General features: G+C 57.6%; 23 protein-coding genes, 3 long non-coding RNA genes, 1 other non-coding gene and 1 pseudogene across 89 annotated transcripts; 16 read left to right on the plus strand and 12 right to left on the minus strand.

Annotated features, from left to right (window-relative positions):
• The first annotated feature begins 466 nt into the window (after nucleotides 1–466).
• Nucleotides 467–2,479, plus strand: LOC117309555 (L-xylulose reductase). 9 transcript variants are annotated; one of them, XM_033847673.2, is made up of 8 exons: nucleotides 467–621; nucleotides 705–802; nucleotides 1,322–1,476; nucleotides 1,574–1,616; nucleotides 1,693–1,792; nucleotides 1,886–1,950; nucleotides 2,043–2,160; nucleotides 2,280–2,479. In XM_033847673.2, exons 1-8 carry the CDS (start codon nucleotides 570–572, stop codon nucleotides 2,381–2,383), a joined length of 735 nt encoding a protein of 244 aa, XP_033703564.1. In that variant the 5' UTR covers nucleotides 467–569; the 3' UTR covers nucleotides 2,384–2,479. The 9 variants fall into 9 exon arrangements, 8 of the variants coding, with proteins under 8 accessions (XP_033703564.1, XP_033703565.1, XP_033703562.1 ...); XM_033847674.2 differs by having other exon boundaries at nucleotides 1,886–1,920; XR_012328426.1 differs by having other exon boundaries at nucleotides 1,693–1,950; nucleotides 2,038–2,160; nucleotides 2,280–2,310.
• Nucleotides 2,480–3,861: 1,382 nt separating this feature from the next.
• Nucleotides 3,862–6,879, minus strand: RAC3 (Rac family small GTPase 3). 4 transcript variants are annotated; one of them, XM_033847680.2, is made up of 6 exons: nucleotides 6,336–6,879; nucleotides 5,651–5,760; nucleotides 5,371–5,488; nucleotides 5,125–5,187; nucleotides 4,532–4,691; nucleotides 3,862–4,380 (listed from the first exon to the last, which is right to left on the minus strand). In XM_033847680.2, the coding sequence occupies exons 1-6, from the start codon at nucleotides 6,525–6,527 to the stop codon at nucleotides 4,250–4,252; spliced, it is 774 nt and encodes a 257-aa protein (XP_033703571.1). In that variant the 5' UTR covers nucleotides 6,528–6,879; the 3' UTR covers nucleotides 3,862–4,249. The 4 variants fall into 4 exon arrangements, with proteins under 4 accessions (XP_033703571.1, XP_033703572.1, XP_033703573.1 ...); XM_033847681.2 differs by having other exon boundaries at nucleotides 5,689–5,760; nucleotides 6,336–6,504; XM_033847682.2 differs by having other exon boundaries at nucleotides 4,528–4,691; nucleotides 5,689–5,760; nucleotides 6,336–6,504.
• Nucleotides 6,880–7,032: 153 nt separating this feature from the next.
• On the minus strand, nucleotides 7,033–14,939 carry LRRC45 (leucine rich repeat containing 45). Of its 6 annotated transcripts, none has more exons than XM_033847660.2 (17): nucleotides 14,215–14,939; nucleotides 13,673–13,734; nucleotides 13,214–13,284; nucleotides 12,757–12,935; nucleotides 12,354–12,482; nucleotides 11,399–11,511; nucleotides 10,970–11,028; nucleotides 10,601–10,678; nucleotides 10,165–10,300; nucleotides 9,985–10,062; nucleotides 9,776–9,887; nucleotides 9,620–9,690; nucleotides 9,104–9,196; nucleotides 8,902–8,994; nucleotides 8,183–8,356; nucleotides 7,952–8,099; nucleotides 7,033–7,681 (listed from the first exon to the last, which is right to left on the minus strand). In XM_033847660.2, exons 1-17 carry the CDS (start codon nucleotides 14,432–14,434, stop codon nucleotides 7,485–7,487), a joined length of 2,013 nt encoding a protein of 670 aa, XP_033703551.1. In that variant the 5' UTR covers nucleotides 14,435–14,939; the 3' UTR covers nucleotides 7,033–7,484. The 6 variants fall into 6 exon arrangements, with proteins under 6 accessions (XP_033703551.1, XP_033703550.1, XP_033703549.1 ...); XM_033847659.2 differs by having other exon boundaries at nucleotides 8,183–8,353; nucleotides 12,354–12,494; XM_033847658.2 differs by having other exon boundaries at nucleotides 12,354–12,494.
• A 126-nt stretch (nucleotides 14,940–15,065) lies between these two features.
• CENPX (centromere protein X) lies at nucleotides 15,066–19,087 on the plus strand. Of its 4 annotated transcripts, none has more exons than XM_033847684.2 (5): nucleotides 15,066–15,159; nucleotides 17,769–17,820; nucleotides 18,035–18,179; nucleotides 18,388–18,476; nucleotides 18,571–19,087. In XM_033847684.2, exons 1-5 carry the CDS (start codon nucleotides 15,130–15,132, stop codon nucleotides 18,747–18,749), a joined length of 495 nt encoding a protein of 164 aa, XP_033703575.1. In that variant the 5' UTR covers nucleotides 15,066–15,129; the 3' UTR covers nucleotides 18,750–19,087. The 4 variants fall into 4 exon arrangements, with proteins under 4 accessions (XP_033703575.1, XP_033703577.1, XP_033703574.1 ...); XM_033847686.2 differs by having other exon boundaries at nucleotides 15,068–15,159; nucleotides 18,035–18,088; nucleotides 18,571–18,706; XM_033847683.1 differs by lacking the exon at nucleotides 15,066–15,159 and adding an exon at nucleotides 15,328–15,469.
• A 1,165-nt stretch (nucleotides 19,088–20,252) lies between these two features.
• ASPSCR1 (ASPSCR1 tether for SLC2A4, UBX domain containing) lies at nucleotides 20,253–50,286 on the minus strand. 9 transcript variants are annotated; one of them, XM_033847665.2, is made up of 17 exons: nucleotides 50,130–50,286; nucleotides 49,162–49,217; nucleotides 46,091–46,205; nucleotides 44,706–44,806; nucleotides 36,728–36,785; nucleotides 35,709–35,782; nucleotides 34,923–35,355; nucleotides 26,287–26,426; nucleotides 25,969–26,050; nucleotides 25,537–25,603; nucleotides 25,027–25,089; nucleotides 24,414–24,466; nucleotides 23,229–23,332; nucleotides 20,991–21,042; nucleotides 20,685–20,754; nucleotides 20,434–20,609; nucleotides 20,253–20,349 (listed from the first exon to the last, which is right to left on the minus strand). In XM_033847665.2, the coding sequence occupies exons 1-16, from the start codon at nucleotides 50,229–50,231 to the stop codon at nucleotides 20,476–20,478; spliced, it is 1,704 nt and encodes a 567-aa protein (XP_033703556.1). In that variant the 5' UTR covers nucleotides 50,232–50,286; the 3' UTR covers nucleotides 20,253–20,349; nucleotides 20,434–20,475. The 9 variants fall into 9 exon arrangements, 8 of the variants coding, with proteins under 8 accessions (XP_033703556.1, XP_033703555.1, XP_033703554.1 ...); XM_033847664.2 differs by having other exon boundaries at nucleotides 23,229–23,353; XM_033847663.2 differs by having other exon boundaries at nucleotides 23,229–23,356.
• A 12,856-nt stretch (nucleotides 50,287–63,142) lies between these two features.
• Nucleotides 63,143–70,556, plus strand: NOTUM (notum, palmitoleoyl-protein carboxylesterase). 2 transcript variants are annotated; one of them, XM_033848034.2, is made up of 11 exons: nucleotides 63,146–64,022; nucleotides 65,148–65,200; nucleotides 65,283–65,378; nucleotides 65,902–65,962; nucleotides 66,211–66,269; nucleotides 66,667–66,769; nucleotides 67,430–67,621; nucleotides 67,736–67,836; nucleotides 68,376–68,523; nucleotides 69,540–69,587; nucleotides 69,818–70,556. In XM_033848034.2, the coding sequence occupies exons 1-11, from the start codon at nucleotides 63,691–63,693 to the stop codon at nucleotides 70,122–70,124; spliced, it is 1,500 nt and encodes a 499-aa protein (XP_033703925.1). In that variant the 5' UTR covers nucleotides 63,146–63,690; the 3' UTR covers nucleotides 70,125–70,556. The 2 variants fall into 2 exon arrangements, with proteins under 2 accessions (XP_073653242.1, XP_033703925.1); XM_073797141.1 differs by lacking the exons at nucleotides 67,736–67,836; nucleotides 68,376–68,523 and having other exon boundaries at nucleotides 63,143–64,022.
• Nucleotides 70,557–78,550: 7,994 nt separating this feature from the next.
• Nucleotides 78,551–79,474, plus strand: MYADML2 (myeloid associated differentiation marker like 2). Its single transcript, XM_033847457.2, has one exon. The coding sequence runs from the start codon at nucleotides 78,551–78,553 to the stop codon at nucleotides 79,472–79,474; it is 924 nt and encodes a 307-aa protein (XP_033703348.1).
• A 2,352-nt stretch (nucleotides 79,475–81,826) lies between these two features.
• Nucleotides 81,827–84,393, minus strand: LOC117309496 (uncharacterized). The gene is made up of 2 exons (XR_012328347.1): nucleotides 83,524–84,393; nucleotides 81,827–83,240 (listed from the first exon to the last, which is right to left on the minus strand). It is a non-coding gene; the product is annotated as an uncharacterized lncRNA (long non-coding RNA).
• Nucleotides 82,726–87,255, plus strand: PYCR1 (pyrroline-5-carboxylate reductase 1). Of its 6 annotated transcripts, none has more exons than XM_073797013.1 (8): nucleotides 82,726–82,831; nucleotides 83,235–83,359; nucleotides 83,611–83,681; nucleotides 84,391–84,570; nucleotides 84,808–85,029; nucleotides 85,209–85,301; nucleotides 85,456–85,619; nucleotides 86,442–87,255. In XM_073797013.1, exons 2-8 carry the CDS (start codon nucleotides 83,293–83,295, stop codon nucleotides 86,605–86,607), a joined length of 963 nt encoding a protein of 320 aa, XP_073653114.1. In that variant the 5' UTR covers nucleotides 82,726–82,831; nucleotides 83,235–83,292; the 3' UTR covers nucleotides 86,608–87,255. The 6 variants fall into 6 exon arrangements, with proteins under 6 accessions (XP_073653114.1, XP_073653109.1, XP_073653110.1 ...); XM_073797008.1 differs by lacking the exon at nucleotides 82,726–82,831 and adding an exon at nucleotides 82,856–82,934; XM_073797009.1 differs by lacking the exon at nucleotides 82,726–82,831 and having other exon boundaries at nucleotides 83,141–83,359; nucleotides 84,811–85,029.
• Nucleotides 87,256–90,668: 3,413 nt separating this feature from the next.
• Nucleotides 90,669–99,882, plus strand: MAFG (MAF bZIP transcription factor G). 3 transcript variants are annotated; one of them, XM_033847458.2, is made up of 3 exons: nucleotides 90,669–90,823; nucleotides 94,887–94,949; nucleotides 95,046–99,882. In XM_033847458.2, the coding sequence occupies exons 2-3, from the start codon at nucleotides 94,914–94,916 to the stop codon at nucleotides 95,496–95,498; spliced, it is 489 nt and encodes a 162-aa protein (XP_033703349.1). In that variant the 5' UTR covers nucleotides 90,669–90,823; nucleotides 94,887–94,913; the 3' UTR covers nucleotides 95,499–99,882. The 3 variants fall into 3 exon arrangements, with proteins under 3 accessions (XP_033703349.1, XP_033703350.1, XP_019796266.1); XM_033847459.2 differs by having other exon boundaries at nucleotides 90,675–90,819; XM_019940707.3 differs by lacking the exon at nucleotides 90,669–90,823 and adding an exon at nucleotides 93,801–94,737.
• A 61-nt stretch (nucleotides 99,883–99,943) lies between these two features.
• Nucleotides 99,944–106,490, plus strand: SIRT7 (sirtuin 7). Of its 2 annotated transcripts, none has more exons than XR_002177450.2 (10): nucleotides 99,944–100,099; nucleotides 100,170–100,307; nucleotides 100,389–100,493; nucleotides 102,172–102,242; nucleotides 102,332–102,404; nucleotides 103,773–103,871; nucleotides 103,946–104,182; nucleotides 104,265–104,400; nucleotides 104,578–104,684; nucleotides 105,803–105,941. XR_002177450.2 is itself a non-coding variant. In XM_019940706.3 (10 exons), the coding sequence occupies exons 1-10, from the start codon at nucleotides 99,947–99,949 to the stop codon at nucleotides 105,999–106,001; spliced, it is 1,263 nt and encodes a 420-aa protein (XP_019796265.2). In that variant the 5' UTR covers nucleotides 99,945–99,946; the 3' UTR covers nucleotides 106,002–106,490. The 2 variants fall into 2 exon arrangements, 1 of the variants encoding a protein (XP_019796265.2); XM_019940706.3 differs by having other exon boundaries at nucleotides 99,945–100,099; nucleotides 104,320–104,400; nucleotides 105,803–106,490.
• A 274-nt stretch (nucleotides 106,491–106,764) lies between these two features.
• Nucleotides 106,765–114,130, plus strand: PCYT2 (phosphate cytidylyltransferase 2, ethanolamine). Of its 5 annotated transcripts, none has more exons than XM_019940699.3 (14): nucleotides 106,765–106,923; nucleotides 108,788–108,876; nucleotides 109,457–109,618; nucleotides 109,875–109,941; nucleotides 110,606–110,690; nucleotides 110,858–110,902; nucleotides 111,139–111,192; nucleotides 111,631–111,769; nucleotides 112,024–112,106; nucleotides 112,355–112,432; nucleotides 112,610–112,675; nucleotides 112,841–112,906; nucleotides 113,182–113,270; nucleotides 113,356–114,130. In XM_019940699.3, the coding sequence occupies exons 1-14, from the start codon at nucleotides 106,769–106,771 to the stop codon at nucleotides 113,465–113,467; spliced, it is 1,290 nt and encodes a 429-aa protein (XP_019796258.3). In that variant the 5' UTR covers nucleotides 106,765–106,768; the 3' UTR covers nucleotides 113,468–114,130. The 5 variants fall into 5 exon arrangements, with proteins under 5 accessions (XP_019796258.3, XP_019796262.3, XP_019796259.3 ...); XM_019940703.3 differs by having other exon boundaries at nucleotides 112,024–112,052; XM_019940700.3 differs by lacking the exon at nucleotides 111,139–111,192.
• Nucleotides 114,131–114,761: 631 nt separating this feature from the next.
• Nucleotides 114,762–116,896, minus strand: NPB (neuropeptide B). Its single transcript, XM_019940710.2, is given in 3 exon segments — nucleotides 114,762–116,555; nucleotides 116,630–116,676; nucleotides 116,679–116,896. Coding segments are annotated over 3 exon segments (372 nt in total). The 5' UTR covers nucleotides 116,875–116,896; the 3' UTR covers nucleotides 114,762–116,426.
• Nucleotides 116,897–119,126: 2,230 nt separating this feature from the next.
• On the minus strand, nucleotides 119,127–123,985 carry ANAPC11 (anaphase promoting complex subunit 11). Of its 2 annotated transcripts, none has more exons than XM_019940711.3 (3): nucleotides 123,851–123,985; nucleotides 123,218–123,338; nucleotides 119,127–119,474 (listed from the first exon to the last, which is right to left on the minus strand). In XM_019940711.3, exons 2-3 carry the CDS (start codon nucleotides 123,324–123,326, stop codon nucleotides 119,329–119,331), a joined length of 255 nt encoding a protein of 84 aa, XP_019796270.1. In that variant the 5' UTR covers nucleotides 123,327–123,338; nucleotides 123,851–123,985; the 3' UTR covers nucleotides 119,127–119,328. The 2 variants fall into 2 exon arrangements, with proteins under 2 accessions (XP_019796270.1, XP_004310340.1); XM_004310292.4 differs by having other exon boundaries at nucleotides 123,831–123,970.
• Nucleotides 123,986–124,074: 89 nt separating this feature from the next.
• ALYREF (Aly/REF export factor) lies at nucleotides 124,075–127,874 on the plus strand. Its single transcript, XM_019940708.3, has 6 exons — nucleotides 124,075–124,348; nucleotides 124,808–124,939; nucleotides 126,412–126,559; nucleotides 127,132–127,195; nucleotides 127,291–127,468; nucleotides 127,562–127,874. Exons 1-6 carry the CDS (start codon nucleotides 124,112–124,114, stop codon nucleotides 127,574–127,576), a joined length of 774 nt encoding a protein of 257 aa, XP_019796267.1. The 5' UTR covers nucleotides 124,075–124,111; the 3' UTR covers nucleotides 127,577–127,874.
• A 7,270-nt stretch (nucleotides 127,875–135,144) lies between these two features.
• LOC141277269 (uncharacterized) lies at nucleotides 135,145–144,055 on the minus strand. Its single transcript, XR_012328348.1, has 2 exons — nucleotides 142,009–144,055; nucleotides 135,145–139,681 (listed from the first exon to the last, which is right to left on the minus strand). It is a non-coding gene; the product is annotated as an uncharacterized lncRNA (long non-coding RNA).
• Nucleotides 143,816–151,886, plus strand: ARHGDIA (Rho GDP dissociation inhibitor alpha). 3 transcript variants are annotated; one of them, XM_033847834.2, is made up of 7 exons: nucleotides 143,816–143,941; nucleotides 145,464–145,680; nucleotides 145,783–145,866; nucleotides 146,130–146,206; nucleotides 146,287–146,350; nucleotides 146,478–146,691; nucleotides 151,805–151,886. In XM_033847834.2, the coding sequence occupies exons 2-6, from the start codon at nucleotides 145,491–145,493 to the stop codon at nucleotides 146,675–146,677; spliced, it is 615 nt and encodes a 204-aa protein (XP_033703725.1). In that variant the 5' UTR covers nucleotides 143,816–143,941; nucleotides 145,464–145,490; the 3' UTR covers nucleotides 146,678–146,691; nucleotides 151,805–151,886. The 3 variants fall into 3 exon arrangements, with proteins under 3 accessions (XP_033703725.1, XP_019796273.1, XP_019796272.1); XM_019940714.3 differs by lacking the exon at nucleotides 151,805–151,886 and having other exon boundaries at nucleotides 146,478–147,840; XM_019940713.3 differs by lacking the exons at nucleotides 143,816–143,941; nucleotides 151,805–151,886 and adding an exon at nucleotides 144,470–144,616 and having other exon boundaries at nucleotides 146,478–147,840.
• A 1,393-nt stretch (nucleotides 151,887–153,279) lies between these two features.
• P4HB (prolyl 4-hydroxylase subunit beta) lies at nucleotides 153,280–164,049 on the plus strand. Of its 2 annotated transcripts, none has more exons than XM_073797004.1 (11): nucleotides 153,280–153,479; nucleotides 154,554–154,760; nucleotides 156,879–157,012; nucleotides 157,147–157,284; nucleotides 160,870–160,974; nucleotides 161,172–161,297; nucleotides 161,478–161,678; nucleotides 161,823–161,943; nucleotides 162,028–162,209; nucleotides 162,308–162,523; nucleotides 163,151–164,049. In XM_073797004.1, the coding sequence occupies exons 1-10, from the start codon at nucleotides 153,329–153,331 to the stop codon at nucleotides 162,482–162,484; spliced, it is 1,542 nt and encodes a 513-aa protein (XP_073653105.1). In that variant the 5' UTR covers nucleotides 153,280–153,328; the 3' UTR covers nucleotides 162,485–162,523; nucleotides 163,151–164,049. The 2 variants fall into 2 exon arrangements, with proteins under 2 accessions (XP_073653105.1, XP_004310344.3); XM_004310296.4 differs by having other exon boundaries at nucleotides 153,282–153,479; nucleotides 162,308–162,394.
• A 134-nt stretch (nucleotides 164,050–164,183) lies between these two features.
• Nucleotides 164,184–169,831, plus strand: PPP1R27 (protein phosphatase 1 regulatory subunit 27). Its single transcript, XM_033847833.2, has 3 exons — nucleotides 164,184–168,970; nucleotides 169,050–169,200; nucleotides 169,485–169,831. Exons 1-3 carry the CDS (start codon nucleotides 168,526–168,528, stop codon nucleotides 169,606–169,608), a joined length of 720 nt encoding a protein of 239 aa, XP_033703724.1. The 5' UTR covers nucleotides 164,184–168,525; the 3' UTR covers nucleotides 169,609–169,831.
• Nucleotides 169,832–170,204: 373 nt separating this feature from the next.
• Nucleotides 170,205–178,275, plus strand: MCRIP1 (MAPK regulated corepressor interacting protein 1). Of its 3 annotated transcripts, none has more exons than XM_073797016.1 (5): nucleotides 170,205–170,279; nucleotides 176,227–176,282; nucleotides 176,362–176,480; nucleotides 177,113–177,214; nucleotides 177,409–178,275. In XM_073797016.1, exons 2-5 carry the CDS (start codon nucleotides 176,275–176,277, stop codon nucleotides 177,471–177,473), a joined length of 294 nt encoding a protein of 97 aa, XP_073653117.1. In that variant the 5' UTR covers nucleotides 170,205–170,279; nucleotides 176,227–176,274; the 3' UTR covers nucleotides 177,474–178,275. The 3 variants fall into 3 exon arrangements, with proteins under 3 accessions (XP_073653117.1, XP_033703726.1, XP_033703727.1); XM_033847835.2 differs by lacking the exon at nucleotides 170,205–170,279 and adding an exon at nucleotides 170,426–170,670; XM_033847836.2 differs by lacking the exon at nucleotides 170,205–170,279 and adding an exon at nucleotides 170,775–170,802.
• On the minus strand, nucleotides 171,700–192,217 carry GCGR (glucagon receptor). Of its 10 annotated transcripts, XM_033847826.2 has the most exons (13): nucleotides 187,607–192,197; nucleotides 187,409–187,511; nucleotides 186,551–186,658; nucleotides 186,348–186,469; nucleotides 186,157–186,263; nucleotides 185,927–186,083; nucleotides 185,680–185,839; nucleotides 185,548–185,608; nucleotides 185,200–185,269; nucleotides 184,785–184,873; nucleotides 184,510–184,648; nucleotides 184,390–184,431; nucleotides 171,700–184,028 (listed from the first exon to the last, which is right to left on the minus strand). In XM_033847826.2, the coding sequence occupies exons 1-13, from the start codon at nucleotides 187,664–187,666 to the stop codon at nucleotides 183,807–183,809; spliced, it is 1,440 nt and encodes a 479-aa protein (XP_033703717.1). In that variant the 5' UTR covers nucleotides 187,667–192,197; the 3' UTR covers nucleotides 171,700–183,806. The 10 variants fall into 10 exon arrangements, with proteins under 10 accessions (XP_033703717.1, XP_033703716.1, XP_033703715.1 ...); XM_033847825.2 differs by having other exon boundaries at nucleotides 185,680–186,083; nucleotides 186,157–186,469; nucleotides 187,607–192,205; XM_033847824.2 differs by having other exon boundaries at nucleotides 186,157–186,469; nucleotides 187,409–192,202.
• A 17,348-nt stretch (nucleotides 192,218–209,565) lies between these two features.
• On the plus strand, nucleotides 209,566–225,520 carry LOC141277268 (uncharacterized). Of its 3 annotated transcripts, XR_012328345.1 has the most exons (5): nucleotides 209,569–209,583; nucleotides 209,873–209,952; nucleotides 222,155–222,333; nucleotides 222,635–224,876; nucleotides 225,224–225,520. It is a non-coding gene; the product is annotated as an uncharacterized lncRNA (long non-coding RNA). The 3 variants fall into 3 exon arrangements; XR_012328346.1 differs by lacking the exon at nucleotides 209,873–209,952 and having other exon boundaries at nucleotides 209,566–209,583; XR_012328344.1 differs by lacking the exon at nucleotides 209,569–209,583 and having other exon boundaries at nucleotides 209,937–209,954.
• LOC109550783 (cytochrome c oxidase subunit NDUFA4 pseudogene) lies at nucleotides 211,568–222,294 on the plus strand (annotated as a pseudogene).
• LOC117309835 (U6 spliceosomal RNA) lies at nucleotides 219,281–219,382 on the minus strand. The gene has a single exon (XR_004524126.1). It is a non-coding gene; the product is annotated as a U6 spliceosomal RNA (small nuclear RNA).
• SLC25A10 (solute carrier family 25 member 10) lies at nucleotides 222,566–231,355 on the minus strand. 4 transcript variants are annotated; one of them, XM_073797007.1, is made up of 12 exons: nucleotides 230,844–231,329; nucleotides 228,698–228,817; nucleotides 228,015–228,129; nucleotides 227,878–227,926; nucleotides 227,581–227,622; nucleotides 226,675–226,718; nucleotides 226,455–226,525; nucleotides 226,080–226,172; nucleotides 225,664–225,741; nucleotides 224,696–224,752; nucleotides 224,509–224,606; nucleotides 224,227–224,265 (listed from the first exon to the last, which is right to left on the minus strand). In XM_073797007.1, the coding sequence occupies exons 1-12, from the start codon at nucleotides 230,934–230,936 to the stop codon at nucleotides 224,262–224,264; spliced, it is 864 nt and encodes a 287-aa protein (XP_073653108.1). In that variant the 5' UTR covers nucleotides 230,937–231,329; the 3' UTR covers nucleotides 224,227–224,261. The 4 variants fall into 4 exon arrangements, with proteins under 4 accessions (XP_073653107.1, XP_033703722.1, XP_073653108.1 ...); XM_073797006.1 differs by having other exon boundaries at nucleotides 222,566–224,265; nucleotides 224,509–224,752; nucleotides 230,844–231,355; XM_033847832.2 differs by lacking the exon at nucleotides 224,227–224,265 and having other exon boundaries at nucleotides 224,469–224,606; nucleotides 230,844–231,319.
• Nucleotides 231,356–234,414: 3,059 nt separating this feature from the next.
• Nucleotides 234,415–238,249, minus strand: MRPL12 (mitochondrial ribosomal protein L12). The gene is made up of 5 exons (XM_004310754.4): nucleotides 237,834–238,249; nucleotides 237,052–237,238; nucleotides 236,795–236,878; nucleotides 234,903–235,037; nucleotides 234,415–234,805 (listed from the first exon to the last, which is right to left on the minus strand). Exons 1-5 carry the CDS (start codon nucleotides 237,905–237,907, stop codon nucleotides 234,689–234,691), a joined length of 597 nt encoding a protein of 198 aa, XP_004310802.1. The 5' UTR covers nucleotides 237,908–238,249; the 3' UTR covers nucleotides 234,415–234,688.
• A 1,309-nt stretch (nucleotides 238,250–239,558) lies between these two features.
• Nucleotides 239,559–252,875, minus strand: HGS (hepatocyte growth factor-regulated tyrosine kinase substrate). Of its 2 annotated transcripts, none has more exons than XM_033847821.2 (22): nucleotides 252,730–252,875; nucleotides 251,159–251,243; nucleotides 250,760–250,835; nucleotides 250,295–250,387; nucleotides 248,672–248,795; nucleotides 247,510–247,562; nucleotides 247,019–247,087; nucleotides 246,220–246,344; nucleotides 245,106–245,184; nucleotides 244,941–245,039; nucleotides 244,757–244,852; nucleotides 244,056–244,094; nucleotides 243,838–243,978; nucleotides 243,678–243,737; nucleotides 242,967–243,177; nucleotides 242,454–242,626; nucleotides 242,239–242,379; nucleotides 241,979–242,156; nucleotides 241,126–241,259; nucleotides 240,921–241,040; nucleotides 240,674–240,763; nucleotides 239,559–240,256 (listed from the first exon to the last, which is right to left on the minus strand). In XM_033847821.2, the coding sequence occupies exons 1-22, from the start codon at nucleotides 252,764–252,766 to the stop codon at nucleotides 240,146–240,148; spliced, it is 2,334 nt and encodes a 777-aa protein (XP_033703712.1). In that variant the 5' UTR covers nucleotides 252,767–252,875; the 3' UTR covers nucleotides 239,559–240,145. The 2 variants fall into 2 exon arrangements, with proteins under 2 accessions (XP_033703712.1, XP_073653103.1); XM_073797002.1 differs by lacking the exon at nucleotides 252,730–252,875 and adding an exon at nucleotides 252,494–252,615.
• A 59-nt stretch (nucleotides 252,876–252,934) lies between these two features.
• ARL16 (ARF like GTPase 16) lies at nucleotides 252,935–255,929 on the plus strand. 2 transcript variants are annotated; one of them, XM_033847838.2, is made up of 5 exons: nucleotides 253,033–253,110; nucleotides 253,313–253,371; nucleotides 254,005–254,118; nucleotides 254,730–254,845; nucleotides 254,984–255,929. In XM_033847838.2, exons 1-5 carry the CDS (start codon nucleotides 253,050–253,052, stop codon nucleotides 255,153–255,155), a joined length of 522 nt encoding a protein of 173 aa, XP_033703729.2. In that variant the 5' UTR covers nucleotides 253,033–253,049; the 3' UTR covers nucleotides 255,156–255,929. The 2 variants fall into 2 exon arrangements, with proteins under 2 accessions (XP_073653115.1, XP_033703729.2); XM_073797014.1 differs by lacking the exons at nucleotides 253,033–253,110; nucleotides 253,313–253,371 and adding an exon at nucleotides 252,935–252,958.
• Nucleotides 255,930–261,699: the final 5,770 nt, after the last annotated feature.

The following is a 261,699-nucleotide window of genomic DNA, read 5'->3' on the forward strand; positions in this document are numbered from 1 at the left end:
TTCGTGCCCCGGTCCAGGAGGATCCCACATGCCGCGGAGTGGCTGGGCCCATGAGCCATGGCCGCTGAGCCTGCACGTCCAGAGCCTGTGCTCCGCAACGGGAGAGGCCACAACAGTGAGAGGCCCGCGTACCGCAAAAAAAAAAAAAAAAAAAAAAAGCCCTGACTGAGATCTCTTTCACGTACAGCTACGTATAATTACGTATTAATTTCACGTATTAATTACCACATCTGTTTTTTTGTAATAATCATCTTGGCAGGGGAAATGCTAGCGGGGCCCGCTAAACCTATTTCACTCTGGTTCGAAGGGTCACAACAGGGCAGTTTGAAAAACCCCGCCCAAGAGTCCAGCGGGGACCCAGCCTGCCCCGCCCCGGCCTCGCCCACTCCTTTCGGCCAATCGCCCCCGCGGGGAAGCCTCTATTTGAATATTCCCTCCCTCCCCAGGACACCGCCCTGCAATTGGCCCGCCGCGTCCCGCCCCGCCCCGCGCCCTCCCGGACAGTCGCGCGCAGCTGGACCCAGGCACGCAGTTGGGCCTCAGCAGTGCACAGGGTCGGTCCGAGCCTCATGGAGCTGAGCCTAGCGGGGCGCCGGGCGCTCGTCACTGGGGCGGGCAAAGGTGGGCCCGGGGCGGCGGCCAAAGGTGGGTCTGGGAGGGGGTGGCCGGGGAGGGGCGCCCGCACTGAGCCGCGCTCCTCGCAGGCATCGGGCGCAGCACTGTCCAGGCGCTGCACGCGGCGGGTGCACAAGTGGTGGCTGTGAGCCGGACCCAGGCCGACCTGGACAGCCTGGTCCGCGAGGTAGGCGTCGCCTTGTCCCAGCCCAGCGGGCGGCGGGCGAGGCTGAGGGCGGGCCGGGACACGCGGCCGCCGGGCGCTAGGGATCGCCAAGGACTCTTGCACACCCTCCCCCACGCCGGGCGCACGGCCTCTGTTGGGGGCCGACGGGTTGGGAGAACGACGACTCCCCCTGGGTTTAGGAGCAGGCAGAAATGGCTGCCTTGCAGGCCCGGGGCCAGACGCGTTCGGGCGCTGGGAGGAAATAGACTGGCCGGAGGCGGGGCCAGGCTCCCGTTCCCGAAGCCCCGAGTTGCCCAGTGGCCCAGAGGCCGAGTTAACTACCCTCCACCTGCAGCAGCCTGGGATTCTGAGCCCCAAGAAGGTGACTGGCTCCTCTGGAACCCCTAACCCCTCCCCCTGTCTAACTGAAAGGCCATGCAAACCCAGCCCTTCTCCCTCGCATGCCAGAGGCCCAGATGTACCCTTCCTTGGGCATGGATCCTCTGGTAGATGTGCCCCCTTACCACCTAATACACACAGTGCCCAGGGGTAGAGCCTGTGTGTGTGGACCTGGGTGACTGGGAGGCCACGGAGCGAGCGCTGGGCGGCGTGGGCCCTGTGGACCTGCTGGTGAACAATGCTGCCGTGGCGCTGCTGCAGCCCTTCCTGGAGGTCACCAAGGAGGCGTGTGACACGTGAGCCAGGGTGGGGTGGAGGAACTCCCGGGGGGAAGGGCTGTCTCCTGCTGCAGCAGTCCCAGTCCCTGACCACGGTCTATCCATCTACTTCCAGGTCTTTTGACGTGAACCTTCGGGCTGTCATCCAGGTGTCCCAGGTGAGCTGCCTTCAGAGCCGGAGTGGGAACTGGGGGGTGACACCAGTTCTGCCTCATGCTTCCTCTGCAATTCCAGATCGTGGCCCGAGGCTTAATAGCTCGGGGAGCCCCGGGGTCCATCGTGAATGTCTCTAGCCAGGCCTCCCAGCGCGCACTGACTAACCACAGCGTCTACTGTGAGCAAGCCCCAGCTGTGCCCTGCCCCTCACCTCCCACCCCCCAGCCTGAGCAGCCAGCTCAGGCTCTACACAGGCTGTCTCTCCTCACAGGCTCCACCAAGGGTGCCTTGGACATGCTGACCAAGGTAATGGCTCTGGAGCTTGGGCCACACCAGGTGAGCCCCACTAGGATGCCTTCCCATCACCCAGCCCACGTGCCCAGAGAGCCTCAGCCCACCCAGCTGACCCCCTTCTTGTTCCAGTACAGATCCGTGTGAATGCACTCAACCCCACAGTGGTGATGACACCCATGGGCCAGGCCAACTGGAGCGACCCCCAGAAGGCCAAGACCATGCTGGATCGCATCCCACTTGGCAAGTTTGCCGGTGAGTCAGGCGGGAGCCCAGCTGGGAGTTGCATCAGTGGCTTGCTCAGGTGAGGGGTGGGAGGGAAGGATGAAGGGCAGCTCATTTCAACCACATCCTGAACCCCACCCCGCCCACAGAGGTGGAGAACGTGGTAGACACCATCCTCTTCCTGCTGAGTGACCGCAGCAGCATGACCACGGGCTCCACTGTGCCGGTGGATGGAGGCTTCCTGGCTACCTGAGCCCCTCCACCCACACACACACATGTTCCATGCTGAGCCCACTTTTACCCCCACCCCCCTTCCCCATCCCTCCAATAAACATGATTCTTCTGCCCAGCCTGCACACTCATTCCTAGGCTGCAGTCAAGTGGCTGGAAGATGTAGCGCTCAGGGCTGGGTGTGGGGATGAGTCCCAGGTAGAGGCAACCATTCAACTCACATCATGGGCCAGTGGCAGCCTGTCCCTCCTGTGAGAGATTTTCAGGCCTGGCTAAGTCCCTGGCAGGACTGGGAGGTAGAATCTTCCAGAAGGCCAGCTCCTAATGAGAGTGGTGAATTTGACCGAGGTTGGCCTTTGGCCCTGTCCAGAGGTCTCTGGTATGGAAGCAGTGGTGTTTTTAACATGAGTGTTGGTTGGCATTCCTGAAGTCCATGCATAAGACAAACGTGAACTGAGGATGCTGTGTGTTGGGACTTCATTACTTTGTTGATGACTTGAGCGACTTCTTTGCTGAATCAGATGACGGTTTTCAATTTTCATTCCCTCAGCTTTGTGAGTTATTCACCACGTACTGAGCACAAGCTCCAGCTGTAGGATTTGCCAACTTCTATGGTAAAATACTCCCGCCTGTTTACTGTCCTTGAGGTGGAGCTGGGGAGAGATGCGTGTCCCCCACCACACAGATACAAAAGCCTTACACCCGATAGCACAGATAATAGTAATATGTACAAAAATATTTAGGAAGTGATGTGTTTTGAGTATTTGTTAATTTCATTTTTTTTAAAACAAATGTAAGTTTATATAATTATTAACAATAGCTGTTTAAAAACTGGCTAGCAAAATTCCTGAAATTCAGCAGTCCACCCTCTACACACCATTGCGGGGGTGCAGTGTGGCTTCTCATCACACCAGAGTAGTGCCTTACGGCCTCAGGGGTGAAGTCCTAGCTCCAGGCCAGGCCCGCCCCTCACCTCCCGCCTTTGTCTGCCCAGCGATGCCAGGCTGTTGGCTCACCTGCAACCCCTCCTGTCCTCTCCACACCACGTTTGTTCTACCTCCACGGCTGCAGGGTCACTCTGCCTGGACGTCCTTCCTCTTGACGGTCTGTCTTCCTGAACACTCAGCTAGTGTCCCCTGGCCTTGCCTGGGCTCCACAGGGCCCCATGGGGCCTGACTTGCAGACCATCCTGCCCCTTGCTCTCCTGGCTGTGCCCTCCCAGGGGCCTGAAGTCAGCGTGAGAAGGGCTTTCTTCATCCAGAAGGGACCAAATGCACTTGCCCCCACTTTGATCTGGGTCCCTCCTTTGGAGACCGAGAGGGCTCAGCAAGCTTTTCCTCCTCTCCTCTGGTGCGCGCGCGCGTGTGTGTGTGTGTGTGTGTGTGTGTGAAGCTCACCCGCTCTGTACCCGTGGATGGTGGGGGTTGGGGGCTTGGCACCCTCAGGGTGCAGGAGCAGGCAGGGGGAGACAGGAACAGGGCAGGTAGCAAGACAGCAGGAGATGATGAAGAAGGTTTATTGTATAAAATAAAAAGGGGCTGCCCCATCCTGGGGCACAAGGACAGAACCCACCCCACAAACTCCCCCATCAGGGAAGCCCATCCTGGGGCTGCCCTGGACCTGCCCCTGCAGCCTGAGGGAGACCCTGCTCCCTTCCGGACTCCCTGGGGGCCAGGGAAGGCTGGAGCTGTACCCCCAGGTAGAGGAGGCAGAGTGGACAGGACCCCATGGCCCCAGCACCACCCCGGGAGCAGCAGCCTCGTCCCCGTGATTCTTCCCCCTCCCCACCCACAAAACTTCCCCACAGCAGACTCGGGGACACCAGACATCTCAACACAACAGATACAGGCGCGGGTGGCTGGAGGCTGCTCCTCCAGAAGTGAGGGCTCTAGAAGACCGTGCACTTCTTCCCCGGCTTCTTCACAGGAGGCGGGCAGAGCACAGCCCGGATGGCCTCATCAAACACAGTCTTCAGGCCCCGCTGGGTCAGGGCTGAGCACTCCAGGTACTTGACAGAGCCTGGGGGCAGCAAAGAAAGAGAAGAGTGAGGGTGGCAGGCAGCACAGGCAGGCAGCGGGGGGCAGCACAGGCAGGCAGCGGGGGGCAGCACTGTGCCCCCCAGAGCGAACCTCTCCTCCCTGCACCGGCAGGCCTGTCCATGCCCACTCACCGATCTCCCGGGCCATGGCCAGGCCCTGGGGGTAAGTGATGGGCGCTAGCTTCTTATCCCGTAGCCGCTCGATGGTGTCCTTATCGTCACGAAGGTCCAGCTTGGTGCCCACCAGGAGGATGGGCGTGTGGGGGCAGTGGTGCCGAACCTCTGGGTACCACTGTGGGGATGAGAGGCTCTGATCCCTACCCCTCGAGAGCTTTGCCCTCAGCCTGGCCCAGAGCAGGCCATGGCTCCCAAAGGCCCCTTCCTTGTGCCTAGACCCACACTTAGCCCTTCTTGTTTCACGGGGCGACCACTGGGTCTGGTAGGGGAACGACCAAGAACAAAAATACCTAGCCAAGACGCTTCCAGGCCCGTCAGGTCCTCTCAGTCAGGGCCCTTCCTTCTCTGAGAGCCTCACTCACCACCCCTACCCCACCCCTGGCCCCTCATCACCCTCTGGGCCATGAGACCTCACACCCGGCAATCTCCAAAGGACAATATGTCTCTGTAAGGCCCTCAAGCAAGAGACCCCTGCCCTCTAAGGGCAAGTCCTCTGGGCAGCTTCCTCCCCTCCCAGAAACACAACTCTGCTTCTGGCCCTTTCCTACCTTGGCTCGAACATTCTCAAAGGAGGCTGGGCTCACCAGGGAGAAGCAGATCAGAAAGACGTCCTTGGGAGAAAGGGAGAGAAGAAGGGAAGAAGAGAGGGTACCATGTAGGAATGGTCAAAGAGGCTCCGAATGGCCTCTGCTCACCCCCCCAACACACACACACACACGCATGCACACACACCAGGCCCTCTGGGCCTCCACCCGAGCCACCCGGCCCCTGCAGGCAGCCCTGTGGTCCCCTACAGTTTGGGGGTAGGAGAGTGGCCGAAGCCGGTCGTAGTCCTCCTGCCCAGCGGTGTCCCACAGCCCCAGGTTGACAGGCTTCCCGTCCACCATCACATTCGCAGAATAGTTGTCAAAACTGCAGGAAACAAAGTGAGAGAGATTCCCCCCCGTGTCTGGGTTCTCAGGCCTGCACAGACCTGGAGCTCTGTCAGCACCTCGCCTCACCCCGGAACCCAGACCAGGGCTACTTGGGCCCGACCTCGAAGCCCAGGGGAGCCCCGCACACAGGCGTCCATACCCTCCCCTTGCCAGCTCTGGACCCGCCCGCCTGCTCACACGGTGGGGATGTACTCTCCAGGGAAGGCGTTGGTCGTGTAACTGATCAGCAGGCAGGTCTTCCCCACGGCGCTGCGGAGAGAGGGCAAGTCCACGCTGCTCCCAGACCCACCTCAGCCCTCTGCCCAGCGAGGGCAGCCCCTCCCACGGTGCCCAGGGTGGGAACAGGGTTGCCTGCCCAGCAGATCCGCAGCGATAGAGGACCAGGGCAGGAGGGCCTCCGGGGTGGCAGAGTGGTGGGTGAGGGCTGGAGCGAGCTGCCTCAGAGCCCCAGGCAGGTGCCGGGAAGGTGGCATCGGCTGAGGGTTAAGCCCAGGTGAGAGGCCTGGCCCCACCCACCGGGAGGCCAGGAGGGGCCGCTGGCTGCCGGCAGCATCAGGTGGGCCTGGGCTGGAGGCCTGCGCCCCGCGACCAGCCGGGACCCCGCCCCACCGCGTCCTCCCGCCGCTGCCCGGTCCCCCAACGCCCACGGGCCGGTCGGGGCCGCCCCGCCTGGACCCCAAGCCGGGATCCCCGGACCGCACGCCGCACCCTCCGTCCCGGCCGCGCCCCGGAGCCCCGCGCCCTGCCCAGGAGGGTCCCCGGGGCCAACCCCTCCCGGCGCGCCTGGCGCGCCAGGCCGAGCGGCCTCCGCCTCGCGCACTCACCCGTCGCCGACCACCACGCACTTGATGGCCTGCATGGGCGCGGGCCGGGCGGGCGCGGCCGCGAGCCGAGCTGCGGAGAAATGCCCGGCGCCGCAGCGGCCGCGGACCCGAGCCGAGCGCCGAGCCGAGCGGCCGGAGACAGCCGAGCGCCGCCGAGCGCCGGGCGCGGAGACAGCCGAACGCGGCCGGCATGGAGGGCGGGGGGCGCGGACCCGCCCCGAACCCGGGCTGACGCGCCTTCCAGAGAAATCTGGTGGGGGGCGGGGTCACAGGGCACCCCGCAATCCGTGTCGAGCTTGGGCAGGCCCTCCCCAGAGCCCCTGTGACCCACGCCAAGGGGCGAGGGCAGCGCAGACAGGCTGCTCCCACCCACCTGAACAGGTTGTGGTCGGTGCACACAAGGTTTCTTCTAGGGAGAGGATTCCCCGGGCCCACCGAGGGAGGGGCTGAGGCCCACCCACCCTCTAACCACGAGACAGCTGGTGAAAACTCAGGTGTTTGCAGTCACTAGAGATCCACGAGGCAGGCAGCCCCCTGCCGAGCTGCCCCCATCCCCACCTGTCTGCTGCAGTAGCTGGACCAATCCCTACCTGGTAGCAGTTAGAAGGGTGACCCAGCCACACCTGGAGGGCCTTTCCTGAAGGGCCCAAGCTTGGAGAAAAGACTGATACTGGATAAAGGCACTGGGGCCAAAATGTATCACAAACTGCAAAAGTCTGTATTTCAGAACACCCTGGAGTGAGCGCTGGGGCCTGCGGAGCTCATGGTTGTGAAAGGTGACTGAACTGTGGTGGGTGGGGCCAGGAGAGCTCGGGCCTGCTCCCCCAGATCTCCTTCCAACATGGGTCTGTGTTCTCAGGCGCATCATTCCTGAGTGGGGATGGGGCTGGGGCCCTCTCCAGCCCCCTTGGCCAGCGAGGTTCTGGACCCCCCGCAGGTGGGCACTCTGGTGGTAAGCTGCAGCCGTCCTGCTCTCACATCCATCTCACATCCAGCACTGATTTTCCAAGTCACCGGCTGTAGACCCTGCCTAAAGAGCCCGGACCTACCCATGGCCTGTCCCTTGTAAAGAAGGGAGAGGCAGGCATGAGACAAAGATGTCCAACAGATGCCACCTTCCTGCCACTTTCAGACTTTCCCTGCCTCCCCTCACTTTTGGGGGCTCAAGGTCCTCAGGGGGGACCCCTGCACATAAGCCAGAACAGCATTTTGCAGGAAGCTGGCCCTTTGGGCCTCCTCATCCCGGATCCGGGCAATCTCGGCCTGCTTCAGGCGAAGCTTTTCACGGAGAGAGGCATTCTCGCTCTCCCTGTCCAGCAGTGCCTCCCGGTGGTCACTTGCGATCACTGCAAGGGAGGAAGCTCAGTGAGGAAGGGGCTCTGGGGACTGCCTGGGCTCCTGCCAACCCAGAGGTCCGCAGGGGGCCGGCAGGGTGGGGTTCGCTCGGGGTCCCCTGGGCACACACATACCCAGCCTCCCCTACCAGAACCTCCTGGAGCTGAGACCTAGGCCAAGCTCAGCTCTCCAGGCCAGCCTCCTCCTCCTCCTGTGGGATGACCCAGTAAGGAAGGCCCTGCAGAGAAGCCACAGGGGGGCGGGGGTGGCGCTCAGCTCGCCTTTCAGCTGGCGTTCCAGGGCCGCTGCCTTCTCCTTCAGCGCTTCCTGGGCTGTCAGCTCGGCTTGCAGGCGGCCGTTCTGCTCCTGCAGCTCCAGCCGCACCCTTGTCACCTCAGCCGCCTTTTCTTGGTCCTTGTTGCTCAGCTCCTGCCAGGCAAGGAGGTGGGGGGGGTGAGGTGGCAGCTGGGGGCACCAGGGGCACCCCTGGGAGCCCTCGATGTCCCGGCTACCTGCTGCAGCTCCTCCAGGCGCCGCGTCAGGCCCTCCACCTGCCGGCCAAGCTGGCTGGCCCGCGCCTGGGCATCGGCTACCACCTGCTTCTGCTGCAGGCAGGCGCTTTGAGCCTCGTCCCGAGCCTGCGCCAGCAGCCGCAGCTTCTCCTCCAGGTGAGCCAGGCGCTGCTGCTGCAGGCCCAGGAGAGGGGCTGGTGAGCTGCTTTCTGGCCTGTGGCCCTGAGCTCACGAGAGGAGTGAACCCCCCAGCCCCACCTTCAGACAAAGAGGAGCGTATGTTTGCAATGTGGAAACTGCCTTGTCACTAAAGTTATAGCATATGTTGCTCTGAATGGGCTCAACTTGAATGAGGAGCCTCCCCCATGTCCCAGGCTGACACCATCCTGCCCTCTGGCCTCTGGTCCCCTACTTCCACCATGTGGTCACAGGCTGCACATTTGGGCCAAACCCCTTCCCCACCTTGGGGCTGGACCATTGGCTCTTTGCGTGGGCGTGGGGGGGGCTGGATATGGTGCTGATGGGATGAGTGTCCTCGTCTAAGTTTTCTGCACCCCTGGACCTCCTGTTCCCTTGTCCCTCCCTACAGAGTCAGAAGACAGCCTTGGTCTGGCCCACTTAAGCCCAAAGGGCTGTGCAACCCAGGCAGCTCATGCCAACCCCTCAGACCTCTCTCCCCAGTGGGCGCTGCAAGCAGCGGACCGTGGCCCTGGGCTCACCTCCTCCAGGCGGACTTGGTTCTTGGCCTTGATGAGCTCCTCCTCAGCTTGGCTGCGCTCACTGAGTGCCGCGGCCTTTGCCCGGCTCAGCTCCTACACCGCAGACAGTGACCACTGGGCCTGCCCTCTGCCCCTGCCCAGGGACCCCTTCTGGCCACACCCAGCCTCCCTAGGGGAGAGCAGAGCCTGGCGCCCAGCTCACCTCCTCCAGGGACAGCCGCACAGCCTCCAGCCTCTGTACCCTCTCCTGCATGGCCCTCTCGCTCTCCTCCAGGTGGCGAGTCATGTGCTCCACCTGCCCAGGTGTGGGGTGGGGACAGGGCTGGCACGCTGGCTCCCCAGCCTTCCCCTCTGGGACCCCCCACCCTGGGGGCAGGTGAATCTTGGGGACTCTGTTACTTCCGAGTGAGTGCTGCCCCAAGTGACCTCACAGGAAGTGAGGATGGACGGCACGTCCCAGTGCTGCACCCCAGGTGGCACAGAGCACATGGCAGCCTGCGCTGTGGCCCCAGCAGTCAGGGTCCCTTCTAGAAACTGGTGGGGAGGTTCTGGGTCTGACATCTACCAGGGCTGTTGGAGAAATGCCACCAGCACCCCAAGGTTGTCGAGGGAAGCCTGGCCAGGAGTGCGCCTTGGGGACACCATGCCACACCGAGGTGTCTGCAGGCCCCGATGAAGCGGAGAGAGCAAAGGCCAGACGACACAACTAATGAGGCACCTCCTTGAAGCGCAGGTGTTCCGCGTCCTCCAAGCTCTGCCGGGACCTCTTCTTCTCCAGTTCCAGGCGTTCTGGAAGCACAGGGGAAGAGCGTGGGTAGGACTCCTCTGGGGGCCTTGGTTCTCAGGACCCAGTGGCAGGCCTGTGTGTGCCCACCTTCAGCCTGGACAGCCCGCATCTTCAGCTCAGCTGCCGTGTTGGTCAGCTCCTGCCTGGTCAGGAATAGCTGATCCTGCTGAGATTTCACTTTCCGCTCCAACTCGTCCACCTGGAAAACCGGCACTGAGGGAGGGAAGCTTTGGCCCCTTCCCTGAAGCCCTGCCCCAGGCCTTCCAGGGACCTGCCCCCACACCCTGCCCCCATACCTGGTTTTGCAAAAGCAAGTTCTTTTCATTGGCAGCAGACAAGTCTCTGCGGAGCTTAGACTCCCGCTCTGCAGCTTCCTGGGGGTCAGATGGGGAAAGGGCACCACTGGACACCTGCCACCACGCACCGCCTGCCTACCCCACACCCAACCACCTGCCCATCCAGCCCTCCCTGCCCACCTGCTGCTCCAGCCTGTGCTCCTTTGCCTGCCTCTGTGCCAGGCTCCGCTGTTCCTGCTCTGTGGTGGCCAGGAGCTCCCCCAAGTCCTGGGCCTTCTGCTCTGACAGAGCCAGGGCAGCCTCAGCCATCTGCAGCCTGCAAGGAGGGAAGGGCTAGCCCCACCCCATCCCTCCTCTAGACTCTGCTAAGTCCTTGCTGTTCTCACTCTTGCCAGACTATTACCCCAGCTAGCGCCCACCTCCTCCAAGAAGCGTTCCCAGGTTACCATCCCAGCGGTCCCTCCACCTCCTTTGTACGCTGGGGACTCGAGTCCTTGTCTGGACAGTCCTCCTCTGCCCTGTGGGCAGGTCTCTAAAGTGTTTTGAAGCCTCCGCACAACCCCGTCCTACCCTCTGCTCCTCCTTACTTGGCGTCCTACCCTCTGCTCCTCCTTACTTGGCCTTGAGAGCGTTGATGATGGAATGCCTCTCGTTCAGGGCTTCCTGAAGCTGCCCCACGCGTGCTGCCGACGCCCTGTGGGCACAGAGGAGGGTTCAAGAGACCCAAACCCTGGCGCCCTCTGGGCCCCTCCCTGCGGCAGCTGCTGCTCCTCACACTCACGCCACCTCCAGGTGTGGGCTGAGGAAGTCACGGTGCAGCCTCTAACCCTCCAGCCAACTCCCTCAGTAAACACACCCCACAACCTTGTTCACGGGCAGGCGACGAGGCTCACGTCAGGTCACTCCAAGGCCAGAGTGAGGACCCGAAGCCCGGGTACCCCCAGCGCACCACCTCCCTGCCCCCTGGCCCTGGGGCCACACTCACTTGCTGCTCCTGACCATCTCTTCTCTCTGTCTGTCGATCGTCTCCATCAAGTCCAGAAACTGGGGACAGAGCCAGCCAGAGCCCGGTCAAGGCCCAGAGCCCGCCCACTCCCCACCGTCAGCGGACAGGAGAGCAGACATCCACTGAGGCGGCAGGACACGAAAGGGCTCAGCCTCATCCAAAGGGAGAGTGGCTCCCACGCAGGGAGGCCCAGAGGGGAAGCCCACCTACCCGCCCACCCAGCCAGAGGGCATCAGAACAAGAGGCTGCCTCTCAGGCCTGGCTACTGGCTGCTTGGAGAGGCTCCAGGGCCCAGAAGGAAGGAACAAGGCCATGGCACGGGGGCTGAGGGGGGCCCTTTGTCCATACAGCCAGGGCGGGGCTGGGGTTGGGGCGAGGCCCTGCAGTCAGAGGCAGCACTGTCCTCACCTGTTTGGACTTCTCTTCCCGGAGGTGCCGCACCTCCTTGCTGAGCACGTGGGCGCGGGCCTGGCTTTCCCGGAAGGCGGTCTGCCGGTCCTGGTTGTGATCCATGGCTTGCTCTGTTGGAAAGAGCCAAGTTGTCTACCGGGAGGCCGAGCCCCAGGAGTGGCCAACGGCCAGCCCAGCCCCATGCCCAGAAGACACTGCGCGAGGTGGTATCTCACCCCACAAATCAGACCCCTCAGTGCACTAGCAAGTGAGGGGCTCAGAGGGGGCAGGGGTAGGGACAACAGTGAAGCCAGGAGCCTGGGAGGGGGAACAGGCACACGGGGAGAGGTGGAGAGGCTGCTCAACTGCCAGAAAAGGTGGGCATTTGGGCTCCGCCCCAAAGGCCAAAGGCCAGCGTGTGACGTTTAAGAGGTGAATGGTGTGCTCAGCTCCCATGCTCTGGAAAGGTCCAGGCAGCATTTGGAGAGAGGCCAGCCCGAAGTGGCCACAGTGCCAACTGGGGTGACTCAGAGGCAGGCCCAAGAACCAAGAAGTGGGAGAGGACATGCGTTGGGCAGACCCAGCAGGTGGTGATGCCACACTAGATTGCAACCCAGGCTCGGGCCCTTGGGTGGCTGGCGCTGCCGGTGGGACAACGAGCCATGGGGAGTGGCAGAGTGCTCAGTGGGCTTGGGGCTGAGGAGTCAGGGTCATGACAGGCGGAGACCGTGGTGCGAGGAGGGTGAGGCGCAGCACCAGGCAGTCGGCACTCTGCAGGCTCCTGCCGCTGCCTTTTCTTCCCTGGAGCCTGCTCTCACTTCCTCTGTTTTTAACATGCTACCATCGTGATGCCGTGTTTACTTGTTCTGGCCCAAGCCACCCCTCCCTCAGTGGCTGAGTCTCTGACACAGGGAATCAGCTCTATGTCCTGCTCCAAACAGTGCAAGCCACCAGCGGCTCCATGTGCCCGTACCCACGGCTCTGAGGATGTCACCGGGGATGCTGTTCCCAGCCAGCTCCAGCTTCCACAGGGTTCTGTTGCTGGGGAGACAGTTTACCAGGGCGCGGCCCCCCAGGAGGCCGATGTGATTCCAGCGCAGGTCTGGAGGGAAATCTGGTGTTGCCAGATGGAAAGCACGGGGCGGGGGTGGGAGGGCTGGCCCAGCCTGGAATACTGGTACTCCCTGCGATCGGCCACAGATCAGGAGCCCAGCTCAGCGTGCCCCTCCTCTCCCACCCCCACCCTTCTGGGAGAGGACAAAGGAAGCAGTGGGAGGGCTGAGGAAGCGATGAGATGCAACCCCTCCCCCTTCCCCCCCAGACCAAGACCTCCTGGCCCGGTCTGAGGACGAAGAGGCCAGTGCTGGCGGCCTCACCAAGCTGCTGGAGGCTGGTGTTGCTCTTCAGGGCCAGAGCCAGCTCCTCGGCACCCTTGTGGCTGATCTGGTTGTTGCGGAGGTCCAGCTGCCGCAGGGCGCCATTGGCTGCCAGGGCCCCGCAGAAGGCCGCGAAGGCTTCTTCCCACGTGCCCAGGCTGTTCCACTCCAGGGTTAGGCTGCAGGAAGGGTGGACGTGAGGTGCGTGGCCCCGAAGGCTCCCATCCTGCTCCCATGGGGTCCAGCGGGCTTGAGGAGGGGCACAGGCTTGGGTGTCTCTGGCAGAAAGGCTGGAGGCGCGTGAGTAACTCATACCCGCCTACTCCCCACCACGGAAGACCGGCATGAAGGCGTGAACTCTCATGTTGCAGAACCGTGTCCGCTGGAGCCAACCCAGAACCACGCAGAGAGAGAGCGGGGGCTCGGGGGAGAGCAGGGGCTGGGACCGCCACCCTACCTCTGAATGGACTTGTTCTGTCGGAGGAGTTTTGCCAGTGCCTCGGCCCCTGAGGCGCGAAGGTTATTGCCCTAGGACAGGAAGAGGCCAGCCAGTCACTCCCCGGCATCCTGAGCTGGGCTCTGAATACCCTCGCCAGGCGTCAGGCGTCAGGCGGTGGGGGAGGCCATGGCGAACGGAAGGTGTGGCTCCTTTCAAATTCTGCTTTCCCTGCCCGCAGTGGCCTCCTAATGCAGGCTATTTCAGTTTGCTTGTGAGAACATTCTGGAACTCACGTTCCTGCCCTCAGAACACCGACACGCGTGCGTGAGACCATGAGCAAATGGTGCGGAGCCTGTGTGCTAAGAGTGCTTACAGACACAGTCTCCGGCCACCATGCAGACCCCTGGTCGCCAGGACACCTGTATCTTCTCTACTCCTGCTCTCAGGTGGCACGCCCCTGAGTGCAGATCCACCCACCTTGAGATCCAGAAACCGCACGATGGTGTTGACACACAGCCCCTGCAGCAGCAGCACGGCCCCTGTAAGAGAGCAGGGCAGTCACCCTCCACCCCTGGTGTCTCCATCTTGGGTCAGCTCCCCACACATAGGGGAGAGACGGCTGTCCCAGTGGCCCCCACCAGCCAAGGTTCATGCCAAAAAGGAGTCACCCCACTCCTGTGTCAGGTTTGAAACATCCGCCAGGTGTGGAGTCGGGTGGCTCACCAGCACAGCGGGACTCTCCTAAGTCAGGGGACACTAAGGCTTTCCCATTACAAAGAGAAACTGCCTTCTGCTCCCGGGTTTCCAGAGAGGACGCTGCTGCTGCTTTATGACAGTAAAAGGGAGTAACCTCACAAAGAAGAGATCGGGTGAGACTGAGTTCTCTGCTAGAGATGCTAAGCACCAAGGACTGTGGCACGTGCAGCTAATAAGCAGCAGAGCAAAAAGAAGCCAGGGGAGCCCGGCCCCAACACTGAAGTTGGAAGGGCTGCCCTGGGCCGCCGGCCCTTGGTGCCCACCTTCCTCACTCAGCATGCAGTCACTCAGGACGAGCTCCGTCAGCAGTGCCTCCTTCTGTAGCAGCTTGCCCAGAGCCCTGCAGGTGTCCACTGTCAGGCTCTGTGTGGCCAGGTCCAGCCGGCCCTGCGGCAGCTGGTGCATTTGCTGCAGAACAGTCTCCTGGGGCTCGGCCCCACTCTCCTTGCACAGCCGGCTGTAGGTGCGCCGGAACTCCTCCATGTCCCTGGGGTGCAGGAAGGGCTTCCCGGAAAGCGCCTAGGCAGGCCTCACCAGGAGCCAGCTGGGATCGGGAAGCCGGGGAAGGGCAGTACGGCAGGGCCTCTCCCCTGGGGGCCTTCAGAGAGCCCCCGGCAGCTCAGTGGGGGCACAAAGACTCTAAGTCTTCGGCAGCCAGGAAAAGAGGCGCAAACTGAGTTGGTCCAACAGGCGCGAGGCCCCAGGAGGGCAGGGGCGGGTGATTCTCAGCGGACCGCTGAAGCCTGGGACCGAGGAGGTGGGGCGTCCTCGGGGGCGGGGCCTCCAGCGGCGGGGCCGGTCCGTCCGGACGTCGCCCGTACCCCTGGGCTCCGGGCCCGATGCCCCAGCCCTCGCGCCGCTGGCCCCCCGCTCGCTCGTCACGGCCGCCGCGCGCCTCAGTATCCAGGAAGAGCAGGGAGCGTCGGGAAGACCTGGAGGAAACTACAACTCCCAGGAGGCTTTGCGGAGGAGGGGCGCTCACCGCGGGCTAGTGAAGGCGAAGGAGCGGGCGCGCGCGGAGGGTCCATTGGCTGGAGGCGGGGGGCGGGGCTCCAGAAGGCGCGCTCTTTGTCGATTGGTTGGAGTCGCGAGGGAGGGTCTCCGGAGGGCGCGCTCAAGGTTCATTGGCTGGGGACGCGGGGGCGGGGCTCCGGAGGGCGCGCACCTTGGTGGCGGTCATGGAGGAAATCGGCGCCGGCTTCCGGAAAGTGAGAGAGGGCCTGCTGGCGGGGCGGGCTGGGGGCGCGGGGCGAGGCCGCCGGGGCGGGGGGCACGCGCGGGTCCGGCGGGGACGCTGCGGCCCGGTCCCCTGAGTGACCCACGTGCGGATCCTGAGCCAGCCCCCGCGCTGCCGTCGGGTGCCTTATAGGGTGAGCCCATTCCCAGAATCTGGCAATGACCCTCGTCCTGCACACCTTTCGTCCTCCGTGGATGGGATCCCGCGGCCGGGTAGCGGAAGGTTGGGTAGGCAGCCTGGTCTGCGGCAAGAGGGAGAGGGTCTGCAGAAATCGGGCAGGGGTAAGTGCCAGCACAAATGAAGGGAGGCTCAGAGAGGAGCCTGGGCTCCCGCCCCGCGGCTCCGGGATCCGCAGGACTCACCCTAAAGAATTTAGCGTAGAGCACAGTGCGGCCCAGCTCGCGGGTAGTCTCGGCGCCTGCGTATTCTAAAGCTTCCTTTTGGCCTGTTTCCTATCACACCAGCCCTGTGCTTTGCGTCTCACTTGAGCCAGGCTGGCTTCGTTGCCTGGTGTGTACGTGGCTCTACAAGTGCTTTTCTTAGCAGCACACCCAGCACAGTCAGGCACTGTTACATGCACTTGAAATGGATTAGCCCGTGTAATGCTCAACACCATAGGAGATGGGTACTGGTACTACCCCCACCTGCCAGTGGGAAAGAGGCAGAACTAGAGTCAAACCCAGGCCATCCGCCTCCAGAGTCAGCCCCTTTGCTCTGCACCTGGCAAATGGGGCTCTGGGTGGGTGGGTGGTGAGGTCAGCTGCCTCCCACACCCCGCAGGCTGTAAGTGGTCTGAGTCTCACATTGTTGCTCTGTCTTAAGGTTAGGTGACATTGAGCCCTTGATATCAGGCCTTTGTGGGCAGGAGGGAGAGTCTCAGCCCCTCATGAGTACTTGTCCAGCCAGTCCCCAGTGGGTGTTCTCTTTCTATCACCCAGAATCGTCACTCTGCCCTGGCCTACAAGGGGTATATAGTGTCAAAGGGAAAACCACCGAGGCAGGGGGTTGTAGGAATCCTCCACTGTAATAGCTGCAGAGGGGAGCACTGGGCTGGGCCTCCTTCATGCAGTCCTGCACAGCTCTGGAGCCCTCACCCTCAGAGGGCTCTGGCCAGAGCTGGGGTTACGGTCATTACCCGTGAGCAGGGCTGTCCCCGGGGAGGGGGAGGGGTCGTGGTGCCCCCACACAGTGGGGCAAAGGCTGACCACATCCCAGGTCCCATCCTACCCTCTGCAAGTTTAGGGAACCTCTGCTCCCAGCTGGTGCTGACTGCTTTAGTTATCACGGCAACCCCATGCAGCTGCCCCCCAGCAGCAGCCTAGTTGATTTAGCTCTTCCCCAGGGTCTGGGAGCTGGCGGAGCAGTAGAGCCTTCTATGCCTTTGCTGGTACCTTTCAGGTACACAGCAAGGAGGGCCAGCAGGTGGCGCCAAGCTCACGTGGTCACTGCTGGGAGGATGAGGCTGCTTCTTTGGTGCTGCCCCAAGTGACTGGTGACGAGCTCTTACCCTCCTGAGCCAGGGCTTCGTCAGGGTCCGCTCCCTCCACTCTGCTCTCCAGCTTTGCTGAGCTGCACTGGGTGAGGCAGTGCCATCTCCGTGGCTAAGGCTAGAGGCCTGGTGGGTCCCCAGCTCACCTTCCCTGCACGACACCCAGTTTCTCCTGGGCACCCACTGCTGCTGTCCTCCCGCCTCCCCTGGCGCTCTGCTGGCTCCTCATTCGCAGCCTCTTCTGGCTGGTCCCTGCCCTCAGCAACCTCCCTTGGTCCACCCACGTGCTGCCACCTCCCAGATCCTCATCGCCAGCTTCAACCATCTCTGAGTTCCAGCCACCCAATGGCTGCTCTGCTTGGACACCTCACGTGTGTCCCTCATGCAACATGTTCCAAGCTGAGCTCCTGAGATGCTGATCCCCAGAATCTATATCCGCTTAGTGGTGCCATACTTTGGGGCTCAAGCCTCTCCCTTGAGGAGTCTTGGCCTGGGCCCGCCCTTGTCCCATCCTCATTGGTCAGGAAGTCCTGCAGATAGTCTGGGCCCTGCCCCCTACCTTGACTGCCCATTGACCGAGGAGCCTGGCCCCTCCCCAGCTCTGCGGTTCCCACAGTGCCCTTCCCCATTACAGGAAGATCCCTTTCCACGTGTCGTGTCGTGTCGTAGGCTCCAGGGAGGGACCTGGGATGGAGCTGACCCAGTGCCCAGAGCAGGGTCTGGCAAAGCCGGGCAGCATTGGTGGTGTGGACAGGCCTGTAAAGGGGCCCAGTGTGGGGAGAGCACCTCGTCCCTGGGGGCAGGAGCACAGGACTGCTCTGGATACCATGAGAACTGGAGCCCCAGAGAGCGGCAGGCAGGCACCTGGGCTGCTCCCACCGGTCTGCCACTTGCATCTAATTTCTGGTCCTCCTGGAGGCACTCAGAGAGGTTTCTCCCCACTGCCTAATCTCCCCACCCTGGGAGAGCCCCACAGACAGCATTTCCAGCCAGAAATTACAACCCCATCCCATCCAGAACTAAATGCCTAAGGGGTGTGCAGCAGAGGGGCGGGGGCGGTGGCTCACTGACGCCCCCCCCCCGTCCCTCAGGAGCTGGTGAGCAAGCTGCTGCACTTGCATTTTAAAGACGACAAGACCAAAGGTGTGTGAAGGGGAGGGTGGGGGGGCGGTGGCTGGGGACTGCTGGGCACCTGGGACCCTGCACTGCACCTCTGCAGGGGCCAGAGCCTCAGAGAGGACTGGGCCAGACGGAGGGCTGAGGTCACCGGCAAGAGCGTGAGGTCAGCAGCAGTGAGGGCAGAGTGGGGCAGCAGGGAGAGGGTGTGTGTCTGTAACCTTCTCCCTTCACCTTGCAGTCAGCGGGGACGCGCTGCAGCTCATGGCCGAGCTGCTCAAGATCTTCGTTGTGGGTGAGCAGAGGGACCCAGCAGTGTTCTCTAGTATCCCACCCAGGCCCGTCCGGATCATTCACGACCGCTTTGCATTTTATTTTTCAGTGGGGTAACCAAGACACATTTTTCCAGTTTTTCCCCAAGCACCTAAGCTCCCTGTCCCTGAAAAGCTCCGTGTTTCAGAGGCCCCAACCTCAGCCTTCTGAGCTGTCGGCTGGCACGGGGGTGGGCCAGCAGCCAGGACTGAGGCCCACGGGGTTTAGGGTTCAAGGCCCCCCAAGCCTTCTCTGCCTCACTTCCCTCCTGCATCACGGCAGAAGCGGCCATCCGCAGCGTCCGGCAGGCCCAGGCAGAGGACCTGGCCCAAGTGGGTGTGGAACAGCTGGAGAAGGTGCTGCCTCAGCTGGTAGGTGCACCTCCAGGAACAGGGCCTGGCCCAGGAGACGGGGGTGGGGGGGTGGCTACATCCACGAGGCTCTGAGCGCTCCTCTCCCCCACAGCTTCTGGACTTCTAGGGGTTTCCACCCTCACTGTGGCCACCGCTCCACGTCACGGCCTCTGGCTTCAGACAGGACAGGAGCTGCTGATGCCCCAAGGTTCTCCTCCAGCTCCCAGGATTGGCCGGGTGCCAGCAAAGCACCACTCTCTTCCCCCTGTCATCCCCTCTGCCTGCTGCTGATGGCCGGGATGCAGCAGATAGAGGGGTCACTGACAGGATGAGGGTCCTGCACCTGGGTTGGTGCCCTCCCCTCACGCCCCCCGTCCTCAGGACAGCCGAGCACCCACCGGTGTGGGAGAAGCACTTGGTCACCGGGAAGCAGGTGCGGGAGACCCGCCTGCCTGAGCAGGTAGCCTGTGTGTCCTCCACAAACAAGCAGAACGGTGTGGTTCTGCCACCGACATCAAAGCCTGTGTGTCACCTTCTAGCCATCTGATATTCCCCTCAAAAGATGCTTGCCTGAGCTGTATATTTGTTCCCACAAAGCAACGTCAGTAAATCAGAGCCACCTCCCCAGGCACAGCCTCCTGTTGCCATTAATCACCCAAAGTCAAGTTGCTTCAAAGCTGGGAGAGGACAGAATAACAAACAGCATGTGTGAGTGCCCTGCTGTGGGCCAGGCTCAAGAGGCTGTGAAATCGGAGCCCTCGCACGTGTGGCTGCTCGCCTGGGACGGTGCCTCTGCCACAGGGCTGCCGTGAGTGTGGTGTGCCACCGGCCCGGCAGGGGTGCTGGTGGGGCAGGGGGAGCCACACCAGCGGGGAGGACCACCGGTCCCAGGGCCACAGGGCCAGGCAGCTCAGAGCTGCTTGGGAGCCGCTAGAAGCCCAGTCGGGAGGCCTGGCTGCCCTCCCCCCCCAACACAGTACCCACCTCCCACCAGTTCTGAAAGCTGCTGGGACTCATCAGCCCAGGACAGAAACACCCAGAGGGCCCTGGGCCCAGTGACCATGGGGTCAGGACTCTCACAGAGCTGGAGGACCTATTCCACTGGGGAGGGACGTCTGCCCCTGCTGCCACGGGCACCCAGGAGCCCCACCCCCATGCCCAAGGATGGCATGGGTGGGGGGCCAGCCCTCCCTCCCTAGTTTAGCCCCGCTGGCCCCTTCTCGCACCCGTTCCCCGCCTCTGCCCCCCACTCCCCTCTCCCCCCTCCTGCAGGGAGTCTCAGGGCTTCAAAGCTCTGGGCGCATGTGGAAGTCATTAGACCTGAGGGGAGAGGCTGGCGACAAGTGCCAGAGCCCGTGCCCCACAGCCACTTTGAAGTGCGCTCAGATGGTGGGGCGGGCGGGGCACCGGGAAACCCCAGGCCAGCCCTGCCCGGTCCCACCGCAGGGTGGGGGCTGCATCCGCCCCTCTCCTGCCAAGGGCTGGGGGCCCAGCCTGAGATGCAGCCAGGCAGGCGATGCCTGGAGGTCCTTCTCCCTGAACTCGTGTCCTGCCTACAGGAGTCGTCATGAACAACGTCAGTGAAGTAAAAACCAAGGGGCAGGCGGTTCAGGGCAGACACCTGTGCCCTCGTTAAGGAGAACAAGCCCCAGCAAGCAGCCTCCCAGGCCCACGTCACCGTCCAGCCAGGCTGGAGGCCCGCGGCTGGGGACGCGGCGCAGGGGCAGCAGCAGGAGGAGGGCCGTGGGTCAGAGGACCGAGGGCCTCTGCCCTGGAAAGGACGACAGGAGGGTCTCAAGAGAGGCTTGCATGTTTATTCCCGCTCAGGGTGGGCAGGGGTCCTGTGGCTGGCAGTGGCACCTCTGGGCTGGCGGCTCTCACCTCTTGCTGGCTGCAGCGCAAACACATGGGATGACCTCTGGGCCCTGGGCTCCCGCCCAGCAGCCCCTCCCTGCCCGGCCACCCCCCATAGTACCTGGCAGCTTCAGCCACTTGGGCACCTTGCCCAGACCCCTCCTCACTGGCTGGGCCGTCCCAGGGCTGGGCTCAGGGGGGCCCACTGCCCCTTCTTCAGCAGTTGGCTCCAACTCAACGGGCGCAGGGTCAGGGGCTGGTGGCGGGGGTGGGGTTCCAGCAGCCCTGGACATGGACCTGAGAACAAAGGCCGAGGTGCCAGATGGTGGGCACTGTGGCAGCGGGCTCTCCCCACCCTCTGTGGACACTCACCTGGCCACCAGCACGTCAGCTGCAGACGGGGAAATGGTGTGTTCCAGCAGCGTGGGCTCCAGGTAGATGCCTGCAGGAGGCCCAGCCTACCCTCAGGCCACAGAGAATGGGGTGCCCCTGCCTACTGCTGCTCTGCTCTGGGAGGGGGCGTGACCCAGCCTGAAGCCCCCAGGAGAAGGGTATGGGGTATCGGGGCCACAGGTCTCCCTCCCAGACCCGAAGTCCCCTGCTCTGGGGCGTCTGATGAGCTGGGATGTGCGGCCCGGGGCTGGTCAGCAGCGGTGGGCAGAGGGGGGCCCCACCCACCTGTTGGCTCCTCAGGTCCAAAGTGCACAAGGGCAGCAGGGAAGAGGTTTGCCTGCAGGGAGGACAGAGGAGAGCTCAGGGACCAAGTGGGCACCGTGGAGGACGGCAGAGAGGGCCGCACTGCACTTCCATGCTGGCCTCATGGGTGCTGCACCCATAAGGCCCAGGGCTCCGCTGAGGGCTACGGCCCTACCAGGCCCCTCCCACCGTGCAGTCCACTGCCCAGCTTCACCTATTCCTCCTCTGGCACCAACCCCAGTGCAAGCCAGGCCAAGGCATCAGACCATCGAATCCTAGGGCCAGCCCCAAACACCAGCTGAACAGGAAGTTCTCGTGGTGTGTGTGCTCTGGCATTTTTACCTACCTCCCCTTCCTGCCCAGTTCCCGGGGTAAACAGTTGACAGTCTGAAGGTGGGAACTAAGCTTGGAAGGCCCCGCCCTCAGCAGAGACTGCAGGAGGTCAAGAGGTCAGAGGAGATGCAGACTCACACAGAACTGCATGGGTGGGGGCATGGGGCACAGCCCGCCATGCCCCCCACTCCCCTCCCTCACCTGTGCTGCCCAAAGAACAGAGTGCAGGAGTCGGGGGCACTCCATAGGGACTGACATATGAGCCCAGGTGCACTGGAAGCAGCTAGACTGGAGACAGGAGCACCAGGGGAGGGACCCTCAGTGGCCCCGGCACAAGGGGAAGGCGGGGGGGGGGGGGGCTCTGGGAGCCAAGCTGCTTTGGGAGTCCCAGGCTGATCGGTGCCTCCAGGCCTACTGCCTTGACCCAAAAGCCCATAGGTGGGTTCCCTGACTCGGCACTGGTCTCGCTTGATAAGGAAAAGCCAGTGCCAGCCAGCATCAAGCCTGTCCTGCAGGGTGGGTGTTGCACTGGGGTCCCCACACCCCTCCCGGAGGCCTGTCCATGGGGGTGGTGGTGCAAGATTTCTGCTCAGGACTGGCTCCACCTGCGCAGGTGTGGGACAAGGACACATCACGTGGCCCCCGAAACGCCCCCGGAGGCCTCCCAGGTAGGGGGCTGGACTGTGGTGCAGAGTCAGGGCTGTTGCAGAGGATCCCGAAGCCCTCCAGTGTCGTAACCTGCCTCTATTCCCGCCTCTGCACCCGACGAGGACCATGGCTGTAAGCCCCAAAGCTGGCCTGAGCCAGCAGGAAGGCCACCGCCCAAGGCTCTGTGTCCTTAGCCCTGGAGGAAGGGCCACTGCTGCCAGCTGAGCGCATCCTCTCTGCCCAGCTCTGAGCTCCTGGCGTCTGGACGGGGAGTATTAATAAGAGGAAGCTTCAAAGGCCAGGCCTAGGAACGCTGAGATTGCAGTTGAAGCTGAGGGACAGAGAAGGGCCGTGAACACTCTGAAACCCCACTGTGATGCCTGGAATGATAGCCTGGTGCGGGGAGATGGGCTGCAGGGTGGAGGGCAGCCCCAGGGCCCTGGAGGCACTGGAAGCTGGGGGCGTGGGGAGAGAAACACAGGTAGGACAGTGCCTCAACCTTTCTAGGGTAGCGCAGTGAAGCCAGACCCTGACCCGGCCAACCCGCCAGGCACTGGGGCCACCCACCCGGCTGGGCCGTCTGGGAGCTGCAGAGCTTGAAGTCTTGAAGGACCCATTTGGGCCCCTCGAGGCAGCTCCTCTTGAACCTGGCCTCCCTGCCTTTCCTCAGCACCTGCTGGAAGCCCCCTACCTGCCAGCCTGTGTCTCAGGGAATCCCATTGGAAAAGGGGTGAGTGGACGGCACAGAAGACCACCATGACCGCCAGGAGGGAGGGTGTACCCCTCTGCTCAGGCTGACGAGGTCTACATGGATCATGGTGGTCTTCAAGGCCCACTAAGGGTGATGGAGGGGCTCTGGGCGAGGCAGTGGTGGGGGTGGCTGAGACAGGAGCCGAGTGAGCTCCCTGAGGCTTGGGGCAGAACCAGCACTAAGGGGGCTCAGTCCCAGGAAGCAGGTACGACGTGGGGGGTTGGGGACCTTTGTGTCCACGGACTGGGTCCTCTGCATCCTCCCATCCTTGGCCTCACCCTTTTTTGGCCTCTCCCAACGAATAGTCACTCTGACCTGATCCAGTGGCCAAAAAGGGCACTGGGCTGCCATCCCCCACACCCACCCTGAGCTGTCACTTTCTGGGGCGCAGGACCAGCCCCCGGGCAGCCTCCAGGGCAGCCGGCAGCCAGAACGCGGCCCTGCCAGGGACATGAAAGCCAGCAGCTTCCGCGCCCGCGCCTGCTCACCCGCAGGAGGGAGGAAGCCTTCCTTCCCTGAGCCCTGCCAGCTCTCTGATCGCGGGCGGGCAGGGACGCCACTCCGAGCAGAGGCCCCACGGCTCCAGGGCGAGCTGACGGATGAAAGGAGACGGCTGCTGGTAGCGGGGGCAGAGTGTCACCAGGAATCAGGCCACGTGGGCGGGACAGGCAGCACCCCAGGGTTCCTAATTGGAGGGGGGTGCCTGGACGCTGGCCCCTCTCCATCCCAAAGCATCTTCCAAATTCAATGTTTATCAACAGGCTGGCCAGCGAGGGAGAGTGGGGAGGGAGGGAGGGCGGGTGGGGATAGAGGAAGGAGGCCCAGTGCCTCTGGGGCTCCCGGGGGGCTGCAGAAGGGGGCTGAGAAGGGGGAGTGGGGGCAGGGGAAGCACCCTGCTCCCCCCAACCTTGACTCCTTTCCTTGGTGGGCTTCCAGCCTCTCTGCTGCTCTGGCCCCATCCCCCCATGACGGTGGCAGTCCTGAGCAGCAAGCAGACCCCCTTGCCCCAACTAGACCTCTGCAGGGCCTGCTGGCCACTCAACAAAGGCCAGCCTCTGTTACTAATTAAAATATCTGAAGACACTTTAAGAGGAAACCATTAGGCTAGAGGGCTGGGGAGGCCTCAGGCTGCTCTCCTGGGGTGAAGGGACAGGACATTCCTTCTTGCTCTGGACTGCCGCCCAGCAGGGCACCGGATCAACGCTCCTCACCCTGGGAGCTCTAGGGGCCTCCAGCTAGCAGGGAGGGCCCACCACGGCATTCCCAGAGGAGGCCACAGGGCCCAGGGGAAAGGCAGGGGCAGGGCAGCAGGCCTGGCAGCAGCCCCTCCCGTCTGGGCAGCTGGCCACCTGCAGCCGAGGCCTCTGACCCTTGGCCCTTAAGGGGTTCCCCTAAGCAGCCCCACCTGCCAGCCCCTTCTCATCCAGACCCAGGGGCAGTCCTGGCTCAGGACGGTGGCAGCCAGCCAGGCAGGCCCATCCCCACCGGGGCAGGAGGCAGAGGAGGCTGGAAAGCCCCCAAACTGACTTCAGCAGCACCCTGCTCCCTCCTAGTCCACCCTCTAAAAGGCCTTATCATACTCCCGACTGCGGCCTCACGCTCCCTCCTGGGCAGGTGCCCCTCCCGGGCCAGCCTAGCAGCACCCACCAGCCAGCCAGGCAGGCAGGCAGTACCTGAAAGAGGGTCAGCGTGTGGTCGTCCAGGATGGTTTTTGGAGGAGCAATGACTGCGGAAAGATGGTTGTCTGCGCCAGGAAACGCCTCACGCCCCCCATCACCCCCCCCATCCCTTGCCCATGCACCCCCTGCCCCAGGACAGGCCTGAGAGTGAGCATGAGGCCTGGGCCATAGGCCTCAGCTGAGGAATTTCTGAAGTACTCCTCAGCTCACATCCCCCTGTCCATCACTCTACCGCTGCAAAAACCCAGCAAGAAGCTGGGAAGAGGGCCTCGGGCAGACTCACCTGCAAGGGGACACCTGCCCTTCACAGTTCCCTGTGCAGCCCTGCGGCCTGACCCTTCACTACCCAGACGCCCTCCAAAGGAAGCCAGCAGCTCGCCCCTGTGCCCCCAGCCCCTACAGCTCCTGGCCAGGTGGGAAGCAAAGGGCACAGGGGCGCTGAGCAGGGTCAACCTCCCTCCCCAACTTCCCCAGTCCCGGACTCATGCTCAGACACCGGCACAGGACCTGCCTGCCCCATGATGCTGTTTCTGTGGGAAAAGCTGCTTCAAGCCCCAACTGGGAGGTGCCAGGGCTGCTGAGCAGGAGGTCCCAGAAAAGCACTTACACAGGTAGAACGGCAGCTTGGGGTTGCCCAGGTGGCTCCTCACGAAGTCCCGCAAATCCCCCACTGCAGGAGGAAGGGTGGGGTGAGCAGGGATCCCACACTCAGACCCACTCCAGGGCCGGGCCCCCTCTGCAATGGGACGGGAGCCAGGTCCAACCTGTGTGCAGACCCGCTCCCCAAGGTCACCAAGAACCCCACTCAGAACTGGTGGCACTGCTGCCTTCCTTCCAGGTGAGCTGCAGCCCCAGGCCAAAGACCCCGCTACTGGGTGTGGGGGAGACCTGGGTCCACCCTTCTCTGGGTGCCCCTCTGTCCCACCCATGCTCAGAACAGATGGGTGCACGGGGCCACCCAGTCCCACGGGTACTGCCTAGCTGGTCTGCCGAGCCTCCAACGTGAGCCGGTCCCCAGCCCTGCACCCGCTGCCTGCCCCATGGCCCCGAGGGAAGGAGCCTGGAAGAGCTCACAGGGCGCCCCCACCCTCCCGGACGCCCAGACGGGGTTGTTCACCGGTCTCGCTGGGGCGGAAGAAGCCCTGCAGGATGTAGCGGTCAGGAAACAGGACCCTCAAGACCACCTAGGCCAGGACAAGCCAGCTTGTCAACAGGACAGCTGGAGTCCAATCCAGGCGTCCACACCCCTGGGCCCACGATGGCTAGGTCCCCCGGCCACGTCGGGCCAGCACCCCCTCACCTTGGCTGCCCTCTAACGCTCCCGGCCCCATGGGCTGGACACAAGGACCAGTCAAGTACCCACGTGCACTTGTGAAAACACACTGATGTTTTTCATCTTAGAATGGGGCTGCCTGGCTCATTAACGAACCACGGCCGTGTAGGCTTGGGCTGAAGTACAGGAGACCATGGCCAGTGGCTTGTGGGCTGCAGAAGCCGCAGGAGGCCCCAGTGCAGAGCCATGTGCAGACCACCTCCCGCCCAAAGGTACCTTAGGGTAGCGCTGCAGCTTCTCCTTCATCTGAGCCTCTCTGAAGGCCTTGGTCACCAAGGGGGCTTCTTCCAGGCGCTTCCTGGGGTGGGGGGGTGGGGTCGGGGGTGGCAGTGGTGAAGGTCCCAGGTCTCCCCAACCAGAGCAGAGGCCCCACACCAGCTGGACTCTGGGTTTCTCCCTCGTCCCCCTGGACTTCGTGAGCTGCTCCGCAACACAGGGCCAGACGGGACTAGGAGCCCCCTGCCTGGGACCCCTCACCCTCTGAGGTGTTGCCAAGGGAACGGGTGTCTCTGAAGGGGCCGGGTGCACACCCACCGTTCACTCTTGAGCTGGGCCAAACGTCTTCTGACATCATCCACGGTCACTTCGAAGAACTCATCAGGCAGCTCTGCAGGCCAGGCCTGGAGCAGCACCTCCAGGTCAGGGTGGCACACCACGGGGTCTCGGTCCACTGGCTAGGCAGGCAGAGGGCTCAGCTGATGCAGGTCCCGGGAAGGGCCCGGGAAGAGGTCACTTCTCTGCCTTCTGCTCCCGCCTGCCCCCTCCTCCCCGCCCCAGCCTGGCACCGAAATCCCACCTCCTGCCTTCAACACTCAGAGCCGGGCTCAGCAGGCTTCTCCGATCATCCCTTCCTGCGCTCCGGCCCGACCACAGCCCCACCCACTCTAGAGGTCAGACTCACCAACCTGGGGCTGGTCGAGGGCTGAGGCTGCCCAGTGCACCTGCCAGGTGTCCCAGGGCTGCTCCCCCAGCCACACCCGAGGCCTTGACTGCCCAGGCCAGCAGGTCTCTGCCATTCCTGAGTGCACAGCTGTGTCACTCCTCGTAATGAAGGGAGGTGGGTTCTCGCCAGGAAGCCCCACTGATCTCAAGGCACTGTGGCAGGGTGGCCAGGAAGGGCTGGCTGAGGCCCGGGCAGTGGGGTCTGTAGGTGGCTGATCGAGGCCCCTGGGGGCTGCCCCCTCAAAGCCACAACCCTCCTGCCGCCCACAGGCAGTCCACACCAGAGCTTTTTATAACAAGATGCCAGGCTGCCCCCCATAGCCACGGCGCCTGCATTCCAGAAGGGCCGAGCACTCGCCTGGGCTCCCGGGGGAGGGCGAGGGCAGATGTGGATGTGCCTGAGCTGGGCACCGCCGTGTCCACGAGTGCCAGGCCCCCGGCGCTCGAGCACAAAGCCCACAAGCCAACGAGCAAGCTCTGGGACCTCCCTGTCCCAGTCCCGCCCTCCGAGGACCCAGTTCTGGACACATGAGTCACCCCGAGAATCCAGCAATTGGGTGACTTGTGATCCACGGCCTGGAGCTGAGCCTGACCATCAGACAGGCCCCCTGATCCCCGGGGGGGGCACGGCTGGGGAAGCCCGACCCTGAGTGCACGGGGCCACTCTGGCCTCCTTATCCTCCTGGGTACTTCCAGTGCACAGCCCAGGGGTAACCTGGAGGACTGCAGACTGCTAGCACTTCCCACAACCCTCCCACAACTTCCAGAACAGGGACGCAGGTGACACCAGCTGCTGGCTTCATGCTGCTCAGGGGCCACTGACTTTCAGTCAGAAAGTGAGCAGACAAAAATCTCTCTCCCCGCTGGATCTACCTTCAATTCACACCCCTCCTCCCATGCCTCAGCTCTGCTCCAGAAGCCCGTTTGTCTGTCCAAGAGCAGTCAGGAGCCGGGGTCCCACACGGGAACCAGAGCACTGGGAGAGAGCCACCTCGAGATCCCACTCTCTCGTTCTCCTGTACCGCCCTGCGTCTTGGGGACCTCCCTGCTCCTGGGCAGAGGAGCCAGGGTTCTGAGCAGCCTCTGCTGCCCATCAGAGCCCAGGGGCCAGATCACCCAAGTCCCAGAGCTGCCGCCACGACCGGACCCCAGGCGGTCCCTGTCCCATGAGAACAGTGGATATCCATGGCTGGGCTGGTAGGACGGACCACCCTGTCCTACCAAATGACCGAGGGAGAAGCCAGGGGGCTTCAAACACCTCCATGAGGCCTGCCCAGAAGATATTTCCACCGCAAAGAGGAGAGAGACCAGGAAAGGAGGAGTGGGTCTGACCGCTCCACGTGGGAGGAAGCAGGGCAGACACGGCGCCAGCGGAGGCCAAGCCCTGGCCCTGCTCACTTCCAATGCTCTGCCGGCAATCTAGCCCTCATTTGCTGTTCCTTTACCCGCCGCTCCTTAGTCATGGGCAGTTATCATGCACAGCTCCCATCCTAGGTGGATTTATGGAGATGTTTTTGGATGGAGAATAGAGATCTAGGATGAGACACCATTAAGAAAAAAAAAAAAAAAAAAAACGCATACAGTGGCCACTGTCAGAGGGCCTCAGCGCCCTCACCATGGGGACTGGGTTCCTGTGTGCTGGCCGAGGGAGGGACACAGCCCCAGGGTCCAGGATGGGCCTCCAAGATGAACCTCCCAGTTGGTGCCCGAGGATGCTGGTGGGGTGGCAGGCCTAGAACCTTCCCAGCGCACCTGACAGCTGGCCCACCTGACAGCCCGAATCTCCAGGTCTGCTCCTCCAGATCCTACCAGGGAGCCACTCAGAGGACGCGCCTCCACTAAGAACCCAATGTCACCAGGCTTGGGTCATCCTGCCAAAGTCACAGGTTTTCCATCATCAGCTCAAGGTCCAGCTCCTGAACGCTGTCAGTGTCCAGAGCACAGCCCCGGCCCCGTCTCCCGCCGCCCCCACCCCCTAACCCCAGGAAAGCCAGAGGAGCCGGTTCCTCCCCCGGTGGCCCCGACGCTGCGGGCATCTCACTGTCGGCTAGAAGATGGGCAGAATGAGGAGGAGGCAGCCAGAGCCTGGGGTCTGAGCCCATGGGGTGGGGGGGCCTACATGACAGCGCATGACAGATGAGAAAACAGGCACGGGCATGATCCTGAGGGGAGGATCGGCAGGTGTCTGCAGCCTCCAAGGGCGGGGCCACAGGAGACCCGATTCTTCTGGTGGAACGCCCGGCAGGGGTCTCTCATTTCCTGCAAGCAAGCACAAGACCCTAGCAAAGACTCCCCTGTCCCAGCCTCCACCGAGGGTATTAAGACAAGAGAACACCCAGAAGACCAGAAAGGAGGGAGGTGGACGGAGAGAGCAGACGAGTCAGGCTGTCTGCAAACTGGAGGATACTGGCGAGGGGCACAGAGGGCATTTGGGAGGGAAAGGACCCTCCGGAGGTGGGGGAACAGGAGCACCCTCTGCGGGTGATGTTCAGAGGAGGCCCTGGGTGACGGCCTGAGGCTGCAGACACTGGACTGACACCTGGGCCACTCAGCCATGGGGACTTGGGGACCCGCCACCAGCTGTGGACGGCCACCAGTGCCTTCAGGAAGAGCCTCTGTCACACCAGGATGGACCCTTCAAGGGAGACCCGAGGGGAGGAAGGTGTGAGGGCACTGCCTACCCTCAGCCCCATGCCACAGGCAGTGAGATGCCAGGCCTGGAGGGGACCAGGGGACGGGGCTCTGGGCTGAGACGTGGGCCCACGGCTTCCCCCAACAGCCAGTGGACATGCTCCAGTGGCCACCACACGAGTGGCTGAGAACCCACTTGGGCACACAGGGGTCTCCTCATGTCAAAAGCGGCCTCACTGCCTGCTGAGGTTTCATTTTCTTGACAGTAATTTTCCAGGACATGATGACACAGGGAGAAAAAATGTAAAAACTATTTGGAGGTGACCTCAACCCCAGATTTTCCAGCTGCCCTGTGAGGGCTCTTGTTTTCCTCCCGCCCTCCCACCTCCCTCTTACCCAGACTGTCCTCTGACAATGGTTTTTGGTAACAGGGAATGTGAAGCGTTTCCCCTTGAGGCTTGGAGCTGAAATGAAACACTACGCGGGAGGAAGGCGGGCCAAGCCTCCGTCACTCTCAGAGCCGGCCGCCCTCTGGAGGGAGCAACGCGCCAGCACGAGGCCAGGCCTGACCGGCAAGGCTGCACTGAACTCCAGCCCCTCATCCGCTGGGCCTGCCAGCGGCACAGGCGGAGGCCGCGCCTGCCCCAGCCCTGGGCCAACGTCCACACCTGGGCCTGCACGCCTTCCAAGCAGGAAAAATGAGAGCATCTTTAAGAAGAGGAGAAACGCTGGGCTGCGACAGTGACGCAGGCACACTTTGAAACCCGGTGGCTCCACGCCCTGGCGTGGCCCCACCTGTCTGTGCACGCAGTGCATGAACCCCCAAAGGACTGAAATAAGCAAATGTAAGGCATGGGGTGGCTCTCCTCATGCACAGGGGAAGACGCCTGCTCCAGGCCAGCAAACCCAGGGGTGGACGCACACAGCAGACCAAAGGGCCAGGAGAAACCCCGCAGAGGGAGCCCCTTGAGCCCGATCAGGATGGGGGCCTGCAAACGAGGCTGCCTGGCCCTGCGGGCAGCTCTGGGGTTCCAGGGGGTACTCTGGCAGCCGGGGCGCCCTGCCCACCGGTTCTCCATGGCTTCGCAGGTTGGGCATCTGTCTCTCCCCCGAGTCCAGTCATGGTTGAGACACAGCATGACAAGGACAGCTGGAGGGCACCTGCCTGTCACCAGGCTTTAAAAACCGCCTCAAGACTCAGTTGGGGCCTTCAAAGTTGCTGACCCATCTGCCAGCAAACCTCAAAGGGCATCCCAAGTTAAGGCCAAGGCCAGAGCCCCGGGACTGTCCACAAACAGCGGCAGGGCAGGGACAGGCTCACAGCACGCCCTGGGCCCACACACGGGGGGACAGCGGGCTGTGCTCTTGGGGGCATGTCATGGACAGGCACCCCGGGCCAAGAGGAGGAGGGTGGCAGGGCAGCAAGGGGCACTGCTCTCGGTCCACCCCAGGCCCCAGGTCCTGGCCAGGCTCCCCCCAGCCCTGCGTGTTCTAAACCTTCCCGTAAACCGGGGACAGCCAGAGGCGAAGCTGACGCCTGCCCTGAGACATGGGTGCAAGGTGCGGAGTAAGCCCCCGGGGCCACGTCTTCAGGAGATGAGACCATCCCCTGGAGGGTGAGGGGCAGGCAGGGGAGACTGCCGTCAGCCCGCCCTTCCCAGGGGGTTGGGGCCTTTGATCACGAACCCCTGTGCCAGCTGCGTGGGGGGACGCCGGCTGGGAGCACAGCCCAGCAGCACAAAGAGCTGCGGGGCAGCCTCCTGGGCCAGCGGAAGGACTTCAAAGGACAGGCCAGGGGCCGCCGGGCAGCCCCAGCCTCTCTCCGCACTTGGTTCTGACGGCCAGTAAAACTACCTTCTAATAATTAATGTTCTGACATCAAAGGCAGGAGCCGCCCGGGTCTGTAAACCATCCCGGGCCTCAGCCGAGGACCTGCCTGTATTTCATCCTGTCTCTTCTGACTCTTCATTCAAATCCAAAACCACACACAGGCAAAGCATTAATGGGAAACTTGGAAACTCTTTTTGATTACTAAAGTGTACCTTTGAAGTTCCCCCAAAAGTTCTGATTTGTTCCCTTCTCCCCTCCCCCAGGACTCGAGGGGACACAAAGCAGACAGCATGTGGCCAGCCGGGCCTCCGGGTGCACGGCTGTCAGTGTGACAGGAGGCGCAAGGCAGGCGGGCGGGGGACGCTCCACAATCAACCAGCTGCTGGGGCTCCCAGATCAAAGACACGCACTGCTGGCGGCCAGGCGGACCCTCCCCAGGACTCCTCCTTCCTGGGGCCCCTGGGGTCAGCGCTCGGGGATGCACTGGGATCCTGCGCCTGACAGCAACCACCTATCAGGCTGGCACCAGACCAGGCCACTCCCCACACAGCCCTGGGGAGTCAGCAGGCTCCCAAGAGATGCAGAGAGCCACAGTCTTTAGGGTGGGAAAAGGAGACAGCCAGCCCCGGTACTAGTTTTCTGGCCCCCAAACCTAGGGGTCCCCAGAAAGAGCAGGCCCGAAGGGAGTTGGGCCCCCAGCCCTGGCTCACCCCAACCACAAGGCTCTGCTTTCGAAAGCTGATTCTGGGCCCAGGTGACGAGCCTGTGAGACTGGGGGCTTCGTACTAGTGTCTAATGCAGCCCAGACATCAGCGTAGAAGCCAGTGGGGTCCCTGAAGAGCCAGGGCACCACCACCACCTCCCCAGGACGGACATTCACGGGGCTTGAGACTGGCTCAGTTCCCCTCCCTTCCCCCATCCATTCAGCAAGGACACACAAAGCATGGTTCAGGAAGCAGGAGGAAGCCCCCACCACCTGCCCCTCTGCAGGAACTTGGGCTCTGTCCCACCGCTGAGCCTCCACATGGCCCACCCCGCACAGGCACAGGTGCCCCTGTCCCTCTACCCTCCCCTTCAGGTATGTGACCTGAAAGCAAGAGTGAAGAGGGTGCTCTAGAAGAGACAGGATGCAGGCTCCAGCACTAAAATATTAGTTAACAGCAACTCAGAGTGCAGCTAAACACATCACGGAAACTGGACTGACCCCTGGAATGCAAGGATAGCTTCGTGGGGGAAATCCATCCCAAACCTCAGCATGCAAACGAACTAAATGAGAGCGAAGGCGTGGAATCACCTCAATGCGGGAAACGCAGCTCATAAAGCACCACTCTTGGGCTTCCCTGGTGGCGCAGTGGTTGAGAGTCCGCCTGCCGATGCAGGGGACACGGGTTCGTGCCCCGGTCCGGGAAGATCCCACATGCCGCGGGGCGGCTGCGCCCGTGAGCCATGGCCGCTGAGCCTGCGCTGCACAACGGGAGAGGCCACAACAGTCAGAGGCCAGCGTACGGCAAAAAAAAAAAAAAAGCACCACTCTTACTTTTGATAAAGAAAAATTCTCAGAGAATTAGGAATAGAAACTCTTGATTTGATAAAGATTTTTCACAGCCCACAGCATCTTTCACAGATAAACTAAGATTACTCCGTGTGAGATCAAGGTCAAGACAAGGATGCCCACTAAATTTGCTGCTATTCAACAGAGACTCAATCGCTGCAATACGACAAGAAAAAAAAAATGAGAGAAGTAAGGACATCAAGGAAAAAGATAAGCTGACATTATCTGCAGACTCCAATTGAAAATGAGAAACTGCTGGAACCAGTAAAGCAAGTGAGCAAGGCTGCTGGGTATAAAAGCCAGCAGCATCCATGCCCGGGTGGAGCCTCTCCATTCTCACTCCACAAGCTCCTGCTCCAGGCAGGGAATCCTGCAATGGCTCTCCATCGTCTGGAAAGGTGATTTGTACAAAGGAATTCGTTTCAGCAGTGGCATCCTTCTCGTCACTTAAAACCTCAAGTGGACCCTAAGCGTTGGCACATGGAGCCACTCTGGCTGGAATGAAGGGCAGAAGAGAGCAGAGAGCCTGGAGCCCTCACTCAGAAGGTGCAGCTGCGTCTCGAATAACGCCCACATGCACCTGTGCAGCCTCATGGGCTCCACAGGTGACAACGTGCAGCCCAGGCTGGAAACCCAGGCTGGCCCCACCATAAGGTCTCTTTATTTGGAAAGACCCTCTCCAGCCACAAGCCAGAGGCCTAAGCTGGACTCTGGATGAATGCCTGAGCCTCTCCGGGGGCCAACCCCAAGAGGCAGGGGGCCCAGCACAGCGCAGGAGCCCAAAACGTTGGGAAATCTACAACACGCCTTTCCTGAAAACAGTCTGTGAGCGCTGCTGAGGGAGCAGTCACACAGAGGGACACAAAGAAGCCTATGGGGGCTTCCCTGGTGGCGCAGTGGTTGAGAGTCGGCCTGCGGATGCAGGGGACACGGGTTCGTGCCCTGGTCCGGGAAGGTCCCACATGCCGTGGAGCGGCTGGGCCCGTGAGCCACGGCCACTAAGCCTGCACGTCCGGAGCCTGTGCTCCGCAAAGGGAGAGGCCACAACAGTAAGAGGCCTGCGTACCGCAAAAAAAAAAAAAAAAAAAAAAAAAAAAAAAAAAAGAAGCCTATGGAAGCTCTGCCGTACGACTCATGAAAGCCCTACTGGAGAAAGTCCCAGAGGCGCTCCAGGGAGAATGTCCTGCCCTGGTGCCAAGCTTGAGCACCAACCCGACAGGGGCCACGCCTGTCCTCCCTCTTAGGAGCTCCAACACAGCTGCAACTGCCCAGGGACAGGTTGGCCTGACCCACAGACGACCAGAGATGGCCTCCATCAGACAGCGGGGAGGCAGACACTGGCCACACGCCTGACTTCTGCAGAGGTGCCGCCCACCTGGGGGTCCTCCTGCTCAGCGTGATCCAAGATGCAAGGCCCCTTCCACCCCTCATGTCTGTGTGTGGTCAGAGCAGGGGACGGGGGCGGGAATCACTGTGGGGGAGGATGTGAGACTAGGGCACAGCTCAAAGGTGCCCAAAGACAGATTCAACATCGAGAAGACAAAAAGCCTAACACTGCCCTGATGGTAGGTGTCTATTAAGTCGTACCTCAATAGAGCTGATCAGACTAGAAGACAGCGTCACAGAGGCAACCCAGGGCCTGGGCCGTTTCATCACAGCTCCGTGAAGGCTGCATGCCCTCCTCCCAGCTGTGGCTCAGACGGCCGCCAGGAACTTCCAAGAAGTCCCCACCAGAGACATCCGAGGCCCCACCCACAAGCTTGTGAAGAGTGAGCAAACTCACCCTCTTCTGCCTGTTTGGCGCGTGCCCCACACGCCCACTGGCCAGTGGTGGGACGTAGCATGTGAGCTGCAGCACGCCTGGCTCAGGAGTCAATGTGGCGTGGGACGATCAAGGCCAAACCATCTTCCTGTCAAAAGCCAGTCAAACCCACCAGCCCAGGAGAAGGTGGAGGCGCCGCGTCCAAGGCTCTAGGAAGGATGGCTCTCTTGGCTGTGACATGGCCAGCCAGGACACACAGGTTTGTCAAAACCCATCAACTGTACATCTAAAATGGTGCCTCAAGAAAGCTGATTTCAGGCAAAGCAAAACCAAAAAATCGCTTCCCTGGGAAGATGAAACCGCACCCAGTGACCCTGCTGCACCCTGGGCTGAGCAGCCACGAGGTCAGGTGCAGTTAAGAGAAAGGACCCCAGCGCCCAGCTCGCCCCTTACCAGCTCCGGCTCCGGCTGGGGCTCCTGGCCAGGCCTCGACTTCTTTGGCTGGGAGGGGCCTGCAGGGCTGGAGGACTTTGGCAGTTTGGCTGAAGATGACATCAGAGGCCTCACGGACCCGGAGGGGCCCCCCAGTAGCTGTCCCCCACCCGAGAAAGGAACAAAGGGGGCTGGCGTGGGCTCCTTCGAGATCTGCTTTGCCTGAGCGTCCACCGGCTTCGGGCCCAGGCCATCCACGCGGCCAGCCCCCGGGCTCGCTGCCTCATCCTGATGGCTCACATCGCCCTGGCTGAGCTCCGCTGAATTCAGTGGAAACGGAGGGCTGCTGGCTGCCTGGTCGGCCGACAAGGAAGGGGTCGGGCTTCCTGGGCTTCTGCTCCAGGAGACCCCAGGCTCCTGCCTGCCAGTGGAATCATGTCTCTTCATGGAAAACCTGAGTGGGTAGGCCCGGAAAGCAAATGAAACTCCATGCACGGAGCCCCGCGTCTCACAGTGCCAGCATCGTATCTTCTGGTGACTACCAAGCCAAATCCAACCCCTGAAAGCACCCCACAGCCCTTCCCGACCCGCCTCAGCTCACGGGGGAAGAAGCGTGCGTGGGGCCGCTATGCCAGCCCGGCTGAGGGCAGATCCCCCCCACCTGATGCTGCACCCCATGGTGCCCAGCCCCCACAGACTGCAGGCGGGAGAAGCGACTGGCAAGGGTCTGGGCTTCCCCACGTTTCCTGTTTCCTTTCCCTTGAGACCGCAGTTTTCTTCACTAAACCAGACTCAGAGACCCCCCACCTGATGATGGCGCTGCCCCCGGTGAGGCCCAGTGACTGCAGCGTCGTGCTCTGCAAGGCGGCTCTACCGGTCACCTGTGAGGAAGGAACAGGACATCCTGCTGACCCCTCGCTGCCTCCCCCAGCCTGGGCACTGTGTCACCAGCACCATGGGGTCCCGCAGCCAGCCACAGCTCCCAAAAGGCCTGGGTCCAGCCCCCTGCACCCCAATCTACATCCGAGCATTTGTTCGCTGGTCCATGTCTGTCTCCCCAACCCCACCCCATCCGAGGTCTGGGTGGGCAGGGCTCAGGCCGGGGTTAGGCACATCTGGCCAGCTAACCAGCCCTCTGAGGGCTGGAGCTGATCCAGGCCCAGGTGCCTGAGGCCCAGTGGTCTGTCTCCTCCAGGGGAGGACCCATCCCCCAAGGTCCCTCCCGCTCACAGCCCTGGAACCCCTGCCCCACTGAGCCCTGGGTCAGGAACCTCAAACTGGGATAAATAGGTGGGTGTGCCCTGTCTACACCAGGGGCCCCTCGGGGACAGTGGGCACCCCAGGCCAGGAAAGGGCGCTTGGCCAGGGTTGAAACAAAAAGCCCCTGTGAGCCAGGGGACAAGCGCCAAGAGGGTCCCCCGTCACGGGCGGGCGGGCGGGGACAGGCAGGGCCTCAGTGCCAGGCCAAGCCTGCACCACGCCACACTCGGTTTTGAAAAAGATCAAAACTTTGAGCAAAGCAAATATTTATTAAAATGAAACCACTTTTGTGACTCTTGGGCTTTGAGAGAAGCTGAGAAAACAAACAGGGCTCTGAGGGAGGTTTGGGAGCAGCCCGGGCGGCCCGCAGTTGGTTCCAGCGGAGCCGGCGTCCTGCCTTTTTTCCATGAAACACATCATGCTTTCAGGGCCCCAGTCTGCCCATCGCTGCTTTGAAAGGTCTAAAGGAGTGAATTTTCCAGATTGGAAAGTGGGGTGGGCCCATGTGGCGGCTGGGAGGGGGCGACAGGGCGCGGGCCCGGCGGGTGGGCCCACAGCTCACCTACCTCATCTCTCATGTACACGCAAACGGGGCTGGCCTCACACGGCCGGTCCAGACACTCCCTGAGAGGGGAGAGAAGAAAGCATCACAGGCAGCCACTGCCTGGGGACACTGCTGCCCTGGGGACAGCACCCTGGCCAGCCACTGTGGGGGACCCGCCCACCCTGGCCACCCCACGGCTGGCCATCAGCCCATGGCCTGGGGGTGTCTCCCACCTGCCCACGGCCTCCCGGCTCAGAGCAAAGGGAGGACACAGAACACGGGGACAGGCGGCACCAGCCACCTCCTGGACGTGCCTTGGGTTGCTGTCAACTGTGCCCAGGGTCGGCGATGAGAAAGTCCTGGGAGGGCATGATCTGGGCTTTTATCTGAAGCTGTCCCCTGAGAAGGCTGCTGCCCCAGAAGCACCAGGAGCACTTGGCACGGATCTATCACACAAACTCCGAGGAGAGAGTGGGGCAATGCCAGGACAAACAGGGAGGTGGGCAGCGGGCCCAGCCACCAACGCCCCTCCCCTATACACCAGACCCTGAGATGGGAGGGAAGGGCCCCCAGGAAGCACAGCTGGGCAGGCTGGAGGATGGCAGGCACGCAGGCGCACCATCGCGCACACACCCTCAGGATGGCCAACACCACTCACACAGGCCTGTACCTCGACAGCTGTACCACACAGGCCTGCGACGACCAAGGGAAGTTTATTTCTGCATTTCCTGACACATACCCGTAGAACTAGCCCCCAAATAAACGCATGTCCCAGACCTAGCAGCAGTGCCCCAGGCCTGACCCTCTCCTCCGGGAAGGGTGACACAAGGCGTTGCGCCTGCCAGAGTAGGAGACCTGGAGCACCCTCAGGCCGTGCAGTGCTCCCGGCCAAGCCCAGGGCTCAGACAGGGAGGTGGCTGGGATGGGAGACACAGAGGCTCAGCTGGTGACTGTACACAGACACTCAGACACTCGACTGCCTGGGCCCGTCCCCGAGACCCGTGACACTGTCCTCTGCTCAGGTTCAGCATGTTTTCTCCCGTCTCTCTTGTTTGCTTTCAGTTTATGCTTTGCATATTCCTCAGGGCTGAGACACTCAAGCTAACCCAGAGGTTGCCGTGGGGGCCCCTGGAAGAGGTCCCCGGCCACCTCCCACAGGCTGCCGGTCCCCATGGAGCACCCCGGGCTCTCCCCAAGGCTGTGCTCACAAAGAAGCTGCTCCCCAGGGAAGGCTTCCAGCCCTCGACCAGAGCCTCATGGGGGCCGGCCATGGCGGGTGTGACCCCGCACACACAGCGTGGCCAGGCCTCAGGAAAACACAAGACCCCAAAGTGCCAGAGATACAACCCTGACCAGGCCTACACACTCTTCATCCTGAAGCCAAAACAGAGAAAGAGTGAAGGAAGATACTCCAGCAAACAAGATCCCAGGGCTAGAGAGGAAGAAGGCGGTGGGGAGACACAGGGGTCCTGCTCCTTTCAACGGCAACAGAGACAGCAGCTTTCAGGGCTGGGCTCAGAAAGCAAGCTGACTGCCCACCACGAGACAGGCAGAGTCCCCTCTGCTCTCAGGGGTTCTGGCCAGGCGTCCTCCCTCGAAATCCTTGTCCAGGGCACCCAATGCCAGCGTGGGGACCACAAATCACAAACAGGGACGAGAACACAGCAGCACCCGGGAAGGCCTGCCTGCCTGCTGCCCTCAGAGGCCCCTGGACATCAAACAGCAGCTCAGCTTTGATGTCGGCTCCTCCAGAGGGATCGGATTCCCGCGTGTGGGATCTGAGGAGAGGCCTGTAAACACGCCGAGGGGAGGGGCAGCCGAGATCACTTCCAGACTTTCCTGGCCAATTAACAGCGCTCTCCCATCCGGCCGAGGACAGTGGACCAGGAGGTTCCAGCTCAACGGAGAGCCGAAGCCACCACTCCCTGCAACAGACATTGCTAAAGTTCCACGTGTCTCAGAGGGAGCCTAGAGGGGACCTCCCGGGGACCCTTGTGCCCCTGGACCTGCTCCCACCCCCCAGCCCAGGCAGAGCCACTGGACGCCACTTGGCCCAAGGGATGATGCTGGGGAGGAGTGGCAGGATCTCACTCTATCTAAGGCCGGCACACCTGCTCTCGGGGCCAGGCCTGGGGCCAGCAGGGTCAGCCAGGCAGGGCAAAGGTGCTGCTGCTGCTGTGCTCTTCAACCACCATGGAGGGTGTCACCCCATAGACATGGGCCATCCGCCCACCCAGATGGCTCCTGGCAGGGCTCGCGGGGAGGTGATGCTGTGAACTGGGGGCAAGGCAGGCATCTGGAGCCCCTTCTGTTTTTGTCACCTGTTTGGGCCTGACCAAGTTGGGCTGGTACAAACTCAGGTGCCACCGACACAAGCCCGACACCACAGCACTCCCACACAAGAACAACCAAGGGCTTCCCTGGTGGCGCAGTGGTTGAGAGTCCACCTGCCGATGCAGGGGACATGGGTTCGTGCCCTGGTCCAGGAAGATCCCACATGCCGCGGAGCGGCTGGGCCCGTGAGCCATGGCCGCTGAGCCTGCGCGTCTGGAGCCTGTGCTCTGCAACGGGAGAGGCCACAGCAGTGAGAGGCCTGCGTACCGCAAAAAAAAAAAAAAAGAACAACCAAAACTGACAAAAACCAACTGAAACTAACAGAGCTGTGACTTCAGGCTCAGAGGGGTCCCTGCTGCCACAAGGAAGCCCAGGGTGGGTGAGGCCACATCCCAAGGGGTCAGGTGACTCACATCCACCACCACCCAGCAGCCCAACCCACAAAGAGATGAGGTTGTGGCCCAAGGGAGCAAGGAGGCCGAGGCTCGGCCGAATCACAGAGACTCCTCCTCCAGAGCAGACGGAGTGGGGAGTTGCAGGGGGAAGGCAGCCTCTGGCCTTCCCAAACAAGACGGGGGGTGGGGAGGTGCTGCGCGAGAGCCCTGAATCTAGGCCTCTAGCTGCCCGCCCACAAGGCTCTGGGTCTGGGCACAGCGTGACCACAGGCCGGCCCCCAACCTCAGGGGCAGCCCCTCCCTGCAGCCCGCTGTGCCCTGGGGGCCCTACGACCCTGAGAGAACAGGCAGACACCTACCTTTCCCAGGGACACTCGACTCCCTGCTTTTACTATGCATGGGATGAACACGGCTGAGATGGACCAGTGGGCTTGGCTGTGAAATGAGGCCAGGTGTAGAGGGGCAACGGGCTTCCGGGAAGAATCCAGCCTGGCATGGCATGCCTGGAGCCCTCCCTGAAGCAGATGCCCGAGAAGCAGAGAGGAGGACGGGCCAGCCCACATGGAGCCAGTGCCATCCGTGGCGGCTACCCGTCCACACGGGTGCCGAGCACGCGCAGGGCAGCTGGCCCAGAAGGAGGCCAGCTCCAAGTGTGAGACACACCGGATTTCAAAGACCTCCTACCAACAAAGAATGTAAAATATCTCCTTTTTCCTGTTGATTACACGTTCAGAGAATATTTTGGATATATTGAGTCAAGTTAATTATATTCCTAAAATTAATTACACCTGTTTTTACTTTCCTTTGATGTGGCTACAAGAAAATTCTGAATTACCTCCATGTCCCGCACATGTGGCCCACATGGCATGTCCAGTGGACAGTTCATTGCTCCAGATGCTAGGGTCAGGGCCGGGCCACCATCCACCCTGATCCCCATGCATAGGACCTGCCTCCTGACCAACAGTGGATCCAGGGTGCTGTGCTCATCTCCCACAGCTCCTGGCCATGCACGGCACCAGCTGCTCTGGGACTCTTACTGCTCCCAAAAGCATCAAGTGAGAAAAACCAGCTTCCTACTTGTCCCACTCTGTGGGGACTTGGACACTTGGAATTCCCAGAGCTTCCTGCCCCCGGCCAGCAAGGGAGCTGCTGTGAGCCAGCCAGAGCTCCCTTGCCTCACCGGACCTGTCAGGCAGCTGCCCCCCATGTTGGCAGGCCCTTGCAGTGGTGGGCAGCTGATGCAGCCCCTGCACAGCCCCAGCATGGTTTCGCCAGCTCACTGGGCATCTGGCCATGACGTTGGGGCTGAAGACGCTGCCCTCCCTCCCTCATCTGAACCTTGCTTCACGGTTAGGGAGTGCCAGCTTCCAAGGAAAGGCCCGGACCTGCACTTCCGGAGATGAAGCCAAGACAAGTTCCCATTTGCTGGGCCAGCAATTCTGCCTCCAGAGTAGATTCTCAGGGCGGAGTGGGGCACAGACCTCCAGCTGCCCACAGGATGGGCTGGGCGCGCGCACGCACACACACACAGGACAGGACTGCACAGCCATGGAAACGATGCTGAGGGCATTTCCAAAAAAACGCAGAACAGTCACAGCAAGAAAGAGAGGGTGCAAGCCGTGCCGTGCTCAATGCTGCATGAGTCAAGAATCCGTCCCTGCGTGACGACCCCTCCCAGGGCCCACATCCTCCTGATGTCACCTCGCTTCTTATGCCGCTGTCCCCACTGCCCCCACATTCTGTTTCTTGTATCTTAAACCCAGGTTACTGAGTCAGTCAGTCCTGAGAGGCTCGTGTGAACCAGTGTTCCCAGCACCTCGGCCCCTCCACAGAGGCAGCCCCCAGACCGCCCAGCCAACAACTCGAGGGCCAGATGGGAGCATCAGGCTTCATCATGACAGGGCGACCCTGGCTCCCCAGGCCAACAGCTGAGGAACCACCCAGTCTTCCCGGGGGGATGGACCCCGTACCATGGAGCCCCGTCTCCTCCCTCTGGGTTACTCCTCCTTTTGGTGGTCACAGCCTAAGCAGGGGGTCTGGCAACATGGGCTCCCACCACGCCTGTGTCTGGGGCCCAGGCGTCAGCCCCCCACGCCCCTCGTCTGCCTGCTTCTGGGTGGACCTGCCCGCCTGCCCTTTGGTGGAGCAGTTAGCAGCTTGCTCAGAGGGTGTGTGCGGTAAATGGGTGACCTTTGTGTCTAAAAATGGCTTTGTTTCATCCTCACCCTTCAACAATCTAGCAAAATAGAGAATTCTAGAACAAATGAATTTCCTACAGTATTCTGAAGGCACTGCTTGGCCACCTTCCTGGTGGTGCCACAGGGAGCCTGAGGCCTTTGTGCAGGACTGCTGTCCCTCTCTGAGCGTGGGGAACCATCCCATCATCTCCAGCTCCTGATGAGTTACAGTGATGCCACCAGATGAGGCCCCACTGGTACAGGCATAGCCAGCCTGTCACTCTGGAAACTCATGCCCTTCGGTTCCAGGACGGTTTCCCACCATCTTCACCAGCTTCCTCCTGTGCTTCTGTTTTATTTCTAGAGATGCAGTATCAGGAGCCAGCGGCCTGTCCTGTCCCGAGTCCCCTTCCTCTGGCCTCCATCCTGTGCTTGGCCGCCTGGCTCTGTGGCTCCTCCCAGGAGGAGGGATGGCAGGGACCCTGCACCCCAGGTCCAAGCATCGGCTCCCAAGCCTCGAGTGGCGGACCCCACGTGCCCTCAGGCATTTGCCACCTCGGAAAGAATGCGCTCAGTCAGGCTGCAGACCAGCCAGTCACACCGGCTAACCCTCAGGCGCGTGAGTAGAACGGCATATCCTCGGACCACCGGCCACTCCCAGACACGCGGCACCCTGTCATGTGTGACAGGGATTGTGCCGTTTGATCCATAGCTGTGGCTGACCCCTGCACCTTCTACTGCAGCTTTCCGATCCACTTCCAAGGGCTCTTCCTTTTTTTTTTTTTTTTTTTTTTTTGCAGCACGCGGGGCTCTCACTGTTGTGGCCTCTCCCGTTGCGGAGCACAGGCTCCGGATGCGCAGGCTCAGAGGCCATGGCTCACGGGCCCAGCCGCTCCACGGCATGTGGGATCCTCCGAGACCGGGGCACGAACCCGTGTCCCCTGCATTGGCAGGCGGACCCTCAACCACTGCGCCACCAGGGAAGCCCTTCCTTATCTTTGAATGTTTCTTTTTAATAGCATCCAGCTCCAGTTCCAACAGCCCCTCCATCCTCGGAGAACAGGAACAAATGCTGTCACCCGTCCTGACAGCTGCCATCTCTTCCTGTCTGTCTGCATTGGCCTCTCACGTCAGCCTTGCTCAAATGTCTGGGCACCTTTGGCTGTGGGCTCCTGTTTACGCCCAGGGCTCTGGCCGCAGTGCAGCTATCAGTATCCAGGTGGTGATCTGGGGAGCCACCCATGCCCCCAACATTGGGAGCTTCCACCATTTTGGAAGCCACATGGGGGGGCTCACGCTCACCTACCCCGGTTCTCGGGACAGCAAGGGCATCCCCAGTCCAGAGAGCCCCACCCTACCCAGGGAACCAGCTCTGGCACCAGCAGCATGGAGTGCGAGGGGATCTAGGACCCCACGTCATCCAGCGCCTGCCCTGGCCACCCCCCTGCCACCCCTGGCCCCTTGTCACCCTCCCCACCCACGTCCAGGTGCTGTCACTGCCTCAGCTCCTGCTCTCTCCATCCTCCAGGCTGTATCTCTGTAAAGTCCTTTAATGACGTTTTAGTTGCCTTTTGGGAGGGAGAAGAATCACAAGCTGTGTTCCATGTGTTTCTCCTCTCCTTATTTCTGCCCCAGGGCCTTTGCACTTGCTGCTCCTTTGGCCCAGATGTCTCCTTCTCAGATCCTAGTGCAGCTGGCTCCTCCATGACCTTCCCCACCACCTCCCAAGGCATCTTCCCTTCTTCTTTGTGATAGCTTCTGATAGTTTCTTCTGGTAGTTCTGTATACCTGCCTATTAGCTATGGGAGACCAGGACTAACTTCCTACTAGAGCCCCAGCCAAGCCTGTGCTGAATAAATGAAAGAAGGAAGTAGAAACAGAGGCAGAGGCCCCATCTTTTCAGCAGCTGAGAAGGCAGGTGCTGGCAACCCAGGCCCTGGGCTTTGAGGAGCCCCCTCCTCCCCTGGGTCTCTGTTTCTTCTTCTGAAAACAAGGGTAACAGCAGCCTGACCCCCCCAGCTGACAGAGGAACCAGTCAGACAACAGGTGCCAAGAGCAGTAGAGTGAGGTGGCAGCCTATGTACTCATTTTAGAAGCCCTAATACTGTCAGAAGCCACCTGAGTGGGGGCAGAGTTCTCTCAGGAGAGCATCTGGGTAGGAAGCAGAAGCTGGCTGCAGGGGCGGCATCCCCGGCTACCCAGGACCAGGCTCATAGGAGGGGCAGGGGCCAGCTGGTCTTTGCACAGCAGCCCACCGTGGCCTCGTCATAGAAAGAACTGGCAACAGGGGGACACCAGCACATCAGATATGGGGAGAGGAGTTCCATGGGAGCGGCTGAGGTGGGGGAGCAGGAATCTGGATGCTGGGACAGCAGGGGCAGTGGGTGCCACATCAGATCAGAGCAGGCTTTCCTAGAGGCCCTGTCACCGTGATGGCCCTACCCAGAGCCCCTTCTTCTGCACAGACAAACCGTGGGCAAGGTCCTGTTCTCGGCACTTGAGACACATTAACTCATCTCATCCTCACATCACCCCTGCGAGGCCCACAGAGGGCAAACAACTTGCCCACGGCCGCACAGCAACCACTACACCCTCTCACGGTCCCTTCCATTCTGTTGGTTGAGACCTTTAAAAGTGGACAAAGTCTTCCATCCCACAATGAAAAACCAAAACTTAGAAGACTACCATTTTGACACACTCAGAAATAAAGTTTAAACCATTAATCACCAGATAGAAACTGACACATGTTAACTGTCATCAAGATGTTTTCTTTAAATACGGCCCATTCTCACGACAAGGAAGTTTTACACCTGCAACATTTGTCAGCTGAGAAGCCCAGCACCCCACTTCTCCCCTGACTGCTCACCACACAGGTGGGGACCTCTTGGGTTCCCCACAAGCTCTTCCAGAAGGGCACGGCCTGGCTATCATACCAGGACACCAAGTAAAAAAGATGAGCTACTGGTGACCAGCACCTGCTGGTATGAAGTCAAAGCAAAGCTCAGGCTTGTGGCCCTGGACTAGCCCCAGTGACCGTGGCAGCATCCCCAGGGCAGAGGGAGGCAGAGCCCCAAACCTGCTCACTGACACTTACCTGATCTGGGCAAAACGGCAGAGAAGCTCCCAGAGTGTCTGGCCTGAGCAGAAAGTGTCTTGCAACCTGGAGCCATCATCCAACTGCAGAGCAATGCGCACCTGAGGGGCGAGATACAGGAACCAAGTCAGGAAGAGGAGCAGCTATCCCAGCTGGACCCCAGACCAAGTCTGATCCTTAGGGCACAGGCGGAGGGCATTGTGTTTGCTGAATTTTAGTAAGGGAGCACACTGCCTTACAGGATAATTTTAACAATTATCTCCCTAAATAGTGACACAAGTCTATAACCCACAGGGGGGTAAATTCTCCTCTGGTCCCTCTGTTGAACAACAGACACACTAAAGCACGAGTGCAGAGACCCAAGGTAAGGACCTTGCACAGCCCCACCTGTCACAGCCCAGCGCATGACTCTCTAGGTCATTGCTACTCCTGCCCTTCTAGCCAAGGGACTCCTCAAGGGCACGTTTATTTACATTAAATCCCAATAACAAACAAAGGAGGAACTGTTCTGTGGGAAGAAACTGCGAGGGGGTCTCCAGCACACCCAAGGAACCCACAAGGGAAGTCAGGGTGCTTCCATGTGAAAGGCTGAGAACCACAACTGTAATGGAAAAAGAGATGCATTAATAAGCTCAGCCCCAGGCGCCTGACTCCCGGTGGGCTCTGGACAGAGAACTAACACCCCAGGGCCTGAGCCTCCTTGCCTCTCGACATGGATGAAAACCACTTCCCTGCAGTGTTGGGAGAATTTGCAGTTTTGTATGTAAAGGACCCACTTGTGCACAAGAGAGCAGCTATCACCATGATTCTTGTCTCTATCCACAGTAACCCTAGTGTCATTCACTAAATCCCTAGGACATAAAAGTTACTGATTTGGTAGAAAGCAGTGGACTGCAGTCAGAAGACTCGGGCTGTGGTCTAGCCAAGACTGGTCAGAGGAAGCCTGCGCCCCTGAGCTGGGTGTCCTCGTCCCAGAAGTGAGGCTCCACTGGACACCGCACAGAGTCCTGTGGGCTCTAAGACTCTTGGTGATTTTCTGACCAGAAACATCAGGTCGTATGGTGGATGCTACCAGCACGCTGATACGGACACAGCACAATTAACTGCCTCTCCACCCCCCACCCCCAAAAAACATTCAGCACAAAGAATGAAAAGTCTCATTTCCAATCATCAGCTTTTGGAGTAGAAAAGTGGCTCTGGCCTAACCTAGAGAAGGCAGCCTCACCCAAGGACGAGGACAAGTGCCTCGCCTGCACAGCCCTCTGAAACAGCCCACGCTCCACACCCCGTCTGCTCGGCCTGCTGATACATCCTGCGGCCCAAATGGTCTGAATGGAAGAGCCGGGAGGAGCAGTGAAGCCAGTCCCTCCTTGAGAGCCACCTACCATGTTCTCGGGCCCCTCGCGGCTCCGGGAGATGGGCACCATCTCCAGCTTGGCGTTATTGGGCAGATTGGCAAATCTCCACTGGAGAGAGAGGTCAAGCACATTCCTCTGAAACCTGCAAAACAGACCAAAGCCACAGGCTGCCCGCCGACCCGAACACAGCCCAGCCCTGCCGGGACCACGGCACAAGCAGAGTGACGCCCACGTCTGGCTAGCAATTCCACAGCCCATGGCGCCAAGGCTGCAGGAACAGAGTGACGGCCGGCAAGCCTGCAGAGACAGGGTGGGTCCCTGACTCCAGCAGTGGGTCTTCCAAAGGAAAGAGAGAGTGAGCATTGATACAGTTCAGGCAAGAACAGAGAGAACACAGACAGGTCACCCCTGGGGCAAACCGAGGGCCTGCTCTTTCAGACTGTGAAGCAGCAACCAGCCCAAGTACAAACTCAGAAGATAAAAGCGCACGTGGGCATGACTAAGGGGTGTGCACCATGCTCTGCGCAGAAAAGTTCTAACAGAACGATGCCTTGTCGCCACTGCTCGGAGCTGCAGCAGTCTGGCCACTGTGGCCACTCTCCCTGTGCTGCTGGCCATCAGCCAAAATGACCCGCTCCTGTCACTCCTGCTTCCTGCTACCCTTGGAAGCAGGGCCACAACCCCAAAGACCAGTGACAAAGGCAAAGGTTCTAGAGAACCACAAATGGAATGACCGGGCCTGAAGTCTCCATGGAGAGCCAGGCCCTCACGGTGGCTGAGATTCACAGATGAAGGGCTGAGACCGCCATTCCTAGCTCACAAAGCCAGGTCCTCCAACCCTGGAGCAGCCCTTCAGTCTCTCTGCCTGTGTCCTGCATGTTTTAGCTGCTGCACAGGGACCTGGCAGCTTAGAGCTTCCAACAGATGAGGAAGAGGCCCACATGGGCTTGCAGCCTCCTCTGACCCTCATGCATAGAGCTCCTGGATCCAAGGAGGGATGGTTCTTGGAAGGAACTGAGGGGAGCAAAGTGAACTGGTGAGTCAGGGTGGAAATATCCACAGCCAGGAGAGAAGGGCAGGTGGAGAATCCAGGGACCTCCGAGACGCCTGCTGCTCTCTATTGACAGCCTGCCCTCCCGAGACGCACAGTCAGAGTCGTGGTCACCCTACTTCACAAACAGGAAACTCAGATGAGAAGTGCCAGTAGGTAGCCCAGGCCACCCAAAGGCAGTGCTGGGACCACAATCTGCAGCTCCTGATATCCATCTCAGATCATACCTCTTTGGTGGACTGACGGAGGCAGATACCCACTCCTGAGAAGAGGAGAGAGAGGAAGGGGCGTGGGCTTTGAAGGCCTGGACACTGCCTCACCCGTGGGCAGGGAGGGTGGCGGTCAGGTGGCCCTGGAGCCTGAGTGACCCTGGGCCCTCTCCTCCTGACCCCCTTAGCTCCCAGGAACCCTACAGGAAGGAGAACCACCACTGTTAACCCTATAGATCACTTGGGTCTCAGAAAAGCTCCTGCCCACAGTAGAAAATAGTTCTGCCGTGTGGCCTTGACTTTACAAGAGACAGACAGCAGCCAGAATAAGTTACCAGGAGAGTGAATAAGAGAACTTATTTATGTCTCTCAGAAATCAGACTGTGAGCTCTATTTTCAATGAACGTTTAGGGGAAAAACTACAGCACTAGTGAGAGAATGTGAGCTTTGAATACACACAAAGTGGTCACCCGATGGCATGAATGCCAAGATGCCTTTGGAAACAATGGTTTTCTGAACATGAATAGGGCGTTTAGAAGACTTGGGAAAGAAACACCTTTGATACCCATCTTCAACACTGGCTGGAAATTGCCTTATAACAACCTCAACGTCAAGTGCAAGACAGGACAGATGACCTAAGGAAAACCCGAGAAGCGGGGCTCAGAGCTCTGGGGATGAGAGGAAGGGGTCTCACACACGTGCACACACATGCGTGTGCAAAACGCTGCCTTCGGTGGCAGTGGCAGCAGTTTTTAAACAAATTACACAGTCGGTGGATACAAAGGAGACAAGAGAAAAATCAATACCTGTTGTAACAGTCCAACCAGGCACCACGTGGAGATCTCAGGCAGGTTCAGGGAGAGCAAAGAAAGGGCACACAGCTCTGTGACAGGATGCCAGGGGACAGCCCAGCCCTGGCCCTAGGATTCTCGGTGGCAAGAGGCAGAGATCTGGGACGATGTGAGGGCATCTCCACTCACACCTCCTCTGCAGAGCCCTACGTGAGAGGAAGCACGGGCCAGGTCTAGCAGAGCAGGCTCCCACCCCTTGGGCTCCTCTCTACCCCTGAATGTGAGGACAGCCAAACAGTGAAGGACACGCCGCTGCTAAGATTGGAAGCTCCCCATACGGGACAGAAATCCATACCAACCAGTGAGGCGTTTTGAGCCTTTCATTGCCTTAGACCCCACAAGAATCTGGTAAAAGCCCTCTCTTTGGAAAAATGCCTGCACACAAAGACCCATGCACACAACTCCAGAGTCTGTGAGCCCACCAGAACCCACCTACAGTTTGCAGGTTTCTTCCCATTTCTCCATGACCACCTCCTCTTGCCCTCAGAGCTCCACCAGGAACTTACACAACCAAATGCACAAAAGCCCTCTGCAGTGAGTAGAATGGTGGCCCCTAAAAAGACATATCCACATCCTAACACCCAGAACTCATGAATGTGCCTTATTTGGAAACAAGGCCTTTGCAGATGTAATTAAGGATCTTGAGATGAGGTCATCCTGGATTACATGGTAGCCCCTAAATTCAAAGACAAGTAGCCTTATAAGAGACAAAAGAGGAGAGACACAAACACACAGGAAGCAGGCAGGCAGAGACTGGAGGGAGGCGGCCACAAGCCCAGGGACGCCTGGAGCCCCCAAAAGCTGAAAGAGGCAAGACAGGTGCCTCCCCTAGACCTCTGGAGGGAGTGCAGCCCCACCAACACCATCATTAGGGGCTTCTAGCCTCCAGAGGGTGAGAGAATAAACCTTGTGGGTTTAAGCCTCAGCAGGGCCCTGCGGGAAGGGTGGATGGATTTGGAGCCCGAGGCCCGGCCAAAGCAAACTCACTTCAGGTCGTACTCGTTGGGGTTGAAGTCCTGCCGATGGCACGTGTCCTCCAGGACCTAGGGGTGAGATGAGGGCATGAGCCACTGTATCTGGCCTGGTGGGCCCCGGCGGGGGTAGGCAAGTGACACTGAGGCAGCCAAGGGCACAGAGTCCACCTCTTGGAGAGCCGGTCGGCTCTGTAGGACTAAGCCTAATACAAGCCAGGTGATGGACCGTCCACTCAACAGCTCCACACATCTCACCTGCAAATCCTGCTCACTCTCCTCCTCCTCACTGGGCCTGCTTTGTCAACCCAGCTCTGTGGGACCCAACAAACCGGGTCCCCAACAAACCTGGCACCACAGACATCTTCCTACACTCGGGGACACCCCACACACAGAGAATAAAGTTCAAACTCCACAGAGACCCAGCTCGAGTGGGTCCTAGGTGCCTCCCTGGGCGGGAGCCCCAGTCCCTACCCTGCACACACTGAGTTACCATTCATCGTCTCAGCCCCCTGCACCACCGTGTATGTGCACCGTCCCCTACACTTAAGGGTCCAACAAGCATTTCCAACGTAATGCAATCGACGTCCGCCAGGTGCCCGGTGAAGTGCTGCGAGTGACTCAGCACACCCGGCCACAGCACACCGAGACGAAGGGCGACCCCGGGGTGGGGACAAGGTTCGGGGGCCCTCGGAGGCGGGCTCGGAGGACCGCGAGCTCGGGTGGGGGTGGCAGAGGCCGCGACCCCTGACAGCCCCTGAGTGCGGCGCCCCCGCCCCCACGGACCCGGAGCCCGGCGCGGAAGTGGGCGGGCCCACCGCGCCAGGAGGCCGCTCATTGGACGTCGCAGACCCCGCCCCGAGGGTCCCGCCCGGCCCCGCCCGGCCCCGCCCCGCGGCCCTCGCAGGAACCACAGGAGCGGCCGGCGCCGAGTCGCGGCCGTCGCGTCCCTACTTGCTGCCCGCCGCCCGCCCGCGGCCGCACCTGCAGTAGCACTGTGCTCGGCGTCACCTTCACCGTGTGGCGCCGCCCGTTCGGGGCCAGCACCGACACCGCAGAACCCCCGCTGCCCGCCGGGGCCGCCATCTTCTCCTCACGTGACCTGCCGCCGCCCGCCCAGCGTCAAACTTTATCCGCAACAGCCGGACGCACAGCCTCGCGGCCTCGGGGGCGGGCCCTGGGGCGGGGCGGGGCCAGCGCGCCTCCGGGCCCGCCCCTGCCTGGCCACGCCCCCGGTGCTTTCGCGGGGCCCGCGAGCGCGCGCCCGACGTTAGATAGGCGCGGTCACTCCAGCGCGGCCACGTGGCCCGGTTCTGGGCCGGCGGTGCGGGCAGCGAGTGCGTCTAGGCCTCGGCTCCCTGTCCTCGCCGGCCCGTCCTGGGTCCCACTGCCCCCCTTCCTGCCCCCTCTGGTCCCGAGGGGTAGGGTCAGGCCCGGTACCCCTGCGGAGTGAATGCCTGCCGGCCGTGGGGTGGTGTCAAGGTCAGGGAGCAGCTGCCAGGAAAGGCCGGCCAGAAACTCCAAACCAGAGAGCAGATTCAATGAAAGTCTGTGACGAGCATTGTGCCTGTCCGTGCTCTCACTCTGCCAGCAGCTAAACTCTTGACAGAACTTGTCCCCCAATTCCACCTGCCCAAGGCAGTGGAAGGGCCGGGAGGAGGGGCATGTGGGATCCTGCCACTCCTCTGGTGTGGGTGCTGTCATGCCTTGGTGTAGCTGACACATCTGTCTCACAAGCAGTTTCATACTGACAAACAGACGACTGCATGCTTATGCGAGAAAACGGGAAAGCCTCAGGGTAGCCACAGCTCCACGGCCACCCCCGAGGGACTGTCTAGCACTCTATGCAACCTCAGTGCCTCACCGAGCCACACACACTTCCTGGTCCCCATCGGCCAGTCCCCTCTCCTGAGGCCGGGGAACACCACAGGACACAGGACAGAGAAATTTTCTGGCTCAGAGACAGCGTCTGCTGACCTGCCCCACCCCCTCCTATCTGCTCACATGGGTCTCATCATCTATGTGTAGCCGAGTACACGAGGCCTTGGAGCAGACACCTGTGGGGCATTTGTGACCACTGCCTGCAAGCTCTCAAACCCACCCTTCAGCCCAGCAGGGCCCCACATGCAGTTCTGCGGCAGCCAGGCCCCAAGTTGCCCCCAACCTGGCCTCTTCAGCACTGTGGGGTTTCCTCAGAGCCTCATCTGCACTGGGACAGGCCTTTCGTGCCTGCTCACTTGTTTACTGGCTGTCCCAAGGCAGCCCCGTCTGTCTGGCCCTCCGCCAGCAGGCACGCAGAGCAGAGCCTGGCACGGGGTGGGTGCTCTGCAAACATCTGTGAGAGGAATGACTATCGATGGGACAAACGAATGCACAGTCCCCCCACATGTGCCTTCTCCTCCTTCTGCTGCCACTCACCTGGCAGGGGCAGGGTGCCCCAGGCTCAATGGGGTCTGTGTCCTGGCATTGGCACTAGGAGGTGGGAAAGGCAGAGCAGACCCGCCTCCCTTAGTGGCCTGGCTGGGCCAGACCTGGTGAAGACCAAGCAGGACAGACCAGACCCCACGAAGCTCCCATGAAGCAAGCCCCAGAGCCGACCCCTGGATGCTGGACCTCAGCTTGAGAAGCCTCCAGAGGCTGGAAATGCCCAGCAGAGGCTCCCCTGGTACAGGGGATTATTTCAGGCTGGAGGCAAAAATTCCAGGTTAACACACCAGCTCCACACCACAGCAGGAAGGACCCTCACCTGCCCCATGGCAAGTTTGCCATAGATTTGGACCCACACGCCTGGCCCTCCATTTGCTCTGTGGGGAGGCTGCCTCCTCGTGCTTACCTTCCACAGTTCCTCACTGCAACTTGGCACCTTCCCTCAAGGCCCCATCACCTCCTGCGGGTGGTCCAGGCACAGCCTTAAGGGCGTGATCACAGCAGAGGTCACAGAGATAACTGTAGGGTCAAAGATCATCTTTGGGGGACTCCCCTGGTGGCCCAGTGGTAAAGAATCAGCCTTACAGTGCAGGGGATACGGGTTCGATCCCTGGTCAGGGAACTAAGATCCCACATGCAGCGGGGCAACTAAGTCTGCGTGCCACAACGACTGAGCTCGCGAGCCTCAACTAGAGCCCACGCGCCCTGGAGCCCTCACACCACAACTAGAGAAGAGAAAACCTGAACACCACAACTAGAGAGAAGCCCGCATGCTGCAGTGAAAGATCCCACGTGCTGCAAATAAGACCCGATGCAGCCAAAAAATAAATAAATAAATAAATAATCTTTAGGAAAAAAAAATCATCTCTGAGAGGCATTCAAGACCCCAAAGGGGAGCCTCTTCTTTGTGCTCATAGTTCAGCCTTTCTCTGCAGCTCACATTTTTCTTTCCAATTTTGCCGTTTTAAAAAATGACAGATCTGTACATTAACTTTCACAGCAGCTTTATCTAATAGTCAAAAGCTGGAATGAACCTGGATGACCGTCAACAGGTTGAGCAGTTAAACAATGTGGCACATCCACACATGGAACACTGCTCAGCAATCACGGGAATGAACTACTGACACCGCAGCCTGGGTGAGTCTCCAGGGAAACATGCTGAGTGAAAAGAGCTGGTACCCAAAGATTGCATACTGTGCCATTCCATTTATATAGCATTATGGAAATGACAGCATTTTCCATTTCTCTTTGCATTAATATATGCATATATACTTATATTTGAAAGTAAGTTGATGACATCCAGGCACTCTCCCCCCAAATAATGCGGCAGCTCCTCCTAAGAACCAGGACCTTCTCCTTTTTAATCATAACCCATCACCACACCCAACAACCATGGATATAATGATATTATCTAATACACAGCCCACTTTAGACTTTCCCTTGTTGTCCCCAAATGGTCCTTTATAGCTGGTTGTCACATTGCATTTTGTTGTTGGGTCTGTTTACACTCCTTTAATCTACCACAGTCCTGGGAATTCCCTGGCGGTCCAGTAGTTAGGACTCTGCACTTTCGCTGCTGAGGGCATGGGTTCGATTCCTGGTTGGGGAACTAAGATCCTGCAAGCTGTGTGGTGAAGCCAGAAAAAAAAAAAAAAAAAACACCCTACCACAGTCCCTCTATTTTTTGTTTTGTTTTAATTTTTCATGACATTTGCATTTTTTAGAGCCCAAGGCTGGATCTGTCTGATCTTTTCCTGGAGTTAAACATTCAGTGCAGTGAGGCAGCATAGATGACAGCCCCCCAGGAGGTCCAGGATATCAGTTTGTCCCATTAGTGGGGACATGCAGACTGAACCTCCATGTTCCAGGTCCCGTGTAGACTGAATAAGCTATGTGTGGGGTAATTCTTTGAGAGCACAAATATGATGTTTTTCCAAGAACCATTTACCCAGTGGTTTTAGCATCAGTTGATGGTCCTTGCCTGAATCCATCATTACATTTATGGTGCAAAATCACAACCTTTCAACTTTATCATTCCTCTACATTTAATAGGTATTTTTTGGTCAAGAATTTTTTTTAATTCCTAAATATTAATATGAACTCATGGATTCTTTTTCTTCATTCAGTTATTCTTTCTGATGCTCAAATTTGATCCAAATTTGGCCAGTGAGACACACACCCCCTTTAAGCTGGCTCCTATGCTCCCTTGGGTGGGGGGGCAGTGACTTCTTATTTTCATATTATTTCAAATGTAGAAGTTGCAAGAACAGTAAAAGGAACTCCTGCATACCTCTTAGACAGACTCTCCAGTTGTTTACATGTTGCCCATTTGCTTCATCATCATTATCTCTCTCTCTCTCCGTATATGTGTATATATGTTCTGAACCACCTGAGAGTAAGTGGAGACATTGTTCACCTCTGCCACTAAATACTTCAGTGTGTATTTCTCAAGAGCAAGGCCGCTCTCTTACTTCACCACCGAACTGTGATACAACATTGGGAGATCTGTCATTGATACCACACTCCGAGCTACTCTACAGTCACCTGTAGCACTCACATCTTTCCTGCATCTTTTCGATGTTTGTGTTGTTCTCTGAGCACTTCATCACTTCAGCCACAAGAAAGTATTTTAGGCCCCCCCAGGATGTCCCTGCCCCAGCCCTGAATGCCATTTCTCAAGGAAGCCCTAGTCCCTTTTTGAGGGGAATGAGATTTAGAAACCGAGGTCTGGAGCTGAGCACGTTCGTTGCTACCGGTGTGCCTCTGGTTTGTAGGCCTTCTCAGGGGACAGAACTAGCATCCTGAATTCACCACCCCTCAGTCTTCTTCTTCCCTCCTTCCGTATTTATATTTGGTTGAATTGTATGAAATTGCCAATATTCAACCATTTTCAATCTACGAAAAAAGGCACAACCAAATATCCCCTTATCCACAGTGAGAACCCTTGTTTTCAGCAGCATTATATTTATAAATTTGCTCTGTTCCAAAATACCCTTCAGGGACTTCCCTGGTGGTCCAGTGGTTAAGACTCCGCACTCCCAATAGAGGGGGCCCGGGTTTGATCCCTGGTCAGGGAACTAGCTCCCGCATGCATGCTGCAACTAAAAGATCCCACATGCTGCAACGAAGATTCCCACATGCTGCAACTAAGACCCGGCGCAGCCAAATAAATAAATAAATATTAAAAAAACAACAACCCTCCAAATAGCTTTGGAATTACTACAACAATACTGCTAGTAACCAGACCTACTTAGGAAATCTCAAGATTTCTTTGTAGTTATTTTTGTCCTCAGAATATATCGCACAAAAGAAATACAGAGTATTGTGTTCAAAATTATTTGCATTAATTCTTTTTTGTGTGTGTGGTTATGTTAATTGGATACACATGTTCATTTATTACTGAATTTTAGGGTCTTTTTCACTCTTTTTTGATTTAATGTTATATTTTGATTATGAAAAATATTTATTTATTATTTGATTTGAATATTATTTGATTCAAAAGTTATAAGTATAAAATGACACATAGCCAGAAGAGGGTCCTCCTTCTTCATCCACTCCCACTCGCCCCCATAAGAACTAATCTTCTTCTGGTTCTGGGGTAGCTTTCCTGCCTTTTTGCAAAGATGAGCACATGCATGTAGCAGAGGCTAAGTGGACACAGATGCGGATTCTTCCTCTCCTTCCTTCTTACACAGCAGGTGACACAGAACATACCCTCATTTGTTCTTTTCTCTGCAGCCTACATGACCCACTCTGGGACCCCGTCTAACTCCGCTCCCCTCCACAGTGCGGTACATCCAGAGCACAAAGTCCTGGATGTCGTATAGGCTGTCACAGCATCCCGGCAGCCCAGGGAGTGGTCAGGGCATGGGGTCCCGGCTCCCCTACCTGCGCCAAGCAGAGCTTTGACACCTCCTGGCTGCCCGGGCCTCCGTGCTTCATCTGTAAAACTCGACCCAGGGAGGTGGAGGTCAGCGCAGGTGAGGCAGACAGAACATCACAGGCAGCAGTTCCCCCCAGTAGCTGTGGGAAGCCCTGAGCCCAGTCAGAAGGTGAGGCTGGGGTCCTCACCCCAGGCTGCACAGAATCCTTTCAAGGTTGGCCTGGGTCCCACCTGAATGCTGGGGTGGGGTGTCCCTGGTGGGACCAAGGCTGTATTTTCCAAAGAAACAATGTCCCAAACTGTGGTTCTATTAGGACTTCAGGTCATAGGTTAAAGTTAAAAAGCCCATGGCTGGGCTGGGCTGACCTGGGAACCGAAGCGCCTCGAACCTGTCTCTTTGGGAAAGTTATGGCTCATTCTCAGAGCAAGTGGCTTCTGAGGCTCTTCTGAGCTGGGCCCACGGAGGCACAGCCCTGCCCCATGCTGTGCTTACGGTCCAGCCGAATGCATTTAAAAATATGTATGTAAAGATATATATAATTGTGGTAAAATTGCAGTTTAAATTTAATCAGCTTAAAATATATTTTTTAAATAAATTTATTTTATTTATTTATTTTTGGCTGTGTTGGGTCTTCGTTGCTGTGCGCGGGCTTTCTCTAGTTGCGGCGAGCGGGGGCTACTCTTCGTTGTGGTGCGCAGGCTTCTCACTGCGGTGGCTTCTCTTGCTGAAGAGCACGGGCTCTAGGTGCGCCGGCTTCAGTAGTTGTGACACACAGGCTTAGTTGCTCCGTGGCATGTGGGATCTTCCCGGACCAGGGCTCGAACCTGTGTCCCCTGCATTGGCAGGTGGATTCTTAACCACTGTGCCACCAGGGAAGTCCCTTAAAAATCTACTTTCCAGCATAGATCCTTTGGGAGTTTATCTGTATTATCAATAAGGCAGTGGCTTTCCACCGCCAAAGAAAAAAATGTAACTTCCTGGTGGCTGCGTGCTGCTCACTCTCACCGCTCTCCTCCGCACAGCCTCCTTCAGCCTGTCCCCCAAGCCTTTCCTCAGCTCCCTCACGTCATGAGGGCTATGCCCACATGTCACCTGCTGGGGGACTTCCGTGACCGCATCCCACCTGCCACCCTCTGCCTGGTTTTCTCGTTTTCTCTCCCCTCCTGACATCACATTGTGGAGCCCCTTGGGCAGCTGTTTTCCATCATCTGCCCCCTCAACCCCAGCAGACAAGCCTGGGCCAGGGCTCTGGTGAGTGAGTGTGAGATCGTCAGGGACCCTTCCCCCGTGCATGGAGCTGCCCTACATCTGGTCTCAGTCGGTGGCCTCCAGGCAGGACAGACACCTGGACAGGTAAGAACCTTGGCTCATTCTCACACATGCAAGAGAGATCACACTATCGATTTCACGAAATGAGCTGCGTTTCTACGTTGCCACCCTAGCCGCTGGCAGAATAATCAATGCCCTTGACTCAGGAGCTTTCTGGGCCCTCAGCGTTCTCCTCTGAGAAATGGATCCTGACTCCTAGGTGGAGGGTGGTGGTGCTTCTGCAAGACGGTATAAGGAAAGTGTGCAGCATAGTTCCCACAGCCCTCTCACAAGTAAGCAAACACACTGGGGTCTGGAGAGGACAGGGAAGGCCACCTTCCTGCTCCTCCTCACCTCATCTTCCTCCCTCCCAGGCAGTGGCTAGACAGCTGTTCCCAGGCTCTGCTTTGAATTAAAAAGTGGTGTGGCCCTTTAAGAGAAGCATCCGCCACCCCCGCTGCCCTGCTGCCCCCTTTGAAGTCCCTGGCGCTGAAAGGTTCCCAGTGGCAGATCTGAGGGTTTGTTTCTGCCTCCCCAGAGGCCACGTGCGGATCACAGGGTGGGAGGGAGGGAGGGCCGAAGGTCACAGGGCCGGCCAGGCCTCCCTGGCCTGCAGCCGCTATTGCAGCAGGCACTGAGGACCAGCAGGCTGCATGGATGGGGACCAGGCGGCTGGAGCTCATTAGGGCTCAGCAGAGCCAGCAGCTGGGAGAGCTAAGGAGGCGCTGTCTCCCGCCCTCCCCGTGGGCCTGGGGCAGCCTGACTTCCCCAACGCCCTCTCGCCTATACAGTGAGGAGCATGCGCTGGCACTTCGGAGCCGCTCTGGCCACACCCCAAGAAGCCCCATCTGCACAGATGTGTAGGAAGCCCCTCCCATCGCCATGACCTTCCTCCCCCCAGCTTTGGAATATGGCTGGTTCCAGGTGGACCCAGGTGGACCCTGACACGCCACAGTTAGCTGAGGTCAGCTGTGGGTTGGCATCCAGGAGGGTTCTTCAGCCAGGACTGCCCACAAGCCAGGTGTGGCTGTGTGAGGGGGGTGGGCTGGGGCAGGGGCTCTCAGAAGCTGGCTCCCAGGGGTCGAGCCTGGGACCAGAAAATGCTACTTGTCCTCTGTTCACCAGGCACCGGAGGGTGGGGTTTGCAGCAGAGTGGCAGGAGCATCTGGGACTCAGCTTCCTCCCGCTCTCACCCATAAGTAAAGGGGACTCTGACTCCCACATGTTCCCAGTCCTAGGGTGAGGTGTGTGTGGGTCTCTTCTGCAGGTGACCCCAAGGCTGCTCAGGCCAGGCCTGCAAATGGCCACCAATTCCCAGGAGAGGACTTCTTCTGGCATCATGCCTAGGAGCTGTCTATTAAAGCCTGTAACTGACCAGGGGGTCCCAGCTCCACCTTCCCCTGCCCCTGCACCAGATGGCTCCAATGGACTTTTCTCATCAAGGCCCCAGGATGTGAGGCAAGGGGGGTTCCTGCTGATGGATGGGGGGGGGCTCGGGGAAACCAAAAGGGTTCAAGCTCTGTAATTACATGGCCTGAGCTTAAGGCCCCTCCCCCAGCTCAGAGCCCACAGTGGGCTCTTGCCTGGCTATGGAGTGGGGTCTCCATTCAGGGCAAGCCACTGGGGGGAGTGCAGTGGTCTGCCCCACTTCCCTGCCCTCTTGGGCCTCAGAGGCCAGCAGCTGGGATGCAGAGCCGCCCAGGTGGTTGTGTGAGGCGGGGCGGCTGAGGCCCGCAGGCAACAGCTGGGCCCCAGACGGCAGGCAGCAGCTGCAGCACAGAACAGCCTTGTGCTCTTGGAGCCCTGGGCTCAGGGCCCTCGGGGATCCCCAGGAAGGAGCTGGCTGTGTGATACGGGGCCGTCCCAAGTCCAGGCAAGGGCACTGGGTCTGGAGCTCCTGGACATCCTGAGGACCTGAAGGCCCAGTCCCAGGTGGGATCCCCTGCACCACTGACTGTCCCCACCATACCTTCCTCCCCAGGGCCTGCCTGCCAGTCTGGGCCCCAAGCCTGCCTCAACTCGGGCCCTAGCTCTTGCTTCCTGAAATGTGCCATCTCTGATGCCCCCTTCCCAGGAATTGGGCACATGTCCATGTGTGGACCACAAGTCTCATTGCCCCCCTCTGTGATCCCTTCCTTATATCTTCCTCCCCAAGGGACCAGCCCCTGAACCCCCATCCTATACCTGGGGATGCTGCTCCAAAATAGGCAGAGGCCCCCCTCTGGGCTCTCATTTTCCCAGGCCTCCTTGCACCTGGGCATGCATGAGATCTAAGCTTGACCAGAAGCACCTGCAGCCCACCTGAATGGGAGCCAGGAAGCCAAGAGGCAGGAATGATACAGAACCCACCCGGGACATGGCAATGGGGGGGCTGGTAAGCAGAAGGGTGGGTCCCATGTCCAGCATACGTGGTGTCCATGGCCCATGGGACCACTGCAACAAGGCAATTTGGGACATTGTTCCTGCTTCTCCTCCTCAAGCTTGAGTGTTGGCCCTCCAGACATTCCATGAGCCCCCTGTGCCCAGGACCTCAGTCTACCTTGGTGTCTGAAGGATGGCCAGCATCCACCAGGGAGCAATAACTATCAAACAAGTCCTGCCTCATTTCATGCTCTCATGACCCTGGAAAGCAGGTACTATTCTCGTCTCCACCTTACACATAACAAGCCTGAGGTTCAGAGAGCCAGCTGCAGGCCCAGGAGCAGCAGAGCCAGGCCCTGAATGCAGAGATAGGCTCTCAGTCCCGCAGCTACATCTCTTAGTGTGTGGGCCCCACAGACATCTGTCTAATGAGTGAATGGGGGCATGTACATGCCATGTCCCAGCAGGATCTCCAGGGTAGGACCAGCCCACCACGTTCATTCACCTGCCCCGCATCCCTGCCAGTCACCTGGTGCCTCAGGCCCAGCCTGCTGACCATCATTGGTTAGACCCATTGGTGTTTGGGGTTTTTTAGGTAAAATTTATAATATAAAACCACTTCAAGGTGTACAATTCCATGGCATTTAGTACATTCACCATGTTATGCAACCATCAACATGATCAATTTTAGAACATTTTCGTCACCCCAAAAAGAAACACTGTACCCACTAGCAGTCACTCCCTGTTCCTCCCTGTCCCCTGGCAACCAAAAGTCTGCTTTTCTATCTCTATAGATTTGCCTATTCTGCATATTTCATGTAAATGGAATCATAAGATATGTGGCCTTTTGTTTCTGGCTTATTTCACTTACCTTAATGTTTTTAAGGTTCGTCTGTGTCATAGCATGTGTCAGTACTTTGTTCCTTTTTATGGCTGAATAATAGTCCATTGTATGAATGGACCACATTTTATTTATCCATTTTATTCATTATGGACGTTTGGGTTGTTTCCCCCTTTTGGCTATAGTGAGTACTGCTGCTGTGAACATTGATGGTCAAGTTTTTGTTTGAACACCTGCTTTCATCTCTTTTGGGATTATACCTAGGAGTGGAATTGCTGAGTCATGTGATAATTATACATGTAATTTATTGAGCAGCCACCAAACTGTTTCCATAGTGGCTGTACCATTTCATGCTCCCGCCAGCAATGCACGGGCTCCAGTTTCTCCACATCCTCACCAATGCATGCTGTTTTCCATTTGTTTTTGTTTTTGGCCACACCACATGGCTTGCAGGATCTTAGTTCCCTGACCAGGGATTGAACCCAGGCCCTCGGCAGTGAAAGCACCGAGTCCTAACCACTGGACCACCAGGGAATTCCCTGTTTTCCATGGTTTTGATCACAGCCATCCTAGTGGATGTGAGGTGTTATCTGAACTGCTGCTGTTCCACCAGGTTCCCCTTCCTCCCATGTGTCAAGGCCACAGTGGCCTCTGGGCTGAGTGCAGGCAGCCTGGAAGCAGAGGCCCGGAGCTGAGCTGAGTGGCTCCCAGAACCTGCTGTCCTAGAAACCCCCTCCCATATTTTGGGAGCTGAAAACTCTGAGTTGGGGGAGTCTGAGGTGCAGAAGGTAAAGCTGGCCCTTGAGGGGAGGGAGCCCAAGTACAGAGCTAGTCTGTCTGAGTCGAGAGAAGGATGAAGTATGAACAGCCAAGGAAGGCTCTCTCAGGGGCTGTCACCACCAAGAGTCTGAGTTGGGGGTCTAAAGCTTAAAGGAGAGGGTGTGGGGAAGGCAGAGACACAGAAGGACAGGGAAGTTCTGGGGAAGACTCTTCACTTCTGCTAGTAGTGTTGAATAAATCAAACGGATTCATTTCGGTCAAAGTGCAGGCTAAATCTCATTACAGCAATACTAGCGAGTCCAACATGCATGCTCCCGCCTCGCACCGGCATTTCATTGGCAATTGTAACTGCCATTCCCACAGCACCGAGCACTTTCATGCATGGGCTCCCGTAATCCCACAACAGCCCTCTGATGGAGGTACGGTCATTGCCCCGCTTTAAAGAAGAGGAAACAGAGGCACACAGAGAGGTCACGGGCCTTGCCCAGGAGCTCCTGCCAGGAAATGGCTCAGAGCCAGGTCCGTGTGAAGTACAACCCTACGCAGTCTTGCCATCCGGCTGGAAGCAGCATTTCCCTGCCTGGGACTTGGAGTAACAGGCTCCTAGACGTAGAGTGTTCCTGGGGCATGTTCTCCCCCATGCCTAGGAACACCTTCGCGTGGGGGACCTGTGTTTGAAATGCCTGCCTCTGGCCAGTCCCACGCAGGGCCTATATATTGACCTGAAGACAGGAGGGTGGCAAGTGTGGATTTCCAGATGCACAGCTCACTCTCAGCTCTTCTGCTGGCATGTCTGAGTCTCAGTTCCCCTCATCAGGAAAATGGATGCCCAGCTGCACCACAGAAGCTTGTGGGGAGGACCTCTTTTTGTCACAGCTGCTCTCTCCTTCACTGAGTGACCCCAGCCAAGGCCGACCTCTGGGGCACCTCAGCCTGATGTTAGGCTTTGAGGTTTAATTTACCGCTTAAACCTCACACAGCAGCTCTCAAGGACCCTGTCTGGTCTCCCACTTTGTCTTCTGAGAGCCTGGCCAGAGCAGCCTGCTGTGTCTGTGCACGGGGTGGGTGTTGTAACTTTTTAACCCTCAGCCCATTACTCAGCCCAGGGACTGGTGAGGACAGCTCAGGAGGCAAAGGCAGGGGCAGGATCCCCGGTGCTGCCAGAGCCTCTGGCAACCTCTATTCTCCTGCCCCAGAGGGGCTGCAGGTGCCTGCCAGTGGACACAGCTTCCCCACTGCCCCGAATTAGGAGGGAGCTCAGGAAGCTCTACCCCAGCTCTAGACCCAAAAGGCAAGGTCTGTTTCCTGTCTTTACAATGGTGTAATGACATCCACGGAGCTGTGGCTGGGAGGGGAATGAGAGGTCTACCAAAGCTGTCTATGGCACTTTGTGGGTGTGTGTGGAGGGCAAATAAATGCCCTTTTTTTCCTTTTGTCTGCCCACCTAGCCGGGAGGAAGCCTCCTAAGTAAACAGCTGCCCCCTCATCCCATTTTGATTTCTGAGGAGGAATCTCCTTCTGTCCCCAGTGAGGTGCACTGGGAAGGTGAGGTGATGGGGCAGATGCACTACGGTGCTTGGAGGTCACTGAACAGAAACCAAGGCGGCAGCTCTTCCATCCGCGACCACCCCAGGGGCGGCTGGGACTGCGGGAGAGGTTCTTGGGGGTCCTTGGCATGGGGTGCAAAGCGAGGGCGCACGCGGGGAGGATCCAGGACTCCGCCCCGAGGCCCACCGACCTCGATAAGTGGCAGCGCCCCCTCTGCCCCCACTGCCCTCCGAGGGCCGCCCAGAATCTGTCCATCCAGGCGCGGGACAGGGTGACTCCCCCGTGGCGCCGTGCCGCGGCGCCCAGTCCCTCCCGCAGGTCGCCGAGGGCGCCGGGGCCTCGCACCACACCTGTCCGCTCCTCCGGGAGGCCCCGGCGCCTCTGCTGCCGGCCCCTCGGCGCGGAGCCCTGTGTCCGCCGTCGCTTTGATCCCGGGGGCCCCGCTGGATAAAAGTCCCGGGAGGCTCCGCGCCAGCGCCAGAGGGGAGGCAGCCGAGCCGGGCGTACCAGCAGGCTGGCGCTGGGCGAGCGACGCCGAGGAGCCGGGGCCGCGGGGCCGCCCTCGCCGCCCGCGGTGAGCGCAGGGCTCCGGGCCGGTTCGGGGTGGGGGTTGCGGAGCGGGGTTCTGGTCGCCCGTGGGTTGCTGTGGGCCTGGGCGGCGGGGGCGAGGGGACCCCGGCGGCTCAGGTGAGCGCTCCCCCTGTGCCCCCAGCCCGTCGGGCCGACCCGCCCCGTGGCGTACGGAGCTCCCCCCGCGCGGAAAAGCCCCGCTCCTTCCCCCCCGCCCCCCCCCCCGCCGCCCCTTCCAGTCGCCCGGAGGCGGGGGCGGCGGCGCCGGGCTGGCCGCGATGAATGAGCCGCCGGGGCCGCCGGGCCGCGCTGCCCCCCACGGAGCCGGGCCGGGAGCGCCTCCGGCGGCCGCGGCGGGATAGTCCAGGCCCCTCCGTCAGGCTTGCGGTTTGGGAAGAAAAGGCGATGCCTCCGCCAAGAAAAGAGCGAGCGCGGCCCCCTCCCCCTCCGCCGAGCCCGGGCGGCGGCGGTGGCGGCACTTCTAACGCGCGGGCACCCGGGCCGCCGCGGCCCCCGCAAACTACGCCCAGGCTCGGCCCCCGCCGCTCATTGGCGCGGGCCGGAGCCAGCGCACCCAGACCCTGCGCTGCCCTCGGCCGGACGCGCGCGGAGCCCCAGCTGCCCAGGCCGACGGCGCCCGGCCCGAGAGCCTCGACGCCGAGCCGCCCTCGCCTCCTCTGCCGGGCCCAACGCAGGGAGCGGGGCGAACGAGCAGGCGCGGCTGGCGCCCCGCGGCCCGGGCGCCCCCGGCCCGGCGCCCTCGCCACCGCGCCGCCTCAAGGCCGCCCGCTCTCCGCAGGTGGCCGCGGGCCCGAGCAGCGCGGCCATGGGCCGAGGGGTGCGCGTGCTGCTGCTGCTGGGCCTGCTGCACTGGGCCGGGGGCGGCGAGGGCAGGAAGACCTGGCGGCGCCGCGGCCAGCAGCCACCCCCGCCGCCGCCCCCGCCGCGGGCCGAGGCGGCGACGGCGGCTGGGCAGCCGGTGGAGAGCTTCCCGCTGGACTTCACGGCCGTGGAAGGCAACATGGACAGCTTCATGGCACAGGTCAAGAGCCTGGCACAGTCCCTGTACCCCTGCTCGGCACAGCAGCTCAACGAGGACCTGCGCCTGCACCTTCTGCTCAACACGTCGGTGACTTGCAACGACGGCAGCTCGGCCGGGTAAGGCCCGCCCCCGCCCGCCGCGACCGGCGCGCCCCCGCCGCTGGCCTCGGGGCCGCGGGCCGCCTCGTCGCCGGCGGGTTCGCACACCCGCCTCCCTGTCCCCGCTCAGACGCACGGAGTCTCTGCACTGGACCCTCCCTGCTGGCCGCAGCGGTGCTCGCCCACGGGGGAAAGGGCTCCCGTCGGGTCTCGGAGGCGCTGGCCCCGGGAAGGGCCCTGCTCGGAGGCTTGCCGCGCGGGGGTGGGGCAGCGCTGGCAGCGCTGGTCGCGGGCCAGCCCGGGCACTGACCCCTCGGCCACCGGTGCCCAGCCCCTGTGCTCGCGTCCTTCGTTCCCTGGGCGGGGAGATGGCAGTCCGCGAGTGGCCCTGGCTCCAGCAGGAGGAGGTGGCACAGGGGGGCGGGGAGAGTCCTGCCGTACCCCCACCCCCACACCAGCTCTACTCGCCCCGTCTGCTCCCTGCTGCTGCTGGGACTGCCAGGGAGCCCAGCCAGCCAGAGGGACAGGCAGGGGGCGCAGGTGGGACAGAAGGACCTGGGGTGCAGCATTCACCCCTCTCCAAACGGAAGCAGATAAAAAAGAATGCGAGGCTGAGGGTTGGGGAGGGGTTGGGGGCGCCCACGCCCTCAGCGATTCCACAGCCCGAGGAACTGGACGTTAGGTCGGGCCTCGGAAGGAAGGCTGCGACCCTGCCTCGGTGGCGCCCTCGCCCCTCCACGCGCGCCTGTCCTACCCCAGTGCCCCTGCCCCACGCACACTCCTCCAGCGAGAGTGGTTTTCACTCTCCAAGCGCCACTGCGCGTCCCAGGAGGATCCCGAGCCCCAGCGAGGACCCACCCCCACCCCCGCCCGGCCGCCAGCGCCGAGGTTACAGCGGGTCTGTCGCGGGGCGGGCAGTGGGGATTTTCCACGGACCACACAACCCCTCGCCGCCCTTCCCCGCCCCGCGAGCGCCACCTCCCGGGACTGGCTGGCCGGGCCGGGCGCGCTCTGCGGGGGCCTGGCCGCTGGCGCCCCCGTGCGGTCCGCGCGCGCCTGGCGACAGGTGGAATGACCCCTTCCTTCCTGGAGCTGGGCCCTGCAGCCCCAGCTGACCGCCCGCTCCGCCCACTTCCCTTGCAGCTACTACCTGAAGGAATCCAAGGGCAGCCGGCGATGGCTACTGTTTCTGGAAGGTGCGTCCTAGGTGCGGAGGTGGCGGGGTGGGGGTGGGGATCCACTCGGCACTGGACCCTGAGGTGGTGGCTGTGCCCGCAGGAGGCTGGTACTGCTTCAACCGGGAGAACTGCGACTCCCGATATGACACCATGCGGCGCCTCATGAGCTCCAAGGACTGGCCGCTCACTCGAACAGGTCAGCGTGCCAGGGACTGACCAGAAGCCCCCACGAGGCGGGGGGGGCGGGTGGTGGCGGGGGAAGGGGCTCATAATTGGAAGTCCTGGAAGAAGCTCCTCCTCTTTCACTCCCTAGAGGCCCAGAGAGGCCCCACCCCATCCATCCCCCCCCCAAAGTTAGGGATCATTCATTCTCACCTTTCATTCTTCTTCCACAGGTAACTTCCCAGGGCTCACCCTGGCTGTGCAGTACACAGCTGGTCCCTAGGTCAAAATATCTGGTGGAGGGGGGAGGTTGAGGGCCATGTCCAGATGTCACAGCCTGGCTGGTCATCCTGGCCATGGGGACTCCGTGGAGTAACTAAACCCATCCATTCATTCCCCACTTCCTCAGCCACCTTGGTTCAGGTGGGTGTCACCACCCACCTCCTTGCTGTGGCCAAGTAGGATGCCCCCACAGCCCCACATCTTCCTATAGTCCTCACCCCTGCATGCCCCCTCCCACCAGAAAGACCCACTGCCTCTGTCCTCCCCTGCCACAGGCACGGGGATCCTGTCCTCCCAGCCAGAGGAGAACCCCCACTGGTGGAACGCCAACATGGTGTAAGAGGGAGCCGAAGGTCTTTCCTTGGGGGTCCTGTCCTTGGGGGTCCTTCCTGGAGGATCCTTCCTAAGAGGTTCTTAGGGGGGAGTCCATCCTTGGGGATCCCATCCTTGAGGGCGTCTGGTCCTGGGAGAGGTCTTCCTAGGGGGTTCCTGTCCTCAGGAGTCCTTCCTGAGGAGGGTGGTCCTTCCTGGGGTCCTCGGGCAACAGAGAAGCATGGCGGGCTCACACCATCCCTGTGTCACAGCTTCATCCCCTACTGCTCCAGCGATGTCTGGAGTGGGGCTTCATCCAAGTCTGAAAAGAGTGAGTCCCCTGCCTTCCCCCAGCTCCCCCCCACCCCTGACAGAGGCAGGGCAGGGAGGACGGAGCTCCTGGAGAAATACAGACTTTCAGCCTTGTAACTCCCTTTAACCCTTTGATAGTGTGTCCCAGGGTGCCTGCCCTCAGAACCCATTGCCTGGCTTGTCCATGGCTGGCCTGACCCTGAGGCGTCCTCACTCCTGGTTGTTCCCTGCGGGAGAGCCCCCAGCACAGCCTTGTGCACCTAACCCGCCTCTCTCTAGCCTACCCAGACCCTGTTCCCATCCCCTCTAAGACCCTCCAGACCCCCAGCTATACCCCTCCTTCTGCCAACCTGGGGGTGGGAGGCCTTGCTCTGTGTCCAGGCCCCCACTTGAATCCACCCTCCTTCTCTGTGCAGACGAGTACGCCTTCATGGGCGCCCTCATCATCCAGGAGGTTGTGCGAGAGCTCCTGGGCAAAGGGTTGAGCGGGGCCAAGGTGCTGCTGCTGGCAGGGAGCAGGTGGGCTGGGCAGGGGCTGGGGTGGGAGTGTGGATGGAAGGGAGAAGATGGGGCTGAGCCAGGGCAAATGCATGACCGGGAGGCTCAGCATCACGGGGCATCTCAGAGTTCGGCTCCCAGGTGCCATGTAGCTGGAAGCTGTCCAGAGGATGCTTCTGGGTCCATGGTTGTTGGGTGTGAGGGAAGCCTTGGACTGCAGTGACCTAGGCAGTTGGTTAGGGGTTAGCTGTGAACCCATGTACCACCAGGGCTGGGGTCCCTGGAGGCAGGATCACACCTGCTGGTCACTGTATCCCAGCAGGCATGTAGGGGACCCAGGGGACATCCAAGGAATGGATGGAGAGGCCTGGGGCACCTAGTTCATCTTAATTTTCAGATAAGGAAACTGAATCAGAGAGTGAGAGAGAGGAAGGGAAGGAGGGGTGGGAGGAAGTGGGATGACCTGACACTTAGCGCTGGGTCAGTGCCGGGAGCTCTGCCAGCCCTTCTCTGCCTCCAAGACCTCGAAGGGCCCAGGGGACTTACACATGAACACAGAACGTGTTGGCAGCTCAGAATGCTCTCAGATCCCTGCCCACTCGGGGATGGGCTTGGGGATGGGCGGGCCCTGGTGGGTGAGTGTCCTCATCTGCCTGGCCTGACATCCCACCTTCCCTGCAGCGCGGGGGGCACAGGAGTGCTGCTGAACGTGGACCGCGTGGCCGAGCAGCTGGAGGAGCTGGGCTATCCAGCCATCCAGGTGCGGGGCCTGGCTGACTCTGGCTGGTTCCTGGACAACAAGCAGTACCGCCGCACAGACTGCATTGACACCATCACCTGCGCGCCCACGGAGGCCATCCGCCGGGGCATCAGGTGCTCTGGGAGGGAGGGCCCATCCTGTGCAGAGGGCCTGGGGTGTGGTGGCATCTGTGGGTGGAGAAGCTCATGGGAGGCCAGGGGCAGCCTAACCTGCAGCATGTGGCCTAGGTACTGGAATGGGGTGGTCCCGGAGCGCTGTAGGCGCCAGTTCAAGGAGGGCGAGGAGTGGAACTGCTTCTTTGGCTACAAAGTCTACCCAACCCTGCGCTGTGAGTGGGCATATGGGGCGGCGGGGGGTGTTTAGACTATCTGCGCCTGCTGGGAACCCAGCCTGGAGTCCAGCCCTCAGAGGCTAGGCCCAGAGACCACTGTCCCACCTAGGATGGGTGACAAAGTCATCTGGGCTTGGCTGGGACTTTCCTGGTCTTAGCACTGGCAGTCCACTTGGTTCGAGGCAAACCAGGATGGTTAGTCATGTTTCCACATCCACGGTGAGGAATGCGCTTTGGAGCTGGATCCCAGTGCTGCGCCTGTGTGGGGCCTTGGCTGTCCCCCCAGCCCCACACTTGAAGGGACATCATCACCATGTTTTGGTCAAAGTAGAGTCCCTGGGAGCCAGGCCAAGGTGCGGGGAGGGAACAAGGCATCTCTTCAAGGAAGGGTGCTGGGGATGCTGGCGGCCAGCACCCTGCACAGAGAGCCCGGTTGGCCTGTGAGCCTGCTGTGGAGCTGACTGCAGCCTCGGGCCCCTGAGCCTGGGGTGGGGGGCAGAGCACCGAGGCGAGGCCCATCTGAGCCGTCCCCCCAGGCCCGGTGTTCGTGGTACAGTGGCTGTTTGACGAGGCCCAGCTGACTGTGGACAATGTGCACCTCACGGGGCAGCCGGTGCAGGAGGGCCAGTGGCTGTACATCCAAAACCTGGGCCGTGAGCTGCGGAACACACTCAAGGACGTGCCGTGAGTGTGTTGGGGACCCCACTCAGCCCCCACCCCAAATATACAGTAAACCACTTGACTTAAAAAGAGAGAGAGGCCTCAAAGATGGAAAACAGGAAGCAGCCAAGGGGTCCTTGAGTACGTGACAAACTGTGGTCCACGTAGACAAGGGGATCTTACCCAGCGCTAGAAAGAAGTGAGCGATCAAGCGGCAAAAAGACAGGAGGAACCTTAAAGGCGTGTTACCAAGTGAAAGAAGCCAATCTAAAAAGGCTACATGCTGTGTGATTCCAACTCTATGTCATCCTGGAAAAGGCAAAACTACGGACACAGTAAAAAGATCAGTGGCTGCCAGGGGTTGGGGGAGAGAGGTATGAATAGGTGGAGAACAGGAATTTTAGGCCTGAGGAGCTACTCTGTATGGTACCACAATGGTGGATACGTGGCATTATACATTTGTCCAAACTCATAGAATGTACAACACCAAGAGTGAACCCTGATGTAAGAGTGAACCCTGATGTGAACCCTGATGTACAGACTCTGGGTGGTAATGTTGTAAGAGTGAACCCTGATGTACGGACTCTAGGTGGTAATGATGTGTCAGTGTAGGTTCATTGATTGTAACAAATGTACCAGCTGGTGGGGGTTGTTGATGACGGGGGAGGCTGTGCGTGTATAAGAGCAGGGGATAAATGGGAGCTCTCTATGCCTTCCATTCAATTTTGATGTGAACCTAAAACTTCGATTAAAAGCTAACTTATTAAGAAAAACAAAATATTCACCTGTCCGGGAGAGCCCCCACTCCGAGCAGGATTTGGAGGCCGGAAGGGACAGGGGTTAGTAGGGAGCATGTGTGCTGGGGGGGACAAGGCCTTGGGGAGCCGCTGGCTGGCACAGAGGCAGGAGGGAAGTAGGACGCAGGCAGGGGACAGCCTCCCAGTAGAGGGGGCTGGAGCTGCTGTGACCTGTGGGCTTTGGGGGTGGGGAAGGGCTGAGGCGGGGACATGGTTGCTCACAGGTTGTCTTCTCCCCAACAGGGCCAGCTTTGCCCCTGCCTGCCTCTCCCACGAGATCATCATCCGAAGGTCAGTGTCGCCAAGCCCCAGGACAGCTTGCGTCTATGGCTCTCACTCCAAGCATCTGCAGTGCCCCCATCCCCAGCAGGCCTGCCCACCGGCCTCCCCGGCTCTGGCTTCTTTTGGGGGCTTTCAAAATCACTTAGACAACCCACTGTGTGGCAAGAATTCACTGGTAGCAATGCCGTCCTCTGCTTTGGCCACACCTGAGTGACCCCCACCTGGGTTTCTGTCTGCAGCCACTGGACAGACGTCCAGGTAAAGGGGACCTCGCTGCCCCGGGCACTGCACTGCTGGGACAGAAGCCTCCACGACAGCCACAAGGCCAGCAAAGCTCCCCTGAAGGGCTGCCCCATCCACCTGGTGGACAGCTGCCCCTGGCCCCACTGCAACCCATCTTGCCCCACCATCCGGGACCAGTACACGGGGCAGGAGATGAACGTGGCCCAGTTCCTGATGCACATTGGCTTCGACGTGCAGACAGTGGCACAGCAGCAGGGCCTGGAGCCCAGTAAACTGCTGGGGATGCTGAGCAGCGGGAGCTAGGGCCCCGCCCACCTGCCCTCCAGGCCCTCCTGTCCTCCTAGGGCCGCAGGGCCCCGGCCATCCCCATCCTGGGTCTGGATGCCCTCCCCTGGCAGCCTTCACTGCCTCTTTCCCACTGCCTCTGGGAGGCCCAGCCTGAGATGGACCCACCGTCAGCCCAGCTGTGGCCCTGGGCCCCCTCCCATCCCTCCCTCCTGACTCCCGCCTCCAGCCCACAGTGGGGAGTCAGAAGCACTGGATTCCTCAGCCCCCAGCCCAGAAGGCCCCGCCCCAGCCCAGCACCCAGCCTCGCCTGCCCTTTTGTATTATTTTATAAAGTGACTTTTTTTATTACTTTAATTTTTTAAGAAAGAAAAATAAGCAAGAAATATATAGTGAATGATATTGTTTTGTAACATATTTTTTTTAAATAATGAAGAAAAAAGATAACAAAAGAGCCTCACCCTGTAGATGTGTTTATTTGAGGGGGCACTTTGCCCACTTCACACCCCTCCCCCAACCCCGACTCCACCCCCCCCCCCCCCCCCCCCCCCCACCCCCCCCCCCCCCCCCCCTGGTCCAGGGCAGCAGAGAGACTGGGGGCGACCACGGGGCCTCTTGCCCTTCAATCCCTGCTCCTTCTGTTCATCGTTTCAGCAAACAGTAGTGATGGGCTTGTTTCGGGCGAGCCCCCAGCAAGGTTTTATGCTCCCTTTCCTCTTTATTTTGTTCTTGGGGTGACCTTCACGCCGCAACCCCGCCATTTCTAAGTGCATGACTCAGCGTTTGTACATCCACAATGTTTGTCTCTACCAGCAACCTCCACTTTCAAAACTTTATCACAAAACACTCCCTACCCAGCTAACACTTTCTTAGAAGTTTGTATTGTGTTTATTTTCACTACGTCACACATGCACATGGTCCAGAATTTGAAAGAAGCAAAGCTTTGGAGGGTGAAAATTCTCCCTCTGGCCAGCCCCTGGCTCTGCATCTGTGGCTAGTCCCAGAGGACCTGGCCTCCCATAAACACGTACACACACACACACACACACACACACACACACACACACACACACACTACTTTTCCTTCCACATGTGACTGCATGCCATACACTTGCCGCCTGGTTTCTACTTCCCGTTGCATCTTGGGGCCGCGGAGAGCTCCACGCTGGCGGGACATGACCAGTGAGCAATGAGCTCTGTGCTTCATACCCTTTTCAGGTACGAAGGGTGCAGCGTGCCTAGCCTGTGTCAGCATCACTGCACGCGGCCGTCGTCTCTGTGGGATGCACCCAGAAGTGGCATGTGGGTCAAAGACAGTAAGCAAGCACCTGTGGTTTCAGTGACACACTGATAAGCCCCCCCAGGTGGCCAGGTCATGACCCTCCAACAGACGTGGCTTCCTCAGCACTCCCTGCATTAAGTGTCCCACGCACATAGCACCCTGATTCCTCCAGGCGCCGGGCAAGTAGGTCTTATTATAAAACCCCAATTTACAGATAAAGAAACTGAGGCCCAAAGAGGCTATGTGAAGGGTTGAAGGGACAGAGGGAGGATTCATGCCTGGGCTCTGCTCCCAGCCTCCGACCACCCAGCCTCTCTCAGGGAGTCTGCAGCCCCAGTCCTAGAGTGGGGAGAATCACAGAGACCCCATCGTCTCACCCGCGCCAAGACTGGGGGTGTCCCCTGAGGTCTTATCAGCTCTGGGCCCACCTGCAGCCCACTCATCACCAATGTCAGCTTCCCCAGGGGGAGCTAAGTGGCCCAATCACGGTTTCCTCTGTGGACCACTCTTGTGGGAAGCCACGGAGTCCCAGTGGCCAAGGGAAACAGTGAGGTCAGGGAGGGGGGTGGCAAAAGGCTAGAGATGAAAGAAAGGGTACCCAGGGGCAGCTGCTGGTTTGGGGGAGCAGCCCCATCCTTGGCCTCCCTGGAGGGCCATGGACAGTTCTCCCCATACGACAGTGGGCTCCCAGCGGGAGAGGGGGCTGGGAGGACCTGGAAGGGGCCTGGCCTTCACCTACCTGGGGAGACTTGTTCAGAGGGAGGGGCCCACGCTTCGGTCAGAGCTGGGTCGGGGGGACCCCGGAGGTGCTGGCGCAAGACCAGTTCCTTGTGTGGAGAAGGGCGGCAGGCAGTGACATCAGTACAGACAGATGTCTCGCTCTGTTTGAGGTGGGCTGAAAAGAGTCAGAGGGTAGCTTTGTGTGTCTCAGGCATGCCAGGCCCACTGAATGTTATACTTGTGGGTTAGGCCCAGTGGGATTTCACCAAATGAATAAATCCCTTCTCCCCATGTTCCTGACAAAGAAGGAACATGGGAGAAAGGCCTACCTCCGGCCTCTGTGCTTTACCTTGGGGACTAGTGGCAAAATGAGCCCAGGACCCGTAAGGACAGTGGGTGACGCCAAACCTGCAGTGCTCAGTGAGCCATCGATGTGACACACTGACTTCCCGACTTCTCTTTTTCTATTTTTTGTCCGTGCCACGCGGCATGCAGGATCTAAATTCCCTGACCAGGGATCGAACTTGTGCCCCCTGCAGTGGAAGCTCAAATTCTTAACCACTGGACCACCAGGAAGTCCCCAACTTTTCTAGAAATGTTGCTGCTTTACATTTTCCACATCACAGGCTTCCCGTAGCAGCAAAAATGCTCAGGACAGAAGCGACCAAGATTTCTTTTCAGTAGATGAACGGGTAAATAAACTGCAGTCCATCCAGACAATGGACCGTTACTCAGCACTAAGAAGAAATGAGCTCTCAAGCCATGAAAAGGCTGGAGGAACCTTAAATGCATATTATTAAGTGAAGGAAGCCAATCAGATAAGGCTACATATGGTGTGATTCCAACTCTATGACATTCTAGAAAAGGCAAAACTATGGGGACAGTAAAAAGATCGCTCGTTGCCAGGGGTGAGGATGGGGCTGACTAGGTGGAGCACAGAGGATTCTTAGGGCAGAGAAACAACTCTGTACGGTCCCACCATATGGTGGGTACATGTCATTACACATTTGTCCAAATTCATAGAAGGTACAAAACCAAGAGTGAATCCTGATGTAAACTGTAGACTCTGGGTGATGCTGACAGATCAGTGTAGGTTCATCGATGGTAAAAAGTCAATGGTGTATCACTCTGGTGGGGATGTAGATAATGGGCAGGCTGTGCCCGGTTAAGGGCAGGGAGTATACAGGACTCTCGGTGCTTTCTGCTCAGTTTTGATATGAGCCGTGTTGAGAGCACGGACCCTTGACGTGACGTGGTGTAAACAGCAGCTCCAAGAGGACAAAGACTCTGGTCTCCCTTGTTCTTTGCTGTTTCTCAGCGCCTAGAACGAGGCCTGGCACTCAGCAGCTACTGCAGAAGAACTTGTTTAGTGAATGAAAACATTAATCAGAAGGAATAGAAACAAAAAGTAATAACACACTACTGGAAATTTTAAAGCCACAGGGAGACGTGAAGAGAAGAAACCCAGAGGTTTTGGTAAAACCTGATATATGTGTACTACCTAGTTTTAATGACCTTTGCAGGCCCTTTTAGGAAAATTCTTTAAATACATTTTGAATAACATTGCTTTATTTGTACATACAAATACTTGTTACAATGTGTGAAAGTTCACTCCAGCAGCAATGAGCACACCTGGCACCCAGATCTTAGTCTCTTACACCATCTCCAATAACAGGAACCAGGGCTCCTTGGAAAACACCTAGCAGGAAACGTGCAGGATGAGCCCCGGGCATCTTGCAGTGCCTGCAGTGAGGAGGTGCCGAAAACCCCACCCCCATTGATGGGGGTACGTAAGGGGACACATGGAAGGCTTTGAGCAACAGAATAAAAAAATATAGTTTTGGACTATAACTCAAAGTATAAAATAAATGTATAAAGTATAAAATAAAATAAAATAAAATAATAAATTATAAATTATTTATAAATAAATTAATTAAATAAATAAATTTATAAATAAATTAAAATAAAATAAATTAAGTGGGGGAGAAAAAAGAAATCTCTTTGCAGAGTTCCAAATAATTTATGTCGATACTGTCCCCTCAAGGAGGGGAAGCATACACCCCCCTTAAGTGTGGGCCATGCATGGTGACATCCCGCCCCCAGAGAGAACAGGATGGAAAGGGGGAGAAAGAGGAACTCCCCAGTGGAGACACCTGACAGACACACCTCAGCCAAGTGACCAAGGGCACAGCCACGGTGAGGAGTCATGTTGAGAGCACAGGCCCTGAAGGGATGTAAGGAGAAGGGCACTTTCCCTCTGTGGTCTTCCTCCCCCAAACCCACAAGCCCAGACTAATAATGAGAAAGACATCAGACAAACTAGCAGAGGGACAGTCTGCACCTCCTTGCCCAGCCCTCCTTCAAACCGTCGGGGTCGTTCAAACCAGGAAAGTCTGAGAGACCGTCCTGGCCAAGAGCAGCCAGAGGAGATGTGGTGACTAAATATCCCACGTGGGGTCCTTGACAAGTCCTGGAGCAGCAGGAGGGCATGATGTTAAAACTGGGGAAACCTGAATAAAGTATTCACTTTGCTTAATAATAGTGTATTAATAATGATTTATCAATATTGGCTCATTAATTGTAACATGTCCCATAGGATGTTCCCAATAGGGGAATTCCCTGGTGGTCCAGCGGTTAAGACTCCACGCTTCCACTGCAGGGGACCCAGGTTCAATCCCTGGCTGGGGAACTAAGATCCCGCAGTCTGCGTGGCACAGCCAAATAAAATAATAAAGAGAATTTAAAAAAAAAAAAAAAGGTGTTCCCAATAGAACACACTGGATATGAGGTATATGGGAGCTCTATCAGTGCAGTTTCTTTTTGCATCTACAGCTGTTCTAGAAAATAAAGTCTATTTAAAAATTTTGTAAAAGGAAGGTATTTTTTTTTAATCTTTTTTACTTTTTTGGCCACACTGTGCAGCACGCAGGATTTTAGTTCCCCGACCAGGGACTGAACCCGTGCCGCCTGCAGTGGAAACTCAGAGTCTTAACCACTGGACCACCAGGGAAGTCCTGTTTTCAATTTTTATTTTTATTTTATTTTTTAAAGCAAGTTTTGTATTCATACAAGAATATAAACCTATTTATACTTCATTTATTATTTTTTTATTTTTCATTTATTTATTTTAAAATTATTTATTTTATTTATTTATTTTTGGCTGGGTTGGGTCTTTGTTGCTGTGCGGGGGCTTTCTCTAGTTGCTGCAAGACAGGGCTACTCTTTGTTGTGGTGCATGGGCTTCTCACTGCGGTGGCTTCTCTTGTTGCGGAGCAAGGGCTCTAGGCGCGCGGGCTTCAGTAGTTGTGGCTCTCCAGCTCTAGAGCACAGGCTCAGTAGTTGTGGCACACGGGCTTAGTTGCTCTGCGGCATGAGGGATCTTCCCGGACCAGAGCTCGAACCCGTGTCCCCTGCACTGGCAGGCGGATTCCTAACCACTGAGCCACCAGGGAAGCCCTACTTCATTTTTTTTTTTTAATTATTCTTTTTTTCTGGTTTAGGAAGTAGTACCTATTCATTTTAAAACTGGAAAACACTGAAAACCCAAAGGAGAGCCAAAGCACCTGCTGCCCTGCGCCTCGGACGTGACAGTGGGGCATCTCAGGCTTTTACTCAGCCTTTCTCTCTCTTCAGAGGCACATGTGCCCACAGGTCCTTTTGTCTTCATGCAGATCGCTGCCCTTGTGATCTCCCACCACGTTACCTGATCTTCTATGAGGCGACTTCAGGGCATCCTAAGTGTCCCTCATGTGGATGTGCTCAAGTTTACTCCCCAATCCCTACTGATGAACTTTAAGTGATTTCCAGCCAAATTTACTTTGTTGATATTTCCACGCTGTGGGAAGCTGTCAATTTAGAATCGCTCTGTTTCTGTAATTGTAACACGTTAGCAAAAGCTCACGAGCAGAAGACATTGTCACCAAGTAGCCCAGTGGCCAAGCAGCTGGGAGTTGGTGTCTAGAATTGGGAGCATAGCCTATGGCAGGGTCCAGGAAGCCTCGCCATTGTCCAGCCATGAAGCAGCCGCCCAGACCGTGGTGGGGACCCCGAGCTACCCTGGGCCCTGTGGGCTGGCAGAGCTAGAATGGCAAAGCAAGGAAAGATGATTTTGTTGTGATTTGTTCTCAGATTCTCACGGCCTCTTTCAGAGAAGGAGCTGATAATTTTTAAATTATTTATTATTATTATTTTTTAAAGAATCATTTTTATTTATTTTTGGTTGTGTTGGGTCTTTATTGCCGCATGTGGGCTTTCTCTAGCTGTGGAGAGCGGGGCCTCCTCTTCATTGCAGTGCGTGTGCCTCTCATTGCAGTGGCTTCTCTTGTTACATAGCACGGGCTCTAGGTGCGCAGGCTTCAGTAGCTGTGGCACACGGGCTCAGTAGTTGTGGCTCGCGGGCTCTAGAGGCCGCTGGCTGGGACACTTCAAAAAATTCAGTGTTATGAAATATTAAAAAAGCAGAGACTATTCCAGAATAAAGGAAAATGAGAGACATGACAGCCAAATGCAATGTATAATTCCAATCAGATCCTGGTGCAAAAATTAAAAATGCTATAAAGTGTAGTTTGGGGGCAGGTGGGGAAAAACTGCAGGACTGTATATTAGGTGATCATTCGTCAATTTCCCAAGTGTGGTCGCTGTGTTCAGGTTCTGTAGGAAAACGGCCTTGCTTTTAGGAGGTGTCCGTGGAAGTATCTAGGGGAGAATTGTCATATCTCCAGAATTAATTAATGTTATTATTAATTATTAATGGGGGGGAGAGAGAGCACAAACAGGGCAAAGTATTAATTATTCTTTTTTTTTTGGCTGCAGCCTGCGGCATGTGGAACTCCCCTGACCAGGGATTGAACCCTGCGTCCCCTGCAGTGGAAGCACGGAGTCTTAACCACTGGACCACCAGGCAAGTCCCAAAATATTAATAATTCTTAAATCTGGGTGAAAGATATATGAGTGTTCATTGTGCTATTTTGCAACTCTTCTGTAAATTTGAAATTTTCCTAAATGAAAAGTTGGGGGAAATACACATAAGGCTATATATATAGTGTCAAAGGGGATTGGTTCCAGGACCCCCTAGGATACCAAAATCCACTGATGCCCAAGTCCCTTGTATAAAGTGGCATAGTATTTGTGTATAACTTATGCACATCCTCCCGTACACTTTATTTTTATTTATTTATTTATTTATTTATTTATTTATTGGTCAAATTGCTCGGCTTGTGGGATCTTAGTCACCCGACCAGGGATTGAACCTAGGGACACAGCAGTGAAAGTCCCAAGTCCTAACCACTGGACCGCCAGGGAATTCCCCTCCCATATACTTTAACTTATCTCTAGATGACTTATAATACCTAATAGAAAGTCAATGCTATGTAAATAGTTCCTGGCTCATGCCAAATTCAAGCTTTGGTTTTTGGAACATTCTGGAATTTTTTTCCCCCAATATTTTCAATCTGCTGTTGGTTGAATCCGTGGATAGGGAACCTGTGGATACAGAGGGCCAACTGTATACACGGATGTTCACAGGGGTTGAATCTAGGAGCTAGAATTACAGGCAGATTAATCACTGGCAGATTAATCACTGGCAGATTAATCGCTGGCAATCTTTCTTCTCTTTCTGTGCTGATTGGGCCTGAGCATGTACTACTTTTACAGTCAGAAAAATTTCTTTTCCTTTTCAAAAACATTTCATATATTTTTAATATTTTAGACTAAAACTGGGAGAGTTGAGTTTTTCCTAGGTGTTTACATATCTAGGAGGGACAAGTAAAGTGCTCCATTATGATCCCCCCAAATAATAACTAAAACTTAACTCCCCCAGGTCAGGCTGGGGGATGTGAGAAGAATGAGGGTGGGCACCTTTGGGAGGGGGCACAGGATCTCCACTCCCCTCTCCCACCACCTCCCAGGAATCAGAGTTGAGTGTGGGCCAAGGGACAATGACAATGGGGTCCTGAAACCATCCCAGCTCTGAACCGAGCCCTGCAGGGCTCCCAGATCCCCCACTGCCGCGCTCTCCTCCCTGTGCCCCTCCCCCTTGAAGCTGCTGGAGCTGGGTTGCCTGGTCCTCTCTGCTCTTCTCCCTCCCCCTCCCCCACGGGCAGTGGCACCGACTGACCGACAGAAGCAGGTGCTTTGGAGGTGGGGGTGGTGCCAGCAGCCAAGGGGTTAATGGTCCTGGCAGGGGCTCGATGGATCACAAGGGTCAGATGTCCCTCCTGGATAGGGACAGGCACAGGAACGCAAGCTGCTATTCCCGGGCTCTGATCACGGTCACCTATTTATAGAGCTGGGGGGGGCCTCGGCCCTCCCCACACAGGCGGTGGAGAGGCTGCTCTGCTGCAATGTCACCAGCGTCACTGCCACTGCAGGCTGCTGGCATCTGCTGCTGCCGCAGGCTCCGGGGCCACCAGGCACTGTGTGAAGCAGAGACTCGGCCGGCCACATGGGCAGCACCATGGAGCCCCCCGGGGGTGGGTACCTGCACCTGGGCGCTGTGACATCGCCTGTGGGCACGGCCCGCGTGCTGCAGCTGGCCTTTGGCTGCACCACCTTCAGCCTGGTGGCCCACCGGGGCGGCTTCGATGGCGTCCAGGGCACCTTCTGCATGGCCGCCTGGGGCTTCTGCTTCGCGCTCTCGGTCCTGGTGGTGGCTTGTGAGTTCACCCGGCTGCACAGCTGCCTGCACCTGTCCTGGGGAAACTTCACAGCAGCCTTCGCCATGCTGGCCACGCTGCTATCCGCCACAGCTGCGGTCATCTACCCACTGTACTTCACCCAGCTGGAGTGCCTACCCGAGCCCGCGGGCTGCACAGCCAGGGACTTCCGCCTAGCAGCCAGCATCTTCGCCGGGCTCCTCTTCCTGGCCTATGCCACGGAGGTGGCCCTGACCCGGGCCCGGCCAGGTCAGGTGGCCAGCTACATGGCCACGGTGTCGGGACTCCTCAAGATCGTCCAGGCCTTTGTGGCCTGCATCATATTTGGGGCGCTGGTCCACGACAGCCGCTACGGGCGCTACGTGGCCACCCAGTGGTGTGTGGCCGTCTACAGCCTGTGCTTCCTTGCCACAGTGGTCGTGGTGGCCCTGAGCGTGATGGGCCACACGGGGGGCCTGGGCTGCCCCTTCGACCGTGTAGTGGTGGTGTATACCTTCCTGGCTGTGCTCCTCTACCTCAGTGCTGCAGTGATCTGGCCTGTCTTCTGCTTCGACCCCAAGTACGGTGAGCCTGGGCGCCCCCCCGACTGCCTGAGGGGCAGCTGCACCTGGGACAGCCAGCTGGTGGTGGCCACCTTCACCTATGTCAACCTGCTCCTCTACGTCGCCGACCTGGCTTACTCCCAGAGGATCCGCTTCGTGCCTACCTTGTAGCCCGACAGGCAGCGGCCCACCCACCTCTGCTCTCCAGGGCTCAGGCACCATGAGGGGACCCAGGTGAGCCCAGACTTCCAGGGACAAGCCAGAGGGAGGCAGCCAGTAGAGCCATGACTGGGCTTCTGGCAGTGCTCAGCAGCTCATCTCAGGGAGGGGCAGAGGGGGGACAGAACAGGTCACGGGGAAGGAGTCTGCCAGGCAGCTCCCAGCCCCTCTCTCTCCCCGTCTATCTCTCTGTCTTTGTCTCTCTCTGTCTCTCTCCATCTCTCTTCATTTGCTGGCACACCCTGCCTCCGTGCTGGCCACTGTAACACATGAGAAGACTTTGAAGCAGGTGCTGTTGTGACCCACTTTGCAGATGGGGACCCTGAGGCTAGGATTAAGAAGTTGGCCCCAAGCGTCCATAAACGTCTGGAGACCACATTTGGGCTGAGTAAACTAAGTAGTGTGAAAAAGGAGCGTGGTGAGCCTGCGCTTCCTCTAGCCTTGAAGGGGCAGTTCCTGGAGCCCTGGAAGGACAGCTATCCAAGCAGGGCCCTGCTGGGGCATCTGTGCCAACTCGAGGAGGAGCTGGGAATCAGGACCCCGCCTTGCCGCTTCTGAGCGGCCACAGCTTTGGAAGCTGAGCAAGGACTCTGGTGTGGTCACACAGGGCAGTCTCATCATGCTGGAGACAGTGCAGGCTTGGAGGGATCCATGGGGCGGCAACACTGACAAGAGCACAGCATGCTAAGGAGAAGCTGGGTTCCCACCCAGGCAGGGAGCCACCACTGGGCCCCTGCTGTCTGCCCCGATGCGGCAGCTTCTGCAGTGCCTGCCATGGGCCCCGGGGGGCTGGCCTAGGGCAGCCCTGACCCAGGGGAGGACCAGCCTGGGGCAGCCACTGGGGCATGGAGCCTGGGCACCAGGCATCACCCTGGTGCTCACAGGCCCACCACCTCTGTTCAAGTGTTCATTTGCCTGGCTGCCAACCACGAGGGCCTGCTGGGGCCATTGTCCTCCATACTCCAGGGAGCTTCTCCCACTCAAGAACCCAGACTGGGCCAGCCCAGAGCAGCGCACTAGCTGCCGAAGCACAGCAGCCGCTCAGCCCATAGACGGGCCCCTGGCCTTGAGCAGGAACTAAACACCAACGCTGATCTGCACGGAGAAGTTTCTGCTTAGGGGGTGGTAGCCAGAGGGGGTGGTGGCCAGCTGTCCCTCCTGGGTCATCCACCAGCATGTTCCCAGAGAAGAGCCTAGACTGGGCTTGGCTGAGGAAGGAGGCAGCTGCGGGAGGGCTGGGGCACTCTGGGGGTAAGAGTGGCCTCCCGAGGAAGTAGTGTCCTCTCCCCAGGTGGGTGACAGCAAGGGGAGGATGGGGGTGGGGAGCTCTCGGCACTCACCACCACCGCTGGGGTTTCCAAGGGCCCTGGGCATAGCAGTGGGCAGAGGGGCTGCTACACCCGTGGCAGCAGAGCCCAAGCAGCTGTTAGGCACGGGGTCCAAGGGCTCCCTGTGCTGGCACCATGCACAGTGTGAGAGAAGTGGTCCGCCCGCCCGCTGGGGAGGGCACACGCACAGGGCTCCTTTACCTGGAGAGGCCCGTCTTCAGCAGCAGATCCCTGAGGGGGCAGGGACCCCTGTGTCCTGAGGCGTCCTGAGGGCCCTGCTGGCTGAGGGAGGGCGGGGGTTGGGAGTGTGTTACCAGGTGACAAAGGAGCATATGGGCCACACCCTTCCCAGCTCACAGGGAGGCCTAGACAGTCTTCCTTTTCTAATCAAATTTCTGAAATGAGTTATCTGTCACCAACTTCCAATTTCCTCACTGTCCCACGGACTTCTGCCCCCAGAGCTCCACCCAGCCTAAGTTTCAAAGATCCTGAGGGGGAGAGAGAGGAGGCAAGGGGTTCCAGGGCTCAAGATAAGCATGGCAGATGTCGACTGGCCTCCGGGAGGCTGCCCTGGGGATTGTCTTCATGCCATTCTCTCCCCGGATCAGAGGACTCTTGCTCTTTGGAGGAAGGAGTTATTTGTCGTCGTCACTTGGGAAACAATACTTTTTAAAGGATGGACTCTGTTCTCTGATTATATACAGTCAGTTAAAATGGAGTGGGACCCCCAAGTTTGCGTCTATGGGTTTGAGTCTGGGCCACTCCCTGAACAGTCCACTTTGGACTGGATCTTACTATAGCTCCTCCCTCAGAGGGTGAGGACTGAACACCAGAATAAACATACGAGGAGGCCTGGACATCTGCCGCGTACACACGCTCACTACAGTGGTCTGGTGGTGTTGATGTTGGTCATTATTATGTCAAGGAGAACTCACAGCCCTGCTTCTGCGGCACAATCATCCAAGTAACACTGAAATTACATTTCAGAACAGTTTGTCGTCATTTAACATACAGAACCGAAAAAATAAAGCACCCCCACCCCCTCCCCTGGTGGGGGGATGGGATGTCAATGATGATGCTTCTTACTTTGCCCTTAACCCTGCTGCTGACTGGGACCCCAGACTATCCTGAAACCCAAATGCAGACTCAGCTCAGACGAGCCCTGAGCGCGTCCTCGGGGAGATGACTAGAGCTTTTTTCTTCGGAAAACCTAGGGTCAAAAAATTCCACGGACCCTTCACATGAGATGTCAGGAGACATGGGTGCTCCGTGGAAACTGGGGGCACTAGGGGGTCATCTTCCTCTATCTACTGGTTGACCACCACCCACCCTGAGAGCCTGTTTGAGGAGGTTCACGTGGTAACAGGCCAGTGGCCCCCAGTGTCATGCAGTTTTCAAAGGGCGCCTGAGCCTTAGAATAGACTTGGAGAGCAGAAACCCCAGGTGGGAAGGAGGGGGTCCAGATCTCAGGGGGACCGACCTAGACCTCCCAGATGCCTCCCCGCTTTGAGATTCTGAGAAGGTCCGGGCTATGTCGCCAGTTTCCAAACCCGAGTGAGGGCCACGCCATCACGGACGCCAGCCTGACGTGTCCGTGTCCATGTCCAACGACAGGGCCCCGAGAGAGGAGCCCTAGCTCAGGGCCACTCTTTGAGGGCCCGGCTCCTGCCGCCCCTCCCCCGGTGCCCTCAGTCCTCAGGCGCGGTCCCGGGGGATGGGGGTGGGGGCGGCGAAGGTTTCGGTGCGCTGGGGCCGGGACTGAAGGCACAGGTTCGGGAGTGCGGGGGCGACTGGACCCAGCGGGAGGGGGCGGGGGTGAGCGGATGATGCAACTGCCCCTCGGCGCCTCCCGCGCCCCCAGATTGGCCGGTTCCAGGGCGGCCGCGCCGCGGATTGGCTGGGGCGGGGGGCCCCCCGGCGCTGGGTGCCGCGTGGCGGGCGCGCAGCTGCGGACAGGGGGAGACTCGCACCGAGTAACTGGGTAATTGGGAGCCAAGCTGTGGGTCGGGGTTCGGCTCGGGCGGGCGGTGGTGCCGCCAGGCAGGGGGAAATGCAAGTCCGCGCACTCGACTCCGGCGTCGGGGGTGCTCGGACCTGGGGGAGCGTGGGCGTGGGGAGGGGATTCGGGCGTGGGGAGGGGACTCGGGCGTGGGGGCGTCCCCTTACCCCATGCGTCTTCCCGACCCTTTCCGGAGGCTGGCTCACCCCTCTCTGCCCCGTCTGGGACCTGCAGGAGCAGGTCGGGACGCTGCGGTGGGCGGGGGCACCGGAGCGGGGGAGAGTTAGACCCGCTGGGATGGGGGTCACCGGTCGGCGGTGGAGTAGTCAAGCCTGGCACTGCCCGCCTAACTTCTTGTTCTGGATTCTGCCCCATCTTCCCGCAGCTGCTCCTGCGGAGACGGTGCCAGCTGTGAGGGCAGTGGGCGCAGGCCTCCAGACACCATGAGCGTGGGCTTCATCGGGGCTGGCCAGCTGGCCTTTGCCCTGGCCAAGGGCTTCACAGCAGCCGGTAGGCGCTGCGGCCAGGAAGGGGCCAAGCGTGAGAGGGTGGGCCAGTTACTCTTCCCCAGGCTGGGAGGTGAGGGTGGAGTCTGCATTAACGTGCCTCATTTGAGCACTGTGGGAAACGGTAGCCTTGGAAGGTTTGGGGTAAGGCAGGGGTTGCTGTCTTACCCTGGGTGGTGCGATTCCTGTTCTTCCTGAGGATGTGGTGGAGGGACGCCAAGACTGGCCTTGAGGGAGGAACTCTGTCTCTCACAGGTGTCCTGGCTGCCCACAAGATAATGGCCAGCTCCCCAGACATGGACCTGGCCACTGTTTCTGCCCTCAGGGTAGGTGCAGGGTGGAGGGTGACCAGTCAGTATTTCTAGAGGCCAGTGTGTGATAGCCTTGACCCTGGAAGGCCAGGAGTAGCGGCCCCAGAGGGAGGCACCATGCCACAGTCCCCCACGCCAATGAGGAGAGGGTCCCTGGGCTGGAGTATCTAAAAGACCCTGCCTCCTGGCCTGCAGATGGGTCCCCTCCCTATGCTTTTGGGAACTTGGTGACCGGCACATGTGCCACTGGTGGTCAGGAATGGGGTTCCCCAAGTGGACCACCACAGGGGATCACAGTATGGGGGCCGGGAGAGACCACCTGGGGGCTGAATACAGTTTCAGTTTGCCATAGCTGAGTGAGGGCTCCATGTCCAAGGGTGGGGGCAGGCTACCAGCTTGAGACCACTATCCACACCACCACTCGCACTTGACGAGGTGGTCAGGGGTTTGGGGGCTGCAGCCCTAGGTGGGGTGGGCTGGGACTTTGGTTTGGATGCAGTTTCGCTTGTCCGCCCTTCCAGATCAGGATGCTTCCTCCACTTTTGGGTGGGAAGGGCAGTTAGATGGTGTCAGAGCCCCATGCCTTGAGCCCCCAGCCCTGCCATGCCCACGTTCCCATCATCCTCTGTGCTGTTCTACACGAGGGGCTCTCGGCCTGCGGGGATACTAAGGGGGCCAGCCAGCCACATACAGCAGGCTGAGCTCGCCTTGGCGCTCCCTGCAGAAGATGGGGGTGAACCTGACGCCCCACAACAAGGAGACTGTGCAGCACAGTGATGTGCTCTTCCTGGCGGTGAAACCACACATTATCCCTTTCATCCTGGATGAGATTGCCGCCGACATTGAGGATCGACACATCGTGGTGTCCTGTGCAGCTGGCGTTACCATCAGTTCCATCGAGAAGGTGGGCACTACGGGTCAGGGTCCGGCGGGGTCTGGAGATGGGGTGGAGGTGTGCACTGCAGAGGGCTCAGGAGCCCTGGCGTGCTCCACACCTGGTTCTCCATCTTTGGAATGGGTGTGTTTGTATAGCTCACAGAACTCAGGAAGCGTTCAGTTGGGTGAGCATGTTCACACCCGCACCCAGCACAGCATGCTGGGCAAGGGGCTGGGATGGACACACAGCCAGTTTCTCCCCCAGAAGCTGACAGCCTTCCAGCCGGCCCCCAAAGTCATCCGCTGCATGACCAACACACCGGTCGTAGTGCGGGAAGGAGCCACTGTGTATGCCACGGGCACCCACGCCCAGGTGGAGGATGGCAGGCTCCTGGAGCAGCTCATGAGCAGTGTGGGCTTTTGCACGGAGGTGGAGGAGGACCTGATTGATGCTGTCACGGGACTCAGCGGCAGCGGCCCAGCTTATGTGAGGACTGGGGAGGAGCGGGGGCAGTAGGCAGTCCCCAGGATCTCAGGGCATGTCTGCCCATCTTCCACCCTCCTCCTTGCTCTGGGCCCCTGCGGGCAGAGCTGCTGGACTAACCACTGCCTAGAGGAAATGGAGGAAAGGCCTGGGACAGCAGCTTAGGTGCTTTCTCTCTGCAGGCATTCACAGCCCTGGATGCACTGGCTGATGGGGGTGTGAAGATGGGGCTTCCAAGGCGCCTGGCAGTCCGCCTCGGGGCCCAGGCTTTGCTGGTTAGTGTTCTTCCTGACCCTCTGGTGGGGGCCACTCCTTACCAGGACCAAGACTGGTGCTCTGGGGTGGATGGGTGGAGAGTCAGTGGGTGCTGCATTGGTTGGGGCTGGAAGCAGTACCCTCACAACCTTCAGCCCCCCTCTCTGGCTTCAGGGGGCCGCTAAGATGCTACTGGACTCCGAACAGCACCCAGGCCAGCTCAAGGACAACGTCTGCTCTCCCGGTGGGGCCACCATCCACGCCTTGCACGTGCTGGAGAGCGGGGGCTTTCGCTCCCTGCTCATCAATGCCGTGGAGGCCTCTTGCATCCGCACACGGTGGGCCCCCGCTGCTGCCTGCCCACTCAGTCATTCACTCACCACATGTTTATCAAGCTCTGGCCTACCAGCGGGTAGGGTGCGGGGAGCCCTGAGGTTCCCTGGGGTGGCGGTGTGCAGCATCCCTCACCACTCTCCATCATCCTGTGAAGAGGGGCCCTCTGGGCCCACGCTGGGCTCCGCACGTGATTTCATCACTTGTGGCCTTCAGACTGGGGTGGTCATCCAAGCCAGGGAGGCAGTCCAGGGGGAACCTCTGTGGGGCTGATGATAACACATTCCTCTTGGCCTTGCCGGGGAGACAGACAGAGTTAGAAGCACAGGATGTGCTGGCACAACGACAGCACATGAGAGCTGAAAGAAATCCAAGGAGCAGGGGATGGACAGGCCTCCAGGATGGACAGGGCTCTTTCTCACCACCCTACCTGCCCTCCAGTCCAAGCCCACAGGCTTCTCTGCCACTGCCTGACAGTGAGGCTAGAACGTAATGCTGCTCTCCTGGCGCCAGCCTGCAGGGGAGACAGATGAGGCATGTGTCCCGTGCTCAGGGCCATGAGGGCTCAGTGTCTGGGGGGCTGCTGGTAGATTCGGTGACCCTCAGCTGGCTTGAATGAGGTGAGAGGCCACTGAACGGCAATCTAGGGGAGAGGTAGCTGGTGGCGGGAAGTGCAGGGGCAAAGGCCCTAAGGTGGGAGTGACAGCACAGCAGCACCCTAGGCTGGCAGGTGCTGGGAGCTGTGCGCTTCTTGCCACTTCCACTTGGACCCCTGGGCTCGGAAGGAGGCGGAGCCCTGGACACAGCCCTCCTCGCTGTCTCCCCAGAGAGCTGCAGTCCGTGGCCGACCGGGAGAAGGTCTCACCAGCTGCCATCAAGAAGACCATCCTGGACAAGGTGAAGCTGGACTCCCCTCCCGGCACCTTACTGGCCCCTTCTGGCCACTCCAAGCTGCTGCCCCGCAGCATGGCCCCGGCAGGCAAGAAGGACTGAGGTGTCCAACCTGCCCGCAGGTCACTCTCTGCCTTTTCCTCCTGGGCTCGGAGCTCTGTGCTGCGAGTGTCTAGCCCCAGGCCTCACAGGATGTCCTCACATCCCCCGTGGCTCTGATCCACTTGGGTCAGTGGAGCTGTAGCCAGGGAGGGGGCACATCACTTCCCAGTGGGAACCTCCATGGTCCCCAAGTGTGTCCTGGTCCAGAACAAGGAAGGATTCTCTGACCTAAGCCTCCCCCTTCCTCTGCCCCCAAACCAGGTCAGGACCACCTTCCTCCAGGGCTTGGGGGGCTTCAGCACCCAGTGTCAGCTGGCTTGGGCTTGAGTACAAAGGTCAAGGTCCCCCCCGACCCACCCCACCCCAACCATGAAGGCCCAGCCAAGGAGAGAGCTTGATCCCACTCCTGCCCTTTCTCCACTCTGCACTCCTTCCTCAGTGTGGGAAGGGCCAGAGGGTCCCTGGAATCCAGCAAAAGGGCCCATGGTTCTTGGCCAGCGTGACATTTGAGAAAAGGGCTCCTCAGATGGTTGAACGCCCGAGGCCCCAATACACTCAGGCCATCATCTCCCATTCCTGGTCCAACCAACAGATGCTGTCATTTCTGTCTCTGACTTTTCAGGTTAAATAAATTCGTTTTCAGCCCCAGTGTCCTGACTTCTAACTTTGTCACCACCTGTGGAGGGAGGCCCAGACTGTGCCAGAGGGTCATTGCTGTCCGATGTAACACTGAAGGCTGAGCCAGCAGCCCACAGGCCCAGAGCCCTGCATTCCAACGCAGCCAGTCTGGCTGGTGGGGCTGAGTCTCCAATGAGCAGGGGGGAGGGGGCTTCTGGGGCCTCAGTCACTAGAGGCATGACTGGAAGCTGGCACTGGAAGCTGGGCTTGGCAGGCCCTGCTGTGGGAGGGGCATCAGCCTCAGCACCCTCTATGCCTCCTGGTTTGGTGGGGGCAGATGTCTCCCCGACTCACCCAGGTGAGGCCAAGGGTGGGTGAGGAAGAAGCTTCCTAGGAAAGTGTATTAGGGTTCTCCAGAGAAACAACCAGTAGGAGATGGCTTATATATATAGAAGAGGGAATATAGAAACGAAAGAGATTTATTATAAGGAGTTGGCTCACACAATTATGGAGGCTAGCAGGCAGGCTGGAGACCTGGAGAGAGCCAATATTTCGATTCAAAGGCCATCAGGCAGGGAGAGCTGATGTTGCAGGTGATGTCTGAAGGCAGACTGATGGAGAATTCTGTCTTACTCTGCAGAGGGTTGGTCTTCTGTTCTATTCAGGCCTTCAACTGCTTGAGTGATGCCCACCCACATATGGAGGGCAATCTGCTTTATTGGTTAAAATGTTAATTTGGTCTAATGTTGAAGTCTACTGATTTACATGTTAATTTCATGCAAAAACACCCTCACAGAAACAATAATATCTGGTCACCCCATGGCCCGAAGGTTGATGTAAAATTAACCATCACAGGAGGCCCACAAGATCAAAGGAGCTGCTGAGGTCAGAACCCTTTATGGGGCCAGGAGTGCTCACATTTGTTTGATCAACAGTTACTGAGCACAGAAACAGTAAGACACTCACACACACACACCCGGGTGAGCATATCAGAGGAGCGGGGCTGGGTGTCTGTAGGGTGTTGGCAGGGGGCACCCAGGTGAAGCAATGGGTCCCAGGAGGGGCAGGGGAGGGGACCAGGAGAGCCCCTGGGCAGAGGTTTTCCAGGAACTACATTGCAAGGTCTCAACTCCAGTTCGTTTCCTTCCCCTGGGCCTACTTAGAACCAAGGCCTGATGCAAGTGGGGTAGGAGAGGGAGCACTCTGAGGACAAGGACCCAGCCTTCCAAATCTACAGGAGACAGGAAAAACAGAGCAAGTGAGGGGCAAGACCATATACCCTTGACCCTGCCAGGGTGGCCTCCAGAGTCTAGGTCACACCCCATGTACCGACTGCCCAAGGCTCTCACGGGGTCTAGAGTCCCTACAGGGCCCTCCTAAGGCATAAACCCCTGGCACAGGCCACCATGCTGGTGGATAGAAGCTGGCGTGAGGTGGGTTGTGGGCTTCCCCTGGCAAAGTACTTGGCAGTGCAGGGAGACCCTGGCACCCTCCCTCTGGGGAAAAGATGTCCCAGAAGAGATTGTCCCAAAGGCCACACATCTGCCCAGGACCAAAGCTTCCCCCTGACTGTTCCCTTAAGTCAAGGCCAGTCTCACTGTTTGAGTGCCTGCTGTGTGTGTCAGGTGCTGACCAATAAGACAAGGGGGGCCTGCTGCTCCCACATGTGCCCTGGGTCTGGGGTCTGGAGGAAGCCAGCAGGTGGCTCTAAAGTGAAGAATCACACGTCACAGCCTGGGAGGAGGCACAGGAGTCCAGACGAGCTTTGCGGTGGGCTTTGCGCCACCCCGTGAAAAACACACTGGGTTTCAGCAGGCAGGAATGTGAGCCTTGGTCCCAACCACCAAAAGCCAGATGTGGGGAAGTGGGGCAGAGCCACACGGGCCTGAGAAGGGGTGTGATGCGGGAAGAAAGCTATGAGGTCTCTGGTGTTCTGCAGGGACTGACACCTGGGGAACCCCCTGCAAGTGTGAGCACAGACCTGAGCAGAGCAGGCCAGAAGGAGCCGGCAGCTGGTGGTGAGGATGCTAGAGGTCCAAAAGGACCTCTTTCTTGGCCTCAGAGGCAAGTCTTTGTGATTTAGTACAATAAAAGTTGAGGGCTTGGGCTTCTCTGGTGGCGCAGTGGTTGAGAGTCCGCCTGCCGATGCAGGGGACACGGGTTCATGCCCCTGTCTGGGAAAATCCCAGATGCCGCGGAGCAGCTAGGCCCGTGAGCCATGGCCGCTGAGCCTGCGCATCCGGAGCCTGTGCTCCGCAATGGGAGAGGCAACAACAACAAAAAGTTGAGGGCTTTAGAAGTCTTGCCCTGGGCATATTAAGGCCCTGTAGGTTCAGAGGGAAGCTACTGGAGTCTGGCAGGGAGAGCTGCTGACACCTTGATGTCCCCTGGCTCTGGGGGCCTCCTGGGTTGGCCTCCATCATTCATTCAGTGGCACTGAATCCCCTTGAGGACCCAGCAGCCCTCACTCATCCCTCTTTCAGCTCACCTGATTTCTACTGACCTGCCTGGCAGGGTAGGTCACCCTTCCTGGCTTTACACTTGAGAAGGTAAATCAACGTAGAAATTGGATCCCTTCAATTTCTCTTCTTCCTTTCGTCACCTCTTTCTCTGGGAATTTTGAACAGCAGTGAGAACTCCTTACAGAAAGTGCAGGAGCAGACATGGACCAGTGACCTGAGTTCCAGGCAGATGTTGATGAAACAGGAAAGGAAAGGTGCAATTCCTACATCAACTATTAATTCAACAGATGTTTACCCCACACTCACCCTGAGCCGGACTCGTTCCAGGAACCGCCTGAGTCCTTGTCACTCATGTGAGCTCTCGGGATGTTGCGTGAAGACAGACCACTACACAGAGGATCTTGGAGGCGGCCTTGAGAAGACCTAAGTTTTGAATCCTGGACAAGCCCTTCACCTACAGGAGCGTATGGGTCTCCTGTGTGCCAGGCCACTGTTCCTGGCAGGGATGAGACCCGCTCCAGTTACGGAGGCAGTGCATGCAGTCTGACAGACGGCATCAGAAACACCATGAGAATCTTCTCCATAATGCGTGGGGACCTCCGCACCTGCACCCTGGACACGTGGCCTTTGAAACGTCTACACGGAAGGCTCAGGAGAGCATTTGGGCAGGATCACCAGGCCCCGCCTCGAAGGGGGCGTGGCCGGTCGGGAGCGCACTCCCGGGCCAGTCCCGCGAGACCTCACCCACCAGGCGCGGCTTGCGTTGCCCGGGCGACGGCGCCCGGGCGCGCAGGCGCAGTGCAGGCGTGCCCCGCCCCCCGCCGCCGCCGCCGCCGCCGCGCCTTCCCCTTTAAGCCCCAGCCGGTCGCGTCGCCGCTTCATGAATGGAGCCCACGTGACCAAACATCATGTGACGTCTGTGGAGCGGCGGCGGCGGCGGCGGCGGCGGCGGCGGCGGAGGATCCGGAGCCCCAAGCCTGGTCCGGCCCGGCCTTCCTAGTGCGCTCGGCCCGGCCCGCGCAGGCGGCGAGCTCCCACTCTGGGCCCGGAGCCCCCGCGCGGCCAGCCCCGCGCGGCCTCGGAGCGCCCGCCCCGCCCCGCCCCGGCCTCGGCCCGCCGGGCCCGCAGTGTGGTGGGTGAGTGCGGCGGCGGCCGGGCCGGGGCCGGGGCCGGGGGCCAGGGCCGAGCGGGGGGCGTGCGGGTGCTCCGATCCGGGGGCGGGTGCTTGCGGGGCCGCTGCTCCTTCCGGCGGCCTGTGGCGGCGTGGTCCGGGTGCTCCGGGCTTTGGGTCTGCCCTGTGCCCTGCTGGCGGCCCATGCCTCGATTTCCCCACCGGTCCGGAGCGGCTCCTGGTCCCTCCGCCGGGGGTACTGGGGTGGGCGCGCGGGCCCGCAGGGGCGGGTGGGGCGTGCGCTGGTCTTGCTCGGTGAAGCCGGGGAGTCCTGGAGGGAGGGACGGCCGGGGTGGCGGGAGGAAAGGGTGGGGTCGAGCGGGGCGCCCAGGGCTCCGTGGAAGAGCTCGGCGGCCCCAGCCTGAGCTGCTGATTCATCAGGTGTCTGTGTCAACGCCTCCCAGGCGCGGGGTCCTCGGCTGGCTAGGGGGAGGAAGCGGCACGTGGAGGGGGGGCTGGGAAGACCCTGCCCGCTCCGGCTTCGCTCCGTCACACGCTTGCCAGAGCCCAGAAGGAGACTTGCTGAGTCATCAGCATGAGGTCACTCGATGCTCGTCCTGATGCCTGGGGGGATTAGAGCTAGGGGCCTGAGAGGCCGGGAAACAGGGGTAAGAGGGAAACCGTGGGGAGTGAGAAGGGGCCAGGCCCTGGGCTGGGGCGTCTGCTTAAGTTTGGGCTGATGTGGGAGTTTAGGGTAGGGTGGGTGAGGAGTAAATACAGAGGTCTTGGTGCAGGTTATCCCGGGGTAGAGGGTGAAGCCCCTGGCCTGTTCATCCCCTCCCAGGCAGGCTCTTCTCAGGCTGCTGGTCCCTGACCCGCCTCTGGGACAGCTCCCCAAACTGGGAAATAGTTCTGAGTGAGAAGAGGGGAGGAGCTTAGGGGGGCCGTGCTTGCGGGCTGGGAAGTAGGCTTTCCCTATGACTGGTCTGTTTGGCCAGGCTGGGAAGTCTCCTGGTGGGAAGAGGCCGAGGCAGTGGGTGAAGGAGGGGTGCGTGTACTAGAGTCCTGGGTGACAGTGGACAGGGCAGAGGGCGAGTAGGCGCAGCTCTACCGGGAAATTGCAAATGAGAGGAGGCAGCAGGACTTAGACTCTGATCAGGGGAGCGAGGTGTCTGGTGAGCAGGCTGTGGCTCTCTTCGCAGCCTGGCCTTGGGGTCCGGGTTGAGGCTGCGGGTGGTGGTAACTTTGAGGGCGCCCAGCAGGTGGACTGGTGTGGATGGCATGGGTTGAAGAATCCCAATCACCCCAAAGTTGTTCCACTTGAGGTTGGGGCGCAGTATTGTGCAGGTTAGCAAAGAACGCGGCCCTGATGGGTGTCAGGCCAGGTGGTAGGGACTCCTGGGGAGTGACAGCCTCAGGGTGGTGTGGCTTGAGCCACTTTTCCTGGGTGTATGAATGGTTCCTGGTCTTCAGGGGTGGGGGAGTGTTTCGTCTAGACCAGAGCTGACCATTCTTGCCCATGCGTTCATGGCTAGGTAAGGCTGACCTTGTAGTTTGTCCTCAGACATTCCCTGCCGCTGCCCTCTCCCCCATCCCTGAGCTTATAGATGCCAGATGTCTTAACACTTCAGCTGATCTTTTGGCTGGAATTTTATGCCCCAGGAAAATGCAGATTCCTGGAGGGATGTTTTTTCAAATCTTCTCAGCTACTTATGCTTTGGTGGAAATTAAGTTTTAGACTTTTTTCAGAGGGCTTCTGGAGGAGGTGGGTCTAAAGGGCAGGGTGGGAGTGTAGCGTGCTAGGTGGGGGCTCCAGAGTGACCAAGGCCACACCTGCCTTGGCTTGGGAGGTTTGGCCACTGGGGTTTGCAGGACAGGAGAAGGAACAGGGGCGGGCTGGCCTCTTGTCTACTGTCCATGCCCTGGAGTTTGGGCCCAGGGGAAGGGGATGGAGTTCTTTCCCCTTTCCGGCTGGCTCTCACCTTGAGTGGGTGGCCCTGGGTACCTTGGTGGATCAGTGCTCTTGGGACCACCCATGCCTTCTCCACAAAATGTGCTCAGCCTCAGAGGGAGCAGAGGCGGGAGGAGGGCTGAGGGTTCTTGATCCAGTCTCTGGGATCCCCTCCCTCTGGTTTCTAGAGGTGCCCTGAGCCATCAATCCCAGCCCATGCCCAAAAGCTGTCTCTGTCCCATCAGTGTGTGTCCCCAGGTAGTGGAGACAAGGCCAGGTGGCTGGATGCATGGGCTTTGCTGAGACCCACCCCTCCCCCACCCGAGCACAAGCACACCTTTGATTAGGAGGCGGTTGGCTTCACTTGTGCTGAGTTCAGGGCTTCTGTGGAGGGTAAAATCTGCCGAGGAGGCACTTTTCAGCTCCCAGCCGCCACGCTCGGCACTTTTCTGTGTGATCTCTTCAGGAAGTCACCGTGTGCTCAGCATTCGTGGGGTGGAGGGAGGATGGCGGGTGGGAAAAGCTGGTGCCAGGGCTTTTCCTTTGGACTGACAGTGGCAGGACCAGTGCAGTGACGCTGTACCTGGACCTGAGGTTGGGGGAGCTCCTCCAGCTCTGCCTTGAGGACTTGACTCCGGGGGTAGGCGTGGGGCCCTGAGGACCTTCTGGCCTCCAGCTCCTCTGCCCCATCCTCTGCTCTGGAAGAACATTGGGGCCGGAGCCTCGGGGCATGGCTGTGGGGAGGCGTCTCTGGCCCCCTTGCCTGCAGCCTCGCATCCTGATGCAGGGCTGGGTGAGGAGGGGTCTCTACCCTGAGTGAGTGTTTGCCTCCACCTCCCCAGCCATACTTTAGTGACCTGATAGGGCTGAGAAGACCCCGCAGCCCCAAATTGCCTGAGTGCTTGTAGCTTCTCCAGGAGGGCACCACAGTGCTTGTTAGGCCTCCGTTTACCTCCCTGCATCTAACCTGGAAGGTCATGGAGGGAGTGGGGGTGGGCAGAGGGGGTCCAGCTGAGCCAGGAATCCCAGGACTAGGTGGGTAAAAATGTCCTTGGCAGGGCTGCGGAAAAGATGACCAAGTGGGTGGGAGGGGGGCCTCTGGTTTTTGTTCCTTGCCCTGTGGGTGCGGACCCTGAGCAGGGAGCCAGAGAGTAGTCAGTGGCCAGAGAGGGCTGAGCAGGCCGCTGGGGGGTCGATTGTGAGCACTCTTGTGAAATACCCTGGATGGGGTGGGGCAGAGTACAAAAGGCTGCAACCCAAAGCCACAGGATGGTTACTCCATCAGCAGCAGAGGTGGACAGAGAGGGCCAAGGGGCCTGGGGCCCGGCTTCTCCGGCTGGAGTGTCTGCCACCAGTAGGTTTGGGGAACTCCCACCAGTGTTAAAGACAGAGTCAGAGCTGGTTGGACAGCTCCGTTTGCTGCTCTTCAAAGTGAGCCGTCTGGGAGAATTGGCGCTCTCCTGCATCCTCTCCTCTGCCCGAGTCCCCAGCGGGGACACCCAGTGAGCCTTCATGGGAGCAGGGCTTTGCCCCAGGCCAGCTTAGGGGAGGTAGAGCCCTAGAGGACACGCTCACAGGGGCGCTGGCCCTGGCCCTCACCTGCTGCTGGCCAGGCTGGCCTTCGTCGCCCCAGCAGCTTGCTGCTGCCCGTCCCCTGGAGCTGTGTTGGCTGGCGGCCTTGGGGAGTGCCAGGCTGGTGAGAGAGCGGGAGCGATGTGCTGAGTCAGCATGACTCGCCAGGAACAGCCGTGCTCTGGGGCGCACTGGGGTTATTTTTAAAGCTCCCGGCTTCCTTCTAGGCTGGCCCCTCCCTCATCCTTCTAATCTCTCCCCTGGCCCCTTTTCTTGCCTCTGCCTCCCTAATAGCCCTTCAGTTCCCCTTCCCCCATCAGACCCTCCTGGTCTCCCACCTGGTTCCCTAGGGGCAGGGGGACAGGGAGCAGCCCAGCTTGGGAGAGGCGAGGCTGAAGGGCGGTCCTTGAGGCCAGGTATCAGGGGAATGGGCGGGCAAGGGGTGAGGCTGGGGACTGGGTGCCTTCCCCTGAGTGGGCAGAGGGTGTAAGGGGGCTCAGGGCTCTGTGTGGACTGGGGAGGGGAAGGGTCTCCAGGGTCCTGACCTACGCTCCCTGTCTCACAGAGTGCCTGCTTGCTGTGCCCTCGGGTTATGACGACCCCCAATAAAGGAAACAAGGCCTTGAAGGTGAGCAGATAGGGTGGGCAGTGTCTCAGGGCTGGGGTGGCACAGGGGCAGATTCCCCCACTTGGCCTGTGACCTCGTGCGCTATGCCCTCCCCAGGTGAAGCGGGAGCCGGGAGAGAATGGCACCAGCCTGACAGATGAGGAGCTGGTGACCATGTCAGTGCGGGAGCTGAACCAGCACCTGCGGGGCCTGTCCAAGGAGGAGATCATCCAGCTGAAGCAGCGCCGGCGCACGCTCAAGAACCGCGGCTATGCCGCCAGCTGCCGCGTGAAGCGGGTGACCCAGAAGGAGGAGCTGGAGAAGCAGAAGGCAGAGCTGCAGCAGGAGGTGGAGAAGCTGGCCTCGGAGAACGCCAGCATGAAGCTGGAGCTCGATGCCCTGCGCTCCAAGTACGAGGCCCTGCAGAACTTCGCCAGGACCGTGGCCCGAAGCCCTGTGGCGCCAGCTCGGGGTCCCCTTGCTGCTGGCTTGGGGCCCCTCGTCCCTGGCAAGGTGGCCGCCACCAGCGTCATCACGATAGTAAAGTCCAAGACGGACGCCCGGTCGTAGGGATGCGCTTGCCCAGGCGGGTCTGCAAGGGGCCAGTAGGCGCATGGCAAATTCAGCAGCCCTGTCCCCTTCTCCCTCCCTCCTCTTTCTCCTCTTCTCTTCTTTTCCTCCTCTCCTACCTCCTCCCTTCCCTGCAAAGCACAACCTGCACCCCAGGGGCGCCGGGCTGAGCCCCTTTGATCTCGTCGTTGTCATCGTGTGTTTTGTACGTTGGGATTGGTCAGTTTGGTGGTGACGTGGGGTCGCCCCCGCCCCCTTTGTCCCACGAGCAGGTGGGCTTGGAGTCCAGAGTCGGCCTGTGGGAGTGAACAGAGAGAAAGATTGACCGGGTGCTCTGGGGCACATGTGTCCCTGAGCAGGGAGGGCTGCAGGGCAGGAGAGAGGCTGTTCTCCTTGCAGAATGGCCCACAGGCTCTGACAGCCGCCAGGCTAGCGGGAGGCCGGGAGGCCGGGCAGTTCACTCTCAGCTCGGCCTGCAGGCATAGGTAGGCACTGCTCTGCAGAGTAGGCTGTCCCTGAGGGCCCTGGACAGGCGGGCCACTGGTCTGGCGCTGGGGGGGATGGGGTGTCGTGTGGCTGTGGGCCGGGGGCCTTGGCACTCACACCTGACGTGTTGCACTGAACAAGACCAAATCACTGGTTGTGAGCGTACGTGAAGGGTGTGTCCAGTGTCCTGCGATGGGTCCCGTGTCACTGTTTACATGACCTATTTGTGTGGTTACATAGCCCTTTATTTAAAAGAGAGAAGTTCCTTTTACGAAGTTATTAAATTATATGTTTAAAAGCTAAAGAAAAAAAAAGCTGCAGAGTATTTATAAAACTGTCTTTTTAAAAAAAAAAAAAGCGAGAACATTTGACCGTATAAACAGAAAAGGGAAGAAAGTATAATAGAAACTTTGCTACTTTAAAAAAAGAAAAAAAAATCCTTTCTTGTAAACTTACAGACAAGTCTTTGTGGCTGTTGAAGTTTAGTTTTTATATACACAGAGTTATCAGACGTTATTTATAAAACTTAGTTAAAAAAAAGACAAAAAAAAAGCCAAGCCGTGAGCGACCAGAAGGCGCGTCCTGACGTCCTCTTTGCTATCTCTTTTGCAATTGTACCGAAAGTGACTTACTCCTTTGCCCTTCCTGCTTCCGTCTCTTGCCGGTGCCGTGGTGTTGTCTGTGCCTGGTGAGGTCTTGTGCAGCGTCACGTGCTGGTGCTTCTGGTGACCTTTGACCTGTGGGTGTCACTTCTTGTGTCTGTTCTCCCGTGTTTGTTTTTTGGATTTGGTTGTGGTTTTGCTTCTGCTGGCTTGTCAGGCCTGGGCTGTAGTGCCAGGCTGCGCCTGCTCCAGTGGAGCTTGGGTGTCTGTGCCTCCAGCCCAGCCTCTTCTGCTTTGGCGCCCACCCCGAGCCCCCGGGGGGTCAGATGCAGGGCTCTGCCACACCCCTCTGCTGACCCTTGGTTTCGCATGTGTGTCTCAGGCTTGGGCTGATCCAGTGGCAGGGTAGGTGAAACTGGGGGTCATCCTGGGCCCCCCTCCCGCCCCCTCACTACTTCCTTGCCCACCATCTCTGGCCCTGGGTGGGGGCTTGCAGGGACCACAAGGAGTCACTGTGGGTGCCCGCCAGGCCAGGGCCAAGCTGCCCCCGACTGTCTTCCTTCTGGCCTCCAGTCAATGTGTTTGGGCTCCAGCCACCAATCTGGGGTTTGTTACGGTGGGTTTTGTGTGGGCCTCAGCAGGGGAACCCCAGGGGCCCGCGGCCCACTCATCCCAGAACTATTTCCATGCTGCGGGACGGTGCTTCCCAGGCAGAACCAGGTGGTTTCGGGGCCCACCTGGGGCAGCCCCTTCTTGCCTGAGGGCCTGGGGGTCTCCACCAGTGCCAGACAAGGGCTACAGTCTCCAGGACCAGGTCCTGTTCCCCCTCTCCCCCTGAACATGCTGGCAGCTCTTGGCTATGGGCCTTCTTTCAACTCCCTTTGGGGTCTGTGTCTTCCAGGGATCCACTGCTTGGCTTGTGGAGGTGCTTCCCCGGGGCTGAGCCCACCTCCCCGTCCTGGCCACTCGGTGAGGCAGCCAAGTCTCCCAGACTTGGCTCAGGCAGCTGCTCGTAGGCATGTGATGGGGCTGCCTGTGGTGCCTGCTCCCCAAGAGGCTACTGCCCTGGCTCTGGCCGTGTGGGGCTTGGCTACTCCTTGGAGTTGCTGGTTGGCTTCTCTGGGGGTCCTGAACCCCTGAAAAGGCACAGACAAGTGAGCTAATGAAAAGAAAAACAATGCGGCCAGGCAGGGTTTAACCTTGTGGACAGCAGAATCTTCATCCCAGAGTTTACAGTGTGCCTGTGGGATAGGAGGGGGGATGTGCTGTCAACTTCTGTTGTCTTGATGGGCTGATCTTGGCCCTAGATATTCAGAGACATTCCTGGCTGTACCCAGGTTGGCCTGCAATGGAGATTTTGACCATTGACTCTGAATCACTTAGTGGCTTCCTTTGCCTCCCTGCAGTCTGGCTTTGTCCACCTAAGGTCCAGACGAGAGTAGTTGATGTTTCTTGTAGCAGCAAGTTGGAATCACATCATAAGAATCCCTAAAGAGAGATCATGCCCTGTCCTGGACAGGGGGAGGGACAGGCTCCCCATGTCCAAGTACGGTTCCCACTTTTATCCTGGCTGGGAGGTGGTCCTCCATCTCTGTGCACCCCTGCCATGCTGTAGACCTAGAGAGAGGAGGGTTTGAGGGTGAGCATGTGCTGAACAGAAATTGCAGGTCCTTGGTTTGGTTTACAGACGCTTCTGGAGTTAGTGAAGCTATACTTCCTTTCGAGGTTTTTGGATTTGGAGCAACTGTTCCTTGGGTCTGGGGGAGCATCCTGCTCCCATCAAGCCAGTCTCTCTGGGGCTGCTGTGCCCCTTCTCCCCTTCACTTTGGTTATTGACAGTAGATCCTGTGTCCACATGTGACTGTTTGGCGTCTTTCTGATTCTCGTTAATTCGTTTTTCCTACTGTGAGTGTGTTGTGTTCTCTCTCCTCAACTTTTTGACACAGCGAATTGAGGGCTTTGGCCGAGGCCAAGTCTCCCAAACTTGTCCGCTAAGTAAACCATAATGTGCACCTTCCTTCACACCTTGCCCACATCCTCCCTATCCCAACATGGACACTCAGATTTCAGAGGAGAACCCTTTGAGAACAGGTCAGCTCCTGCCCAGAGTATGGCCCCAGGGAGCCCTCCCCATGGCTCTTGGCTGCTGCTCCAGGTGGCACTGCGTTTGTGCAGGTGAGAAGTTGTGGCTGCTTTGTGGTGTGCTGGTTTCTGTCGGGTGCCAGGCCTCCCTGGAGGCTTTTCTACTCTTGGTCCAGGCTTCAGGTCTGGGCATAACCCTGATCAGCAGCAGCAGCCTTGATGGTCGGTGGCTGGGCCCACGGCTCTGATCAGCTGCAGCCTGCTTTGGGATGGGTGGTCGAGCCCCATCTTGTCCCTGCGACTTCCCTCTCTGGGGTGGCCGGTTGGCCAAAGCTTCCGTCCACAGCTGGGAAGCCACAGCCTGCAACACTGTTTCCGCTCTAGGATCTTTTAAGTTACTTTTTTAGGCTGTGGTTTGGTGAAAGGAACCAACACATTAACGATTTTTTTCCCCAGAAGCCACTGAATAATTCTTGCTGGCCGGTTTTCGCCTTCCTTTTGGCTGTCTGGTTTTGAAGCAGATGGGAAGAGGCAGGGGTGTGCCCTCGAGACTGATGGCTTGTCCTGCTCTGGCCTTTGTGTCCTGAGCATGTGCTGTACCTGTTGGACCAGTCGCACACATTTCCACCCCACTCTGCAGCAGCAGCCTTGGTACGTGGGTGTCCCTTCAGTCTGAGCTAGAGTGTAGGAGAGCTTGTCCCCGATGACCTGTGAAGGGGGACCCCTCTAACAGCCTCATGTCCCAGCCCCACCCTTCCCCACATCCCCTCAATCTGAAGCCTTTAACCAAACGGGAGTGGGTACAGAAAGCCTTCTCCTGGCATCTTAGGGCAGCAGGACAAGGGCTGTCCAGTGTGTCCAGCTCTGCTGCTCTCCTGGCGCTGAGAAGTGGGCGGAGCAGAGTTGATCAGACCCTGCCTGCCCTGCCTAGGGCTGAAGACAGGAGGTGGGGTGGGTACGCTGGGATCTGCCGGGGTGGGCGGGGGTTGTTGAAGATCCAGGTGGGGAGGGGCCCCACTGGAGCACTCTGGCTGACCTGGGTGGCGTCGGCCTCGCGCCCTCCCTACCCTGTGCAGTATTTATTGCTAAATTATTGTCCAGGAGGGGCGGCACTGGGCCGGGCCCCGGGTATTTATTGCTGTACATAGTGTATGTTTGTGATATATAAGGTTTTCTTTATTTTGTATATGATCAATAAACACCTTTTAAAGAGACTGGCAGGTGCTTCCTTGGGGCGACGCAAGGGCGGGGCGGAAGGGCGGGGCGGGCCTCGCGCGCATGTGTCGGCGCGCGGCCTGCCGGGAGGCGGAAGCGGAAGCGCAAGTCTCCCCGGGAGAGATGGCCGCCGGGGGTCTGAGCCGGTTGGAGCGCAAGGCGGCGGAGCGGGTCCGGAGGCTGCGGGAGGAGCAGCAGAGGGAGCGCCTCCGCCAGGTACGGCGTTGCCCGCCCCGCGCCGCGCCCCCAGTCCGCGCCGCCCTCACCGCCTGCCCCGCGCCCGCAGGTGTCGCGCATCCTGAGGAAGGCGGTGGCCGAGCGCAGCGCGGAGGAGGGCCGGCTCCTGGCCGAGAGCGAAGACCTGGTGACCGAGCTGCAGGGCCGGAGCAGGCGGCGCGAGGGCCTGAAGCGGCGGCAGGAGGAGGCGAGTCCGGGGTGCGGGCGGGCCGGGCGGGGGCGCGGGCGAGCCGGGGCCGGCTTACGACCGGCTTCGGCGTCTCGGCAGGTGTGCGACGACCCGGAGGAGCTGCGGAGGAAAGTCCGGGAGCTGGCTAGCGCCGTCCGAAACGCCAAGCACCTGGTCGTCTACACGGGCGCGGGGATCAGCACGGTAAGGAGACGAGGCAGGGACGGCCGCGCCCCGGGTCGGCTCCCAGGTTGTGCGAAACACGGACCGCCGGGGGCGGGCGTGGGGCGCCCCCTTCTGGGTGTCGGACCCCAGCACCGAGCACCGTCTTCTGTTAAGCAACAGTACCGATTCGCAAAAGCTCGACTTAAAAGCACCTCTTGAGGGTCTTTCTTTTCTTAGAGAAACTCAGAACGACTCTATTTGGAACTTCGCAAAATAGAAAAACATTCTTAAATGCTTGAATTTTGTATTGTACCTAGTTAGAGACAGGAAAGGAAGAGGGATAAAAACGGGATGTAATAGTTTCGTGCTTGTCCTGAGATTATATATTGGCAGAGCTAAACCCCAAACTGTCTTCTGATTCCCCATTCGTTGTGTCCCCTGAATGTTGAAGTAAGGTAAGTGGAATGCAAGGCAGTATGCATTAGAGTGCACCAGGTAAGGAAGAGAAATGCTTTGGCTTTTGATAAGTTTTATCAGGAAGCTACCTGGGTGGTAGAATGTGACTAGCTTTGACAGTGTGGATAGCACGTTGTTAAATTGCTGGGTGCAAGTTGGGTGTGACCTACATGTAGGTCCAGCAGAGGTGAATAGCAAGGATTTCTGTGGAGAGGTCCGTAGGTGACGATAATAAACCATATAAACGAATGACTGTAACGTGAAGCTGGCTGTGCTAGGCTGCTAGAGTAGAAATCCAGATACGCCTTCTGTGGTCTCTGAGAGCTGGGAAACCCATCTGGTTGTTTTTTTATGAGAGGTGGCATTGAGTCTGGGCCTTGAAGGGTGGGTAGGATTTTACAGATACTTAGGAAGTAAGACACTCCATACAGGGATGACTGAAGAAGCCCAGTAGCGAGAATGCGTGAGGTATGTTAACTGCTTTAACTTATCAACACCTGGAGCCCTGGCACATGTGACCTCTTGTCATTATGTAAAAGCAGTAATGCCATCTTTTAAAGAACTGTAAGCAGCTGCTAAAGCCACTTGCTGTTCATTAATTTGCTCTGTTACTGTTTGAGGTTCCCTTTTTCCATGTGGGTCAGACCCACTGGTCAGGTGGGCATTTTTCTGAGCTTTAGCAACAGGGAAGAGACAGGGCTCCCTACAAGGGAGGTCACTCACACCTCAGGAAGCACAGGGCACCTTGATCCTGGCACACTATCTGTTTTCTTCTCTCGGGGTGGCTCTGTTTCACTGGATTGGGAACTTGGGAAACGCAGTAATGTTTATCTCATTGAAGAGGTTGGTCTGTGTGGAGGTAGGCCAGGAAACACTTACAGCATCAGGATGTGAGAACGTGGAGGGAGGCGTGCAGTGAGCCTAACCAGTCCTCCCTCTCAGTATGAGGACAGACGTGGCCACAGAGCCCAGGCTGTACTACATGCTAGAGAGTCTCCCAGGGCGGGCAGGGCTCCTTGGAGCCTAGAAGGATGAGCTGGACCAGGTTTGGGTGCAGGGGTCCTGGCAGAGGAAAGGAGCCACAGCGGGTGCACTCCATCTGGGAGGACAGGTTAGACTAGGAAATGCTCAGCCTGAGGAACGAATTGAGGCCAGTCTGTGGGCCAGCACTTCTCAAAGTGCTGGGAGAAATTATTGGGAATTCTGCCAGTGCCTACAGTGATGTCTTTTCACTGGGCTTATCTCCTTTCTGAACCTGCAGGCAGCTTCTATCCCAGATTACCGGGGTCCTAATGGAGTGTGGACGCTGCTTCAGAAAGGAAGAAGCATTAGGTAAGCAGCCTAGCACAGCCTTCCCACCTAGTTAAGCAGAGACCTGACCTTGAAGCTCTCCTCACCTTCATTTCCCTTCTACCTGGCAGTGCTGCTGACCTGAGTGAGGCCGAGCCAACCCTCACCCACATGAGCATCACCTGCTTACACGAGCAGAAGCTGGTAAGAGCCCAGGGTGGCTGGTGTACGGCCATCCTTCGGTATCCCCCTTGGATACCAAAAGCTGAGGGTGCTCAAGTCCCTTGTATAAAATGGCGTAGTGTTTGTATATAACCTGCACACCTCCCCCCATACTTTATTATTTACTTACTTATTTATTTTTAAAATAAATTTATTTTATTTTTGGCTGCGTTGGGTCTTCGTTGCTGCGAGCGGGCTTTTCTCTAGTTGCGACAACCAGGGGCTACTCTTCGTCGCGGTGCGCGGGCTTCTCACTGCGGTGGCTTCTCTTGTTGCGGAGTTCAGGCTCAGAAGTTGTGGCGCACAGGCTTAGTGGCTCCACGGCATGTGGGATCTTCCCGGACCAGGGCTCGAACCCACGTCCCCTGCATTGGCAGGTGGATTCTTAACCACTCGCCACCAGGGAAGTCCTCCCCACCCCCATACTTTAAATCATCTCTGAATTACTTGTAATACCTAATAAAATGTCAGTACCACTTAAAAAGATATAAATGCAATGTAAATGCTACACAGGTACTTGCCAGCGTGTGGCAAATTCAAGTTTTGCCTTTTGGAACTTTCTGGATTTTTTTTTTCCCGGAATATTTTTGATATTTGGTTGGTTGAATCTGCGGATGTAGAACCGTCAGATACGGAGGGCTGATTGTACTCACTGGGTCCACGGCGAGGACCGGGAGGGCCACTTTGGTGCCCAGGTGACAACTGCATCCTACTTCCATCAGCCAGTGGACCCTGTGATGAGTGCCCACCAAGCAGTTTAGATTCCTGGTTTGAGCCTACCTCTACTCCTCCTGTGTTTCCTCTCCAAGAGTAGAGAGCAGCCTCTCTGCTGAATCATCACATAGAGGGTCCACACAGGCCCAGAGCTCGTGAGGGTAGCCCCTTCCCCTTGTGTTTCTCTTGCATTTTTCCCACAGACCTCAGGAGCCACCTAGATACAGGGGAGGCTAGTAGGAAACCTCTGGAGATCCTCTGCTAAGCACCTGCAACCGAGTGGGGAAGGGGTCGAGCCTCCTGGGCCTTCAAGGACCTGAAGCATGATGACCCAAGAGAGCATCAGTTTGGGCCCCAAGCTCCTTTCCAGCCAAGAGGGGGCGGTGCAAACATTTGCCATCCTAGGGGCTCCTAGGGCTTCTGAGTCTTTGGGGGTGGGCCCAGGGCCCTCCCCACCGGAGCTTCCTGAGTCCTACTGGGACCAGCCTGTTGCCCTGGGTTTGCCTTCAATGCTTTGTGCAGGGTCGGAGTTGCCGCTGGCTTGGGGGCTCTGGGGCGGGCAGGGCTCGGTATGGTTTCACTCCTGAGTGCTGCTTCCCCCCTTCCTCCTGCTGACTGCCACTGTCGCCCTTCCAGGTGCAGCACGTGGTGTCTCAGAACTGTGACGGGCTCCACCTGCGGAGCGGGCTGCCTCGCACAGCCATGTCGGAGCTCCACGGGAACATGTATATCGAAGTGAGCGGTCCCTCTGGGACTCGGGGGACTGGGCAGGCCAGTGGCTCCTGCTCACAGGGCCCTACTCTCCTCAGGTCTGCACAGCCTGCACTCCCAACAGGGAGTATGTGCGGGTGTTTGATGTGACGGAGCGCACCGCCCTGCACCGACACCAGACCGGCCGCACCTGCCACAAGTGCGGGGCCCAGCTCCGGGACACCATCGTGCACTTTGGGGAGAGGGGGACATTGGGACAGCCTCTGAACTGGGAGGCGGCCACCCAGGCTGCCAGCAGAGCAGACACAATCCTGTGCTTAGGCTCCAGCTTAAAGGTATGCGAATGGCACTGTGGATGGGAACGGGTGAGCCTTCCCGCAGCTGGCCAGCTCAGCCTTAGACCCCAGCTTCCTGTAGCCTCCTTCCCTGGTGTGTGTGTGTGGTCTGTCTGTCCATCCGTCCATTCCCGCAGGTTCTAAAGAAGTATCCACACCTCTGGTGCATGACCAAGCCCCCCAGCCGGCGGCCCAAGCTCTACATTGTGAACTTGCAGGTAACTCAGGTGCTCAGAGGTGCCTCCCTACACCTGGGCCTTAGGAGAGCCAGCAGTCCCTGGGACATTTATGTCCCACACTAATGCACCACGAGGTCTGGCTGAGTAGGGGCCAAGGCCAGCAGGCCATTGGGAAGGAGTGAGGTGCTGTCCTCACTTACCTTTTCCTGTCCCCAGTGGACCCCGAAGGATGACTGGGCTGCCCTGAAGCTGCACGGAAAGTGTGATGACGTCATGCGGCTCCTCATGGATGAGCTGGGCCTGGAGATCCCCCGCTACAGCAGGTGAGGGGGCACAGACACATCCCCCACTTCCCTGCCTCTGTGTGGATGGGTTGTATCTGTTGTCTTTTGTGAGCTGAGTGTAGAGAAAGCTCTGAGCTGCGGCAGATGGCATCTGAGGCGTGACTGCAGTGTGGTGGCCTCTGCAGGGACCAGCCCCAGCATTGGCTGAGGTGTCCTGGCTGGCGTGATTCCTGTGGGGAGAGGGAATCTGCCAGGGCACACCTGGATGTCCCCCTTCACCTCAGGCAGCCTGGACGGGAAGGTGCCTTGAAGGGATGTGCTCTCAGCAACTCTGCTCGTCAGGATCTGGGTGCACTGGCTTGGGGAGCTGGAATACTTTGGGGAAGCTTAAACAGATTGTGCCTGAATACAGAATTTGTGATAATTGAGATGTGGTGTGTGTATTGAGTGAAAAGTTTACACTTTCTTTCTCTGTGAATTTTCAGGGTCTTATAGGGGAAATCAATAACTTCTTTTAATCAAAGGGTTGGAGAATTAAGGATCCCTTCACCTTCTGGGCCTGGCAATTCTTGTATGTTATGTTTGTGGTGTTCTGTAATGTGGGCCTGTTGTGTACTGTACTTTTTTTTTTTTTCCACATTAACTTAGCTCATTTTCTTTATCAGTGCTTATCTGTATATTAAGTTTATGATATGTGGTTCTACATCTCAGTCAGACACATGATCTCTTCACGATGTAGTGTTTAGGCCGCGCCTCCCTAGTCAGCTTCCCTCCCATCAAGTCCTGCAGTCTGGGAAGGGGAAGAGGGTCTGGTCTACCTGTCCCTGGCCGTACAAGTGAAAGGTGGGGCCCAGAGTTGGCTAGTGACTCACCCCTCCTGGGGCTACTGCCGCCCTACCCCATGTGTGCACAGCCCCCTCAATCACCGACGAGGACTGAGTTCTGCAGAGGCTGGGCTAGTCTGGGTGCTAGCCTTTGAGTTACTTGCGGAGCTTACCCCTCTCGCAGATGTTGTGGAGCTACCACTGAGCAAAGCCCAGCCATGGTTAAGACGTGGGAGGGACGCAGGGTGACCTCAGTCAGCTTTCCCGTCCTGGGGCGGGTTGTGATTGTGAGGGGCTCCCAGGCACGCCTGACCCAGCTTTCCCTTTGCGTAGGTGGCAGGACCCCATCTTCTCGCTGGCCACTCCCCTGCGTGCGGGTGAAGAAGGCAGCCACAGTCGCAAGTCGCTGTGCAGAAGTCGAGAAGAACCTGGGCCTGGGGACCGGGGTGCACCACTTAGCTCAGCCCCTGTCCTGGGCGGCTGGTTTGGCAGGGGCTGCACCAAGCGCACAAAAAGGAAGAAAGTAACATAACCTGTTGCATGACCGAGAACAATGATGGCACTTTGCAAATGACCAGGACTCTTCTTCTTCAGGGGCAAGTGGCACTGTTAAGGCCAGGACTGCCCCTGGAATTCTCTGGGGGTGACATTTTCACCCTGACATGTTTAGCCATTTGTCATTGTGGAAAGCTCCCTTGCACTGCTGTGGTTGCCCCCCTGCATGGGCCTAATGATGGAAGACACCTCGCCCAAGCAGCCTCTTCTAAAGAGGTGGCAGCCACACCCTCTGTGAAAACAGGACTCGTGTTATTTCACACTTGGCCACAAAGAGGAAGCACACGGCTGCCTTACCTCATTCACTAGGCTAGTCTCAGGGGCCTCAACTGTATTTCTACCACTTCTTACTAAAAATGTTAAGTTTATAGAAGCCTTTTTCTGTATTGGGTATGCTGCAAAGGAGTGGTTTTTGAGCCTTGGCTCTCCAGGCCTTTTTATTGTTATTAAACATCTCTGCACTGTCTTCCTCGTGTCACTGAGTGACTGCCTTTCTGAAGCGGTGGGTGGGAGCGGGCGCCTGGCGAGACTCCTGGAGGGGCGGATGCGCCCCACGTGGTCCTGCCCCAACCGCCGCTCCAGGTGGGAGCTGCGGGCTGGTGGGCGCAGGCTATTGGCCGGGAGCGGAGGGGCGGGGCTCGCCATTGGCCTCTCCAGGGAGGTGAGGGGGCGGGGCTCCGCGCGCGGGGCGGGGCGGCGCTCGGCATTGGCTGTGAGAGGCGGGTGAGGCCCGCGTGACGGCGCATGCGTGCGCGAGCTGCGGGGCCTGGGAGTGGGGAGCCGGCCGTGCCGCGCTGCCGGTTCGAGGCCATGATCCGGAACGGGCACGGGGAGGCAGGCGGCGCCGAGCGTCCGGGCCCAGGGGGCAGGCGTGCCGTGCGGGTGTGGTGCGACGGCTGGTGAGCGCGGTAGGGGGCGGGGGGCACGGGCGGGGCCGCGGTGACAGCTGCGGTCGCCTTCGCCGGGGTCGGGCGGCCGGCTAGTGCGGGGCGGGCGGCGCCTCGGCCGCGTAGGACGCCTGGAACCCGGGTCACCGCGTCGCCGCGGGCAGCGCGGCTGAGGGTTGCTGGAGTCTTTCTGCGGATCTCTACATGAGCGCCTTCCCCGGACGCTCCTTCTTTCACGTTTGCCTTTAAGCCGGAGACCCAGCCAGGCTGTCCCACCTGCCTAACTCGTGCACGATAGTGGCCAAAGTTGCGTGTCTAACCTTGATGACTTTAATCATTTCAGTGCCCTAGGAGCTCTTTTTCTCCAAAGGAGCCGTGCACCCAAAATGTCTTCCCAGAGTTCTCCTTGTCCGGCTCCCAGCTTGCCGGCACAAAACCAGGAAGGTTCTCCTAGGTATCTGGGCAAGCGTCAGCGCAGGCATTGCCCGATCTGTGTAAGACCCTAATGAAGCCCCCAGGCTCCTGGGTCCATCTGAGGAGGGCTACAGTGCCGAACTGTCCTCTTTTCTGGCAAGCCAGACAGCTGGAGTGGTGTTGAGATAGGTTTGAGGCCGTCAGCAGACAGGAGGAAAGTGAACCTCTAGTGATAAGTTGACGACTTGGATGCTTCCTTAGACCTTATTTGATGGAAGCAGAGAAAGAAAAACATCTGGCTAGCCCAGGGCTTCAGCGGCCAGCAAGTGGGGCTGCCATACTCCTGGGCCTGCACCTGAGTCACCTTGTGGAGGGGGCGTGGCTTCCTGTCCGTTGACTCTGACCTTGGCCCTGACCAGGCCTGGCCCCTGCCCCAGCAGGCCACAGCCACAGGCCACAGTGACTGGGATACAGCCCGGACCCAGGTCCACCCTGCATTCTGTGCCATGCACCCTCCTTCTGCCCAGCCTGTCCAGTGGGCACAAGGGCCTGCCAGGCTCCTGAATTTGGACTTCCCTCTTCCCTAAGCCCAGGACCAGAGCCCTGTGCCCCACAGGCTTGGCTGCTGGGGCCTGATGTGCTGGGGTGGGGCTAGCAGGTGGCGCTGAGTAGAATGGTTTTGTACACCTGGGTCACCTGGAGAAGCAGGGACAGCTCCACCTACTCAGAGGGCAATACAAGGCTGGGAAGAAGCAGAGTGAGAATGAGGGCCCACCTCAGGGCCCACAGAGAAGTGGATGTCCCCTCCGCCACACATGGCAACCCGAGTGGAGCTGCTGTGGTGCTGTGTGTGGCCTTCAGCTGAGAGTTCACTCTTAACCAGGCCTGGATTTGAGGATGAAAGCTCTAGTACCAGGTGATAGGGAGGTGGTTGTTGGCCCCAGAGAGCAAAGCTTCACTGAGTTTCCAGAGGCCTTGGGGAGCAGGCAGGATTTCTAAAGCCAGTGACTGCCCTTGTTCATTGGCTGGACTTTGTTTTGTGTTGGCCCCCAGGACTGTCTGGCTGTTTCACAGTAGTACAGAGCCCAGTCCACCCCTGAACTAACATTGCCTTCTATTACCTTTCAGAGGGACTGCCTGTGACAGTTTGTATTTGGGAAGGGGAGGGGCTGAGGGCAGAGTGCTGTCCCAGGTGTGGGGAGCAGGGGCTGTTCTGTGCACTCACCAGCCCTCAGGTCTGCCAGGCCTTGTCCCCGGGCACAGCCATGCTCGCTCAGTCTGACCTTGAGCCTAGGGGCCAGTAATGTGGAGAGCTGAGCACCCCGCCCCTCTGAAAGCCCAGGCCCAACCGGACCCTGGGAGCAGTTGCCCATGGTGGCTTCCCAGAGGGCTTCCTAAGGACACTGCAGAGGAGCAAGACTGCACCCCCAACACTGGGATGATGGCCCTGCCCTCTCCACAGCTATGACATGGTACATTATGGCCACTCCAACCAGCTGCGCCAGGCACGGGCCATGGGTGACCACCTCATCGTGGGTGTACACACTGACGGTAAGCCGGGCTGCCAGGCCCACCCTCCTCCCCCACGCCTGTGACAGACGCCACAGGTCCCCTTGGGTAGGGCCAGGCCCAGCCGTCCTCCCCAGAAGTGCAGCTCCACAGGCTCGCCCCAACCCCGGCCCAGGCCAAGCCATCCAGAGCTTTCCCGTCTTGCATCCTGTCGTGAGCTTGGGGGGCAGGGGTGGTCCAGTGGATCAGTCCAGGTATGCCGCCCACTTCCTACCCCCTTCCTGGTTCCCAGGGCCTTAGAGGACAGAGCACCCAGCCATCAAAAGGGAACCCCGGACCGTACCTGGAACTCTGGTTGGCTGGGGGTGAGGGGCGTGCAGTTACCCAGCAAGTGCATCCGCAGCACCTGTACCGGCTCACAGAGGACAGAGCAGGGCTGCTCCTTGTGGTCCTGCCTTGTGAGCTGAGGGCCCGATGAGAGACAGCCTCCCACCGTGAGCCCTCATGTGGCCGCAGACCCTGCTCGATTCTGGGAGGGGACTTCTGAGGAGGAGCCAGTGAGCCTGTGGCCAGCCTTCCAGTGGTCACCCACCTTGTTCTTTGCCCTCCTCTCTCTCCCTAGAGGAGATCGCCAAGCACAAGGGGCCCCCGGTGTTCACTCAGGAGGAAAGATACAAGATGGTGCAGGCCATCAAGTGGGTGGACGAGGTGGTGCCAGCAGCCCCCTATGTCACCACGCTGGAGACGCTGGACAAGTACAGCTGCGACTTCTGCGTCCACGGCAGTGAGTCGGCAGGGCAGAGCCCCCGGGGCAGGGGAATTGGGCAGCTCCAGACCTGACCATCAGAGGGGCATCTGGAGGTGCCGGCCTCTTCACACTTTGGGGAGCACAGAGCTTTTGAGGGTCTGAGGAAGCTCTGGGTCCTTCCCCAGAAAGGAGCGCATGCACACCAGGGCAGGCCTGGAGCCGGGGTATGGGCCTGGAGGTCTTCATGGCTTTGGGTTAAGATCCTTGTTCTCGTGTGCGTGTCACCCCTTAGATGATATCACGCTGACTGTAGATGGCCGGGATACCTACGAGGAAGTGAAGCAGGCTGGGAGGTACAGGTAAGCTCTACTTGCTGAGTGCCCTGCTTTTCGAGGAGCGGGGCTCCCAGGTCCCATCGAGCTCCTTCTGCCTGTGAGGGCAGCGTCCGGGCCGCAGCCTGTTTCTCGTGGCCTGGACTGGAGCTGGGGGTGCCATACATCTGCATCGCCCAGTACGGTAGCCACTGGCCCCGGGCAGCTGCTAAGCAGGGGAAACGTGGGGTATGACTGGGGAGCTGGCTTTTGTTTGAGTCACTTTAATTGAAAAGGCCAGTGTGGCCAGCAGCTCGAATGGGGCAGTGAAGCCTGGGGTTCCCTTGGCAGGGAGTGTGTGATGAGGCACGACCTGGGCGTCAGTGGACAAAACAGGACCAGAGCCACCCTGTATGGCCTGCTCACCCCGACACTGCGAACTTGGGGCTTAGTGACAGCGTTCTGTCCAGTCATTTCCTTTGGTTGATAAAATCTCAGTGGTCCCTCCACTCTCCTGGTCTTGGTTTTTTGTTGTGGCTGAGAGTGGCGAGGAGACGCCCGGGTCTGTGCACAGCATGGCTGGGGGCTGGACCACGGTAGACTCAGCCACAAGCAGAGTTGCCCTTAGGTGGGGCAACTTAGGTGCCCATAGGAGGTGCAGCCTTGCAGGTGTGTCCCAGGATGAGAGCCCCACCCCCAACTCTTTTCCCAGAGAATGCAAGCGCACCCAGGGGGTGTCCACCACAGACCTCGTTGGCCGCATGCTGCTTGTGACCAAGGCCCATCACAGCAGCCAGGTGAGTCTTGGGGCCAGAGCGGAATCCCCGAGGTCCCAGAGCTGGGAGGGAGGGATCGCCTACCCCACCCTTGCCCCTCAGTGGGCACTAGGACAGCAAGCTTCAGTGTCCTGGGGTTGGTTGCGTCTGGAGGGCAAGGCCCCTCAACCCCCTGCCCTTCCGTGCAGGAGATGTCCTCCGAGTACCGGGAGTACGCAGACAGCTTTGGCAAGGTGAGTGTCACCTGTGCTGTCTGGGCCGCTGCCCAACCCCCAGGCCACCCCTGGGGAAAGGCTGGCCTGGAGCCTTGCCCTCTACCCTGCTCCCTGCTTTCTGGACACTGACCGGGTACTGACCGCCGGTCTTGCTGGCTGGCCGGTCCCAGCAGCCACTGCATGGAGGAAAAGTGAGGACTGCCCGCATACGAGGGGTCTCTAACCAGGTGCCCTGGTCCTCTCTCCCTCTGTAGCTCTCTCACCCGACACCCTCCAGGGAGACACTTTCCTCAGGAGGCTCCTCCCAGGTGACCAGACGGTGGCCTCAGGGTGCCAGGTCCCCACGAGGGCCATGTCCACTGGCCTCTTCCTAGCGGGTTCGTTGCCAGGCCAAGGTGGTGTTGGCTGCAGCGCCTGCTTGGCCATGGGACAGAACCCCAGTCCCACCGGCCATAGCGGCCCTGCCCAGCCTGCTTGTGGTGTGAACCAGGCACCTGCCAGCCAGCCCTCGGCATCCCTGCCTGAGATGTCTGCCTGGAAACAACAGCAGAGCGACAAGCGAGTGGCAGGCTGTGGCTAGGGGTTTGGAGTCCCGGCCTATAGCCCCCATGCCTGCCCCCGCCATCTCACACCAGTGCCGCCCAGAGCAGACTGACAGGCGGATGCGGGCAGGCCCAAGGATGGGCACAGGCAAGGGACGTGCCTGCGAGGCCTCTGTCGCTGACCAGGTTGTTCTCGGCTTACAGTGTCCTGGGGGGCGGAACCCTTGGACGGGGGTGTCCCAGTTTTTACAGACATCCCGGAAGATCATCCAGTTTGCTTCGGGGAAGGAGCCCCAGCCGGGGGAGATGGTCATCTACGTGGCTGGTGCTTTTGACCTGTTCCGTATCCTCTGGGACTGGGTCGGGAGTTGTCCCTGCCCCAGGCCTTTTCTGTGCATTTCCACATCTGCCCCAGCGGGCTGTGGGGGCTAGAGGGGCCTCCCTGACTCTCGAAGGCCCAGGATTGCGGTGGGGTGCAGGGGCGCCACTGTCAGCATGGAGAGGCACGAGCAGGTGGGTGGGAAGGTACCTGTCTGAGCCCCTGCTTCTGTGGGCGGCCGCTCCTCGTTGGTTCCTCAGTCCTTAACCTGGGCGCAGACATCGGGCACGTGGACTTCCTGGAGAAGGTACATGGCCTGGCGGAGAGGCCCTACATCATCGCCGGCTTGCACTTTGACCAGGTCTCACCCCGGGCAGCCGGTAGCGTGGGGGCTCTGGAGGGGCTCCTAGGGTTGGGGTTGGGCACAGGCGAGGTAGAGGTGGCAAGCTTGGGCCTCTTCCCAGGGAGAAGCCCAGGAGAGCCTCCCATCGAGGGCTTCCCCACACTGGCAGACGCCCCACGAGGGATTGTTGGGAGGGAGCACGGCCTCACTCCCACCCCAGCCCACCCCTGAGGTCACCAGCTGACCCAACCTTGTTCTGGCTCTAGGAGGTCAACCACTACAAGGGGAAGAACTACCCCATCATGAACCTGCATGAGCGGACCCTGAGCGTGCTGGCCTGCAGGGTGAGTGCAGGCGGGCAGGTGGCAGGCCCAGTGGCGCCTCCTTCCAAGGCTGGAGCTGCTTCTCCGCAGGACCCTCCCTGGGGTACAGGAGTCTGGGGCTTCACCATGCTGCCTCTCAGCCCCTACCCCGCAGCCTGGTGAGGCCCATCTAACCAGCTGTGCTCCCTTTCCACCCAGTATGTGTCCGAAGTGGTGATTGGGGCCCCGTACTCGGTCACAGCAGAGCTCCTGGATCACTTCAAGGTGAGGACGGGGCTCCTGGCGGGCGGCTTCCAGGGAGAGTCTTGACTGAGTGGCGCCAGGCCAGCTCTCTGAGCCCAGGCTGCTTCCCTGGAGAGGGCCTTCTGGGGGCAGGGGACCATGGGTGGAGATGCTGGGAGGGCGCCCTGACCCCCGCCTCCTCCCCAGGTGGACCTGGTGTGTCATGGGAAGACAGAAATCATGCCTGACAAGGATGGCTCCGACCCATATGAGGTGGGTCATGCTGGGCCCTCGACAGACATGTGATGGCCACTGTCTGATGCTTCCCAGCCACCTAACGCCCCCGCACCTCATCATGCCTGTCTGGGAAATGGGCGGGATGACAGCTGCCACGCTAGTGGCCTCACGGCTTAAGGAGGCAGGTTGCTAACGGGTGGGAATAACTGCCCCCACCATAGTGGGGTGGGAACTCTCTGAACCAGGGCAACAGGGCAGTCTTCTTGGGGTCCAAAGGAGGGCTCTCACCTCCTCCTCCTCCTGGCCTCCAGGAGCCCAAAAGAAGGGGTATTTTCTGTCAGATCGACAGTGGGAATGACCTCACCACGGATCTCATTGTCCAGCGCATCATCAAGAACAGGTGAGTCTCAGCCAGGCTGCTGGGGGCACGGGAAGCCGCTGAGGCTTGGGTATGGGTGCACCACTCACCCCCACCTGGCCCCCAGGCTGGAGTACGAGGCCCGGAACCAGAAGAAGGAGGCCAAGGAGCTGGCCTTCCTGGAGGCCATGAGACAGCAGGAGGCGCGGCCTGAGAGGGAGAGCGACTGTGACTTCTGACCAGAGGGGAGAGGTCGCCAAGGGCCCTCCGAGTGCTGGCCCTGTCCCAGCCCTGCCTCGAGAGCTTGGCTCGGTTTTTAACAAAGCTGCGGTGCCCTCCTTTCCAACCACCTGGCCGTGGAAGGGCTGGTGTGGAGGACACTGCCTTTCACCCTGCCCGTGAGGTGTCCGTCTTGCAGCAGGCCCTCCTGCCCTTCCTGCCGAGCTGCACAGTGAGGGGATCCAGCACAGTGGAGCAGCCCAACAGGCAGGGTGAGCAGGGGGCACCTTCAACAGAGGGGTGCCACCCTGCGTGCCCGGAAAGGCCCAGTTTCCATCCTTTCGGCTCCGCTGCTGCTCTCCATTCTGCCCCCAGGAAGCTCCTGCAGACCCTGGATGCCCCCCACCGCCCAGCTCGAGGCCGTGGCCTTCCTGCCCGCCCGGCCTCCGTGGGAGCCAGCATCAGGGAGCAGTGACCCAGGGCCCCGCCCCCTTTCCTCCTCAGAGTGCAGACCATGCCACCTCCCACATGAGCGGCCTCTGCCCTGCAGTGTGTCCCTGGCGCCCCGGGGCCTGTCGCCCGGACGCTGCACCCCCTGCTTCCCGGGCCAGCCTCCCCACAGACTGTTCTCGGTTTTGTACCTGACTAGCTGGTGTGCAACCGAATAAACCTGCTAGGAGGTGCTCTGCCTCAGGCTCTCAACCCTGCAGGGCAGGACCAGGAAACCCACCACCTTGGCCGTGCTCCCCGTTGCCCACCCAGCAAGGAGGGGGCCAGCAGGCAGCATGATGGCAGCAAGGAACCCCCCAGATCTGGGCCCCCAGACACCTCCAGCTGCCTCCCACGTGGCAGGCGACAAAAAAAGGGGAGGGAGGCAAGGACCAACAGAGTACCTTTGGCCCCAGTGTCTGTCATGGGGAAAATGAGAGGCTGACACCCCGCGGCCCACATAGAGCTACCTGATCCAGGAAGGAATTAGGGGCTGCTCCCTGGCCCAATCCACAGAATCTCAGGGTCTTCTGCACCCAAGTCAGGGCACACTTGGAGTAGTGCCGTGGCTGCAGGGTGCTGACCCCGGTCACCTCTTGATGGGGTTGGGGGGGAACAGTGGCAGTGGTTTATGGCTCTGTGGTGTTCAAGAGTGAGGACTGTGATGTTTTCTCAGTCCTCTGCCAGTTTCCTCCAGAATGGCCTCTGCCCTGCGCTGCTGAGCCAGATGGGGCTGGAGTACCCTGTGGCCCGGCCCCATGGGAGCCCCTGGCCAGCGGTCACTCCTTCTGGAAGGTGGGCCTGTCCTTTCTTTTGGTCCTTAAGGTCCAGCCTAGAACCCGTGCAGGAAGCTGCTGTGGGGGACTACGGTGCACGCACCCTGGCCGGGCAGCTGCTGCCTTGCTTCCTTTGTTCCCTCCTCGAGTAGGGGGAGCTCACTAAGCTGTGAGAGGCACAGGGCCCTCCCTGCACCCCCACCCCACCTGGGCCCCCAATTTCAGGAGCCCAGTGATGCCAGACTTTCCCACGCTCAGATCCCTGGGCGGCAGGGATCAGCCAGTCTCCTGTAGACTGATGTAAGTGTGGGACACAGGAGAGGCCGGAGGTTCCTCTTGAGACTGGAGTCAGCCCTAGGCCTGCTGAGAACCCCCTGCTGGGTGGCACCGCAAGGTGAGGACTGGGGAACAGTCCACAGCAGCAGTCAGGAAGCCCCAGGTGAGCCACGCACGGTTGGAGGAGACTCAGGGCCTGGGGGTCCAGGAGGTGGGCTCCTCCAGAGACTGGTCCACCAGGTGCAGCAGGATTGCGGGTCCCACCGCCAGCCTAAGTGGAGGGCCGGTAGGTCCAGCTGGCAAGGCCCCATGGGAGTGGGGGACACCACTGAGACAGGCTGCAGACCTCTGGGACCAGGGCTCAGGCCAAGGACTCAAGTCAACTTCATTGGGGGTGGGGAGGGCAAATCAACCTGCTAAGATGCCCACAAGTGAATTAGGGAATTAGCCTGAGTGTGAGGTGGGGGGAGGCTGGCACAAGGCAGCTGTGCTCAGGAGCTTTGGCCCTACACAGCCCCTCCCTCTTCAAGGTGGGGCAGCACCCATTGCTTTGGGGATATGTGCTTCCCTGTGGGTCTAGGGAGGGCTGAACAAAGAGTTCCCAGGCCTGGGAGGAGCCAGCTGCCTGACGTCAGATTCAGGACTCAGCTGCAGTGGCGCCCAGCTTTGTCATCCCCCTGGTGCAGCCCCTCCTGGTCCTGGAGCTGCACATCTGGCTGCTTTCCCACTCCTGCTGGGCCCAGCCTATTCATTCACTTGGCACAAGTATTGTCCTGTGCTGGGTACTTTGAGGAATTTTGGGGGGCTCCAAGAAGAGTGACCCCAGAGCTGCCCCTCTGGTAAGGGAGATCTTTGGTCTCAAGAAACCTAGGATTTGACGCAGGAGGGCCTCCCGGTGTGGAGTGTTCAGGGGAAGCTTTTGTAAGGCAGGACATTTGAGCTGGCCTAATAGACTTGATGGCTAGTGGGCGACCCAGGCACCACCTCCTGGGAGGATCCAGGAGCTGCGTGGACAAAGGCAGGGAGGTGTCGGGCAGGGGCTGGAGGTGGGGGACATAGAGAGCAGCCTTGCAGAGCCAGATGTGGGGCTCCAGAAGATGTCTGGGGCCGATACAGCTGGAGGCCCAGCAGCACTTTGCCAGCAGTGGGGCTTGGGAGCTCCTCTGCAGGTGTTTCCGTGAAGCCTGTGGGCCTAAGGGCCCTAGTTGCTGTCTGTGCTCCTAGGTGGCCAGAGTCCGGTTTGGAGATTCACAGGTACTTGCCCACTCCGTCTGCTGGGCCACCGGCCCCCCCAGAGGCTGCGAGTCTCATTTATTCATTAAGCCATTTACTATGGGGATGGGTGGGCGGTACTGGGTGCCATCTGGTGCCAGGGCAAGGGCAGGCCCCAGGGTGTGCCCGCGGGAGCCAGGCCAGGTCCACGTTCCGGGATCGGGGTTCACGTGCTAAGATAGTCCGCGGCGCGGAGTGACAGGAAGACGTCGGCCTTGCACTGGAACATGGCTCGGCCGTCGGGGAGCCGCTCGCAGCTCTGCAGGTTCCGGGTAACGTCCTCGACGCACACGGCCTGGGGGCGGGGGGAGGATGAGGGGGCGTCCGCACCCCTCCAGCGCCCCGCACCCTCCAGCGCCCAGTACTCACAAGGCTCCGCAGGCTGGGGCGCAGCTCCGGGAAAGGCTCCAGCCCGTCCCGGGGGTCCCGTGCCCACGGAGGGGCTCGGAGCGCCGCGCGTACGGCGACCTGCGGAAGCCGGACAACAGCCCCGCGGCGCAACCCACGGAGTAGTAGGCCGGCCCCGCCGCCTGCTTGTACCACGCGAGGCCGGGGGGCGCCAGCAGCAGGCACAGCGCCAAGGCGGCGGCCACCACTATCGCAAGCCCGGCCATGGGGACGCGGGCGGCGGCGGGCGGCGGGGCGCGAAACAGCAGCACCGGCGCTTTATATCTGCGGCTGGGCGGGGCGAGGTGCGAGGGCGGACGCCGGGACGCAGGGGCCTCCCCATCCCAGAGGGAGAAGCCCCATGGGGTCAGCGCCTATTGGGCACAGGGGCGCGCTGGAGGAACAGATGGTCGAGAGCTTGGTGGAGACGCCCCCTTCTCCCCCACCCCGGCCCACCTCCCCGTTTCTGACCCTGCCTGCTCTTACTGGGAGGCGGCCCCCAGGCCACTCCCACCAACCTTGGTCCCTCCTGGGTCTGGCCTCAGTGGGAGCGGGGGCAGCAGTGCTGCACTGAACCCTCAACCAGTCCGATGGCGCCCCAGCCCCGAGTCACCTCCGGAGGTCCCCAGCACTCATGAGGCTGGAGAGAGAGCCACTGGCTGCACTGTGCCCAGGGGACAAACGAGCAGTTCCCACCCTAAAGGGGAACTGACCAGAGGACAAGGGCTTCTTGAGGAGGCACGGAAGTCTGGGAGGGCCTGGGGCCAGAAGTCAGTTTCAACAACTGGTCTGGTCCTCAGAGCTGATGGCAGGACAGGCAGAATGGCTCACAGGAGCGATGAGGGGAAGCCAGGGGAGAGCATTTGCAAAGGCAGGTGCTGTGATCCTGTGCCACCATGGCGGAGAGAGAGCTGAGGTTATGGGATCCTGAGAGGACCTGGTGTGGCCCCTGAGCTTCCCGGGAGAGGGCAGATGGCTGGACTCTGGGTGTGTGCAGGGCCTGGCAGGCAGCTGTGTGTCCAGCTCAAGGGGACCAAGCAGGCCCTGGGAGGACTGGGCTGGAACCCAGGAAAGAGTGGAGAGGAGCCCACCTGGCAGGGAAGGGGCAGTGGCCTGCCAGGAGGACCATGTGACCTGTGGCAAGCTGTGGACCCCTCTGGGGTGAGTGCACCTGTCCCAGTGCAGGAAGGCTAAAAGCCTGGAGGCTGGGCTCAGGGTCTGGCACCCCAGGCATGTGGGTACTTCCTGTCACAGGAGAGCATTCCCCAGGGAAGGAAGGACTTCAGGGAGGGGAGGCGGACTGGGGGTAGGCCAGATGGAGGCCAGGCCCCGCAGTGGGACCCTCTACAGTTGCCACAGCCCACTTCTCAGTGAGGGCTGGTCTTCCTACTGGTCTGTGAGCTCCTTGGTGACCCTGCATCCAGACAGTGTAGACAGGCCCCTAGAGTAGAGCTGCTGCCTAGAAACTGGCAGCTAAGTAGGAGCACCCAGGAGGCTGAACCCAAGGGTCCAAGATGGAGGGCACACAGCAGGCGACGTCAGCCATTAGGCTTGCTCAGCCACCCGTCCTCCTGCTCACACTTTCCAAACATCCTGGCCACGTGCCTTCCCAGGACAGACACCAGCACAAGGGCCCTGGCAGTTGGGTTTCTGGGCAAGGAGCACATGACCTCCAGGTTCTGTGAGGGCTTCCTTTCCTCTGGGCACAATGTTCAGATGGGAAGCATGGTACCACATGGGTGACCATGCACTGCCCAGTCTTCTCGCCTGGGGACTGGGGACAGGTAGAGTAGCATAAACGTGCTCAGCAACCAGCTACAGGACAGTGGCCCCGAGGGGGGAGGTCATCGAGAATAGACTGGAAGGAGCCAGTGCTCACAAGACATGCAGCCTGCAGCGGTCTCCACCAAGAAGCTGCACAAGACCATTAGGTCTGGGACCGCTGCCCCCCAGGGGCCACCACCCCATGGGAGCTGTGGTGGAACAGAAGTGCTCAAAGATGGCCCAATGGCTGTCCTTCCCTAGGAAGGGAGACCCTCAGACACCTGCGGACACATCCTAACGTCAAGGACATCAGCCCTGACAAGGAGCTGGCTTTCAGTTGGAGCAGGGGAGAAAGGGATCAAGAAAACCCATCACAGCTGCCTCAGCAGAGCCGGTTCAGCACCACCAGCACCTGCTCAGGGAAGGCCCACCGGCAGGAGGAACCAAAGCAGTGGCCACCAGCTGTGTCCTGCCAAGGTCCTAACGACCAGCCTGAAGAGTAGTCCCCAGGCCTCCGCACGGCTAGTCTCTTCAAGCCGCTGAGCCCGTCCCTCCTACCCCGGCTCCTCCGGCTGATCCCAAGCTCCTTCTCCTCCAGGGGATGTGACTCAGGGCCTCGTGGAAACACATCGAGATGTTTATTCATGAGAGTTTTCATTTCGGCGCACACCAAGACAGCCTCAGCACCAAGAAAACAAGCAACAGGAGGCCTCTGGCCAGGCTCATGTGGTTTAATGAGTTTTACTTATTGGATAAAAGTGTCAGTGTTGTGATGGAAAAAAACAACCGCAGCTCCAGTCCTCGTTTCAACCCTGTCACAGCCCAAAGGGGACTGTCCCAGTGGAAACCATGGCCACCCAGAGCCAATGTGGGGGTGGGGCCGTCTCAGGGCGAGGGGGGAGTAAGGCAGTGCAGCCTCACTCCTTGAACTTCCACTCCTGGCGGCACATGGGGCAGTGCTGCTGCACCTGCTGCGCATTGAGCCACTTGAGGATGCAGTGCATGTGGAAGCAGTGCGAGCACTGGCCCCACACCAGCGGGCAGTCGTCACCTGGCACCTTGCCTGCGGGTGGGATGAGAGGACTAGTGAGTCACAGAGCTCGGGACAAGCCAGGTGGGGGATGTGCACCCAGGGTGGCCTTGTGTCTTAGAGAGGACAGGTTTCAGGAGTGAAACCACAGATTCTGCCGTGCAGCTGCCCCAGGTAAACATCTGCAAAGCCCACCCAGGCTGCTCCTGCTTCCACTCTCCCCTCGCAAGGGGGAGCAGCTCAGGGAGCTCAGCGGCAGGAAGAGCTCTGGCCTCCCAGGGGCTGGGCCCATCTGCAGACACACCACAGCTCTGCCATCACCTGGCACCTGTGATGCCAAGAAGGTTACATCAGTGTGTCAAGGAGCCTGCAGAGGTGACCCGCCTCTGAGCGGTGAACTATTCCTCTTGATCAAGGTGAGGTGGGCTGGGGCCTTGGGACCTAGATGGCTCCTTCCTTAGGCAGCAGGGACCCAGTGCAGTACCAGGGAGTGGGCTGGTGGCAGCTGGGAGTGATACAGCACTACCTTCCATTTCCTCTCCATTTCTAGCCTAAAAGGATCCTACCTCCAAGGCCCAGGGCACCTGCTGCTGGCACTCCACCCCACACACCTGGAAATGCTACCTCTGTGGAGAGGGCCTGGCACAGAGAGGACATGCTACACTGCCTGTCATCAAGAGAAACTAGCCTCTCTCTGATTTTCAAGAATCTAGAAAACCCCATCACGCAGCTGGTGCCAGTAGAGCACAATGGCCGCCCCCAGCCATCAGGCAGCTGGTGCCAGCAGAGCACAGTGGCCTCCCCCAGCCTCGAGTCAGGTCCCCATGGGCATTAAGGAGCTGCAGCTTGCTTTCTCCACCCTCTCTTAGGGGTGTCATTCCCCCAATCATTGCCCTGGGGGCCCTTCACGCCTATCAAACACGAGCTGTATCCAGATGTCACTAGCACATAAACACGGTGGACCAGCCGGACAAGCCAGGGTGAACAGGGTACATCCTGTCCACGAAGTGGTTCCTAAGTGCAGGGCTGAACCCCTGTGACCACAGGGCTGGGCTGGTCACCTGTGGTCCTGGTCCTCACTCTTTGACACCAAACACAGGGACAGTTGACTGTACGATGCGTTAAAGAGATAACACCACGGCTGAGCCACATGACAATGCTCTCATGTAGCACCTACAAAACCTCATGTAGCACCTGCTCCGAGCTGCACAAGGGGCTGGGAACCTGGCCTGTGCTCTCATCCAACCTCACGGTGCTCCCGCAGCCTCCGTCACCCGACCTGACAGACAGGAGGCCAGGGCCACACGACTCACGAAGGCAGATGCCACTGCCTGAAGGGACCAGGAGGCTGGTATGGGTGCCAGGTCTTAAATATCCTTCAATGTCTGCTGAAAACACTCAGCTCCTTCCCAATTCGCAAGCAGCCCCTGCCCCACAGTGGTACCTAAACCCCACGGAGCCAGAAGGGATGGGCACTTCCATCTTTCTACTCTTTGGTTTGGGGCAGTGTTCCTCAATCTTTCAAAAAATCCTTTCAATAATGAAACGCCACACCCTTTCTGAAACTTTTATGACAAAACAAACAGAAAATAATTTACTTGGCCAATACAAAACGATCTAACTCACTCTGCTTCCCAGGCCAGGGGCGGTGGGGTGAGTAGGACTCTGTGCCAGGAACCCACAGAGTGTGACACCTGATTTATATTGGTTCCCACCCACCCAGGGTCTTTCCAACCTCAGCAGAACTATGCTTGGAATCACCCCTAACACATTAGTCCCTACAAACAGAGTCTGGAAGAGGGTGAGCAGGGGCCAGCCAGCCTGTTGGTGGGGGTACCCAGCCATCCTGTCCGTTTGAGGGAGGGCTCCTGGAGGCAGCCCGCCGGGGCATCTGACAGCACAAGTGCAAGCTGACAGTGACTCATGCCAGCGCCGGTGGAATCTTCTTAACAAGACTTTCACTCCCAAAGCCCAGGGACGAGGAGCAGATTTATGACAGCCTGAGTCACTCTGGATTCTCCATAGGAGTTCCATTTCAGCAGAGAGAAACCCAGTGTCACTTGATCTGTATAGAAAGCGCCCTGGCCTAGCCAAACACTTTGCTCACTCTAACCTCATAACTAGCAGGTCCAAAGTTCAGACTCTAAACCCCCTCTTCCTAGCAGCCAGCACACGTGAGCAAGCACCGCACACTGGGATGCGGCCCCTGGTGCCATCTCAGACACAAAGGCTCACTGGCCCACATTAGGCCGAGGGAATGGCCACATAAATGCTTCCGAGAACTTTTCTGTTCAGAGGTCACAATCTGCTGCTGAGGAAGTTGCAAGTACCTACCCACAGCCTGTGCTGTACCCTTAGGAAGGGTGGTTTTAAATGGATTAAACCAAGCCAGACCTTGTGCTTCTACTTTCCTTCCCTGTTATGTAAAACCTCATCAAGTAGAGCCAATCACTGACTTCCCAAGATTATATCCCACCTGTTTGATTAAATCAGGATAGATTAGCCCCTGAGTGATGACATTTCCTCTCAGGAGATGTAAAGATTAAGACTAAGATAAAATGATATTTGCACTACAATTCAATAATTTCAATTTCATGGTAAGAAACAAAAACCTATGATTATTCCAATGCTCACAGCCCCACAGTGACAGGCCTGGTCACTGACTTCTCATCAGTCCCCAAGTCCCACTTCTCTCTTGGGACCACCCTTGTCCCCTAGGCAAAGCCTCAGATCCTTTCAGTTGGGTCTGACTAAAAACTAAATTCACTGGTGCAAAAATCTGCTTCTGACCCAAATATATAACCAAACACTTTCATTTCACAGAATACAGTGGGGACAAAGGAACAAGGCAAAAGACACCACCAAGAAGAAATCTGATAAAACCTGAGCGCAGGCATTCTGCAAGACAACACTTTCTGAAATAATTAGATGTCTTTTTTAAAAAGGGACAGAGAACTCGAAACAGAACTGCTCTAGATTAAGTAGCGAAGGAACAAAGTGATCACACCTTGGGTCCTGGCTCACCCCACCCAATAATAAAAAGACATTTGGGGGGCTTCCCCGGTGGTGCAGTGGTTGAGAGTCCGCCTGCGGATGCAGGGGACATGGGTTCGTGCCCCGGTCCGGGAGGATCCCACATGCCGCGGAGCGGCTGGGCCCGTGAGCCATGGCCGCTGAGCCTGTGCTCCTCAACGGGAGAGGCCACAACAGTGAGAGGCCCGCGTACCGCAAAAAAAAGACATTTGGAAACAACTAAAGAAATCTGAATAAGGACTAGGAATGAGGGGCAACAGTAAAGAACTATCGTCATGTTATCTGATGTGACAACAGTGGTGGGTAAAAGTCAGCACTACATTTAGAGACGCAGCTGAAGTGAGTGGGGTGAGGCTTCATATCTAGCATTAACTTTAAAACATCTGGGCAAAAACAAATATAGACACGTTACTCACTGCTCTATGTGCTGCATGGGGGATGACCTTATAACATTACGTTTTTGTGTTCGCTTGAGAATTTTCAAATAAAAGGTTTTAACACAACTTTTTGTTCCACGTGTCTCATAGCGACTTCCATCAGGATAGGAAGCTGTGCTCTTTTTCTTACAAAACTTTTGACGGGGTCTTTGTACAAATATGGGCCCAAATAGCCTGGCTTTTCTCTATTAACTTTTCCTGGGGAAAGGAAACCAAACCCTAGGGACGCTGCGCAGGTATTTCTAGGGACACGTCAAGGCCGAAGGGTAGGCAAAGCTCGAGAGAGAGCGGGCAGGGTGCACTCACAGTCCGGGCAACAGCCATTGAAGGCCATCCGGCAGATGCCGCAGTTCTCGTCGTTGGCCACCCAGAGCCAAGTGGCCACACCGTTCCAGCACTTGATCTTCACCTTCATGGCGCGGGAAGCCTGCGGGGAGGAAAGAGACCACGAGGCTCCGTTGAGTATGCGGAGCTACAGCACTTGTGAGCCAAAGAAGGAGTGCCGCCCCGAGCCAGAGGGTCAGCGCAAGCAGGAGTCGCCGCCGAAGGGCAGCACAAGCTGTCTACAAGGGGGCTGGGGCTGGGACCGGGACCGACTCCTCGGGAAACCAGGACGCTCAAGGCGTCTGGCAACACCGCACTTCTGCGTGGGCGTCCAGAGAAAGGCGCGTCGGATTCCGTTAACAATTGCAAAAACGTGCTCTGCGCAACTTCTGAAAGGGACATGACTGACGGGGTGAGAGATGAAGACCCACGCCCGCTCCCTACGAGGTCACGCCGTAACAACCCCGGGCCAGGTCGCGCAAGCCGCACCCGCTCCCCGCCGCGAGACTGGGGTGCGGGGTCTGAGTGCGGTGGGGGAGGGGCAAGGGAGGGTCGGCACGCCCGGCCCCGCCCCAACGGCCTCACCCCCGCCGACCTAATCGCGCGCCGCCCCACCCGCTTTCAGTTGGCAGCGCCGGCGCCGCGCGGGAAGGTATGTAAACGACTGCCGCCGCGGCCCGGCAATTCTCAGCGGCGCCTGCCGAGCCCCTTGGCCCAGCGCGCACGCGCCGCCTCGCTCCTTGCCGACGCCACCGACCCACAGCCAATCCACGGCCGCTCCGAGGACGCGGCACCGGAAAACCCCGGGCGGCGCAGGAAGTGACGTGCCGACGTGCTGACGCGCGGGCTCGAGCCGAGGCCGATTCCGCGCCCGCCATGGCCGACAAAATGGATATGTCTCTGGACGACATCATTAAACTGAACCGGAGCCAGCGAGGCGGCCGCGGCGGGGGCAGGGGCCGCGGCCGGGCCGGCTCCCAGGGCGGCCGCGGAGGCGGGGCGCAGGCCGCAGCGCGAGTGAACCGAGGCGGCGGACCCATTCGGAACCGGCCGGCCATCGCCCGCGGCGCGGCGGGCGGCGGCGGCAGAAACCGGCCGGCGCCCTACAGCAGGGTGAGTGCGGAGGCCGGGTGGCGGGCCGCGGCAGGGGAACGGGCCGGCGGCGCGGCGCCGGGGCGGGCAGCCAGCCGGCCAACCGGGCTGGAGGGCGAGGGCGCCGGCCGGCCGAGCGGACGGGGAGGTCGCGCGCCGGCCGGGCTCCAAGGCGGAGACCCCGGCGGCCTTTGTCTTGGTTGGGCGCCCGGCCTCATGGCGCCGGGGGCCGAAGGGCCGTTGGCGCGACCGCCCGGGAGATGGGAAGTTAGGTGGAGGGAAGTGAAAAGTTGCGGGACGTGTGGCCCCGACGGTCGGCTGCGGCCTGGAGTGGGCGGGAAGCGGGGGCTGCGGGTCCCTCTACGCGCCTTCCTCCCTGCCGTGATGGGGGAGGGTCTTGCTATGGCCGTGAGGTCGAGGGCTAGCCCTGGAGTGAGACTCACGGGTCTCTTTCTGTTCTTATCTTTACTTTTTATTTAGCCGAAACAACTTCCTGACAAATGGCAACATGACCTTTTCGATAGCGGTTTTGGGGGTGGTGCCGGCGTGGAGACCGGTGGGAAACTGCTGGTGTCAAATCTGGATTTTGGAGTGTCTGACGCTGATATTCAGGTAAGGGACTGGAGCTTCTCGGTGGGCAGGTTACCCCGCACGGAATTGATTGTGGTGTTTGGGACGTAGCCCTGAATCCCCACCCACCTTAGGACAGTGAGCCCTCCCAGGCACCCAAGGGCTAGCCACTGTGCCCTGTAAGGGGCTCCAGGAATGCAAAGGAGAGGTCAAGCTAGAGTTGAAAGTCTGAGCAGTGGGTCAGTTTGTGCTGGAAGACAGGCCCCCAGCTTAGTCTGAGGAGCCGCTGCTCTTCGTTACTAAGACGTGTTCGTTCTGTGGATGAAGGCCCTTCGCCTAAGCTTTTCTAACAGAAGCTTGGTTGAATGTGTGTCGTTTCTGTGTTATTGAAAAACTAGGCTATTTGCCTTCTTTACTTTGTGCCTGTTTTAACGGTTTGTTGGGAGGAGAAAGCCTTTCATTTGTAGAACTGACAAAGCACAGAAGCAGGATGGTGCCAGCATCACTTTGGCTCCATTTGCCTTAAGGCCTATGTCTTATATGGAATTTTGTTCCCTGTTTTATTCTCACTTATTTTCACTTCCTGGGTTTTGTTAGTGTCATGATTCTCTAACTCATCTTTGGTTGAAGCCTCCTTTTGTTCTTTCTTTTCTTTTTTTTTTTCTTTCTTTTTTTTCTTTGATTGAACCCCAAAGGCATTTAAATTTGCTTTCTATAATGATATCTTGGGGGTCAGTCCAGGAGATGGCTGGGTCAGGGTACTGGGCCTTCCTGGGTTCAATTTCCCAGAGCCCAGCCACTTTACTTTACCGTGGGAGGACAGAGCAAGGCCGGTGAGCACTCACAGTGTCTCAACACTTTTTTTAAGGTGGTTTCTGGCATCCACTGGAAACCGCTTTTGGTGAACTCCACTTCCCGCTGTGTGCCTGCGGCCGGAGTAGCCCCACACTCTGGGTTCCCTCTCCAACTCCCAGCCTGCCTGAGGTCAGGGCAGTTTCCATGGCAGCGCTTGACTTCAGGCTTTGCGGCAGGCTTGAGTAGGAGGAGAGGGAAAGGTGAGCCAGAATCTGCCCTGGGGGAGGGGCTGGGTCAGGGCTCCCAGTCAGCGGGCCCTTGGAGCTGGTCCACAAGTGGATAGAGCCCCTTGCTCTGTGATCTTGACCTTTGCTGCTTCTTGGCACAGTCCTTGGGTGTGTTGTAAATTTTCCTTTGTTGAAGAAGATAGCGACTTAATCTTGTGCCCTTCACTGGTGGGCTTTGTGATCCTTTACCTGCATCGTGGTGCAGATGTCAGGTCCCCAAGTGGGCAGGAGCCCTCGGGCCCAGCTGCTCTTGGAAATTGTTGTCCCACCTGTCCCATCCCATACCCCAGACCCTACTACCACTGCCCTGCCCCCAACATGTATGTCTGCCTCCCAGGGAAATACCCCAAAGCAGTTCATACTTCCAGGGAGTGTCCCTGGGGCGCCAGAAGAAAAACTGCTTTGCTGACAACTGCTCTTTCTGACTCTCAGGAACTCTTTGCTGAATTCGGAACTCTGAAGAAGGCGGCTGTGCACTACGACCGATCCGGCCGCAGTTTAGGAACAGCTGATGTGCACTTTGAGCGGAAGGCAGATGCACTAAAAGCTATGAAACAGTACAACGGTGTCCCTTTGGATGGTGCGTTTGGGATTGGCCCAGAAAGGCTACAACACTGTAGGCAGTTTGTGGAGCCTGGGGCTGGCCCCAGCCCTGCAGGAGTAGGACCCCCTCTACCTGAGGACACTTTGCATTCGCCCCTTTGTCTCTCTCTTCCATTCTGCCACTTCTCATGCTGCCCCGTACATCTGGACCAACCTCTTGTGAACCCCCATCCAGCAAGCTACATTCCTCCCCTCCTTCAGCTCCTTCCGGAAGATTCACTTCTGTGAAGGCTTCTCAGAACCACCATAGTACACCTCTGAGTACCGGGCTGTAGTCGTAAAGACAAAGGTACTTTTCCGCTTGTGAGCACCCCGGACACCTGACAGACACCCACCTACACTGGGTGAGAAGGAGCAAGGAGGCGCTGGTGGGGCTGTCGTTGGCAACATTTCATTCTCCCACCAGCATCTCCAGGCTGTTGCTCTTGTTGGGAGCATTGAGATGCACAGCGCCCCTTTCTAGTGCTTGCATGGAGGCCAGGGTGTGTGCCGCCAGCAGGCCTCAGAGCCCTCTAACAGGAGCTGGTCCTCTTGTGTTCTTTGCCGCAGGCCGCCCCATGAACATTCAGCTCGTCACCTCACAGATTGACACACAGCGGAGACCTGCACAGAGGTGAGTTTGGGGCCTCTGGGCGGGGCTGGCCTGTGGGTGTCCACTTACCCCGCAGACCTTTCCAGGCATGTGAGCAAGTTCCCTTTTTTTGGTAGCATAAACAGAGGCGGGATGACTAGAAACCGTGGTTCGGGAGGTTTTGGTGGTGGCGGTGGCACCCGGAGAGGCACCCGTGGAGGCAGCCGGGGCAGAGGCAGAGGAACCGGCAGGAGTTCAAAGCAGCAGCTTTCTGCAGAGGAATTGGACGCCCAGCTGGATGCTTATAATGCAAGAGTAAGTCCCAGAGGAAGACTGGGTGGGGGCCGGTCAAAGACCAACTGGAGGAGGACCTCATTTTGAGCGAGAACCTCTCTTTCTCTGTTTCAGATGGACACCAGTTAAACAGACTGGCAAATCCGTGCATGGACCAGGACCCGGAAGTCTCGTCCGTGCTCCCTGGTGGGAGGGGTGACAGACTGGGGCTGTGTGGCCAATGATGGATTTGTTTCCTTTATGTTCTAAAATAGGATTTAAAATTCATGTAAAGGTTTCTTTTTTTTTTTTTCTTTTTTTTTTTTTTTTTAATTCTCAAACAGACCTGTTTTGTACTGAGTTATTTTTGGGATAAATTTTACTGGTTGTTGTTGTGGAGAAGGTGGTGTTTTCACCTTTGCCATAATAAAATAGAAATGTGTGTAGAGCTGGAACTGTTTAATTCATCTCACTCTTGGAGTCCTCACCTGGGCCAGAACTCTGGTGTGGTCTGGCGGGCAGGGGGGACACAGGATCTGAGGGGGAAATGGGGCAGGCCTGCCAGGCACGTGGCACTTGGCCGGCAGATTGGAGTTAGTCCTGCAGGAGGATGGTGGCTGCCCCTCTCCCATCTCTGTTCCCGCAGATCCGAACTCCTTTCTCTCCACCCCCAACCCCGGTAGGTGGGAGGATGTGGAGCAGTGGTCCTCAGCCTGCAGCTGCCTGTGCACTGCCTGCACAGCCAGGTGAGGGGCGGGGTGGGGTGGGGCGGGGTGCCCTGTGTTTCTGCCAGATTTCATATGGCTTCTGGGTTGAACTGTTCCTTTCCTTCTGATGCTCTGGTTCTCAGAAATGTGATTTAGCAGTTCTGACTTTGCAACATAATCCCCTCATGTTTTTCGTCTTTTGTGTCATCAAGGAAGGAGCACTGTGTTAGGGTGTTTTCTTAGTTGCGTACTTGGTGATGTAGCTAGTGGGAGCTGCGGAAGAATATAACTCGATCTGCAGAGAACTGGAGGGGCTGGCAGACACGGGTGCCCATCTGGACCACTCCTGGGACAGACTAGAGCTGGACAGTGACGTCACACGCTTGAACGCCGGTGACCTGCCGTGCAGTTTCTGTGGTTCAGGAGGGGCCGAGATCCCTGTGGAATGCAGGGCACGGACGCCCCTTTGTGCCCCCTCTCCTGAGGGCATGCCTGTGAGCTACTCACAGGGTCCTGGTTCTGTGGCTCACAGGTACATTCCGGGGTGGGAGGGGGAACCTTTATCACCTGATGCTGGGTTGGTTAGAACATGGTGATAGCTTTTTGAGAATAGAGACTGTGGGGAGGGGTGGGTGGGGGCCTGCAGAATGGAGCTCAGAGTCACCCCAGCCTTATGGCAGCCATTGGTTCTTCCGGAGGCAGCTGCCATGGTCTGCAGCTCAGGAGGCTTTCAGGCTTCCATGTTTGGGATGGGGCTGGAGTGAATCACGAGGAAGGGGTGTGATTAAGGGGTGGCCTTTTAACTGTCAGTTACCAAGCTATCACTGCAGATCCAGCGGCTGCCACTTGAGCTGCCTGAGCCATGTTAGGCGCTTAATGGAAAGATGGGTGAGGTGACTCATCCCTGCCCTCAGAGGAGCCCAGTCTAACAGGAAGGGATTGTCCAGGGCCTGGCTTTAGGTGCCATGGTCATGAGGGGTGGGTGTGGTAGAGGTTGGACCATCTGGGCAGAGCTGGGCAGCATCCCTGAGGAGGTGGCCTTGGGCTAAGCAGGCACGTTCCAGGCAAGGAGACTGCTTTCTGGATGTTGGGAGAGGCGGTAGGACATCTTGCTCTGCTCCGCCTGGAAGCTGAAGAGCACCTGATTGAGGGGTGCGCTGGGCCCAGGTCAGAGGCTGTAAATGGTGGGACTAGTGGCCCCTGGGATGGGGAGCCGTGGGCTGTTGGCTCAGGTGTTTGGAGCTAGTGATGGCCAGGATTTGGGGGCTTGTGGGGCATCGTGAGGAGTGGCCAAGGGGTGCTGCATGGGAGGAGGATGTCTTTAGTGAAGAGAAAGTTTCAGGAAGAAAGCAGGCCATGGACAGGGGCCGTGCTCAGTGGTGGGTCCAGGTGGGCAGAAACACCGGATGTGGGTAGGCGTCCAGATGTGGACCCAGACGAGGGTTGCTTTGAGCTGGATGTCTCTGACCTGGAAGTTGGCTTGGGGACACTAGCTGGAGGCGACAGGAGTAGGCAGGGGGTGACGTCATGGTTGCTGGAGGCTGTGGTGGGGAGGCGACCGAGTCAAAAAGCCTGTGTTTTGGCAGGGAGCTGAGAGAAGCCTTCTCATGATTTTAATCCTCAGTCTTCTTATTTGTGAAATGGGAAACCCCACATTACTTCAAGGGCTGGAGGACCATGTGCTTTGCTGTTCACGTAGGGATACTCTTGGAAAGAAGGGACTGGTGAGTGTGCAGCGGCAGCTTCTGTGCTCCAAGGCGACTCAGGCTTCTGGTCACCTGAGGGCAGTGCTGGGTGTCCCTGTGATAGTCAGCACTTCCCCCAAAATACTGGTCGAATGAGTGAAAGGATGAAATAGACTTGGTGCTCTTGCACGTTTTCTCCTTCATGTTCTTTGCTCAGACGCTGGATTGCAGTCTCGCAGAACGGGTGGATGGGGCTGCCCCTCTTGCTGGGTCAGGCCCCCACTGGGATGTGCCCCAGCCCACCTCCCACCATGTGGTATGAGTGGAAAGCTCAGTGATTGGTCCAGGAGTGGCAACACGCCTCGCCTGGCTGGTCAGTTAGTCTTTAGGATTTTCAAAGGTGTTGAGAAGAAAGCCAGCGCCAGGTAGGGTGGCACACCCACAGGGACTGGGGCTTCTGGGCTCTGATGGGATGCTCAGGTGGAGAGAAGCCACTCAGCTCCTGGGTGTGTTCCTGACATTTGCTTGGTTGAGCAAAGATACACGTGGTTTACAGAGCAACGTGGATAAGGAGGAACAGCCCTGTTCCTTGGCAGGTGATGGGAAACCCAGCAGGAGCCAAGGTGCCAGAGTCGTTGAACAGTTGTCACACTTAGACATGGTTTGAAATACCAGAAGAGGAACGTTGCTGTGTCTGTGCTCAGCAACAGTTCTCTAAACAAGGGTTTTGTTCTTGCATGCAGGGAGCTGAGGCTCTAATACAGGAAACAAAAGTGAGAAATTATAGTACAGTCTAACAACTACAATAGAAATAAGTGAAGGAGAACATAGAGCATTTGTGTTCTGCTGGAACGTACATTCCAATGGGGGAAAGGTGGGAAAAGTGAAATACAGGATGTCAGGTGGTGACAAGGCTGTGTAGGAAAACAAAGCAGAGGATGGTAGGGAGTGGGGAGAGGCCTTTGCTGATGAGGTGGAGGTGTGAGCACCTGGATATTTGGAGGGGAGCCTTGCTGGCAGAGAGAAGAGCAAGTGCAAAGTTCCTGGGGTGAGAACGCCAGGACAAGCCAGAGCCTAAGCGTGGCTGGGTGGAGGGGGCAGAGGTTGTGGGGCCTCACTACTGGCTTCTGTGCTGGGCTTTGAAGGAAGTAGCCCTGTGGGGGCATCTACCAGAGGTGCAGCTTGGCTTGAGGAGGGGCCGCCAGGGCCTAGCATTTGGAGACTGACGTGGGTGACATCCACAGACAACGACTGAAAAAGCAGAGAGGATGGAGTAGGCTTTTGTGTTTTTGTTTCAATGTGTATGGAATGTGAAGTACTCTTAAAAGCACTAGTTTTTTAACTGAAAAAAAAAAACACATTCAGTCAGTACAAAAGGGTAATGATGTAAACAATCACCTTCCCAACGTTGTCCAGACGAGACCCTTGTTACTTTAGGATTTTTTTTTTTAATGAGAGCTTTATTAACGTGTAACTGACATACTATAGAGCTAACCCAGTTACAGTAATTTTACTACATTCACAGAGTCACAAATCCACTACCACATTCAAATTCCAGAATATTCTCATTACCCCAAAAAGAAACCCATTAGCTATCATGCCTCAGTTCCCCTCTCTTAGCCTCCACTTGTCCACTTTCCGTCTCTGTGGATTTGCCTGTTCTGGACATTTCATACAAATTGATTTATACAATATGTGACCTTAGTGTCTGGCTTCTTTACTCAGCATAATGTCTTTGAGGTTCATCGTTGTTATAGCCTGTGTTAGTATCCAGTCCTTTATCTTTTGCCAAATATCCTATGGTGGTTATTTCACATTTTGTTTTATCCGTTCATCAGTTGATAGATATTTGGGTTGTATCTACTTTTTGGCTATTGAAATAATGCTGCTGTGAGCATCTATGTACACATTTTTATGTGGAGGTAGTTTTCAGTTCCTGTGGAGTGGAATTGCTGGGTCATAAAGCAACTAAGTTTAACTTTTTGAGGAGTCGTGGATCTTTCCACAGCAGCTGCACCATCTTGCATTCCAGACAGCAGTGATAAGGGCTCCAACTTCCCCACTTTCTTGCCAGTAGTTGCCGTCTATTTTTTTATTTTAGCCATCTATAGGGTGTGAAGTGGGTTCTCATTGTGGTTTTGCTTTGCAGTTTCTTTTCTTTATAATCTTTCTTTTTTTAAATGTCTGGATTGAATAATAGTTATCATGGATAACACGTTCCTCCCTGGACAATTTGGAGGCCTTTCCTTGCAAACACTCATAGCCTAAATGGAATTGAATGTCCTGTTACTATCACCAACATTCATCACATTCAACAAAATAAAATCGTAAAAGGTTGATTTAGTTGAACATGAGTACCTGTACTCCAGTTTTATAAAGATGAATACAGAGGTCTCTTTATATTACCTGTATTCTTTAGATTTTATAGAAATGCTCAATCAGAAATGATGTGATCTTCTTGAAATTGACATAGCTAGCATCTTCCCTAATCATTTCTGTTAAAGTCGGCCTATTTCTCCGTTTAACTGTGCATGTTCTTAAGTGTCATTTTGTAATTTTGATATTCAGATTTATAGAAAAGGAGTGAAAATCATACAAAGAATTCCTGGATCCTCACCCAGACCCCCAGATGGAACCCCGTTCCTTTTCATTCTCTGTTTCTTTCTGAACTGATGGAGAGTAAGTTGCAGCGTGATGCCACTATACCCCTAAATCCTTCCACGTGTATGTCTTTAAAAACAAGGACATCATCTTACATAATCAGACCTTAACACTTGATAACAATACCGTTATCTGAACCACAGACCTTATTCAAGTTTAGCCAGCTGACCTAATAGCCTGTGTTGTAAATGCTTTCTCTGGTTCACATGGAAGAGGAATGCCTGGGCCACTGCCTTGAGCTAAAGATGTCTGTAGTCGCCTGTAACTGGTAGTACTTAGCCTTTTCGTGTCTTTCACGACCTTGACACTTTTTGAAGATCAGTCTCATTGGGGATTGTTTTGCTTCGTTATGATTAGTCCAGGGTTATGTATTCCAGGCAAGAATACCACTGAAAGGGTTTCCCGTGGGGTACAGCATGGTGGTTTATCTGTCTCATTACCCATGCTGTGACCTTGCTTGTGTGGTTCAGTAGGAGCTGCCAGGTTTCTGGACTGTAGCATTATCCTTCTCCCCTTTATAAATTTATTGGAGGAGAACTTTGAGACTAAATGAATACTTGTTTCTCACCTCATTTTGCTTGCTGATTTTAGCATGCTATGATGCAATAATTATTATGGTGTTTAATGGTGAGTTTTTTACATTTCCCCCATTCTTTCAACATTAATTGGAATTTTTTTCTAAGAAAGAGCAGTCCCTTCACCATTTATTCGCTTATATATATCAGTATGGACTTGTGGGTATGTATTTGATTCTATGAGTCATAATCTGATAACTGTTAAACTCTGTTGCTCAGACTGTTAGGATTCCTCCTGTGCCCTTTTGACATGCCGTGTCCGTTTTTTTTTGGCTGCGTTATATGCAGCATGTGGGATCTCAGTCCCCCAACCAGGGATCGAACCCATACCCCCTTGCAGTGGAAGTGCAGAGTCTTAACCGCTGCACTGCCAGGCAAGACCGCCATGTCCTTTTTAAAGCACGTCCTGACTTTCTGGCCCCAGGAGAGGCTCCAGGCTCACCTTCTAGTCCCTGGCTCCTTTCATGGTGACTGTATTTAGCAACCAAGATCTGGATATTGGGTGTGCTCTTTGCTACTGAGCTGTTGTTGCATCTGAGCCCTCCCAGGACAGAGCTAGGAACTGTATATACTAATTCATGCATACGCATCTATATTCACTTCTGTATCTATTTAGCTGTATATATGCATTTTTAAAAACCATGAGTTCATACTGATATCTCTGATTCCAACCCAATTCCATAGGATTCCTTCTCACTTCCCCTTATTTGTAAATTCTTTCCCTGACAGAAACGTGGCTCTCATTATCAACATGATATTTGCTTATATGATGTAAATCCCTTAAGTGTCCACCTAACCTGATTTTAGAACTCTAACATATAGTCCTGTGAGAAGCATTTACTAACTAGGGTACAGAATTGGGTTCTTCTGTGAGTTGAGGTCAACGCATAGAAGAGTATCCAGTGAGAAAGTACTGGTTTCCAAAGTTGCTTATGCGAGTCCTTCTCTTCCACCCCCTTCAGTGTAATTTGTACTATAGTTAGTTTCTTTTGTTACACTTTGCATTCCATTGTGGCTTCCTCACATACCCTGGTTGATTTTTTTTTTTTTGGTAATTTACATATATTGTCATGGAATTACATATGATTGTATAATTTTCATAAATGTTTATATGGCTTACATTAATTAGCTGTTATTATTAATGAGTCACCCTGGGATCAACTGACCATTTAGGGGAAAATAGCAATAAATAATATATATCATTAAAGATTTTAATATAAAAATAAACCATCAAAGTACCAGGAGGTAATCTCATATTAGTTTTATTTTTTTAATTTATTATTTTAAAATTTATTTATTTTAGGGCTCCCCTGGTGGCGTAGTGGTTGAGAGTCCGCCTGCTGATGCAGGGGACACGGGTTCGTGCACCAGTCCAGGAAGATCCCACATGCCGCAGAGCGGCTGGGCCCGTGAGCCACGGCCGCTGAGCCTGCGCGTCCAGAGCCTGTGCTCCGCAACGGGAGAGGCCACAACAGTGAGAGGCCTGCGTACCGCAAAAAAAAAAAAAAAATTACTTATTTTATTTATTTTTGGCTGCATTGGGTCTTTGTTGCTGCGCGCAGGCTTTCTCTAGTTGCGGCGAGCGGGGGCTACTCTTTGTTGCAGTGCGCGGGCTTCTCTTTGCAGTGGCTTCTCTTGTAGTGGAGCATGGGCTCTAGGCGTGCAGGCTTCAGTAGTTGTGGCACACAGACTCAGTAGTTGTGGTTCTCGGGCTCTAGAGCGCAGGCTCAGTAGTTGTGACGCATGGGCTTAGTTGCTCGTGGCATGTGGGATCTTCCGGGACCAGGGCTCGAACCCATGTCCCCTGCATTGGCAGGTGGATTCTTAACCACGGCACCACCAGAGAAGCCCGATTCTCATTAGTTTCAAATACATCAGCTTGTGTAAGCTAGGCCAGAGTTAATTTTTATGTTATCTATGTGGGTTGTACAAACAAATTATAAAATGTTTTAGCATGTTAATTAATTGTAAATTAATATCTGTATATAAAATCAATGTGAGCATTCCAGTTTTTTTAAATGTACAAAGCCATCATAAACAAGCCATTCAAGTTACCATTAATGATTTCATAGAGTTAATATTTCTTTCTGGGTTGTTTTCTTTTTTCTTTTTTTTTTTCTTTTTTGGTCCTTGTCAAATATATAAACATCCAAGAGTTGATGATGATACTTAAAAAAATCTAATGTTCACATCTGGAGATTACTTTGGCACTAATTCATTCTAAAAATTGACAAATAAAAGCAAAGGAACAAACATTTAATGTTTTTTTCTATACAAACTGTAATTTGAAGGGATTAAATAGCTGATGACTGGAGGTTCTTTTAAAAGAATTCCAGCTAAGAAATGCAGAAATGTTAGAAAAATCACCATTTTGTGATACCTAATAAAATGTTGCATGTTGGGAAGAGTCCTCAGCAGCTGATGTGGTGATGGATGATGGTGGACCAGGCAGCTCCTGGAGCCTACTGCACCTCACTGCAGGTGGGACCAGCAGAGTGTCCCCTGAGATGAAGCATTGGGAAGCCCACAGCACCTCCCGAAATTGACCTGGGGCTCATCCCCCCTGAGATGTAAGGGGAATAGAAGACCACACCACACTACACCACACCTTAGAGGATTCACCTAGCAAATCCAGAAGTGCCCACGGGAAGTTCTCACCACAGGTGTCCTGGCTTCCTCCCCACCTAAGTGCCACAAGCATAGAAAAGGCGTCAAAAGTGACTGTGGTATAATAAATAAGTAGTAAATTGATCTTTCTCCCTGGTTCCTGGGACAGAGCTCCTAAATCCCTTGGAATTTCCTGAATGATAGGATTGTCTTTTGTTATTCATAACAAGGCCCTTTCAATTCATGTTAATGAATGACTCTTGGTCGGCCCCTGGATAGTTTCAGGCTGGATGCTGGTCACCAGAAAGACCAAGACTTGATTACTGGGTTGGAACTCTCAGCCCCACCCACCCACTATCCCCTGACCTCTGGGGAGGGGAGAGGGGCTGGAGATTGAGTTAATCACCAACATTCAAATATTTAATAAGAACCCCCCTGCCGATGCAGGGGACACGGTTTGAGCCCTGGTCCAGGAAGATCCCATATGTCATGGAGCAACTAAGCCTGTACGTCACAACTACTGAGCCTGCACTCTAGAACCCGAGAGCCACAAACTACTGAGCCTGCGTGCTGCAACTACTGAAGCCCGCTCGCCTAGAGCCTGTGCTCCGCAATAAGAGAAGCCACCGCAATAAGAAGCCCCGTGCACTGCAACAAAGAGTAGCCCCCGCTCGCCGCAACTAGAGAAAGCCTGCACACAGCAATGAAGACCCAAAGGCAGCCAAAAAAAACTATATGATGCCATCATTTTAGGACATTAAATTGTCAAAGATATGTTCTTTTAAAAGATTAACACAAGCTTTTCTTGGAAAGGGTAAAACCAGGGATTTTCAGAGGTGACATGCTCCTACAGGTACAAAATCTTAAGGAATTACACAAACTTTAAGAACTAGTAAATGAGGGCTTCCCTGGTGGCGCAGTGGTTAAGAATCTGCCTGCCAATGCAAGGGACACGGGTTCGAGCCCTGGTCCGGGAAGATCCCACATGCCGCAGAGCAACTAAGCCCATGCGCCACAACTACTGAGCCTGAGCTCTAGAGCCTTCAAGCCACAGCTACTGAAGCCCACGTGCCTAGAGCCTGTGCTCTGCAACACAAGAAGCCACCGCAATGAGAAGCCCGCGCACAGCAACGAAGACCCAACATAACCATAAATAAATAAATTATTAATTTAAAAAAAAAGAACTAGTAAATGAGCTTAGTAAGGTTGCAGAATATAAGGATATAACATCAATACACAGAAGTCAACCAACAATTCAAAAATGAAATTAAAATTCTATTTATGTCAATACAAAAAAGAATAAAATTGGGACTTCCCTGGTTGTCCAGTGGTTAAGACTCCGCACTGCCAGTGCAGGAGGCATGGGTTTGATCCCTGGTCAGGGAACTAAGATCCCACATGCCACTCCATGTAGCCAAAAAAAAAAAAAAAAAAAAAAAAAGGAACAAATTTAACAATAGAAGTGCCAGACCTGCACACTGAAAACTGAAATACTGCTGAGAGAAACTAAAGATTAAATAGTTGTGTGGGGGTGGGGGAGGGACAGACTGGGAGTTTGGGATTAACTGTTACAGAATGGATAAACAAGGTCCTACTGCATAGCACAGGGAAGTATATTCAATATCCTGGGATAAACCATAATAGAAAAGTATATAAAAAAGAATGTATATATGTGTATAACTGAGTCACTGTGTTGTACAGCAGAAATAAACACATTGTAAATCAACTATACTTCAATTAAAAAATTAAAGGACTTCCCTGGTGGTCCAATGGTTAAGACTCCCTGCTTCCACTGCAGGAGGCACGGGTTCAATCCTTGGTCAGGGAACTAAGATCCCGCATGCCACAAGGCATGGTCAAAAAAATTTTTTTAATAAATAGATGCGTAGAAATCTCATGCTTTGGGTTGGAACATTCAATATTGTTAAAATGGCAATTCTCCCCAGATTGCTTTATGAGTCAATGTAATTCCTATCGATAGGTGCTTTTGTAGAAATTGAGAACACATTTTTAAGATTTATATGGAAATTCAAAGGACCTAGAATAGCCAAAACAATTCTGAAAAGAATAATAAAGTTGGAGAACCTACACTACCAGATTTCAAAACTTACAACAAAGCTACAGCAATCAAGAGGTTGTGGCATATAGATTAAGGAACAGAATTGAGTCTATAAATAAACCCTTTTTAAGTTTATGGTGAATAAAATTTCAACAAACGTGTGAAGACAGTTCAGTGGGGAGAATTATTAGTCTTTTCAACTCTTGACACGTGTTATACACAAAAATTAACTCAGAATGGAGTACAGACCTAAATGGAAGCTGAAATTGTACACATAACAGAAGAAAATATAGGAGAAAATCTTTACAACTTTGGCTTAGGCAAAGAGTTCTTAGACACAACATCAAAAGCATGAGCCATGAAAAAAAAATTGATGTTAGAATTCACTTAAAAGGTTTTGCCCTTCAAAAGACATCATTAAGAAAAAAAAGTCACAGAAAATATATCTGACAAAGGACTCCCATCCAGGACCCATCAATAGTCTTACAACTGAATAGAACAACCAAACTTAAAAATGGACAAAAAAACTTGAATAGATGTTTTACCAAAGAAGACTCTTCAACAGGGAAATGCAAATCAAAGCCACAAAGAGACACCGTGTCACATCCACTAGGACAGCTTTAATCAAAAAGACAGACAGGGACTTCCCTGGTGGTGCAGTGGCTAAGATTCAGCCTGCCAATGCAGGGGACACAGGTTCGAGCCCTGGTCCGGGAAGATCCCACATGCCATGGAGCAACTAAGCCCGTGCGCCACAACTACTGAGCCTATGCTCTAGAGCCCGTGAGCCACAACTACTGAGCGCACGTGCCACAACTACTGAAGCCTGCATGCCTAGAGCCCATGCTCCGCAACCATAGAAGCCACCGCAATGAAAAGCCCACCTGCCGCAACGAAGAGTAGCCACCGCTCGCCGCAAATAGAGAAAGCCCGCATGCAGCAATGAAGACCCAATGTAGCCAAAAAAAAAGACAGACAATGCCAAATGTTGGCAGGGTGTGCCCAACTGGAACCTTTTCACATTGCTGAAATGTGAAAAGGTGCATCCCCACCTTGGAAAACACGAGGAATTTCACACTTGGCAATCTACCCAAGACAAATGAACAAACGTTCATGCAAAGACAGCAAATGTTCACAACAGACAAAAAGGAAACCAAAAGTGCATCAACTGACAAGTGAATACAAACAGAATATGCTCTACTTATACAATAAACAGGAGAAAATGTGCATTCTATGCTGTAGATGGACTGCAAAACATTAGGTGAAATCACAAGACACCAGAATACTATATATTGTGTGATTCCACTTACAAGAAATGTCCAGGAAAGACAAATTTACAGATGCACAAAGCAGGACAGTGGTTGCCAGGGTCTGCGGGGGAAGGGGGGCTAGAGTGGGCATCAACTACAAATAACTCAAGGGAAACTTTCTTGGCATGAGGATTATGCACCTCTACAAATTTACTAAAAAATTCTTGAATTGTAAACTTTCAATGAGTGGATTTTGTAAATTATGCCCCAGTAAATCTGCCTTTCTATGTCATTAAATATTTTTATTTGAATAATATAAGAAGTTTTAATTAATCACAGGGTTTTTTAAATTAATATATATTAATATTTACTACAGTGTAGATGTTCTGGGGCTGCTCAGTGTTCTGCTCTGCTTTTCAGATCCCTGTTAGGAAAACGTTTGATATTGTAAAAGTGCCGAAATAAATGTCCTTGCAGCTAAACCTTTGCACACAGCCATGGTTCTTTCCTCAGAATTCTGTTAATTCTGTTAAGGTTCAAGGTGTACTTTCATAGCCCTCCCCAGCCCCGCTGGGCGTTCCGGGTGTGGCCATGCGTGTCACATCTTTGCTAATTTGATAAAAGGTTCAAAGCAGCATCATTCCTCCCTTGTGATGGTGCAGAAACACGTCACATTCCAAGGGGTCCAGCTCCTGCAGGTCCAACCTGCACCTACGGAAAGGATGAAGGGCAGGGACACAATGTCAGCACTGGGTATGGTGTTGCCAGCCAGTCCCAGTTGTGGGAGACTCTAAGGACCAGTGATCCTGGTCCTTCAACAGGACACTGCACAGAGCAGAGAGGATGATCCTATTAAAGAAGACCCTAGGGCTTCCCTGGTGGCGCAGTGGTTGAGAGTCCACCTGCTGATGCAGGGGACATGGGTTCGTGCCCTGGTCCGGGAGGATCCCACATGCCACGGAGCGGCTGGGCCCGTGAGCCGTGGCCGCTGGGCCTGCACGTCTGGAGCCTGTGCTCCGCAACGGGAGAGGCCACAACAGTGAGAGGCCCATGTACCGCAAAAAAAAAAAAAAAAGAAGACCCTAACACAACTAATGCAATGTATGAAGCTCTAACAAAAAGTAAAAGAACTCAGTACAATCAAGGAAAATATTGGTTAGATCTTTAATGATATTTAAGAGTTTGTTATATTTTCTTGGTTGGTATTCCAGGTACCTACTGCTCTTTAAATTACTCCAAAACGTGGTGTGAAACATATTTTACTATGGTCACAGATTCTGAAGGTTAGGGAGTGAGACAATTGTTTTGTCTGGTGCCACAAAGCAGGTCTTCTGGGTCTTCAGCTCCAATTTTCAGATTAAGAGAAGCCACACCCCCCAGCCTCACCCTCACCAGTCTTGACCAGAAGCCATGATGGGATGAGACTTCTGGGGGTCCTGGGAGGCAGAGAGTGTGTTTTACACAAGAGGGTCACACATCCTTTGTTTCTATTCCCGTTGAGAGGTGGAATCTAACTCTGTTATGATGTGATTTCTTTTCTGTTATGATTCCTACTCATCTTGTGTGAAACTTGTAGGATTTAAGCTATTGTTAAGACATGTTATGTAGCTCAAAATGGAGTCACACTGGCCAACGTGAACGTCCATGTTAATTGTTTTGAAATGTCTGTTGTAGCACTGCGAGTATCTTAAGTGATAAACTAAGAGTGTTACTTTAGATAAGAAGTTTGATGGATGATATATGTCACTGGAAGAGAAGGAACAACTGATAGAGTGAAGACCCCTCCCCCAGGGGGTAACTGTTGCTCCTTAAGAGACCACTAAGCCCAGTGACTTGAAGACTCTTCCCTGAAGGACCCGACTCCATGTTGTTGAGAGCTGTTCCAGCCTTTTGAACGTTGCCAGAGGCCCTGTCAGAGCGGAAGGCAACTTCCCATTCACACTTGTCTCAAGACCTGTGGCCAGACCAGAGATGCTGCTTGTGCTGAGACGCCGCCTTCTCAGACTTCTTCTTGGAGTGGTTCATTACCCCCTTTTCCCTACTTTGTAACCGTGTGTAATAAACTGAGTGATTCGTGAATTGAATGTTGGCTACTGTTCCCTACATCTCCACTCCTGATTCTCACCTGCCCTTACTGCTAGGCCGTGCCCTTCCTTCACAGTAGAAAGGCCTCTTGGAACATTTGCTCTTGGAGTCCAGCGGCCAAAATCCCATGGGAGTTGTGTGGGCGGTCCTCGGGCCAACAGCCCAGGCTGTTGAAATGGTGCCATCTTGACGGCCAGTCTTCATGGCCAGTCTTTATGGCTGCAGCACGACCAAGCTGATTACAACTGCACGAAAGAAAGCCCAGCCCTCAGCCCACAGAATAGGAGAGAACCATAAACCGCTGCTCCAGGCCACTGCGTTTGGTTGGTTTCTTTGTTTTTAGGCTGCGCCACGCAGCATGTGGGAATATTGGATCTTAGTTCCCCGACCAGGGATTGAACCCATGTCCCATGCAGTGGAAGCGCAAAGTCTTAACTACTGGACCTCCAGGGAAGTCCTGGAGTGGTTTGTGGGATGACTGTACTGCTATTATTTACTCCCAAAGGATCCTTTTCTTTTTTTAATTTTTTTTAAAATATTTATTTATTTATTTATTTAGGCTGCGTTGGGTCTTCGTTGCTGTGCGTGAGCTTTCTCTAGCTGCCACGAGCAGGGGTTACTCTTCGTCACAGCGTGCGGGCTTCTCACCGCGTCGTAGGCTTCTCTTGTTGCAGAGCATGGGCTCTAAGAGCGGAGGCTCAGTAGTTGTGGCGCAGGGGCTTAGTTGATCCGCAGCATGTGGGATCTTCCCAGATCAGGGATCAAACCCGTGTCCCCTGCATTGGCAGGCAGATTCTTAACCATTGCACCACCAGGGAAGTCTGGATCCTTTTCTTTAGAAATAGATACATGCTGAAATATTTATGACATTTGACGTTTGCTTCAAACTTGCTGCATGTGTTAAGGAAATGAGGGCACACATGACACAGGATTGGACACGAGCTGGTGGTTACCTGTTGAAGCTGGGGATAGGTCCCCTGGGCTTCATAATCCCATTCTTTCTAGCTTGGTCCATGTGGTGGGCCGCCTCCTTGTCCTCATGCTCCTGTGCTCTCCTCCGGCGCTGTACTGGGGAAGGTCCGTGTGACCAGCAGAAGACAGCAGAAGCGATGGCACTTCTGACACTAGGTTGTAAGGGACACTGCAGGTTTGTTTTTGGCGCTTTCTGTTTCCCTTGCTTGCGTTCTCTTGCTGCACGCAGGATCTTCGTTGCTGCATGTGGACTCTTAGTTGTGGCATGCAGGATCTAGTCCCCCCACCAGGGATTGAACCCTGGCCCCCTGCATTGGGAGTGCAGTTTTGCCCACTGGACCACCAGGAAAGTCCCTCTGTTTCTGTTTCTGAGGCCTCACTTGGGGGACGCCAACTGCCTTATAGAGACGCCAGAAGCTGTGGGCAGCAGGGAACTAAACCCTCCAGCCAACAGCCCACTGCATATCCTTGAGACCAGGTCCCAGGCTCACAGCTGACCACAACTTCACAACACTGGAGCCGGAATCACCCCGCAGAGCAACTCCCTAATCCTCGTTCAAGATAGTAAATGTTGGTCGTTTTAAGCTGCTAAATTCCAGGGTAGGTTTTTACCCAGCAATAGGTGACTAACATAACAAGTGTGGTATTTTTCAAAAAGCACTTGGGTTATGGGAAAGCAAACTTTTGCTCAACCAGCGATTCAGCAGTGCAGCAGGACAGCTGGCTCTAGCATCGCGGTTTTCAGTGGCAGGAAGCCTCAGAAGCACACACCGAATAAATACCATACTGGAATGCTCTGTCTTTGGCCAACTCAACTTCCTACACGTAAAGGGGCCAGTGAGACTCTTAGATACAGAAAACTCGCAAATACTCATCAAAAGTTAAGACATTTCGAAAAGATACCAAGGTCAGTATTTCGCATTAAGTTCTATGGCCTAAAAGGCCCTCCTACGCGCAATCTAGGGGTGTGTGTTTGTGATGATTCTGGTGTTGAACATTTGGGGGCTCAGACCCCGCGAGGAGGAGGAGGAAGTGGGGTGCTTGGCGGGCATTGGCGGCGCGGGCTCCGCCAGGCCCACCACATTGGTCACAAATCATGGGCCCCACCTGGAGCTGCAAAATGCTCCTGGGTTGAGCGCATGGGCAAGTGTCCAATACTCGCCATGCGGCTGGAGAACCCGGGTCGGCCGTGGCGTCTGGGGCAGGAGCTCCTGGCAGGGCGACCACATGCTGACTTGGTCTGGAAGGAGCGAAAAGCTCGGCAGGCGCACCGATCCCTCTCCTGGAAGGGCGCGCCAGGCCGACACCCGCGGATGAACGTCCGGCGGTAACTTCCAGGAGGCCGGACAGCAGCGACTGGGCGCGAAGGCCGCCTCAGGCTGGACGGCGGCCATCCGCTGACCCCGGCTCCTAGAGGGGACAGGCCGGGCCCGTTTGTCCTCGCAGAATGACGGCTGCATACCCACAGAAGGAGGCGTGGCCGTGGGAGACGCGCCCGTTGACAGACGCGCGTTCCAGCACCTCGCGGAAATGCCACGCCGCGCCCACGTTCCGCGTGGGGCTCAGCGAGACTGTAACACTGCCCCGCCCCTTCAGCTTGCGGGCTGACCCCTGGGGATGCCCGGGTCCAAAAAATGCCTGGGGCAAAGGGCGTAGAAGCCCCAACGGGATAGGCCCCCGTAAACGTCCCCACCGTCGCACCGTCCACGCAGGACGCGCCCACGAGGCCGTGCCCACAAGATGGCGGCGGCGCGCAGACGCCAGGGCCCGCGCGCATGCGCTCTCCGCAGCCCGCTCGTCGCGAGCGGAAGTCGCGTGACCCCGGAAGTGGCCGGCCGGGCGCGCGCGGGCGGGGCGGCAAGGTTCGTCATTCTGTGCGGGAGGGAGCGCTAGAGCGGCGAGGACGATCCTCCGGTGAGCGCGGGCGGCGGGGCTGGCGAGCGCGGTGGGCGCGGCAGGCGGGGCGGCCGCGGGGGAGGAGGCCGGGGCCGCGCCTTTGTTCTCGCCGCCCGCCCCGCCCGCCAGCCCAGCCGAGGGGTCTGCGCCGGGCGGGGGCGGCATTGACAGCGAGCGGTGGCCTGGGCGTAGGGCGGGCCCACGTGCGGGTCGGGGGCGCTGGGATCCGGAGGCGGGGGCTTGGGTGCTGGGGGCGGGATCCGGGGGTTGTGCAGGCCTCTTTTGTGGTCGCCGCTCGTGCCCAGGACCCCCTCCCCGCTGGTGCGCGCGGGCCCGGGCCAGGCCGGACGCCCCTTCCCTTGGGCGGTGAGGTCCCCGCGCCCCACCCCACGCGCCGGGCCGCGCCCGGCCCAGATTGCAGGCCCTGCGGAAGTGCGGGCCGCGCCATCGCACTTAAAGGATCCTGTCGCCTGCGGCCGCGATTGAGTGGCGTTAGGGCGTGAGTCTTCAAGAGGAATTCCAGAGGAAGCAGCAGGGAGGTCTGGAAAAGCGGGCCGGCCCCACCCTGCCTGCGGCGGCCGGGCGGTTCCGGGTCCCTAGCGGCCCTTTGTAAGATCTGATCCTCGCACGGGTCCCAGCCTTGGCTATCTTTACTGGCAACTGGTGGCCCTGACCCACCTCCTGCACCTCCAGGTTAGATCTGAGCGGGTTTCAGATACTCCTCAGGGATTCTAGGGGGTGCGACGGTCATCCTTACCGAAGGAAGCCCAGTGGTTGCCCCATCGCTGCTCCTCGCTTTGTCAGCACTGCTGCGGGCTCTTCTGGGGCAGGGTCCGGAAGGAGGGTCCTGAGACTACCACATGTTTGCAGCGGTTCGCAAATTCTAGGTCGCAGACCCTCACAATTGGAGATACGGTTGGCAGACACTTAGGATCTCTCATGCCATTTTAGGACTTACCTGTGAGACTGAGGTTGGCCTTGTCATCTGAGCCTTAGGAGAGTCCTGTGTTTGAAGGGTGAGACAGAACTGACCCGTGTCTTGCACAAAGGCTTTGGTTTGCAGCTAGGACGTGTCCGAAGGAACCCTCTGGTTAGAGAGGACCCAGCAGGAGGGGTCCCTTGAGGCAAGGGCCTGGGCAGTTCAGAATAAGCAGCAGGACTTGGTCCTGATGTTGCCTGGAGGGACCAGGGTGCTGCTGTTTCCTGGGCAGCAGGGGAGCTGTGCTTGGTCTCCCCTAGGAGCAGGCTGCAGGTTCCATTTAGCTCTGGGTGCTGGACCTGGGGTGGGGTCCCCTGAGGTAGGCAGGGCAAGGAGGTAAGTGTGGCCCCTCTGGGCCTCAGGAGCCACTGTCTGGGGCCTTTTCAAAGTTCTGGCTGTCGTTGCTTTCCTGTTACAGAAGGTGCACCTCTCCTTGGGCCCAGGTGGGGCTTGGCCACCTGCAGAGATCTGACGCAGATCACCTGGGGGACTTGCAGAGGGGCAGGAGGGGGAACACTGGGTCCCTCCGAGATGCCACAGCCCATGCTACCCTGCCCACAGGTGTCCCAGACCTAGCTAGAGGTGAGTATGGCTGAGCAGGAGCCCACAGCCGAGCAGCTGGCGCAGATTGCGGCTGAGAACGAGGAGGATGAGCACTCGGTCAACTACAAGCCCCCGGCCCAGAAGAGCATCCAGGAGATCCAGGAGCTGGACAAGGACGACGAGAGTCTGCGCAAGTACAAGGAGGCCCTGCTGGGCCGTGTGGCCGTGTCCGCTGGTGAGTGGGCCCTGGTGGGTGTGTGTGGACACCTGTCGCTTTTCTGGATGTTTGCTACTATTTTCCCCACTGGTGAAACTCTAACTTGCTGTCACTTTGCAGACCCCAATGTCCCCAATGTTGTGGTGACCCGACTGATTCTGGTTTGTAGCACCGCCCCGGGCCCCTTGGAGCTGGACCTGACAGGTGAGTGGCATCTCTGAGGTTCCTGGCTGGGGCTGCCTGGCACCCTGCTGCTTCCCCTAAAAATAGTTTGTTGGGGTGCTGGCGCCCTCTTGTGGGGAGCACAAGAAGTGTAGCCAAGTGGTCTTAAAAGGCTCTGGCTTTGGTGTGGTCTAGGTCTGGGTTGCCAAGGCTTATGTGGGGGCGCCGGGTGGAAGGGGCACCCCACCAGGGCCAGAGGCTTCCCCTGGCTGAACCTCCTAGTGTGGCGTTCCTGTCAAATGCAGGTGATCTGGAGAGCTTTAAGAAGCAGTCCTTTGTGCTGAAGGAAGGTGTGGAATACAGGATAAAAATCTCCTTCCGGGTAAGGAGGAGGCTCAGGGAGGTGCCAGGGTCTGGGGCTGGGGATCCTGGCTGAGCCCTGCTTGGGGTGCCTCCTTGCAGGTGAACCGAGAGATCGTGTCCGGCATGAAGTACATCCAGCACACGTACAGGAAAGGCGTTAAGAGTGAGTGAGGGTGGGCGCCAGGCCCGAGCCCCCAGGAGGGAGGTGGCCACCCAGGGGCTCAGGGATCGGGAGGGAGAGAGGAAACACCCAGCTCTGCTCCCTGACTGACGCCTTTTCTGCATCGCAGTTGACAAGACCGACTACATGGTGGGGAGCTATGGGCCTCGGGCGGAGGAATACGAGTTCCTGACCCCCATGGAGGAGGCCCCCAAGGGCATGCTGGCTCGAGGCAGCTACAACATCAAGTCCCGTTTCACAGACGACGACAGGACTGACCACCTGTCCTGGGAGTGGAACCTCACCATCAAGAAGGAGTGGAAGGACTGAGCCGTGGCTGGGAGGTGGGCAGGGCGGGCGGACGGAAGGACGGACATGCCCCTCCCCACCCCTCCCGACCCCAGACCAAAGTGCTGACAGGGCCCGCCCACGCTGCCGCCACTCCCCCTGGTCTGCCTCCTGGCCGGCCTGTCTGTCCCTCCTCCACCCTTCCAGCCTGCTGGCCCCAGCCTCCTCGGTGGTCTAGTGTTGTTGCTGCTTCCGCCTGTGCTGTGGGGAGGGAGGTCTACACCTCCCCTTCTGTATCCCTTGAGGTTTCCCCACTGTCCTAACCCGACCTGAGGTCCTGGCAAGGGAGCCAGGCATTGCAGAGGGGCTTAGGTCCCCTGGGCCTTCTCTGTTGCCCCACCTCCTGTTCTGGCACGCCCTCCTGGTGGGGGTGGGGTGTACCACGTGGGGCCTCGTTGGGCCGGTCGTCCTCCAGCTTTCACTTCTCCCCGGTCAGTCCATCCATCGCTGTCAGTAACCGTCTAACCATGATGCCTTAACATGTGGAACGTGTGCTGAGGGGGCGTCACTAATCTCCTAACCCCGTGTCTGCATGAGCATGTGGTCTCCCCCAGTCCCTGCCCTGTCTGTGATCCCCGTGGCCCGAGAAGGTGTGTGGGATGTGCTGCTGCTGCTCCCCGGTCTGCCTGGGCCTGGCCAGTCCCCCTCCCCCTGGCCAGGGCTGCGGGGACGGCTCCAGGGGCTTGGGAAAGCCAAATGCCAAACCTTGAGCGGCCTCCAGTCCCATCTGGGAGGCTGGGTGTCCTCACACCTCTGCCTTCTCTGTCCCGGTGGGCAGTGCCTAGAGCCCACAGCCCCACGAGAGAGCCCTCAGCAGACAAAACCAGTGGCCAAGCCTTACCTGTCCCGCCTGGGCCTGCCGGCCTGGAGTCATGTGCCTGGCCTGTCGGTATTTATTGCCTCCATATGTGCCGTCCTCTGGGCCCACTGGCCTGCTGCCTCTGCCCCCAGGCTCGGTGCCACCATCCCCAGCAGGCCAACCAGGACCCAGCCAGGACAACTGTGGGACCAAGCTTGCACAGCTGGAGCCGTCCCCTGTGCCCCCCACCCAACCCTGCCCCTCCCCGGTCAGGCCCGGGCCTAGAACGCACAAGAGCCTGTCCTGCTTCTCCTTTTCTGACCGGGAAATAAACTCCCCCTAAGGAGCCAGGGTGTCTGCTGGTCGTCTCCTGGTGGGAAAGGGGAAGTGGGGCCCCATTCCTCTGCTACCCCAGGGCACCCAGAGGCCGGCCAGGGGCCAGGTGCAGTCGCCACTGCTCCTGTGGCTGTTGAAGGATAATGGGTTTTAAGCCCTTTCTTAGTCATGTCAGCCCGCGAGGCCAGTGCTACCCTTTCAGCTCTTGTGGGGAAAGGGCGGGGCACAGTCAGGCCCTGGACCCGGTGGGGTGTCCAGAGTGGCTCCGGCACCCGACTCATGGGCCCTGTCTGAGCCTCTGGGAGGGAACACTTTCAGCCTCAGAGAAGAGGAATCGTGCTGAAGACTTGGGAACAAATGGGATGACTGGGTCGCAAGGGACCTGGGATAAGGACTCCAAGCTAGGTAGGAAGGTGGAGAAGTTGGCACCATGGGCAGCAGGGCCAATGGAGGGTGACATGGAAGGCCGGCCAAGCCCCTGTGCCCTGTAGGGCCAGGCAGGGCCAGAGGTCCAAAGGTGGGATTGGTAAGGTGAGATGAACGGGAGGAGAGGGGGACCCTCGCTGCATGGAGGTACAAGAGAGCACCTAGCGAGCCCTGAAGGACTGCCAAGGGCCATGCATGCTCCACAGCCAGTCCCGCTGACCATCAGGGTCTCTTCAGGACCTTGGGGTAGCAGGGACTGTGCTGCCTCAGAGCATCACCTCCAAGGGCACCCAGTACCTAACACACCCTTTCCCAGCCCTAAGGCAGGAAAGGGCAGTTAGGAATCCCCAGCTCCGGAGTGTCGGTTCCAGAAACTCCCTTTTATGGCTCAGTGTTGGTTGCAAAATCTCCCTTTGTGCTGAGCCGGTGAGGAGAGTGGTATGTGTCACACCTAGGCAGCCGCTTCCCTGATCCCGCCTTGGCTGCACTCCTCCCAGTGCTTATCAGTAGGGTGAGCCCTCCCAGGACCTTATCACCAGCTGGGATGGACTCGGAGGTACCCTTTCACCTCCATCCGCAGTTCAGTGACCACATGTCATGCCAGGATGGCACCCACAGGGCTGGCTATCTCCTGGCCTTCCTTACCAGGGCCCTGGTGGGATTTTGGAGTCTGGGCGCTGGGCTGGGTAATGGGATAAAATGCCACTTGGTGCAGCAGCTGGCCCAGACGTAAATCCAAGAGCCGTACCCCCCAGCTCTGGAATCCACAGGGGTCAAGGACCCTAACCAGCCTCTCCCAGGACTGTCTGCTGGAGGCAGGGGGAGGTAGTGAGACTGCACAGCTTGGGTTCCGAGGCCCAAGGCCTTTCCCACTAAACTCAGACACAGCTACCTCTGAAACAGCTCTACCTTTGGAGGGGAAAGGCTCCCAGGCGGTGGCTACAAGTTTCAGTCTGCAGGAGCCCCGGGGCCAGCCACAGCCGCTCTATCTCTCCCTGTCCACCTCCTAAGAGGTCCAGTGAAAATCTTCAAACCTAGGGTCAGCCTGTGCTGGCAGCCGTTTGGTTTATTGGGCGAGGGCCTTCCGAGGCTCCGGCAAGCCAGGAGGCCTACTAGCTCTTGGATTTTCCAAGCTTTGGTTTGATATGTGAACTCAGACCCCAAGTGCCAAGTAGCACAGACACGCTGCCAACAGCCAGGACTTTGTTCTCGTTCCTCCTCTGGTGAAGGATTACATGAGGTGGCACCTGCAGGACCTGCATGACGTGTCTCTCAGGTCCCAAGTCTAACCTGATCCTTCTGGTTCCACCCCAAACCCAAACCTGTCTGTACAGCTCAGTGCCGCTGGGCCTGGGCTCCCTGCCCTAGTGAGCCAGTGCCTGTGACCCTTCCTCTCCACTCCCTCCCTCTGTCCATAGCCCTAGTCATCCCCAAGCTTCTGCCTCCTCAGCCATCCCCTAGATGGACCCTTCTTCCACTGAGGAGAGTGGCAGTGGACACCAGGTCAGCGCCTTTATTGTGACTACTCACCAGTTATTGTAGCTTGCTAGAATCTTCTCCATGCCCAGCACTGTCATACTTTACAATCAGGGTCCACTTCAGTCCACCAGGGCCACGCTCAACCACTGCACCTTCTTCCTATGTCCCAGCTCACCCATGTGCAGGGCTGTGTGGCCCATGGCACAGCCCTCACTACCCTGCTCCTGCTCCACAGTGGAAACCTGCAGTCAGGAGGACTTCCTGGGTGTCCAGGAGCCAGCTGTTAACTCCCTCAATGCCTCCAGTTGGGTTGAAAGGGAGTTGTTTTATTCTGAGAACTTTTTTTGTTTTTTTAATATTTGGCCACACCAGGCGGGACGCAGGATCTTAGATCCCTGACGGGGGATCAAACCCGCGCCCCCTGCTGTGGAAGCGTGGAATCTTTTTTTTTTTTTAATTAATTTATTTTTCTGGCTGCATTGGGTCTTCGTTGCTGCGACGCAGGCTTTCTTGAGTTGTGGCGAGCAGCAGCTACTCTTCGTTGCAGTGCGCAGGCATCTCATTGGGTGGCTCCTCTTGTTGCAGAGCACGGGCTCTAGGCGCACCGGCTTCAGTAGTTCTGGCTCACGGGTTGTAGAGTGCAGGCTCAGTAGCTGTGGCGCACGGGCTTAGTTGCTCTGCGGCATGTGGGATCTTCCCAGACCAGGGCTCGAACCCATGTCCCCTGCATTGGCAGGTGGATTCTTAACCACTGCGCCACCAGGGAAGTCCCCAAGAACTCTATTTTTGAGAGTAGTCTTTATCAATATGTTTTACCACTCAGTTGTTCAACCAGTGTTTAATGAGCACTTCCTCTGGGCGTGAGAGACCCCTGGAGGACATCCTGAAGCAGCTGTACTGGGTTCAGAGAGATGCCAGAGCCACAGCCACTGGGGCTCTGCTCTCCAAAGGTGCACTCCAGCTCAGGGCACTGGTATGAGAGTGAACACGGCTCCGTCGCCTCTTCCTAGAGTTGCCCGTGAAAGGCATGTGAGTGGCCTTAGGAAAAAGACAGACGCTGGCCCTCCCCTCAGGGCCAAGGCTTGCAGAGGTGTACAGTGAACCTGGCCTGTGTCCTGGGGGGAAGGATGCACCCCTGCACCTCACCCAACTACTGACCAACCCCAGAGACTGGAGACCTGGGGCATCCACAAACATGGCCTCCCTCCAGCTTTCTGGGAACCCCACTTCCCTGCGGACGTGCTTTGAGAAGGTGCACCAATGCAGGCAAGGCATGAAAATACCGTGCCCTGCCCAGGCCAGAGCCCTGGTTTTCACAGAACGATGACTTGGCTGGGTTCACCTGGGCTGCAGAACAGTGGCCTGTCATCACCTGCATCAAGGTGTGTCCCAATTACCCTTGGCTTTGGCCATGGAGGCCCAGACTGAACCAGAGTGAGAGTCAACCACAGCCAGCAACTCAGATCCTTGCTGTCCTGCGTCTGGTCTGTTCTCCCCTTGGTCCCAGTATTCTCATCTTTTGTAACTACTTTACCGTATGCTGTGAGGCTAAGCTGCCTCCAAACCATCACAAACTAATCAACATCTTGGTATCTCTTCACTCTGTCCCTATCAGATGAAAAAACTAAAGTCCAAAAATTTAGGCATCTAAACTCTGATTTCATGAGTGCCTCTGAAATCTAGACGTGGTACAAATGTCCCTTGTCTCAGACCCAAATTGTGGTCTGTAAATCGGGGTCATGGCAATCACAAAAATGTTGGGAGATAGGGCAGGAGATATGAGGCAATTCCCACCCTTTCCCAGAGAGCAGAGGGTGCCTGTGATGGCTTATTTTGAATCACTGCCACTCAGCGGGCCAGGACCCCACTGAACTGGGGTGGAGGCTGCAGCTGCAGAGACACATGTTCATAGCCTTTCGTTGCCTGAGGCCCAGCTCCTGTACAGTGCCTTCTGTGAGGTAGACAGGCATCCCAGGAGCTACAACCACCTCTGACTGACTCTTGTTCTACTGGCCCTGGGGGAGGGGCACAGAGAACCTGGTCTTGACCTTCAGGAATTCATATTCTAGGTGAGGAAGTACCACAAGAGATGAGAAGACAGGCCCTCAGGAGCTACGTGTCAATAAATGCAAACTCTCAGAAGTACAAAAACATCTTTTTTTCTCTGTTTTACCATTTCCGAAATCAGGATGTTATTATAGTGCCAACGTGTACATTTAATGTGGGCGTGTCCTCCTTTTTCCTGTCAAGTTATTAAATCGATGATGAATGAAAATCAGTGGGGTTGGCATTTCACAACCGAGGAAGTGAACACAAATGAAGAAGAGAGTGTAGACGGGGGTGGGGTGGGGTTAGAGTTAGGCTTTGAGCTGTGAAGGAAAAGGAGCTGCTCCGTCCAGAGCCGCGCCGCCCGACAGAAGCAACATTTGGGCGACGTATGTTATTTTAAATGTTCTAAAGCCACGTTAAAGAAAAAAACTGGAGGAAAAAAAAAGCTTTAATACTTTTACTTAAGTCATCGTATACAAAATATCTCAACATGTCAATATAAAAAGGCATCAAGGGAATATCGTACACTCCCCTCCCGTCCTCAGTCTTGACGTCCGGTGCGTGTTACGCTCACTCCCAGTCACGCTGCTCGGCCGCATTTTAGGGCTCGGTGGCCGCTAGCGACCCCCCTAGTGGACGGCGCGGGTCTACCCGGGCGCCTGAAAGCGACCCAGGGGCTGCTTCGTGGGACTGGCAGCCGGTGGGAGGGAGAGAAGGTGCCGCAGGAGACGGTGCCGGCCCTGAACCCTCTCACCAAGGCAGGCGGCCCCATTCCGGGCCGAGCCGAGTCTTGCCGGCCCCATCGCGTCCTGCCTCGGTCCTCCCCGCGCCCCCCGCGCGCTGCCCCTGCGCCTCGCTACGCCGCCACCTGGAGCGCCCGAGCCGCCCGCTGAGGCCCCCGGGGCGACGCCCGAACCGGAGCCCCGCCACTGCAGGGGCCGCACGCGCCTCACGCGCGCCGGAAGCGCGTCAGCTCAGTTTCCAGTCTGCAGAGCTGGGGGGCGGTGTCAATTGGGGATACGCGGTCCAGTCAGAAAGCAACACGAGGGGTTTCGGAGGCGCAAGCGCGGCTCCGCCCCTCAGCTGGGGACTCCGCCCCATTGCCACGTTCGACGAAGGATCGCGCGGGGTGCGCGCATGTCTCGGCCAATCAGGAGTCGCAGAGCCCAGGCCCCCGAAGGTAGCAGCCATTCCAGACCCGCTGAAGGTGTAGGAGAAAGCCACCAGTCACAAGGCCAGGGAGAGAAAGTTCTCCGTCAGGAACCAATGAGAGGCCGGGAAAGAGTGCGAGCGCGAGCTCCTTGGCCAATCCTGGGCGAGGGCGAGGGAGGTGCCCGTAGCGATTCCGAATCCGGGGCCGTGGCCAGTGTGGACGCCCAATGCGAGAGCGGCGGAGGCGGGCCCCGCAGCCCACCGGCCAATCGGAGGTGGGCGCGGGCGGGCGCGCGCTCTGCGGCCTGAGTTATAAGGGCGGGGCGGGCAGTGCGCGCTCTTGTGGCCTGCTGTCCTGGCGGCGCCAACAGGAGCGCGGAGATCGTTTCGACATGCTACGCCGTGCTCTGCTCTGCCTGGCCCTGGCCGCGCTAGTCCGCGCGGGCGCCGGCGCCCCCGACGAGGAGGACCACGTCCTGGTGCTCCATAAGGGCAACTTCGACGAGGCGCTGGCGGCCCACAAGTACCTGCTGGTGGAGTTCTGTGAGTGCCGCCCGCTTGTCCGTCCGTCCGGGCCGGGCCTCGCCGTCACCGCGGCGTGGGGACGGAGTGGGGACAGAGGAGGGGCCAGGGGTGCAGGAGCACCGGGGGGACAGAGGGACGGAGGGGGGCTGAAGGGTGGGGGGGGCGCAGGGGTCCTGGGCGCCCCTCCTCACCCTCCCTCCCCCGGCCCCGCCAGAGGTGGGTTGGGGGTCTAAAGGGCTGTCAGCTTTCCGGCCACCCCATGGATGCGCTGACTCCTAGCCCCTGGAGAGGCACATCCTTAAGCGGAAACAGCCCACAGACCTGTCAGCGTCCGTGCGCTGCCCGTGTCTTGGGGGCATCCCTCCTGCCCAGCTGGACCCTGAGGGTGACCAAGAGCAGACAGCTTGAATGTGCTTTTATGCCTGAGGTCCACATGGCAGGATGTCTTGGATAGCCTAAGTAAAACAGGGTCGACTGTGTAAGCTGCTACAACTACGAAGGACCACGCAGGGTCCAGTCCCCTAATTGCTTGCCTGGACCAGTTCCCAGAAAACACTGCCCCTGCCCACACCACCTTCCACCAGGAACAGCTGTCTTCTGATTAACAGTGTTGCCAACCAGAATCCAAAACCTTTGTGTCCATAAGTGTTTGAGCCCTGACTGTTTCAGGGGGAAATCTTAGGCCTAAGACAGCTGCTAACCTGAGTTCAGAGAGAGTCTAAACAACTCGTGTTAGATGTGAGTCTTGTACTCATGATTAGTCTCACCGAGTACACGGCTGCCGTGGCTTTAGCTGCCTAACTTCTTTGGTTCCTAAAGGGAAATTCCGGGGACTCAACTGCCCTGATCGCCTGCAGGTAGTAGGAAGTTGCTAATCATTGAAGACAAAGCAGAGTGGGGCTGGTGGTTTGTCATTCACGGCCTCTATCGGATATTGCCCAAGAGAACCAAGCTATCAGCTCAACCTGTGGGTTCAGAGGGGTTATCTTGGTTCAAAGATAAGGATTTTATGGAGGGAAGTAGCAAAGGAGAAGGGAGGGGAGGCAGTGGAGTGGGTTGGTGCTGCCTTCTAGGTCTTGCTTTCTCTCCCAGATGCCCCATGGTGTGGCCACTGCAAGGCTCTGGCCCCGGAGTATGCCAAAGCAGCTGGGAAGCTGAAGGCAGAAGGTTCTGAGATCAGACTGGCCAAGGTGGATGCTACTGAAGAGTCTGACTTGGCCCAGCAGTATGGCGTCCGTGGCTACCCTACCATCAAGTTCTTCAAGAACGGAGACACGGCGTCCCCCAAAGAGTACACAGGTGTGACCGCGGCACGTCCTTTCATTGCCTGCAGTTCTTGAAGATAAGAGGCGTGGAGGAGAACCCATTCTTGAAGCCATTCTAGGTCTAGTTCAGACTCTGAGGGTTGTGTGAGGAACATTCTCTCATTCCTGAACCTCTCAAGTGGAGAGGGTCATCCCAGGGGGGTGGCTAGTAGGCTGAGGCTTGTCCTAAGGTGACCAGCAAGTGGGGGGAGGCTGAGCAAATGGAGCAACACGTCCGCCTTTGCTGGCTCTCTGGTGCGCCTGCCACCAAGGCGGGAGCAAGGGCCTTTCACAGAAGAGGGGCAAGCGGAGATCCGTGGGCACCGGTCTGGGGCTCGTGCCGGTCGTGGCAGAGCTTGAATCCGTGCCCGGCTTCGTCTGCGGCACAGGCCCTCAGTCGCTGCTCGGCCGCCTCCCCTGTGTAGCCTGGTCGGTACCAGTGACAGTGGAGAATCTTTGTCTGTAAAACAGGTTCTGTGGCTTATCTGCTAGAATCCTTTAGAGCAGCACATCTTGTTAGTTCTGATGTCAGCAGCTCTGGTCTTCTCAGTAGGCTGCTGTTTCATTGCTCCCACTTTTACTTATGTTCACTTTTGGAATGGAAGTGCCTTATGCAGAGTTACCATGATCCCGTCACTAACACTAAGGCTTTGTAGATGAGACAACTCTTCCTGACTCCACCTGTAACTGATAGCACAGCTTTCACTTATTCTCTGCAGAATGCTTTTTTTTTTTAAGCTATTTTTTAAAGATTTATCTTAAGTGTTTTGTTTCTTTTTTTAAAATACTTATCTATTTGTGGCTGTGTTGGGTCTTCGTTGCTGTGCGCGGGCTTTCTCTAGTTGCAGCAAGCGGGGGCTACTCTTCGTTGCGGTGCACAGGCTTCTCATTGTGATGGCTTCTCTTGTTGCGGAGCACGGGCTCTAGGCACGCAGGCTTTAGTAGTTGTGGCTTGTGGGCTTAGTGGCTCCACGGCATGTGGGATCTTCCCAGACCAGGGATCAAACCCGTGTCCCCTGCATCGGCAGGCAGATTCTTAACCACTGTGCCACCAGGGAAGTCCTAAAGCTATTTTTTTTTTTTTTTTTTTTTTTTGCGGTACGCGGACCTCTCACTGTTGTGGCCTCTCCCGTTACGGAGCACAGGCTCCGGACGCGCAGGCTCAGCGGCCATGGCTCACGGGCCCAGGCGCTCCGCGGCATGTGGGATCTTCCCGGATCGGGGCATGAACCCGCGTCCCCTGCATCGGCAGGCGGACCCTCAACCACTGTGCCACCAGGGAAGCCCCCTAAAGCTATTTTTTAAAAAATATTTTATTTATCTATTTTGGCTGTGCCGGGTCTTAGTTGCGGCATGCGGGAACCAGTTCCCTGACCCGGGATCGAACTCGGGCCCCCTGCGTTGGGAGCGTGGAGTCTCACCCATTGGACCACCAGGGAAGTCCCTAAGGCAGAGTTCTTTTAAACATGAGATTTGGCAGCCCTTTCCAGGTTGGACCAGGTAGTTGCACCCTATGAGGGGAAAAAGGGTAACTAGCCTCAGTCTCAGGAGGAGCAGTTTTCTTCCTTTTCGTTTTATCTGCTTGGGTGGTGTGCATGGGCTGATCTCTTCCTCCTGTCCGTCCAGGAGGCATGTGGGGCGAGGACACCTGACCAACCTTGGCGCACGAGGTGGTAGAGCCCAGCCCGCTTTCGCAGGGGAAAGCTGGCCTTGAGGCTGACTTGCTAACCAGCCCTTTCTTCCAATCCTACCACATCTTCATTAAGATGAAGCCTAGTGTGAGACCACTGGGGGGAAAGTGCACATGTGTTTAATGAATTTAAATGTCAAGGAAAATTTACAAGATGCAAAGGTATTAGTGGAAAAAAATGACTTGTAATCTATTATCCAGAGGTAACCACTGCCTTTTCCTCCTTTAAACACAACCACAGTCTCCCATATACTCAGAAAATCCTTTTTAGCCCTGGAATTTGGGCAGGTATGTAGACAAGATGCCTTTTCTGTGGCAAGAGGATGTTTTGCTCTGGTTTTGGCAGAGAGGTCGGATAAGGATGGGCGGGGAGGGTGGGCGCACCCCTGGTTTCAAGTGGACCCTGCATGTGTTTGGGTGCAGCTGGCAGAGAAGCCGACGATATCGTGAACTGGCTGAAGAAGCGCACAGGTCCTGCTGCCAGCACGCTGTCTGACGGGGCTGCCGCGGAGGCCTTGGTGGAGTCCAGCGAGGTGGCAGTCATCGGCTTCTTTAAGGTAGAGGCTTTGGAACTTCATCCCGGGTCTTCCTTCCTCCTGCTGTGGCCTGGGCACCACAGTCTGCCCTGTTGCTGACCAGGGCAGGGGTTCTCAGTGTTGTGGTGGCAGCCACCTCTGTTTCTCCTCTCCAGGACTTGGAGTCGGAGTCTGCCAAGCAGTTCTTACTGGCAGCAGAAGCCACCGATGACATCCCCTTCGGGATCACATCCAACAGTGACATGTTCTCCAAATACCAGCTGGACAAGGACGGGGTTGTCCTCTTTAAGAAGGTGAGTGGCCCTCGGGCAGCGTCCCCCTCCCGCCCCCCCCCCCCGTGGGTAGTTGCGGTGCTGTGCTGCAGGGCTGGTGTTGCCTTCGAGGACCTTGCCCGGGCGGCGCTGGCTGCTGGACTGAGGCCCACCTGTTATCAGGGCCCATTTTGCAACGTCAGGTTGTAGGAGCCTCTTAAACAGTGGCCTTCAGCCCTTCAGCTGTGGGCCCTTTGTTCCAGCTTCTGTGGTCGCCCCGGTGCAGTGTTCTATGGAAGCCAGGCGGCTTCGGAGTGTTAGCTTGTTAAAGGAAAACTGTGGTGATACCTGTACCAAAGTTTGGCATTTTAACCACTTTTAAGTATAGGATTCAGCGGCATTAATTACATTTGCGATGTTGTGCAGCTGTCACTCCTGTTTGTTTCCACTCTGGAGTATTAGTGGCATGTGTTCCCACCCTGTTGGTAGAGCCTGGCCCCAGGGCTCCCTCGGGCTCCTCCAGGCTTTCCCAGCCCCATGTCTGTTATTCCTTCCGTGTGTCTTTTAACCGCTCTGCGCTCTTGCTAGGACACAGCTGAGATGGGTGTGTGCAGGCATTACCCGAGTGGGCGATGGGGGTCTCTCTTTTATCTTAGCCAGCAGACAGTGGCTGAGCACCCATGCTCTTGGGACACAGCTGTCCCTGGACTGGGTGCTGAGTGGAGGAGGGAAGGCTGTGGGGGTGGGGCTGGGCCTTTGACTCCTGTCCTGTTTTGTCCCCAGGGTTAGAAGGTGGTTAGAAGTAGTGTTACAGCAAAGTTGTAAATCGAGTGGTCAGAAAGGACGCAGTGTTTGGGGGGCTGACCTCCCACTGTGTGTGCACTTCCGGTGGGGCACCGCTGAGCCTCCGGCGCCTGGGGGTGGGGAGCATGGGGCGGGGCCTCCCAGCTGCACAGGGTTCTGGGGCAGCTTGCTTTCAGCTCTGTCTGAAGCCCCTTTTTCGAAAGAACTCAAGGCATTATATATGCTCTCTTTTCTTAGTAGACATCCTCATGATGTCCCCTAAAGGGAATAGAATTGCTAAATTAGTCGATTGTCTTCCCAAAAGTGCCCAGGAAACTGTAATTAACAGCTGATTAGGAAAAAACCCTGCCGAGTTGGATGGAATTGAGTGGAACGAAGGTCCTGGGCTCACCCTGCAGTTCTGGGTGAGGGACTGGGAGACTCAGGCCTGTAGAGCTTGCAAATCCCCTCTCATCAGCTTGGTCCACACAGTTCTTTTCCATTATCCTTGAGATCTGGAGTGGCATTTGCCACACTGGATCGATGGTTTTGGTGATCACATGTCCTTGAAGGTTAGCACGATTGTTCCTTGTTCGGCAAACACTGTAGTCACGGTAGCTCATCTGTTCTTGGCCTCAAGTCTTTGGTGTTCACGCAGGCTGGGCACAGCCGACCCCCTCAGGTCTAGTGCCAGTGGGCGGGCATACCCTCTTGCACTCGTTTGCTTCCGGTGACTGTGCTGGAACGGCATGGCTTCCTTGGGCAGCTGTGAGGAAGAGCCTGGCAGAGCCCACAGGCTTTGTATTGGGGGGTCAGACAGCTCCACAGATGAGAGGAAGAAGATGCAGATTCCTGCCCGGCCTGTGGTCCCCATTCTCTGCCGTTACTAGTTCCCCTTCCTTCAGGCTGTTCGCCTAGTTCCTCAGAGTTAGCTGGGTCTTCCAGTGGGCAGCCTCGAGAGCGGGATGGGGCTCCCAGGAACGTCCAACTGCCACTTGAGAGAGAGGGTGGCGAGGGTGGGGCTCCAGCAGAACTTGAGCCCGAGATTCCCAGCTTGGGTCCCAGGTCAGCTGGGTTCCAGGTCGTTGGAACTTGGACCACTGGTTTGAGAGCTGACCATCCTGTGTCTTTGTTTGGTGTTTACTTTGTTTTTCTTTTTCATCTTTGAAGCTGGGGGCTTAAGCGTGGCTGTGGGGCCTGTTCGTGGCATTCGCATTGTGGTCTGGAGGGGTGGCCTTTGCCCAGGACCCCAGGCCTCCTGCAGCTGGCTGTTTGGTTTTTACCAAAGCAGACACCGAACATAGTGTGACACGGCAACATTACCTCGCAGACTGCGTCCCAACAGAGGCACGGCAGTTTTGCAGGAGAGGAGATGACGGCCTATTTGCCTCTATTGGGGGCTCCATTTTATGCCTGATGGTGCCCAGCCATGGCCAGGCCAGCCTCTCGCCTCCATTTCCTTCCTATTTCTCTGCACCTTCCCTTTGCGGGTGTGGGGAAGGCAGAGCAGGCTTCAGCTCCCTGCTCCTGGCCCTCCGTGTGGTCCTACTTAGCAGCACGTGTTGTGATCAAGCCACGTGTCAGGCCCTGCATAAGTGCAGTGGGAGTGGGAAGTGGCCACCTGCTTTTCTGGAAGTTACTTTAGGAAAACACAGAGGGAAATGACCCGGAAAGGAAGGTGAGTGGTTTTTCTCTCCAAGTCCCATTTGAGTTCACAGGGGTGATGGGAGGCTCACTGACCTGCTGGACAGGCCAAGGCACAGCTCAGCCTTCCTCACGAGGAGCTGTGTCTGCCATCCCCATCCAGAGCAGGGCCGCATCTCGCGGCTCTGCAGCGGCAGCCGTCGCCCTTCGTGGCCTCAGGACTTTGAAACTCTTAACAGGTTACTGGAGTTCCCAGAGCTTTTGTGTGTGTGTATTACACCTATCCATTTTTATTGTTAGAAGTGTTAGAAGTTAGAACTGAGAAATTGGAAAAAAAAACAAATAACTTGTTCATTCTGAAGTAACAGTAATAAATGTTAACATGTTATCAAAAATGACATTTTGAAAAAAAAAAAATGACATTTGGGGGGAATTCCCTGGCGGTCTAGTGGTTAGGAATCCGCACTTTCACTGCAGAGGGCCTGGGTTCAATCTCTGGTTGGGGAACTAAGATCCCACAAGCTAGATGGTGCAGCCAAGAAAAAGATATTTTTGTGAAAATTAATTTTTCCCCAACAACAACATCTTAGGAGTAAGAGTGGTATTTTAGATTTCTGCTGGTCTCTAATGTCTGCCCAAACAGAAGACAGCTGGGTTCTCCTGTTTGCCTTTAGTCTGACGTAATGTCACACCGTACTGCACACTCCGGGGGGAAAGGGTGACAAGGCACCTGCCGTCTGAGCATGATTGTGAAAATCACTCTGATCTTGCATCCACCCTGGGAGGGCCTTGGACCCACAGGGGTGAGGCCCGCACTGGGAGAGCTGCAGTTTTAGGGACTTGGCAATGAGGCAGTCCTCTGGCACCCAGGACGTGGGGTTCTCGTGGCTTGTCAGGAACATGTCGGGGCAGGGTCTGGGTCAGCTGCTGCCATCCTGGCACGTGGGAGGCTGCCTGCCAGTGTTCGTGGGGAGCCTGCGTGCGCTCCTAGTGACCTCACTGTTGCCTGGTTGCCCAGAGGTTATGTCCCTGCAGCCGTCACCTGGTTTGGATGGAGGCACGTGGGTCCTGCCCCCAACTGTGCTCAAAACCCAGAGAGGAAAAAATGCTGCAGACTGCGTTCCTGGCCGAGTCGGGCCAGCCGGGGCAATAGGGGGCTTTGTGGAGAGCCTCGGCATCCACACCTTTCTCTCTCCACAGTTTGATGAAGGCCGGAACAACTTTGAGGGGGAGGTCACCAAGGAGAAACTTCTGGACTTCATCAAGCACAACCAGTTACCCCTGGTCATCGAGTTCACTGAGCAGGTGTGGCTCTGTGCTGCTGGTCCTGCCCCTGGTGGGGGGAGGTTTCGGGGGGTCATGATGTTCGGTCGTGGGAACCCCCACTTGCAGAGCCCCTGCTGTTGTCCAGGCTTGTGGTGGCATTGGGGCCATTGAGAGAATAGCCTGTGTCAACAGTTTGGTTTGTGACTCAGACCAAGTAACTTGCGTTTCTAACACAGACAGCCCCGAAGATCTTCGGAGGGGAAATTAAGACACACATCCTGCTGTTCCTGCCGAAGAGCGTGTCCGACTACGAGGGAAAGCTGAGCAACTTCAAAAAAGCTGCCGAGAGCTTCAAGGGCAAGGTGAGCACTCCCGGTGGCCTGCGGGCGGCTCGGCCCCAGGTTGAAGGCTGGTCCAGAGTGTTCTTCCTGCCTCAGGACAGCCTGTTTAGTCTCGGGGTCCCAGCTGTTGGGAGTGGGCAGCAAGGAGGCAGAGGGAGCCCTTGTCCTACAGTGCCGTCAACGTGCCTTTTCTCCCCCAAGATCCTGTTTATCTTCATCGACAGCGACCATGCTGACAACCAGCGCATCCTGGAGTTCTTCGGCCTGAAGAAGGAGGAGTGCCCGGCCGTGCGCCTCATCACGCTGGAGGAGGAGATGACCAAGTACAAGCCAGAGTCGGACGAGCTGACGGCAGAGAAGATCACCGAGTTCTGCCACCGCTTCTTGGAGGGCAAGATCAAGGTATAGGCCGTGTCTGGGGGTGGGCTGGGGGTACTGCTGAGGATCCTGGGGGCGCACCTCCTCCTGAGGCTCTGGAAGCAGCTAGGCAGCGGAGGGGTCCCTGGGTGACCGCGCATGCCTGACCCTGCTCTACCTGCCCTCTAGCCCCACCTGATGAGCCAGGAGCTGCCTGATGACTGGGACAAGCAGCCTGTCAAAGTGCTCGTCGGGAAGAACTTCGAAGAGGTCGCTTTTGATGAGAAAAAGAACGTCTTTGTGGAGTTCTGTAAGTGAGGCCCTCCAGCTCCTCAGGGCTCGGTGGGGCAGGGTACTTTGCGGCCGAGCAAGACTCAGAACGGCTCTCTTTCAGACGCCCCGTGGTGCGGTCACTGCAAGCAGCTGGCCCCCATCTGGGATAAGCTGGGAGAGACGTATAAGGACCACGAGAACGTCGTCATTGCCAAGATGGACTCCACAGCCAATGAGGTGGAGGCAGTGAAAGTGCACAGCTTCCCCACGCTCAAGTTCTTCCCCGCCAGCGCCGACAGGATGGTGCGCCCGCCATCGAGGGCTGGGTGGGAAGGGTGTGCAGGGGCAGTGGGGGGCTGTCAGGTAGGACCGCTTCCCGCATCTCATTCCCCTCCCCACAGGTCATCGACTACAATGGGGAGCGGACACTGGACGGTTTTAAGAAGTTCCTGGAGAGCGGCGGCCAGGACGGAGCCGGGGATGATGATGTAGGTGGTCACCGGACCCTGCCGCCCATGGGACATGCTTTCTCAGTGCTGCCGGGTAGCACTATACAGGGGTGTTGCGAGGGTTTTTAGGTGCCAGTGTTTGCTCAGGAATCTTCTCAGGCTCGTCTGGTACGTTCCCTGTCGAGCTGAGGTGCTCTGCTGGGTGTGAGCTCAGGCCTGTCCACATCAGCGAAGGTCACCTGGGGGTAGTGGAGGGGACATCAGAAGTGCCAGGCCAGGAGGGTGTGGCAGGGTGGGCGTGGTGAAGGGAATGGTCAGCTGAGGCCGCAGGGCCCGCCCGGAAGTGGAAGCGCGGGGATGTGGGACCAGGGGGCAGACCTGCTGGGGGGCGGGGGCAGGTGAGGAGCGCCAGGGCCGTTTGTGCCGCTGTGGTTCATGGGCTGCCACTGGCCTTTCAGACTCCAGGGCTACAGGGGTGGATGTTACACACCAGCAGTTCCCTGCTCGGTCTTCACGCTGGGGCAGCCCCTGCGCTCACCTGCTGGATGGCGTGGGCTGGGCTGCCACAGCACCAGCTCTGCTTCCCCCCTGTCTTGTGGGCAGAAGTCCCCGTGCCTCGCTCTCCTCGGGAAGCGCACCCCACATATACGCACATCTGCTCACAGAGACCAAAGTTGGCTGCTTGTGCCCGAGTGGCCAGCTGGTCCCTGGCGTACTTGGCATGGGTGTGGGGGCCTCAGCATGCCAGCTTGGCCTGGACCTCTCATTTCCCTTCCTTTTCATCCTCCGTCCCAGGATCTAGAAGACCTCGAAGAAGCAGAAGAGCCTGATCTGGAGGAAGACGATGATCAAAAAGCTGTGAAAGATGAACTGTAACACAGAAAACCAGACCTGGGCACCCAAACCCGGCACCTCCCAGTGGGCTGCACACCCAGCAGCACAGCCTCCGGACGCCCACAGACCCTCCCGGAGAGGGAGCGTCGATCGGAAATGCAGGGAACTTTTTTGAAGCCACACTTCACTCTAACACACGTGTAAATCTAAACCCGTCTTCCTTTGCTTTTCAACTTTTGGAAAGGGGTTTATTTCCAGGCCAGCCCAGCCCATCTTGGTGGGCCTTTTTTTTAAATTGTGATGTACTTTTTTGTACATGGTTCTGTCCAGAGTGCCCGCTAAAATGTTTTGGAATCTCATGCTGGCAATGTCTCATTCCTGTTAAGTTTATACTATCACTTTAAAAAAAAATTCCATCTGTGGGATTTTTAGATGTTTTTGGAAGTCAGGGCGTCTGTTCCACCTTGGCCAGGCCTCCCTGGGACTCCTGTCCCCCGTGTGGGGCAGGACCAGGCCGGTCTGGACAGGTCCCTCACCTCATGCGGTGTTGCCATGGTGGAGCGTGGCTCCTGCATCGTTTGGTTAAATGGTGACTTCAGGTTTCTGTCACAGGGGGCCCCCCCATGACTGGAGGGTGCAGCTGCAGCCCCCTCCTTCCCCAGGCCAGGGTCCTTGTTGCTCTGTGACATCCAGGGTGGCCTGAGGCCTGCACCAGGCAGAACCAGGACCCTCCGTTTCCAGGCTGGGAGACGGCCAAGGATGCTTGCTTGAGCCGAATCACATGTTGACAGTTCTTCAGGCATTTCTACCACAATATTGGAATTGGACACATTGGCCAAATAAAGTTGAAATTTTCTGCCTGTTGTTGCCTCTGCCTTACAATCTCCAGGCACGGGGAGTGGGGCTGGAATTCCAGGTTTCTCAGGAGAGGAGGTGGGCTTGGTGGGGGCCACTCTTGTTGAGACATCTCTTTCTTGGAACGCAGCAGAGATGCAGAAGCGTGCACAAATCCTGTGGGCACAGTGTGCGGAGCTGTCACCATCATGACGGGGTGAGGGCTGCCTCTTGGCCCTGTTCCTGTGCCGTCAGGCTGGCTTACCCGTGACGCAGTTCGGCAACTTTACCCGCCGTGGGCATCCAGTGGTCACAACATGGATTCTCCCCACGTGCCATGTCAGGACGTGATGGTCAGGGACGCGTGGCTCTAACCTTAACCCTCAGGTGGGGAGCGGCCCCTCCCCACCGCTGTCTGGAACCACTGCAGCTTCTGATGAGAAATCAGGGGCATTCAGACTTCAAGAATGCTGTGCTCATCACCAAACCTTCATGTAGAAAAGAATCTGGAGTTAAGGTTGCAAATCTCTATTTTTAAGATGTAATTTGACTTCTAGAACCTCTGCTTACTCATAGTTTACATAGGGAAGAGTATCTCGATTGATTTTTTTTCCCCACAAACTCAAAAGCTGCCAGCCTGGCTGCAGTGTTGGGCTGATGGCACCTGAGCGTGGATTGGTGACACCTCTTGGGCCTTGGGGAGAGCTCTGAGTGGGAGACCCACAGGGGGCCAGCCGGGCTCAGATGGGTGTCTGTCCCCCGGCCAGAACAGCCCTGCCCAGCCCGGGGCTTCCCGTCTGTTGCTCTGTGCACACATCTGTAGCCACAGGTAGGACAGCAGGGCTGTTGATGACGTTATTGGAGGGAACAGGTGGAGATCCAGTCCACTTAGGGAGGTCAAGGACAGACTAAATGTGGCTAGGTCTCCGAGGAGCCCGGCCTGTCGCTCCACGTGCTCCAGCGGTCCCTCCAACTTGCTGCCTGGCGTAGGAAGTGTGCATGCATTTCCTGATTCCCAGCCCCCAGTTCTGATGCTGCTGGGACCTTGGAGGTGGCAGAGGCAGTTCCAGCAGACGTGACCATGAGACTTGCTGTGAATGTGGTTCCCTTTGTGGTCTCGGCCCAGGGGGAGGTGGGTGTGTCATCTCCCCCATGACCGCAGCTACGCTCCAGCCAGAGGCCCAGGTGTCTGCTCTTGCCCTCACAAACCCCAGGACTGCTCCTGCCTCTCACCTGGGCGTGTGGTACACAGCTGGTGTCCAGGGAGAACCTGGTGTTAGCACCCTCGGCAGCACCAACCAAGCCCCGGCTTGTCCACACGCTCTGGCATCCAGGTACCGCTCCCCAGCTCAGCCCATGGCCGGACTCCCTTCCCTGGTTCTCAGGTGGTCTGTGCCAGGGCTGCTCCAGGGTCTGTGTGTGTTGTGCCTCGGCTGTGCTGACACAATGAGATGTGTATCCGTGAAAGAGTGAGCTCGGGCACTTGGAGCTTCTGTGGGAGATCGCTGGGGAGATGTTAGCTCTGCCCTCCTAAACGTGAGCGGGTTCCCCAGGGTTATGCGTGTGGTTTCCAGAGGAGGGAACCCAGGGTGGGCTGAGAGCAGGGCTGTCAGGAGTCACAGCTGCAAGGGGTGGGCTATGCCCCATGACAGGCGTGGGTGACCCTGCAGACCAGCTGTGTGGAGCCTGGCCCTCCGCATAGAAAGCTTGGGACCAGGTGTCGCTGCCCAGAACAGGGCCGTCATGTGCTCCTGGGAGGGGGAGTGAGTCACCGATACCTTTCCCCTTTTGCCCAGGCAGCTGATTAGCACATTCCTGGGTCTGGGTTTGCTGGGACATGGTGGTTGGAGTCCCAAACCCGGCAACGCTGGTGGATTAGCGAAGTAACTGCAGGCATAGGGTAGGCAGTCAAGGCTTAACAGCCTGGGGTGTCCCAATCTCTCTCTTCCTCTGTCCAGCTGGTAGGAAGCTATTGGCCTGGAACTAAAAAGCAACTGCTGGGCCTGTGTACCGGACCCTCGAGGTCTGGCTTCTGCACCTGCCAGGAGGCAGCTGAGTGGGCCCTGCACAGACTCCCCTCCAGGCCCCTGGCTTGTTTTCTGCTAGATGCAAAGCTTTGCTAGTTGAGTTTCCTTGGACTTTTCAAAGTAAGAGTTTTGCCCTGAATGTTTCACTTGCTTTAGTTCTCCAGAAGGCAGAACCTGAAAGTTGTGCAAACCAGGTCACTTGAGAAGTTCACACGGGCAGAGGCTCAGGGGCAAAGCTGTGTAAATACAGGTTTGGTGCTGGTGTGGTTGTGTGAAGAGCAGGTTAGACTGCTCATGGCTGGCTTCTGCCGAAAGGCTTCTGAGTGAGTTGCTGTAGGCCATGTCCATGGCTTTGAGGACGTGCTGCCCATGTCCTGAACAGAATGACTTTCAGGCATCTGTCCCTTCTTGGATCCAGACATCCAAACAGAAACCCCAAAGCCGAGATCCTGAGCTCTCTCAGCTTGCCTCTAGCAGGGTAGAGCGGGAGGGTCGCTCTTGGGGTCGCCAAGAGACCCACCCTGATGGTTTGCCCTGCCTGGCCTAAGGCCTGTCACTGGTGGGAAAAAACATGCTGTTGGTGGCAGCTTCATCGGAGTTCTTTCATTTGATCCTCTGAGCAGGGCAGGCAGACAGAACTTTCCACAACATCAGAAAAGGCAATCTTCACATCAAAGGAAAGTTCTGTCTCTGTGTACCGCATAGGACTTTGTCTCTGGGCTTCGTGTAAACAAGCCGGAAGAAACTGTACCCAGTTCCTCCCAAGTGACCAAGAGTTAGGGCCACCCAGCATCGTACTCTGAGCCTGAAATGCAGGAACACCGGGAACCACCCCTCCCTCCGGGCCCCTGCAGGGCCTGAGTCAGGTGGAGTTTCCCATGCAACATTAGTGGCAACAAGGCAGGCAGACAAACCCTGTCAGGGCAGGGAGCCCACCGCGGGCAGTGGCCTATCCTCAGCAGCATTTGGCCCAAGGCTTTGCACCTAGGGTGCTGATGCATTTGTTGATTTGATTTTGTTGGATCAAGATCAGCCTGGTGATGCAAGGACTTCCGGTGCCCAAGTCCCTGCCCCCCCGATACAGAGCGCTGGCTATCCGTGGTTCTGTCAGCATCCAGGCCTTCAGTGACTGCCCGGAAGATCTTGCCAACGTTAGGGGCTGAACCGCACCCCACCCCAATATTCATGTTTTGAAGTGTTAACCCCCAATACCCCAGCGTGTGACCTTATTTGGAAGTGGAGTTGTTGCAGGTATGATTGCTTAAGATGAGGTCATACTAGAGTAGCGTGGGCCCTAATCCAATGGCTGATCTCCTTATTAAAAGGGGAAATTTGGACACAGACACCTACTCAGGGACAGCACCATGTGAACACGAAGGTGGAGATGGGTGATACGTCTACAGGCCAGTGAACGTCAACGACTTGCCACCAGAAGCCAGGAGATGGGCCTGGAGCAGATTCTCCCTGGGAAGGAAACAGCCCTGCCGGCAGCTTGATCTTGATCTCCAGAACTATTGTTTGAGACCCCCAGTCTGGTACTTCATTACAGCAGCCCTGGAAGAGCAATATGGCCAGCTTCAGATGCTGCGGGGACTGTGTGGACCCCACAGGCCCAGCTCTGCTCCCAGGGCGTGTCTCCTGTGCGCGTCCATCCATTGGCTCTTGTCTCGCACTGAAGCCTGAGCCCCACCTCGGACCTCGGCCGCCGCACTGAAGGCAGCCAGTGCTGGCCCAGCCTGCTGGGATATCTCACAATTCCGCTGGTTGTACTCCTACAGGTAAGTATGCTCTAGGTCAGGTGCAGAGGGCACACACCGCCCAGGATGTGACAGCTATGGCGTCACGGTCCTTGGGTAGCAGACTAGATACCATGTTGAGTGTGAGCACCTGTGTTCTTGGCAGGAAGCAGCAGGAGCCTGGAACCAGGAGGAATATAGGGGAATGGGAAGGAGGGGAATGAGGACCTGGGGGTGGAGGCGGCTGGGGGGGGGGGGTCCCAAAGTAAGGTCGGATGGGTTGAGTGGGAGCTGAGGCATTTAGATTCTAATCTGGGAGATTTCCAAGCAGGGCAGTGCCACTGAAGCCCACGTTTTGGGAAAACTGCCCTGAGAGTGATACGAGCCATGATGGAAGGTGATAAGTGACAGGGGGATGAGTAGGGATGGACCGCCTTCTCCACAGCAGGACCCTGTCCTGTGCTTCCTCAGGTGTGGGTGGCCCCCTTGCCTTCCCAGGAGGCAGAGGCAGCTGTGCTCACCACACATCATGCCCTTCTCCCCAAGTTCCCGGGACTGTAGGAGACCTTGACCTTGGTACCTGTTTGCCTTCCTTATGGGCCCTGCCCTTCTAGCGCCTCTCCTGCCCTCTGTCAGGCACCTTCGAGGTCCAGCTGAGGGGCAGGGAGCGTGGCCAGGAAGGATCTGACCCCTTTGGCCAGGAACAGTGACAGGTGGGTTGAAAGATGAACCACTAAACATGATCCTGAGGGCACGGCTGGAGCGGCTCAGTTTCAGCCCCTGGGGTGTAAGCATGACTGCGCAGCTTTATATAGCTCTGCGGGCCCTATATAAGCAGGAGGTGCCCTGGCCAGCGGGAGCACGGAGAGCACCGAGGTGGCTGTGCTGGAGATCATCATCGGCCGGAAGAGCCTGCACGCCACTCTGGTCTGGGCACCTTCCTCCCCCAAGCAGTAGGGTCCCCACAGGGGTGGCCCACACCATAGCTGCCAGGATGCCCAGCAGAACAGTCCGCTATGCCCGCTACAGCCCGAGGCAGCGGCGCCGGAGGCTACTGGCTGAACGCAGTGTGCGCTTCCCTAACGATGTCCTGTTCTTGGACCACATCCGCCAGGGCGACCTGGAGCAGGTGGGGCGCTTCATCCGGGCTCGGAAAGTCGCCCTGGACACCATCCACCCCTCAGGTGAGTGCCTGTGGGGCCAGTGAGGGTCTGTGGGGCGGCAGGGGAAGGCCTGAGCCTTGACCCCTCCTGTCCTGTTCAGGTCTGGCTGCCCTTCACGAAGCAGTGCTTTCTGGAAACCTGGAGTGCGTGAAGCTGCTAGTCAAATACGGGGCGGACATTCATCAGCGAGATGAGACAGGCTGGACACCCCTGCACATCGCTTGCAGCGATGGGTACCCTGACATAGCCAGGTGAGAGGGTGGCTTCCAGGATGTGGTCCCCCAAAAGGTGGCCCTGCTGATGTAGCTAAGAACCCTAAGGGCTTCTGGAATCTCATTTCTGCCCTGTTGCCCTCCCAAGAGAAAACTGCAAAAGTCAGCCGTAGTTTCCAAAGGGTCTGGTTTCTTCCTCCTCACCTCACCTGGAAGAATAAAAAACAGGTGGACCTCAGAACCCCAGCCTGCTACCCTGGGGCAGGGGTGAGCATCCTGCAGGCCACCTCCCTTCCTCAACCAGGGATGCCCTTTGCACCCAGGTACCTCATTTCCCTGGGGGCAGACAGAGAAGCAGCCAACGACGATGGTGATCTGCCCTCGGACCTCATTGACCCTGACTTCAAGGACTTGGTGGAGTTATTCAAAGGGACTAAGATGGACTGAGCCCAGCCCCGCCCTCCTAGGGCTCTAGCCTTCCCTGGAGACGTCAGGTGCCCACCTCCCCCAAGTGCCAGGAGTGCCCCACCAGCCGGGCTGGGGGCCGCCCAGGCTGGCCAGGACCCCATACTTGGGCACAACCCTCGCCCCCCGACCCCGGCCTGGCTTTTCCTCCAGGTGAATTTTTTATTGCGACACTTTCTACTTTTTCAATAAACCTGATTCCCAAGCCCGTGGTGATGGCCTGATTACTGGGGACCGGTCCGTCCCAGTCCTTCGGCTCCGGCTGCTCCTGTGGTCAGCGGACCCCGCCCTCCACTCTGGTCTAGGGGTCCGGCAGCGCCGGAGCAAGGAGCCAGAGCCCCGCGGCTCCCGACCGCCAGTCCCTGCAGTTCGTCGACCCCGCTGCCCCCCGGCCCTGTCCCAGGACCCCGACCCCGCCGGCCCGGACCCCCCAGAACCCCGCTGCCTCGAGAGCCCGTCCATCCCCCGTCCCCCGCGGCCACCAACTCCACAAACCCCACGGACACCAGACCCTCAGCCCAGGCCTCAGTCTCCGCCCCTACCCTGCACGCTGGCGGTCACGTGGCCGGCGCCCTCGCGCGTGCGCGTGCGCGTCGGTGCGCGTCACTTCCGGCCGGGCCCCTGGCAGCTGTAGCGGCGGCCGAGAGGGCGAGGTGAGGCGGTGGCGGCGGGGGCGGGGGCGGCGGCGGGGGCGGGGGCGGGGCGGGCGCGGCCGGGACCCGCCCTGGCGCGGCGGCCGCGAGGGGAGGGCCCCGGGCGGGGTCGTGCGGCGCCCGGCCCGCCGTGGCGGAGGATAGGGAGGGGCGCGGCGGGGTGGGGAGGGCCCGCTGGGCACGGGGCTCAGAGGGGGCAGCGGGCCGCCCTTTTCCGCCCCTGAAGCTGCAGCCGCCCAGTCGTCCGGGGAGCAGCCCTGATGATGCTTCCTGACCCTTGAGCGCGGCCGGCCGGGTTCCCGCGGTTCGCCTTCCGCCGCCGTCCAGCCTGTCCCAAGCTCCTGGCCTCTGAGCCAGGCGAGGCGGTGCCGGGTGCGGGGGTGGGAAGCGGGTAAGAGGCTGCCCGCCGTCGGGGAGCTCACCGGGCCCCGGGGGCTGCCGGGGTGGGCGGGAGCCGCAGCGGGGAGGCCGCAGACATCAGATTTCCAATTACAGAAGCAGCCCAGGTTGTGAGAAACTTCAGGTAACGTGGAGGCGCACAAGTCATGTCCCCGACCTGTCCCAGGGAGAGTTCCCAGAGAAGGTGGTCGTTAGCCGGGCCCCCAGGCACCAGCGCGATAGTTTTGGGTAGACAGGACATTTTGAGCAAAGGCCCTGAGATGTCAGTGGGGAGTGTCCAGAGCTTTTAGAGAGGAGTGCAGGTGGGGAGGGAAGGGGGCAGGAGCTGAGTCCTGAAGGAGGAGGCTTGATTTGGGGTGAGTGGAAGGGCTAGCGAGATTTCCACGTGAGGAGGGAGGGTGTGCACACACTGGGGTTTGTTGCTTGGGAGGGGAGCTGCTGTTGACACCCAGGAAAGTGGGGGAGGGGTGGTGCAGTGCTTAGAGGCTTTGCCTGGGGGACTTCAAGAGGCTGCCAGGCCCATCTGGCATCTAATACGACAGTGTCCTGCTGGCACTTGCTTGGGTGATAGATCGTTTTCTAGAAGTCTCATTGGTAGAAACTGGGCTGTTGAGAGCCCCCAAAACACCGAATATTGAAGGAGAAGTGGAGTCTAAGAAAATTTGAGTACCTATCAAAAATTCTAAAGGAACACAGAGTGGCTGCAATTGCGTCATTGATTCTAACTCCAGAATATCCACTGTCACTTTCCCAGACCACAGAGTGTCATCTCGCCCAGTCCTTAGGCAGATGGCTGTGTGTGGGGAAAGAGTTCAAGGCTGGGGGCCTGGAGACTGGGCTTTGGCGCCCCCTCCCCCCATGCCTCCTCCCAGGAGGTCTCTGAAGCCCTTTGTTCCCATGGAAGAGCAAGGTGCTACATAGATCCATCCAGGAGGACTCCCTCCCTGTCTCTGAGCAGAACCACATCAGTGCCAGGGGTCAGGAACCTGCCAGGAGTACAGGCAGGGGTGGGGGCAGGCTCTCGGGTGCTCAAGCCAGCTGAGCCATCTTGACCTAGCCCTGACTGCTGTGGCCCTGGAGGCCCAGAGGTTGGGAGGCCCCTGTGGTCCAGACCCCATTCTGCTGGGTGGAAGGTTGCTTCAGCTGTCAGGCCTCCAAAATGGGGGTTATCGGGGTCCTACCTGGCTCAGCGCAGTGGCCACCCTACAATCGGCCCATGGCAAATGTTTACCGTGGCCGGCAGCGCTGCTGCCCCTTCACAGTGTACTCTACGTTTGTGGGTCTCCACCATGCCTGAGTGGGCTGTCTCTGCATTCAGTTTGCCCAGGGCTATCCTGGCTCACGGTTCGTAATCAACAGCAGCCCTTTTACTCTCAGGAGTGCCCAGCCGGACAATACATTCCTTCTGTGATTGCCCTGTCCACCATCATATTGGATAAGCAGCCACGGAGACCTTGTTTGAGATGGTGGCTTCATGTGGCTATACTTGGGTCCCTGTTGAGCAGGAAGGCCTGGTGAACATTCTTGGGGAATGTTTTGGCTCAGATGGGGATTCTGAGGCCCATAGAGGGAAGAGACTTGCCCAGGGGCAACAGAGCAGGGATGGACGACCGCCACTCACAGAGTGGCTCTGGACCCTGCCAGGTGCCGAGCATGCAGCCCGCTGGCTGCTATGGGCTAGTCGGCCGTGGACAACAGTCAAGGCCTGCAGAGCACACTCGGGGGCAGTGTATGGTTCTCCGTGGCGCTGGCAGCAGCAGAGGTGGCTCTGAGGCACAGACTGTGTTTGAGGGGTGGGCCCAGTAGCTGGTGACACCTGATGAGATAGATTGTGGCCAGACTGAGGGCTTGATGGCAGTAGAAGACCCTGCTAGTGTCCGGGTGGGGAGTGACTTGGCAGGGTGGGTCTTGGGAAGATCGTGCTGGCGTGACGTGTACCGGGGATGGAGAAGAATAGTGCAAGATACTGTCCTGACACGGGTTGGAGGGTGAGCAGTGGATGTTGGACCAGGGGTGGGTGGGAATGGGAAGAAGTAACTGAAGAGCACATGCGTGGAGGCTTGAGATCTGTGGGCCGAGGGGAGACTCATTGCATAATCAGATCTAAGACCTCAGTGGTGTGAGCTGGGTCTCCGTGGTCCGCTGAGAATGGAAAAATGCTGCTAACCTTTGTGCTGGCGAATGCCAGATGCAGCCCAATTTCAAAGCTATTAAAATAGGAAAAAAGTTTTTCAGAGTTGATGGGATATAGGAAATGTGATGAGGTTTTGAGCTCCAGTCTTGAGGAAATAATTGTGCCTGATAATCACTGTGAGCAAAAGTCGGAAAGAAAACAAAGGGAGGGAGATGTTTGCGGAAGTGGATGCTCCCTCCCTGCTGGCCAGATGGACTTGAGGCTCCAACCTCAGTGGGACTCTTGTGACCTGCTGGGCCTTTTTACGTGTCCCTGGCACTTTTCCAGGCATGCCATTCACCTGGCCCCTCCACACCGGCCTCTGTAGTGGCCCTGCTCAGCACTTTCCCTGGGCAGTAAACGTGCTCGGGTTTCCCTCCACTTCACCCCACGTGCCACTGTCAGCCCAGGCCTCGCACCTCCCTTCGCAGCCAGGGACAGGCAGTCATGGCTGATGGTCCCACTTCCTCCCCTCGCTCCACTGAGACCCTTTGTGCTAGGTCGATGGAGATTTTGTCATGCTGGTCCAGCGGTCACCTCTTTGTCCAGGTCTTAGCCTTGAGTCCAGCTGCCCCCTTGGTCATCTCTTCCTTGACCTTGTTCTCCCTCCCCCATCCATGCCTTTGTGGCTCGGCCCTCTCTGCTGGAGCAGCTGTGTGTCCCCAGGCTTCTGTCTTTAACATCAGTGGTATGATTTGCCCACTGTCGCTGTGGCTCGTGCTCGCGGCTGTCACCTTCTGTAGTGGAAACAGGCCCCATGTATATTGGTCCCTTTCAGTGGCTCTACCCTCTGGGTGCTGACAAGTACCGCTTCTCTGGTCACCCCGGTGCACCTCTCAGTGGCCACGTGGCCCTTTCCCTTGGATACGCACCTAGGACTGGAATAGCTGTCATGGGGTGTGCATATTTGTTAGGGTTTTCATGGAAATTTCCTTTGGGGTCAGCATGGGGGCCCAGCTCCCTGGAGGAGCCCCAGGAGGTGATGAAGGTGAGCGAGTGCAGCTCACTGTCCCTCTGTCTTCAGGGGAGCAGCAGGGACCTGGCCTCTCGGGAAGCTGCTGGTACACTCAGGAGAAGCCTTGGTGTCTCTGCGTCCCGCCAGGTGGCAGGATCTCAGGGGGGCAGGGCCAGCACAAGGTTCTGAGGAGAAAGGCCCCTGGAGGGAGGCTGAGCTGCTGGGAGAAGACGGAGGACTCAGAGGTTCCTCACATCTAGGAAGGCCAGCTGGTAGGACACAGGCCATTAAAGATGGACCTGGTTAGGTGTGACCTTCCCCATTGAGAAGAGGCAGACGGTGACTCCTTTTTAAAGAGTCATTTTACTCGTCCTTCAAGTCCCAAGGACGTGAGAGGGTGTCCAGCACCTGGCCGAGGTGTTTCCCGGCCACTCTGTCCGGGGCACCAGAAACCTTGTAACTCAAGTAGCACATCTGTATGGGCAGGCGCCCAGTGACAGGTGCACAGCTCCGTGGTTTATGGGGGACACTAGCCTCTGGTTGGGAAGCCCAGCCACTGGGGGGAGCGAGGGGTGGGTGCCCACTGTGGAGACTGAATGCTCCAGGGGTCCGGGGCACAGGCCTCGGGACTTCAGTGACCAAGGGGAGCAGGTAGGTGCCCAGAGAACCCCAGAGCCACGTGTTCACGTGCATGTGTGCAGGCAGGGCGACGGGAGCTGTGAGGATCTGGCACCTGAGTCGGGCCTGAGACTGAGCAGGGGGCCCTAGGCCAAAGGCATGTGCCCATAAAGGCTAGGCAGCCCCCAGAGGCTGTGACCAGAAGAGGCCAAGGCTGCCCTGGAAGGAGAGGCCCCAGGGATGGGCAAGGCTGGGAAGGCAGGTACCCTGAAGAAGTGGCCACTCAGGTCCGAGAGGACAGACTGCAGGAGGGCTGAGGGGGCCTGGGCAGGAGGGGCCAGCCTAGAGTGGTCAGGGGCTGGCTGGTCCTCCAGGCACCTCCCTCCTGTTGCGAAATTGGAGCCTCCCACCTCACCCTGCTGCCGACAGCCCCCTGGGACTTGAGTGTTCTTGAGCCCTTTGAGTGTCCCCACGGCACCCTCAGGCCAGAGAGGGCTTTCCCTCTGTGCTCTGGTGTTCGTGGGGCTGGCGCCTGGGCAGGAGAACCATGGGCAGTGAGATCCCCCGAGTCCAGGAAAGAAGTCACTTTGTGAGGAGCTGGGCCTCTCCCCTGGGACGGCACAGGGTTCCACGTGCCGCCCCAGGAAACTGGCTTTATGCTTTTTTTTTGTTGTTGTTGCCTCAACCTGTGGGCTGTGTTTACCTGTGCAGGTGTTGTTGTTTTTTTCCCATCTGCACTGTGTGGCATGTGTGATCTTAGTTCCCCGACCAGGAATTGAACCCGAGGCCCCTGCAATGGAAGCACGGTGTCTTAACCACTGGACTGCTAGGGAAGTTCCCCTGTGCGGGTGTTTAAAGGCCATGGGAGCCAGAGAAGAAGTACCCACCGTGTCTCATCCTCCTGGCCCTTCAGGAGGGGCTGTGGCTACATGCTCTAAGCATTCTGGGGCACCTCAGCTCCAGGGGTATGTGGGAGAGGCACTTGTGCTCAAAGGCCCTTCCCAGGCTTCCCCCCCACACCCCCAGCATCTGGGGTTGCCCTGCTCTGGGGCAAGGCCAGGCCTGGGACTGGCCCTGTGCAGCCAGCTTCCTCAACCTGCGGTGTGTGTCCTCAGCCAGAGAGAGCACATTGTCCAACTGGCCAGTTTGAGAGTGAGCCTAAAAATAGACCCCCATCCAGGGCTGTATAGTCCCCTGGGCTGAGAGAGAGGCTGTAAACAGCACACACCCCAGAGTCTCGGTCACTAGGTTGGGCCTGGCGACTTCCTCCAGGCTCACAGCCCTCCCCCAGCCCTTCCGTCACACCCCGGGGACCAGGAAGCTGGGCAGGCTCTGCTGGGCTTCTCACCATTGGGAAGCACATCCCCATTTTACAGATGAGAAACTGAGGCTCAGCAGAAATGACACACTAGGCCCTGCAGGCAGTGAGGGCACTGGGACGACCGCAGGCCTTCCCCACAGACCCACGCTCTGCAGGCAGTGGTGTTCTGAGACTTGAACTGGGAATGTCAACAGAGCTGCCTGACTCTGGGGAAGGTGCTCCCAGGCAGCAGTGGTCCAAGTGCCGGGGCCACTCGGAGCTCATGCTGCTCTGACTCGTGCATGTCGCCGGCCCAGCCCCATCTGGCTGACCCTGCCGCACCCTTAGCCAGCTGGATTGTGGCTAGACCCTGTCTCCTGGAAGGCGGGGAGGCCACAGCTAAGGGGAAGAGGCAGATGCACCGCACGCCCTTCCAATCTCTGGAGCCCTTCTGGAGAGGGTGGTCTCCGTCCCATTCCTGTGTCGTGGGCTTCCCTTCCAGAGGCCGAGGGGATCCGGCAGCGGAGTGCGAGGACCAGACGCCCCAGCGATGACCAGGTGGGTCTTGGGCAGTGGAGTGGCCTCCAGGTGGGAGGGGCCTGCCCCCAGCCCCTCCTCACTGGCCGGGCTCCCCCAGTTCCCCTGTCTCCAGAGTCGTCTACAACGGCAAGAGGAACAGTAGCCCCCGCTCTCCCCCCAACAGCAGTGAGATCTTCACCCCGGCCCACGAGGAGAATGTGCGCTTCATTTATGAAGGTACACGGGGTGCCCCCAGCCAGGCCCCCTGAGCCCCTCCTGCCCCAGGCAGGTGGGGGTACCCAGCTCTGGTCACGGGAGGTGGTCAGCGCTATGGTGTTCCTGACAGGGAGCAGCCCAGAAGAGGCAGTATTTGGAGCCAGTGGTGTTTGCTTGGGGAGAGGGGGGCCGTGGAAGACAGCGCACCCTGGGAAACCTGGGGCATCCTGGAAGTGGTGTGGCTGGGGTGTGTGAGCATGTGTGCACAACATTTGTGCCAGGAGGAGGGGAATGGAGGAGGCGGGAAAGATGGGGGGCCTGCCTGGAGGAAGTGCTGTACCCCAATGAGTCTCATATGCCACTGTGACTGCAGCTCTGGTCATGGTACCATGAGGCTGAAAGGGGCATGGTCTGGGCAGGGCTCCCCGAGGGAATGGGGATGTGTTGGGGACAACTTCAAGTCAAGAGCAGGCTAGGCCAGGGGGCCAAAAGCTGTGAAGCGGGAGTTGGGGGCAGGGGGCCTGCGGGGCCACTCTGATTGGTGGGGGAAGGTCAGGAGAGGGTGTCCTCCAGCTTGGACACTGACTGGGCCGGACTGCCTGATGCTGCAGGCCTGGGGGTCTAGAGCCCCTGACCACCCCTGCTTCCTGCAGCCTGGCAGGGCGTGGAGCGGGACCTGCGCAGCCAGATGTCGGGCAGCGAGCGGGGCCTGGTGGAGGAGTATGTGGAGAAGGTCCCTAACCCCAGCCTGAAGAGTGAGTGGGGCTGGCCTGGGAGGGAGGGGCCGGCCAGGGGGTTGAGCTGGGGGCAGGAAGGCCCACCTGCTTCCTGCTTCCAAGACAGCCTGGCAGGGTGGGCTGGGTCCCAGGGCTTTCAGAGACGGGCAGGACGAGGGACAGACCCTGCCTCTCCACCTGCGCCCACCGCTGACCGCTCTGTCCCCTGGCAGCCTTCAAGCCCATCGACCTGAGCGACCTGAAACGCCGGAACACGCAGGACGCCAAGAAGTCCTAAGGCGCGCCGGTGCCCCTCCCCTGGCCTCTGGGAGATCTGGGTGCAGTCTGCTGCTGGCCTCCTCCTCTCCTGTGGGCCCACCTTCTGGGAGGGGGAGGGGGCCTTGCTCCCAGTGGTCTGAAAACCCCAGGACCAGGACATGATTGATGGCCGAGGCCTGCCCCTCCTCCCTGAGCCCCCTCCTTTCCTCTTGGGGGATCTCAAGCTACCCAACACTAGGAGGGCTTGGGCCCTGCCAGCCCCTGCCCTCCCGTGGGCCTAGGTGGCTCTTTTGAGCTGCCTGGCCCTGCCTGCCCCCCAGGGCCTTGACCCTGACTCCCTTCACCTTCCCCTGCCCCCACCCCCCTACCCCTGGCCACTTCCAGGATCAGGAGGGAGACGAGGGGGCCTTTGTTGTCTCTTGTGCTGGTGGGATTGGGCTGGGTTAGCTCCTGAGGTGGCCAGGAGGCAGGACAAGGGTGATCGCACCCATGCCCAGCATGGGTCCCCCATTGGCCCCTGCTGCGTCTCTGGCCTGGACACGGGGTGTCTGACCCCTCGCCCCACTCTCCAGCTTGGCCCCTTCCTTCCCTGTGTCAGCTTCAGGACGGCACCAGCTGCCTGGGCCTGGGACACCGCTGGGCGCCCCCTCCAAGGGGTCGCCTTGGGAAGGGGCATGGGGCTGGCCTGAGCTGGTGAGGCTGCCCAGTGGGTCCTGCCCTGTGTGGTGAGTTGGGAGGGTCTTCCTGTGCCCTCCAAATCCAAGTGTCTGACTGGAACCTGAGGACGAGTGAATAAAGGCGGGGTGGCATTGGCTTGGCCACTTGGTCTGTGAGGCCCCTGTCTCGGCTGCCCACACAGGGCTGGAAATCCAGGGTCATGGTCCAGGCCCAGAAGTTCCGTCTGATCCCTGGGCTCCACCAGGGGCCTTGGGCCTCCTGGGGGGCAGTGGGAGGTGGAGGTGGGGGCCCTGGAAGGTAACACATCCCACATCCCTCTGCGACACTGGGTCCTTGGGGAGCGGCTCCTCTGCTGTCCGGATGGAGGAGTGGCTGCAGGGCTCAGAGCACCCCAAGTGCACTCAACCTTCAAACCTGGACATAGCCCTGGCAGACAGGCCAAACCGGAATTTATTTTGGGAACACCCTTTCCTGTTAGAGTATTCTGGGGCTCCAGCAGCCCCACAGGTGGCTCTGGGAGGTGTCTTTTCCTGGGGGGAATTCCCCAGGGATGGGGGTGCAGGAAGGATGGTTCATGGAATAAGCAGCAGCCATGGCTTGCTGCCAGTGGGTGCTGGCTGGTGCCAGGCCCTGAGCCAAGTTCCTGTAACCACACAGGCCTGTTTGCTCCCCAGGGACCTGTGGGGCATCCTGCCAAGGGTTTGCGTGCCTGCTGGGCTGGGTCACCCAAGCAGCCCCCCTCTGTGGCTGGAAGGGGGTGGGCGTGGCCTGCCTGGGGTGCAGGGACCTGTGGCCAGAGGCTGAGTGGGCACACAGGCACACATGCCCTCCACCCAGCGTGTCCTAGACCACTAAGGATGGGGTGATGTCCAGCCAGGCCACTGCTGCGCTTGTGGCATTGAGCAAGTTGCTGAGTCTCCAAGCATCAGTTTCCTCAGGTGGAGCTCAGCACCTGCCTGCTGGGCGGCTGCCCAGTGCTAGTGCTTGCTGCCGCTATTAGTCACCTGGTGGATGCACTTGACGGGGCACTCAGCCACCAGGCTTCAGCGGGGCTGGACATCTGCATCCTGGCGACCGCAGTCATGGCCTTGCTGTGAGCCCTGGGGCACATCACTCTCCTGTCCCACCTCAGTTTCCCCAAGTGAAGTGAGAGTATGGGCTGTGGTGGTTCAAGGCCTCTCTCCGAAGGGGTGCTGGAGCCCCCTGGCAGCACACCGGGGAATGTCTAATATCTTGCTGCGTTGGTTAAAAATTGACTTAACTTTGCTCCCAGCCCTCTCTAGGTCATTCCTCCCTCCTGTGGGGCTGGAAGGTGGGAATGGGGCCACACCGGGCCCCAGCATCTGGGTCTCCCCTGCCCACAGCCACCCTCCTGCTAGCAGTGGTACCTTGCCCCTGTGTGGGTGGGCCCATGGGATACCCCGCAAGGCCTTTTCATTCCCGCTTTCCCCGCCAACTTAGATTATCTGAAATAGAGGCCCTGGACCTGGAGTCTTTGCCGAGCACACCCTGGAGGTGGGAATGTGGTTAACAGGCTGTGCTGGGGTGGGGGGTGAGGAACTCGGTTGGGGGCACTGGAGACGTAACCCTCACCAGCACAGTGGGCTGCCTGGCTGACCATGAGTGGCTGGAGACACCTCTCCCCGCCTCAGACAGTGAGGGTAGAGGAGATGAGGGGAGCATCCTGGTGGAACAGGGGTGCCCAGTCCTCCATCATGTTCTACCCTTGGTGGTGCTCATATCACTGTCTGCTTTCATTCAGTGCTGACAACTCGGGGGGCGGAGGGTGGATTTTATTACCCTGATCTTACGTATGAGGAAATGGTGGCCTCTTGTAGGAGACTGGCCTTAATCTGATTTTTAAGCTTTTACTGTTATCAAAATCTGAATTTAGTAAGTACTTCCTGAGCATGTACCCTGAGCACGTTCATGTAAATTGAGCATGAACAGCAATTCCCTAATGTCATCTAACACCCAGTCCATAGTCTCCTAGTGTCTAAAATAATATATTCCACATGGGTTATAGACTCAGAATAGAAAGGCCAAGTGCATCGGCTGAATCTGCTTGATGCGTCCCGTAAGTCCTTCTTAGTCACAGTGCCTCCTCCCACATTTCCCCTCCGTTTATGATTGAAGACCTGCTGGATACTTGATGTTGGAGTTTCCCAAACTCTGGTTTTCACTGGTTGCATCTTTGCAGTGTTAACAGACTCCTTTGTCGCCTGCATTTCTGTAAACAGAGGTGAGAGGTGGATGCTTGATGGGATTCATTGGAGGAAACTTTGGATGTAAAGGGATCGCGCTGGTTGCTGTGTTGAGAATAGGCTGCAGGTTCAGGGTAGAAGCGGGGAGACCTGTCAGGGGGGCTACCTCAAGTGAATCGTGGGAGGAAGAAGCTGGGTGAGGGGGCAGGTAAGGAGTTCGATATGGACTGTGGAATTTAAGTTGCCATTGGATGTCTGAGTGGAGGTGCCGAGAGGGAAGCTGAGTCTAGAGTGGATTTGGGAGGGCCACAGAGGTTGGAGATATAGTTTGGGAGTAATTTGAATATTGATGTTTTTTTTAAGGTTGATAAAGAAGGGAGGAGGATGGGACCTGATCCCTGGGCACTGCACTCAGGGAGAGGAGGAGGAAGCAGGACCAGGGACTGAGAGCAGTAGAGAGCAAGGTCAGAGAAAGGGCAGGTGGGGGAGGACCTGGGGCTGAAGGCTGCCATAGAGTCCAGGAGGAGGCCGAGGCAGTCAGAGTTCGGCTAGTTGCAGCCCTCAGACTTCTCCTCCCACCCTCTCACCTAGAGCCAACCATTTTCAACTTTCCTGCTGATTCTTTGGTTTGTATTTCTATGTCTAAATAGCATACGTGAAGCGTTACTTCTTGGTTTTCCCATTTCATTCCGTCCCCCACTCCCATTTCACACGTGCTCTTACCATCCGCTATCCTCCCTAGATCTTTCTCTCATAACTTTGGTTACATCAGTGTTGAGTATTTACATTATGATATCTGTGTATTTAGAGATGAGCCTTGTGGTAAATTGTGGGGTTTTTTTTTCTGCCCAACTTTTTGTTTTCCTTGAAGTTATTAATTGCCTTCTTTTTTCATTTGCTCAGTTGTCTATGTACTAAGTCCTGAACTCTCCAGCAGGTCATCTAAGTCTCCTCTCAGTGTGTTCAGTCACTTTGATCCACTTGAGGGCGTCTCTCCTGTACTTTCGCCCTGCTTGAGGCTCCTTCCCCCCAGTGACCCACTCTGCCTGGCACACAGCTGCCATCCTGGGGATGCCCCTCAACTCTCCTAGGTTTGATCAGTGTTTATTGTAGTCCATGTTTTCCTCTTTCTTGGTCTCCACACTCATTTTAGTAGCATGCATGTGGGGAGACACACACACACACACACACACACACACACACACACACGTACGTACGTACGTGCTGGGTGGTTCCCATGCATTCTTTTAGGGGAAGTGCCTGAGATTTGGACTGGGGTGGAGGTGGGAAGGGAAGTAGAGATGGGGAAGGGGCAGAGGGCCTGGAGTGTTTGTCTTCCTGAATGGAGGGTGATGCTGTGTGGGTGCTGGGCCCTGCGTTAGAAAGTCAGGTTCCCCCACCATCCCACCTGCAGGATGGCCTGGTCAGAGCCAATGTTTATTGGCTGGATGAGCCCAGCCCCTTCCAGGCCTCCACCTCCACTCCTGACTCCACCGGCCTGCTCCAGTTCCCTTGGGGACAGGGACAGGGTGAAGGAGGACAAGGGCAGAGGGAGTCAGGATGGGGAGGGCTGTCAGGAGGCCCCTAGGTGAGCGGCACACCCGCAGGGCAGTCACCAACCCTGAGCTCAGCTGGCGTGAAGGAGAACTTGTGCCCTCCCTGTGCTAGGCTTCTGGGCATGGAGGGCTGGCAGGGGTGCCCCTGTGGGCAGGGGCTCAAAGGAGCACTAGGGCCTAGGGAGCCTGGGGGGCCTGGGATGAGAAGTGACCTGAAGCCTCAAGGTCAGGGGTCTCAGGTCCTCAAAGGTGCAGCCAGCCACACTACCTCCCTGCCCTGCAGTCCCCACCGATCATAGTAACATCGCATCCCACCTGGGCCGCAGGAGAGCCCAATCTACCTTAACTCACCTCCTGCCCCTCCCTCCCTGCTATATCCGGTGGCACGAGGTGAGGGCCCCCTCAGGAGGGCCCCAGTGCCTGGCAGGTGAGTAATTCTATTTACCTTTCCTGAGAGGCCTCCTGTCCTTTCATTTGCTGCAATTAGCTCAGCTCTGCCTAAGCAGCTCCAGCCCACGTGGCTGGGCAGGGACTGTGGACACCCCCTCCCCCGGGTCCCGGCAGTCACCCCCCACCAGCTCCTAGGAGCAGGGCCGCCTGGCTGGCCCATTTGGCTTGTACTCTTGGCTTCTGTGGCCCCTTCCTCTTTTGACAGTGCCCCTGCTCCTACCCCCTTCCACGCATACCCCCCACCAGGCATCATGGCACCGGACACAAGGGGCGCTCTTGAGGGTGACTACAGTCCTCGCACTGCTCCTGCACTTGTCTCCACCCTCTGCATCAGATGCACCGCGCCCCGGGGGGCAGCTTGGACTCAGGGCGCACCACCTGGCTCTTCCTGCATGAGTGCCAGCCCTCATTGACTGCCAAGCAGGGTGCCCACCCACCAGGCAATGGGCAGCACCCTCGCACACAGCTGCCCTTCCGCATGCGCTTGGAGCAGCAAGGACTGCAGTGATTCTCTGTGAAGTGGCTATGTTGGGCTGTGCCGCAGTCTTTGGAAAACTGTGCTGCGCCTGCACTTGGACGGTCTCGATTTTGGGGGTCCATCTCTCCCTGCTTCAGTTGGCTACATGGGCTGCGGATTGCTGGGGTGGCTAGAGTTGGGATGAAGCAGAGGCCAGTAGAGGACATCCAGTTCTGGATTATCTAGTTCTGGATTATCCAGTGATGCCCTTGCTGGGCCTGAGTCCAGCCCCGGCTTCGGCTCTAGCAGGGAGCCAGGGATGTTCATGTGGGGTTGGTAGAAGGACTGTGATGTTGGTGGCTTCCCTCGGCCATTGACGCCCTTCATGCCCCTCTGCGGGCGAATGGTGACACTCCGGGGGTTGAGGGGCCAAGACTGAGTGGGGCCCATCCACTCTGGCCCGGGGTGGGGGTGAGCCACCCCCCACCCCACCCTGGCGCGAGGGCTGAGGACGGCACGTGCTGGTGGGGCACCACCAGCCACCACTCACACACACCCTCAGGGATTCCAGCTCCAATTCACCTGTATGATGGGGCAACAAGGAGAAGTCTAGAAGGAGCAAGCCAGCACGGGCCGTCCACGGCTGCTCCCTTCTCACGGGGAGGCCCTGGGCCCAGCTGGCCCCTCTCCTCCAGCCCAGCTGTCCACCCAGGGTGAGCACAGAGCTCTTTATTGTTGGAGGACACATGTTTTCTCTAACTCAGACACACTGACACACACGGGGACACACGGGCATGCATTCACAGAACAGCTTCCCTGCCACATCCCCTCCCCCACCCCTTGGCACAGAGCAGGTGCCCCTCAGACCACCACACTGGGGAACATGTGGACAGCAGGGTGCTGTCTGGCTCCCACGCTCTTGCCTCTGCTGGGCATCGGTTATGGATTGTCCAGTGATGCCCTCTCTGGGCACCTGAGTCCAGCCACAGCTGAAGTTCCAGGGGGCTTCAGAAGGGGTTCTCAGCCAATCCAGGGAGGCCGCCAGCCAAGTGGGTCTCCGTAGAGGGGTCCTGGCTAGTCCTGTTGCTGCCACTGCCCCTTGAGAGCAGCAGCTTCTCACTGGGGGGGCCACCAGTGGGCCTGGCCGTGTGGCTGCCGACATGGCACTCCTCCTGCAGTGCTTTGCCCTCACGCCAGCGATGCCAGCGCCGCAGCAACTCCGACTGCACCTGGGGTGGGCAGGTGGGTCGGGCCAGTCCCAGGGCCTGCCCGTGCCACCCTCTCAGGATCCCCAACCCCCTGGCCTTGAAGGGCTATTGGGCCCTGGGTGTGGAGCCAGGCAGGCTCTGTCACCACAGAACGCTGGGGTCTGGGAACACTTGGGGACCCCCTCACCCTCAGGTGCACTCCCTGAGGACGGGCTGAGGCTGACCCATCTCAGCAGGCCTGACACCCAGTGTCCTGGAAACTGAGCCCAGTAAGTGCAGGTGGACACGAAGGGCTCGCACCTGAGGGGTGGGGCCAGGATGTCTACACTCCCCCTGACCCCAACCCCAGCGCTGGTTCCAGACCCACACCCCCCTCACCTACCTCCTTGTTGAGGAAACAGTAGAGAACAGCCACCAGCAGGCCCTGGAGAGATGGGGGAGGTCAGGGCTGCACCCAGGCTGGCCTGGGGGTTGGGCTGTTGGTTAAGGGGCGGGCAGGCACCTGGAAGGAGCTGAGGAAGAGGTCGAAGAAGAGCTTGGCGGAGCGCAGGGTGCCCTGGGCATGCTCGTCGGTCACAAAGGCAAACACCACCTCGTGGACCCCCAACAGGGGGATGAGGGTCAGCGTGGACTTGGCCAGCCTGCGGGGGCAGAGACTGAGCCACCAGCCCAGCACCCCCTGGGGCTCTGGTGCCCCCACCCCCACCTACACTCCCTCTGGCCCCCGGGATTCCGCAAGCCGCCTGGCGCCCTCCCACTCCCAACGCCCACACCCACCGGAATTTGTAGTCAGTATAGCGCATCTGGTGGGCTTGCAGCTTGGCCACCAGGAGGTGAAGGATGCGGATGAAGATGAAGAAGTTGATCTGTGTGTGTGTGGGGGACACAGCTCAGGGCAGCTCTTGGCCCCTACCTGTCCCTCCTGGAGGTGGGCCTGGCAGCCAGACAGACCCTGGCTCCTGGGGCCCTGGGGCTGTGGGCACCCAGTCAAGGATGGACAGCCTGGCCCAAGGCCCAGGGCGCCAGCCAGTGTCCTGGGTGAGTGCCAGGCCTCCCTCCCTGTCCAGCCAGGCAGGATGCTGTCTGTCTCCTCAGGCTGCTGCAGGCCGATGAGGAAGGAAGGGGCTGGGGGGCCAAGGCCAGCAGCCTCCCGGCCCTCCCTGCGGTGCCAGCAGGTGCCTCATTTCCTCACCAGGATGGCCAGGAAGACGGGGAAGCGCAGGATCCACCAGAAGCCCATGTTGTCATTGCTGGTCCAGCACCTGCAGGGTGGGGCCTGCTCGTGTCCTGGCAGCCTCGTAGCCCCCCGCCCCCTGATTCCTTGGGATCTAATTAGTGCCTCAGGAAAAGAAGGGAGATAATTACCAATGACCTCCACCCCCGGGGAACCAGGTTTGCTTAGTGCCCCCCACTGCCTCTGGCCGGAGACCCCTGAGCCACTCCCACACTCTGAGCCACATGGCCATTCCCCACAGGGCCAGCCCAGCACCTCCCACAGGAGAGGCGAATCCCCCTGCTGGCCCGCCAGTCAGATACTCACTGGATGTTCTCAAACAGACACTTGACCACCACCCAGGGGGTGACGAACAGCATGGGGGCACCTGTGGGGAGAACAGCTGTGGTCCCGTGGCCCTGGCCAGCCCGCTGGCCCCCTGCGCACCGGCCCACTCACCCCAGCCGATGCCCAGGTAGAGGGGGAAGCAGCTCCTTTCAGGGATGGTGGCGAAGCTCAGCAGGCTGTGCAAGTACACGCCCTCCACCAGCAGCCAGCAGTAGTTGGCCACGACGCCGTACTGCATGAACACCGCGGCCACCCGGCAGCCGGCCACTGCCTGGCCGCGGGGGCAGCATGAGTGCGGGCCTCCCAGCTGCCTGCCGCCCAGGGCCCGGAGGCCAAGAGGCCGGATCTGGGAGCTCACCCCGTCACTCAGCCAGACGCTCACGCTGAAGTCGTCCCCAATCCTCTGGCTGTAGCGGGTCTTGAGCAGCGTGTCGATGACCAGCACAGAGCTGGCCTTGAGCACGAAGGACGCGAACAGGTTCACGTGGATGTAGTTTCGGGTGCAGTGCAGCTTGCTGTGGGGACAGCGAGTCAGTCCCCGCCCACCCTGCCCGCTGGGGCCCCCCATGAGCAGGGCGGTGGGCATACCTGAGGCCCAGCAGGATGGCCAGGGCCAGGAGCAGGGCCCCCAGGGACAGGGAGTAGCCCACGGTGTACATCACCTGGAAGCTGCTGTACATCTTGGCCACCTCCTTCTGCAAATCGCAGTGGCCAGTCAGGGCTGGAGAGGGCCATCTTGCCCCTCCCCCCAACCCCCACTGCACCTGCCACAGGCTGACCTGGACCTCAAGCTCCTTGTCGTCCATCTGGCACTGGGAAGCATTTCGCCATGGCTGCCCCCGCGGCCCACGTACCCACTGCCCATCAGGCCCACACCTCTTGAAGACGAGGCGGTGCTGCACTGCGGGGGCAGGCTCTGGTCAGCTCCCCGCCCCTGGGCTGAGCCCCCTCTGCCAACCCCCCACATCCCTGCTGTGGTTACCTTTGTGGTGCCAGGGCAGGTACCAGGGGCAGGAGATGTTGGCTGTGGTGTTGGGAGGGGTGTCCGGCCAGCAGGAATATTTGTCAAAGGTTCTATTACAGACCAGCTCTGCAGAGGCGGGGACAGGGTTGCTCCTCAGCAGGGCCTGGCCTGCACAGCCCCCTGTTGTACGCTGTCTGTGCCCCAGGAGGCAGCCTCCCAGATCTCCCTGACCATCCTGCCTTCCCTGGACGCCTCTGTCCAGCCTGATCCTGAGCTCCAGCTCTGCCCGGCCACCTCCCCTCAGATACTCCGCATCTCCACCCAGGGTCTTCCCTCTTCCTAGTGCCCTTCTAGCAGCACTTCCACCTCTGGAGGCTGAACCCCAATTCTGTTGGCATCCTTCTGGGCCCAGCACCGGCCCCCTCCCTCCCCCAAACAATGGCTCGGCCTCCCAGGCAGCTCCTCCCGCCCCAGTGTCTCTCTTTGCACCTGAGTGATCTTCAGAACTTGCCCAGAACGCTGTACCTCAGTCTGCCTGAGCACTCCAGGTAATGGCCCATCTCCTTCCCCCTCACCAGCCCTGGTGCCCTCTACCTGCCCCTCTCGGTCCACCTCCCCCACACGCTGTCTGCCTCCTGGGCCACGAGGCTTTGCTCCATGGGAGGAAAGACGGTGTCCAGGCCGTGGGCCTGAGGGGTGCCCAGCAGCAGGGGAGGGTCACGAAACACCCCAGTTCTGGGGCAGTTCTACCATTTCTTAAATGTCCTGGTCTGTGGCCCTGGGCTAGTCACCAGCTTCTCTATGGCTCAATTTCCTCACCTGTAAATGGTGGGTGGGGGTTGGGGGGACTGCACTCGGGCCGAAGGCGGGGCTCACCAGTTGGGGGGGGCAGCAGGCTCAGGTTGTGGAGACATTGGTCGCCATAGAGCTTCCACTTCTCAAACAGGAAGTCCATCACCTGAGCGGAGGGGGCCTGCGGCTGGGGGTACAGATGGATGGACAGAGGGGACAGACTGGTGTCAGCATGAGGGGCAGGCAGGCTGGTGGGACAGGGGGACTGGCAGCAGCGCTCACCTGGCAGGCCAGCAGCAGAAGCAGGAGGAGGTGGGGGCAGCGTGGCAGGATGGGGGGCATGCCTCTGGGCAGCTGCCCCCCACATCTGGCTGGGGTTGCACAGCTGGGGCAAAGAGGTCCTCGTAGGTGCACTCTCCTCTGGGGGCTGCTGAGTATCAGAGCAGCAGGGTCGTGCAGGGACACCCAGGAGTAAAGAGGCCCAGCTGGTCTCCGCTGTGATCAGCAGGGTGTCCTGCTCCCCTAAAACCATCCCTCTGAGTCTCCGAATCCTACTAATGAAGTGGGGGCTGGGAGGGAGGGGATGCCAGAAATGGTCACTCTGCCAGTGGCAGGTTGGGGGTCTGGCCCTGCACCTGGGGGTTCTGCCCAGGGTCCTGGGGGCTGCTCCATCTCACAGACCGTGGCTGTCTGTGTGGCGGCTCTGACAGTCCCAGAGCCCCTCTCCTACATGTTGGTTAAGCGGCCCCAGTCCTGCCTGGTACCAAAGATGTCAGAGGAGGGAGCAGCCTCCCTAGCTGCCCAACTCCTCCCTTCGGCTCTCGCTATTTTTCCCACCTATTCTTAGCTCCTGGGAAAGTCAGCATGGCAGGCTGGGGCAGGGTACCAGGACCATCCATCACTTGGTCCCCAGGGGCATGGTTATCAAGGTGACCCTGGGCCAGCTCCCAGACTTGGCAGGGGCCAGGAGTGCCAAGCATATGCTTAGGGTGGTCCCTGTCACATCCATGCCCCCTTGCCCAGGACTGGGGTGTCTAGGTGCTCCCTTGGGCCACGCCCAAGACTCCGGCCGGGCTTCCTGGGTCCCATGGGCCATAGCACGCAGGCAGCTGCAGCGCATTCCTTTGAGATTAGCGCTGCCAGCTGCCGCGGGCTCAGACACAGGACCCCTGCCCTCGTGGTGCCTGCAGGGGGGACCTGAGGTGCCTGGTCCTGTCCGGAGCCTGCACTGGGGGCATCAGCAGTCCCGTAAGTCATCGTGTCACTGCTTCCAGAGTCCGTCTTCTGGTCCACTGAATCCCACAAGGGCAGTAGGAAGGGGATTCCTTTGGGGCCTAGGGGTGGGGCCCCTAGGAACTACTCATGCAAGCCCCCTTAGGGCTGTGGATGGCATCCTGCCACAGAGTGAGCATGTGATGGACCGATGGATGGACAGATGGACGAAACTGGCTGGCTGGAAGGCAGTGCCTGGGAGAAGCCAGGGAGAAGGTGGGGAGGAGGGATGCAGGCTGTGACTGAAGGTGGAGGGTTGCTGGACAACCCTGGATCTCAGCCTCTTCCCATCAGAGTCCAGATGGGCCCTCATGGGGCCAACTCACGTGGGCTCCTCTGTGATTCACTCCTCACCCCTAACGGGACCCTGAGATGCCACCACATGGGGTGAGTACCTGGACCATAGCCTGCTGTGGGGCTCCTCACCCTGGCCCTTGGGCCACAGCGCAGGTCAGGCCTGGTGAGGCAGGGCCCAGTAGTGGCTGGTCCCCAGGCCCTGGTCCAGGTGGAGGAGCCAGAGCGGTGGGCCTTCTCAGGGGAGTAGCCCCCAGGCGGGTGGAGGACAAGGGGCAGTTCAGGTGTCCCCAGCCCAAGGGGCCTTATCTCCTGATTCTTATCAAACAGCCCGGTCTTCTGCCCTGCCCTTGCCCACGGAGGCCACGGAGCCAGGTGGGTGAGGCCCACTGTGACCAGCTGCTGGAGGAGGGGAGGTGGCTGGGAAGGTCAGGGAGACAAGGGCAGCCTGGATGGCTAGAGGCTCTGGGGGCAGGGCAAGGGGAGAGTGCCAAGGGATGGCTGGGGTGGAGTAGACAGTGGAGATGCAGGCAGGGAACATGGGGAGGAAGGATACTGCCCCCTGCCCAGGGGCCCTGCAGCCGGTGGTGAAGGGAGGATGAAGCTGCGGGGATAGTCCAGTGAGGAGCTCCAAGGCAAAATGTCAGCCCCTCAGAGTCCAGCTGGGGTGTGGTGGCCAGGCTGTGCCTCGACTTTCCCATCTGAAAAGTGGGAGTTCACCTTGCTGACCTCCTAGGGCTGTTAGAACCCAAGGTAGGCGGGGCCACACCCAAGCAGCCTGCCTTCCAGCTAGGGGTCAGTTAGTCTGGGAACCACAGAGAGAAGCTGAGCCCCGGGGTAGAGGGGAGAGAGGGATGGGCTGCCCTGGGGCCCCTCCTTCACTGCCCCTCTGATGGCAGCCAGAGCAGAGGAGTAGGGAGGCCTTTCCATGACCCCCACTGCCATCCCTGGTCTGGTACGTGGGGCTGGGAATCCTTGAAGATTCACCCCACGCAGTTCAGCACCTACAGATCACAAGCTGGTACCCCAGCTCAGAGCACCGGTGGCCCCACGTCCCTAGGGATCAGGGCCTCAGCACCCCCCAACCAATACAAGAGCAGAGGATGATACCTCTCACTACGTCTCTGATAGAAACACAAGGGGCAGAAGTGGATGAGGCTCCCATGCCTGTCAGGGGAGTACGGGCGAGATATCTAGACACTTCTCTGAATGAGGACTGGGCAGAGTGTGGGGCTGTGGAACGACTTTCAGCTGTGCAAGGCTGAGGCTCTAAGGTCCCTGCCCTGAGCACCCAGGTGTGAGGCTGCCGCCACAGGAGCAGGGGACGTTGCAAGGCCCAGTTCTGGTCCCGGGACCAAGGGTAAATAATTCAACTTCTCAGAGCCTCGGTTTCCCTACTTGAAAAGTCCCTGCCTCCTCAACACCATGGAGGACAATGAGATGTGCCGCTCGACGGGAAGGACAGATTATCACGTGCAGGCCCCTCCCTTCCGTGGGGGACACTGCAACCCCAGAGGCAGCCTGCCAGCCCCAGGGATAAATATCTGGGGTGCGGAGGTGCCGCTCCAAGCCTCCCATTGGCCTTGGAGTCAGGGCTGCCGTCTTCCACCTTATTACCCTCCCCGGTGCGGGGAGGCGGGGGACTACCGGCCAGGGACCAAGCCTTCTCCCTTCATGGACCTGGAGGCTTCGCTCCCTCTCTGGCCCTGGACTGCACCTGCCCAGCACAGATAGCTCAGGATCAGAGACTCTGGTGGAGTGGGAAGGAGGGCCAGCTTTCCCCCGCCCCAGCCCACCCCCTCCTCTCTTTCCCAGCCCCCGCTCTCCACCACGGGCTGGCTGGCCGGTGTTGTCTCCCCGCCTGGCAGAACGCACCACTCCTGGGTGCTCAAAGTTCAGCTGTTTCTCCAGTTTCCCCTGGGGATGCCCCAGGACTCCCAGACCTGCAGCTGGGGGAGGGGCCCCCAGGATGGGTGGATCTCCATGGAGGAGAGTGGGGCGCTGGTCACCCCAGCTCCTCCCAGGATCTGAATAGGTGTGGTTGAGGCCTGCCAGCCTCTGATGGGTATGGGGGTGGGGGGTGTTTGTGAAACCAGAGCAAGTAGAGGAAGGTCATGGCCCCAGGGCGGGATCAGGGGCCACAGGTTGTTGACAAAGCCTGATTCCTGCGTCCTCTTCCCACTCTGTGGGGGCAGGGCGGGCCTGGATGTGGGCCAGGGTGCTACTCCCCCACCAACCCTCATCCCCCAGCACAGAAGGGCCGAAAACAGCCTGGACAGGTCCTCGGAAGATGCGGGCGCCCAGACCTCAGGAGTCAGTCCGTTTCTGGTGGGGGCAGAAATCCTGCGGCCCAGAAGTGTGAGTGGGGGCCGCCGGAGAGGAAGGAGCAGGCAGGGCAGTGACCTGCCCTCCCTGCGGATCAAAGTGACAAGTGTAGGCTCCGCGCATGACGCCCCTCGGCCCCTCCGGGGAAACCCGGGTAACCAAGATACTGCTGGAGAGCTTTGGGAAGCAGGGGCCCGCTGGAGGGAAGCAGGGCTGCCCCCCGCGCCTCTGGGGGTGTCTCCGAGGTTCTGTGTCTGCGCGGGGCGGGGGGGGGCGGGGAAGCGGGGGTGCTGGAGGGAGGAGTCGGGAGCGGAGATGGGCAGGAGGACAGCGCGCCTGGCGCTCACAGACACCCCACCCTTTTCCCCGAGACGCGCTCCCCAGGGAGGAGAGGACGGGGGAAGCGCTGAGACCCCCAACTTTCTCGATAGTGCGGAACCAGGTTGACCGTCCGAGCTGGAAGGGCGCATCCTGGGGTTGGGAACGGGGTGTCCGACGGCGATGAGGACGGCGACACCCGGGGCCCGAGACCGCCCACCTAAGATAGGGGTCCACGCCGGCCAGTCCCGCGCTCCCGCCTTCGGCCCCCGGCCGGGAACGTGTTCTCGAGCCCGGCCCAGGTGCTCACCGCGCGCCGCTCCGGCCGCTTCGCGATTCCCGTAGTCCTCCGCGCGCACGGGTTAGGGGCCGGCCGCCGCTCGTCTCCACGGCGCTGCCAGATCAGGGTCGGCGCCGGCTCCGCGCCCGCGCCCCGCGCCCCGCGCCCCGCGCCAGCCTCTAGCAAACTTTCCGGCGGCTACGCTCCGCGGCGGCGGAGGGAGAGGAGGAGGGGGCGGGGGCGGGGCGGGAGCGGCCCGAGGGTCCCCGCCCGCGCCTCCGCCCTCCTGCCGCGCCTCGGGGAGCGACTGCGGGCCCGGGAGCCCCTGCCCGCAGACCCCTCCCCGCGCACCCGTGCCCGACTCCTGCCTTGCGGACTCCTACCCCACGGGGTCCTCCCCGCGGACCCCGCCCGGCAGAACTCCCAACCCAGAGCTCACTCGGCAGACCCCCGCCCCGGCGAACCGGGCCGGCAGACGGCAGCTCCCCGCGGGGACAGCAGCGGTGGATGGACAGGTGCGGTGTGTGGCGGGCGCGCGGCCGGGCGTGGGGGCTGTGACTCCACGCCCCTTCCTCTCGTCTCCTCCGCGTTCCCGGGCCCTCACAGCTTCTTTCCCGGGTACTGATTGTCGGAAGGACTGACCCCTCACTTAACCCCGCACCGTGGCTCTTAGGCGACCCTCCCACCGCGCCGGAGTGGAGTGGGGGGCCAAGGCGGGGAAGGGCGGCCCCTGGGGTGCCTCTTTAAGCCCGAGGGTACCGCGCCATCTCCCTTAAGCACCCTCCAGCACCGTTCATCCAACAGCACAACCCCTCCCTCCGGGAACCCCCCCCCCCCGCCCCACACACCCCAGCAGTCAGCCCCCAGTGACCGCAGGGTCACCAAATCTCATGCACACTTTGGGGCCTCATCTTTCCTGGCCTTTCAGTATCTGGGGACATGGATGGTCATGCCCTCCTTCTGGAAAGTTCTCCCATGGCTCTGGCTTCCAGGCTGGCGTTCCCACCTCCTTCTCTCTGCATTCCCCTCCACTTTCCCTTGGACAGTTCCTAATGTTCCCACTGCCAGATGCCCAGGACCCCACCAGGACCCCTCTCCCCTGACCCGTTCCCATCTCCTGAATGTACTTTCTCTGCCCACCCACCTGCTGGACTCCTGGCAGGGATCTTGAGGTCTCCAGTGCATCACCAAATCCTGATTCTCCCTCTCGCATTTCTCTGGAATCTGTCTGGGCTACCTCTCCACTGTCAACCACTGTCTGGCCACCATCACCCTGGGATGCCCTCCCTGGCCCACTGGGTCAGCTCTTTTGTTAGATGCTGTCCTTTGTCTTTGGGGCCCTTCTCCCTACTGCTGTTTTGGGGGACATTGGAACCTGTGGTTCTCCCCTACCCATGGCTCCCCTCTCCCTCCAGCCCCCAGAGCAGAGCTGAAGTTGGTCCCAGCACCCTGTGACATACCCACAGGTAGCTGGTGCTTGGTAACCTGCCCTGCCACTGTCTGAAGGCTCAGGAGGAGGGGCATTTCTGGGGGTGCCCTCCAGACCCCCATTCTTACCAGCCCACCTGGAACCCTGTCCCCAGAGCAGCCTGTTTTGGTTCAGGCAGTCGCCAGAAGACAAAGGTCAGAAGCAAAGGTCAGAAAGTCTGGGCTGCTCGCATAGGGCCAAACGCGCTGGTGCTGGATGCAGGTGCTGGGGGAGGGGAGCCTTCCGAGATCCTCCTCCCCCCTTCCCTTGCACCCCTCTTCCAGCTCTCCTCCCACTGTTGCACCCGTACGGGCAACAGAGATCTGCGTAGGTGCCCCCTACTCTCCCTACAGCTGTGATCTTGGGGTCTTGCTTGTGATCCGGGTGGGCTCCTGCCTGTGAGCAGGGTCACTGACACCACGCTGGGTGGCTGTGAGGCTCAGAGGAGAAGCTGCAGGTTCTTCCCAGAGGTGGGATAAATCCGAGGAGCTGGGAAGGTCATCCTGCTGTGTGACCTTCAGAGAGGCCCTTCCCTCTCTGGAACTTATTTTCCTGAGGAAATTCTGGTTGGGTGGAGGCCCAGCCGTCTGGGGGAGGGGCTGGGTGGCCCGAGTTGGGTTCTAGCAGGAAGAGATGTGAAAGAATAAATGTAGAGTTTATTCATAAATGTATGAAGTGGGGGGGGGCATACTTGAAATGTGTGGACACAGTGGGGAGCAGAAGCGGGAGGGAGAGGGAAGAGATGGAGGAGGGGGTGCCTTCCTGGGCTGGGCCACCTTTATTTACATAACTGAATTCATAAGACATAAATAGAGCAGAAACTGGGAATGAAGGGGGCTGGGCCTTCCCACGGAGCATTGGAGGTCTGGGAAGTGAGGAAGGGGTCTGTCCATCACTGGGTCCCTGAGGGTCCCGATGGGGGTGGCACCTTGGAGGTGTGCTGGCTCCTGTGTGCCAGGGCAGGCCGGGGTTGGGGGCTGCCCTCCACAGCCACAGGAGTGCTGTTCCGTGTGTCTGCGCTGTGGGCTCTGAAGAGTACACCAGCAGAGCTCAATTCAGGCATCTGGCTGAGTGTCATGAACTGGTACTGTGCACAAAGCCTGGCAGGGAGAACCAGACACCCCAGCATCGAGTTCTGGGCGGGAGATGTTGATAAGTGGCCAAGAAAGAGGTGGCCAGATTGGGTGGTGCTGGGCAGAAACCCAGGGCAGAGGGACCCCCCGGCGCATCAGGACCCAGAAAATGTGGAGCTGCAGGAAAGGATTCAGGGGGAAAAGAGATGGTGCCCCCAGACAGAGCTGCTGTTAATGTCGCAGGGTGGTTCCTTTCAGGTCTCTTTACTGTTGCTTTTTTTAAATTAATTAATTGTTTTTGGCTGCGTTGGGTCTTCATTGCTGCGTGCGGGCTTTCTCAAGTTGCGGTGAGCAGGGGCTACTCTTCGTTGCGGTGCACGGGCTTCTTATTGCGGTGGCTTCTCTTGTTGCGGAGCACGGGCTCTAGGTGCGAGGGCTTTAGTAGTTGTGGCACGCGGGCTCAGTAGTTGTGGCGCATGGGCTTATTTGCTCTGCGGCATGTGGGATCTTCCTGGACCAGGGCTCGAACCCGTGTCCCCTGCACTGGCAGGCAGATTCTTTTTTTTTTTTTTAATTTATTATTTATTCATTTATTTAGTTTTTGGCTGCATTGGGTCTTCGCTGCTGCACACAGGTTTTCTCTAGTTGCTGAGAGCTGGGGCTACTCTTTGTTGTGGTGCACGGGCTTCTCATTGCGGTGGCTTCTCTTGTTGCGGAGCACGGGCTCTAGGCGCGTGGGCTTCAGTAGTTGTGGCTCGCAGGCTCTAGAGAGCAGGTTCAGTAGTTGTGGCACACAGGCTTAGTTGCTCCGCAGCATGTGGGATCTTCCTGGACCAGGGCTTGAACCTGTGTATCCTGCGTTCGCAGGCAGATTCTTAACCACTGCGCCACCAGGGAAGTCCCCTACTGTTGCTTTTGGTAGAGTTTTGTGTCCAGCTTTCCCAGCATAGCTGGTAACATAAGCATTTCCCCATCTTAATAAGAGGTCTTCTCAACACCATGGTACCTGGACACTTAGTATTCTATTGTGTGGATATGTCAGACTTTACTCAACCATTCACAGGCTATAGGAATCAGAAAAGGGAACAACCCAAAGCCCCAGCAAATGGGCACTAAGCTGCATCCTGGTGCCTCGCTCAGACATTCTTGAGAGACTGAGAACCAATGGAAAAGAGGACACTGGATGAAACAGAGCTAATGCAGAGACCAGCTAATAATGAAAGAGTCCTTGTGAAATTTAAAAACAGAATCTAAAAACTTAAAAATTTAATAGAAGGATTGAAAGAATGAGTTGAGGAAATCTCACAGAAGAAAGAACAAAAATCTGAGAGACAGAAACTAGGAAAGCGAAGATAAGAGATGGTGGAGGATCTGTGCAGAAAGCCTAGCACTTGAGGGACAGAGTTTCCAAAATGAGATCAGAGGAGGAGGAGACAACTGTGAACAAATAATACAGAGCTCTTCCCAGAACCTCTGTAGTGGAAAAGCGGCCAGCACAGTAAAAACAGCAAACCAGCTAACGGATTCAAACACTCCACCACGTTGCATCATCATGAAGTTTCAAAGTCATCAGAATAAAGAGAAGATATTGAAAGTTTCTAGAGTGTGAACGTAAGTCTCCCGGAGAGGGCACTGCTCAGCGTGGCATAAGACCTGTCGCCAGCAGCCAAGCGAGCCACATTCCCAGGGACAGGACTTCTCACCTCACATCCTCTCTCCAGGCCCACCATCCTCCAGGTCGTGCTGCAGGTGCTAGGGCAGAACAGGACATTTCCAGACACCAGAGGACTCTTACTTCCCACACAGCTCTTCTTAAGAAGCTCGAGGTTGAGCCACCCAGCATGGAGCGGGTGCCATGCCAGTCAAGAAGATACTGGATTTTGAAGGCTTAGTACAAAAACAGAACGTAGGGCTTCCCTGGTGGCGCAGTGGTTGAGAGTCTGCCTGCCGATGCAGGGGACACGGTTTTGTGCCCCGGTCCGGGAAGATCCCACATGCCGCGGAGCGGCTGGGCCCGTGAGCCATGGCCGCTGAGCCTGCGCGTCCGGAGCCTGTGCTCCACAACGGGGGAGGCCACAGCAGTGAGAGGCCCGCGTACAGCAAAAAAAAAAACAAAAACAAAAAAAAAAACAGAACGTAAAGTATCATGAATTATGTGTGCTGGTCACATGTTGAAGGGATCCTCTTCCTGACAAATTGGTTTAAATAAAAGGTATTACTAAAGTTAATTTCACCTGTTCCTTTTCCTTTTTAAAAAAATTTTATTTTGTTTATTTATTTTTGGCTGCATTGGGTCTTCATTGCCGTGCGTGGGCTTTCTCTAGTTGCGGTGAGCAGGGGCTACTCTTTGTTGCGGTGCGCGGGCTTCTCACTGCGGTGGCTTCTCTTGTTGTGGAGCACGGGCTCTAGGCATGTGGGCTTCAGTAGTTGTGGCACATGGACTCAGTAGTTGTGGCTCGCGGGCTCTAGAGCGCAGCCTCAGTAGTTGTAGAGCCTGGGCTTAGTTGCTCAACGGCATGTGGAATCTTCCCGGGCCAGGGCTCAAACTCGTGTCCCCTGCATTGGCAGGTGGATTCTTAACCACTGTGCCACCAGAGAAGTCCCCCCTTTCCTTTTGAAATGTAGATACAAAATATTTGAAATGACTCGTTGGTTCACAGTTGTGCTGCGTAATATTTCTGTTGGGCGGCGCCCTCTAAAAACGCCAAGAGACTGTATAAATAAGGAAATGTAATAACAGCCCCCACCCCCCTCTCCCGGGCTGCCCACCGACCCTTCCACCAACAAAATGTACCCAACTGCGGTGTGAATGCAGATCATTATGCCTCTGGATTGAAGGGGGGCGGAAGGGGTCAGAAGCAGGTGGGAGGGCCCGTCTCTGGTTGGGGTGCCAGGATGTCGGGATAATGCTGAACAGTGCAAATCAAGACCGATTCAAACATCGATTGAGCCCCTGCAATGTGACAGGCACTGTTCTGGGTGCTGGGAGACAGAGGGCAGCTGACATCTTAGCAGAAGGAGGCAGACGATACACGACCCAACAGATCGGTGTATTCCTACTGCAACGTGAGGTTCTGTTGAGGGCTGTGAAGAAAATACAGCAGGTGAGGAGATAGAGTGAAGAATGTGGCTACTGTAGATAGTTTCTTCTTAAAGTCCCGGCTGTTCCCAGACCTTGCCCAACCCTCCCCGCAGAACTCCCACTGCCCTGAATTGGGTGTTTCTCTCTCAGTTTTTCATACTTCTGTTAAACGAATGTAGGAATGATTCATGAGATCCATGGCATGTTCTTTTTTTTTCTTTTTTTATTGAAGTATAGTTGATTTACAATTCCGTGGCATGTTCTTAAAGCACCGGGTCTGATATATCTGCTCTTCTGCTCAGCAGTGTGCTTTCGGGCTGCGTTTATGCTGACCCAGGTGGCTCTGGTTTGTTTATTTGAAAAGAAATTTATTTTTGAAGTATAGTTGGTTTACAGCGTTGTGCTAGTTTCAGGTGTACAGCAAAGTGATTCAGTTATATCTATACCTGTATGCTTTTTCAGATTCCTTTCCATTGTAAGTTATTACAAGATACTGAATATAGCTCCCTGTGCTATGCAGTAGGTCCTCGTTGTTTATCTTTTTTATATATAGTATCTTTTCTATATGTAGTACTGTTGATCCCAAACTCCTAAATTTATCCCTTACCACCCTGATTCCTTGATTATTTAGCTGCATGATATTCCAGCGTCCAGGGAAAACCCACCTGCTTTGTTCATGTTTCTGTTGGAGGACATTTGGCTTTCTTCCTCCCTGTCCCTCTTTGACCTTTTTTTTTTTTTTTTTTTTTGCGGTACGCGGGCCTCTCACTGCTGTGGCCCCTCTCGTTGCGGAGCACAGGCTCCGCACGCGCATTCTCAGCGGCCATGGCTCACGGGCCCAGCCGCTCCGTGGCACGCGGGATCCTCCCGGACCGGGGCATCGGCAGGCGGACTCTCAACCGCTGCGCCACCAGGGAAGCCTCTCCCTGTTCCTCTTTTCCTTTCTTGTTTTGACCATGACAATAGAGCTGCAAGGAACATTTCGGGACAAGCCTTTGGTGCATGCAGGGGGCAGGGTCTCTCCCGGGGAGGGGTGCTGTGAACTGCTGTGCTATCAGGGGGTGCACATCTTCACATCTTCAGCCTCACTAGATATTGACCAATTGTTTTTGGAAATGATGAGCCCATTCACGGTCCCAGCAGCAGGGTTTAAGAGTTCCCGTACATACACTCACTAACACCGTATTTTATTTTCAAATGCACATATGTATTAATTTCATAGCATGTGTTAAAAGTCAGGTTTATTGAGACATGATATACTCTTGAAAAATGTACAATTGAATGAGTTTCGACAAATATATAGTCATGTAACCACCACAGACAAGATACAGAACATTTTTGTTGCCCCCAAATTCCCTCAGGACCCCGTGTAGTCTGTCCTCCCCCCGCAGGCCCCTGGCCATCACCCACCTGATTTCTCTGCCTATAGATCTGCCTTTCCCAGAATACATACAAATGGATTATGTAGCCTTTTGTACCTGGCTTCTCACTTACTGCGAAGCTTCTGAGATCCATCCGTGATGCAGCTTGTAATAATGGTTCCTTCTGTTGATTGCTGAGTCCTGCTCCCCCGGATGGGTGGCCCGAGGTTTGGTGGTTCGTCCAGTTGGTGGACATTTGGGCTGTTCCCAGCTTTTGGCATAGTGAACTCTTCTGCTCTGAACGGTTGTGTGCAGATCTTTGTGTGGACACGTGTTTTCCTTTCTCCTGAGGAAACACCTCGGAGTGGGACTGTGGTTCCCAGGCCCTTGACTAACTTTATAAGAAACCGCCAAGCTCTTGTTCTGAGCAGCTGCACCGTCCTGCGTCCCCCCTCCCCGCCTCGACCCCTCGGCTCTCTCGGGATCTTCAGGATTTTTGGTTGTTGATTCTGATTTTTTAGCCATTCCACTACATATATAGTGGTATCTCATTGTGGTTTTGGTTTGCATTTCCCCAAAAACTAATGATGGTCAACATCTCTTCATGTGATTCTTTGCTGTCTGTATGTCTTCTTTTATGAATCACCTGTTCAAATCTATTGCTGATTAAAAACTGGCTTTTTAGGGCTTCCCTGGTGGCGCAGTGGTTGAGAGTCCGCCTGCCAATGCAGGGGACGCGGGTTCGTGCCCCGGTCCGGGAAGATCCCACATGCCGTGGAGCGGCTGGGCCCGTGAGCCATGGCCGCTGAGCCTGTGCGTCCGGAACCTGTGCTCCGCAACGGGAGAGGCCACAACAGTGAGAGGCCCGCGTACTGCAAAAAAAAAAAAAAAAAAAAAAATTGGCTTTTCAAAAAATTACTTATACATTCCAATACAAGACCTTCACCAGATACATGTTTTGTAAATATTTTCTCCCATTCAATGGCTTGCTCTCCTACTTTCTTTTTTTTTTAATTTTATAAATTTTTTACTTATTTATATTTGGCTACATTGGGTCTTTGCTGCTGTGCATGGGCTTTCTCTAGTTGCGGCGAGCGGGGGCTACTCATTGCAGTGCGCGGGCTTCTCATTGCGGTGGCTTCTCTTCTTGTGGAGCATGGGCTCTAGGCACACGGGCTCAGTAGTTGTGGCACGTGGGCTCAGTAGTTGTGGCTTGCGAGCTCTAGAGCGCAGGCTCAGTAGTTGTGGTGCACGGGCTTAGTTGCTCCGTGGCATGTGGGATCTTCCTGGACCAGGGCTCGAACCCGTGTCCCCTGCATTGGCAGGCAGATTCTTAACCACTGCACCACCAGGGAAGTCACTCTCCTACTTTCTTTTTTTTTTTTTTTTTTTTTTCTGCACGCGGGCCCCCCACTGCTGTGGCCTCTCCCGCCACGGAGCACAGGCTGCGGACGCGCAGGCTCAGCGGCCATGGCTCACGGGCCCAGCCGCTCCGCGGCATGTGGGATCTTCCCGGACCGGGGCATGAACCTGCGTCCCCTGCACCGGCAGGCGGACTCCCAACCACTGCGCCACCAGGGAAGCCCAGATGTCTTTTCTTTTTTATGAGATTATCTTTTGATTTGTCTTTCTTAGTCTATTGCTGTGCTGAATTATACTGATTTTCAAATGTTTACCAACCTTGCATTCCTGGGATACATTTCACTTGGTCAAAAATATTATCCTTTTTATATATTTCTGGGTTAGATTTGCTAACATTTTATTAAGGATTTTTGCATCTGTGTTCATTAAGGATTTTAGTGTGTAATTTTATTTTCTTGTAATAAAGTTGTCTGGCTTTGGTATCAGGATGATACTGGCCTCATAAAATGAGCTGGAAAGTACTCCTTCCTCTTCTGTTTTCTGGAAGTCTGTATAAAATTGGCATTATTACTTCCTTAGATGTTGGTGGAATTCACTGGTGAAGCATCTGGGCCTGGAGCTGTCTTTTTGTAGGAAGGCTTTTAACTACACATTCAATTTTTAAAATAGACATAATGCTATTTCCCTAGATATTGGCCCATTGCTATTTGAAATTATTATGCCGATTTTTAGTACCACTAGCAGGATTTAAGGGTTTCTGCTGTGGGAATTCCCTGGTGGTCTAGTGGTTAGGACTCTACCCTTTCGGGATTTCAGTTCCCTGACCAGGGATTGAACCCAAGCTACAGCCGTGAAAACCCGGTATCCTAACTACTAGGCCACCAGGGAACTCTCAGTATTTTCTTAAAGTAAAGCAAAAGGGTGCTGGGTCACAGCTGGTGGAATTGTGTCTGGGATGGGGTGGACCCTTCCTGCTGGGGCAGCTCAGAGCCGAGGTCCCTCCCCCCAGGTGTTCATTGTCATTCCTTCCTGACCAGCCGGCTCCTCCTCCCCTGATCTTGATTTTTTTTTTTTTTTAACATCTTTATTGGGGTATAATTGCTTTACAATGGTGTGTTAGTTTCTGCTTTATAACAAAGTGAATCAGTTATACATATACATATGTTCCCATATCTCTTCCGTCTTGCGTCTCCCTCCCTCCCACCCTCCCTATCCCACCCCTCCAGGCGGTCACAAAGAAACTCCTGCAGGTGGCCTTCACCGGCCCTGCTGCTCTCAGGCCTCAGCAGCCTTCCTGGGCTCCACTGCCACGGTCCTGGCTGGTCACTACTGAGCCCCACTCCAAGCGCATCCGCTCGCACAACCACGAGCCCCACCCCATCCGGCTAAGACTGCCCCTCACGCGGGCCTCCTCTGCCTCTTGGACGCCATGGCCACTCTCCTGCTGACAGGGACCCCCCACCCCGCCACCAAACTCCCCTCCAGCCTCCATCTGTGTCTTCAAGATAAACTGAGGCTCTGGTGGCCACTGTGCACATGGGCCGTGCCCAGACCCCACCCCCAGAGGGCAGGTGGCGTGCTCAAAGGTGTTGGGGAGCCGGGGACAGGGAGAGGCCAGGCCCCCCATGACCAGCCACAGCCATCCCCAAGTCTAGACAGCCTCTGGGGCACCCAGGACCTGTCCCCACTCACTGCCCATCTCCTGGGAGCGTCAGCTCACCCGCCAGTGTTTACCCGGCTCCTCCGCAGATCAGGCTCGGGGCCAGCCCCACCTACACGCCCTCTGAATTCTCCCAACGAGTGGGTGGTGAGGGGGCATCTGGCCTCTTTCAGAAAAGGTAAACGGAAGAACTCAAGCCTGCCGAGGACCCTTAGCCGAGGGTGGGGGTGGTGGAAGCCCAGAGCCCACGTCTTGACCAAATGGGACACTGGGCCTGGAAACCAGTCTCTGTGCAGGGCTGGGGTCCCCACTTCCATTTTATAGATGGGGAGCCCGAGGCTCTGGAGGTGAAGTGGCCGGTCCAGGGCCTTCAGCCCCCTGCAGCCTGTCCTGGGGAGGGGCCCTGGTCCCGGCTTGCACAAAGCAGGGCTGGACTGAGGGGTGCAGCATCCTCCCCCCACGGCCGTCGTTCTCTCCCCGAGTGACCCCCACCCTCTGAGTCCTGGCCTCTTGTCTCGCCAGCTGCCTCTCGCCCTGAGCCACCATCAAGGTTGTTAGGCTGAGCAACATCACATTAGGTGGCATCCAGCGCGGCTCAATCAAATCAAGCCACGTAGAGGGACGGCAGCAGCAGGAAGGGGCCCTAGGGCCACCAGCCTAGATGGGGCCAGGCTTGGGTCAGCAACAAGCAGCGGGCTTGGGGGCTGGGCAGCATTGCCCGGGAGGCCAGGGGACAGGTGGACAGGTGGTGCTTGGGCACAGAGGGGCAGCATGGCAGGCGGCCCCTGACCCAGGAGCTCAGGGTGATGGGGGCAGACAAGCCCAGGCCCCCATCTGGGATATCAGGGCAGGATGCGGAGCACAGGTGAGGTGGGAGCAGAAGAGGCACGGCCCCCAGGGCTCCTGAAGAATGAGCCAGGCCAGATGGGACCAGGGAGCGGGGGTGTGTGACAAGGAGGCTGGGAAGGACAGGGAGGGGTCCCTCAAGGCTGGGGGCCAGGATGTAGGCAGTTAAGCCTGGAATTTTGCTTGAGTCGGACTTGCCCAGAAGCACAAGCACATATGGGTTGTTCTCACTTCTTCCCACCATATCGTGTCCTTACAACCTTCGATGGCTCCCCTGTGCCCCCAGGACTGAGTCTTCTCCCAGTGATGCACAGACGGCCCACAGGCTGGCCTGGCTGGCTTTCGTCAACTGGCTTGCCCTGTTCTTTTTTTCCCCTGTTCTTGTGTCACCCACTCCTCCAGCCGGCCCCAGAGCTCACTTGTGCCTGCCCATCTGTGCCACAGACTTCCTGCAGAAAAATCTGATGGCTTCTCTGAGTGATGGATTCAAACCCTGAGAAGTGGGAATTGGTGGAACCCTGGGGCAAGGAAGCTGGGGTTTACCCACAATTCCCATCCCTCAGGGGCCGCTGGTGATAGGGTTGTGACGGCTGCTCTCCTGGAGTGGACTGGCCTAGGCAAGCTTTGTCTCTGGCGTTGGAGAGATACGGGGGCAACAGAAATTTTAAGGATCAGACATTGACCAGCCTGAGGCCTTGAAGAAAGTTCAGGTCATCCAGTAGCAATTCAGGGCTGCAGTGAGATCCAGGGGCCCCTGTTACCAGCTGAATCGCATCCCCCCTAAAATGTGTATGTTGAAGTCCTAAACCCTAGCACCTTGGGATGAGACTGTATTTAGAGATAGGGCTTTTACAGAAGTAATTAAGGTAAAATGAGGCCATTAGAGTGTGCACTAATCCAACCTGACTGGTGTCCTTATAAGAAGAGGAGATTAGGACACAGACACACACAGAGAGACGACCATGTAAGGACACAGGGAGAAGGCGACACACCCAGGAGAGTCCTCAGGAGGAACCAGCCTGCTGACGCCTTGATCTCAGGCATCCAGCGTCGGGACTGTGAGTTGATAAGACGCTGTAGTTTAAGCCACCCAGGCTGTGTACCCGCCGTGGCAGCCCCAAGACATTCACACAGCCACCATGCAGCACAGAGAGTCACAGCCCCTAAAGCTGGAGGGCAGGTTTGCTGGAAGTTGGGCCAAAGACTTGATCCTGGGGGGGTGGGGAAAAGGAAAGGATGGTTGTGCTTCGCCATCTCCTGGGCCAATGTCAAGATCCATAGTAGAGGGTGGACCCCATGACCCAGATGGGGTATCAGGGTGGAAGCCCCCAGCCCCGGAACTCAGATCCCCCCGAAACTGCTGGCAGCAGAAGTGGCCACAAACCTGGTTGGAGGAGACCAGCCTCCTGCTGCCCGGGCTGTGCAGACCTCACCTGAGGCAGATGTCCTTTCCAAGATCTGCCCGCCTCCCCTCCAGGCCCCTGACAAGTCATGACGGGTGACTCTCTTGTGACCTGACTGTGGGCGGCGGTGGCTTATTCTCCAGGTAGCTGTGGCCAAGCAGGCTTGCACCCGCAGGACCCCGGAGAAGGGAAGGTGGATATTCAGGATCTGGAGTGGGGAGTGGAACTGGGCTGGGGAGGGGGGAGTTATTGATGTGGGACGTTTTCCAAATCCTGGCAAGGATGCCTGAAATCTGTCCTCACATGCTGCTGGAATGGCTCCTGGGAGTTTGGGGATGACAGAGGCTGGGGAAACGAGGGCTGGGCGGTGTATTTGCAAGAGAACCTGCAGCTGATGGAGAAAGCCCTGGGAGGGAGCTTCCAGGCCCCCATGGCTGTCACATCCTTAGGTCCTTGCTGGTTGCTGGCTGGACACAGCGGCTCCTTCCTTGGGGCCTGAGCAAGATGGCAGCCACAGTCTTTAATCTCCAATCTCACAAGGGATGTCCCGTCACTTTGTCACCTTCTATTTGTCAGAGGCAAGTCACTGAGTCCAGTCTGCACTCAGGGGAGAGGACTTCATGAGGGCATGGATGCCGGGGGAGGGTCCTGGGGCAACTTAGAGGAGCCCCCTCAGGGAGTGGGGGTGGGCAGCCGGTGACGGCATTGCTTCACTTTTATCCCCTAAAAAGGTCAAGGGTGGGTGACCCCTCCCTGACACTCCAGACCAAGCCTGGACTCAGGAGAGAGGAGACCACTCAGATCTCTCCAGCGCTGCACATGAGGGTCTGAGCTGACCCTGAATCCAAGACACCAAGGTACTATGAGGCCTCTGTGTTAGGTGGGGGATTCCAGAGTCTTAAAGACTTAAGACACAGGCACCTCAAAAAGTTAGACGTGGAATCACCATGTGATCCAGCAAGTCCACTCCTGGGTATATTCCCAGAAGAACTGAATACAGGGGCTCGGACAGATATTTGTACGTTCACGTTCATAGCATCACTATTCACAACAGCCAAAAGGTGGAAACAACCCAAGTGTCCATGGATGGATGAATGGATAAACAAAATGTGGTCCATCCAGGTAAAGAAATATTATTCAGTCTTACAAAGGAAGGCAATTCTGATACCTGCTGCAACACGGATGAACCTTGAGGACATGGTGTTCAGTGAAATCAGCCAGTGACTAAAGAACGATCCTGTAGGATCCACTAGTATGAGGGACCCAGCGTAGTCGGATTCACAAAGACAGAAAGCAGAATGGAGGTTGCCAGGGGCTGGGGAGGGGGTTGATGGGGAGTTAGTGTTTAATGGGGACAGAGTTTCACTTGAGGAAGATGAAAAGCGTCATCTGGAGATGGTGGCGGCGGCTGCACAACCATATGAATAGGCTCAATACCACTGAACTGTACACCTGAAGCGGTGAATTTTATTATATATAATTTATTACATTTACTATATATCTATATTATGTGTTAGATTTTATTGTATTTTACCGCAATAAAAAATTTTGAAGTCTTAAGATGCAGGGGGTGGTGCCCATCATACCCACTGTTTAATTCCTGGGCACGACCGCTGCCAGCACCCGCGGAATCACGGATGAACGTGAGCTCCACCAAGCGGGAGCCTGAGCACAGCGGCCGAGCAGGCTTGCTCCTTCCTCAGCCTCCGCTGCGTCTTGCAGACACCACCTGGGGAGCGTGCTCCCCTGTGTGTCCTCATCAGAGGGGAAGCGGCACGTTCCCCTGAAGCGGGCTCACCGCTGCCCCAGGGCCCTGTCTCTGCTCCTGCCGCTGCCGACTCTAATACTTGGAAACAGGGAAGATGTTTCTGGTTGTGAGTTGCTGGAAACTCAACTAACTGGCTGGAAGGATAAATGGATGGGAAGACAAAATGCTTTAGGGTCCAACCTGACCCTGACCCTGACCGGGGCCTGGTGGACCCCCTGGAGGGGACGGCCTGCAGAGCCCACAGTGACCAGGCCTCCAGGGGTGACGGGTTCTGGGGCTGAGCCTGGACATCAGGACCTGTTGTGGGAAGTGGCCCCCCCCAGGGTGCAGGGTGTTCCTAGAGAACTAATCACTGCTGCTAGGCGTGACCCCTGCAGTGGCCCTGGGTGGCAGTGTAAGCAATGATGGCTGGTCCTCCAATTCCCCTCACTGGGGGTTCTCAGTGTTGGGTGCTGGGAGAGAGGGAGCCCCACAGGGGTCCTGGGCTTCCTGGTCACCCTCATAGGGTCTGGAAAATAAAGCTGGGCCCAGTTGGCTTGTGTGAGGAAGGACCTGGTTGCCCACAGGGCAGGAGAGGTGGGTTGGAGGCTGAAGGGCAGGGTGCAAAGACCTGAGGGGGGGCCACCCTGGACACTTGACCAGGCCCCTCTCAGCACCCTTCCACTGCACCCTGCGTCCAGTGCCCCCAGGGCCTGCGGTAATGGCTTCCCTCTGCAGCACCCTCTCCTTCCAGCCTTCCGATGTCCCACCTGAGCCCCACCATCACACCCCCAAAATTATTCACCAAAGGAAGCCAGAGCCTTCTTTCTACACTCTGCCCCACAACCAGCTGGGGTCCTGCCCCTGCTGCAGAATCCCCACTGTCCCCAGCAGGAATGAGAACAGACAGATACTCCTGGTGGGACACACTGGCCACAGGGTCTGGCCTCGCCCCCTTCCATCTTCCCCAGACAGCTCTCAGAGCATACTGAATGGCTCTGTGCTCTCCCCGCAGTCACCCAGCTGGCCCTTCCAGGCCCGATCACAGCATGCTGTGAGCCCTCCTGGGTTGCCCCTGCACCCTGCCTGCCTGCCACGCCCCCATCGTGGGTCTGGCTCTGGTGTCTGCATCCTCTCTCCCATCAGCCCAGTAGCCTGCACTGGGTGCTGGCGATGCTGGTGGACTGTCTGGCCCTGGACCTGGGTCACACCCATCTCCCCAAGGCTGGCTGAGTTCCGGGAAGGCCACGGGTATGTATGGAGGAAATGTTGCCCCAAAGCCTGAGTTCTCCTACCACCTGAGCCCGGCCGCCCTCTCTCTGAAGCCCCTGGGTTCCACCCTGTGCAGGTGGCTTAGATGGGATCTGGACCCTGGCATTTTGGAGTTTTGTACTTTCCAGACCGTTCTTGTTCCTGGAAGACATTCCAGCCAACTTTTCCTTTGGTTGCCCCCCTTCACCCTGGAATGCAGCCTGGCATAGGGAAGCCCCCGCCTGGTGGCTGCCAGGCAGCATCCCTGTCACTGGGCCACACACTTTTCCGTCACCACCTCGCCCAGCCCAGCCTGCCCGCACCTCTGGCTCCCAGCCCTCCTGACTGTCAGTGTCACCAGGCTGCCAACCAGCGGCCACTTGGGGAATGTCCAGCTTTCCCTTTGGCAACAGGCCTACTTGGTGAACCCACCCAGGCCCAGCTGCTTCTCCTACCTCTTTCCTCTCTCACTCGCTCACTCATTTGTTCACTCCTTCATTCATTTAGCAAACCACAGGGAGTTCAGCTGAGCCAGGCCCAGGTGGGCTTCATGGCTGGAGGGACGCAGCCAGGGAAAACACTCAGCCCTCCTCCCTTTGGGGCCAACTTTATAGCGGGGACACAGACATGGTGCATATAATTTAAAACAACTGGGCAGGGCTTCCCTGGTGGCGCAGTGGTTAAGAATCATCTGCCTGCCAATGCAAGGACAGGGGTTCGAGCCCTGGTCCGGGAAGATCCCACATGCCGCAGAGCAACTAAGCCCGTGCACCACAGCTACTGAGCTCACGTGCTACAACTACTGAAGCCCGTGTGCCTAGAGCCCGTGCTGCACAAGGGAAGCCACCGCAGTGAGAAGCCCGCGCACCGCAACAGAGTAGCCCCCGCTCGCTGCAACTAGAGAAAGCCCACGTGCAGCAACGAAGACCCAACGCAACCATTTAAAAAATAAAATAAAATCCGAAAAAAAAATGTACAGTTCAGTGGTTTTTAGTATATTCACAGCCATGCAACCATCACCACAGTTAATTTTTGGAACATTTCATCACTTCAAAAGGAGACCTCCTGGGACTTCCCTGGTGGTCCCGTGGTTAAGACTCTGCACTTCCACTGCAAGGGGCACGGGTTTGATCCCTGGTCGGGCAACTAAGATCCCACATGCCGCGAGGTGCAGCCAAAGACTTAAAAAAAAAAAAAAAAGAAAGAAAAGAAAACCTCCTGCCTTCTAGCCCGCAGCCCTCCAGACCTCCCTCCCCAGCCCTAAGCAAGCGCTAATACACTTTCTGTCTCTATGAGTTTGCCTGTTCTAGGGAACCTCAGGTAGTGGGATCATGCATTATTTGTCCTTCTGTGTCTGGCTCTTTTCACTGAGCTTAATGTCTTCAAGGTGCATCTGTGTTGTAGCAGGTGTGAGGCCCTCATTCCTTTTAAAGGCTGAGTAGGAGCCCATTGAATGGTGGATCACAATTTGTTTATCCCTTCATACACAGATGGACATTTGGGTTGTTTCCACCTTTTGGGGACTGAGTAAGGCTGCTGTGAACACCCGTGTACAGCTTTTCACGTAGACACATATTTTCATTTCTCTTGGGAATAAACCTAGGAGAAGAATTGTTAGGTCATATGGTAACTCTATGTTTAATTGTGTGATGGACTGCCAGCCCAGGAAATCCTTTAGTATCCACACCTGACCCAGTCATTGCCTTAATTAAGGCCCTCTAACTGCTCCTGACCGCATAGCCCAGGCCCTGTCAGCCCGCCCTCCGCCCTCCGCCCTCCGCCCACAGGCTTCCATCCTGGGACTCAGGCCCCGAGCTCCCGCCCACCGCAGGGGTTTAGCGACTGGTCGGTTCTCCTCCTGGAGCTCTCCTGCCTCCCTCCCGCCTTTCTTCAGGTCTCAGACCCAGGCAGGCTCCGGAACTCCTTTCTTGTTTTGCTTCCATGGTGTTTGTGCAATTAGTTAATTAGAATCCAGGTCTGGACGCCCCAGGAGGGCAAGTACTCTGTGTTTTAAAGCACGTAATAGATGTTTCAAATCATTTGGTGGAAGAAGAAATTCTCTGAGCAGAAGGGGATCCAGAGCTGTTTTAATTTCTTTTTTTCTTTCTTTCCTTTTTGTTTGTTTTAATTTCTAAACGGGGTTGCGATGGGCCCACTCTCTTTTGCCTACACAGCAGTCTCCGGTCTCTCCCCACTTTTCTGGTGAGAGTATCTTGGTTTCCCTTTGGGGATTCTCTCCCCACTCAGTCTGGGGGAAGCTGGAAACCCAGGCTTGGCGGGCCAGCCTGTCCTTAGCAGCTGAAGTTGATTCAGGCAGGCAAATGGCTGAGGTGGGGGCAGTGAGAGGTCATGCAGGTCTTTGCTGTCCCCTTCTCCATGGGGAATCCAAGCTGGCAGAATGTGGACAGGATTTGAGGAGAGGCTGCCTGGGAATGAAGCCATGTGCAGGAAAGCAGGACTGAGACAGGAAAAGAGAAATGGATGAAGCACCTGGATTGAGCCATGCCGGAAGCCCAGGTGAGCCAATACATTCCCTCATGCACAAGTCGGTTTGAACTGGGTTTCTGTACCATGTAATCAAAAGATTCCTGATTAATGCAGGGTGTACAGCCCAGAAAAGGTTTGCAGTGTTAGCCCATTTTCCTATCAGGTGGTTTTTTCTTAGTACAGTAATTTGTAAGAGCAATTAGTATATTAGGAACTTTTTATTGTATACTTTGCAAATGTTTTCTCTGGTCTGTTGTGTTCATGTTTGTGTGTGTATTTTTTTTTTTTTGACCACACTACGTGGCCTGCGGGAACCCAGTTTCCCTACCAGGGATTGAACCCACGTCTGCACAGTGGAAGCGCGATGTCTCAGCCACTGGACCACCAGGGAAGTCCCATGTGTGTGTATTTCTTTATAGAATCTTTTGCCATGCATAATTCCAAAATTTGTTATATAATCAAATGTCTATCTCTCCTCCTATAATTGATGGGTGTTAATTTTACTATATCGTTTGAAGACAATGCCCTTTATCAGATCAAGAAGTTGTTCTTCTACTCCTAGGTTGCCAGGCGATTTTTTTAAAATCACAAATGAGTATTAGATTGTCTCAGATCCTCCTTCTGCAACTATTGAGGTGATCATGGATTTTTTTTCTCCTTTAACCTGTATCGGGAAGTACATTCATCAGTTTCCTGACATTGAAAAGCTGCTCTAAGCCCAGCATGATCAGAGGTCTAACATTTTTATATACAGCTGACTTCAGTTTATTAACAGTTTCTTTAGGCTTGCTGCATTTATGATGAGAAATTAGATTGGTCTTTTCATTTTCATTCTGGAGTTGAGATCATGCTAGCCTTCTGTGAAGTTTTTAAGATAGCGATTTTTTTTTTTTAAGATAGCGATTTTTCTGCTCCATGAATGCTTAGTAAAAATTCACCTGTGAAACCAGCTAGATCTGGTGTGCCTGTGTGAATTTTGGTAATACATATTGTGGCTGTAACCGAAGACCACGCAAATGAGAACAAGTGGGGCTGTGTACTCAGCTTGCTGTAGCAGGGAGACAGCCCCATCACTTGCATGTTGGCAGAGACTCAAAGGCAGGCAGAGGAGGGGCCAGCTTCATAGTGAAAGGGGGGCTCAGGTGCGCCCCGAGTGGGCTCGGGGAAGCTGTGGGCGGCCAACTGAAGGTGCTGCAACCTGTGTGGTTGCTGAGGGGAGCCTACTTGGCTTTCTCTGATTGGTCCTGAGCTGGAAGCGGAGGCAGAAATTAGGGAAGCTGGCAGGTGTTGGCCAAGTCCTGGCCGTTTGGGGCCGGCCAAGTTCTGTTGGCGTATCTAGTAGCCATTGTCCCAGTGTACATTCAGCCTCTGTGTTTTTCTAGAGTCTTACCCATTTCTTCTTCCCTTTCAAATGTACTGGTATCAAGTTGTTTGTAGGATTCACTAATAATTTCAATCTCTAATATTTCTTTTGTATGTTTTCTCTTGTTGCAGATTTGTGTCTTTTCTCATTGTCCTTGTTGGACGTGTTAGTGGTGTGATGATTTGACACATCTTTTTATTTTATTTTATTATTTTTATTTTATTTTTGGCTGCGTTAGGTCTTTGTTGCTGAGTGAGGGCCTTCTCTAGTTGCAGTGAGCAGGGGCTACTCTTCATTGCGGTGCGCAGGCTTCTCATTGCAGTGGCTTCTCTTGTTGCAGAGCATGGGCTCTAGGCACGCGGGCTTCAGTAGTTGTGGATTGCGGGCTCTAGAGCACAGGCTCACTAGTTGTGGCGCACGGGCTTAGTTACTCTGCGGCATGTGGGATCTTCCCGGACCAGGGCTCGAACCCGTGTCCCCTGCACTGGCAGGCAGATTCTTAGCCACTGCGCCACCAGGGAAGCCCTGACACATCTTTTTAAAGTACCAGTTTTGAGTTATTGTTAGTCAATTTCTATTTCATTCGTTTCTGTTCTTATCTTTGGTACTTTCTTCTGCTCTCTCTGGGATTTACTCTGTTCTTTTTGTAATTGCTTAAGTTGAATGCTTAGATACTTTTTTTTTTTAACATAGTTTTGTGATAAATGCATTTAAGGCTATAAGCTTCCCTTCAGTGTTGCAACTTTCGATGTGTCATATTTTCGTTGTTGGGCAATTCTAAATTTTTCATAATTTCTGTTGTGATTATCTCTTCAGCAGCTGTTACTTAGGAGTGCACATTTTAGTTTCTAAGAATATGGCATTCTTAAAAAAAACCAAAAACAACTTTCTTTTTACACTAAAAAGAAAAATTTAGTTCTAGGAGGTTTTTTGTTTTGTTTTGTTTTTTTCTTTTGTAGCATCCTTGGGATTTTCTACATAGACAGTCATATCGTCCGAAATAGGGGCAGTTTTAGTTCTTCCTTCTCATGTATGGCTGCCTTTTATTTTATTTTCTCATCTTCGTGCACTGGCTAGAACCTCCGGTGCTGCACTGCACAAAGGTGGTGAGAGTGGACAGCCTTGCCTCGTTCTGACTTACAGGGAAAGCATTCAGTCTTTCATTGTTAAGTATAATGTTAGCTGTAGGTTTTTTGCATCTATATCGCGAGAATTGTTTGTCTTTCGTTTTCTTATTTTGTATTGTCTTTGTTTGGTTATGGTATCTGGGTAATACTAGCTTCATAAATGAATTGAGAAGTATCTCCTCCTCTTCTATTTTCTGGACGAGATTGTGTAAAATTTTTCTTTCAATGTTGGTAGAATTCTCCATGAAACCATCTGGGCTGGAGAGTTCTTTCTTTGGGATTTTTAAAATTATGAGTTCAATGTCCATAATAGTTATGCGGCTATTCCCATGATCCATTTCAAATTGGGTAAGTTGTGGTAATTTATGCTTTTCTAGGATTGGTTCCATTTCATCTAAATTGTCAAATTTTTATCGTTGTTTGTAATATTCCCTTACTTTCCTTTCGGTGTCTGAAAGATCTGTAGTGATGTCCGCATTTATCAGTTTTTCTAGAATTTGTCAATTTGATTGATCTTTTCAAAGAAATGCTTTTTGTTTCATTGATTTTCTCTATTATTTGTCCATTTACATTTTAATTGATTTCTGCTGCCTTTAGAATTTCCTTTCCTTCTGCTTGCTTTCGGTTTATTTTTGCTCTTCTTTTTCTAGTTCATAAGGTAGAAGTTTACATTTTTTTCATTTGAAAAATACATTCTTACATAGTCTTTTCTAATATAAACATTTAATGCTATGAATTTCCCTCTAAACCCTGTTTGTTGCTGCCCACACATTTTTGTATGTTGTATTTTCATTTTTATTCAGTTCACCTTATTTTGTAGTTTCCCTCTTTTGACCCACTAATGATTTTGAAATGTGTTGTTTAGTTTCCAAGTGTTTGGATTTTCTTGTTATCTTTCTGTTGAAGAGTTCTAGTTTGAGTCCACTGTGGTCAGAGACATAATTTGTATGATTTCAACTCATTTAAATCTGTTGAGGCGTTTCAACAGAATGTGTGTCCAAGTGACTCCTGGTGGCTTGCCATGATCGTGATTGTATGGTGGCTAGTACGCTGTGTTGTGAAAAGAAGTTGTGTCCTGCTGTTGTGGGTAGAATGTCCGATCAATGCCGATTAGATCCTGTTGGTTGATGATGCTGAGGTCTTTTACATCCCAGGTGATTTTCTGTCTAGTTTTCTGTCAACTACTGAGAGAGAGGTGGTGAAGTCTCCAGCTATAATTATGGATTTGTCTTATTTTTAAAAATAAGAGGCTTTGCAAGTTTGTCGTTCTCTCCGTCTGGACTCGAGGCTTCTGTCGCAACCATGATCCACCAGATCATCGGTCAGGCCAAGGAGCATCCTAGCGTGATCCCCCTCTTCATATTTATTGGAGCAGGAGGTACTGGAGCAGCGCTGTATGTTTTGCGCCTGGCATTGTTCAATCCAGATGTCAGTTGGGACAGAGAGAATAACCCAGAACCCTGGAACAAACTGGGTCCCAGTGATCAGTACAAGTTCTACTCAGTGAATGTAGATTACAGCAAACTGAAGAAAGAAGGTCCAGACTTCTAAATTAAATGTTTCACTGTAAAGCAGTTTAGAATGAAGTTCTTCCAGAAGCCATCTGCACAATTTTCCACTTAACCAGGAAATATTTCCCCTCTAAACGCACAAAATCATGTTGGTGTATTGTGATGGGGTTTACACTGATTGATAAATAGTTTGAAACTTAAAAAAAAAGTCTTCAGATAACTAACTCTTGAGTAAAAGAGCAAATTAAAATTTTAAATGACAAATAATGAGAGAACACTATTGGTCAAAAACTTGTGGAATAGAGCCCAAGTCAGTCTCAGAGGAAAAACTTTATCGCCTTAAATGCATAACTTAGAAAACATGAACAATTAGTAATCAATAGTGATTAAAAGAATAATAAGGTAATATTATAAACAGCTCTATGCCAATACCTTTGACAAATTCCTTGAAAAACACAAACTACCAAAGCTCACCAATGAAGTAGATAACCAGAATAGCCCTGTATCTATTAAAGAAATGGAACTGTTAGTTTAAAATCTTCCCTTGGGAATTCCCTGGAGGTCCAGTGGTTAGGACTCTGTGCTTTCACTGCCGAGGGCAAGGGTTGGATCCCTGGTTGGGGAACTAAGATTCCCCATGCTGTGTGGCCAAAAAAAAAAAAAGGAACTAAACTAAACTAAAATCTTCCCACAAGGAAAATTGAAATAACTTAGTGGGGTTATGTTTTTCAAAATTCAATAAAAAGAAAACAGTTTAATTGTAAAAACATGGTCAAAGCATTTGAACAGATACCTCACCAAAGAAGATACATAGATGACAAATAAGTAAGCCCATGAAAGATGCTCCACATCTTTAGTCATTAGGAAAATGTAAATTAGGACCACAGTGAGACCCCACCACACACTATGAAAATGGCTAAAGTTAAAAAGACTGACTCTACCAAGTGCTGGTGGGAGTTGAAACTCCTCTGCTACCAGTGGATGAAAATGGTACAACCACTTTGGAAAACAGTTTGTCACTTTCTTAGTGGTTTTTACCAAGAGAAACGAAAGTGCATGTATGTCCGTACAAACATCGTACACGAGTTTTCATAGCTGCTTTATTTGTAATATCCCCAAACTGGAGACAGCCCTAGTGTCCATCAGGGAGTGAGTGTACAAGCACACTGAGGCATCTCCGTCCATACAATGGGATGGTGCCCAGCGTAAGATGTCGTGAGCAACTTGGATGGACCTCAGAGTACTTATGCTGAGCCAGGAAGTCAGACAAAAAGAGAGAACGTTACGTGTTTCCATTACATGAAAGTATAGAGTATAGAACTCCATGAAATGAATCTATAGGAATCTACAGCCTGTCAGTGATTGTCCGAGAATGGGGAGAACGAAGAGGGGCAGGAGGAAACTTTGGGGGGGTGATGTTTGCCATCTGGCCTGGGGTGATGCTTTCAGGGTGTATTGTCTGCACAAACTTCTAAAACTGTGCACTGTGATTGTGTGCAGTTCATCGTGTGTTAGGATAAATGACACATCAGTAAAACTTTTTCTTTTGGTTGCGCTGGGTCTTAGTTGTGGCAGGTGGACTCCTTAGTTGAGGCATGCAAACTCTTAGTTGTGGCATGCATGTGGGATCTAGTTCCCTGACCAGGGATCAAACCCAGGCCCCCTGCATTGAGAGCACGGAGTCTTTTTTTTTTTTAATAGATCTTTATTGGAGTATAATTGCTTCACAATGCTGTGTTAGTTTCTGTTGTACAACAAAGTGAATCAGCCATAAGCATACATACATCCCCATATCCCCTCTCTCTTGAGCTTCCCTCCCACCCTCCCTACACCACCCCTCTAGGTTGTCGCAGAGCACGGAGCTGATCTCCCTGGGGAGCAGGGGGTCTTAACCACTGCACCACCAGGGAAGTCCCCTCAGGGGAACTATTAAAACCTCTCAAGTGGTCTTCTGGAACACTGGCTCTGGGAAGGTCCCTCTGGAACCTAGTGGCCGTGCTGTGAGAGCCACAAGCCACAGGGAGGCCACTCGGCCCGATGGTCAGCAGCTGGCCTCTCTTCAGCCCCTTCGTGGGAGCCACGTCCCGGCTCTGTCACCGCAGGCCCGAACCCAGCAGCTGGAGCACCTTGGCCAGAGAGACCAGCGCACGGAGGGCGGGGAGGCCTCTGCTCCTGGTCTCCCTGAGCACCGGCCCTGGGACTGGGCGGCCAAGTAGCACCCCCTTTGGCTCCACCCTCTTGGGGCAGGTCCCCCGGGAGGCCCTGGGCCCTGGGCCAGGGTGGAGGGAGGGCAGCCGCCCGAGGAGCCCGGGAACTGAACTGCTTCAGAGCAGCGGGGTCAGAAACGAGGCAGGCCCAGATAAGGGGCAGAGTGACCTGCAAATGGGGTGCCAGAAACAGAGGAAGGAAAGGGGGGCAGAAAAAGAAAGTCCGCAGCCTGCGCGGAGACACGCCAAACACCCAGTCATGGAGAGTTAACCCAATCAGGGGCCAAGGGCATCAGAAAGAACTAGAGGAATCGCTCCAATTATCCGTCCGCTCTCAGAGAGGAGGGGACACGGCCATGGTGAGGGAGGGGCGGCTGAGGGAGCAAAGGGCTGGAGGGCGTGGACAGCAGGACACGGACTAGAAACGCTAGGACAGACACTCAGGAAGGTCGAGGGCAGAGAAATGGTCAGAGGTGACCCTGTAACTCAGGCAGAAAATGTCCTCGAAGACACCGCAGAGGCCAAGCAGGGACTGGGAGGAGCTGACGTGCAGACCAAGGGCAGCCCTGTGGCTCCAGGAACTGTACCAGGACGACCCCGAGACAAACATCCTGGTTGTCACTGACATTCAGGCCTAAAGAGTCATTTAGGCCTCAACTCAGAACAAGCCTGTCACCCTGAGAGGGTGGGGAATCGGGTCAGTGTTTACAGGGGAGGTGGGATCTGGAAGCTTTCAGAAGCCAAGCTGTGGTTCAGGCCCAAAGGCGACAGGCAGACCCCAGACCTCCGACTCCACCCAGCCTTTCTGGGAAAGACCACCCACAAATGAAATCCGGGCAGGCGGGTGAGAAGATTGCTGGAGAGGCCAGGGTGGGGGCAGGACCACCAACCGCCTCCTCCCAGGAGGCCGGGACAGGCCCCCTCGATCCTGGACACTGGATGGCCCTCCAGGCCCCCAGGGAGGGTGGGGTTGGAGGGGGGGACTTGGGCGTCCTTGAGCAGAATCAGGACCAGAGCTCAGCTGTTACAAACGGGACGGAGGCAAAACCTCTGTGCAACAAAGATACACAAAACACAGCATTTAGTGTTTAGATTTCGATGATGTAAAGCTATGGCGTGTTACGGAGTCTAAGCTCGTACTGCTTGCCGCATGACAGGCCAGTAATCGAGAGACAAATTGTTGGGGCAAGGAATAACGGCTTTATTTGGAAAGCCTGCAAACTGAGAAGATGGTGGGCTCGTGCTCCAAAGAACTATCTTACCTGAGTTAGAATTCAGGCTTCTTTTATACTAAGGGAGGGAGTCAAAGTCAAGCATTTCCTGGTTCAGGTCAGCCTCCGGAGGGGATGTGTTAATTTCTTCCTCTCTGCAGTCATTCACAGGTGGGCCTGGTCAGGATGTTTCTTGTGAGCTAAACAAAGGTATTTTAGCTTAATGCTCATTACCTGGGAGGCAGGGTTCCCAGAGATGGGCCATTATGTATAATTTAAGCTTATAGGCAACATCCCTTTAGCGATTAACATGTAATAGAATACAAAAGTTCTTCCCTATTACAGTGTGGCTGTGAGGATGGGACACAACGGGATGGGCGTCCTTAAGGGTCACAGGTGTGGGCAAGGAGAGGGCAGGATCCCCACTCCCATCAGCCCTGAGAAGGGGTCCTCCTGGCCACCGAGCGTGGATCTGAGCTCCAGGGACAGACCCCCAGCTTGTAGCACCAGCAGGACGGCAACTTGGCCATGAGGACAAGCTGCACACGCCCCCCAGCCCCTGCCACTGCCAGGCAGTTGGGTGGTTGGGAAGGCCGCTGCCCAGCCCCTGGAGATGGGGAGGGCAGCTGTGGGAGCCGAGCTCAGAGCAGCCTCCCAGAGGTGGTACTGGGCCTCTGGGTGCTGTGTTGGGTGCTCCTGCCACCGCCTTTTGGTCCCTCCAGCTTGTCAGCAGTTAGGAGGTGGGGGAGAGGGTGGTGTCAGAAGGAGGGGAACCAAACCAAGTGACTCCTCTTTCCCGGTGTTTCCGTCATCTTTTGGGAACTAATATCTCTTGTAAAAAATAAATACTTTCCAATGACTGGAGATTCTTCCACCTCACTTCTGTTTTTATTTTTTCTGTTAAATTTAAGCAACGTGGGGAAAATACCTGGTGGCAGTGGTTGTTCTTCTGGGGAGGGGTCAGGGCCCGGGTTTGTCTGGAAGGAAGTAAATTATCCCCAGAAAACCCTGCTGTGTGTGCAAATTTGTATTGTGGTGAACCAACTTGAAACAAATATTTATAAACACATAGACTGACCATTGGCAGTAGCAAGGGAGTAAGGCAGGGAGGACCTGGATGGCGCAGCCATGTCCCTGGGCTGGCTGGTGGAGGCCAGCTCCCTTCCCAGGCTGCCTGCCCTTACCTGCTCCATCTGGCCCTCTGTGCTCCTTTGGGCTGATTTCAAGATTCACGCCTCGTCCCCAGCTGTCCCAAATGTCAGCAGCCTCATTCCAGGATCCAAAATTCTACGAAGGGCTGGTTCAAAGGGCCGGAGCAGGGACTTTCCTGGTGGCGCAGTGGATAAGACTCCGTGCTCCCAATGCAGGGGACCTGGGTTCTATCCCTGGTCAGGGAACCAGATCCCACATGCATGCCACAACTAGGGATCCTGCAAGCTGTAACTAAGACCCGGCGCAACCAAATAAATAAATATTTTTTTAAAAGGGGGTGGGCCTGAGCAGGATGGGCACTTGTGAGGAGTGTGTACATCACAAAGATGTCCTCACGTCCCTTCTTTTCCCCAAAGTCCCCAGGGTCCATCATATCAGTGTGGCTCTCTGACCACCTCTGGCTCTGTGGGCGTGGCACCTGCATCCCTCATTTAATGTGTTCCTTGCATCAACCCAATTCTTTTTTCCAAGTTAAATATATTCATTTCCCTTCTAAGCAAAACATGTAATGAATACGAGATTTAACATTTTTATGAAACATTATAAATGATGACATATGCTGTGATCCCATCTTTTTTTTAATAAATTGATTGATTGATGGATTGATTGATTCATTGATTGGCTGTGTTGGGTCTTCGTTGCTGTGTGTGGGCTTTCTCCAGTTGTGGAGAGCGGGGCTACTCTTTGTTGCGGTGCACGGGCTTCTCATCGCGGTGGCTTCTCTTTGTTGCAGAGCACAGGGTCTAGGTATGCGGGCTGCAGTAGTTGTGGCACGTGGGCTGCAGTAGTTGTGGCTCGCAGGCTCTAGAGCGCTGGCTCAGTAGTTGTGGTGCACGGGCTTAGTTGCTCCGAGGCACGTGGGATCTTCCCGGACCAGGGCTCAAACCTGTGTCCTCTGCATTGGCAGGTGGATTCTTAACCACTGCGCCACCAGGGAAGTCCCGATATGATCCCATCTTAACGAGAAGTTTTCTTTCTGTGTCATCTACACCCACACCGGCTGACGAGGCATGGATAGACGTGGAAGCATATTTTTTATTTGTTTTGCTCTCTTCTCTCCACCATTCTGTATTGCTTGAATTTTTTTTTAAATTGAAAAAATATGGACCGTTTCACAAATCTGCGTGTCGCCCTTGCACAGGGTCATGCTAATCTCTGTATCATTCCAATGTCATATATGTGCTGCCAGAGGGAGCACCAGGCAGCATCACTGGGACACAGTCCGATGTCAGAGATAAACACAGCTGGATGGTGAAGTGCAAAGGGCAGGTTCTAGTCAGCACTATACTCGCAGTGGGGACAATTCCAGGGTGAATTGAACTCAATTTCGATTTGTGTGGCGGTGACTGGTGTTTTAAAGTGAGAATGTGGGAATTGGGAGGGGTAGCTTAGTGGAGTCAGGCAGCAGACAGTTAAAGCATGCAGGCGCCTGGACCCTGAGACCCCCATCTGGTTCATGAACAGCGCTTGTCCAAGGTAAGCCTCTGTTTTCCCACAGAGACCCGAGATGCCCGTCCTCAGGCGGGCACTTTAAGGGGGGCTGGAGTCACCCCGGGGATGCGGCTTGAGCTGTCAGAAACCAAGGCTTTCTAGGCCTGATGCAGAAGCAGGCCCAGAGGAACCTGGCTAGAGTTTGGTCAAGGAGCGCAAACCTTGGTTACCACATACCATACAATCCCTCCATTCAAAGTGCACAATCTGGGCTTCCCTGGCGGTGCAGTCATTGAGAATCTTCCTGCCAATGCAGGGGGCACGGGTTCAAGCCCTGGTCCAGGAAGATCCCACATGCCGCGGAACAACTGAGCCCGCGAGCTACAACTACTGAGCCTGCCTGCCACAACTACTGAAGCCCACGTACCTAGAGCCCGTGCTCCCCAACAAGAGAAGCCACTGCAGTGAGAAGCCCATGCACCACAAAGAGTAGCCCCCGCTCACCACAACTAGAGAAAGCCCGTGCACAGCAACAAAGACCCAACGTGGCCCCCCAAAAAAATATTTATTTAAAAAAAAATAAAGTGCACAATTCAGTGATTTTTAGTATATCCATAGAATTGTGCGACCATCACTCTACTACATTTGGAACATTTTCATGAGTCCAAAAGGAAACCAGTCTCCTTCAGTAGTCACTTCCCCCTTCCTCACACCGCATCCCGGCTCCTGGCAACCACTAATCTACTTCCTGTCTCTGGATTTGCCTGATCTGGACACTTCATACAAATGGAATCACATAATAATGTGTGGTCTTTAGTGACTGGCTTCTTCCACCCAGCGCAGCGTAATGTTTTCAAGGTTCATCTATGCTGTAGTGCGTCAGCGTTTCCTTCGTTTTTATGGCCAAATAGTATTGCATTGTACACAATATACCACATTTTACTTATCTGTTCATCAGGGAACGGACATTTGGGCTGTTGCCACCTTTTCGGCGTTATGAGTAATGCTGCTCTGAAGATGCCTGTGCAAGTTTCTGTGTGGATGTGTGTTTCTAAGCCCCTGTAGCAACCGGCCCAAACTTGGCCAACACCTGCCAGCTTCCCTAATTTCTGCCTCCGCTTCCAGCTCAGGACCAATCAGAGAAAGCCAAGTAGGCTCCCCTCAGCAACCACACAGGTTGCAGCACCTCCAGTTGGCCGCCCACAGCTTCCCCGAGCCCACTCGGGGCGCACCTGAGCCCCCCTTTCACTATGAAGCTGGCCCCTCCTCTGCCTGCCTTTGAGTCTCTGCCAACATGCAAGTGATGGGGCTGTCTCCCTGCTACAGCAAGCTGAGAACACAGCCCCGCTTGTTCTCATTTGCAGGGTCTTCGTTCATTTCTACAAGGTTTATAGTTTCAGCTTTGTGATCCATTTCCAGGCGGTTTGTGCATGTGTGTGGGAGGGTCCAAGCTCATTCTCCACGTGGACGTCCAAAACCATTTGTTGAAAAGACCGTCCTTCCCTGCTGCCTTGTCTTGGCACCCTTGTTGTAACTTCTTGACAACGGCTACTCATTGTGTAACTTTTTGTAAACGATCGTCTTTCTTTAAGAAAGAAAGGTGGAGATTGAGTCATGAAATGCTGAACTTGCTTCCCTGCCAGAGTGTGAAATCCATGCTTCCTTACCTGGGGTCAGGTGACCTGCAGGTGGGGCCGGCCCACTGCTTAGCTCACCTTCTCAGGCTGGTTCTGAACCCACAAAAGTGGAGAACTCCCCGGGGAAGGGCCTTGCCCCTGACCTGCCCCAACCTTCCTGCTGCCCCCGGTCTGTCTCGTTTTCTTTCCCCCCTCTGTGCCCCTGTCCAGGAAGCTGGGCCTCTGCAGGGCGGGTGGGCAGGCCCTGTGCCCGAAGCCCACCCCCATGGCCTACCTGGAAACCTAGCATCCCTTCACTACCCTCTGCACCCCCACCCTGCAGTGCCCCACCCCAAACCAGACGGGGCTCCTCCCCCCACCACACACTGGTCCAGGGAGCGCCACATGAACTGGCTGGGCTGGAAGGAGGCTGGTGAAATGCCAACTTCCCGGCTTGCCTGGGCACTTCCGCAGGCAAGGAAAGAGGATCCCAACGCTCCAAACCAAAGCAGCTTTCAGGACAGAGAACGCGGCCCTGTGTGGGCAGCATTTCTGAACTACGCTGCCTTTTCAACCTGCCAGGGGTCCGAGAGAAGCAGCCTGCCCCACGAACAGCCACGCGCCCTCACCGCTCCCGCTTTACAGTGTGGGCTCTGGGTTCCAGCCGCTTCAGCGGGGCTCCAGCCTGAGCGCGGGGGCAGCATCAGGCCAGACCCAGGGCGAGGCTCCTTGTGAGACCCCCCCACCCACCCACCTGCCCAGGGCCCAGGAAGTCTGGCCCGCACCCCAGCCCCCCACACCGACCATGCATTTCCAGGCCAGTAGCTGCCTCGCGCCCAAACGCTGAGGCAGGACATGCACTCCATACCCTGTACAGTAGCCCAGAAATGTGACCCTAATCCAGATCCATCTGCTGGTTTTAGGAAATTCACAGACGGAGGAAGGAGAGGCAGCTGGATCAAGGACCTGGCTTATCCTGTGAAGAAAGGATGGGGAGGGGACGCCGGCAATAGAGAGACGTGAGTAGGAGACCTCAGCTGGACTGGATTCAAACGAAACCAACTTGACAACACGCACGTGGCAACCGAGAAATCTGATGATGGTAACACGGGCCACTTTGTTTCTTACGTATTAGTTACTATTGTAGTTATGTTAGATTTTCTTAAAGAGCATTTTCAGAGACTTGTGAAGTATTTATCTATAAATGACAGGACATCTGGGATTTGCTTCCAAATAATCCAGGGGTGGGGAAGGGTCTGTGGGGTGTGAACACCTCAACATGAGTCTGGTGAGAGCTCACCGCTGAGGCTGGGGTCGGGGTGGGGGCATGTGGGTTTTATTTTTTATTTTTTTGCGGTACAAGGGCCTCTCACTGTTGTGGCCTCTCCCGTTGCGGAGCACAGGCTCCGGACGCGCAGGCTCTGCGGCACATGGGATCTTCCCGGACCGGGGCACAAACCCGTGTCCCCTGCATCGGCAGGCGGACTCTCAACCACTGCGCCACCAGGGAAGCCCTGTTGTTTTTTAAAGTAACAGCTTTGTTGCGATATAGTGGTTATCAGGTTACAGAGCCGTGCAACTATCACCAAGACCTAAAATTCTACTTTTTATCTGCTTGAAATGCTCCACAGTTCTCCTTGCTTCACGGCTAGGGTGCCAGAGGCGTTGATGTCTGAATGAACTGCCCAGGGCATCTGTCCTGTCCCCTGGCTGGGGCAGCAGGAGCCCTGGGGCAGCTTCCACCTGTCCTGGGACATCAAAAGGCCCAGGATGGTACTCTCACCAGCTCCTGCCCTAGCCTGCCTGTCTGAGGGCCTGCAGCCCATAGAACCAGGGTCTCCCAGGCCCTTCTGGGTTTGCTGGACAATAGGCCAGTGTCCAAAACCCCAGGGCTCTGACTCAAGGGGCACCTCTAGGGAGACCAGCCAGTCCTACTGGGAAATCTTATTCCTAGGGGGTTTGTAGCACCAGATGCTTGCTGGGAAGGGGCAGCCCTGTGGGATCCACAGTGACCTGGATCCAGGACCTCAACACTGACCACCCCTAGATGTGCAGGCCCTGCTCTCGCCCCAGCCATCTGTCCACAGGCCATCCCAGTGTATCCAGGCAGGGCTGCAGCTTCTCCCCTCCTCTGGGCCCTACTCCTCCATAAACCCAAGAGCCCTCCTTGGAGGGTGCAGAGGATGGTCTTGTAGCCTGAGACAGCGAGGCAGACTAGTTAGTGGCCTGGACACAGAAACCAGACCCAGCACTTCACCGTCCTTTATTAACACCCCTGTAGGGCGACGTGGAAGTGCTGGCCACTTGCTGGGGGGGCGGGGGTGTGGCACAGTGGCCAGGTGACTGGGGGAGGCGGACAGATGCAGCTCCAGCCCGTCTGCAGGCTGCTGTGGCAGTGGAACCTGGGCAGTGGCGTTTTGGCTGACCAGCTGCTGGGGACCTTGCAAGTGACCGCTGTGTAGACAGGAGCCCCTGTGGACATGCCACTCCTGCTCAGGGAGCCAGGAGGGGACACTGCACGCTCCATGAAGACAGCAGCCGCCTGCTGGCACTGAGAGGTTTTGGTGAAACTGATTGTTAAAGCAACTGGGGATGGGCTGGACCGGGGGGCAGGGGTGTGGGGCACCTGTGGGTCACACCCAGACCCTCCCTCCTGGGTACTCATTCTGCCCTGGCCCGGCAGCTGTGGGTGCGCAGCTACCTTTGAGAACATCATAAAAGCTATGGTCCCTCTCCTGGGATGAAAGTGCAGGTGCACGGGTCATTTGGTGAGCGATGCCGGGGGTCCACACCCCCACTCTATCACCCAGGTCCTCGGTGGAAGCTGCTGGAAGACAGTGCTGGGGGCCCTGGGCTTAGTGAAAGGAAGAGACTATAGGGGCTGGAGACTCCAGACTGCAGAAAGCCTGGACAGCCTGCCCCTCCCAACTCCAGGGTCAACTGCCTACTTGGGGAGAGAGAAAACTGAACCTGGGGCCTAGACACCTTCCTCTGAGGGAGTCACCGGTGTGCAGAGGAGGCCGCTGGACATCAGGTGGGGAGAGCCTGGGGTGGGCAGCAGGGGGTGGAGGTGTGGGCAGCAGCTCAGGAGGGGACGATGGTTACTGGGCTGGCCAGGCAGGCTGGGGCGGGGGTCCTGAGCCAGGGAGGAGGGGGTCGGAGCACGGCGGGCAGGTGCTGGGCTCAGGGCAGCGCTCAGCTGCTGACCCTCCAGGACTCTGGAAAATACTGGGGCAGGGGGCTGGGCATGACCCATCTGCTCCTACGGCCACATCAGGACGGCACTTTGATGCCGAAGTGTTTGCGAAGCTGCTCCAGAAACACAAACGTGAGTACGGTGTGGGGCATGAGGCGGATGCCGGCAGGCACGAGGCCCTGAGGGAGAGAGGAGGGGGGATGTGAAGATAGCCCTGGAGGGAACCCCCCTGCCCTGCCCCCCTGCCCCAGCCACGCCCCTGCTTAACCTTGTAAAAGGCCAGCGGCCCAAGCTTCGCTGTCTCCATGGCACAGTGCAGAACACCCTGCAAAAAACGCAAGATAATGCAATAAGATGGAAAGCTGCTTCTCGAAAGGCACAAACGCCCACCCCCCACCCCCGCACCTGATGGCAGGCATGAGTGTGCAAAGCAGCCTGCAAGTTCAAAGGTAAACACGGGAGGTGGGGTTGGCAGGCACAAAGGTCAAGGGCTGCCCTGCCCACTAACCAGGCAAAACTAGAATCTGAAAAAACACCCAGGGCCAGGCTGACCTGCCAGGCACCTACGGTGCTTGAGCGGCTGCCATAAAGGCCCAGAAGACACTGTGCGTGATGGAGGGAGCCTCGGACAGGTGCTTGGCCCCAGGCGCTGGGCCTGCCGACCTGCACCGTGCCGAGTTTCACTGACTGCAGTGATCCAACTGCCTCTGTTAACGAGTCAAAGAATCTGATTTAAAAACACATACAGGTGGCTTCCCTGGTGGCACAGTGGTTAAGAATCCACCTGCCAATGTAGGGAACACAGGTTCGAGCCCTGGTCTGGGAAGATCCCACGTGCTGCAGAGGAACTAAGTCCGTGCGCCACAACTACTGAGCCTGCGCTCTAGAGCCCACGTGCCAACTCCTGAAGCCTGCACGCCTAGAGCCCGTGCTCTGCAAGAAGAGAAGCCACCGCAGTGAGAAGCCCGCGCACCGGAACGAAAAGTAGCCCCCGGCTCGCCACAACTAGAGAAAGCCCGCGCGCAGCAACAATGGACCCAACACAGCCAAAGATAAATAAATAAATAAACAAATTATTTAAAAAAACCAAAAACACACACAGAGCCCAGGCTGCTGCAGGCCTGACGGCAACCGGGAGGGATGCAGTCGTGGGTGGAGGGGCAGAGCCTCATCCACACCCTGGCACAAGGACACAGGCTCACCCAGCAGCAGCAGCAGGGCGAGGCCCCCACTCACCTGATACTCGCCCTTGGCATTCATCAGCCGGGTCTTCAGCACATCCAGGGGCTGGCACAGGAATGTGGCGCATCCACCCTGGAAGGCAGGTCGTCGCCAATGGGTCTGCCAGGCAGGGCGGGTGGGCACCCCTCACCTCCCTCACTCCCCTCACCTCCCTCACCCCCCTCACCTCCCTCACCCCCCTCACCACAGGACTATCCTGGACCCCCAGGGCCATGGAGGACAACAGGAACAGTCTTGGCCTGGGCTCTGGGGGAATCCATGGCCTCCTCCCCAGGACCCTGGCGCCTACTAATGCAGCCTGAGAGGGGCAGCCGCCAGATGGGCCAAAGCCTCCTGCCGTTCTGAGCCCTTGCTCATCCCAGGCGCCCTCAGCTCCCAAGGCTGGTCAGGGCCCCACCCCCGCCACTCACCGCAATGAAGCTGGCGATAAAGTGAGTGAAGATGCTGTCGGACAAGTACCCCGTGCTGAGAACCAGCTGCTTGGCTTGGTCATAGCAGGACAGCTGTTGGGGGAGCAGGGATGCTCAGGGCCCAAGGGACAGCCCACAGCTCGGGGGAAAGCAGATGGGGCCCACGATGACACCAGCTGGACTGGCCAAGTACATGCTCTGTGGGTCATCCACCGTCACCACACCTGGGTGGACAGATGAGGCCCAGGCCGGCCTGAGCCCACCTCCCCGGCCCCATGTGTGTTTGTGCCCACTGCCTTCCTCTGGGACCTCTCAGAGGGCTGCGACCAGGCCCCCCAGATGCTGCCCGAGTCCCACCCCAAGCGGAAGCCCTACCTGGCCCACGGTGACCAACATCCCTCGACTGGACGCCATAGTTGCGCCCGAGAACAGCTTCTTCAGACCCTCTGTCGGGGGAAGGGAAGAGGCTGGGTGCCCGGCCCAAACCCCTCCGGCCTCCCCCCAAGTCCTTAACAGCGCTCTCCCTAGGCCCGCTCCTGGGTCCCAGCTGGAGGCTGCCCCAGGCCCCCACCGTGCAAAGGACCTCCCCTCTCACCTTCTCGGGCCACGCGGTACAGGCCGTCCAGGGCGTGGGCATAGCTGCCAGGGGACAGAGAGTGGGCCCATGTGAAGCTCTTCCTGACCACTGGCTCCCTTGGGAAGGTCCTCCCCATCACAGGCCATGCCCCCATCACAGGCCAGGAGGAAGTCAAAGTGCCACAGGGGCCAGAGAACAATGGCCTTTTCTGACAGCTCAGAGCAGTCTCCCTGCTCAGGGGACTTCAGGGCCTGAAGATCCCAAGTTCCACAGGAAAACACCCTCTGTTGGGGGGGGGGGGGCGGGCTGCCAGCTCTGAGGCTAGTCCTGTCTGCAGGCCGTTACCAGGGGCGAGAGGATGGGACGCCGTGCCGGGCCCCCTTCCCCACAGCCTATGCTCTGGCCAGCGAGTGGCCAGTGGGGTCACCTGGAGCCACACTTCTCCCTGAACTGGCTGATACCAGTGCCCAGCGTTTATTACAGCATCGGTCCATAAACAGGGCCTCAGAATCCAGTGTCTTAGGTTTCACGCAAAACGGTGTTTTTACCACGAAAACAACCACCCAGCTCCCAAACCCTTTTGAGGACCAAACTCATTTAAACTTCTAAACCACCCTTCATGCAAACGTGCACAGGTGCAAGAAGGAGTAAAGAGTGACCAACCCCTGCCCACCTCCCAGTCCAGCCCCCAACCCCGGGGTCCTCCCACAGGGGAAGAAGAACCCAGAGGTCCTGGAAGCCCCCTCAGGATTCCAAAACAGACGCTCACAATGTATGATTCCAAAGGCTGTCAGCCGCCCGACCTGCTCCCCGTGACCCCACAGGAGCGGTACCCTGTTGGAGTCCCCACCGGGTCCCGGCAGAGCTGCTCAGGGGTCTTCTCAGCCCCATCCCCCAAACCCCCGGGCACACCATGCTACTCACTTTCGGCGCTGATTCTGAGGCAGCTTCATGTCATTCTGCATCCTGAAACAAGCAGAGGGTTCAGGGGGCGGCAGGGCCAGACGCCCCACAGACCCCAGCAGGCGTCAGGGGCTCCCTCTGGCAGTGAGCAGCCGGCCCCGCCCAGGGCTGCCCCGCCACAGGCTCAGCGCCATCCCCCAGTGCCCCAGACCCTGAGGTCTGAGTGGCTTGTTCCAGGCTGAACACACTGAGACCCCAGCGAGCGAGGCCGGCCCCACCAGGGGACAGCAAGACCCCAGCCTCGGACACTGCACTGACCTGACGTTGACCATGTCCGCGGGGGTCCCCACGAAACCGCCGATACAACCTGTCACAACAGCCAACATGTGACCATTGGCAAGGGGTCACATGACCCCCGCCCCACCTGCCCCGCCGCTGCCCACCCGGCTGCTCACCACTGATGGAGCCCAACAACACCTTCTTGTAGAAGGGCAGGGGGCCCTCGCTGCCCTTGGTTACCTGGTCCCGCACGGTCTCATAGATGGCAAATCGAGTCAGGGAGTAGGTCATCTGGGGAGAAGGGGCCCAGCTCAGAGGGTGCAGGGGGAGGGACGGCGCTGGGCACCCCCCACACCCCTGGCCCTCCAGTGCATGGTCGTCACCACGTGGACCACAGGGACACCCAGGGACCTCTCGGCCAGCAAGCAGCTGAGCCAATTCGTGAACCCAGGGCTGGCTGAGTCCAGGCCCCGCACCCTCCTCTTCTCCCGCCTCGCCCCTGCCAGCCTCAGTATCCCCATCTGTAGGCGGAGGTCTCGGGCCGGCTGTGAGAGCATGGCCAACCCTGTGCAAGGCAGAAGCACATCTCACACTGCCACGCCCTGCACCCACCCGGGGGGCTGCTGGCTCCCCAGGCCTTACGGTTCCTTCCTCCTAAACAGCCTTGAAAAGGAGAAAGTAGCTTCCATGCCCACAGGGCATCCACGGTGGACAAGAGGCGCGACTGGCCTGGGGGAGGCCAGCGATCCCTCTGCCTCCTTGGGCTGAGTGTGGGCTCTGGGATCAAGACCTAAGGGACCCCTGGCCGTGAGTCCCACCCACCCACTACCCCGGGAGGTGGGGAGCCCCCCAGAGGTACCTGTCTGCACAGGGAGGCGCTCAGCCCATTGTAGAGAGCCAGGATGCCATCGGAGCGCACCACCTGCAGCGCCATCCCCGTCATGCGCAGCTTCACCTCCTGCTGCGTCTGTAGATGCACCTGTGGGGAAGCGGGTCGCACCTGCTCAGAGCCACGGCCCATCTGGAGCTGACCAGGGCCAGCTCTGCTCTAAGCCCTTTTCCACAATCTTCCACCTTTACATGCTGAGCCTGTGGGCCAAGTGCTACCAGCACCCGCATTTAGAGACAGGAAACTGAAGCCTTAAAGGGCACCAGCTGGGGAGTGGAGCCGGGACTGTGTCCACGGCTGGCGCCAACCTCTTTTTCACACCACCATCTCACAAGAGACAATACCAGCCGACATGTGAGCCCAATTCCACCTGCCATGGGGTGGAGTCGTCAGCTCCACCCTTTAGATGAGGACACTAGGCAACTCCAGGTCCCCACTTTGTAGCCTCGCCTGCCTCTCGACAGAGGCAGAGTTAGGGGGGCTCAGAGTTGACCTGAAGAAACATGGGAGACTCGGAAGAGGTGGGTGAGAATCCGGGGGCGCACAGGGGGAAGGGCGCCTCAGAGTCCATCCCTGCAGCACACTCTCCAGCCAAGTCAGGTCCTGGCTGGACCCGCGGAGGCAAGTTACTGATTCTTCTGCCTCAGTTTCTCTCAGTGTGCTGTGAACTGGGAACAGAAGGCCCTCTGGGCCTGGGGGCAGGGCGGCCACACAGCAGCCTCCGTGAAGGCGAGAAGCCACAGTGAGGGTTCAGCCAAGACGTGGGGCAAAGGCAGAGCTCAAGGAGTTTTAAGATACTTTTTCCAAAGACGATGACGAGAAGTAAAAACCCTGGCCAGGGCCTCCCCTGCTGGAGGCCTCCATGGCTGCCGGCACCGCCCGCTTCACCCCAGCACGGGGCCGTGTGCTCCCTGGGCCAGAGGGCGGCCACATTCCTGTGTCTGCCGGCCTCCCAGACTCCCACCCCCACCCCAAGCGCTCTGCAGCAAAATAGCACCTGGGCGGAAGGGAGGGGGCAAGGGGCAGTGACGCCCCAAGGAGTCTTGGACAAGTGACTCTAGGCTGGCCCAGGGCCAGGGAGGGCTCCAAGAGCCCCCGGAGGCTGTGTCCACATCCAGGCAGAGACAGTGAGCCTGATCCTCCCGAGCCTGCGATGGGGGAGGCAGGAGGGCAAAGGGACCTGTACGGGCATCCAGAAAGTAAAACAAAACAGGCATGAGAAGGGGTTCCTCTCTCCACAAACCAAAAAGCACCTTCCTACCTGGCCCTGCTCTGCCAGGCCACGTCACAGGCCCTGGGGGCTACCAGGAGCCATGCAGGCCTCTCCCAGGTCTCTAAATGCCAGAGGGGCTACCAGCTTCAGCCCCATCCCCAACATCTGCTAATCCTGCTTTTCCTGGTGGCCAGGCTTGATGGGTGGCTGGGTCAGCCCAGGACACAGGTGCCAATCCCTCCCAGGGGGCCAATGTGGGGTGCAGGCTGCTCTGGGTGGGGATAAGGAAGGGGGTGGCCAGGGGGCTGCCCTTGCCAACAGGCCCCACAAGACCACAGCCCAGGTTCCCTGGCCCAGGGCCCACTGGCCAAAATTTGCTTTGTGCCTCTGGCCCTTCTTTGTTGTTTGTGGTGAGGAAAGGGCAGAAAATTGGCCTGCCTCAGGGACAAGGGAGTCTCTGTCTTGTTCTGCCCCATAAGCATTTTTTTAAAAAAACGCAGAAACAGTGATTGCTTCTCCCTGGGAGAAACAATCACCTTCACTGGGCAGGACCTGCATGCAGCCTTGGGATCATGGCTTCCAGATGCCCACCTCCCAGGAAGAAGCAGCCCAAAGCAAGGTTGCCGGCCACATCCTTCCTCCGTCTGTGTGTGTGTGCTTGGCACCCAGTAGGCAGAGGGAGCGCATGGTCCTGCCGGGGTGCCTCCAGCTGCGCTCAGAGAACCACCCCCTCAACGTGTCAGCCAGGAGAACGAGTGTCCTCAAAAGTGCAGGGTAAAGTGCCTCAGAGAGGCCAAGGGACCAGTCCAAGGTCACACAGGTAGCAAAGTGGGGACCATGGGGCACCTCCGCCGCCCGCTCCACGCAGAGCCTCTCGGCGGACCCTCCCCGCGCCGCACTCACCTTGACCAGGTCCAGCGGGTGCGTGCAGCAGGCGGCCCCGCACGACGCCAGCCCACCGAAGTACCAGCGCGACACGCGCGCCTCGGCCGCCATGGCCCGGACGCCGCCGCCACCGCCGCCGAGGAGCGTAGGTGTCCGGCCCCGACCCCGACACAGCCCTTGAAGCCCGGACACCAGCCCCGCCCCAGCCGCAAAACGGCCCGTTCCGCGCCGCCGCCCGTTCAAAGGGCTGCCGGCCACCCGCGCCCCGCACAGCCAATGCGCCCGCGCGGCCCGGGGGAGGAGCCGAGGGGGCGGGGCCCTTAAGACCCCGCCCCGAGCCCGGGGGCGGGGCCCCCGCCTTAAAGCGGCCGCGGCCGCGGCCGGCAGGTCAACCTCGTGGGCCCCACAGAGCCGCCTAGAGGACCCCCACTGGTGTGGGCCGCGCGAACCGCAGGGAGCTAGCGGGTGAACCTCCCTCACTCCCCCCAGGGACCTGCGTCCTCCCCCACCCTGCGCCGGCCAGCCCGCGGGGCCGCCCTGGAGCCTAGGGCACGTCTGCGAAGGTCACGGCCCGAGTGGCCTGGGCGCTTTGCCAGCCCCCACCCCTCCTAGAGGCCTGCCTCCCGTAAGTGCCCGCCCCCCGTCGCGGCCCTGGACTTGCACCCAGTGTCCCACCCCCGCGGCGCAGACTCCGGGACGCGTACAGCTGCTTAGAGGTTGCGGCAAACCTCCTTAGGACCAACCTGCGGATTACAGGAAAACTAGGGACAAAGGCAATTCGGAGAGACTAGCCGCCCCGCCTACCCGCCCCTCCCAGAACGCCCAGCCAATTCCAGCCTTAGGCCTGCTCTGACCACACGGCCCCAGGCAGCTACCCTGAGGCGGCCCAGGAGAGGGCTTTGGGGCGTGGGGCTCCGGCTCCTGGGAGGCGGCAATCAGCAAACTGCCTGCCCCAGCCTGGCTCCAGCAGGAGATGCACATCTCCCAGCAAACCGGAAGTGCAGGTGTGCTGCTAGCCCAAAGGCGCACCTGCCAGGCAGAGAAATCTGGGTCCCCAGGGCCGCTTTTGGGTGGGGCTACATGGACCTCGGGGGAGGCAGAGGCAGAGACCCCTGCACTAGTAAGGACCTGTATCCTGCTGTCCTAGCTTGGCCACTGCAGCCCCCACCCCAAGGGAGAAGGGTGACAGGCATCAGGGAAACAACCCCTGGCCCCCTGGGCCCACCGAGCACCCTGAATAACAAGTCCAGCCTGGTCTCTGAGCACCCAGTGATTCTCTGTGAGAGGCATTAGGTGCCTGAGCAAACCCTGCTATTTGCTTAAAGCGGCCACCTGGAGACTAAGGAAACTGTGTCTTCCAGAACCCCAGGAGGCCTTGACCCCTGTCATCAGTTGGGAACATGAACAGCTGGCTCCAGATTTCCAGCCCAGAAATGCCAAGGAGCCCAGGGTGGGGCAAGGGGTAGTGCTTTGCTGAAAGGGCAGTTGGAAATGTGGGAGGAATCCTGGAAAACGGGAAGTGCCCCGAGACTGGAGCACCCTTTTTAGAAAAAGGTGGATTGTGCAAACTATAGGTCACGGAACTCAAAAAGATCCCAGATTCTCAAATGGATCCTAAAGACTTGTGCAGAAGTCTGAGAGAGTGATGGGGAGGTCAGGCGAGGGCTTAAGGACAGGGCTGCCAGGCCAGGCCTCTCTGGGATCTGGTGTCTGTGCTGCGGCATTTACACATTTCCTCTTGGTGCCTGGGCAGGGAGGATGGAGCCATGTGGGTAGCCTGGCAGACGCCAGGGTCCCTGGAATTGGCGGGGAGGGGGGTGGGGGTGTCTATGGGGGTGAGAAGCACGTGAGTCAGCTCTGGATCTCCCTCTGCTGCGTCCTCTGTGACCATTTCATGAGCCTGGACGAAGGCCAAATCCTACCAGGCTCCGATGGAATCTTGTAAGGTCTTGCACGGGTTTCAGCAGGGCAACTCAGGATGCCCAGCAGACCCACCTCCTAACGCCAAGCCTAAGGGCCAAGTGGGCTCCAGGGACCCAGGGTGATCCCCAGTGGCACACTCCACCCATTTCCAGGTCTGAGGCACTTCAGGGCCACCTACAGGCTGGAGCAGATCAGGGGGAGGTGGAGGGGCCAGGACCCCCAACAGGAGGCCTGGGCCAGGGAGCTGCCTGGGAAGGCAAGGCCCAGGATCTTCACAGAGCCTTCAGGTAGGACTTCAAGGTCAGGTGGGAGCACCATGGCAGCATCCCATGTGTTGTATACAAGGCGGGAGAAGTCGGGCCCGATGGTCCCAGAGGTGCAGTCACCCGCAGCATGGAACAGAGGGCCCCATCCTTGGGGGGTGGGGTGAGGGGAGCCCCAGTTGTCACACCAGCTGCCCTGGAAAGATGGAGGAGCTCAGAGCATAAGCAGCCTTTCCAGGTCACTGGCGGGTGGGGGAGGCCCCGTGACCACGAATGCCTGGGCTGGGGGGTGTCCCTGGGCCTGGAACCACTCCCTGCCCCTAGGAAAAGGCAGCAGGATCAGCAGGCCACACCCAGCCCCAGGTGGCCAACAGTCCCCTCTGCTAAGAAAAGGCACACCCAGAGATCTGCTGCTGGCGAATCAGTAACCTCATGGGCCACAGGCTTGGCCAGTGGGGCTCTCTGGTCAAGGGGCTGCCTACCCTGTCCTTGGACCCTTCCTACAATGAGGGCCAGCCGGGGGCACGTCCTCAAGGAGGACACCTAGGTGGCGTGGGGGATGCTGGGCACACCCACCTGGGAGCCTGGCAGCTCCTGGGCCTGTCCTGAGCCGTCCCACCGAGAGGGTGGCATTCCCAGACCTAGTGTCCCCTTCTGGTCCCTCAGAGCCAAGGGAGGGGGCTCCAGGTAGGACCTGGAGACCCAGGCCAGAAGGGGTGGGCCCCCATGGGTCACAGGAACTATGTGCCTTCCCAGAGTGGACACTCAAAATGCCCTGTAGCCACCTGCCCTCCCGCTCTGCCCAAAGCCCCAGGGGCCTCCTGCCATGGGCCAGTGAGGAAGGAATCTACCGCCCCCTCCCGGGCCCCGCTGAGATGGAGCTTCCCCAGGAGAAGGAAGACAGGGGTCCTTGGAGCAGGAGGGCACTAGGCAGGGCCTGCAAGCTTGGGCGGCCACGGCCATCTGTAAACACCACTCTGGCACCAGGCCACCTCTCGCACCTCGCCCCTGGCTCCACGACACAGCTCCCTGAGCCCCCTCTAAGGGAGCAGCTGACACCAACTGCTGCAGGTTGCAAAACACATCCTCCTGCCTGCTGGGCAGCCTCTCACAGGGCTGCTGTGCCCACTTATGGTACACACCTCACTCCCACCTGCCCAGGCCAGGGGCTGCATGTGCTATTGAAGACCGCCAAAGTTTAAGGGCAAGGAGTTCCACAGGCGCCCCACACCAGCTCCCAGGTGAAGATCTGGTACCAGCCACGCAGCAGCTGCTGCCCCTGCAAGCAGGACAGGCAATGCCCAGAGCCCCCTGTGCTGCCTCTGGGCTGCTGTCTGCAGTGGGATCTCAGAGGACAGCCCCCTGCATATAGTGCCCACCTGACAAACAACTCCACACACAGGGCCTGGACAATGCATTTTTCCCAGCAGCCACAGCGGGGCATGTACACTCTTGGTAGTTTCTAGAGTCCTCCCTGGGGCTGAACGGGCAGTGGCTGCCCCTCCCTCTCCATCTCAGCAGGTCCATCCACATCTGTCCCAGAACGGAGTTGGCCATGTAGTGCGGGTGCCCAGTTCTGCTCCAAGGCCACTCTGTCCGCTGAGCCTGGGTGCTTCGCGAGGAGCAGGTAGAGCCCCCCTCGGGGCCCGGGACCCCTGTCCACAGTCCTCTGGGCGGCTACTCCAGAACCACGGTGCCGCCCACCGCCTCTAGGGCCGCCTTGATCTTCTCGGCCTCGGCCTTGGCCACATTGGCTTTGATTTCCTGAGGCAGGGATTCCACCAGCTTCTTTGCCTGCCAGAGAGCAAAGTCAGAACCTGGCCTGGGCCTGGGCAGGCCTGAGAGCTGTCAGTGACGGTGGGAGAGGGCTGTGCGGTGCACGGAGCCTCACCTGGACGAGGTTGATGCCCTGGACGAAGTTCTTGATTTCCTTGATCAGCTTCACCTTGTCCACAGGTTTTGCCTCTGTCAGGCGGACGGTGAAATGCGTCTGTTCTTTTGGTTTGGGGATGTCTTCTTCTGCTGCCTGGGGGATGGAGGGAGGGAGGAAGTGGGTGGCGAGATGAGAAAGGATGGGGTGAAGCAAGCAGATTCACTCCTGGGCCACCATGTCCTGTAACCCCAAAGGCAAGGCCCAGGCCGGCTGGCCAGCAAAGCCTACGATCCCAGTGGGAGGCCACAGCAGGCCAGGTAGACCCAGGCTGCCCAACTGGGTGCTCTTCCTCCCTCACCCACTCCGCTCCATCTCTCCAGAGGCTGCTCGAAAACTGCCTTCTGTCCCCACCACCCAGCACTCTAGTTTCCTTGTCCTTTAAAAATTGTAACTTACGAGACAAGGAAGAGCGACACCAAAAGTGCTCTGCACATAAAATAACGCTACAGAAAAGCAGTGTTGGTGCAGTGGTCAGCCAAGCCCAAGGTTACATACTGATGACAAATATACAATCAGCTTCAGCTCCACCAAATGACCAACGATGGGACGACCGGGCATGACAGAGCTCCTACTGTCACGAGTGAAGACTGCAGCGCCCCTAGAGCAAGGACCACATGACCCAACAGCCTGGGGCAGTCCTGGTTTGGGTCTGCTGCCTAATTATTAACAGCACCCCTTTATTCTTAAAAGTGCTCCAGTTTAGACAAGTTACACAGTCTCTCTCTCCTTGCCCCAAATGTTCAGACTGTAAAGCCACCTTCCAGTTCACAGTAGAGGAAGAAGTGGATGACGCTGGTGGAACCATCAGACACATCTGGGACGTGGGACGTTCCACAGGACCCCTGACTTGGTTTCCTTAGTAGGTGATGGCTGGGGGGACGGGGCTGAGGGCAGCGACCCAGATTTAAGAGGCTTGAGAAACCCAACAACCAAATGCAACACACAGACCTTGTTTGGATTTGAGTAAACCGACTGTTTTAAAGAAAGTCTGGAACTATTAGCAAAACTTGAAAGGGCTGGGATAGAAAACCCTGCTAATTGTACTTGTTGTGCAAAAAAGCTCACGGCAAGGATGCTGGTCAGAATGGATGCTGCAGCACACGAGGCAAAACAGATCTGAAATCTGCCTCAATCTTCAAGAGACGGGAGAAGCAAATATGGCAAAACCTTTACGATTATTGAGGCTGGGAGATGGATATATGGGTAATTGTATTATCATTCCTCCTTTTGTTACAAGTTCGAGACTTATAACAAAAATTACAAATAACCCAAACCAAACCATACCCAAAATTAGTTTGTGGACTCAAGTCTTCTGGTTTCCACAAAGAGACCCAAAGTTGCCCCAGCCATCCAGAGGATGGGGCTGCCCCTCACCTCCCCCACTCTCTGCTCCAGACTGACATGCTCTATGGCCCACGTGCCTGCCATCCCTCTGCCTCGCTGTCATCCTCAACTCCTCAAGTTTTCCCTCAGAGTCACCTCCTCATTGCAGCCTTCCTTGAAACTGTAACCCTCCCCGTTTCTTAAGTTTCTTCCTTTTTCTTTTCCCCGTTCTGTTTGATAAAATTTCTTTTTTTCTCGTTTTCTCTCCTTTGGCTGTTCCCCTTCTACTAGGAACGTGGTCTTCATATGGGCAGGGACCTGCACATCCTTGGCAGGGAGGAGGTCCCAGGGAGGCTGCAGGGGCACCCATAGCCAGAAAGCGCACGCAGACTCGCAGCGTGTGTTTGGTTGATGCAGAAGCCAGATGAGGGACGAAGAGAGAAACCTGGCTACGTGAGGTGAGGCAAGACGGCAGCTGGACACCAGAGAAACACCTCTTTGTGCACGGGACCCCAGCCTGATCTCACCTCGGGGGCTGCTGCGGCAGGGGCAGCACCAGGCACCACGCCACCCATCGGCATGAACCCCACATCCTGGATCTTCAACGTTTTCTGCAGGAACAGAGAAAGGTAGTTTCAGGAGCTGGCCATCACACCAAGACACGCTCAGGGACATGCCTGGCAAGATCCTTGCATTCAGGGAGCACCCTTTGGACAATTTACCAAATTCCCAAATACCCCAGGAAAGGGCCCCAGACCTCCCTACCCGGCCTGGGCCATGATACCTTCAGGAGCTCGTTGAGGTCTGAGATCTCCAGCAGCGTGAGGCTGGCAATGTCCTGGACCAGCTGCTGGATCTTGGGGGGGTACTCCTTGGGGGTGTTATCCAGGGGGGCACCAGCAAGGGCCTCCCCCCCTCGATGGCTGCTGCATCTCATCAGGCGCACGGAGCAGACACGAGGTACCTGTTGCCTAACCCCCATTCAAACAGAGTCATCAGCCTGGCACAAGCAGGTGACACGGACCAGGTAGGTAGGTGCCATGAGCTCAGAAGATCTAGCTCCTTGGTCCTGACTCAGGTTCTCAGACTCCAGGGTCCACGTGGATAAGAAAGGGATTTCCCAACTACTTTATGTTCTTCAAAGGGCCTTAGAAACCCACGTAACTGTAATGCAGACACGCTACCCACGACGTTGTTTCCGGCTTGGATGAACTATACCAACCCACAAAGGTAAGGCAATTACTTGAATGCATTTTGCGGCACAAAGCCTTTCAGAACCTAGGGCCCCTGGCGGCAGAACGCCAGATCCACTCATGGAAGTCCTACCATGTCACTGTGATGCCGGGGAAACTGAAGCTCGGAAATAATCAGGGACCGGTCCAAGGTCATCCTGGGCCACGCCGGAACTATCGGCGGCCCCCGCGGTTAGGGGATCGTCAGGAGGGGGCCCCGCGCCCACCACCCCCGTAGGGACCCACCGAGTCCGGGGTGGCCCCCCGCCCGCGGACGCCGCCCCGACCTGCACCCTCAGTGCCCGGCTGCCCGGCCCTCGGCGGCCTGCGGTACCTGGCGAGGCGGAGGGCGGCGGCTCGAAGCCTAAGACACGGCCCCCATAGAAGGCTTGCGGCCGCCGGCAGCATCGCTCCGCAAGCGAGAAGGTCACACGCGGCTCCCAGTAGGAGGGACGCTCTAGCTGCCCGGACCGCCGAGCATACGCGCTGGGGGAGGACGCTCTAGCCGCCAAGACCGTCGAGCATACGCTGTGGGGAGGGCGCTCTAGCCGCCAGGACCGCCGAGCATGCGAGCTGGGTGTCGGGGGAGGACGCTCTAGCCGCCAGGACCGCCGAACATAGGGGTTGGGGATGACGCTCTAGCCGCGCGGGCCATCGGGCATAGGAGCTGGGGAGGACGCTCTAGCCGCCAGGGCCATCGGGTATAGGAGCTAGGGAGGACGCTCTAGCCGCCAGGGCCGCCGAGGAAACGAGCTGGAGGAGGACGCTCTCACCTCGACTTGCCTCCTCTCGCTCCCAGGTTACCCCGAAGACGATGGACGGGACAGGCGCAGACAACTCTGTGGTGGCGGCCGGACAGCGGCTGGCCCGGGCTCTCCGCCCCGGGGGGTGAATGAAGCCCAGAGAAGGCTGAGCCACGGCGTGGGTTCCGTCCGAGTCGGGCTGGACCCCCGGGCAGTCCCACTAGGGACGACCGGCCGGGACTTGGCCCTATTGGACGGCACAGTAATGCCTGCACCCGAGCCCGGGCTCGTGAAGTTTGCGCTACCGCAGGGCGGGCTCGAGGGTCCCCAGTTCCCTTCCTGGGTAGCTTCGCCCCGGGGGTCCGGCTGTCCGTGGCCTGTGGTCACCTGGCGGCAGGAGCGCCCCTACCCTCTGGGCCGCCTTCTCCTCGGTTTCCTCCTGTACCTAAACGGCTGCCTTTCCGGCCAGCACGGGCGCACCTTTTGTCCTTCCGTCCTGGCCACCCTGGAAGCCAGGCCGCCGCCCTCCGCCTGGACCAGACCCGCAGGGAGCTCGGGACTCGGCTTACAGCGTCTGCTAAGGGTTGTGATTGAGCCCGGAAGGGGTCAGACGGGGTCCTGGGAGAAGAGCATTTGTAAGCCTGGGCTCTGTCTCCACCTGCCAGAAGCCTCTGCATCCCTGCCTTAGTCCAGCTCCTAAACATCTGGCACATGGGGTATCCCAAGCCCTTCAGGTCCTGGGGCCTTTTCTCTTTAGATGCAACAGAGAGCATGCCCCCTGGCTGCTGTCCCAGACGCCACAGATGATTTCCTAAGAGCCCAGGCAGAACAGCCCTGACTTTAGATCAGAGCCAGGAGACAGCGCTGCTCTCGGCCCAGCACCTCTGTGATTCTGGCCATTCCTTTGACGTGAGCTCTGTGCCTATTAAACTAGTCCATTCCTTCGCAGACAAGCTAAAATGGGGGTCACCCAAGAGGTTTGTCCAAAGTCTGTGAAATGTTCCGAATCCTGAATGCAAGAGGCTGCGAGTCCGCGTTGTCTTAAATGTTTTCTTCTAGGCTACGACTCTCAACTGGCATCCCAGACTCAGACTGGAGTCAGGGCAGCACAGGGCTGGGTGGAGAGAGGACAGCTCCTCAGTGCTCAGTCTCAGGGAGGAAAACAGCAGATCTCAAGGCAGAGCAGCATCTACCAGTTGAGACTCCTGTGGAGCTGGGCCTGGGGCGAGGGGCAGCTGGCCTGTGGGGAGGCACCTTATACACCCCTGTCCACAGCTGGACCAGCTGCTCAGCACCTCTCTGTGCAGACACCCGAATACTTGTTGAAAGACATTTTATTATCACTGTTCCATTCTGTCTACTCAGGGCACTGGATGATGACGGCTCAGAAGCAGAGAAGCTGGAGACAGGCCCCACCCTTCCTGTGAGGGCCAGAGCACCCCTGCTGACAGCCTGCAGGGGAGGACTCTGGGGAGCACTCACGCTAGTCACAGGCCACAGGCCCTAAGGTGTCCTGGGTGGGAACGGGAGGGCATGAGCTGTGTGGGGCAGAGACCCCACTCCACCTGGCCCTCTCGGGACCCGACGTGCTGGGCTGGGGGCTTCCTCTCAGAGAAAGTCCTTCCCTACCACCCTCCCCGCCGAGGCCCAGCCCTGGGGAGAGGAGCCAGACACCAACTCAAGAAGACAGGGACAAGGATGGGGCCTGGGGGGGGACGAGAAGCCAGCAGGTGAGGACAAAGATGGAAAAGGGCCAGGGTGAAGGGTCACCCTGCCCGTGCAGAGCAGGGACATTACACGCAGAGGGGAGAGAACGAGGCAGAAGGACGACGCTAGTTAGAGACGGAGGCGGTGGTTTTGGAGAACCGTAGTGTTACTCTGGATGGGGAGCTCCCAGCCGTGGTCAGTCAAACGAGATGAGCTGGGCTTCGCTGCCCTGTGGCGGCGGCCCCTGTGGCGGCGGCTGCTGGGCCACTGGGGGCTGCTGCTGGGGAGGGCCGCTAGAGGGCGCCATCTGTTGGGGGGGGACACATGGCCCATCGGTCTGTCCTCCCTCTCCAGGCCCCAGCCACCCCACCCTATACCGGCTCCTCTCCAGAACATGCCACATCCCAGCCTTGCCCTGGTACTCAGGCCCCTCGAGCCCACCCTCCCGACTCCCTGCACTCTTCCTGTCCCCAGCAGAGCCCAGAACCCAGGTGTTCCCGATTCATGTCTGTGGACCGGAGATGATGTGACCTTGGGCTTTTTAGTAAATGCGTGGTTTGGCACCTGTAGGTGTTGCTAAGTGTCTGTCCTGGTCCTGCCCGCAGAGCAGCCGTCCTGCCCCACACTGGCTGCACTTCCCAGGGCAGCCCCGCTGCTGAGGGGGGTCCACAGCAAAACCTGTCCCCCGTCATGACCCATGGTGTTGGCCCCGGGAGAGGCTCACCTGCGGGTACACGGGCTGCTGCCCCGAGATGTAGGGCTGCTGCGGGGGCGGCAGAGGTGCGTCTTGGCCGGGGAGGGTGGGCATGAGATTCTGTGGAGGATAAAACAACCCCACACTGAGAAAGGAGCTCTGTAACCAGATAAACACCAACCAGCGAGGAGAGGGCAGTGGAGGGGACGTGGGGCGATGAGCAGAGAGTGGAGCCTGCCCAGCACTGCCGCCACCCGATGCCCCCACAACCTCTCACCTGCATGCCGTAAGGCTGGTAGCCCATGGACACTGACTGGCTCCCCATGTAGCCCATGGTGCTGGACTGTGGAGGCTGGGAGATGGCCGGGAGGCTCTGCGGGGCCTGGGAAGCCACGTTCTATGGAGGGGAGGAGGCAATGGAAGAAGGCTGAGCCCAGTTGCCCCAGTGGCCTTGTAGGGGAGGGGGCGGCCTTCCCACCTACCTGATAGCCCTGCGTGGGAGTGGGCTGGTAGGATGAGTAGGCTGGGCTGGTGGTGGGCCCGGTGGGGCCCTGAGGGGCTGCCTGCGTGCCAGCGGCCCCTGCTGTGTACATGTAAGCGCTTACCATGCTGGGATCTGGAGGAAAAGAGGAAAGAGCTCACCACCCCGAAGTGGCGAGGACGGTGGGGGCCCTCTTCTGACCTTTCCTTCTCTTTATGACTTTTGGAACCAAGTTTGTGTTTCACATTCTCACGAAACGAAAGTAAGTGAAATCAACAAAGATAGCAAAGGACCCCCAGAATGTCACACTCTCCGAAGACCAGTGACACCCAAACAGGGGTTGTCTGCAAGATGACGGGCCAGTGCTCTTTGGGAAGTCAGTGTCACAGAATGCCAGGGCAGACCAAGAAACATTCTAGATTAAAGGAGGTGAGAGAAGCAGGACAGCTAAACATGTGACGGGTTTCCTGTTGTCACGAACGGGGTACTGGGACTCTGTGGGAGCTGAGCCGGCTATGGACACAGTCACAACACGGCCTCAGAGCCCTTGTTCCGGCATCTGTACCCAGGCCGTGGGGAGCATCCTGGTTTAGCAAATGCACCGAGGCCTCTAGGAGTGAAAGGCGTCACACCTGCCGTGCACCCTAAATCGGGTCAGAAGAAAAAGTGTGTGTGGAGAGGGCAAGTGCTGACAAGGAAATGTCTGGGAATCTGAAAAATTCTTTGTACCATTCTGCCAACTGTTTTGTAACTCTGAAATCACACTGAAATAATAAAAGAAGAAAGGGATAGTGGTCCGGGGCTCATCTGGGCTGTCGGCCCTCTGCCCGTCCGCCCCACCCCCACCCCGTTACCTGCTGCGGCCCCAGGCATGCTGGGGTAGGGGCCGCTGGTGGCTGGGGCCGGCTGGCTCATGTACATGGTGTGCATGGGAGAGCCCTCCACTGAGCCCGCTGGGCTGAAGGTCCCCGCGAAGCTTGCTGGGCCAGAGGGCTGGTACAGCACGCCCCCCGCTGCAGGCATGGCCTGGAGCTGGGGATAGAGAGACGGCTTTCAGGGCAGTTCTCAGTTACCAGGGTGCCTGGAGGGAGTGGGACGTGTGGCAGGCACGTGCCTGGGCATAGGGCAGGGAGAAGGCTGGCATCTGGGCCCGCATCTGGATGGTCTGCTTCTGCTGCTCCAGGCGCATCTGCCGCTCCTTCTCCTGCTCCTGCAGGCGCTGGATGGCCAGCTGCCGCTGCACCTCCAGGTACTCCTGTGGGCCATGAGGCAGCCGTCAGTGCTGGCTTTGCCCCCCACACCCCCAGGGCTGGGCCGCCGCTGCCACACCTGCTTCTTCTGCCGCATGATCTCCAGCTTCTGGGCCAGCTGGATCTGGCGCTGGCGCTCGGCCTCCTCGGCTGCGCGGCGCAGCTTCTCCCGGTGCTCCTCCCGCAGGGCACTGAGTGCCCCCCGGGCGTCACGGATCTGCGCCAGCTTGTCCTGCAGCCCCTCGTAGTACACTGTGGGGAGAGGGCAGAGCGGGGGCCTTGGCAATGGCTCCCCAGCTGAGCGCTTGTCAACAGGGCACAGCTGGCATAAGGGCTCCAGGGTGGGTGGGCAAGCACGCACGCACGCACACACTTCCTCCAGCTGACTGTCCGGCGCTCAGTGGGACGTTTCCTGCCACTGGGACTATTTCTTGTAGAACCCAAGGTCCCTCAGGGCAGCCCTGCCCACACGACCCCAGGCCTGATGACGCCTGGTGGAGGGCACCCACTGCCCCGAGGGGATGTGGCCGGCCCCTGACGGGAGCCCCCGTAGCCCCGGAGGGACGCCCGGGAGGGTGTGTGCGGCACCTACGCCTGCGCTCATCCAGCTGGTTGAGCAGCTCGAGCAGCTGGGGGTGCATGCCGTTGATGGACTGGAAAAGGGACAGCACGGCTGAGTCGTTGGTGATGCTGCGGCCCCGCACGTGGTTGCTCTTCATGCGGTTGACAAAGGTGGTGACGGCATTCTGCAGGGCTTTCAGGAACTGTGCGTGGCTCTCCTCCGACTCCCCATTCTGGTATTGCTGCCGGGGCACAGGGGGTCTGGCTGAGTGCCTCCTTCGCCCCCAGGTCCCCGAGCAGGGGCAGGGACCCACCATCTGGCCGCTGAGCTCCGAACCTGCTGCACATCTGACTTGGTCCTCCCGGTGGGTCTGCAAGGGGCACCCTCAGCACCCGGTTCACACGTGAGGAAACTAAGGCCCAGGGAGGCTTGGGTTTTACCCAGAGACGCAGTGTGGCCGAGACAAGGCTGTCCTGGCTCTAGCCTCTTATTCCCCTGGGCACCAAAGTACAGAGCCCCAGAATATTCCAATCCATTCAGGGTAGGCCGCGAGTAGCCGAGCTCTGGCCCACAGCCAGCCCAGCGAGGTTCAACGGAGAGCCATGAGCTGCAATGGCCTGCCTCCAGGAGGTCACTGAGGACACAGCTCGGCCCTCCTGATAGATGCCTGGGCAGGGCCTAGCACACTGCGCTCCGGGAGGCCAAGTATGCCCCCAGCCTGAGGAGGGAGCCATGGCTTACCTCACTAAAGGGGCCTCCGGCCGGATTTACAGGTTGAGGGTCTGTCTCCGGGAGGGAAGTCTGGAAGACACCAGAGAGTGACTGGGACTCCGCCCCTGGCCTGTCCTGGCAGCCCCCTCCCAAGGGACCATGGCCAGGAGCCTGAGAGCAGCCCCCTTACCTCCACACTGGCAGGGACTGTGTGTGCCTCCCCAGGCTGGGCGGCGGGCTCTGCCAGAGGCACCGGTGCAGATGGCGTGGGGCTCTTCCGAGCCTCCTCCTGCTTCTTCTCCCAGTAGTTCCGGTTGAGGTACCGGGCGAGCTGCACAGGCAAGAGGGGGTCACTCCCAAGGGCCAGGAGGCAGCAAGGGGAAAGCACCACACACAGGGTGTCCTCACCTCGGGGTCGATGTCTTCAGCCAGAGGCGCCGACGAGTTCTGGGGAGATGTGGGGGGTGTGAGGCGTCATAGGCCGGAGCAGCAGCAACCCTGGCCATCGCTCAGGAGGCCTGGATGACGCAGCCATGACAGTGGACCCTAGAGGCTGGCCAAAGCCTGTCTGAACCCCAAGGGGCTCCAAAACTGTAGAAAGGGCGCAGCGTGGTGCCCCACCAGCCCTCCCACGAACCACAGGTACAGGTGGGCAGGTGGCAGGGCTGCTCTCAGCCCCACCCACAGAGCCCTGCAGAGTTTGCAAGTGACTTTCCAAACCTTTTCTCCCACCTGCCACCCACCCCCTTTTTACAAAGAGAACTGAGGCCAAAGAGAGGCTGGGTCCATCCCCAAAAAGCAGACCTGTGACGGCCCCACTGAAGGCCAGAAAAACACAAAGCCCCTTTGACCCCAGGGGTTCTCACCTCCTCCTGCTCTTGGGGGTGTGAAAGAGACCAGGGTCTCGACAGTGAGACCGCCAGCCTTTACAGTGCCCTCTATCCCACAAGGGTCCCGACCAGGGAGCTGAGACCCGTGGGCGCCAGGCCGCACCCTGCCCCTGCCCATGAGACATGTGCCTCTAGGTTGGGGCACCCGCCCCCCGCCTCCCCACCCCACCATGGGAAGGGGGTCCAAGCCAGTGGGGCTGAGCCGGAGGGCGGGCTCACCACGGGCGAAGAGTACAGGCTGCTGGCAGGGGGTGCTGACGAGGCCACAGGTGTGGGCTCCGCCTTGGGGTATGCGGCATAGGCCGACTTCTGTCTCTGCAGGAGAACCAGGAGAAGGGTGTCGCGAGGGTGCCCCCGGACTCCCCTGGCAGCCCCAGACTCAGTGAGGCCACCCCCGGCTCACCATCCTCTCCTTCTCTTCGGCCTCGGACTGCGACAGGGCCAGGGCCAGCTGCAGCTCCTCTTCCTCTTGCAGGGCCGTCTCATCCCTCTTCGGGGGCAGCTGAGGATGGCAGGGCAGGGTGAGCCGGGCCCAGGGCTGAGGCGCCCCCACAGGCCCGGGCAGTACCTGGGACTGCTGCGACAGGGGGCTGGTCAGGTACTCCGGGGGCAGCTCCGTCGTCGAGGCAGCCTTTCCCTCCGCTTTCCTGGAGGAGACAGGACGCTGTACGTTATCGGGCACTGTACCCCTGGCCCCCCACAAGTTCTCAGGACACAGCCTGGGGCTTCCCTCTGACGTCCCCACAGAAGGAAGACGGGGGTTCCACAGACCACATTCCAGAGAAAAGCTGGACCCTCAAACCAGCTGTCACCTCTGGGCTGTGGAGCCCTGGGTAAGTCACTGGCCTAAGCTACAGCTCCCCCTCCTGCAAATGGGGCTCAAACACCCGCCTGGCTCCGGCTTTCCACAGAAAAGGACCTCCCGGTGGAGCAGCCTGCAGACACCACTTCACCAAGGGATCAGATTCCATCACTGATGCTGGGACAGACGGACAGCACAGGCTCCCAGGCCAGAACCTGTCTCTAACCACGAGGAAACCTTGGACCCAAACCTAGGGATGTGCCACAACAGCCTAGGCCCCTCAGCGACGTCCTCGTCACAAAAAATGAAGCAAATAAAACATGCTGGGTTAGGAAACTGATGTGGTGGCTGGGTCCTGACAGGACAAAACCGCCGCAGGATGTTACTGGGACACGGGAACCCTGGACAGGGACTGGGCAGTAGGTGTCAGAACCACGCTGATGCTAAATGCCCCAACTCGACAGCCGGCAGCAGTCACATGGGGAAAGTTCATCCAGGGAAGCGCACGTAGGAGGTCGAGGCGAGGAGGACAGGGTGCCTGCAGCTCACTCTCAACTGGTTCAGGACACAACGTGTATGTGTCTGGACACGCAGGCAGATGCGGGGAGGGCAGGTGTGATGGAGTCAATGGGGCCGAGGGACCCAGGCTGTGGGAGGAGCAGGGTGTGTGTGTGGTCTCCAGACTGTTCCTGCATCTCTTCTCTAAGTGTCACTCCCAAACTAAGACGTTACAAAAAGAAACCTGAGCAATTAGCTAGCAGGTCTCAGAGCCGGGGGCCCTGCTGGGCTCTGTCCAAGTCTGCCGCTCCCCCCGCCTCCTTTGCCCGCCCCCGATTACCAAGGTAGAAGCTGGCTCCGCTCAGTGTCCAAGGGGACTTACTTGTTGAGCTGCTCGTAGCAGGGCTCGCACACACGCACCTCCTTCTCGATGCCAAACTTGGGGATGGTGGAATACTTGGAGGAGCATTTGCCGCAGAAGATCTGGCCGCATGCCCGGCAGTGGTGCTGCGACACGGGACAGGTCAGGGCAGCCTGGCCGGCCACCCCTCACGCCCACCCCCCGCCCAGCACCGCCCACTGCAGGACGCGCCAGACCAGGTCTCCCAGGCCAGGGTGGGCAGAAGGCAAGCCCAGGAGGCCACAAAGGCCCTGGGGGAACAGGGTGCACTTGCAAGCTCTCAACTGTAGCCTCCACTTTGAGGAAAAGAAGTCAAATTACGAAGAAAAATTCACAAAAAACATGCATGAGTTGTCCCGATAAACGAGTTTTGCTGGACGGTGAGTCCGGTGAGTCTGCTCAGATGCCCCAGGCCCCAGCCTTTGCCATGGCCAGCCTGGGCTTCGGTGGGAAGAGGGAGGGTCCAAGCTGCACAGGCCAAGTCAGCTGAGGAGACTTGGCCAAGGGGCTATTGGCCGAGGCAACGCAGACCCAAACCCCCAGCCCCGGGCGTGGGGTATACTCCCGTTCCCAGAGGGGTGCAGCCTTGCCCGAACTTCCCCTGACAGCACTGACCATCAGACACCAACCCTAGGTGACCACACTCCCTACACTGCCAGGTCCCAGCCAAGACAGAAAGGCCCGTGCGTGGATGCGGTGGCCTTGTGATGACAGCAGGTGGCCTGGGGTCTGCCCCAGCCAGGCGTGGAGCCAGGTCCCTCCCCAAGGCGGGTGCACTCACCTTGCGGGTCATGACCCCGAACTGCACTCGGCACCGGTGGCACTCCTCAGCATCCACCCAGTCGGGGGCCTGGGGACAGGCAGAGTCGGGTCACATAGTCCCTGCCCTCCCTGCCGATCCCCGCTTCCCACAGGTGTGTGCAAGGGACTGGAGCCAACTCACTGCAGGCATGACTCGAGGAAGGATCCCCCTCCAAAACAGTCTTCCTTTCTTTCTAAAGACCTTACAGCAAGACTTCCTTCCCACAGCTTTGGGGATATATAAGTATTTGTCTTCACGGCTGTGGGAACCACAGCCCTAAGGCACCTTGAACTGGGTTCCTGTCTCAACCTGCAGACACAGCTGCATATTCTACTGAAAAAAGTCAAGCTTTCTCGTTCTTGAGACAGATCAGCAGCTCACCTGCTGCCAACAAGCCCAGATCCCAGGGCTTCCCTTCTGCCTTCTCACAGCAGCCTAACTCCTAGACCTCCAGCACCCCGTGAACTCACTCTCTCCGCCGCAAACATGGCATCGCTCTCCTTGAACTCCGGGAAGACGTGTCCTGGAGAAAGGAGGCCGCTGTTACCGCCAAGTGCTGCCTAGTGGGCGAGGCCCATAGCCTCACCTGCCCGAACCCATCTGCCCTGAGGCCTCCAGAGCTGCATCCTAGCTCTTGGCATCTGCCTCCCCAAACAGACAGAAGAGCCCAGAGCCCCGGGGCAGCAGGCACGGTGACCCCACACTGGGCAAGGGCGCCTTGGGGCACAGCTCAGCCGGCCCGCCCCCCAGCTGGGGTGGCTCCCCACAGGCCGCTCTGTCCTGGGGACCACACACAGAGCCAGGCATTGCTCCCACCTCATCAAGGCCTCATAGACATTCCCCAGTCCATCTGGCTCCTGGTCCCGCACCCCAGCCAGGCATGCTTCCCAGAGCTCTTAAAAGTTGGAGTTCCTAAGCTGTTTTTTGAGACATGGACCCCTTGGGAATTCCATGAAAGCTTTGTTTTTGTTTTTGGCCATGCCGTGTGGCTTATAGGGATCTTAGTTCCCCAACCAGGGGTCCACCCAGGCCCCCAGCAGTGAAAGCCTGGAATCTTAACCACTGAATCGGCAGGGAATTCCCCCCCGTAAAGCTTTGCGCGTTCTCTCTCGTGTATAAGGTCCAGGGATTGGGAGCTTGAGGCCAGCTCACCGACCTCATCACACAGTGTCTGCACGGTCCTGCCCACCCCGCGGCCAGCAGGCGCTGCCCCCGCTCCCACTCCATGCCTCATCTTCAGGGCCAGAGGACCTGCCCTCCCCCGCCGCAGCACAGGTGGGAGAGGCCCCAGCCCAGTCCTCTCATTCCATGTCTGGTGAGAGCACCAACAAATCCTCCAAACAAGGCCTGAATCCACCGCCCTCCTTGCCAAAGCCCACCACCTCTCCGCTGGCACCGCAACAGCCGGGAGGAACGCGCGGTGGGCCTTAAGAAGCACACCTCAGCTGCCACACCCCCACTTACAACTCTCCAGGAGTTTCCGCTGTGCCCAGAGCACAGTGCTTCCCCCACTGCGCACGGGGCGGGCACAGCCACCCTTGGGCCCGCCTTGTGCAGGGCAGCCCCTCACCTCCTGGTGGCATGTCCCAGGCCTGGCGCTGGACCCTGCTGCTCCCCACTACCCTGACTCACCTTCCACCTTCATGATCTGGTACGTGTCCTGAACGACCTTGTATTTGGGCTCGTTCCGGAATGCATGCGCCCAGGCCTGAATCAGGTACAGGATCTTGTTTCGGACGTTTACTTCCACCTGCCTCTGTGGAGAAGGGAGGAAAGAAGATAAGAACCTTGGGAGAGGCAGGTGCCAAAGAGACATCTCGGCACGAAAAAGCAGCTGGCAAGACCCCAACACTCCGAGCAACTGGGGCTGGCAGAGGTGGGGCGGGTCCCCCAAGTGGGGCACCAGGGCCATGTAGTGACCCACTCCCCAGACCCAGGCCTACTTTAGGAAGCCCTGTCCCCAAGGACAAATCCATTGCACCTGTCTGCCCACTCAGGACCTGGACTTATCTTTAACCACCTAGGTGAAGCTGCGCATCCCTCAGGTGGAGGCTCTCAAACCCCTACTGCCCCGTAACTACCTGCCTCTCCCCACCCCATCACCGTGCCCTACAGGACACTGACTGCCTAGCGAGCTCCTCAGCCTGTAACCCACTCTGTTGCCAGCTAAGGCCAGCCTCTGACAGGCAGAGCCAATCAGGCCTGGGCTGAGGAAGCAGATGCACGGTCGGCTGGCCCCCTCCTTCCAGTCATAGGCAGCGCGGGCAGGCGGGGGAGTGGCTCCAGAAAGTTCCCCACATACAGAGCCACCACCACCACCAAGCTGAAGCACAGACAAGCACATTTCTAGAGCTCTCTCAGGAGCCTATCCACACACGATGCTCAGGATGGCGGGTCAAGGAAGCTGCTTCAAGACACCAAGCACAGCTCACGCGCCAGGGCTCCCACTCTCCCCTGTAATCGGGGTCTGGTCAGCGGACCCCTTTCCGGTAGCCCTGCCCCTGTGAGGACTCAGACCATGTACAGTGTGAACAGGACACGATTGTGCCAGGACAAGGAGGGCGGGTTCTAACTCCTCTGCTGTCACCCAGGCCAGAGCAGGGGCTGGCCAAGTCACCAGTCAGGGCTTTGGAGAAGCCCCGCCGTCAGCTCAGCCCCAGTCGGGCTCCTGGCTGTGAGGCCCACAGGCCCCCAAAGGGCCCAGGCCACAGTGGCGGCGGAGTTGGTGCTGGGGCTTCACTCCCTGGTTGCCACCTAGGGCACCCACACCCTCAGCTCCGTGGGATGCCCCTCACCCACGGGGGGCTGGGGGGCGTGTAAAACCCACTGCCCTGGCGTCCCTGCTCTGCTGTTGCTGTTCCCTAACTCTCCCTCCACAAGCACTCATGTGCCTCCCTGCTCAGAATTCTACCCGAGCCTTTGGGGACCCCAGGCCTCCACTTACAACCTCTGCCCATGGCACACAGCTCCCTCCCCACCTTCTCCACTGCTCAGTGAGCATCCCCTGCCCTTCAAGACTCAGCTCCTGCCCCCCAGGAAGCCTTCCCAACTTTGCAGGAGGAGTGGGGTCTCCTCCACACCCCCAGATGCAGCCCCGCTGACTTCTGGGAAGGCCTGACCTCACAAGGCAGGGACCACGAACGCTCGCCTTCCAGCCCTCCAGCACCTGGCACTGTTCCCACCAGCAAAGCCCCAAGAAGCCCGTGTGGTGGCGCACCCCAGTCTGGGCCTCCCTGCTCCCCACAGAGTGCCCACCTTCAGCAGCTCCTTCAGCTCCTCCATGGTCTGCTTGTTCGCCACCTCATCATGAACCGTCTGGCCACAGTTCTTCACCACGGACTCCATGACCTGCAGGCCCCAAGGTAGGGTAGACTTAAGTCTCTGGTCAGGGCAGGAACTCCCCGTCCTGGACGGGCCCACCTCCCCACAAGAAGGCAGGCCTCAACAGGGCCCTCAGGCCACCCAGCCGGACAAGAAAGCCCGCGTTACAGCCTCTGAGGCAGGAAGCAGCCAGGGGTACACCTGCTTCTTCTAACTCTGTGTTTTATCACCAGGGACAGACACTGGAGTCAACCTCAGGGCCCACACATGTCAGCCTCAGGTGGAACAGCTGAGGCATTGCTCCCAGTCCTGCCCCACGGCCCCAGTGCCTCCACTTCTGGCGGTGTGCCCATCCCTGCTATCCCCACCAGTGCCACCTGGCGTACAGGGTCTGATTACCTCTAGGGCATACAAGGCCACGTGGGGATTCTTGTCATTGACTTTCTTCTTGATGGAGCTCACTGCATATTTTGCTCTGACAGAAAAAGGCATTGATAAAAGCAGAAAGAGAAAAAGAGAAAGAAAACAACCTCTAAGACTGAGAAAAGCCCACCCACCATCTGGTCCCTGAGACACCCCCCAGGCAAATGTCCAGGTAACTGTGCCCTCCCAAGCTGTACAGAGAAAGTCCTTTAATCGTCCCAAGATCTCAAAAACCCCAGCACACAGACCACACAGTCCTCCACCAGGGCCTCACACGGTTGGCTTCCATCCGGGCAGGATCTTGGAAGATGAGCGGACACCAAGCAACCCTAGTCCACGGGGTGGCCACCCCATTGCTTTTAAGGGAGCACTTACTGCGTGTCCCCCTGGCGGATCAGGTCACAGATCTGGAGGATGGACTCCCAGTCGGTCTCCAGAAGAAGTTGGCTGGTCGCTTTGTCTAAGACAGAAACTCACCATTACAGGGGCTCATCCTGCTCTGTGATTCCCCAGGTGACCCCCCACCTCAGCAACAGGCAGGAGGGACTGCCCCCTTCCCATTTTAGACATTTGGACCAAACAGAAAACTACTGAAAATGCTCCTGACACCTGACAATAACCATGAAAGCACTGTCCTTCCTGAAAGACAGACAAACAGGTTGGAAAATAACAATGGAGAACGCTGTTGTGAGCTTTTTACGTGCCAAGTGCTGTTCCAAACATTTTTACGTGAACTCACTCAATTCTCACACAACCTTAAGAGTTAGGTGGTATTTCCACCTTCTCTGAAGACAGAGAAACTGAAACAGAGAGGTGAGGTCACTGCCTGAAGTCACAAAGCTTGCTGGGGCAAAGCCAGAATTCAACACTATACTCAGCTGTTTCTTAACAAAGAGAACTCTGCTGCCTCATCCCTCAGAGTCCCTGGTTTTTCAGAAGCTTAACCTATTTGATTAGGTCTCAGCTGAGGCATGGCTGGAGAGGCATGCAGCAGAGACCCCAGTGCTCTGTTTCACGTGTTTTGTGAGGCGCAGACAGGATCGACCCGCCAAGGATTCTCCAGCTACCACCTCTAGTCTATGTCGCTGTGGCCTCAGACAGACAGATGTGCTGCTCAGGGGTTGCTCTCCAGCCCAGCCAGTACCATCTTCCCTGGAGTTGTACAAATGGTCAACATGGATCTGGGAGTAACTTCTGGACTAACCACTGAAGGCCTGAACAACCTCATAAGCTGAGCTCCTCGGCCTATATGTTCAATGAGCAAGAAAGGCGCCTCATCTGAGGTCCCTCTGAAACCATATTCAAGGAACAAGGAGGGCAGGCTCGGGTTGACCATTCCAGTACCCAGAGCACCGATCCCAAACACAGAGCACACACGGTTTCATGGAGTGGTGGGGGCTCGCCCATAAAAATCGATTTTCCTTCCTAATATCTGTGACCTCCAGGAGGCTCAGAAGGATCAGCTATCCACCCCAGAAAACAGAGGAAACGCCTTCCTAGCCCTGGGCGCTTCCGGGAGCCCAGTGGGGACACAGGGCGCAGGTCTGGGTCCCTGGGGAAGCAGCGCTCCAAAGAGCTTGGCAGGACCTACAGAGGACATTGCTGGCTCCACCCTCTGGGGCCCATGTATGTGTCAGAACTCCCAAATCCCATGCAACCTAGGTTTCGGTATGGAGAGTCTACTGAGATTTTACTATTTCACTGAGTCACCCGTTTTCGTGACTCAGGACGTGAGGCCTGTTCGGCCAGACGCTGGTGGTCGTTTCCCCAAGGCTCCTGGCCCGTCTCCTACGCGGACCCTCCTTTACTCGGCCGGCGCCGGGGCCGCGCCCCGGACCGCCGGCCCTGCGTCGCCTGCGCGCCCGCCCAGGGCCCGGGTGGCACGGCGGTCGCCCCGGAGCGCTGGGGCCCAGGGGCTTTCGCTCCGGGGGCGGGGGCCGCGTTACCTAGGAGACGCTCGAAGGTGCCGCTGCCGCGCCCCATGGCGACCCAGGAACCCGACCTGACGCCGCAGCTCTCCCCGCTGCGAGCCGGCGCGCCCCCGACTTCCGCTTCCGCCTGCCGTCTCGAGTGCGCGCACGCGCACGTCGCTGGCCTGCTCGCGAGCCGCGGAGAGGCGGGCCTTTCCGCTCGCCCCAGACGCTGGGCGCAGATTGGACCGCGCCCACTGAGACGGTAAGCGCTGAGAACCAATGAGCAGCCCGGGGGCAAGGCCTGGCGTCGCCAGGACGCCGAGCCACGGGTGTAGAGTGGAGCGGGGAGTGGGATGTGTCTTCTGCTTGGGGCCACGGGTGTGGGGAAGACGCTGTTGGTGAAACGCTTGCAGACTATCCTTCCGCGCCGGGTCGGGGGGATGGGGCCTGGGGCGCAGGTCTGGGTCCGGGGCCTGGGGGTTCGGGGGCCGCTGGTGGCGAGCGGGGTGGGGGGCGCCCGGGCGGGGGGCGCCCGGGCGGGGGGCGGGGCGCCCGGGGCGGGGTCCGGCCAGCGCTCCCTCCTCGGACCAGCTCGGAGACCTTGACTACCTCGCACAGCTGAGCTCCCGGGATGGGAAGGTCGACCTGGGCGATCTTCCCCCCACGCGGCCCACGGTAGGCGTCCGGCCTCTTGCAGGTTTAGGAGAAGTGGGTCCCCTTGCGGTTAGAAGAGCGCTTTGGGTTCCTTTTTTTTCTTTTTTGTAATATTTATTTATTTGGTTGTGGCAGGCGGGCTCCTTAGTTGCGGCATGCATGTGGGATCTAGTTCCCTGACCAGGGATCGAACCCAGGCCTCCTGCATTGGGAGCCCGGAGTCTTCACCACTGTGCCCCCAGGGAAGTCCCTGGGTTCCTTTAAATGGAAGCTGGGGTCTGGCGGGTCAGTGTGTTCAGTACAGACTTGAGGTGGTGTCGCCGCGGGGAGCCTGGCTCCGCCTGGACAGAGTCCCAGGGGATCCGGAGCCTCCCGCCCCTCACTACTGGTCAGACTGCATTTGCTGCTCGCCGCACAAGGCGAATCCCGCTGGTGGGCGTTGGTGCCCTGGCCACAGCCAGCCTTGAGGGTTCTGGACGCCTGGGAGCATCTTCAGGCCTCCTCCCTTACGGTTCCACCTTAGGGCCTAAACACTTGAGAAGACCTATGCTGGGGGTTAGGTTGGAGTGTAAAGGGCTGGGCACGTTGCTGTCCAGGAGTTCCGTGTGGGAAAGCGCTTGTGGTGGTCTCTGTGCATCCTGTTTTTTTCCACAGGTGGGTACCAACCTAACGGACATCGTGGCTCAGAGAAGGATCACCATCCGGGAGCTGGGCGGGTGCATGGGCCCCATCTGGTCCAGTTACTATGGAAACTGTCATTCTCTCCTGGTAGGTCCTGTTGTTCTCTCCTGGTAGGTGGTAGTCTTTTGAACTTCCTTTGGGGAAGTATGTCCCTATTCTAGCGTTGTCTAGTCCCCAGTTTCACTTTGTGTGGGATAGAGTTTGGTTTCCTGGGCAACTGTGCGAGTCAGGGAAACAGGGTCCAGACTAGAGTTGCTTCCTTCTGGGACCCCAGCCTGATCCCTAGGGCTCCTGAGCCCAGGCTAACGTGAAAACTCACAGAAGGCTTGCTGAGGGCAGTGTTCCTTTTCTGCAGGTAACTGTGCCATCCACTCACTGCCTTATTGTCCTGGGTGTGTTTTTACATTTTATGTTTGAATTCTATATCCCCTGGTTCGTCCCATCCTGGCAAGGCCTGTGCCCCAAATTCTAGGACCCTTCCTTGGAAAAGTAATGGCCACACAAGTAGAGACTTCCGTGTAGGTGGAAACAAATAAATAACACCGGTCCTTCTTGCACAGCTCCCTCCCCTCTGCTTCTCCCTTTCTGGAAGCCTTTCTTGCTCTTCCTGAGCCAGGCCCGTAATGCGAGGAGAGGAGGTCTGGCAGGGATAGTGTTCCATTGCAGGGGGGTCCTAATTTCCATTTACTTCTTTCCAGTTCATGGTGGACACCTCTAACCCTACCCAGCTCTCTGCATCCTGTGTGCAGCTCCTGGCTCTCCTTTCGGCAGAACAACTTGCAGAAGCATCGGTTCTGATTCTCTTCAACAAAATGTACGTGTCTGTGAGCTGAGAGGAAATGCAGGGGTGCCCCAGGGCGGAGCTCCTGTGGAGTGTAGCCAGGAGGGTGGCTCGTTAGGGAGGGGGTGCAGCGATGGCAGCCCAGTCTGACAGGTATTGCTTTCACTCCAGTGACCTGCCGTGTTACATGACCATAGAAGAGATAAAGTCGTTAATCAGGCTCCCGGACCTCATTGCTTGTGCCAAGCAGAACATCACCACGGTAGAAATCAGTGCCCGGAAAGGCACTGGCTTGTCAGAAGTGCTGCGCTGGCTCGAGGACACCCACAGAACGAATGGTTGACTGCAGGGCCGAGAAGCGTGGCTGGCCTGCTCTGTGGCAAGAAGGCAGAAGCAAGCATTACTTGGCCTCTGGCCATCTGCTGCTTTTATAAGGGCAGGATAAATCCTAGAAGATGGGGTTCTGTGCTGAGTTGCAGTGATGGGTAAACTGAGGCACCCAGGTTATAGAATTCCTGACATCTGCCCTCTGGCTCCAGAGCTGGGAGAGGAGGACAGGCCTTCCAGGTGGCTTGTGTCCTACACCATCCTGGGATGGTTCCAGGGGATTTGTTCCCCTGCCCACCAGGAGAGCTGCTCTCTCAACTCTGATACAAGCTCCAACCTGTTGAGTTTCTGATACCTTGACAGTACAAGGAAGCTTGTGGGAAAACACCTATTGCTTGGTGCATTTGTGTCCTAGGGCCTCTGTAACAAATCGCCACAAATGGTGGCTTGCAGCAGCATAAACTTACATTCACGGTGCTGGAAGCCAGAAGTGTGGAGGCTCTGAGGGAGAATCCATTCCCTGCTTCTAGTGGCTGCTCGTGCCGCTTGGTGTCGTTGGCTTGTGGCTCGCAGGACTTGAATCTCTGCCTCTGTCTTCACGTGGTCTTCTCTCCTCTTTTTATAAGGAGGATGTAGGGCCCACCCTAAATCCAAGGTGATTTCATCTCAAGATCCACAGTTACATGTGCAAAGATCCTTCTTCCAAAGGTCACCTTTGCATGTTCCGGGGGTTACAACTTGGACGTATCTTTTGGGGCCACTATTAAACCTACTGCAGTCTAGTAAGAAATCCTCTGCTTCTGCGTGTTGTTGTGAGTTTCCTACAACAGCTTCCTCTGTCTCAGCTGGTGGTCTAGCTCATTGGGCCATCGGCCCAGGCCCTCAGCCTCCTCACGGTTTCCAGTTGGTCACTCTGCGGGGGTGAGGGGAGCTCTGTTCTACAGAGGTTTTAAATGGTGCTCCGAGAAAGCTCTGTATGTCCTGCAGGGCAGTGCGGTCTCAAGTCTTCCTTTCCCTGTTGAAGCGATAGGCCTCCCAGTTCAGTGCTGCTGCTCCCTGGGAAGGTTCTCAGTTGGCTCTTGGATGCACAGGGCCGGTGCCACCTTCTCAGGCAGACCACGTAGTCGCCAGTGGCCCCCTCCATGGTGGGTCTGTGGAGATTTCACAGGACCCACAGTGACTGGCTGGCAGATGCCCCCCAATCTCAGGGCACTGAGGAGAGCGTGGCCAGACCTTGAAGTGTCAACCATTCATGGGTCACATGCCTAGTTCCTCTTTTGGCTTGATGCAGGTGTGTTTTAACAAAGCATTTTAGCATTTTCCAAATGAGGCTGGTACAGGTGGCACTGTTGAGGCCCTCCGAGGGCTTTTGGAAGGCCGGCATGGCCCCCATTGGTCTCATGGGGACCCAGGGCCCCAGCACCCCTGGGTCTCTCTAGGGCGGGAACAGTTCACACCAGCCTGCCTCGGCCACCCCTGCGGTTGTGTCTTTGCCCCAGCCACTCTGACCCCAGGGCCAGACATCCAGGCCCAGAGGGGACAGGCAGGGCTACATCCGTACTCCAGGAGATTGGCCTGAGGGGTCTGGGCTCCCGTTGCCCTGTGTCCTCGACCCGCTCCTGTTTCCCTAGGTGCTCTGAGAAGTGGCTCTCGGTTGAGTAAATGTCCTCTGTGAAGAGATCCTGGAGCTGGGCAGGTGATCCTGAAGAGCCCTGAAAACAGTTTTCCCAAGACCTGCAGGACAGAGCAGCCGGTTTTGGGAGGTGGTGACTGGCTGGACGGCTCAGTCTGAGGCCATGGAACGGTGCTCTGCGGTGCCCATAACACCTGAACACGGGTGCAGCGGTGGTTTGGAGCCCTAGTGGGGACCGCTCTGTGACTGTGACCCTGGAGTGGGTGCTGGCCACCTGGAACCTGTCTTTTCCCTTCTGGGATGAAGCGAGGTTCTGAGCAGAGGCTGTCTGGGACCTGAGAATCTGGTGAGGGGCTAGGCACTCTCCCTGGAGAACATGCCACCTGCACATACTCCCCGTTCGCCCACGTTACAGGGTGAGCTTCTGAACACTGGCGTCCTGCTAGGCCCCCTAACACCACCCCGCAAGGTTGGCTATCAGAGGGGCCCATCCATCCTCAGTGTCCCCATTCTCAGAATTGCCTACAGAGCTTGGCAACATGGTGGCTGGACGGCCCCAGAGCTGCTGACGTGGCCTGGGTGCTGCTGGGGCCTCGCCACCTGCCTTGGTGGCTCCTGGACTTGGCCATGCTCTGGCTAGCCCCAGCCCTCCTTTCCTTCTGCCAAGCCTCCCACAGGGCCTCCTCTCCTCCCCTTCTGTGCCTTCCAATCCCCACAAGCCCCTGCTCAGTGTTTCCATCAGGTTGTCCCCCACCCCCACTCTGGTCAGCTGCGGGTAGAGAGCTCCAGGTCAGCCAGGGCTTCAGTTTCCACCAGGCCTTGCTTCAAACTGCTAATGTGCCAGAAATGGCACATAAATTCCACCTTCCATGTCCTCCACTGAGGGTGCTGGGGATTGTGCCAGAGAGCAGGAAAAAAACAAAACGGCTCAGGAAGAGACACAGGTCGGGGGAGAGACGGACCTGGGATTTCCAGGTCCCTGCTACGAGCAAAGGCCACAAATTTCAGGAGAGACAGTTCTGAACGGCCCCATCCAGTGATGGAAATGCCCACCGGCGCTTGGAAAAGCCATTGAGCCTGCATCTCCGGGTTTCCAAGTATGGACTCCAACCATGGAGTGAATGACACCTGGGAATAATGTGCTGCTCAGATCTGCTGGGTTTTATTACCAAGAAAAAAGGGTGTTTCAACTAGGGGAGGAGACTGCCTTCCTCTGTGGCTCCTAAGCTGACATGTAGAACAGGCCACCCTGAATGACAGCCTGATGTGCAAACCAGCAGGCCACCTGTTAGTGCACCTTATAAACTGGTGTGTCTGGTGGAGCGGACACACCTGCCCCTGCTGTTGGGTTCCTCTGCTGTTCTTGGTCTGGACCTAGTGAGTGCCGGGATCTAAAAGAAGGAGCAGCAGAGCTAAGTGGCCCTAAGAGGGAGGAGCTCTGTTCCCACACACACACAGCCCGAAGCTGGGGCAAGTACTCCATCCAGCGGGAGGGAAAGCAGCAGCCGTGATACTTGCCTGCACAGCCCACTATGGACCCTCAAATTCCATGTGGATGCCACAGGGCCCTCTGAACTCAGTACTGACGTCTCAAAAGTGCTGATGAAAAAAAAAAAAAGGGCTTCCCTGGTGGCGCAGTGGTTGAGAGTCCGCCTGCTGATGCAGGGGACGCAGGTTCGTGTCCCGGTCCGGGAAGATCCCACATGCCGCGGAGCGGCTGGGCCCATGAGCCATGGCCGCTGAGCCTGCGCGTCCGGAGCCTGTGCTCTGCAACGGGAGAGGCCACAGTAGTGAGAGGCCCGCATACCGCAAAGAAAAAAAAAAAAAAAAGTGCTGATACTGCCACCTGGTGTCTGTGTTCCCAGACTAGCTTCGGGGGTGCAAGAGTCCCCCAGGTATCAGGCAGGAGCAAAGCAAAGACCGCCTCCTGCTGGCCCCAGGCCCAGAGCAGGCCTGGAGCACCAGTGCCATCACGTGCAAGTTTTGTATTTTGTATAAAGTATAAAACAATATGTTTAAGATAATTCACTTGCTCACCTGTTAAAAATGAGTAAAAGAAAATAGTTTTAAAATATCAGTAAAATTAGGGGAATTTCCTGGCGGTCCAGCGGTTAGGACTCTGTGCTTTCACTGCAGAGGGCCCAGGTTCAATCTCTGGTCCGGGAAACTTAAGATCCTACAAGACACGTGGCATGGCCAAAAAAAATACATCAGTAAAATTAGATAATTTAATGAATTGTGAATTTCATTCACAAAGTGATAGCTTTTTAATATTTAGGAGTAAACTGTCAAGAAATGTAAAGGACACATACGAAGGAAACCACAAACTAGCAGCAAGGAACAGAAAAGATTTATATACACAGTGGTTCTTAACTGGGGCAGTTTGGCCAGTCTGTAAGTATTTTGGATGGTACAGCTGCAGGGTAGGGACTGTGCTACAGCATCTATATGTATCTATAAATATAGAGAGAGGGAGAAAGAGAGAATGAAATTTATTTTAAGGAACTACCTCGGGACTTCCCTGGTGGTGCAGTGGTTGGGAATCCGCCTGCCAATGCAGGGGACACAGGTTCGAGCCCTGGTCCAGGAAGATCCTGCATTCCGCAGAGCAACTAAGCCCATGTGCCACAATTACTGAGTCTGTGCTCTAGAGCCTGTGAGCCACAACTACTGAAGCCCACACGCTCTAGAGCCCGTGCTCCGCAACAAGAGAAGCCACCACAATGAGAAGCCCGTGCACTGCAACGAAGAGTAGCCCCTGCTTGAAGCAACTAGAGAAGGGCCGCGCACAGCAATGAAGACCCAATGTAACCATAAATAAATAAATAAATAATAAGTTGAAAAAAATTTTAAAAATAAGAAAACATTTTAAAAAAGGAACTAGCTCATGTGATTTTGGAACCTGGCAAGTCCAAAATCTGCAGGATGAGCAGCAGGCTGGTGACCTGGGTTGGTGGTATATTTCCAGTCTGAAGGCCATCTAGGGCAGATTCCTTCTTGCTTTGAGGGGGAGGTCAGTCTTTTCTGTTAAGCTCTTCAACTGATTGGATGAAGCCCACCCACCTGTATTATGGAGGGTAATCTGCCCTACTCATAAGGTCTACTGATGTAAATGTTAATCTCATCTAAAAAACACCTTCACAGAAACATCTAGAATAATGTCTGTCCCATGGTGGACATGAAAGTGAGTTCCTTGGTCTGAAGAAGTGATGGTCTGCTGTCCAAACTGGTGCAATATCTTCTGTTGTGATTCTTTCATAGTATTCTGAGCATTTGCATCTACCACCAGGGCAGCAAAGCACAGTCCAGGGTTGGCGCCTCTTCATGTCAGGACCCCCTGTAGCCCCAGGCTCCTGGCATCAGTCTGACTTGCCCCCTATGCTCAGGGCCTGCCCACCAGGGCACCTGCTGTGCAGCCATCTGTGGTCTTGGTGTCTCACATTGGCAGACGGGACCGTTGTTACTGACATTTTGGGCCTCAGAGGGCGCAAGAGGACTACAGGCACCTCAGAGATACTGTGGGTTCCTGTCCAGACCACCGCAATAAAGCGAATATTGTAATAAAGTGAGCCACACAAACATTTTGGTTCCCCAGTGCATACGTTTGAAATATTGTGAAAATTACCAAAATTTGACACAGAGACATGGAAGTGAGCAAGTGCTGTTGGAAAAATGGCAACCATAAACTTGCTTGACACAGGGTTATCACAAACCTTCAATTTGTAAAAAACACATTATCTATGAAGCGTAATAAAACGAGGTCTGCCTGTATGTCTAGATTCAGCCCATCTCTGCGTTGCTGCAGTGCCCCATGTCCACAGATTTCATGGACCCAGGTGGCTATCTCACGGGAGCATGTGGGGATAGTTTGTCAGTTCCAGTCACCTTCCAAACCCGGAAAGGGGTTCTTCTGATGGACACTAATATGTCCTACTCTAATGTGCCCCTCAAATTCCCACAGTGATTTCCACAGGGCTGTGCCCCGAATGGGCATCCTTTAATAAGCCAGGTTTCCACTGCCCTCCTGCCTGACCATATAGCCAGGCCACTGGCCACTACCCATGAGTAATAACTCAAACATATGGGCTTTTACCACTGCTCAGTTCTTCCATCATTGTTAGAAAAACTGCATGTAATTCAGCCCAAACGAGCTGGTCCATTTTTACCTTTTTCAGTTAGTCTCCATTCTCTGGTCTTTATGTAGCAGCTTTCCAAACGAGATGTTGTCCATTCACTTTGGAACTGCCGTCCACAAACCAAACAGCTCTTTGTTGGTCAGTCGAGAGCTGGTGATAGGGCACTGTCCAAGTGAAGGCAGAATCCAGCACTTCCTCATGCAGTTCCAGAGTCAGTGCTGGGGGCAAAAGAGGCTTCCTGCCTCCTACACCTCCTTGCTTTCCCCAGGCACCTTGGTCTGGTATAAACCATTTCCACTTTCATATTTATATGGAACCCTTCTGAGGACTGCCATCCCCATTAAAGTGCTTCTCTGACATCGTCCTAGACATCATAGCTTTGTAGGAGCTTTAAGATCATCTTATGTCCTTCAGTCATTGGGGTAGCTTCAGTTAATGTCAGATGGCAAGGTGGTAAACCTTGAGAGTGGTAAACCCCCCTCAAGTGGAAGTTCTCCTGTCCAAAGTCCCAGCAGCCGTCGCTGGGGGGTGCTCACAGGCTCTCACCCTCCACACAGGGCCACCGCACAGAGAATCTGTCCCTGACTAGCACCTCAGCTTCTACCCCCACACCTTGTGGGCTCAGCCAACCTTACCGGTTCCCATTTAGCATGTCCTGAAAGGCAGTTACATGCCTTCTGTTTTATAAGACTAGGTGGGGGGAATGTCCCCCAGGCAGGTACAATGTCCGTCCCCATAATACAATCAGGTAAAACAGATGCAACCACTTCACACAACGCCTGTTCAAACAT

Source organism: Tursiops truncatus, chromosome 20, assembly GCF_011762595.2.
Source record: "Tursiops truncatus isolate mTurTru1 chromosome 20, mTurTru1.mat.Y, whole genome shotgun sequence".
NCBI classification, from domain to species: domain Eukaryota; kingdom Metazoa; phylum Chordata; class Mammalia; order Artiodactyla; family Delphinidae; genus Tursiops; species Tursiops truncatus.

Coding starts and splice junctions, on each gene's coding strand:
- ALYREF (XM_019940708.3), top strand. CDS start 124,112: ATGGCCGACAAAATGGATATGTCTCTGGACGACATCATTAAACTGAAC. Junction 124,349..124,807: donor GGCCGGCGCCCTACAGCAGG/GTGAGTGCGGAG, acceptor CTTTTTATTTAG/CCGAAACAACTTCCTGACAA. Junction 127,196..127,290: donor CAGCGGAGACCTGCACAGAG/GTGAGTTTGGGG, acceptor TTTTTTTGGTAG/CATAAACAGAGGCGGGATGA.
- RAC3 (XM_033847680.2), bottom strand. CDS start 6,527: ATGCCGGCCGCGTTCGGCTGTCTCCGCGCCCGGCGCTCGGCGGCGCTC. Junction 5,188..5,370: donor CACTCTCCTACCCCCAAACT/GTAGGGGACCAC, acceptor CTTTCTCCCAAG/GACGTCTTTCTGATCTGCTT. Junction 4,692..5,124: donor TTGAGAATGTTCGAGCCAAG/GTAGGAAAGGGC, acceptor TCATCCCCACAG/TGGTACCCAGAGGTTCGGCA.
- MRPL12 (XM_004310754.4), bottom strand. CDS start 237,907: ATGCTGCCGGCGGCCGCAAGCCTTCTATGGGGGCCGTGTCTTAGGCTT. Junction 237,239..237,833: donor GCCGCCCTCCGCCTCGCCAG/GTACCGCAGGCC, acceptor AATGGGGGTTAG/GCAACAGGTACCTCGTGTCT. Junction 236,879..237,051: donor ACCTCAACGAGCTCCTGAAG/GTATCATGGCCC, acceptor CTGTTCCTGCAG/AAAACGTTGAAGATCCAGGA.
- CENPX (XM_033847683.1), top strand. CDS start 15,347: ATGACCCTCGTCCTGCACACCTTTCGTCCTCCGTGGATGGGATCCCGC. Junction 18,180..18,387: donor GCATTTTATTTTTCAGTGGG/GTAACCAAGACA, acceptor GCATCACGGCAG/AAGCGGCCATCCGCAGCGTC. Junction 18,477..18,570: donor AGAAGGTGCTGCCTCAGCTG/GTAGGTGCACCT, acceptor TCTCCCCCACAG/CTTCTGGACTTCTAGGGGTT.
- P4HB (XM_073797004.1), top strand. CDS start 153,329: ATGCTACGCCGTGCTCTGCTCTGCCTGGCCCTGGCCGCGCTAGTCCGC. Junction 161,679..161,822: donor TCTTGGAGGGCAAGATCAAG/GTATAGGCCGTG, acceptor CCTGCCCTCTAG/CCCCACCTGATGAGCCAGGA. Junction 161,944..162,027: donor GAACGTCTTTGTGGAGTTCT/GTAAGTGAGGCC, acceptor GCTCTCTTTCAG/ACGCCCCGTGGTGCGGTCAC.
- LOC117309555 (XM_033847671.2), top strand. CDS start 570: ATGGAGCTGAGCCTAGCGGGGCGCCGGGCGCTCGTCACTGGGGCGGGC. Junction 622..704: donor CGTCACTGGGGCGGGCAAAG/GTGGGCCCGGGG, acceptor CGCTCCTCGCAG/GCATCGGGCGCAGCACTGTC. Junction 1,617..1,692: donor CTGTCATCCAGGTGTCCCAG/GTGAGCTGCCTT, acceptor CTGCAATTCCAG/ATCGTGGCCCGAGGCTTAAT.
- HGS (XM_033847821.2), bottom strand. CDS start 252,766: ATGGGGCGCGGCAGCGGCACCTTCGAGCGTCTCCTAG. Junction 245,040..245,105: donor CCCTGTCGCAGCAGTCCCAG/GTACTGCCCGGG, acceptor TGCCATCCTCAG/CTGCCCCCGAAGAGGGATGA. Junction 243,738..243,837: donor CAGTCCCTGCCAGTGTGGAG/GTAAGGGGGCTG, acceptor GGTGTCTTCCAG/ACTTCCCTCCCGGAGACAGA.
- GCGR (XM_033847822.2), bottom strand. CDS start 187,856: ATGGTTTTAGGGGAGCAGGACACCCTGCTGATCACAGCGGAGACCAGC. Junction 186,084..186,156: donor GCCATCCTGCTGGGCCTCAG/GTATGCCCACCG, acceptor CTGTCCCCACAG/CAAGCTGCACTGCACCCGAA. Junction 184,649..184,784: donor TATACTGACTACAAATTCCG/GTGGGTGTGGGC, acceptor CTGCCCCCGCAG/GCTGGCCAAGTCCACGCTGA.
- MCRIP1 (XM_073797016.1), top strand. Junction 176,481..177,112: donor TGTGCGCTTCATTTATGAAG/GTACACGGGGTG, acceptor TGCTTCCTGCAG/CCTGGCAGGGCGTGGAGCGG. Junction 177,215..177,408: donor CCCTAACCCCAGCCTGAAGA/GTGAGTGGGGCT, acceptor GTCCCCTGGCAG/CCTTCAAGCCCATCGACCTG.
- PPP1R27 (XM_033847833.2), top strand. CDS start 168,526: ATGATCCTGAGGGCACGGCTGGAGCGGCTCAGTTTCAGCCCCTGGGGT. Junction 168,971..169,049: donor GGACACCATCCACCCCTCAG/GTGAGTGCCTGT, acceptor TGTCCTGTTCAG/GTCTGGCTGCCCTTCACGAA. Junction 169,201..169,484: donor GGGTACCCTGACATAGCCAG/GTGAGAGGGTGG, acceptor CTTTGCACCCAG/GTACCTCATTTCCCTGGGGG.
- SIRT7 (XM_019940706.3), top strand. CDS start 99,947: ATGTGTCGGCGCGCGGCCTGCCGGGAGGCGGAAGCGGAAGCGCAAGTC. Junction 102,405..103,772: donor GCTTACACGAGCAGAAGCTG/GTAAGAGCCCAG, acceptor TCGCCCTTCCAG/GTGCAGCACGTGGTGTCTCA. Junction 104,685..105,802: donor GAGATCCCCCGCTACAGCAG/GTGAGGGGGCAC, acceptor CCCTTTGCGTAG/GTGGCAGGACCCCATCTTCT.
- NOTUM (XM_033848034.2), top strand. CDS start 63,691: ATGGGCCGAGGGGTGCGCGTGCTGCTGCTGCTGGGCCTGCTGCACTGG. Junction 66,770..67,429: donor CTGCTGCTGGCAGGGAGCAG/GTGGGCTGGGCA, acceptor CCTTCCCTGCAG/CGCGGGGGGCACAGGAGTGC. Junction 68,524..69,539: donor AACACACTCAAGGACGTGCC/GTGAGTGTGTTG, acceptor TCTCCCCAACAG/GGCCAGCTTTGCCCCTGCCT.
- MAFG (XM_033847458.2), top strand. CDS start 94,914: ATGACGACCCCCAATAAAGGAAACAAGGCCTTGAAG. Junction 94,950..95,045: donor AAGGAAACAAGGCCTTGAAG/GTGAGCAGATAG, acceptor TGCCCTCCCCAG/GTGAAGCGGGAGCCGGGAGA.
- LRRC45 (XM_033847658.2), bottom strand. CDS start 14,434: ATGGAGGAGTTCCGGCGCACCTACAGCCGGCTGTGCAAGGAGAGTGGG. Junction 8,100..8,182: donor GCCTGGAGGAGCTGCAGCAG/GTAGCCGGGACA, acceptor CTTGCCTGGCAG/GAGCTGAGCAACAAGGACCA. Junction 7,682..7,951: donor CCTGGAACGCCAGCTGAAAG/GCGAGCTGAGCG, acceptor CCTCCCTTGCAG/TGATCGCAAGTGACCACCGG.
- PYCR1 (XM_073797013.1), top strand. CDS start 83,293: ATGAGCGTGGGCTTCATCGGGGCTGGCCAGCTGGCCTTTGCCCTGGCC. Junction 84,571..84,807: donor CCATCAGTTCCATCGAGAAG/GTGGGCACTACG, acceptor TTTCTCCCCCAG/AAGCTGACAGCCTTCCAGCC. Junction 85,302..85,455: donor TCGGGGCCCAGGCTTTGCTG/GTTAGTGTTCTT, acceptor CTCTGGCTTCAG/GGGGCCGCTAAGATGCTACT.
- ARHGDIA (XM_033847834.2), top strand. CDS start 145,491: ATGGCTGAGCAGGAGCCCACAGCCGAGCAGCTGGCGCAGATTGCGGCT. Junction 145,681..145,782: donor CCGTGTGGCCGTGTCCGCTG/GTGAGTGGGCCC, acceptor GTCACTTTGCAG/ACCCCAATGTCCCCAATGTT. Junction 145,867..146,129: donor CTTGGAGCTGGACCTGACAG/GTGAGTGGCATC, acceptor TGTCAAATGCAG/GTGATCTGGAGAGCTTTAAG.
- ANAPC11 (XM_019940711.3), bottom strand. CDS start 123,326: ATGAAGGTGAAGATCAAGTGCTGGAACGGTGTGGCCACTTGGCTCTGG. Junction 119,475..123,217: donor CAATGGCTGTTGCCCGGACT/GTGAGTGCACCC, acceptor TCCCACCCGCAG/GCAAGGTGCCAGGTGACGAC.
- MYADML2 (XM_033847457.2), top strand. CDS start 78,551: ATGGGCAGCACCATGGAGCCCCCCGGGGGTGGGTACCTGCACCTGGGC.
- ARL16 (XM_033847838.2), top strand. CDS start 253,050: ATGTGTCTTCTGCTTGGGGCCACGGGTGTGGGGAAGACGCTGTTGGTG. Junction 253,111..253,312: donor GTTGGTGAAACGCTTGCAGA/CTATCCTTCCGC, acceptor ACTACCTCGCAC/AGCTGAGCTCCCGGGATGGG. Junction 254,119..254,729: donor GAAACTGTCATTCTCTCCTG/GTAGGTCCTGTT, acceptor ACTTCTTTCCAG/TTCATGGTGGACACCTCTAA.
- SLC25A10 (XM_033847831.2), bottom strand. CDS start 230,936: ATGGCGGCCGAGGCGCGCGTGTCGCGCTGGTACTTCGGTGGGCTGGCG. Junction 226,526..226,674: donor GTACCGCGTGGCCCGAGAAG/GTGAGAGGGGAG, acceptor TTCCCCCGACAG/AGGGTCTGAAGAAGCTGTTC. Junction 224,753..225,663: donor ATGCCAAGGGCGAGTATCAG/GTGAGTGGGGGC, acceptor CGTTTTTTGCAG/GGTGTTCTGCACTGTGCCAT.
- ASPSCR1 (XM_033847663.2), bottom strand. CDS start 50,231: ATGGCGGCCCCGGCGGGCAGCGGGGGTTCTGCGGTGTCGGTGCTGGCC. Junction 24,467..25,026: donor CAAGCTGCCGTTCTACCTGT/GTAAGTGCTTTT, acceptor ATCTTTCCGCAG/TCATTGCTCCTCCAAAAACC. Junction 20,755..20,990: donor TGGACCTGAGGAGCCAACAG/GTGGGTGGGGCC, acceptor GGCCTCCTGCAG/GCATCTACCTGGAGCCCACG.
- PCYT2 (XM_019940699.3), top strand. CDS start 106,769: ATGCGTGCGCGAGCTGCGGGGCCTGGGAGTGGGGAGCCGGCCGTGCCG. Junction 106,924..108,787: donor CGGGTGTGGTGCGACGGCTG/GTGAGCGCGGTA, acceptor CCCTCTCCACAG/CTATGACATGGTACATTATG. Junction 109,942..110,605: donor AAGCAGGCTGGGAGGTACAG/GTAAGCTCTACT, acceptor CTCTTTTCCCAG/AGAATGCAAGCGCACCCAGG.